This window comes from Zootoca vivipara, chromosome 8 (genome assembly GCF_963506605.1).
Source record: "Zootoca vivipara chromosome 8, rZooViv1.1, whole genome shotgun sequence".
Classification (NCBI taxonomy): Eukaryota; Metazoa; Chordata; class Lepidosauria; order Squamata; family Lacertidae; genus Zootoca; species Zootoca vivipara.
Genome location: NC_083283.1, coordinates 10,810,091 through 11,098,448, shown reverse-complemented (window position 1 = coordinate 11,098,448; position 288,358 = coordinate 10,810,091). Strand labels below are relative to the sequence as shown.

The following is a 288,358-nucleotide window of genomic DNA, read 5'->3' as shown; positions in this document are numbered from 1 at the left end:
TCAGTTTAGCTATGAACTCACTAGCCGTAGCCACATTTCATGATAAGTCATGGCTAATGGTTTGCCACGAATGCTCAGACTGCTGCCGCTAGCGGGGTGGGGGTGGGGTGGCGAACTGCAAATGGTGGGAATGACTAGATTTCCACCATCACCACCAATGGATTTTTTCCATACATACACCCACCTATCTGGAATCAATAACTGCAAGCCAGCAGATTTGACTCCAAGAAGGTCACTCTGTATGGCTTGACGTGGGTGATTAATTGGATGCGGGGGTCCACATGCGTATAAACGTCAGCGCTGGCAATACATGCTGCTGTTTCAAAATGAGTCTGCTGGGGATCAAGACTGCTAATTCCCTGCGACCAAAAGGGTAATGCTAACATGGAAATATGTGGATTCGATGGGGTGGGTTTTTCTGTCGTGGGAAGAATAATGATTAGTGTGAATTTAATGAGCTACTCAAGGATACAGGCAGTGGCGGAGCTTCAAGCTCTGGTGGGGGGCGGAGAGCAGGGGGAGGGGCTGGCGCACGTCCCAGGGGCGTGGCACACGGCTGCAGCGCTGGGGGGCAGCTGCGATGGCACCCTACCAGGATTGTGCCGGCGGCGGTGCACTCCCCCCTCCCCGCACCCCTGCTCTTCCGCCAGTGGATACGGGAATACATCACATAGGATTGCCATTTCAAGAAGTAAAAAATCTGTAAAACAAAAAGCTTTTCTTGGGAAAGTTGTTGAGCTTTTTTGTTTTGGGAAAACCGCCCAAAAGAAAGTTGCTGAGCTTTTGGGGGGAAGTTTCAAAAGCTCAGACATTTCCTAGAATTCCACCCAGAATCCAGATGCATGGCCACCATAATAGGCATAACCGGAGTGGAAATGGTGTCATGCATGTCTGAATTCGGCAGCAGAAAATTGCAGCTTCCTTTTTAAAAGCAAGCCTCTAGTCCTCAGTGTAATACAGAAAGAGATGAATGTGCATGTAACTAGGGTGGGAGGATGAGTTTATCAGTAGCTACTAGTGGCAAACCCGAAGGCACCCCGCCGTGGGACAGGGCGTCCATTGTGTGCATGCGTCGTGCGTCATGACGCATGACACACGTGGTGTGAAGCATGACGCATGTGTGCGCAAGAGGCCTATGCAGCAAACCCCACAAGCAAGCCGCGGAGTGAGGCAGTCTCGCTCGGAGCAGTGGCCGTCGGAGGTGGTCAGCTCCATCCAGGGCCGTCCCTAGGCCCGGGCTGGGTGGCGCAAGGCGCCAGAGTGCCTGGCCATTAGGGGCGCGGAAGGGGCGCCGAACGCTGGTGTCTGCCTCCGCGCGCCTCTGCTGTTGAGCAGCTTCAGGCAGCTCTCCGGAGGCGCGTGGGGAGCGCGAGCCTGGAGCCGTCTGAACAGCTGAGAGGCGCAGCGTGGCGGCCCCAGGCTCGCGCTCCCCGCACGCCTCCAGAGCTTCGTGCGGAGAGTGGGAGCCTGGGGCCGCCTCCTCCGCGCCTCTCAGTTTTTGAGTGGCTTCAGGCCGCTCTCCGGAGGTGCGCAGAGAGTGCGCAGAGAGTGCGAGCCTGGGGCTGCCTCGTCCGTGCCTCTCAGCCTCCCGCGCCCCCCTCCTGCCCGCCTCACGGGGGCACCGGAGGGATCTTGGCACCAGGGCGCCAGATATGGTTAAGACGGCCCTGGCCCCGCCCAGCCTGCTGCCCAGGGTGGCAAGCCCCCACCGCCCCCATCTTAAGATACCACTGTGTAAAACCACTTGTAGTTTCACAAGTGCCTCCTCTTCCTGTTGGAGAACGCAACTTCCAGCAGCCTTTTGCTTGAGACTGGCTGGAAGGGGAGGGAGCAGCAGCTAAGATGCTGCTCAGGCAACTTGGGGAACCAAGTTTCATCCAAGTTCCAGCTCCTGCAGAGAACTGGCTCTGAGGTGCTTCATTTCTCCAGTGGAATGGAAGTGGAGGTGGCTGTGCCACGTGGATGGAGCGCCCTCTCACCCTCTCGAGGTTGTTAGACTCTAACTTCCATCCATGGGCGTACCCAGGATCAAAACTGGGGGGGCAAGGGGAGGGGCCAAGGCACGGAAGGGGAGGGGCCACAAAGTGGGCGGGGAAAGTGCAGTCAGAGGCGCCGGGCTGATGGGCAGAGGCGGAGCACAGCCCGACAGAGCGCACCGTGGCGCGACCTCCCTCCAGCTGGGAGAATGAGAGAGAGATTGAGAGAGAGAGAGAAAGAGAGATCTGGAACTGCGCAGACGCCCCTCTCTCCTTGCGACCCTGTTCTCAGCAACTGCCGACCCCTGCACGGTTTTGCATGCGGGCAGATGACGGAGCCAAGCTCCTCCCGCTGCCTCGCGATGGCCCAATCGAAAAGACCCTGGCCAAAGGCGGGCGCCTTTGTCACAGAGAGGAAAGCTGGGGAGGCGCCGGCAATAGTGCAGCCGCCGCTGCGCCAGGAAAGGGGGCAGCAAGGCAGGAGTTCGCCAGGGCAGGAAGGCCCCCCTGCCGTGCTCCCTGGTTCCCCGCCGTGCATGGCTTTGCCTGAGGGTGTGACGGGGAGCTGGAGGGAGAGCGCGGCGCGACGGGCGGGAACGGTGAACTCGCGCTCTGCTGGGCTGTGCCCCTCCCTAGAAGCAGGGCTGGTGGGCGGAGACAGAGCCCAGCCCAGCGGAGCGTGAGTTTGGCGTTCCCGCCCGCCGCGCCGCGCTCTCTGGTTCCCCGCCGTGCTTGGCCTTGCCTGAGGGCGCGCCGGGGAGCTGGAGGGAGGGTGCGGTGCGGCGCGGCAGGAATGGCGAACTCGCGCTCCGCCGGGCTGTGCTCCGCCTCTGCCCACCAGCCCTGCTTCTAGGGAGGGGCAGCCTGCGGCCCCCACTTGCCCCGCGGTGGGTACGCCCTTGTGGGGGGGCAGCTGGCTTCTAGAGTAGGGCAGCTGCCCTAACTTGCCCTTGCTTCCATCAGCTCCAGTCCACATGATCGGTGGTCAAGGACGATGGGACCTGGGAGTCAAGCAAAATTGGGCAGGCGATGGCTATACTGCCGAGCAGTTACACATTGTAAAGAGATCTCAGAGTACCAAGGGCTGCCATACGTCCGGGTTTCCCCAGACACGTCCAGGAATTGGACTGTCAAAATGGCATCTGGGAGGATTTTTGCCAAATGGCACACCCAGACATATGGCAACCAGGGGTGGAGGAAGGCAGTGCGGTGGAAGCAGATGCCCCAGGTGCCTTCGCTGAGGGGGGTGACATTTGGCAGTCGTGGGTGGGTGGCGTGCCAAATGTCTGCCATCGGCGGCTTGCTCCGCCCCCAGCTGCAGGGAACACGCGTCGCTCCGTGCACCCGAGCTGCCTGAGAGGGCACCCTCCGCGACCCACCCACCTCGGGAGCGCGCCCATCCTGGGCGGCACGGACATATGTTCCGCCGCTGATGGAAACTAGGGTGATTTTTAAAGGAAAATGCTGTTTTGTTTTGTTTTTTTTCAAAAAAGCCCAGAAAAACTCAACAACTTTGTCCCAATTTTCACTTTGAGGGATATGGCAACCCTACATTCACAGCACTGTGAGCCTCTTTTTTAATTTTATTTGAACAATTTTTCTTTCTTTCTTTCTTTAAAATTTATAATCCACTCTTCCATAAAGGAAGCTTATAAAAATCATTCTGGGGGGGGGGGAGAGGGGAGAAAGAAAGAAAGAAAGAAAGAAAGAAAGAAAGAAAGAAAGAAAGAAAGAAAGAAAGAAAGAAAGAAAGAAAGAAAGAAAGAAAGAATTTGCAAAACATCATTTATTTGCAAAACATCATTTATTTGCAAAACATCATTTAAATAGGTTGGTTTAAAGCAAAATTCATGATGCAAAGACTTGTCAAAACAGTGCAGTTTTCAGAAGATGCAGGGGTGGGGGAAAGGCAAGGGTGTTTCCTGCCAAGCCTCTACAAATAGTTCAGTCCCTAGTAGAGGCCAGCTGACCCTCAGGGGCATGGGGAACCACCAGAAGAGGGCCACCAGAGGATCTCAGGTGATTGAGTTGGCATGTAAGGGATCAGGGGGGGGGGAAGCCTTTTGGTCCTTACTGCTGGTCTTAGCCTTCAGAGTGCTCCATGTTTTCATCCTTGGTTGAAGAGAGCCTAGAATGTGTGCTGGAGGTAAACTATATAATAAAATAGAGACAGCAGCTGTGGGAGGCTGGGAAAGATCCAAAATTGAGCAAAATGCACCATCTAGAGGTCTAGGAGGAGAATGGACTCTTCAGTCTTAAGAAAAGGCCCAGGGCCAGGACAGTTTTGAACTAATTGCAGTACACCCAGACCAGACCGCTGGCTGCATTACACTGCATTCCTGTGAGTTTTCCAGCCTTTCTGCTTCCAGGACTGGATCTCATTTTTCTTTAAAAGGAAAAAGAAAAACGTTGGATTTGCACCGTTGCACCTGTGCAACTCAGTCACCTCGCCCACAGTACCTTTGCCTCTGTTTGCTCAAAAATGATGGCGGGAGTCGGAAAACTATGGTGGGCAGCCAGGAATCTCTTCTGCTACCAAGACATTTGGTGAACAGGCAGGTGGCTGAAACCAGCAAATAATGTGTGTCTCTGCAATGGTGCAAATTCTGCACTGATGATTTTTTTTTGGGGGGGGGGGTCCTCCCTTCCAATGTATCTGCCCCTCAGACGAGGCTTTGCTTTGAGGGCTTGAGGGACAAGGCTGGCAAAGGAACGGAGCCTTTTCGGTGGTGGTGCCAACACCGTGGAATTTTTTAAAATATCAGTTCTGGGCCTTAAGGCAGAGCTGTCTCATGGAGGGCCAAACACTACAGAGGTGTTTTGTTTTGTCCTTTACTCACACAACTGGCCCAGTCTTCTCTGAGAACCTTAGTGTCACCTGGTAGCAACATTCCCAGTGGGAGAGATGAGAAGTTGTTAGATCTGCTGAAAAGCCGTCCGATGGCTGCCTCCTTCTGAGCTGTTCCCACTTCATAAAGCAAATTTTAAGAATTGACACTGAAGTTTGCTTCCCCCCAGCTCTTCCATTCCTGTCCCTTTTGTCTTTATAAGTCGGCACTTATAGATTAGAAGTCTGCAAGCAGGCACTGCCTTGTTTTTATTTACTGTACGTAAGACGCTCTGGGAGCCTTGGGTCTGAAGAGTAGGGTGCAAATGCTCTAAATAAGAAAGTGTTAGAAGCTTGTCAATCAAGTTCCTATGACGTATCCCAAGCCAGAGAAGATATTGAAGCAGCAGCAACAGCACAAAGGTTGTTGCTGGTGATGATGATGATGAATTAAATTTGTATAATGCCCTTTATTTATAGTTCTTGGAGCTGTTCACAAAATAAAAATACAAGGATAAAAAACCCCTTACACATCACCCCAAAAGAGGAAACACATCACAAATAAAGAAAAAGGACACCGATTTGCTTAAAATTTGCCCATGCTAATTTTATATGTATAGATGAGATATAATTACTGTAATTATTTTGAATATTTAAAGAATCTCAAGCTGAGCAATCCTGAAAGAGGCAATATCATTAAACCAAATATGCAATATAAAATCAATAAAACAGCAGTATGGGATCATATTTGAAACATATAAAAACAGCTCAGTCAGTGGAGCACGAGACTCGTAATCTCAGGGTCTTGGGTTTGGGTGAATGGCAGGGGGTTGGACTAGATGACCCTTGTGGTCCCTTCCCATTCTACAATTGTATTCCAAGTGAAACAGGGATTCTGGGAATTCAGACATGATCCGATCCTATAGGTCAGGAAAAGCCTGCCCAAATAATCTGCCAGTGTACCTACCCAGAGGTATTAGGAAAACTGTGTGTTTGAACAAGAGGAGTGGTAAAACTGGTCTGATGCGCATTGGTTATTTTGAATTTCTTTACTGTAAGTTTATAAAGTATCAATATGAAAAAGCCAATAATAACTGTTGATAGATGGTCTCTCTTTCCGGTACATGCAGTTCCAAAGGAAACGATCAGTCATTAGATCAGGACAGTGGGGGGGGGGGAGTTTTTGAAAGAGCTTCAAGAAAAGTCCTGCTCTCATTCATTCATTCATTCATACTCATTCTCTCATGTGGGTTTCCTGTCGTTTGAGGGCTTGCTGGTTTTTTGTTTTGTTTTTTTAAAGAAACTTCCAGAATATACTTTCTGTTCAGCTTTTGCAATTTCCCGTGAGACTGAAACATCCGCCAGTGTTGGCTTGAACCCTCTTCCAACTTGCTTTTTTTAAAAAAATTCGCCTCGGCAAATGAAACCTTCACGCTAGGAGGAAGATCAACTCATAAAGAAAGGTTCCAGCTTCCCTTTCTTTCTGTCTGGCTCTCTCTGCAAACCTAATTCATTCAGAAAAGAGGGGGGGTGCAGTTAATTCACACGCAAAAAGTTGTGCAAACAGCCATCGGCCAGTGTGGCTCACAGGTGGTCGATGTTGCGTTTCTGCAAAGGGCAGCGTGTGCTTGTCCTTCATACTTGACAAACCCCTAATGGCTGCCAAGTCTGTTATCTGCCCATAAGTGCTTCCTATGTTCTTACCTGCCAGGAGACATCCTTAAGAAAAACTAGGAGCTATGACAAATTGAAGTGGAGCAGGGGGCAATGAAAGAAAACACGGTTTGGTTTTACGCCGGAAACGTCTTTCAAACTGCCTGTCATCACCTTCCTGCAAGGCTGTCAAACCAGGGAGAGCATTTTGAGTTGGCTAATAAATTACCTGCTTCTGTTCAAATGCACCTGTGCACCGCTGACACCTCGATATAGGTGCAGCTTTGAAGGGGGTGTTTGATAGGATGCGATTTAATAAACAAAACTTATAGCTTGTTGTTAGAAGCGAAGTATTAAACAGCTCCTTTTCTTGCTGTTACAGCAACACTCCAGAGCCACACACACAAAACCACACAATTAAACCAGGGTGCCTTTATTTTGAAAGCCCACGTCATTGATTAAAACTGGCCTTTGCAAGAGAGAAATCCCAGGCACAAGAAGCTAGCATAAAGCACACAAGTATAAATTAAGCAGATGTAAAGTGATTCCGTATCCAAACCGCGTTCAGCGCCAGGGCTACTGCCGCTGTTCTGCCTAAGCTTGGCAGAGGGGAAACAAGCCTTTAAGAATGCAAGGAAAGCCTCCAGGATCAGGCCATTGGTCCACTGAGTCCAGCATCCTGTTCTCACAGTGGCCAACCAGATGCCTGGGGAAAACCTGCAAGCAGGATTCGAACACAAGAGCCCTCTCAACCTCCTGTTGTTTCCAGCAACTGGTATTCAGAAGCATTGATGCCTCCAGTTGTGTTCTGTGCTAAGGTTTGCAGGTCACATGCCCAAGTTGTACAGGTTTCAGTGTAAGGGTTTTTTTTAATTACGCTTTTTTCTCAAAATACAGTAAAATTACAAGTACAATAGGGGGAAAAAAGCAAAGGAGAGAAACAGAAAAGGGAAAGAAAAGCAATAGAAGTGAAGGAAAAAGAAAAAGAAAGAATAAAACAAGGAAAGCAAAGAGAAACAACAACAATTATTATTATTATTATTATTATTTATCATTTATACCCCACCCATCTGGCTGGGTTTCCCCAGCCACTCTGGGCGGCTTCCTACAAAAATATTAAAAATACAATAAAACGTCAAACATTAAAAACTTCCCTAAATAGGGCTGCCTTCAGATGTCTTCTAAGATATAAAGGAAGAACTTCCAATTTTCCATCTTCCGGTTATATAAAAAAAAGAAAATATGATTATTTAAAAGCTTCTGTCCAGGCAAACATCCATCTTCTCCACTTTCTGTTAAACAATATTTATTTTAAGTCAAGGTATCTCAGAAGCATTCGTTTCTTTTTCCTTCAAAAAGCCCAAGATGTTGTTATTATTCATAAATGCTAACCATATATATATATATATATATATATATATATATATATATATATATAAAATTTTACTTCTATGAATTCTCAAAGTCACCATGGGAAATATAAAATAGTGAGCCTTAATGATGGGCACCCAATTTCTTATAGTGAGAGAACGGCAGCCATTTTGGTTGTCGTGATCTCGCCACAGCTGCCAAGTCTCCCGTTTTCCCCGGGAAATCCCCGTTTTTCCAGCTGTTCCTAGCTGAAAAACGGATTTTTTTGTTTTTCCCCAGTTTATTCTGGCGCGACGGCCATTTTGGAACTGGGCAAAGCAGCATCAAAAGTCACTTCTGAGCATGCTCCGCCCAGTTCCAAAATGGCGGCAGCGCTACTTCCGGTCTGCTATTTCCGGCCTGGTCCCTTATTTTTCTGACAGCAACTTGTAAGGTATGGATCTCGCGCAATTTTGCAGCACGATTTTTGGGGAGGAACTGCATCGCGAAATCGCACAAAATTATGGCAATGAAAATAGCTGCCATGTTCTTGTGATTTAAAAAAATGGGACACCCAGGAAGATGGCATCCCAGATTTTGTTGGAGGATGCGCTTTTGTATTGTTTGGCATTTATAAGTGGTCCATGTTTCACAAGCATATAGCAAGGTTGGTAGTACAATAGCTTTGTAAACAAGCATTTTGCTTTCCCTGCGAATGTCCCAGGAATGCACTGACCAAAAGAGGAAGCTCTGAGTCACGTGCATGGGCATATATAGGTCCCTTGATCCATTTAGCTAACATCCCATTGGTCTGATTCAACCCAGCATCAAGGGACCTACCAATAGGGCGTTGTGGCTATCCAATCGCACCTACCCACAACACAGGGTTTGGTTGCCAGGTCACACTGCAACATATGCCCTCTTTGAGGGAGGACACAATATGTCTTCACACGCCTTCGTGGTGAAACCTGGATTCTCAGGTGCATTGTCAGCAAAACACTTCTGTGTGAGGGCCATTTGCCTGCAAAAGGAACCAAATAACTGCACATTATTCAGCCTTAAGACCACAAAACCCATGATGCCCTGTGTTGGCGAAGTGAACCACACACAGCTCAACTTGACCCTATGAAGGAAAATGGAAGGAACGACAGAGAGGAAAGAACCAACTGAAATCCACATCGACGGATGGATGTTCTATAGAGATCTTCATCTGTGGCTTAGGGAAATAGAACCAAAAACAGAATTCCTGTGGCAAGCTTTGCACATGCCGAGACTCCAATAATGGAAATTTGTGGAATGCTGAAACAGCAGCAACACTCTGGAGATTAACTCAGCCACTGTTGTTTTTCTGGGCCTCACAAACTTCCCAGGTCCTCGAGGTTGCAGCTACATAAACGCTGTCGTCTTATTGTGTTACAACAGCAACGGAATGAATGAATGATTGCATGAATGAATGGCTATCATTGGCTTATGGTTTTCATTCATCTTCTCGTTTTCATTGAGGAAAAGAAACAGATGATGGGGTGCCTGTCATTCAGCGGCTTATGGCTTGGTGGGAGGCTGGTGGAGCACTTTATTTGAAAATGACTAGAAGCTTTCCCCACTGCGTGTGAAGGTTACTTCGCAGCCATGCGCGCGCGCGCACACACACACACACTGTGAGTCAAAAACAGAAACGGTCTTCTCAGAATGAAACCGCTGCTTTTTATATGCATGTGCTCACAGCTCCCTAGAAGGGAGGCCAGGCACCCTTTGCTAGCTTGCATCCAGACATCCTCTTGGTGCATTTTAAACGACTCTCCGGTGGCCAGAAACCAGGTGGGTGTTGGACTAGATCAGGGCTGAGGAACCTGTGACACAAACACACCTGCCCAGGTGTTGCTGAATTGCAGCTCCCATCAGCCCAGCAAGCATATTCACTGGCTAGGGGTCATGGGAATTGTAGTTCGGCAAAGGTTCCAACGTATCCCCCACACGTGAAATAGATAAGGCCCCTGCAGCTGTTATGATTCTAAGAAGGCTAGGGGCAGTCCTCCCTTGAGGTAAGGCGTGGCGACCACCTCAGGCGGCAGAATCCACAGGGTCAGCAATTCCCAATGTAGATCTTTATTTAGGGCCGGCCCACCCATGAGGCATGGCGAGGCGACTGCCTCAGGCGGCAGGAACCACAGGGGCAACAGATCCTGATGCCAATCTTCCTTCAGGGCTGGCCCGCCTCACGCATGAGACAACCACCTAAGGCAGCACGATTCTCCGGAGCAGCAGATCTTGATGTCAATCTTTCTCCACCCCTTGATCCTGGCGGTGGAGGGAGGCCGCCATTTTGGGGTCCTCGTCAGGTGCCAAATTCTCCTGTGCTGGCCCTGCTAAAAAGGCACAACCTCGGGCACAGCCCTACCAATCCTAACAGCAGACACGCATCGCTTGCCTGGGCCTTTCAGGACTCGGGGGCTTCGTGTAGGAAGAATTCCATTCTGAGGGTGGATGCCGAGTCTGTTTTTTTTTTCCCTGGAGCGGAGCAAATTTCTCCAATCTTCCAGAATGCAGTTATGGCAGTTAATATGATTATTAGCAAACGGCTGCTCTTTATTTGTTCGAATCAAGGCTCCTGGGCATCCTCTGGGAATGAAGCCTTTCTCCAGAGAATTCAGATGGATTGCAAAAATGTGCCATGGATGTTTGAGCTGATTTACATGAGCAAGACAAAACAAATTGAGGTGGCGGGAGGGGGGAAAGCACCGGTTGACAAGATGAGTGAGGGGATCGTTCAGTGTTTGTTGCTTTTACATTTCCTGCAGTAATTAAAGGACACTGCAACTCATCAAGCGGTCAGCATTTCTTTTTCTTTTTTAGCAGCCAGGCCCAAGATCGAGATCGAAATTTAGCATATGGTAGAGTTGGAAGGGACCCTGAGGGTCATTTAGTCGAACCCCCCTGCAATGCAATAATCACAGCTCTAGCTCCCTTCTCCTCTGACAAAGGAACAACTGTGCGAATTAATTCCCTTACAGCCCACCACTTTCGTTTTCCTGCCTCCAGTGAAATTTCTGAAGGAGGCTGATTTACCTCAGTTTGCCTCCCTGTTTTGCGTATTTGTCCTGAGTTACAAAAATAGAACAAAAGATCATTTCCTGTATGGTAACTCCCCTCTTGCCCTTTTCAGAGTGAAGGTGTCAATTACAGGGCCTGGGTCTGCATGAAAAGACAGCACTTACTGTCTCCTTTGAAATCCTCCCTCAAAACTTAGTTCTCCCACGGAGCCTTTACTTAGCCCAGCAGAGTCTGTGTAATACGCTCACTTGCATCCATCTCTTCATACCGTTGCTTCTCCGTTCTCTCGGTTTTTGCCAACATGGTCAAGCATTGTTGACTGCAAGTTCCTTGGGGCAGTGATCTTGCGGGCCAAAGCCCCGTCTAAGTTAAGACACGAAACCATGCAATTTAACTCTTCTTACACAGGGACACAAATTCAAGCTTGCAGGAAGAGAAATATCACAGCAGCAAAAAGAGAGAGAGAGATGCTTGATTAACCGATCTCTTGTTATATTCCTCTTTCAACACTTAGTTTTTCAAAAGTGCTCTCTTGGTCTCAGGGTGGAGGCCTGGGTAGAGGGGAGAGAGAGAGGTTTGCACCAGTGTCCTGCCTGGGGCCACATCTCCAGCTGAAATCTAACTAACTAAGAAAGATCAGGCTTACCAAGAAACCCTGACCACATTTCAAGCCCTAATGGAAAGCTGGACCAAAATCTGAAGACAGAGGCTTCCCTTGAACAAGACTGACCCCTGCAGTTTCTGTTAAAGCTTCGGTTTCTACCAGACAACACCCCAAACTGACATTCTCAGCAAAGAAATCCTCCACACCCAGGACTAACTGGGGCAAAAATATAAGCTGCTGTTTTAATGACAACAATGTTGTAGGGACACTGGGAGGCGGGAGGAGACCATAGGTGAAGACCATCAATTTCATGATAAATTCTCATCTGCATGATTTTGCGCAGTAAACGCTGGGTACTAGGGTGGTGCCTTTTTCTCTTTTTTTCTCTCAAAAATTATTTCCTGTAGCACAGATGGATGAACCTTTGCCTATTATTGACTAAAATGAGGTATATTCCATTGAAATATTTAAAAAGGTCACGCACAAACCATTTTTAATTTTTTTGTATGCCGTTCTACCATTTCATAAAATTGTATTAACAATTCTATATATATTTCGTATCAAATTTGGACACAACACCACATTCCGCAATGGGGAGTGTTCTTAGCAACATAGGGTATACAAATGTCACACCTGCGCAAGGTAAAAGCCCCTTTTGGGGACCTCAAAACTCAGTCAGCAGACCCTGCCGGACATGCTGGGAAAAGAACCTACAGGAGAGGTAGCAAAACATCGTCCTCTAGCGGCGTCTATACTGTTACTGCAGCTAAAAAAAGCTTCCTTGTGTGTTTGATGACCCTATATAACGTTGTATATATGTGACTCTAAAGCTTGGGTTCAATTTTATATCTGCTTACAGTGACTTCAAAAATGGTCAAAAAACTGATAAATAAAAATTTTAAAAACATTCTGTGCGTAAGGTTTTTTTTATCAAATATCTTTGAAAGTAAGATTTTACCTAATCTTTAATGAAAGCTCATCAAATTATGATACAGGGAAATGAGGTTGTAAAAAAGTCATCACCCTACAGTGGGTACATTTCTGGAAAAAATACTTTAACGATATTTATTTAAAAAACAACAACAACACTATGGCCTTTTAAATGGGGTAATTTTTTTTACTATGTTCTGTATTTTTGTGTTTTTATATTGTGAACCACCCTGTGACCCTTGGGTGAAAGGCTGTATATTAAACAAACAAACAAACCTTATATTCTCCCCCAGAATTTGATCCCACATTTGGCTGGGATGCTGCCTCATACCTTAAGGCATATTGGACCATATTGGTTCTGTCTGACCCACATAGCTGAATATAAACCAATGCTGGAAATCACATGTGGGAAGCATGTCAAGTGTGCTCACGTTCTCCTTGCAGGGGCATCTAGCTGAGCACCATGAAAATTGAGACAAGCTGGGCCTGATCCAGCAGGCATTTCTCATGTTCGTATACACGGGGTTCCTTCTTGCCCTGCTGTCTTCCTTTCCTGGGACACTTAGAATCATAGAATCACAGAGTTGGAAGAGACCACAAGGGCCATCCAGTCCAACCCCCTGCCAAGCAGGAAATACCATCAAAGCATTCCTGACAGATGGCTGTCAAGCCTCTGCTTAAAGACCTCCAAAGAAGGAGACTCCACCACACTCCTTGGCAGCAAGTTCCACTGCCGAACAGCTCTTACTGTCAGGAAGTTCTTCCCTGGCTGAGGGTGGAGGAGAATCAGCCCGGGAGCCAAGGAAACCCCCAATTCAGACAAGTCCCCAAGAGTTTCTGCTGTCGTTGAGAACAAACGCCTTGGATTGTTTCAACGCTGCGGTGAAACTCAAACCAGCCTTATCAAATGGCACTGCAAGGAAGACCCCCCAGCTGCGATGATTGGAGTATCAAAGGCTCCAGGCCTCTGAGAGCAAGCAGTCAGCCTTCAAGTGGGGAAGAAGGAATGTGGGAGTAAACAAAGGAGCAAGCTTGTAAAGGAAACAAAGTCAGATTGCAGGGCAGGGTTAGCCCATTCAGCAAATGGCAGGCCGAATTTCTGCGGCTGGAGGATACCTTTGCTGCAATCGAGGTATCCACTGGCATGAGCCTGCTTTCAAGGTGCAAATCAGTGATTCCCAAACTTTTTCTGGACCACCCATCCCCATTGGTTCCGCGAACTTTGTCCCCAGTGCCCCCTCCCCTACAAAAAAAACATTATTCAAAATAGCGCTTTGCACAACCCCACTTGCAAATACAGTCTCAGAGCAGCACACTTTTAGGGAGCAATCGATGTGTCAATTTGGGTTTCTCATTTTCCCAATCTTAGATGGTAATTGTTATGTATTGTTTATTAAATTTCTACAACCACCCTTCGTTCAAGAATCACAGGAGCAGTTGAACAATATAAAAACAAAACGAAAATACCTAACATAATTGCAAACAAAACAATACTACCTCACACACACAGTTTGAAAGGCCTGGAAGAGGAATGTTTTGGGGAGAGCATTCCACAAACGGGGAGCCACAGCAGAAAAGCCCCGTTCTTGTTTTGCCACCCTCTGGACCTCTCCGAAGAAGAAGAAGAAGGGCCTTAGATGATGATTGCAGAGTCCAGGTCAGTTCATATAGATGAGAGGCAGTCCTTGAGCTATTGTGCTCCAGAGCCATTTAAGGATTTACAGCTCAAAACCAGCACTTCAAATTGGGCCCAGGAACTAATTGGCAATCAGTGCAGTCGGACCAGGATCAATGTAATATGCTCACACCATCTTGCTCTGATGAGCAACACGGCCACTGAATTTTGCACCATTTGCAATTTCCAAATCATTTTCAAAGGCAGCCCCAGGTATAACACCTAGCAGTAATCTAACCCAGACATTACCAGAGCATTGAGACTAGTAGTTAGGCTACCTCTCTCCAGATAGGGGCACAGCTGGGCCACCTGAGCACATTTTCAAACCTGTCCTTGTGAAAATTCACCAGCAAATTAGCACGCATTTCTACTATTTCTACACAATTTTGGCAAACCATTTCCCCTGGACTAATGCATTTTGCTGTGTTTTTTTTTCATTAACACGTGCATTTTCACACACATTTCCCCTTGCGTATGGAACATTTTTGTACACGTTATTGGGTAAGGACAGGTGCGTCGCAAATTTCGAAGATGTGCAAGGCCATTGGTGGCGGCTGTAAATCCTTAGGCTTAGTTACAGCAGAGTAAGGATGAGTAACATTTGACCCTGCAGATGCTGTTAGTCTCCAGCTCCAATCATCCCTGACCCCAGACCATACTGTCTTGGGTTGATGGAAGTTGGTGTGCAGAATTTCAGCCTCCTCCTCTTCTCTGCTTTCGACCCTGAGATTCTTTTTGTCCCAGAATGATTTGTTTCCATTGTTCCTGGACTGCGTTTGTATCTTGCGGGGAGGGGGTGGGTTGTATGTTTTGGGTGCACTTTTTAATTAAAAAATTAAGCCCCCTTTTTGGTTGTTGAAAAATGTAGGGCGATGGAGATAATGATGAACGTTGTGGCGATAAGAACCACTTGATGGTGATACTGTGAATCAACTTTTCTTTTTCAGTGGATGAAAGACTTCATGATGATGCTCTAATAGTACTAGATGTGATGCAGCAGCTAAAAAAGCCAATGCAATTCTGGGCTGCATCAATAGGAGTATAGCATCTAGATCAAGGGAAGTAATAGTACCACTGTATTCTGCTCTGGTCAGACCTCACCTGGAGTACTGTGTCCAGTTCTGGGCACCACAGTTCAAGAAGGATACTGACAAGCTGGAACGTGTCCAGAAGAGGGCAACCAAAATGGTCAAAGGCTTGGAAATGATGCCTTATGAGGAACGGCTTAGGGAGCTGGGTATGTTTAGCCTGGAGAAGTGAAGCCATGTTCAAATAGATAAAAGGATGTCATATAGAGAAGGGTGAAAGATTGTTTTCTGCTGCTCCAGAGAAGCGGACACGGAGCAATGGATTCAAACTTCAAGAAAGAAGATTCCACCTAAACATTAGGAAGAACTTCCTGACAGTAAGAGCTCTTCGGCAGTGGAATTTGCTACCAAGGAGTGTGGTGGAGTCTCCTTCTTTGAAGGTCTTAAGCAGAGGCTTGACAGGCATATGTCAAGAATGCTTTGATGGTGTTTCCTGCTACTAAAGAACTTCCTTTGACATCCTTCACAGAATGGCCAGGACTTGGCCCAGGCAGATTTTTTCGTATCTGACTCATTTTCGCCTGAGAACATACCTGTGCAATTTCCCGTAAGGATTACACACGCCAGCTTACAAAACATAATTATTGTTTTTTTAAAATAAAAAAGCTTCCCAGCATGCCTCTCTCTCGATCTTCCATTCACAAAACTGCTCTGTGTAAGCTTGTGGTTGCTGAGCTCCTTGGATAAACCTCTTACAGTAATTCTCACCACAATGCTCAAGGTGCACTAGGAGATTGTAAGGAACTTGTTTCTTTCTGTTGGTAACCACAGGACTTTCTCCGAGGCCTTTGTGTTCATGATTCCTAGAAGAGGAGGGGTGTGTGTTTGTTTGTGTAATAGGGGGGGTGGGCAAAACACCCTTTCTCCCTGGTTTGCCACACATCCAGACTCAACTGATAAGAAGAGTGGCTTACAGACCCTACCTTCTCAGAACTTTTTCCCCACCAACTTGTCTGCTGAAGAATCCCAAATAATTTTTTTGCCATGGGACTCTTGGATATTGCCAAGGATTTGGGGGGGGATGTGCCTGGGGAGGGGGCAGGTGGGGCTCGTCAGCCTGGGAAGGTAGCCCATCTAGGAGAAAGAAAACTCTGATCCGACACCTCTGGCTCATTTACGTCTTTTTTGAGATCTTGCAATTCTCTTTGTAACATTAGTTGGATCAATCTCCCCAGCTTGGCTCCCCCTTCCAGGCTGCAGCCAGGGCTCTCTTCTACTCTGTGCCAAGCGAAACTAAAATATTGTGCCATTTTAAATGTGCATCCTGCCACTTGTATAAATCACAGGATTCATCTGCCTAATTTTGTGCATTAGTTTATTCTGCAACATTTGCTACTTGGAATCGTTCCGTTGACTTCCCTTAGGCTGCAATTCTGTGCTCACTTACCTGGGGTCAATCCCCCTCGAACTCAATGGCACTTACTTTCCCATAGACTTCTCTAGGATCGTGCTGCTAGCCTTCAGTTTCGTTTCGTGGGGAGGGAAAGGGCAGGAGATGAAGCGTTGCATCATGCTTCTCAGAAGTAAGTCCTGCTGTCTACTCAGAAGTAAGTCCTATTGAATTCAGTGGGGGCTTACTCCCAGGTAAATGGATCAGGATTGCAGCCTAAGTGTGGCATAACAGTTAGAGTGTTGAACTAAGACCTGGGTGAGCCGGGTTCAAGTCAGCCATGAAGCTCACTGGGTGACCTTGGGCCAATGACATGCTCTCAGCCTCACCTACCTCACAGGGTTGTCGTGAGGCTGAAACAGGCAGGAGGAGAACCATGTACACCACCTTCAGATCCTTGGAGAACAAAGATGGCATATAAATGTAATAAAGAATGACACAAAATAGTAGGTCAAAATGTTCAAGCTAGTAGACACAGCACGAAAATTCAGATTTGGGCCTGAGCTCAGGGGGAGAGAATCAGCTTTGAAAGCAGAAGGTCCCAGGTTCATCCTTTGACAGATCCAGGCAGGGTTCCTTGTTTGAAACTTTATAGAGCTGCTGCCGGTCAGTGTAGGCGATACTGAGCTAAATGGGCCAATGGCTTGACTCTGCATAAGGCACCTTTCTGTGTTCCTTTGTTCCCATATAAGAGCCTAATAATAATAATAATAATAATAATAATAATAATAATAATAATAATAAATTTATACCCCGCCCACCTGGCTGGATTTTCCCAGCCACTCTGGGTGGCTCCCAACAGCTATTAATAATAATTTTTTAAAAAGCAATAAAACATCAAACATTAAAAACTACCCTAAACAGGGCTGCCTTCAGATGTCTTCTAAAAGTCAGATAGTTGTTTATTTATTGACATCTGATGGGAGGGCATTCCATAGGGCGGACACCACCATTGAGAAAGCCCTCTGCCTGGTTCCCTGTAACCTCACTTCTCACAGCGAGGGAACCGCCAGAAGGCCCTCGGTGCTGGACCTCAGTGTCCGGGCAGAATGATGGGGGTGGAGACGCTCCTTCAGGTATACTGAACCGAGGCCGTTTAGGGCTTTAAAGATCAGCACCAACACTTTGAATTGGGCTCGGAAACGTACTGGGAGCCAATGCAGGTCTTTCAAGACCGGTGTTATGTGGTCTCGGCGGCCACTCCCAGTCACCAGTCTAGATCAGATCATGATTTTATAAACTCCTACCACCTCTCCTTTGCCTTTTCTCTGAGCCAAAAAGTCCCAAACTCTGCAGCCTTTTTTCATAGAGGAGCCACTCCACCCCCTTGATGGTTTCGGTGGCCTTTTTCTGAACCTTTCCAGGAGCACGACTGCCCTCCACCTGCCCCAGCATCTCGAACAGCTCCCTGTGCATGTAATTAAGCTACCACATGCCCATGTGCAATGAGCATGTTTATGGGGAAGGTGTATAGGAGAGGGATGCGCTCAGTAACAACCGGCCACGAATTACTTGACAACAAGCAAGGCGACAATTCGTCTCTGTCAGTGTATCGGTTACAGGGAAGCATCTGCTAGAAGAATCTATCACAGCCAGAGGAGCTGGGTAAACATGGGGGTGGGAGTCTGGACCTAATCTGTTGTATGCATCAGAGGGAAGCTTTTGAGCAGGGAGCTCATCTCCGAGGGATGTTCTTGAACTGCTTCGTCCTGCATGTGCGTTGCTAAAGGACAGAGCCAGCCAGGGTACCCCCTGCTTAAGAAACCAAGGCTCAGTTGCATCAATGCTGGGCTACCGCTGTGCACTCTGTGTGGGGCGGCCTTTGGAAAATGCTCAAAAGCTTCCGCTGGTCCAGAATGCTGGAGCCTAGCCAGGGCTGGCCAGCTCATGAGGCGAGGCGACCGCCTCAGGCAGCAGAATCCATCAGATCCCAATGTCAATCTTATAGAATCATAGAGTTGGAAGAGACCACAAGGGCCATCCAGTCCAACCCCCTGCCAAGCAGGAAACACCATCAAAGCATTCTTGACATATGCCTGTCAAGCCTCTGCTTAAAGAGCTCCAAAGAAGGAGACTCCACCACACTCCTTGGCAGCAAATTCCACTGCCGAACAGCTCTTACTGTTAGGAAGTTCTTCCTAATGTTTAGGTAGAATCTTCTTTCTTGTAGCTTGAATCCATTGCTCTGTGTCTGCTTCTCTGGAGCAGCAGAAAACAACCTTTCTCCCTCCTCTATATGGCATCCTTTCATATATTTGAACATGGCTATCATGTTGTTGTTGTTGTTTTGTCGTTTAGTCATGTCTGACTCTTCGTGACCCCATGGACCAGAGCACGGCAGGCACTCCTGTCTTCCACTGCCTCCCGCAGTTTGGTCAAACTCATGTTCGTAGCTTAAAGAACACTGTCCAGCCATCTCATCCTCTGTCGTCCCCTTCTCCTAGTGCCCTCAATCTTTCCCAACATCAGGGTCTTTTCCAGGGAGTCTTCTCTTCTCATGAGGTGGCCAAAGTATTGGCTATCATATCACCCCTTAACCTTCTCTTCTCCAGGCTAAACATGCCCAGCTCCCTAAGCCGTTCCTCATAAGGCATTGTTTCCAGGCCTTTGACCATTTTGGTTGCCCTCTTCTGGACACGTTCCAGCTTGTCAGTATCCTTCTTGAACTGTGGTGCCCAGAACCGGACACAGTACTCCAGGTGAGGTCTGACCAGAGCAGAATACAGTGGTACTATTACTTCCCTTGATCTAGATGCTATACTCCTATTGATGCAGCCCAGAATTGCATTGGCTTTTTTAGCTGCTGCATCTTTCTTCCCTTTGCAACCTTTGCTCCTGATAGAGATCTTTCCTGACCCGATTCTTCCCTGGTGGGGAAGGAGATGTAGAGGCGACATTAGGGACTCTTGTCTCGGGTGCCAAAATGCACCTAGCTGTCGACAGGAGATGTTATTTGGAGCATTGCAATGGCTTCACTGTCTGCCATTCTGTTTCTGGGTCCATTTCAGACTGATAGTTATAGGTAAGGTAAAGGACCCCTGGATGGTTAAGTCCAGTCAAAGGCGACTCTGGGGTTGTGGCGCTCATCTCGCTTTCAGGCTGAGGGAGCCGGCATTTGCCCACAGACAGCTTTCTGGGTCATGTGGCCAGCATGACTAAACCGCTTCTGGTGCAACGGAACACCACGACAGAAGCCAGAGCGCACAGAAATGCCATTTACCTTCCCGCCACCTATTTATCTACTTGCACTGGTGTGCTTTTGAACTGCTAGGTTGGCAGGAGCTGGGACAGAGCAATGGGAGCTCACTCCGTTGCAGGGATTTGAACCCCCAACCATCTGATGGGCAAGCCCAAGAGGCTCAGTGGTTTAGAACACAGCGCCACCCGCGTCCCTGCACTGCTAGTTATGTCCACCAAGCTAGTTATGTAAACGGCTTGGGTGCAAGAAGGCTCAAGGACCATCTTCTCCCGTGTGAGCCTGCCCACTCGCTAAGATGTCCTGGAGAGGTTCTCCCTTTCATCCCTCCACAAGGTAGGAAGTGCTCTGCTAGATAAAACGAAGGTCTCCTCTAGTCCAACTTCTTGTCTCCCAAAAAACCTGACCTATGGGAAGCTCCCAAGCAGGGCATGGAACACAATGGCATGCACCCCACTTCTGCATGTGCTCAATGACTTTCTCCCCACTTCTGCTCCCCAGCAACTAGGATGGCTTAAAGATCTGCTGCCTCCAATATTGGAGGTCGATAAATAGCTTTCAAGACTGGGCTGCGTTTGGCTGGAATGTGGGACAGGGCTTGCTCAACAGCAGCTTGCCAGCTCAGGAGGCTTTCAAGGAGGATTAGACAAATTCATGGAGGATGAGACTTATCAACAGCTACTGTTGCTCTTCCTCCACTGTCGGAGCCAATATGCATCTGAATACCAGTAGCGGGGAGTCTTCAAAGAATCGTAGAGTTGGATGGGACCCTGAGGGTTTTTTAGTCCAACCCCCTGCAATGCAGCAATCTTTTGTCCAACATGGGGCTCAAACCCACATCCCTAAGATTAAGAGCCTCATATTGACTGAGTCACAAGTACGGAGGTTGCTGCTGTGCTTGCATCCTTCTTGCAGGCCTCCCTTTAAGTTTAGGGCATCTGGTTGGCCTCTATGAGAACAGGCTGTTCTTACTTTCCTAGATCTGCCCAGAAGTTGGCACTGCGGAGTTCAATGGGTCTTTCTCCCATGAAAGTGGGTTGTATAGAATACCGCAGCCCACATACCATGCAAAATATAATCAAAAGAGACTATATTCACTCACCCTGCCCATGTTTGGGAAGCGAGCTTTCCTGAGAAACAAGTGGATTTTCTGCTAACCTAAGAAGCAGCTATAGGCCAGCCTCCCAGAGAGACCCCCCCATTATCCCTGATACCATCTGGGCTGGGAAGATTAGGAGAGGAGGGACTGTATAATAAAAGGAGGCAGGGAGTCTTTTCTGGAGTGGACAAAACAGATAAGGGAGAGGGGAACGAGTGCCGGCTCCTACCAGCAATGTTTGTGCATCACACCAAGGGATCTTATCCAGTGTCCTCCTCTGAAACTCACTGTTTATTTGCTCTGGGACCACAGATAGCTGGAGGGTGGGAGGCTTGCGGTGTACTCGGGCAAACAGTTGGCTCATTTCAGTAAACAATGGGGCCCACAGAGGAAAATCGCCAAGCCTGAAATGGACTGACTAGCAAGGTCTGGCCGTTATGAGTATGGGACAGATGAGATACCTTATAACTTAAAGCTTGTGGGTTTCAGGCTCCTGCTTGTCCCTCAAGCTCTCTACTATGAAGGGGTCCTTGTGTGGACCATGACACAAGATAAAGACATAAGACTCTTTCCTTCCTAAGGGTGCCACCAATTTCCACTCCTAGTTCAGATCCGCAGGCAGAGTTTTTTAGGGGTACGACACCACCTCTGAACAAGAATGGACACATTCTCCTGCAAGAGGGAACTTATCACAAGACAAAAGTCAGCACCAGTTCGCATACAACTGCATAAGAAGTTCATATGCTGGTTAATACACAGAGATTCAAATTTAGGAATAATTGCTAGGATTTGAATAGAAATAATCTCACTGTAATAGGAGTCAGCTATTAGGAACCGAAGAAGAGCCCGCATGGGACTGATGGGGCTCATCAATCTGGGAATGTAGGAGAATGAAAACTTTGACCCTAAACCTCCACTGCATCATGGGATATCTTCAGGGGCAGGACTACACACATCCAGAGTGGAGTCCTTAAGATGGTTGGATAGTGCCTTGTGCGCCTGCTTCTGGCAACTCCTGCAGCCAAGCTAGTGCTAAACGTCTTGCTCTGCTTTCCTTTGGATTTGGACCACATCAAAGAGGCTGAGAGGGGGCCTTGTCATCTGGGGAGCCCAGGGCCTCTAGACACACTGCCCAGGCTTGCGCCCATTGGTGCTGCTAAACAATGTGGTTTGACTTTGCCCCTGTGGGCACACTCCATTGTCTCTCGAAGAAGAGCCTGCTGGATCAGGCCAGTGGCCCATCTCATCCAGCATCCTTTAGTCACAGTGACCCTGTTGGAAGCCCAAAAGCAGGACACTACAGCCCCAGTTTCTAGCAACTGGTATTCAGAATCATGTTGTATCCGAGAGTGGCCTACCCACCAGCGAGAGTCTTATCTTCTGTGAATTTGGCAGAATTTTGAGCCAGGTGTGATTAGCCTGGAAAAGAGGAGACTTGAGAAGAGATAGCTCAAATATCTCAAGGGCTGTCACACAGAAGAGGGAACAAGCTTGTTTTCTCCTGCTCTGGAGGGTAGGACTCAAATCGACGGCTTCAAGTTACAAGAAAGGAGATTCCGGCTAAACACCAGGAAGAACTCTCTGATGGTAAGAGCTGTTCGACTGTGGAACAGGCTCCCTCGGGAAGTGGCGAGCTCTCCTTCCTTGGAGGTTTTTAAGAAGGGGTTTGGTGGCCACCTGTCATGAATGCTTTAGTTGAGATTCCTGCATTGCAGGGGGTTGGACTAGATTGCCCTAGGGGTACCTTCCAACTTTCTATGATTCTTTAGTTCTCGTTTGGCCTTGCAGCCTGCCCCAGTTTGTTCTTACGATGCCAAGCTTGGGAGGGTGTTGGTGGAGAGGAATAGGAGGGCACTCGGAGTGAGGAAGGGCGGAGGGCAATGTCCTCCCAGTTCAGTTAACGCTCGCAGGAAGTGGTTTGGCAGCCCCCGGTTGAGCGCCGATACCCCTTCTCAGAAATGAACATGCAATTCTCTAAAGATAGATTGCGCAAATCGAGACGCAAACCCACCAGGGCCCTCGGGAGTCCACAGCTGCAATTCCCCAAGCATGGGCTTCCAGAAGACCATTACAGAAATAAGACACAGGGGGGGGCGAAGAAAATGCCCCCACCCCGCCTGGCCATTTTACGCAGCTGCTTCATGGACCTAACCAACCAACGCTCCATAGCCAAGGAGGTCTCTTATGCAAGTTTCTCTTGGGTTTCACATCCGCAGAACCCACTTTTTGTCCAGAGTGTGGCAGCTGCACACATCCTTTGACACACACACACAAACACACACACACACACACAGCCTGTGTAATCTCTTAACTGTAACCTCAAACTATGCCTCATTTTCCCGGACGCCGCAATGGCAACGAGGAGCCTGCTGAAAATTGGGCACCGCGAGAAGACTTCCCACTTTGGGGTCTTTGATGAAACAGGTGCTGAGGGGGAGAGAGAGAGAGAGAGAGAGAGAGAGTTGTGGGTGGCATTGCAAGTGACAAGGCAGCAAGTCTTATCTCTGTAATCCAGGTCGATTGAGCATATCACCTCCCACATGTTCCCATAGTTAAGGGGAAACTGTCCAGTGTACAGATTTATGTATTATAATAACTCTGGTGGATCAGGCTCACAGCCTGCCCAGCTTCTTTCTTCTTTGGTGATCACTCATAGACGAGTAAGATTGTCTTCCATGAACATAGTCTTAACAGTGAGTCTGTAAGTTACTGTGGGGGCCAGTTCTGGATCCACCTGTCCTTCCACAGTGGGGACATCTTTGTAGGCCCTTGTGGAAAGATAACTGCCCAGGTAGGAGAAGTGATAGACATTTCCCAACGTTTCACCATTGAGTCGGATTTGCAGAATGGGTTGTTTTGTGCTTGTTGGTGCAGCACTTTGGTATTTTGGATGTTGAGCAACAGGCCAAGGTTTTCGTAAGCTTCTGCGGAGATATTTAGGATAGATTGGAGGTCATCCTCTGAGTGTGCACACACGACGTTGTCGTCAGCATACTGAAGCTCTATGAAGGAAGTTACGGTAACCTTATTCTTTGCTTTCAGCCTGCTCAGCATATTTGCTTTCCAGCATCCTGTTCTCACTGTGGCCAAGCAGATGCCTGGGGAAAATCTGCAAGCAGGATTCGAACACAAGAGCCCTCTCCCTTTCTGGGGTTTCCAGAAACTGGTGTTCAGAAGCTATCACCAACTGTGGAGGGCAGAGCGTAGCCATCATGGCCAGAAGTCTTCTATAGTCCTCTACCCCATGAATTTGTCCAATCCTCTTCTACAGCCAGCTTGTCCTGGGAGAGCCCAGGTTCCTCCAACTCAGGCTCAGTCATTCTGCCCTCGTTGATCTAGAACAGGCATCCCCAAACTCAGCCCTCCAGATGTTTTGGGACTACAACTCCCATCATCCCTAGCTAACAGGACCAGTAGTCAGGGATGATGGGAATTGTAGTCCCAAAACATCTGGAGGGCTGAGTTTGGGGGTGCCTGATCTAGAATATCTGAGGAATCGACAGAGGGCAGAATCCTGTGGCAAGATCTGTGAACATGAGCAGGATAGGATCCAGCAGATCTCAGGCTGAGGCGGGAGATTCCTCCTCTTCATTTTTTATTCCCCACCCTTCTGACTGGGTTGCCCCAGCCACTCTGGGCAGCTTCCAACATATATAAAAACACAATAAAACATTTAAACAAAAAACTTCCCCATACAGGGCTGCCTTCAGATGTCTTCTAAAGGTTTGATTGTTACTTAACTCCTTGGTTTGGAGGGTCGCATAACTCCTTACCCGCCAACGTTTCTGCAATGAAAACAGGGATGTCCTAAGGAAAAGCGGGACATTCCAGGATCAATTCAGAAACCGGGACGGCTTCTCTAAATCAGGGACTGTCCCTGGAAAATAGGGAAACTCGGAGGGTCTTTGTGTCATGGCACTTATGGAGGACTGGTGTATTCCTTGGATAGAATTATCTCTTGCACACAAGCTTGCAAGTTTTCACATTTTGTATTAAAGGACAAGAAAAAGCGGCTTCTATCACTCTGTTGGGGGGGGGGACGACATGCCCACCCAGTTACGACGATCGTAGAACAGAGAGGAAGGAAGCTCTTCCATTTTCTTCTTTTCCTCTGTGTGCAAAACGGGAGCCTCTGGGGATTCCTGCCTAGCTGCAAATCCCACAGCTATTAATAAAGAGCCACGGCATTTGCATATGCATGGCCCCGCTTCAAAGCCCTGTACGACCTTTTTTTAAAAAAAAGAATGAGCAGGCAAGCCAACAATCCTCCCGTGGTTCTTCATATCAATCCCGCACAGCATCCCGAAGCACACTTTAGGGGTGCCATGCTCTCATGAACGACCCCAGAAGACGTGTGTCCCGATTTTTTGCCTCAACATGTTGTAGGGTGTGCCCTATTTGCCCCCTCTTAAAAGCAGTGTTCCATGTCGGGTTGCCATATTATGTGATCCTAAGGTGAACAGGCTTAAGATCCAGCTCAAGTCCACCCTCTCTGGTCCCCTGTCCCTGGAATGCTCCTTCTGGGGGACTTGCACCAGGATATCTTTGGCTGACTTAATGCTGGCTCCCCTTAAGTTGCTCATCCCAGCAGATCATAGAATAGAATCATTGAGTTGGAAGAGACCACAAGGGCCATCCAGTCCAACCCCCTGCCAAGCAGGAAACACCATCAAAGCATTCTTGACATATGGCTGTCAAGCCTCTGCTTTAAAGACCTCCAAAGAAGGAGACTCCACCACACTCCTTGGCAGCAAATTCCACTGCCGAACAGCTCTTACTGTCAGGAAGTTCTTCCTAATGTTTAGGTGGAATCTTCTTTCTTGTAGCTTGAATCCATTGCTCCATGTACGCTTCTCTGGAGCAGCAGAAAACAACCTTTCTCCCTCCTCTATATGACATCCTTTCATATATTTGAACATGGCTTTCATATCACCCCTTAACCTTCTCTTCTCCAGGCTAAAGATACCCAGCTCCCTAAGCTGTTCCTCATAAGGAACCGTTCCTCATAACGGCTTCCTCACGCCCCTTGCTCTTCAACATTCTCAGTTCTCTGGTTTTTGATGCAGTCCTCCAACCAATGCATAGAAAGAGGGATACCTTACGGAGCACGGGTGCTCAAAACGCAGACATTAGTGAAAACGGCTTACGAAAAGGCCTTCCACTGGGGGAAACTGCTTGCAAAAAAAAAAAGTGCACATTTGTCAGAACAGCATACCAAAAATGTTTCGGGAGAAATGCACAGGAACATGCTTATATGTATTTTCATGGGGGGGTTAAAGGGTAAAAAAAAAATTGCAAGATTCAATGGAGAACTGAATTTCGGGCTGGAAAAATGAGGAATCGGGGGACGGGGGCTGAAAAATCGATGGGTTTGCGAAAAATGGGAAAAAAGAAATAATTCCAGCAAAACAAGAATGGCAAGATAAATTATTTAGTTATGTCGAATTGGTAAGATTGAAAGATGCAATCAGATGTTATAACAAACAAAAATTTCAAAAAGATTGGAAGAAATATAGCAATTACCTGAAAAAGCAATGCCCGCAAATTACTACTTGGACTTGTTCTAATTAACTTTTGCAAATGGATTTATGGTTAGAATAAAATATTTAAAGAGAAACATAGAGTTAATAAGAAGATAAAAGGAAGCAGATTATTATGGTTGGCAACAGACCCGCGTAGAGGATGAAGGAAGTCATAAAAGAAAATGGACCTGAAATTTGGTTAAAATATACTGTCCATTTTTTCCTTTTTTTCCCTCCATTTTTTCATTTTTATTTGTTAAATAATGTATCTCTCTGTGTTATGTTTGTTTGTCCGCACATGAAATAAAAAAAATAATTAAAAAAATAATAATTAAAAATAAAAATTGACAGGTTTGGCCCATCCCTAATTTCTGAAGCTGGCGGTCATTGGTGCAACTTCACACCAGTTGGCCGGGAATGTTATGTGTAAGCTGCTGAATCAGGCAGGGAAACATGGGAGGAACGACACACCACAGCCTGTCTCGGCATTATGTGTACATCCCTTTAAGCTCGCCTTGCATTCCTCCTTCGCCTGGCATTCCCACACTGGATGGAATCGCGTTGTATAATTTAGTGAGAGGGGCTCCCTCCTCTTCCTCCGGCACAACAAAGAGTTGGCCACACAGCAACAGAGGAAATGAGCAACATCTGTCCAGCTTCCTCTCTCTCTGGTAAGCATCGCAAATGAACAGCTGTGTCTGGTATTTCGTCCAGCGCAGAAATCCATCATGCCGTATTTCTCTCTCCCTGCTCCCCTTTTAACACACCCCTCAGTACAGGCATCTGCGCTCAGGCCAGAAAGGTAATCCAAGTATTTTTATTTCCTCCAAGATACACTCGCTTTGTTGTTCGAGTTTCTCCTCAACAGGACTGGCGCAAATCGGGCTTTCCCTCCCCCTTAAAAATTAGGAACCCTTTGTTCATATTAGGACCCCCTTCATTCATATTCTGGGGTCGCTTCATTCATTTCTTCCCATCTGCTTCTTTTTATAAGGCACACATTTGTACGCCTTACTATTTTCTTTATACAAATTTTATTCGATTTGTATATCCCAGGGTGGTTCGCAACATAACATCGCAAGATAAAACCACCAAAAAAATGGCAACAAACACTAAATACATAGTTATAGGCATTTTTTATTTTTTAAAGGATTTTATTGCTTTTAAACTGATCTTGCATTTGGTAGACTTTTTTCCCTGTTCTTCGTATTTCAGTGACAGCATAATATTCTTATTTATTACATTTGTATATGTAGGACCCAGGTGGCGCTGTGGTTAAACCACTGAGCCTAGGGCTTGCTGATCAGAAGGTCGGCGGTTCGAATCCCTGTGACGGGGTGAGCTCCCGTTGCTTGGTCCCAGCTCCTGCCAACCTAGCAGTTCGAAAGCACGTCAAAATGCAAGTAGATAAATAGGAACCGCTACAGCGGGAAGGTAAACGGCGTTTCCATGTGCTGCTCTGGTTTGCCAGAAGCGGCTTTGTCATGCTGGCCACATGACCTGGAAGCTATACGCCGGCTCCCTCGGCCAATAATGCGAGATGAGCGCGCAACCCCAGAGTCGGTCACGACTGGACCTAATGGTCAGGGGTCCCCTTTACCTTTACCCTTTATACCATCCTATACCCATAGATCTCAGGGTGGGTCACAACATACAATATGAAAAACACAAAATATATAATAAGAATAAGAACAAGAACAAACCAATAACCCACCCACCCCTTCCATAATACGTCAAGGAATGCCTCTCTCCCTTAAGATCATCATTTAAAGGGGCATCAGATGTCGATCAACCCAAGGCCTGGTTGAAGAGGGACATGTTCGTCTGGAACCTAGAGATATGCAATGAAGGAGCCAGGTGAACCTCCCTGGGGAGAGCATTCCACAAACAGGGAGCCACTGCAGAAAAGGCCCTTTCTCCTATACATGTTTAATTGGAGGTAAGGGTCGCTGATTTTCACTAGTCTCCCAAGGTCTTAGCCTGCCAGTGCAAGGAGAACCACGAGGGAGCCAGTCTAAGAAATTCCACAACATGGAATATGGAGAGAGCCTGTGTGGTGTAGTGGTTAGAAACTTGGGCCAGGACCTGGGAGGCCTGGGTTCAAATCCCCCACTCAGCCCTTAAGCTCAGTGGGTGACCTTGGGCCCGTGTCTGCCTCTCACCTTGCCTACCTTGCAGGGCTGCTGTGAGGATAAAACGGGGTGGGGAGGAAAACTGCACTCCTTGGAGGACAGGTGGGATATAAATTCAATAATTAAATAACCCAGTATTGTCAGTAGATCAGAGACCTTTGGTCCAATGGGGCCTCGGTCCTGAATACTTTAGCTGAAGTGCATTTAGGGCTGTTCTGCAAATTGCAAATTTGGGTGCTTGCATAAGACTTTTGTGAGGTGGATCTGAAGCATAGCTGCCAAGTCTCCCGCTGAAAAATGCAGGATCAGCAGTGGCGTGGCACCGGAAGCCGCTTCTACGCATGTCCGGACATGTGTAGAAGCGACTTCCGGCGCCGCGCTACCCGATTTTCGGTGCCCAGGCATGGGCAGAGCGGGAACGGAAGTCGCTTCTACGCATGTCCGGACATGCAGAGAAGCGACTTCCGGTGCCGCGCTACCCATGTCTGGGCACCGGAAATCGGGCGGCATCAGGACCCAAAATGCAGCTCCCTGGCAGGTAGGAAATCCAGGGGATTTCCGGGATTTTTTTTTCAATCCGGGCTGCCAGCGGGAAACAGCTTTAAAAACGGGGGTTTCCCGCGAAAAATGGGAGACTTGGCAGCTATGATCTGGAGCAGCAGGGAGGCCAGCCAGATGTTGTTAGACTCCAACTCCCATCAGCCCCCGCCAGCATGGCCAAAGGCCAGGGGAGATGGGAGCTGTAGTCCATCAACATTCGGCAGGGGGTCCCATAGGTTCCCCATGCTTGTCTTAAAAATGGTTTCTGAACCTAAAGAGATTTCTTTCCCCCCCAATCACCAAACATTCCAGGAAAAAAACATTTTATGATTCTTTCACGATGTTGCATTATATCATCTAATGAATTAAACATCCTCATGCCGGCTTGGAGAGATTTTGCTCGACAACTGAATGTGGATTCATCACATGGGGGAGACAAAACGTATCTGGTTTGTGCATCTTCTAAAAAATGCAAACAATCGTTGCGGTAATAAAATACACTTTGCTACCCACACAGACATTGATTGAGTAATCACAGATGGAATTCATGGAGAGTTTGTTAAATTCAAAAAGATGCCGTGTTCCTATTTTTTCTAGGTTGTAGCAGAAGTAGGCCAATGCTCCATGTTGCCCCAAATAAATCTGTCACATGTTTCTGGGGTTCCGAAGCATGGGGTTCCTCTGGAAAACACCTCAGAAATTGCTACATTCATTCTCTTACATGTGTGTTTTGTTGTCCATATCAAACTCACACAGGATCATGGGCTTTGTAGTGCTATATAATGAAGAATCACTGAAATAGAACAACATATCTGTTCATCAGTTTAGCACTGCATCATGGGATGTACAGTGCCTGGTTTGGCCCTTCATGGCACTTGTCTGTGTTACTTAAGTGTCTTTGCTGTTTCCAGAGAGAAAATAAGTCCTGATAACACTTTACTGTGGAAAAAGAACAACACCAGAACATAATTTGAGGAGAAGTGAACAAAGAGGTTTTGTCTTTCTTAGTCCAGGCGTAGCATAGCAGGGAGATATTCAACCAAACATACAGAGGAAAAACTCCCACAGAACGGCACGGCCAATCAGAGCATGTGATACCTCAGCACTCTGCCTGGTTGCTAAGCAACACCTCCACCTGTTCTCCTCTTGGCTAGTTGAGAACAGAATTAACCCTTAAGATGCAAACTGAATGATCCCTACTGCTAGACTTCCAACACCTGGTGCAGAGAATTTTGCAATTGAACTACTTGCCTTCCCATCAGATGTCAACTAGTTAAACAACTCTATGTCTTTTCTGAAGACAGCCCTGTTTTGGGAAGCTTTACATGTTTGCCATGTTTGTCCCCCTCCTCTGTATTTTGTTGGAAGCTGCCCAGAGTAGCTGGGGCATCCCAGTCAGATGGATGGGGTATAAGAAATAAATTATTATAATCTAATTATTACTGCCACACATTACTTTACGGTGGAATCGTCTCTGCCAAGTGGACTGGGGAATAAGTGGTAGCCTTGGCCAAATCTCTCTCTCTCTCTCTCTCTCTCTCTCTCTCTCTCTCTCTCTCTCTCTCTCTCTCTGTGTGTGTGTGTGTGTGTGTGTGTGTGTGTGTGTGCTTTCATAGAATTGTAGAGTTGGAAGGGACCCTGAGGATCATCTAGTCCAACCCCCTGCAATGCAGGAATATGCAGCTGCCCCATACAGGGATCGAACCTGCAACCTTGGCATTATCAGCACCACGCTCTAACCAACTGAGCTCCCATAGGAACAATTATTAGGAACATTCCCATGCAGACTGCAGAACACTGGAAATCTACCATGCGAGATTTCCTTCATCAAATCCACTACCGCAGAAACATTACCCAGAGGATTTGCCTGCCATATATAAAAGAAAGCACAAAAAGTTGAAAAGGCTTGCCATTCTCAATAAGACAATAAGCATATCTGCCCTTACAGTTGTCCAGCTGGCTATGAATAACCCGATACAGCAAGACATAGCCCTTGTGGGCTGCCCAAAGTCCATTTTTTGTCTTGGGACTGTGGGAGAATGTGCAAATCCGAGGGGGGACGGGGACATGGGGCTTAGAGACCAAAGATGCGCCTGTTTCTGCCAGTTTGGTCTCCACCTCTTCTAGCATCTCTATTTCATTGTGATATTTGGCATTCCACGAATGCTTTGGGTGGGAACCTAAGAAAACAGCCTTCCGCTCTTTAAACCAGCAGAGAGAAGGACACAGTGCAGAGTCTGCTTCACAGAGCCAGAGGAGAAAAGGGAAAGAAGCAGAGAGCCCCGCTCACATTCCAATGCGAAAGGATGCAAGACAACATTGCCAGATATTTGGGACTGCAACTCCCACCAGCCCTAGCACGGGCAATGGTCAGAGACGATGGGTGTTGTAGTCCCAAAAAGAAATCTGAAAGGCACCAGGGGGGAGAAGGCTGAAATGCAACATGAGAGCTGGTGTGGTGTAATGGTTAGAGTGTTGGACTAAGACTTGGGAGACCAGGGTTCAAATCCCCACTTGGACATGAAGCTCACTGGGTGACACTGGGTCAGTCACTGCCTCTCAGCCTAACCTACCTCACAGGGTTGTTGTGAGGAGACGCCCGACATCTTGAGCTCCTTGGAGGTGGCATACAAATGCAGTCCATGCATAATGTTCAGACATATTTGCAGGGCGAGCTCCAAAGCAGAGGGGCTCCTGTGATGTTGGGCTGGAAACCGCCCCCCCCCCTTGAGATTGGTGTGAAAATCCGTTGGCGTAAACCGCAGGAAGGGAAAGGGTTATTATATTCAACTCCTGCTTGCAAGTTGTTGTGGAAATTCTACTCAGTATTGATCCAGAGTAGATTCCAATGTACAGTTAGCAGAGTCAAAACTGAAACACGTTGCAGGATTCCCCCCCAAAAATAGACCAGAGACAATTAATATTTCATCCAGCAGAGCTTTACTGCTACTGAAGGCAAATGAGCATAATGGTCAAAAAATCCAATACATTCAGGGTTGGCACTGTCCATAAGAAATACAGTTACAGTAGACTTAGGTAAAGGTAAAGGGACCCCTGACCATTAGGTCCAGGCGTGACCGACTCTGGGGTTGCGGCGCTCATCTCGCATTATTGGCCGAGGGAGCCGGCGTACAGCTTCCAGGTCATGTGGCCAGCATGACAAAGCCGCTTCTGGCGAACCAGAGCAGCACACGGAAACGCTGTTTACCTTCCTGCTTGAAGCGGTACCTATTTATCTACTTGCACTGGCATGCTTTCAAACTGCTAGGTTGGCAGGAGCTGGGACCGAGCAACAGGAGCTCACCCCATCGCAGGGATTCAAACCGTCAACCTTCTGATCGGCCTAGGCTCTGTGGTTTAACCGACAGCGCCACCTGCGTCCCTACAGTAGACTTAACCAGTGCTTTTTTTCTTAAAAAATGTTTAGGGGTACTCTCATTTTCCTACTCATATTGAAATACTGCCCCTCAATGGGGCCAAACTTAGATTCACAACATCCCCCCAGAAAAAAAAAAGCACTGGATTTAACTTAAACTTACAATAACTTATAATAAGTCTAAACCAGCCCTGAGTGCTCACTGGAAGGACAGATCGTGAAGCTGAGGCTCCAATACTTTGGCCACCTCATGAGAAGAGAAGACTCTGATGTTGGGAAAGACCCTGATGTTGGGAAAAGACCCTGATGTTGGAAAAGACCCTGATGTTGGGAAAGATGGAGGGCACAAGGAGAAGGGGACGACAGAGGACGAGATGGTTGGACAGTGCTCTCGAAGCTACGAACATGAGTTTGACCAAACTGCGGGAGGCAGTGCAAGACAGGAGTGCCTGGCGTGCTCTGGTCCATGGGGTCATGAAGAGTCGGACACAACTAAACAACTAAACAACAACAACAAGTCTAAACCAGGCATCCCCAAACTGCGGCCCTCCAGATGTTTTGGTCTACAACTCCCATGTTCCGTAACTAACAGGACCAGTGGTCAGGGAAGGTGGGAATTGTAGTCCAAAACATCTGGAGGGCCGAAGTTTGCGGATGCGTAGTCTAAACCTCAACATAGATAATGTACAGAACACCACACCAGAAGGAAAAGAGACAGAAAGAGAAATGAAACTTTCTGACCCTACTTTTTTTAGTCAGCATGACCTTGACAGAAAGAGATAAGAGAACCAGTTTAAACCAGCTGTATTCGAATTCTCTGAAAGTATAACCCAAACATCATGAACCTTCTGCTTGCTTCTTTCACGCAGAGAAGCTTCCAGAAGCCTCTTGAATTAAGTAGAAGAGGAAAGATCTCTACACATCAGATCAATACTTTCTGTACTAAGAAATGCAAACTGACACAGAACCTTCCCATAGGTTTCTGCTTATGGACACGAGACGAGCCTGCTGGATAAGGCCAATGGCCCATCTAAGCCAGCATCCTGTTCTCACAGTGGCCAACCTGGTGCCCGTGGAAAACCTGAAAGCAGGACCCAAAAACAAGGGCACTTTCCCCTGTGAAATCAGGACGCTGGATTTGCATATAAGCTAAACAAGCTATAGCAGGCATCCCCAAACTTCGGCCCTCCAGATGTTTCGGACTACAATTCCCACCATCCCTGTCCACTGGTCCTGTTAGCTAGGGATCATGGGAGTTGTAGGCCAAAACATCTGGAGGGCCGCAGTTTGGGGATGCCTGAGCTATAGCTTAGGGTCCCACTCTCTTGGGGGCCCCCAAAAAAATTGAAAGGAAAAAAACTGGATGTACATTTCCAAAATATAAGATAAAAAAACAAATAAAATAAAACCTACAAACAGCAACAGTCTTTTGTGTTAGGTAGGCTCCTATGATGTAAGTAATGGGCCCCGCCTGCTAGCCTGCTCCCTCAAATATCACTGGTTTGCTCATTTCTATATACTTAGGGTGCCTACATTCTGCATGTGCAAATGGCTTTAGATACCTATGAGGTCCATAAATTACCACATAGCATAAAAAAAACAGCGGCAATTTGTTGTTGACAAAGGACAGCTGGACATATAAAGGGCCCCATTACTTTCAGTAGCTTAGGGCCTCATCAAATCTAAATCCAGCCCTGACTAGATGCCTACCCCAAAAAAACATTTCGGGAGCACAAATCAGGACACACACAAATGACACCATCCCGCCACCTCTGCTGCTTGCCTGCTTGCGCTGACCCACCCAACCCTTTCGTCTGCCTGCTCCCTCTCTCCCTCTCTTTCCCCCTTGCTCCTTCACCCTCTGCATCCTCCTCCGTGGCCTCTGCCTCTTCTGCCGCTGCCACGGCTTGCCGCGACTCTCGACATGGCTTTGACGCGAACCATTGATGATCCTAAGGGGTCCCAGAAGCCCCTCCGTTGCTTCTCAGCAGGGTCTGTCCCAACGGGACATTCTGGGATCCAAACAGAAGCCGGGATTGGCTCTTTGTGATCCGGGATGTCTCGCTTAGAACTGGACAGTTGCAAGGTACGTAGCTGGGCCACTGGCCTGGGTCACAAATAGGTCACAAACGGGTCACAAAAGTCAACGCAAAGACAGGGAGGGAGGGAGAGATAGAGCACCCAGGAAAGTGAAACGAATTGGCAATGGCCTTGGCCTTCCTTATTAGGGCTGCGCTGCCTGCGTCCTTCTTCGCAGGAAGGGGGTCGGGGTGCCAGTTTATTGGGGTTGCGTAATGATGAAATAAATACCCACCCTGAGTTTACTGAGAAGCGTTGGTTGCAGCCGCAATTGTTGCTGCAGCACTTTCTGTTCCTCCCAGGATCCAGAGATCTGCCAGGCGCACACCAGCAGTTATGTAATAGGAAGCCCCCGTTTCCGCCCAGTTTCCACATTAAGGCATTATATAATGAACACATTGTTTTGGAAGTGACCAACGACCAAGCCACAGGAGGATGCAACTCTGACAGGAGAATTTATGTCTCTCTCTCTCTCTCTCTCTCTCTCTCTCTCTCTCTCTCTCTCTCTCTCTCTCTCTCTCTCTCTCTCCTTCCTCTTTGCTCCTTTGGGGCTTCATTGCCAATAACACACGCTTGCTCCTTCACCTTTCACCCAGTCCGTTGAACCAGCCGCTCACTCCTTCTGCACCCAGAATGGTACCACTGCTAAGCTTGGTTACGGAAACCCTAGTGCAAGCATGTCCAAACCATTTTCACCCAGAGAGCCACTGTGGTAGGTGGCAAAAGCAGGCAGAGCAAGAAATGTAAAATTTGCCTTTGACTACTTGGCTGGTTTATTTTTCGTTCTCTCTCTCTCTTTGCCCAAATCGTTTTCGTTGATTTTCCAAATTTTATCAGATCAACCACAAATTAAAGCAAATTTAATGCAATCTTTTACAAAAATTGGCTTCCCGCCCTATGCTTTCCATGTGTCCATAGTTTCCTCTCGTTGCTGCATTGTTTTCCCAGCTACAGTCGTACCTTGGAAGTCGAAAGCAATCCATTCCAGAAATTTGTTCGACTTCCAAAACTCTTGAAAACCAAGGCGTGGCTTCCGATTGGCTGCAGGAAGCTTCTGCAGCCAATCAGAAGCCACAGAAGCCCCATCGGACGTTTGGGTTCCAAAAGAATGTTCACAAACCGGAACAATCACTTCCGGGTTTGCGGCGTTCGAGAGCCAAAACGTCTGAGTTCCAGGGCTTTTGAGACTCAAGGTACGACTGTATTTCTAATTCATATTCCATTCCTTGCAATTAACCTCCTATTACAATAATTCTTTGTTGTTTTCCATGTATCATCCTTAACCACCTACTACCCACTTGCCAATTCCTGTTGCTACTTGGCTGGTTTATACACACTTTGAGACACCCCCTCTCTGCCCTGCATCCGGGATCAGAGTTCAAGGACTCAGCTAAAAACACTCAAGGAGGGTGCAATGCAGGGGCTGTGGTACATCACAGGGAGCGAATGTGGCCTGAAGAGAGTTTGAATAGCCAGAGTGAGGGCCTGGATGTGGCTGCCCATCCTGGCATTAGGTCCTAGTGCAGTGTTTCTCAAACCTGGGCCTCCGGCTGTTTTTGGACTACAACTCCCATCTTCCCTAGCTAGCAGGACCAGTGGTCAGGGATGTTGGGAATTATAGTCCAAAAGCAGCTGGAGATCCAGTTTTGGGAAACCCTGTCCTAGTGCAACACTCTAACACTACACCGTTGTTGTTGTTGTTGTTGTTGTTGTTGTTGTTGTTGTTGTTGTTGTTGTTATGTGTGTTTGTGTGCTTAATGTTAGCTGCCTTGTTGTTGTTGAAATATATATTAAATAAACAAATATTAAAATTGCTTCTTTTATTATTACAAATCACAAACCTGATTTCCAGTTCATCAGAAGCACCTCCCTCCTTGGCTCAAAATATTTCAGCTTGATTTAACTCAACAATGGTTTGTCTAAGCAATGTAGTCCTAATCGTTATCATCATCTCATGTTGACGAGACTGTTTTGGAACTCCAGAGTTCTGCTTCAAGTGTGTGGTGCACATGGTGTTTGGCCCATCTTTGTGGAAGGCAAACATTGTGTGTCGTCTCTCCTGACTTCAGTTTTTAGATAGATAGATGATAGATAGATAGATAGATAGATAGATAGATAGATAGATAGATAGATAGATAGATAGATAGATATAGAGTCATACCTCATGTTGCATCCACTGCGGGTTGCATTTTTCCAGGTTCCAAACGCGGGAGACCTGGAAGTGTTTACTTCTGGGTTTTGCTCCACGCGCATGCGCAGTAGCATTCTGCGCACTTCGCGCATGCGCAAAAGCGCCACTCAGGTTGCGGACTTTTCGGGGTGTGAACGGCACCCCGGAATGGATCGGGTCCGCAACCCGAGGTACCATTGTAGATAGATAGATATACCGGTAGTGGTTTGTGTGTGTGTGTGTGTGTGTGTGTGTGTGTGTGTGTGTGTGAGAGAGAGAGAGAGAGAGAGAGAGAGAGAGAGAGAGAGAGAGAGAGAGAGAGAGAGATTTAAAAGGGGTAAAAAAAATGCAGAAAGTATGCTTTCCAAGAAAAGAGGGTGAATAAAGTTCAGTTAACTTATTTTTAGACCTGTTGGCCAGTTTTAAGCTGTGCGTCACTACTGCTGACATTAAAAAAAATGTGCCCAGTCAGCTCAGAGAATTATAGAGTTGTAAAGTTGGAAGAGACCCAAAGGCTCATCAACCTCCTGCAATGCAGGAATCACAGCTAAAGCATCCCAGAGAGACGACTGTCCAGCCTCTGTCTAAATACCTCCACCACCTTCTGAAACAAGCCATTCCACTGTCGAATAGCTCTTGCTGGCAGAAAGTTATTCCTAATGTTAAATTGGAATTTCCATATTTTAATTTGTAATCCATTGGTTGGGGGCCTACCCTCCAGGGCAGCAGAAAACAAGCTTACTGGTGCTCTGCCACTGACTGAGTTCTGGCTCCCCTCCTTGAATCTGCATGGAGGTTTCTGCTATAAACCTTCAAATCAATTTATTAAGCAGCTGCAGCCGATTCAGAGCCGAAGAGCAGCTGCATCTCTTAACAGCAGCCATCAGGGCTAGTAAATAAGTTTCTAGTCCTTTTGGCTGGAAAATACATATATATTTTTTATAAAGGTGGCTGGGGGTGGAGGAGAACATTTGCCCAAGTGTAATTCCGAGCATGCAAAATCCATACAACCCCAGTGTGCAATCTAAAGTTAAAACTTCAGCGGTGATCATCGATCAGGTCCACATATCAGCACGGAATACGATAGGAGTTGCAGAACTCAGCATTCTTAAAATTGCACGTTTATGGTTTGGGTTGTTGTTGTTTTAAAGAAAGAAAGTTTCCTAGATCTCATGTCTCTAATGAATTCGATTCAGAGCAAGGTGCACTTAAGCCGATTGATTTCACTGAACTTAAACATGTTTCAGTCTAAGTAAGATTGTGGGGAAAGCATGTAACCAGGATTTCCTGTTCGCTAGCTCTTTACTCCTCTCCGTGGAATAAATGATCAAATGCACACAGTTTCCCCTCAATTGCATAATGTACGCAGGCTGCAAAATTAACCTTCTCTTGGCATTGTGTTCGTGATAATAGATTGGAATTTATTTCATTTTTTAAAAGTTACAGACTAGGTCCACACCTGCTAGTGATGTAGCCTGTCTGCTCCCCTCCTTGATATCCCAATATCCTGCCATGCGATTCCCTGAGAAGCTAAGTCAGAGTCACTGCAGCCACTTCTTTCACACACACAAATGCACGGAGTTTCCTTTAAACTTAACCTCCCATGAGGCCTCATCAGGCAACAGCAGCTGCTTTGCTCGGAGACTGGAGCTGTTCCAAGTGTGTAGCTTGTCCGAGAAAGCCAAGAGATCAGCTTAGCTCTTCCAGGCCACCATCTCTTGCCACCCAGATTCACGGGCCTCTGCTGCCATCTACTGCCTCTCCGGTTTCCCGGGGAAATCATGTCCGCTCTGGCTGATGGAATGTGTGGGGCGGAAGCAGATCCCGCCATGGGGCAAAGCAGAAGAGTTAAGAACATAAGAAAGCATCGCTGCCTCTAGCTGTGGGGTCAGAGGACAGCCAACATGGCTGGTAGCCATCGATAGCCCACTCCTCCATGAATGATGGAGATGTTTCAACAATGAATGCTTTAGCAATGACCTTCTTTAAACAACCCCCCCAAAAAAAAACCAAAACGAAACAAAGTATATTTATCATAATTTCAAAACATCAAAGAGTAAGTCCATATTAATACTGATTTTCTCACTGTGTGTATAGATTACTATAAGCATGAATTTTGCATTCACCTTGTCTGAGACTTCTCAAAGGAATTTCAAACACATAGGGCAGGATTCAGCTAATAGGTCCTGCTAGCAGAAGCCCACGAAGGATTTTTGCTAGTGAGTGCACTTTCCTCCCTGCTCATAACCCCGCATGCCCATCCAAATTGGCCAGTGTGATGTAGTGGTTAAGAGCGGTAGACTTGTAATCTGGTGAACCGGGTTCGCGTCTCCGCTCCTCCACATGCAGCTGCTGGGTGACCTTGGGCTAGTCACACTTCTTTGAAGTCTCTCAGCCCCACTCACCTAACAGGGTGTCTGTTGTGGGGGAGGAAGGGAAAGGAGAATGTTAGCAACTTTGAGACTCCTTTGGATAGTGATAAAGCGAGATATCAAATCCAAACTCTCCTTCTTCTTCAAATTGACTTGTGGAGGGAAGAACACCCCCCCCCAACAGCCCATGTTTCCCTCTGTATTTCATATTGATGAAAAAATTAGTGTGGCACGAACAAATTTTTATTCTGCAAGTGCGGTTCAGAGAAAAAAATTGAGAACCGCTGACTTAGGACCATCAGTTTCAGTGAGTCTGCACTGAATAAATACTAGTCGAAAGCAAGCCATATAAAACAATTTTGCACATGTATGTGAGCCAGCATGGTGCAGTGGTCAGAGGTGTCAGAATAGGCCCTGGGAGGCCCTGGAAAGAATACATTGAAAGAGCCACCCTGGTATCAATAGGCAGGGCGTAAATAAATTGTGAGTGCTCACAATCAATAATCATTGCAATTCTCACAGCCTTACCACGCAGAGAAGCTATAATATTTGTCAGCACCCATATTATCTGTTTTTCATACGTGCAATCAGTGGGAGCAATCAAAACTGGTTCTGTAACTGTATGCATTTCTGCAGCTTTCCAAATATTAACCAGCCATTATTTAATCACAGGCCGAGCCATCTTCAAATATCTCAAGAGCTGGCACACAGAAGATGGGGCAAGCTTGTTTTCTCCTGCTCCGGAGGATAGGACTCGAACCGATGGCTCCGAGTTACACAAAATGAGATTCTGACTAAGCATCAGCAAGAACTTTCTGGTAGTTAAGAGCTGTTTTAGTGGAACGGTCTCCCTTGGGAGGTTGCAGAATCTCCTTCCTTGGAGGTTTCTAAGTAGAGGTTGGATGGCCATCGGTGATAGATGCTTTAGCTGAGATTCCTGCCTTGGACTACAGTGGAACCTCGGTTTATGAACACCTCGGTTTACGAATTTTCGGTTTACGAATGCCGCGGACCCATCTGGAACGGATTAATTCACTTTCCATTACTTTCAATGGGAAAGTTCGCTTCAGTTTATGAACGCTTCAGTTTAAGTACTCCGCGGACCGTCTGGAACAGATTAATCCACTTTCCATTACTTTCAATGGGAAAGTTCGCTTCAGTTTATGAACGCTTCAGTTTATGAACAGACTTCCGGAACCAATTGTGTTCATAAACTGAGGACCACTGTAGATAAGTCTCAGTGTGATTGAGACAAGTTTCCCTTGGCCACAAACTTGGACCGAGTAGGAAGATTTCAGCCACTCGGAATGCACAATGCACAGTAAACTTGCAGTCACTGTCCTTATTTCATGTGGATGGCCCATCTTTAGAATAATACAACTATAGAGTTCCAAGGCATCTAGTCCCATTCACGCCCCGCCCCGCCCCCCCGCCAGGAGACCCACCCCTCCAGCATTCCGAAGAGATCACTGTCCAACTTCAGCAAGAAGACCTCAAGCAAAAGGAAGCCCAGCACCTCTTTGAGCAATTGGTTCTGAAGCTGAACTGTTCTTCCAGAAAGTCTTTTTATGCTGTGTCGGAAACACAGCATAAAACATGTCGGAATCCAGCCCCAAACTGGCACGTGTTCGCCATCTAGTGGGATGGGCCAGTATTAGGAAAATGATAAAACTGGACATATTCACCTATTCCTCGTTGTATATGACCCAAAGTCAGGGACCTGCAGCATTGCAAAAGGTCCTGGGTGCTCATCTCTAGGACTGCACCATGCTTTATTGATGTGGCACCCCGAAAATACCGACACACTCTTCGTAAACTTTGCATGTGCTCTTCTGCACCTGGGTCCCAGCTTGCATCCTCTTCCCACCATCTCAATCCCCAGCTCTTATTCCTCTTCCAAGGTCGTGTGAATTCTGCCCTAAGCAGTATAGAATTTAAAACCCAATAGGAGCTCAAAAATCCCTTTTGGCGAGCTGATCGCATCACAGGAAGGTGGAATTAGTCACGGAGAGGGGGAGCCTATAAAAGTTAGGACCAGCTCCCAGCAGATTTGGCATTCCAGCCTCTTGCAAGTGCCCTCTGAAACCCAAACACTTATGGATTTTTATTTTAAGAAACCTCCCAGGGAGGCAGAACCATGTCCCCCAGGAAGAATAAATGTTTGTTTCCATGCTATTGAAACCTGACAAAGTTGGGTGCAAAGGATAAAGAAACTGCTGAAACATTTTTATTTTTGCGGAAAACCCATCTACTTTATTTTGTTGTGTGCATCGTGTCACCTACTCATTCAGTTAGTAGCTATTTCTTATTGTTTCCCTTTGTTTTTAAAGATCAAGCCGTTTATTTGCCACCTTCCCTTGCCTCCAAGGAGCTCATGCATGGTCCTCTCCCTCCCAATTTTCCCCTCATCACAATAACCCTGTGAGGCAGGCTAGCCTGAAAGACTGTGAACTGCCCAAGGTCACCCAACGAGTTTCATGGCTGAGTGGGGGATTCAAACCTAGATTTTCTTCACATGAAGGGCCTTGACCGAAAACAGGTTGGCCTGGGAGATGGAATGAAATATTTGCTCACAAGAGTGCTTTTGTAAGCAATGTCTCTTTCCCAGAGGATTCTTTGCAACAGAAATAAGGGGTCTCCTATCAACTCTCAGCACCCTTTACAAACTACAGTTCCCAGGCGCCATCCAGTCATCTTAGGGACCCCACTCCCGATTTGTGTAGGGTTTACTCCTTAGCCTTTTCTTCTTCCGACGATGTCCTACGAGGCAGCAGAGGTTTAGGACCAGAGTTTTCCTTCTCCTAGATGGGCTGCCTTTCCAGGTGGGTGAGCCCCATCTGCCCCTCTCTGGCACATGCAGAAACTGCCTTCTGGACCGTTGGGCCCACTCTTGGTCTCATCCGCTCAATTCCCCAGGGCCTGTCTGCATGCAGAGGAAGTCCCTAACTCACCCAGGTTTTGAGACCCATCGGTGGCTACCCTTACCTGGCTTAGCCGGCCAGTCAAAGTTGTTACCCAGGGAAGCCCTGATGGTTTAGAGGGGTGTAATACTACTTAAAATGTATGGTGTGTATGGATCCTTAAGTTTGATCCAACGGGGTTCTTCTTGTGCTCAAATACTTTGCACAGTGCTAACAACTCTCACACAACCTGGAAGCCACCTTGGGACTGAGTCAGACTAGCTCATATCTGTATCATCTACAGCAGGGGTGGCCAACTCCCAAGAGACTGCGATCTACTCAGAGTTTTCAAAAACTGGCAGTGATCTACCCCCTTTTGGGGGGTTCAGGTCAAAGTTGTTGAGGTTTTTTTAGGAAGAAGGCCCATGGGGGGGGGGGGGTTCGGATCAAAGCTGTTGAGTTTTTTCAGGGAGGTAAAATGTTGAACTTTTTTAGGGGAGCCACAGTTGTTCAGCTTCTTTGGGGGGGAGCAAGTGATCTACCAGTGATCTACCGCAGACATCCAGTGATCTACCGGTACATCACAATCTACCTGTTGGACATGCCTGATCTACAGCAACTGACAGCAGCTCTCCAGGGTTCCAAGCAGGACAAATTCCCTGCCTTACCTGGAGATGCTGGGAATTGAACCTGCGGCTTTCCGCATGCACGGCCGATGCTCTACTGCTGAGCCACAGCCCTGCTTGTCAGCCCCGTTTCCTTCAGCTCAAGACTCTTCTGGGCTGAAGGAGATAACTCAGCCGAGTGGTTAATTCACAGAACTGGGACGCTGGGGAGGAAGGTGTGGCCCTAACAGGCATTTTGGGTAGGCGTATTCAGAGAAAGGAGTAAAGGGTCTTCTATCAGCATTGCTGGCTCAACGCTGTGATAAGAAACCGTTTGCTCAGGAGAGAATATCCCAGAGAGAGGCTGGGAGTTTTGCTTGCAGTCCTGAACTGATAACTTCAACATGTGCAGCAATATGGAAGGTGCCCAGTTATCCCAAGTGCAAAGGATGACAAAACAGGTGGCGGTGGAAGGAATCCTTTTGTGCCGAGCTAGCTGCAAGGCTTTCAGCTCCAGGAGGCAAATTAAAAGTCCAGACACACATACACAGGTCATCTCAGAGGCTGAGCTCTCCAACACGCTATTATTTTCATGACGAATGCCTGTCATTGCCACAAGCCGGCCAAACGTACCATCAGCACCAGACAAAAACATTTTTATTCATCGAGGCATTTTAAGCTCTGCAAATCTCTGCTCTTGGTGCTTTTATCTGCTGTGTTGTTATATTTTAGTGTGCCAGGAAGCAATCCACCAGGATGAGCAACTTAGGATGCAATGCATCTCAGGCCCACTCAGCCAGTTCCTAGCTCAGCCGAAAGTCAGTCCCTAACCTTGGTTCAGCCAAAGATACACCATAAAGATACACAGCCCTCAGACATGGGTGCCCACCAGCAATTGATATTCAGGTGTTTACTGCCCCGGAATAGGGCACGTCCATGTAGCCACTCAAAAAGTTGTCACTAAAACCATCCTACAAAGTTGCAGTTCCCAAATTTCTGTCTGCTGAGCAGCTGTCAATGACTTAAGAGCCTTGCTCCCTCCAAAGACAGTAGCACAAATACAGAGGCGAGGGGAGCAAGCAACCTTGACTCGGCAACAGCCCCGAATAAAAAGTGGATGGCCCCTTCTGTCTTGCAAAGATTATTGCCTTTCAAAGAGCTGCATGACTATGGGGGAATTATCTTTGGCCGAAACAATGGGTCTGCAGGAAGACAATTCCTTGCATGGGGTAGTTTAACAGAGTTCAACTCCAGGGCAAGCCTGCAAAGCACCAGTTACAAGAAGCCAGGCCCAGGATGGCTCCAGGAAGAAACACACCCTCCCATACCAGCAACTATCAGTTGCTGTACAAAGAGGCATGGTCCAACCATAGAGATGCAAACTTGCAAACCACTTTGGGCAGGGATGGAGAACCACGGGCTCCCTAGTTGTTGCTGAACTCCACTGCTCATCACCCCCAGCCAGCATGACCAATAGTCAAGGATGATGGGAACTGGAGTCCAATGGCATATGGGGGCCACAGGCTCCCTATGGTAGGCTGAACAGGGACATGGGTGGCGCTGTGGTCTAAACCACTGAGCCTTTTGGGCTTGCCGATTGGAAGGTCGGCGGTTCAAATCCCCACAACAGAGTGAGCTCCCATTGCTCTGTCCCAGGTCCTGCCAACCTAGCAGTTCAAAAGTATGCCAGTGCAAGTAGATAAATAGGTTCCGCTGCGGCGGGAAGGTAAACAGTGTTTCCGTGCACTCTGGCTTCCGTCACAGTGTTCCGTTGCACCAGAAACGGTTTGGTCATGCTCGCCACATGACCTGGAAAGCTGTCTGTGGACAAACGCCAGCTCCCTTGGCCTGAAAGAGAGATGAGCACCACAACCCCATCGTCGCCTTTGACTGGACTTAACTGTCCAAGGGTCCTTCACCTTTTCCTTGTGGTAGGCTGGCTTAAGGGGGGGAAACTCTAGGAGGCTACGTTTAGGAAAGAAAAGACCTTTTTTAAGAAAGAGAGAGAAAAAGAAAGAGAGAGAGAGAAGGTGTTCAGATAGAAGTTTAAGAGCTGGCCAGCTGAAGGATAGATTCCCCAACATACTAAAGCAACCTTTGCTAACCATCCAAGGTATAAATGTTTGCAAACAGCTTTTGGAAGCTTTGCAATTTGAGTGGATAGAAAATCTCGTTGTCATATCAAGGATGAAAACCTTGAGGCAATTTAAACAGTGAAATAAGCCCAGGCCCAATGGTTTATTAAAGGTGGTAATCATAGGATCATATGAGTTGGAAAGGACCCTGAGGATCATCCAGTCCAACCCCCTGCAATGCAGGAATATGCAGCTGTCCCTTACGGGGATCGAACCTGCCACCTTGGCATTATCAGCAACATGCTCTAACCAGCTGAGCTATCCATAGCTAAGTTCCATAGAAAGCAATTAGGAACTTCTAACGCGCTGCTTCGGTTTCGAGGGGACTTTGTTATGACAAACCGTCACTGGAACAGAGCAGCGCACATTAAGGCTGCAATCCTATGCTTACCTGGGAGTAAGTAGCACCCAATACATCAACACTTATCCCTGAGAAAACACACACAGGACCCAGTTCCATAGGGGTTCACTTTTAAAGCTCAGGAACCTAGCAAAAAGCTACTGACCACAGGCCTCTCAACAACACTGGTAAAACAAATCACACTTAGAAAAATGAAAGCCGTTTTTTTATTGTAGTCTCCACAGCCAATCATTTGACACGAACATGCATACGTAATTTGGCTACGCACACACCACTTTTCTTTTTAAACGTTAGTTATTAAACATACAACAGATATCCTTACAAAAATGAGTCAAAATGCAAACTTAACTTTTTAAAACAAACAGTTTTACTCATTTATTTATTTTTTTCTTTAAAAAAAACCTTTGTGTGTTGGGTACCATTTGTACAAACACAGTTAATTTAAACAAATCTGCTCTTAAGTTTCCTCATGGTTGCACATAAAAAAGCTGCAATACAAAATGAAGTCACTGAGAGTTTCTTTCTTTCTTTTTAAATAGCAGAAATAGGCAGTTTCGCCATGCACAAGAAGCAATATTAAATATTAGTTTTTCAAAAAAAAAAAAAATCCACGTTTAAAAATATTTAGTTCAAGTCACAGAACTTTCTCCAGTCCAGAGAAATCCAAAACGCAATGCAGAATTAGCTGCCACAGAATGGCCATTCTGAAAGGCAAAATAAAAAATAAAATAAAAAATCACCTCCCAGGGTTGATAAAATTTTCAATGATTTTGGCACAGAAAAGAAGTTATCAGCTTACTCAAGAACAAGAACATTTTTTAAAAAATGGAGAAGACAAGAAGAGGAGGAAAATCAAAAGCAAGACTGAACAAGATAGTAGTTGCAATCACTTAAAAAAAGAAAAAAGATCTGTGCATCTCTGTCATTGCAGAATACTGTTTACAGCAGAGCATAATTTCCAGGTAACTGTTATTGCAACATAGATTTAATTTGCTTCGAGGTAGTCTCATCATTCAAATGTTTTGTTGTGTACCTAAAAAGGAGGGGGGGGAAAACAAGTGTGTAAAAACCATGCACATATGCCTGCATTGCAGGGGGTTGGACTAGATGACACTCGGGGTCCCTTCCAACTCTATGATTCTATGGCCTTGTACATCCCTGGCAGTCTGATCCTAAATAAAGACTATTTTGGGGACAAGAGGGCATTCCTGGGGCAGTGCAGTTTTGGGAATCTTTGGGCTGGGTGTTCCTGCAGAATCCCCGTGCACATAGGGATTTGAAAAATTATAAAATGCTGTACCTGCATTCACACTGTACCAGTGGTCCTTATTTACCAGTGCTAACCACTGTTTTCCAACAAAGAAGAGTTGACACTTACAGTAATTCCATGTTCAAAAGCTAGATACCTGAGAGCATTTAGAAGGCCTTCTACACTGTTTGGAGGCTGGTCTTTGAGAACTTTGATGCATCCTTTCATCTAGAAATCAACACAAAAAGGTTGGGGGGGGGGACAGGACACACACATTAATTCACAACAAACCAGCGTTGGATGTAACCATGACACAACCTTCAATTTCACTTTTCAGAAAGGATCCAGCCCCTCATGTCAATACGATTAGCTCAATCACTGGGACGGCAATGACTTTAAAAACAGCAGCCCTCGAAGGAAGCCAAAGCAACCATAGATAGACTGCCCATGATTCATATAAATAGCATTTTCACACAAGTGCAGCCTAGTCAAAGCCTGGTGGCAGTCACAGGGTACTCATAATGGAGCTGGCATAATAGGGGAACTGGCTCGGAATCATCCGCAACCTTTTTATTGACATGCAGAAGTGATCAAAAATACGTATTTTAAAAATGAATATCTTCTGTGTTCCCTTCTTGCCTCCACCCCACCCAGCTGGCCCACCGAGAGGAAGGATAATTCACTCAGCCCCAGAACTTACATCAATTTTTGACGTTTTAGCAAATGCGCCTACTGGATGCACGTGGTCATAGAGAATGATGACGCCCACCATCACCCTCAGACAGAAGGATACCGTTTCCTCATTGGTGAACCTGCTTCTGTATTCCCTGGGATTTTAACAAGACACGGCAGTAAGCACTCGATTATCCAAAGCTGAATTCTAAGGCAAGCGTCTCAGCCCCAAACGTAACAGCCTTCTCAGAGTAAAGTTTCTTCCTTCCCAACTTCAAATCGCAAAGCCTTGTGCTGCCGTTTCGCTCCTACCTTTCTCTAACAGTGCGGCACAGCTTGCTAAAAAAACACCCGCAATATCTGACTGCACAATGACCATTTGTAGCAGGTTCGGGTAAGGGAGCCGTGTTGGTCTGATGCAGTCAAAATAAAAAATAGTCCAGTGGCACCTTAGAGACCAACTACCCAGAAAAAACTTAAGTTGGTTTCTAAGGTGCCACTGGACTATTATTATTTTTTTTTAAAAAAAATCCTTTGTAGCAGGTTAGGGTGATCAAGCACTGCAGGTCAACGCTGGAAAAGAGGCTCAAGATGCATGCAAAGTACGCTCCAGGTTCTTATATCTTCCTGATTTATGCATGAGATAAAACCATTTCCCAAAGCGTACAGATGCCTTCCGATACATTCCAGTGTTGAAATATTTAAAAAAACTGTTCCTGCAAAAACTAGCAATCTGGCGCGTGTCCAGCTTAATCTGAAAAGGGCATTACAAAACTGGAAGTGTTGAGACCTCTCAAAGAGAGCACCCTATCTATCATCTCCAAGGAGCACTATCAATAGCAGCCACTTCTGCGGAAGACAGTAAAATGCACTTGGGAAACTGTTACGGAAGGAATGGCCTCTACACAATCCACCCTGTAGGACACAGGCTCCTTCCCTGATCCTAACCGGACCATATCATCTGGGTCAGATGTGTTCAGTCAGGAAAACGGCATGGTCCAATTCAGGAAACCAGACTTGGCCCCACTCCTTGCTCTGCATATGACCAAGACTCTCCACCCCCTTCCCTCCTCTATCTGCCATATTACAATAGTTTCTTACTAGTTCAATACGACTGCAGTCCTGCACTTGGGTACATACCAGAAAGGAACTACCAGGTTCTTATCTTATTCTTCCTTAATTCTAGGTTCTGGTTTTCCTCAAATTGTTTATACCTTCAGCAAATTAACTCTGAATTTGTGACTTACTATCTATGGCTTATCAAAGTATGATTCCTTTTTAGTATTTGAAACTTCTATGTAAAAAACAAAGAGGCTTTGCTTAGGGAGATGTCCACGTTTGTTAAGTAAATAAAATGGTGTTTTGATGAAATGTTATGTCTGAAATAGCCTCTGTACTTACGGGGTTTCCAGCATAACTCGGCAAACGCTGGCCATGGTGCTTAAGCAGTCTGTGGTGTTCTCTATAGGCAAATTTTTGTTCTGTAAGTGGCGTAAGAAATATATAGTTACTGTAATACAAGGAACAATCCATTTCTCCAAGCAGGACTGAGAATGTTTCCTGTTCGAAACCCTGGAGAACTGCTACCTACTGGCGTAGACCAGTGTTTCTCAAACTTGCTGGACTACAACTCCCATTATCCCTGGCTGCTGCTTCTGCCCGGTAGGTATGATGGGAGAAACACTGATCATGTTGAGAGTAATATTCTTCCCCTTGGTTGAGAAGCTTCAGTGACAAGAGTTTTAGGAGCCAAGTGCAAAAGGCAGACAAGCTGTTCCGCATTACTGAGTTGCGTTGAGATGCTGCCATCTATGACGAGTCACAAGATTTACTGAATAAAATTCTGAAGCCTCTCTTCTATAACTAAGTCAATTCTACAGCCCTTAACACAGGCATCCCCAAACTGCGGCCCTCCAAATGTTTTGGCCTACAACTCCCACGATCCCTAGCTAACAGGACCAGTGGTCAGGGATGATGGGAATTGTAGTCCAAAACATCTGGAGGGCCGAAGTTTGAGGATGCCTGCCTTAACACCTTCAAATCACACTGCTGACGTGTGAAATTCAACATTAAGATGCACCCAAAAGTCTGTAACACGGAGTCTCGTCAGCAGCGGAAGCTAGTTTTACGCAACAAACTTGTATTTTCCACAGTTATCCAAACAATAAGGTCTATTCATGCACATACCTCTGAAACGAATTTTGTCGTGGCATCGCTTAAGGTTTTCAACATTGGCGTTGCTTCGGCATAAAATAAAGACATTCTGTTGGCCAATTCATTATTTACTTCATTTTCTCCTTCTGCCTACCAAAGTATAAAATTTTAAAAATCAGAATCTTCACTGGTCTTGAATAAACAGCATAAGGGGTAGAAGGGTCACAAAGAAATACCTTCTTCACTGCTACAGAAGGGTACTTACTGGAACATTATTGATCCTCATACGACTCAAGGTTCTTCTGTAGTAGCTGAAGTCATTCTGAATTGCAGGATTCGTCATCTAGAAGGGAGGGGGGAGAGGATGTATTGGTGACAAGTCTACATCGTACCCTAACTCATTCTGAAGGCGTCCGGGATTTCGGTTCCGTGAAGACCTGAGAAATGAGGCCAGCGTCTTGAGGTCCTGCACTGAAACGGTGGGTCTAGGACAGGATCCTAAATATTATTTTGTCAAGGCAGAATCCTGCATAACTAGGCTATTAAATATCCAGAATACTACGTAAGACATAATGTGATTTCACGTATGTTGCCTAACATCATAATATGCAAACAGGAATAGATAGCAGCCGAATCAAGCAAGCATTAGTCGCTGCTGTTAGTGGGACAGATAGCTCTGCCTGGATGCTTATAGGTACAGCCATACTGTCCCTGCACGGAGAACCTCCAGCCCCCTGTGCCAGTATGAGGAATGGGATATTGGACTAAGATGCTCCTCTCTTCTGGTCCAGCAGAGTTCTTCTTATGCCCTTAGTGATGTGACGAGCTTGAACAATCAGTAAGATCAGGGTGAACAGTCCTTGGTTGCCACCCAGGAGCAAAAATGGAAAGGGCATTCCATATTTGTTTACGGCAACATGTGATCAATGGGACAAACAAGCACTGTGAAATGCCGTAACATGGATCACAGCTGCTTTGCGACCGTCCAGTTTGTACAAGCGCTATGCGGGGATCATTCTGAACTTACCTTCAGCTCATCAAAACGGAGTGTGAAATGAAGGATTTCCGCAAACTGTTTTGCAAGAGCCTGCTCTCGCTCCAGGTGCTGCGTGGGAGAATATGGGGTGCTTGTCAGAGCCCCAAGAAGACCTCGCAATGCAGCTTCTACATGCAAGAACAAGGGGGACAGTTATGTAAAACAGTGTGAATGTGTTGAATGTCCTGTCGTTCTGGATGATTACTAAAGCAGGCCGCAATCGAGGTGTTATAAAATCCTAGGTGCCAGTGGACTGCCCTAAATAAATAAATAAAAAGTCCTTCAACCTTCCTCAAAAGCAGTTTATATTGGTGCCTAGATGCAATAGACTGGAAATTACAAAAAAACAAACCTACCAAATTAGCAGTAAATGTCAACATTTCTGTGTAGGTGGTAAATACAAGTCATTAGCAGTAATGTCAACAAATTCTACCATGCTAAAATATTTAACACCGTGGGATCCTGGCCTTAATTACATGTAGATCATACAATAAAGGTAAAGGTAAAGGGACCCCTGACCATTAGGTCCAGTCGTGACCGACTCTGGGGTTGCGCGCTCATCTCGCATTATTGGCCGAGGGAGCCGGCGTATAGCTTCCAGGTCATCTGGCCAGCATTACAAAGCCGCTTCTGGCAAACCAGAGCAGCACATGGAAACGCCGTTTACCTTCCCGCTGTAGCGGTTCCTATTTATCTACTTGCATTTTGACGTGCTTTCGAACTGCTAGGTTGGCAGGAGCTGGGACCAAGCAACGGGAGCTCACCCCGTCACAGGGATTCGAACCGCCGACTTTCTGATCAGCAAGCCCTAGGCTCAGTGGTTTAACCACAGCGCCACCTGGGTCCCTGCCAGATCATACAATATTAGGAAACAAATCAATCAATTAGTTACTAACGACACTTACCAAGTCTTTGAGAAAATTCATAGAATTTCTTTAGTTTGCCCACTAGAGGGACTACTGCACCCCATGCCTTTTCCTGGAGCCTCTCATCAGTGGGATGCTGTATTGCCTGGAACAATTAAACACGAGCAAGAATGTTTGCTTCATAATTATATTTGCTTTATTGTTTTCTCTACATTTAAATCATATAAAAGCATGGGGCAACCAAGCCATAAGACCACAAAACAGAGACATTGTTCTGTGTGACCATGCACATTCCCTAGAGGAGCTCGGTGGGGGGAGAAAAAGCCTAGATGAAGCTCTCACAGTACACAAGTCTCACTCTCATGTCAATAGCCTGCAGCGTGGAGAACATTGCAAAGGCAAGAGCGGGGGAAGAAGGGAAATTGCACTGCTGATTAATGTGACTCGTATTATTGTCAGATCATTCTTCCACCAACTGGCAGCTGCTCCCCAAGGTCTCAGGGCAGAGGTCTCTCCCAGACCTGGTGCCTGATATCCTTTTAACATGAGATGCCAAGGGCTGGAGCCTTCTGTATGCAGATATCATGCTCCACTGCTGAGCAATGGTGCAGCCCAAGCTACCTGCACGACTACATGTCATGCAACAATATCAGAAGAATGTCAAGCACTATCTGGGTGACGGATTCCCCCAGCCCAGCAACTAAATATTACAGATGGTTAAAAAGTAGGGGAAATGAGATACCCTGAAAGAGAATTGTGGCACCAATTCACGCTGCGTGTTTGCAATATAAAGCTGATTATCCGGAAAGGGTCCAAAATGACCTCCGTTTCAGGGCTGCTGAGAGCGCAGTTAGAACAAGATAGTAAAAATTACTTGCACATAAGGCATGCTATTGGTAGTGCACAAACTGTTATTTAAAAGTTATAGAGACATTGGCAGAAACTGAACCTTTAACTGATCTGTATTAAGGTCATAATCACCAATGCAAAATATGATACGTAGGATCACTAAATCAATTACAAAATACTCCATCCAATTATGCTTTTTACCTCTCGTATTTCATGACCGGCTCCTCTGTATGACTGCAAGTCTTCCAGGATTCCTTCTGCATCCTTTAACACTACATTTACCTGATTATAAATTTCTTTTTCTGATTCTGTAGGTTGAGCATCTAAACAACAGGACAGCATATTAAGTCATATTTGCAGTTACGCAATTTTCAAATATAAAGCTCTTGAACGTGCTTGAATATACTCCTGAAAATAAATAGTGTTTAAATATATATACATGGTTTGGGTTTCTTTTTCCTATCAAAATATACTTGCAATCTGTGCATTATGTATAAATGCAACTGGAATATCTACAGCAGGGTCCCCAGACTATGGCCCCCGGGCCGGATGCGGCCCAATTGGCCTCCCAATCCGGCCCGCGACGACCCCCGCCGCCCGCTCTTGCGGCGCGCTGTGCGGCGGCGCACTTCCAGATGTGAAAAAACTCGCCGAAAATCGTTTCTGTACATGCGTATGGGCCTCTCCCGACCCAGAAGAGGTCATTTCCGGTGCACTTCCGGGTCGGGGGAGGCCCATACGCATGCGCACAAACAATTTTCGGTGATTTTTCCGGCCTGGAAGCGCGCCACCGTGCCAGTAAATGGGTGTGCGCATGCGCACTGGCGCGCACTCCCCCGCCCTCCGGCCCGCCGCGCGATCGGCGGGGCGGGCACCGGCCCGAAGGCGGGTAAGTCTGGGGACCCCTGTGCAGCTTACTTATAGTTATTAATGTGCAATCCACCAACGATTTTCTTTTAACCATGTACTCATGGATGTCTAATTCAATTTTATTTTATGGTATTCTAGAAGCCTTGTTTTTCAACACAGCTTTGGTCAGTTCAGCATTTCCCAATCCACATAGTAAAAGCCTTCTAGGTTAGAGAAACACATAGGGTTAGGGCTGACATATCCAGGATTTGCCCGTCGAAAATAGAGTCTGGGCAGAATTTCCAAAAATTGGGGAAATGTCCAGGAAAACCCAGGAGTATGGCTGCCCATGTCAGAAGTGTTGATTTCCTAAAACCTTTGTGTCCGGATTTTCAGTATTTGAAATATGGCAACCCTAGCATAGGCTTACTAGGTTTGGGAAGAGGTGCAAATGAAGCAAGAGCTCATAGAATGTGGATGGTAATATCACAGCTGTGGGCAAGTGAGGAACCTCCTTATCAGCTGAATACTGATTTTGTGTGAAAACAAGAGGCGCAGAATCAGTAAGCTGAATAATCTTTTTTAATATCCGAAATCAATAAATAGGCATCTACAATTTTAATCAACCTTGTCGTGCAAGACACAAGAAGGGAAGCACCACAGATCAGAGCAAATGCTTTGTTAATGGCATCTTCCATTAAAAGGATCCCAGGCATCAGGTGGTGGGGGAAGACCCTTAGATGCTGGAGAGCAGCTGCCAGTCAGGGTATACAATACTCAGCTAGATTGACCAAAGGCCTAGCTCAGCAGAAGGCAGGCTCATTTGCTCCTACGAAATAATACCAACAGGTATGTGGACTGTGTGGCATTTGTGTACACTGCGTGGGCTTGAGTCCTGGGAGTTGGGCTTTCATCAGTGCTCCAGATGAAAAAGAGAAGGTGCCTAGCTGGATAAAAGCTGCACACAGACCTTTGGTCAGATGTTATGAGTGGCATTTAGGAGTAGAATACAAAATTAGATACTAATACTGTTCAAATCCACGTTGGTACAGCATCTGTTCTATTAAAAATTCCTTGGGTGGTATTCAGCTAAGTTTTACTCAGAGAAGACCCTTGGTAAAGCTAATTTAAATTTCAGTGACTCTCCTCTTGAGTAAAACATAGTTGAATACCAATTCTTATTTAAGATCTGGAATTCGCATGCCATTCTAGAAAATTTCTCTATTTAACAGCAAAATTATACTTGCTACCGCAAGTATAATCACTAGGTCTAGCTCAGAGTCCTGTCGGATACCATTTTAAAACAGTTCCATCATTGAATACACGTCATAGCTGCCAAGTCTCTCATATTCCCCGGGAAACCCCCGTTTTTCCAGCTGTTCCCAGCAGAAAAAACGGATTTTTTTTTTCCCCCAGTTTATTCTGGCGCGGTGGCCATTTTGGAACTGGGCACAGCAGCATAAAAAGTCACTTCTGAGTATGCTCCGCCCAGTTCCAACATGGCGGCAGCGCTACTTCCGGTCTGCTACTTCCGGTCCGGTCCCTTATTTCTCAGGCAGGAACTTGGCAGGTATGATACACGTGGTATTAGGATACCTCCTTTAAGGAAATGCAATTCTAAACAGATCTTAATGACCATTTAAAATAAGCAATGCTGAAGTTACATGCAACTCAGTGTGAGCTAGAAACTCACAGAATGCAATCAGACATTTGCCGCTTGGTTTAATTTCCAAGGATATTCACAGGCCTTTTGCCTGAACACATGGACCCTTCAAACACCGCCTTATGAATTATCACAGTTTCCAATTTCATCTGAACAGGGAAGTAGCTTGGGGGTAAGTCAGGGTCTTAAACAAAGTTTAAACTGTGGTTTAAGACCTTGGCATGTTCTGAAGCTGCTAGCCATAGTTTTCCCACTCAGATGAAAGGGGAAACTGTGGTTAATTACAGAATTGCTGGCTCCCCCAGGTGTGCCATGAAGGAGCTACATCTGAGACAAAAGGCTTGTGCATCCCTTGGCTTATTAAGATGAGACATGAACTTCTGAACTGGGTGTTAAGATGCAAAAGGCATAAGGTAACAGGCAGATTCTTTTACAACTTAATCAAAGGAGGCCCAGAAGCACAGCAGCATGTGATTTTCACAGCAGTAAATATAAATTGATGTTAAAACATTGTAAATAATAAAAACAACTACTTAAACCCCCTTCATTCACATGCTACCTCTGCAGTTGCTCCCAAAGTTGATGCTGTGTTTACAACATGCACACAAATAAAAGAACATGCAAAATGTACATGGTAGACTCTCTTTGGACTACTTAGGACACAAGATAAAAGATACATATTTTTAAAATGTTCTCACTTTCAAAGTCAAGGAAGAAATTTGGTCCCTGCTCAAGGTCTGTGCACGTCAAAACTTTAAGAAGGTTCCCCATGCTAAGGTACCTGTTGAGACAATGAGAAAAGACAAATAATGTTTCTATTAAAAAAGAATAGGAGATTAACAGTGGGGAAATGCATTAACTTTCCAGGTACTCCTGTATTTTCAGTTCCTGGTATGATCCAAGCAATGGAGTACTGTTTCCAACTTCCCAACACATCCAACAGCTGAAAAGTAGGTTATCCAATAGCAGATAGAAAAACATCCATCAGAAAGCAAGAGAAAATCTCACGCCATGTAGCTCCCCAATTGTACTCATAGAAGTCAGATGCCCATAATACACTGTTCATAAATTAGAATTTCAAAATATCCAATTCTGTAGTAGATGGCCGTATTTCGCAGGCACCCTCTTCTCATACTGTTTCACTTCAGAATAACTATGGATGATAGCCATGTTTGACAGCCTTTTCTGCTTCATTTTAATGGATTCAAAACCCCCAGTCCGAAATGGGAGTGAGGCACCTGCACCCCTTCAGACGTTGCTGGACTCCAGTCAGCCGACATGGCCAATGCTCAGCGATTGTGGGAGTTGTAGTTCAGAGACACCTGGACGCTGCAGGTTCCCCATTCCTAGTCTATAAGAACATTTCAGATACCCAGCAATACCTAAAAAGCATTTTCCATTTCTCTTCTATAGTCAGCCTTCTCTTCTCTTGGTATATGCAGCTACCTGTTCTACCTCCCTAGATCCTTCCCCCTCCCCCAAAAAAAAAATTGTGCTAGGTAGGGAAAGGTGGGTCATGCCTATTGTTTATTTGATTGTTTGCACTTTTATTATAGCCAATTAAATGTTTCTTGAGGGTGGTGGTCGGTACTCCTAATGTAGCTGAGTGGTTTGAAAGGCAGAGGCAGAATGCAAACCTAAAGGCATATTTAGATTGCACCTCTTCACAATGCAAGCCGAGCTCCACGTGACCAAACTCTTCTTTTGACAAAGGATTCTTTCCATGTAGGAAACTAAACACTGGGGGTTTATTCATATTTCCTGAGAAATATGGGATAAAACGTAGTTTTCTGCTGTATCTAGTCTTTGCTTCAAAAATTGCTCCGCTTCAACCACGCAACGGACAGCGTCCATTTTTGTGCAAGCATGTTATTACGTTTTGAAAAGGGCTGCAGGTCCATTAAGATGGATGGCACCGCAGAAATGCCTCGTTTTAGATCTAAGAATATCAAGTGCTGACAGTTTAACAAGATGTCAAGTCTGTGCTCCAAGGTATCACGTTGAAAAGAAAGATATTCTCAGAAAGCCAGCATAGTGTGGCTTGAACGGTGCATGAAATCGTCTGTTCAAAAAGCCATTACTGGTGTGTGAAGGATAAAGTACTTGGCCCTCAATAAAACTGGCAAGGCTGTAAGCTTGGGTGTTTTTACAGCAGAAGTTTGTATTTCGGAAGGCCCTGCAATACAAAGACTGCCATACCATACCGAGATAGATTTATTCCCCAAATACACCACAGCATCACCATTTTCCCCCACTCCACCAATTCAACAGAGTCCACACCTGAATTGTCTGGGAGGGGGGAGGGGTTATTGGTTTGTTCTCTTTTTCATTTTGCTTTTAGGATGCATTTTGTGCTTTTATCCTGTATTTTTATGCTGTGAAGCGCCCTGAGATCTTCAGATGAAGGGTGGCATACAAATTTAATAAATAAAATAATCTGGCTATGACAATTTAATTCATTTTCTTATCCAGCTATAAGAATTTCTTTTTCTAAGCCCGCTTCCCATGAGTTCTCCTTGGAAGCAAAATTAAAGTTCAGTCTACCTAAGAATACTGCTTTATTTGGAGTGGGGGGAGGGAAAGCAGCGAAGAGCCTCACTAACATAATATACCAGTCACTTCATCTCCTGCCAGCAAATGCTCTTGAATAACATCCAATGGGGTCAGCTTCCTTGCAGAATGAATTTCCAGATTTGGGGAGGTGGGACAGGCATGGCAAAAGCAGGAGAGGAAGGGGGTGTGTTATTGTGTCGGGTGGCTTCTTAAGAGTTTATAAAGCTATTCAATGTACCTGTCATATTTAATTTGAAAAACCAGCAATTCTTGCTTTGTGACTTGAGATTCTATTGTTTTATGATAGTTTCTGTCATTGCTGCTAGTACTACATACCGCCCCAGATGATGGTGTGCAATGGCAGTAACACTGTCTTGGAATCTAGCAGGTCCCAGGTCGGCTCAGCCAGGAGAGCTAGGAGAAGGGGGCTTGGATTGCTCTGCTTATCAAGTCAATTTGTTCTGGCCATAAGACACACATACACACAAAGTAAGCAACCGCGGGAACCAAACAGTGCACTGGTACAAATAATTGCAATGAACTGTAACATCATTTTTTGATGCCACTTGAGAAATCAATTAGAATGAACAGAGACATCTTTTCATATCTCATCAAGCTGAACAGTCCTTTGCTGATGTTCAGCAAGAGGGGGAAATACGTGAATGCCACATATGAAAGAATAGTTCCTAAGGATTATAAATATTCCTGTTTGTAAAAAATCAGAAAAGGCTTGCATATTATTCCCCGCCCTTAAGCTCAAAACACATGTATCTACTTAACTTTAATCCTTAGCTTTTGTCTATTTCTTTGGGCTCACTTTCAATCTCTGATGCTATTCTATATAGGAACTGCAGCCCTAACGCCTGCAGCCGTGTGAAGCCACACCACTAGTCAGAGCAGATTATTACACCGAGGATTCCTTCCAGGGCCTAAAAATAATGCATCAAATTTAAATGCTTTTTGCCAGCTTCGGTTTCTAATGGTTGTGTACTAAAGACTCCTGACTGCCCTTGCTTAGCGTCTCCTAATCCCTCCCAGCGGTTTCTATGGTATCAGCAAACAGCTCTCTCAGGCCCTGTGGAACCAGGTTGTGGGAATCACAGAGAAACGCTGCTTCCAACTTGACCTACTTTCGCAGAATAAGACATACGGGATGCCACATTGGATTACAATGACTCTGCCCATTACAGCCTTATGGGGTTGTCTGATGCAGAGTGCCGTGTCAAATTCAGACAGGCGGAAAGCCGAGGCATATTTTCAAAACAACACTGGCACGCATGGCCTTCATTCTGAAAACATCCCAGGCACATTTCAGCTTGGGCTCCGTGGAGATAAAACGAAAGAGAATTAGGGGTTGTAATAGAAATTCCCAAGAACCAGAGATGACTCCCCTCAGGGGTAAGAATAGGTTAATAACTATTTTGTTCCCAACTGGTGAACAAGACTCGTGGCTCAGTGAGTGGTAACCTCGCTCCCTCATTTTCAACATTTATGGAGGAACAAGCAGAGATACTGAATTCCTCATTGCCAAGAACTGGCAAGTTGGGGGGGGTGGGGAGACTGTTGTGCTTTTCCGCTTGGAAAAAACAATGCGGAAGATCAAAGTCAATAAAAGAAGATCCCGATAAATCAGACCGAAAAATATAGCATGATTTTAGAGCTAATTCTTTAACCACAGAAGGAGGCATGACTTCTACAATGTGCCTTTTTCTTATTAATTGTCAAAGGCACAGAGTTTCAAGAGACTTAGCTAAAGAGTGAAATCCAATGCTATGAAAGCAGATTCCCCCTTTCTCTGCTCCCACTGCAGCCCCCCAGTATTTGTTTGAGGGTACCCCAACCTCCAGTGCAGAGTTTGGAGGCTTGTGGGGGGTTGCAAGGCGGGGAGAGGGAGGTGAACTCCCACTGGGCCAGCAGATGTCTGTTTGGAGATAATCCTGTTAAAATTTGTACAGAATAAGCTGGAATCACACAGAAATTTCCCCCTCCCTGCAAAAAAGCAACTAAGGCCCTGATCCCGTTCTCATCATGAGAGAGTTATAGACCCAACCATTTTCACCTAATGCTGTGTTTTAATAAACGTAGCTTGAGGTTGTTCATTAAACTGATGTGCTTTGGTTGCAAGGAGCTTTTAGTTATTTTTAGTCATTTGTCATGTTTTTTTACTGCCACCTATATTAGCTGTTTTGAGTATTTTTTAAAAGAGGCATAAAATTGTTCGGCCGTAGGTAACACACCACTCTTGTGGTTTCCTCTTCCCCTGTCGGTAGAGCATGAGACTCTTAATCTCAGGGTTATGGGTTTGAGTACCAACGGACAAAAGATTCCTGCATTGCAGGGGGCTGGACTAGATGACCATTGTAACCCTTCCAATGCTATAATTCTATATTACCATAGCTGAAGGAGCGTCTCCACCTCCATCGTTCTGCCCGGACACTGAGGTTCAGCACCGAGGGCTTTCTGGCGGTTCCCTCATTGCAAGAGGCCAAGTTGCAGGGAACTAGACAGAGGGCCTTCTTGGTAGTGGCGCCCCCCTGTGGAATGCTCTCCCATCAGATGTCAAAGAGAAAAACAACTACCAAACTTTTAGAAGACATCTGAAGGCAGCCCTGTTTAGGGAGGCTTTTAATGTTTAATAGATCACTGTGTTTTATTTTTCTGTTGGAAGCCGCCCAGAGTGGCTGGGGAGTAAATAATACTCGGGGTATAAATAATAAATAAATTATTATTATTATTATTATTATTATTATTATTATTATTATTATTAAGCTGTCAACTTTCGGATTTGAAAATAAGGGATCAGCAGCCTCACCCGTCCCGGGGACAGTCTACGGTATATCTAACAATCCAGGATAGCAGTGGGAAACGGTGCTGGAATAAGGGAATTTCCAGCAAAAAAAGGGAAGGTTGACAACTGTGGCTTGGAATAAGGGAGTTTCCCGCAAAAAAGGGAGGGTTGGCAGCTATGGATATTACAATCTGTGAAAATGGAATAAGGCTCTGTTCTAACAATACACAAACTACAGAGTTCTGTAGCTTTCAAGCTGCACAGCCCTGTCAAGTTAGAATGGTGATATATAACTTCAAACAGGACAATTATCACTCAGTTTTTTCAGTTCTAAAGAATTAACTGATTAGTATTTACTACTACTGTACTGGAAACAACATGGCAGCGACTGCGTGCAAACTTAATTTGTGCAAATCTGCTTGACTTGCATAATGTATTCCTTAAAATATGCAGATTTTTAGCACAAAATTCCAAGGCGCTGGCTGCATGACATTGTAAAGTCCAGGAACATTAGACAAGCAAGTCAATCTGAATACTGAAATAAGAAGGACTAATTGCAGGGCATCTGGGGGAAACAGGATTTGATAACATCCTCTCTTAGCATGCCACAATTCTGAGCTGCAGGCTAAGAAGAGATTCTTAACACAGATAAGATTAGTCAGGTAAAATGGCCCTTAGCAACAGGCGACATCCTAAACTGAGCTGCCAACTGGTTCTCTTTATATACCCAAGCATGCTACTTATGAAAGCAATGCACAGAAACTAGCCTTGCGAAGTGAGCTACTGGTGCTCATCCTTTTCCAGCAAGAGATCTTCAAAAAAAAAAAAATCATTTGGAGAGGCTGAAGCTGAACCTAATTCCACAGAGAGAAAATAACAAAGAGAATATAAAAACTCACAATTACTTCTAAACACACTAAAACATCATCTCCAGGCCAAACTAGATGTGATAGGGCAAGCCATGTGGATTTTTATACAATGCTTGCTCCGCGCCTATACAAAAGGGGGAGGGTGCACTCTTTATACAAAAAGGAGGGCACAAGGGAGGGGAGGGAAATCAACTTTTAAGTCATTTTTCGCCTGCTCAACACAGTATGGGAAATGGGCTGAAGAAAATGAGCTTTAAAAGCAGCAGAGTGTAATAAGATATGGCAATGGAGGTTTGTTCTCTCACCCAATGCTTCTTTTCAGATAAAGAAAGCAGATTGAAACACACACATAGACACAATTTAATTTTTTTAAAATACAGAGATGTTGTATGGCTACCATAGGCTCCTTCAGGAGGAAGACCAAGATAAACATACATTAATAATAATAAGCAAATAAGGAAGATAAATTACTATAGCCCTGTCACATCTGGATTGCTCCTTATTTTATTATACTGGTAAGTACTGTAGATGCATTAATAATAATAATAATAAATTATTATTTATGCCCCGCCCATCTGGCTGGGTTTCCCCAGCCACTTTGGGCGGCTTCCAACAGAATATTAAAATACAATAATCTATTAAACATTAAAAGCTTCCCTAAACAGGGCTGCCTTCAGATGTCCTCTAAAAGTCTGGTAGTTGTTTTTCTCTTCGACATCTGGTGGGAGGGTGTTCCACAGGGCGGGTGCCACTACCAAGAAGGCCCTCTGCCTAGTTCCCTGTAACTTGGCTTCTCACAGCGAGGGAACCGCCAGAAGGCCCTTGGCGATGGACCCCAGCGTCTGGGCAGAACGATGGGGGTGGAGATGCTCCTTCACCTGAAAATGTTAGGAATCAGGGGCCATGTTGTCAGTGGTGACTAGACTTTGGATTTCCTTTTCACTACCATGTTGTAAGTCAAATCCAAAGAATGCACCACACTTATTTTATTTTAATGCCACCTTTCCTCCAAAGGTTCCCAAGCCTGTATACATGGTTCTCCTCCTGCACATTCAAGTGCCTTCCATCAGTTTTGGATGGTGGCCCAGGTACGCCCCTATCTGGACAGGGACAGCCTAACTACTGGTGTCTATGCTCTGGTAACCTCAAGGTTAGATTACTGCAATACGTTATACGTAGGGCTGCCTCTGAAGACAGTTCGGAAACTTCAGCTAGTGCAGAATTCAGTGCTCACTGGAGCAAGACGGTTTAAGCATATTATACCAATCCTGATCCGACTGCACTGGCTACCAATTAGTTTCTGGGCCCAATTCAAAGTGCTGGTTTTGACCTATAAAGCCTTAAATAGCTCAGGACCACCTCTCTCCTTATGAACCTTCCCAGACCCTGAGATCATCTTCTGAGGCCCTTCTTCATTTGCTTCCTCCTCGAGAGGTCCAGAGGGTTGCAACATGAGAAAGGGCCTTTTCTGCAGTGGCTTCCCGTCTGTGGAATGCTCTCCCCAGGGAAGTTCACCTGGCACCTTCATTATACACCTTTAGGCACCAGGCAAAAATGTTCCTTTTTAACCAGGCCTTTGGTTGATTTGACTAACATCCCATGCCCTTTGAAAATGTGGGTTTGGGGGGGGGGGCAATATTGGGTTTTTATTTTGATTATATATTTTGTGGTTTTATATTTTGATTTTGTTTCGAACTGCCCTGAAACCTCCAGGTATGTTGTTGTTGTTGTTTAGTCGTTTAGTCGTGTCCGACTCTTCGTGACCCCATGGACCATAGCAGGCCAGGCACTCCTGTCTTGCACTGCCTCCCGTAGTTTGGTCAAACTCATGTTGGTAGCTTCGAGAACACTGTCCAACCATCTCGTCCTCTGTCGTCCCCTTCTCCTAGTGCCCTCAAACTTTCCCAACATCAGGGTCTTTTCCAGGGTGTCTTCTCTTCTCATGAGGTGGCCAAAGTATTGGAGCCTCAGCTTCACGATCTGTCCTTCCAGTGAGCACTCAGGGCTGATTTCCTTAAGAATGGATAGGTTTGATCTTCTTGCAGTCAATGGGACTCTCAAGAGTCTCCTCCAGCACCATAATTCAATACCTCCAGGTATAGGGCGGTATATAAATTCAATAAATAATTGTAGTAATAATAATAATCTTCACAGTCACCCTTTGAAAGCATCATCACCCAGTGAGCGTCATCGCTGAGTGGAGACTTAAAATAGTGTCTCTTTGGTCCCAGTCAGATACTACAATCATTATGCCATGCTGGTTCTAGAACTGCATTGCTTTTCTCTCCTCGTGCTACAAATTTTGGGTCACATTAGTTAATAACATCCGATTCTAGTCTACTGCTGTTTTGCCTCTGCAACAGCTTAGATCTGGAGAGGTCTACTCCTGCCATAACATACAACTCTATCAGGCACAATTCCACCTTGCTGGGACCAACCCACTGTTTGCCTCCTCCCTTCCCAGAAGCTTCTCCAGCAATGACCATTATGTAACGGCAGGAAAGACTGGACACCTGAAGATAACCTGTTTTCCTTTCCCTTTCCTATCCATAGAGTTGAGTTTAGCGATCTCCATATATCTATTATATATAGATATATCTATTAATGCATATTGATAAAAGAGATCTTTTCACAGAATCATAGAGTTGGAAGGGGCCATGAGGATAATCTAATCCAACCCTCTGCTTTGGCAATGCAAAATCTTATACATTCACTTTTATTCAGGAGACTGAGTAACAAGTCACCAGATTCTCTTTTTTAAAGTCAACGTAACCAGAGATGACATAAGAAACAGATTTTAGGGGATACTGGAATTTACTTCCACACACATCCAAGACTTGAAAGAATGCTACTGCCGTAATTATACATTTATTGTGAGCATGAAAAAATATTTTATGAATCCGTCATGTTTGTCATTCCTACCCCATCATTTAGGATTCTCTTTTCTACTGCTGACATCTAGTGGCCAATTTTAAGTATGCCAGCACATGTTGCCCAAAGTAATACAGTATGTACATAATTTAAGAGGTCAGAGCTGCAGATAGAATAATACTTCTTAATGGTTCTCTCTGAAAAGCTGTCAAAACTGAATGCATTTTAGAAACTCTACTCTTCACAGTGAGGAGAAATTGATCTCAACATGTTGTGCAATATTTATAATAATGAAAGCAACTGGGGGGAAAACTCAAGGGAAAACCAAGCACGGGAAAAGGCTTGTGGGCATACGGATGGATCTAAGCCAGAGCTTTCCAAATTGTGTGTTGTGACATGTTAGTGTGTCAGCTGCAGTATGTAGGTGTGTCCCACGAACACTCCCTGCACTCCTTCCGGGGCTGGAAAGGGGTTAGTTTAACCTCCGGTTTGCAAGTACAGTGGTACCTCTGGTTATAAACTTAATTCATTCCGGAGATCCGTTCTTAACCTGAAACCATTCTTAACCTGAGGTACCACTTTAGCTAATGGGGCCTCTGCTGGCGCTGCGCCACCACACAATTTCTGTTCTCATCCTGAGGTAAAGTTCTTAACCCGAGGTACTACTTCTGGGTTAGCAGAGTCTGTAACCCAAGGTGTTTGTAACCTGAGGTACCACTGTAAAACTGAATTACTCTGTCTCAAAATGATACATGTCCTAAAAGTGTGTCACCAACATGAAAAGTATGGAAAGCTTTGACCTAAGCTGTATTTAAATAGATACTAAATATTACTATACTCCTAACCCATTTTTCTTGGGTCTCCCCAGGGTCTCCAATCCAGGTAACTAATTACACCCCACAGTCACTTAGCTTCAGCAATAATTGCAGCATAGGGACATTTATTGGACCCAGTATTTAGACTGCTTGTCTTATCAAGTATGTGACTGATGAACAGAATAATCTTAAACACGGCTACTCAAGAGTAAGGCCTATTACATTGGGATGGTCACTTGTGTTATTCAAAAGCATGTCACAGAAAAAAGAAGAAAAGGACATGAAATAAATGAAAGAGCATTTTCTTATTTAGTATTCTTATCTACTTGTCTACTATTTCAACAAAAAAAACCTTTCTTTCACTAGGGACATCCTATAAAGTTCTCTCATACCAGTTTATGGGTACTACCAAAACCAAGATTGTTTCTTAGGTGATAAACTTCATTAGAAAACTGTAACATAAAGCAGACACTTACACACACAGATGACTGCAGCTCACGTGAAACTCGGATCAATATTTAGGATGACAATATTTTTGTGCAGACCAAGTATTTGTGTGCCCTTTAAGATGATACTTTTGAAGTACTAAAACGTGAACACCTGTGCCAATACTCCTGAAAAGGAGCAGGCCAGTGCTTATATCCTGCCTTCCTGTCCAAAGGATATCTAACGTGTGTTAGCATTATGCATAGCAGTGACTTGTGAACAACATACACAGTGATTTAGTTCCCTTAGACCAGTCTTGGGACCTGGTGCCCTCCATTTTTGGATGACAACTGCCCCCAGCCCCCAGTTAGCACGGTTAATGGTCACAGATGTTGTAGCCCAACAACATTCGAAGGGCACCCTGACGGAGAAGGCTGCCTTAGCCAAAACCTAGGCGTGAGACACACACACACAAAGAGAGAGAGAATGAAATTCTCACCTTTAGCCAGTGCTTCTCTCTGTTTTTGTTCCCAATCTAAAAACATAAAAGAACATGTGAAACCATCTCCAGTAAAATTTCACACAACAGTTCATGTATTTTCTCTCTCTCTCTGGTCAATGGTATAAAAAGGCACTGAGAGGTCGAAGAAGCACTACTACTACTACTACTACAATATTGAATTGTGCATTAAAGATCCTTGTTGTTGTTGTTTAGTCGTTTAGTCGTGTCCGACTCTTCGTGACCCCATGGACCATAGCATGCCAGGTACTCCTGTCTTCCATTGCCTCCCACAGTTTGGTCAAACTCATGTTTGTAGCTTCAAGAAATCCTTAAGATCCTTAAGAGCTCTTAAAGAAAGCAAGTAGTGTATTTAAGCCCTTGCTTAAATACCAGCCTATTTTCACGAGCATCCACTTCTCTTTATTTTAAAAAGATTAAGGAAAAAAATAGTTTGAAAGTATCAATATAACCTGTTCCTAAGTTGTTCCACTTTAATCAAACACTTCATGTCCGTATTCCCAGAGACTAAATGCTCCCGAGTAAAGAGCAGAGAACAATCTTAATGCCCCTGAACACTTTTTGAGTATCTCTCTTACACACCAAATAAGCATTAACACATGTGTGGCCTGGTAGTCAAATTCAGACCCCAGGGGATCAAAGTCCCAGATCCCAAGGAGGTGAGGCTTTGTGCATATGAGGTGCTTGATCGCACAGAAACGACCTATAGGCGATGGGCTCATTGACCCTGTCGCTTCCAAAATGAACTGCAACAGAGGCTCCAACGGAGTTCTCTCCTTATTATGCACTTCAGCTGCTCGCTCCTGGGTAGAATCCAAAACACATATGCAACAAGTGGAGCAGCTGCAATGCATATGGCAAGAATTTTGCTAATGCCCCAGTTGTTATTCAGATAGTGGTGTGTGTGTGTGTGTGTGTGTGTGTGTGTGTGTGTGAGAGAGAGAGAGAGAGAGAGAGAGAGAGAGAGAGAGAGAGAGAGAGAGAGAGAGAGAGAGTTAACAGGAGCCGCCAAACAGCACCTTGTGTGAGTCAGCAGGTGGAGCCAATGTTACCAAACCTTCAAAGTCCTCTCAATTTGAATTAGAGGCCCTATTACAAGTAATTTGTTGACTAAGGGACTGACGTATCTCTGATGCGCCATCTCAGCTTGTGGGGTTTTAACATAAAAATCAGTATTACAAGGTAACAAATTTCTTGTCACAAGTAACTGAACATGCAAGAAAAAGAAGACAACCTCGCAGTTCGCCACTGTTCAGTGATGTGGGTCCAATCAGAAACCCATCATTAGTCAGAAAAGCACCAACCAATTTGGACATGTCAACTGCAGACAATTGCCATCAATAGGATTTCTTGAGAACAGCCACTGTGAATGCTAAATCACAGAAGATGACCACGTTCTACTACATTTCGATGTTTTCTCATTTCATCTGTGAAAAGAATGGCAGGGGGCACTTTGCTGTGCCAGCAAACCAAAAGACTGCTCTGGTTTCCTTGGACAGCTACTGCTTTGCTTTCTGGGCAAAGACTGCTAATCCTGCACAAGCTGGGAGCTGGTCTGCTTACCTGAGCAGCTGAAACTTGAGAGTAAAAAACCCAACCTCCCAAATCACCAGGAAATATGTTTTGGAAATCGTAACGTTTGGAGGAATGAGTGTGCCCATTCTTTATCATACTTGACAAACAGGTCTACAAAAATGCCCAAACATACCTATGTTGGCAATCTGTGGCATTACCAATAGCCCGAAAGAAAAAAACAAAGTGTATTCTTCCATTTTACAAGAGCTTCTTTGCTCTGCTGCTCGAAGGGAGCAGCCACAGGCAATCAGGCAGTTTGGCTATTTTACAAAATGCTCGTTGGACAGTTTCACGTGATTCCAGAGGGTGGTCTGAAAGCTCACCAGTAGGTAATCTATTTCACAGAAACCAGTTTGTCATTACATCTGAACAGAGCAAACCATGGTTTGTATCTGCTGTCAAAACAGGATTGATAAATTAATAGTCCTTCCTCTTACCAAGGAACCCGGGAGATAAAGTGTTGTATCCAACATTAGTCATTCTGCTAGCACAATACTTCTATTCATGCTACAGAACATCCCCCTTCTCCCCTTCAACATATCCTAAAAATCTAGTCCCCCCAGAGCAGATTTTGGGAGCATGCAGGGAGACAAGAGGAAAGTCCTGTTGCATGTGCAGAAGTCCACACATACAGCTTCTGATACAACTCTAAAAATTTGTGGAAGGCAGAATCTACATTATCACCAACCTAAATTTCCCAAAATTCTTTGTAAGAATCCCTGCTTCTTAAATTGACATGAAGGCAGATATACCTTTAAATTCTAGACGTAAGATATATCGTGCTTTTTCCCCTTTTAGGAAACTGTAATCCAGCCCTCACATAGAAGGAATAGCTGCCAAGTAGGTAGCAAGCTTATGTGTAGCTTTGAACAGTAAAAAATCAAAGTCTATCACAAAGAGTGGGGAAAAGATATTTATAGGCAAGAACATCTAACAAATGCTTACCAGGTGACAATATTGTCTTGAAACTTCTGTAGACTCTCACTCCTTAAAAGGCAGGCGTAGCAGCTTATCTGTGAAACCTGAAAAGATGAAAGAATAGAACATATGAAAAACTAGACAACCCAGCCTAAGACATACTGGTATTTGTCACTCAGAGAAGTAAGTATAACCAATTCCAGGTGACCAAATCTAATAAAATATTGAAATATATGGGTGACATAAAGCATTGTCAGCCTTGAACAACAGATTTCCCCTTCCCAAAATCTGTTTTGCAGTGTTAGGGAACCCTCCACAGCAGATGGGAGCAAAGGGGAGTTGATAGGAGAAGTTTATTGTGATGTTGGATATTCCAAATTTAAATAGACACACAAACACAGTGTACAATTCCCACAACCAGTGGGGATTAAGCACACCATGGGCTGAAGTATCTTTTAGTTTACCTGTTTTATGATCAGGGGGAAAATGAGTACCATATATACTCGAGTATAAGCCTACTTTTTCAGCACCAAAAATGTGCTGAAAAAGCCGCCCTTGGCTTATATTTCAGTGAGGCAGGCAGCGGCTGAGAAAGGCACAGGACCGGGGGTTCGGAGAAGCACTGTGCTGCGACTCTCTGAACCCCCGTCCTATGCCTGCTCTGTGCGAGGTGGAGGGGATGAGAAGCGCCGAGGAAGGGATCCTTCCTCACCGCTTCTCCCCACCCACCCCCACCCCGCCGCCGACAGCTGGGAAAGGCATAGGATGGTATTTATTTTTATTTTTGAAATTTACCAGTAGCTGCTGCATTTCCCACCCTCGGCTTATACTTGAGTCAATAAGTTTTCCCAGTTGTTGTTTTTTGAGGTAAAATTGGGTGCCTCGGCTTATACTGTATTCAAGTCGGCATATACTCGAGTATATATGGCAATTAAAATATGTACCCTCTACTGTACCCATAATAGGGCCATCCATATTAGATCACAGTTTCTCTACTCTGGCTTTTAAAAAGTAAGGTCAGGGAGTTCCTTAACATATTATAAAAAGCATGGCCATCAGTTTATTTATTCAAAAAGCAGTGTGCAAGTGAGAGAGAAAAGGGCACCAAACATCAAAGGGCAACAGAATAGCAGGAGAAATTAACTACCTACTATTTGATTCATGAGGACTACCCACTTGTCCCAAGATTACTTAACATGCTTACAACACAAGGATGGCCAAACAGTACAGATACATGAGCCAGGCATGACCTAGAAAAGCATTTAATTCAGCCTCTGGAGGCTGAGCAAATCTGGAGTTGTAGTCAAAGTCTGAATATAGTTTAATTTGTATAGGACCAGAGGTGGGGGATCAAGCTGTAAGATATAAAATATTAAATTGTGGAAACTCCTCTTTCAATTTTGTAAGTAGTGCCCAAGCACCCAAGCACCATCCTTTGCAGTTCCTACAAAAAGATGGCACCAATCTTATAAGAAAGCCTGGAAGTCAGGTTGCATGATTTCTATGTTAGTCTATTGCAGCAAAGCAACAAATGGTGATAACCAACTAAGTCACAGAGCAGGCCCATTCATTTCAATGGGTCAAGTCAATTGATTCCAATACCTCTTACATACTCCCAGTATCACTAATATTGTATATCAGTATATACCGGTATATACAGTGGTACCTCTACTTACGAATAACTCTACTTATGAATGTTTCTACTTATGAATGGAGCTCTGTCCGCCATCTTGGATGTGGTTTAGATAGGATTTTTTCTACTTACGAATTTTTAGATAGGGTTGCTTCGACTTACAAATTTTTTCTCCCAATGCATTCCTAGGGGATTCGACTTACAATTTTTTTTTACTTACGAATGTGCGTTCGGAACACATTAAATTCTTAAGTAGAGGTACCACTGTACATTGTGTATCACTGTATATCAGTAAACAGTATTGGGGCACCTTAAAAACTATAGTCCACAAAAGCTTCTGCCATAATCAGTAAATTTTTATGCTACTTTAGTAATGCTTGGCTTGAAAGAAACAAACAGGTACCAGTCAAACCAAAATCAACACAGGTAGAAGTACATTGGCATGAGCAGCAGCCCTGTAATTACATCAGCCAGTTATTAACAGAGATTTCTGTGGTTACCCCAAGGGAAAACAGCAACTACATCATCTGGAACTTAATTACCCTTTTCGCCAATTGAACTAAAGTTTGAACCCATCTGCTAAAGATTCAGCAGCAGACTTTGATAACAGCTGCCTCTGGTCAGAGGTGGGTCTGATCTCTGCACTGCTTCTAGTACAATTCAATCCTATATTGCAATTCAACAACCAAAGCCCCCACTCCCCCATCACAATTGGAAAACTCCGTTTCCATAGGGTTTGTTTTTTATATAAAAAAAATCAAGTATCCCAAGAACAATAAAGCCAACTAAAACAGTATCCACAGTACGTTAAAATAGTCATAAAGCAAATTCTAGATCATAAGCAGTTCAGAAAAAGTCTTGTTTAGCTGCCCAAAAGGCCATGATTGGGGTACAAAACCACACCACTTGAAGTTATTCTGCAGTCCCAGAGTCACAATCGAGAAATCCCTGTTCCTCATTAAAGATGAATAATGCAAAATAAAGGGGTGGGGGTGGGGGGACACCAGAGCCTTCATACAGACATTCAAGCTAGCACTACTTTAAATGTCTGAAATGAACAAGGAAGCAAACTGTATTCCCCCCCTCTACCCACTACCCCAGGAAACCACAGAATAACTGCTTAGTGACTCCATCAAGCATGTTGACATTTCAGATCTGACGTCTACTGACATTCTGTTCTCCTGCATGAAGAGCTTTGTATAAACTGACAATTTGCATTGTCTTGCACCGAGGGAACATGATCCTTCTACAGAAGGATATCACATTACCAATTTTCTGTATTTCTCTGTAATCAACCTGGGAATACTTGAAAAGCAGATTTCTTTTAGAGGCATGGGCACTGGGCACAACAGATGCCAAGGCCCTTCCCATCCCAAATCATTATGTCTTGAAGGAGAGAGGGAGAAGGTTGGTTTGTCCCAGTACATTATTATAATTATTATTATTTATTAAATTTCTATACCGCCATTCAGCTGAGGTCATCACAGGGCAGTTTACAATATGAAAACACAAAAATGCATAACATAGTAACAAATAACAACAACAACCCCCCACACCATTAAATAGACCATTGATTTATTTTAACTAGCCAAAGGCCTGAGATAAGAGGAATCTTTTTGCCTGGCACCCAAAGATATGTAACAAAAGTGACAGGCTAGCCTTCCTGGGGAGAGCATTCCACAAATGTAGAACCGCCGCAGTAGGGTGGGCAATGTCTGGTTTTCAACATGGAGATATATCACCAGGTAAATATCGTGATACACCAATATATCACAATGTATGGAATGAGGATGGAACTACAGTGGTACCTCGGTTTATGAACACAATTGGTTCCGGAAGTCTGTTCATAAACTGAAGCGTTCATAAACTGAAGCGAACTTTCCCATTGAAAGTAATGGAAAGTGGATTAATCCGTTCCAGACGGTCCACGGAGTAACCGTTCATAAACTGAAGCGAACTTTTCCATTGAAAGTAATGGAAAGTGGATTAATCCGTTCCAGACGGGTCCGCGAAGTACTTAAACTGAAGCGTTCATAAACTGAAGCATGGGTGTAATTGGTTCCGGAAGTCTGTTCATAAACTGAAGCGTTCATAAACTGAAGCGAACTTTCCCATTAAAAGTAATGGAAAACGAATTAATCCGTTCCAGATGGGTCCGCGGCGTTCATAAACCGAAAATTCATAAACCGAGGTGTTCATAAACCGAGGTTCCACTGTATGTAGAGGAGAGCGGGACAATGTCCTGGCAACTGCTACTACTTAGGGATCTAAAAATGATGAAGTTTTAATTATCTTTAACATATTGCTACAACTGTTATTTTAACGTACAGTGGTGCCTCGCTTAACGAATGCCCTTCTTAACGAAATTTCCACTTAACGAAAGGTTTTTTCTAGTGGAGGTTGCCTCGCTAGACGAATTCGTTTTATGAAAAATTTGTCTAGCGAATCGCGGTTTCCCATAGGAATGCATTGAAATTCAATTAATGTGTTCCTATGGGCAAAAAAAAATTCAAAAAAAATTCAATGCATTCCTATGGGATTCGCTAGACGAATTTTTCGTTATAAGAAAAGACCCGTGGAACGAATTAAATTCGTCTAGTGAGGCACCACTGTACAGATCATTTTTAATTAGCACATTTTCTCTAAAATTAAAAGCTGTGGATATCAAAGGTAAGGTGAAAGAATGTTTTCTAAAAAATTAATTATGGTACATTACTAAAAAGAAAAAAGCCAATTCTGTGTCACACTTTTAGATATTCAAATATAATTCACTATCGGGTCTTAGTTGACTACATGTATACATTCCACACCACCAGTTCTTTTGAGTGTTTGTCAATTTTCTTTTATAGACCAGGCCAAACTAGAAAGAATGGATAAAAATTTACAGAACAAAAATTATTAGACAATTTTTTAAAGAATATGCCCGGAAAATTTGCATTTCAGCATTCTCTAGCAATAGAAACACTCTTTTGAAGAACATTGCCAGCCATGCTGAAAACACTTCCACACGGCACACCTGTTCCTGGGATAGCTAAAAACCTCTTTGCAAGCCCCTTCAACATTGGGAAGGATGCCTCCTGTGCCTTTCACCACATCAGAAGGAATTAATCAAAATGCACTCTTGGCACAGCCATATAGTCTTTTAGCTCTCCTCCTGCTTTCAGTATAGACAATGGTGCTAATCCATCATCTGCCGGGCCCTCTTCTTCCTCTAAATCATTTTTTTTTTGCCAACCCTTTTTCTTTTAATGGAATTGGCCAGGTATTTGGCTCTGTAGAAACAGTACACAAACACAAACACACAGAGGAGAGAAGTGAGAAGGGAGACATAGAAATGAGGGACACACACACACACACACACACACACACACACACACACACACACATATATATATATATATATATATATATATATATATATATATATATATATATATGAGGTTTTTTTAAAAAAAACCTCAAAAGTAAATAACTTTTGTTTATTGTTCCCTGGGACATGGGGCAGCCCCAGTGAGGGCAACAGCCATTCAAAAGACAGGGCTGGGCAGCAACATGGGGCTTTTGGTAGGCAAGGTGGAAAGTGCTTTCTGGTCTTGAGGGGACCCCAGTGGGGTTTGGGTCTCAGGAGGAGCTGGGGTGTCAGGAGGCACCCATGGGAGGGCCCTGCCAGCAGACACAGCCCAAAGAGAAGGGAAGGGGGAAAGGTGCTCCCAGCAAGAAATTCAGACTAGCATCTTTCTCAGCCACCAACCAGCCTGGTGCTTGCATTTAAAACAAGGAGCTTGTGGGTGTCTATATTACTTAGGAAAGTTCCCAGATAGGCTGCTTTCTTCAGCATCTGCTCTTGTGGTTCACTGACCCCTGCAAGAAGCAGGGGAGAGCTGAGAGGCGGCAGGAATCGCAAGAGAAGCAGGGACCGGCTTCACATTTTCCCCCACATGATGATTTTTAACATAGTGCGCACGAACATCATGATTCGCAATACATCATATTGATACACCACCCAGCCCTACACTGCAGAAAAGGCCGGTCTCGTATTGTCACCCTCTGGACCTCTCATGAAATGATGGTCGCAGGGTCCGTTCATATGGGGAACGGAGGTCCTGAGATATTAGTTTCATGCCTTAGCTTCAAAACATTACAACACTGTCTGGGCAATGGCTATTTCCCAGCAGGCTCCTCCCACAACACACTACTAACATCATGATGTGCTATGTAGATGGCTCCTGGTGCCAAAAATAGAAGTAGCTGCAAAAATAGGAAGAGAAAAACCCTCACATTAACCAGTTTTCTCACCAAACTTGAAAGAAATGTGTTGCAGTTTCAAAGATTGCTTGGTGCAACATCTGCTTTCTGAAAGTTGCTTTTGTTGCCAGCAGTCTGGAAACTCCATACAAGATGGGATGTCCTAGACCTAGGATGTATGCTAGCATGTATGCTAGCAATGAATGTATTTTAAATCAAAGAACAATCAACACCACAAAAACTCACTGGCTCATAAATCATTTTTCTTCAGCACCCCATTACGGAGACGAGATTTTTCCCTAACTAGTAAATTCACCTCACCGTTTTGCAGATCTGCAAAATGGTCTATAGTCACACTTGATGTCATTCTATTACTGAAGTTAAGCAAGATTGGTCTTGTATGTTACCTGGATGGAAGACGAACCAGGAACCATATGTAGGTAACTCTTGAGTTCCTTGGAAGAAGATTGACGCAAATGACCAGGAGCCCACAAATATTGACTGACCTCTGTAGTCAATCATTATTTGTAACTGGTCACAAGTCTGGCCCCTTCCAAATTCTCCAGCACACATGAAGGACTTTGGGGAGGGGAGAGGTCAGCTTCCCATTCAGCAGGCACTCTAATAATGCCTTCAAAGAATTGAGCACAAGAAGTCAATTAATTCACACCAAATTTTGAAGGCAGTTAGAATCAGAGACAGAGTGTGTGTGTGTCTTGCTGTCATAAAAAACACACAGAAAAGCTTGGATGCCAAATGAAAAGGGGACACGCACACACACACACACAGCTATCACTCCATCACAAGAACACAAAAGAAGATCAGCTGGATTAGGCCAAAGGCCCATCTAGTTCAGCATCCTGTTTTCACAGTGGCTAATGTGATGCCTATGGGAAGCAGGATCTAAATGCAACAGTGCTCTCCCCTCTTGCGATTCCCAGCAGCTGGTATTCAAAAGTTTTCTTCTTCTTTGTATACATGAGATCAGGAAGGGTGAGGTGTCCCTCTCCCACTTAGTACAAAATGGAAGATTGCTCCCATAGAATTGTGCCTGGCAAATTAGGCACGGGGAGGCATCTTGACATAATGGAATCAAGTCGATGGCTGCCAGAAGAAGTTAATGATCATCAACAGCAGCCACATTTGCGGAAATCCATACTACTGTAAGAAATAACTCACTTTCAGAAGGATGCAAAGATAAAACTTTTTTTGTACACAGATGAGTACTTTAAAGGAACCTAAAAAAAATTAGAGGAAGTAACAAGGAAAGTAAATGAAACCACTGCAGTACATTATGTGCAAGACTTGCTGTATTGCTTAACTGCAAACCAGTTCAATTGCTCTTTGGCACACCTGCAAAATGTAAGCGCTCTTTCCTAAAGTCTGAATACCAAGTCAGCATCAGAACTTTATAGGAGCACTAAAAATGCTTTCCAAGTAGAAATTGGCGTTGGACAACTCAAGCAAGAAATATCAAGACAGGAAAATGAGAGGCCTCTCAATCAAAGCAAACCCTGTCATATTTAGAAAACCACAGATGCTGCCCTGGGAAAGTTGATGAAGGATGTGTTAAGACCCACAGCTTCGTGCATGATCAACTACAGAAGAAAAGAATCACACAAGGAAATGGTATGGGCACATTGTTTGCACAACCCTTATTTTCCACCTCACATCCAATTATCTTTCAATTTTCAAAGTTAAAATATACTAGCCATCACACACAAAAATATACATTTTACGTAATAATGCTTGAGTCTCCCTGACTGGCTGACCCACAGAGGTATCAAAATTGTTAGGACACCCTTCCTAAAGGACAAAAAAACTGAGATTCGTAGTACGTGTAATCCAGGACATACCGTTTCCTAAAAATGAAACGTGTTTTCTTCTAGCAAACTGCTGCCTGCCTTATAATAGCTACCAACTCTCCTCAAAAAGCAAGCCTGGCCACACATGCGGTGGAATGCAAGGGTGTGGAGTTTTCCCTTTATACAGTCATTGATGAGAGATGGAAATTTTGGAGGCAGGCGGGAAGAATACACAGAGTAAATGCAGCCTTATATTCTGCCACCACATTCCTGAATGCCACTGCAAATACTCTACCTCCTCCCTAGCTTGTTCCAATTTTAGACTAACACTCTCAATGAATGACAGTGCATCCCGCCCCCAATACCTTCTCCTATAAGCTTTGTTTGATCGGGTTTCCATTTTGCTGTGAAGTAACAATGGTGTACTAAGATTCCTTTCCCACTTTTGAATATAACAGTCAATATTTCAACAATTCTATATTTCTACCAATTAATAGCACATTGATTAAAAAGTAATGGAAACCCACTTTATATTTTTATTGCCACTGACTGGTTGTGCCTGAAACTACAAACCCCTGGTACTTGTCACCCAGTGGGTCTGGCATGCAGTTTTCTCCAAATCCAGGCTCACGGTTTATTATCGCCAAACCTTGGTTACGGCTTGTGGTTTGCTTGGAGATTCTTGGTTTGGATGACATGACAAGCCACACCAACCAGATGCTGGCAAATCCTAGGTTAAGACAAGGAAACAGATAGCCCAACAGAATATGACAAGCTTCAACAGTCAATATATTCTATGTCAGGCTTGGAAGACAAGGTTTGGTGCACCTAATGAACCAGCCCCATATCTCAGAATAGCAATATTTAAATTTCCATGCATGCATTCATATGTGCACAAAAATCATTGCGGTTTCCTCTTCTGACTAGAATGCCTTGTGCTGCATCAAATAACCTTCTGGCAGGTCTCTAACTTTCAGAAGCTGCTTTTTGAGAGACACAAAGGCTGTGGTAGGAAGTGGCACAGTGTGCCGCTATTTGGATCCCAGATGCTTCATGTGTTTGGTTTAAGCTACCTACTACTGATGGACAAGCAGGCAAGAGATTTATTCGTCTTACTAAACTATTGCTTTGTAGCTTTAATTCCAGGGGCCATCACTAGGTAAAAAGCCAGTTATGGAGAAAGGCAAGCAATAGTCTGTGGTGCACTCAGGTAAATAATAACAGCAATGAACTAATTTAAGATGAAATCACAGTATGAAAAATAATAATCTAATCCATCATGATACTGGACTAATAATGATCATGGGACAGGCCCTCGTGATTTCATTCTATCCAAGACCCACAAGAGAATATCATAAATATGGTGAGCAATGGAAAATTATATAGAAATACTGTACCAGTATGAATCACAAACTGAGGTGGATCTTGAAATGTTAAGAACACACTATCCTTTCTTTCTCTCATGCACATACATTGCCTCCAGTCAACTGTGAAAAGCTAAGCATAGCAAAACCATGTTATTCTACGTAGTAGACAACTAGTCGGCATGGAAAAAGATACTACTCTTCAGCTTCAGCTTCAGCATATCCCAGCATTTTTAAGAATGCACTCTCCATACAAATAGTCTCACAGTTCATTAAACAACAGCAACTGCAGCTTGTACTTTGTTTGACCGCATCTCTCGATAATAGGTTCTTTGGTGACAAGTCCACATGCTTAGGAACCAAAACATGCAAACAACACAAAACAAAGGACTCAAAGAGCAGTGAAAAGTGAAGCCCACAGCTAATTTGCTTAGGCTTACAGGTAAACATTAACATTCCAAAATTCCCCATTTCATTTATATATTGAAAGGCATTTATAAACAACTTAATGTTTTTAAAAACCTCTAAGCAGCATATAATATAAAAAACAATCAGTATCATTAAAACAAATACAACCTAAAACCAGCAGCACAGTAATATAAAAGTGTGGGAAAGCATATAAAAGCAAATAAAAATTCAGAAAACTCAAGCAAATAAAGCAAAGGCCCAACCACAAGGGTCAAGGGACACCCTGAGGAAAAAGACACATCTTTACAATGACTCTTGGGGTCCCTTCCAAAGCGATTGATGGTTGCCGCTTCATGTAAATTTTGAGACGAAAGCACACAGGCGCATGTTTCTAAACTCCATGTTGCACAGAGGATTAAAAGTAGGATGCTACAAATGCAAACAGATAAAGTACAAAGAGGAAATAAAACTCCACTTAACTAGTTCACAACCGTTACAATGTACAAATCAAGATTCCAAGATCTCCCAAGCTCTGCCTCGTGTGTTGTATTGAGGCTAACCTTTCTAGAAAAAGAACATCCTGAAAGTGTAATCAGTTACAAGCTAGGCCAATCACACAACTGAAAGAAGCAAGTTGGCTGCAGGAGCAGCTCGTAAGGTATTTTCAATATGGCTTGCAGCGCTGGGAAAGGTTACCTACCGCTGCACTAAACAACCATCTTGAACACTGCTGGCAAGTGAAAGATTTTGGTTCTTTAAGCAACAAGCTATGTTCAGAAGCAACTGCACACCGCAATAGGCTTGTCACAAGTTCTGCCTGCATTCAGTTAATGTTTCCTTCCTTCTACTGGGTTGAGTCACATCCTCCAGTTTGTTTCCCTTTTTTTAGAAGAAACTAGGCTATGTTAAGAGGCAAGGGCTGCAATTCTGCATACATTTATATGGGAGATGGCAGCTTCCTCGCTGCTTCATGTATGTTACCGCAACTATCATTGCACTATTCCAAAAGACAGACTCGTATTATTATCATCCCTGTAATAGAGAAATCTTGATTTCATGACTGAAATTTGAACTGCACCTTCAACAGCTCATGCTCTTTATCAGTGTCCTATAATGGCTTTCCAGACTGCCATTAACTATTGTTGCCCCAGGCCTGCTAAAACAACTCCCAGGAGAGAAAAAGCCCGTTCCTGATTCAGTGGTTTCAACTGAATGTTGCCCTGACCACTGGCCATGCTTTCTGGGACTGAGGGGAGTTGCAGTCCAAAACATCAGAAGGGCACTAGGTTGGGAAAGGCTGGCATAGGAGAAGCTTACAGTGGTGGATAAAATTTCTACACATGTCCCAAAAGATTCACCAAACGATCACTGGAGCCTTCTGTAATGTCTTCCTGTATTGCTAAAAAGTGGGGTGGGGAGACAGTCACAGCTACAATTTTAACTTAAATTGCCACACAGCTTTGCACAGAAATGTAAATTATGATAATTAGGATCATCCAGCATTAGAGCGAGAACACAGCATCGACACAAATGATCATTTTAAAGGACTTTGCAACATATTTCTTTTAAGCCAAACTGGTTTCTTATTAGTGTGCTTTGTATGAGGAAGTGAGAACTGTGTGCTTGTTTTTTCAAACAAATCCTATTTTTAAGGGCTATATTCAGACACTCTTCTATGAAGCGCTATATTAAATGTTCCATTTTTAGAACAGTATAATTGGGAAGCAAACTGGCATTCTGATCATGTTCATATTTGTACTTCCTGTTAAAAAAAGAACGGGGGAATTTTGTTCATACAAGAATTTGAATAGTAAGCAAACTCAGTCATCATTGAACAGGGTAGGCAGCTGGAAGGTACCCAAGTCTGCCATGCCCTATCCTAGAGGGGGAGGCTGGAACTACCGTAGATGTGGGCCTGAGGAGGATTACCAGTGTACTGGGAACCCAGCCAAAATGCCATCCATCCTTGGGGTTCAAATGGTTAAATTTGAAAGGGGATAAGAGAGGTCACTTCCATTCAGCTTCAAAGAAAATGCCACTCCAAAGAGGCACCCCTCCCACAAGGATGCTCATGGGAGGACCATGCTCTTCCATTTTTCTCTGTATCACTAGAAAAGACCGAAGGCTGCCCTGCTGGGCTCACAAAATTCATTCATTCAGTTTGCCGCTTCACCTGCTCCTCCCCCTTTTCTGGTTCTTGGCCGACTGCTTACAATTCTGACCCCAATAATAGGAAAGCAATTTGCTTCGCCTGCCAAACTCTTTGTACAAACGCTCAGCTTTCTCAAATGATGGTGAAAAAAATTCCTAAGTAGTTGCTGAATCCACAATCCATAGACAGTGCCATGTATACTCTTCACTTCAAAATAATGATGATAAAGATTTGCTCCAAAAAAGCACCCTGAATACTGCAACTTGTACAAATTATGTACCTTCAGCAACTGTGCATAATTTGTCATTTTGCACACATTATTCTGCTGTTGTTAGTTACGTGAGAGAGACTAAGAACTATGCAGGGCATATAAGCCCCATTCCAGACCACTGGGACTCGAGCTAGTTCCCTGGTTTGTAAGATTTTGACAGCCATTGCCTGCAAACTTTTAAGCATATCATTTGCAGTCTAAATGGGCAGACACATTGTTTTTAGTGGGGGTTATCTGCGAACTGAATTCTGCACATATTCTATTTTGTGCTTTTTTGGTGCTCTCACTGAATCACAGTTCAGCAGAGATACACATGCATGCCTGTGCATAGTCCAATCCCAGATGAAAGGTGATGACAGCTTGCAATTTGGCAAGCCGGCTGAAAGGAAGGCATTCTGTATCTGCTTTCTGGAAAGGCTGGGCCAAGAAGAAGTAACAGCATATAAACTACTTGGGTCAGAATTATGAACCCGCCTTCCGCCATGCTGAAAGAAATGCAACTCCAACTGTGAATTTAATGAAACTGCATAGATTTAGTATAGAATTCATGATGAATAACTACACACCCTTCCATAGTATATACTTTTGATGTGAGAATAATGAAACTGGCCTTAGCAATTCAGCATCTATCATTCACGGAAGCTCCTTGAACTGGATGAAGACAATGCATTAAAAAGCGAGGTGCTCTGGATATAGTTGTCAGGATGGAGAGTCCCATCTATGTCACTTATGCTTGTAAGAGATTACCCATCCACCTCAATGGAGCGTCCATTCCAAACAAGCCTTCCTCTGTATATGTGAACTGCTTCCTTCCAACAAAGGAAATAGGGGAAGCCAGGTAGAGATTCATTAGGCATGGTTAAGTGTCCATTTTGGCTTCCTAGCAAAAAGAACAAGAATGAAATGCAGTGACCTGGAACTCTTACCCCTCCCAGTCCACTCGCCTGTTGAAATACCTGTTTAAGAAACCATCTCTTAGTTTTGGAATTCCCAAACTCACCTGACATTTCCCTTCTACTCCCTTTCTTTCCATGTCTTAAGACTGTAACTGTGCAAATGTTATATGCAGCACATTGCTACTCCAAGCATTTTATAGAAGACCTACAGAAATACTAAGTAATAATAGAGATTCATTTATTTTTCTGTTCAAGACCTGGCATGAGAATCACTGTCAGGTGGAGCTGCAGCTGACAAAAAGGACGGTAAACCCCACAGCCCCTTTCAGAAGTCTACTGTTTCTACAGAATTCAAAGGGAAATAAATTTGCTTAAGCATGACAGGCCTCTCTTTTTACTCCTAATGCCAACTACACCCACCTTGTGCCCAGTATGGTGTTTTAACATGCACATTTTAATCCCCCTCTCAAACAAGTTATACTACCTTTCCTTGCATTGTACAGTTTTAAAAAACCACAGAAAATTCACCCAAAGTATCAAAGAAGGGGAAGTTGCACAGAACCCTCACCAAGAATCTAAGCACAACACTTTAAAAGAATGGCACCTGAGGAACTACTCAACTTTTACAGATTCCCAGTCCACATGAGGCTGTCCACTAACAGGAAGAAGAGGGTCTTCTTCACACAAGCATTTTTGGAATCCACAACCAAAAGATGTGGCAGCCATCACCAGCAGCCATGGGTTTGAAAATAGGTATTTCCATTGAAGGATAGGCTTATTAGCCATGGCAGCTAAAAAGAACTTACATGTTCAAAGCATACTTGGATGGTGGATGCTGGTGGCAAACAGAACATGATCACTGTGCTGCTTGTGAGCTCCCAGAAACTGGCCACTGCTGGAAAAAGAATGCTGGTATTAATGGACTTTGGTCCAATTCAGCAAGGCCATCTTAAGTACTGTACCATCAATACCTTCTGCAATTTGGAAAAAAGCAGCATTTTCTCCAGCTCCCTTGGCGATTCCATTGCATGTAAGTTTATTTCTGACCACACAACTACACTGAGCTCTCTAAAAGGAAGCGCACAGCAGCTTACATGGGTTCTAATGCAGACCCCCACCAGGGCAACTTCAAAGGCCAGAACTACCTTGATTCATCACAAAGATTTCTACCCTCTTCTGGGCCAGTTATCTAATAATTTGATTTCAGAATTAATGTTGAGCTTTACTAACTTCCTGGTGTCAAAAGTCAACCCTCATGGCTAGGTAGATATCAGCCTAACAATTTTGCAGACACATCAAAAGCTTGTTTATGGCATTTTAAATACCAAACAACCAAGTTGCCAAGCTTGTTCTCTCTTTGCACTGTTTGATGATAATCACGATCAGTTTTAATCCGTTCAATTACATTGGTTAAATGAGAACAAATAATCCTGTTTTCTGACTCTTGATTGGAATATGCCAAAATTAACTGTGTTCCCTTGCAATTTACTGTATAAATGGAATCTTTTATAAATACAATTCTTGCTCATTGAAAATGCTCCTATATTTAGGATGCTCGCCCTGCTAATCATATCCACAAGGCCATGCTGCACGAATTTAGCCTTAATGCTGGTTTCCAACCACCAATTGCCTACACCTGCTTAAAACCCACAGCAGGGAGGGCAAATCTTTCAGAACGAAGTCCCTGCTGTTACTTCAGTGTGCCTTCCAACACAGCAAGGCAATGAAGTTATAAAAATCTGCCTGGAATAGTTGTGGGTGGGAAACCTTTGCCAAAGAGTGTGGGAGTCTTGCCAGCATTTGCTGTAGAGTTTAAACTTCAATTTTAAGAGAGGGAAATAATACTGCACACCACCAGCAGCTTTCAAATGATTTAATAAAAGGATATTTACATAACAAGTCACTTCACTCTGATCTAGGAGGTCCCTACATATGGAAGATCACATATGGAAGATCCAGTAGCATCTCTGGAACTTAATCCAAGCACTGATAGGCTGCTGACAGAAAGGGGGAAAAAAGTCAAAGGAAGCCGCTTTAGATCAGGTTGTATCATTGGTCCATCTAGCTCAGTAATGTCTATATTGGCAGTGATCATTAAGTTATGGTTTGTTTTTAAGCATGGTTTGTTCAACAAACCACAAGTCAGTTTGCAGACAAGCAAACAAACATGAGCTTCACACTGTAGTTTGTTGGCAGAAAGCAAACCACAGGCAGTATGCAGGCTTGGGTTCATACATTCAAATATATCATAGTTAGACTAAACAAACCAAGGCTTAGTATTATGTGAAAACCAGCCACTGACTGACAATATCTCTCCAGGGTTTCAGGTTGGCATCTTTTCCAGTCCTGCCTGCATATGCCAGGGACTGAACCTTGGAACAAAGAAGGGTTGTCGTTTAGCTTTGGATGACCTTTTTTTAAAGCATCAGACAAACTTATGGACAAATTACCATCAATAATTATTTGCCATGATAGATATATGGAGCTTCCATATACTTGGGCAGTATTCTGCTGAATACCAGGTAGTAGGGGACAGACAACAGGGGAAAGGTCCCTCTACTTTATGTTCTGCTTCTGAGCTCTCAGAGGTTTCTAGTTGGCCCTGACTAGATTAGGTATGACCAAGCAAAGCAATTTGCATATTCCTAAATTACTTGTTCTCCAGAAATTCCGTAAGTACACTGAACCAGGTTTCTGGACCAGGCTCATGATGATGGTGATACATCACATGTACTGAAGGTTGTTTCGCCCGCCCGCCCCCCGCCCCCAATAAATCATTGGACTCACTTGATGAACACAAACAAGTGAGATGGATGCAGGTAGAACCAAGGAAAGTAGCATTGCTTTCGCCAGAATTTTACTAGCATTTTTAAGATTAAAAATCAAGAGGGCAGTGGTTTGTTTGAAAGACTCAGTGCCGTTTTAAAGATTGAGACAAGGCATTCTAAACTTTGCCTCTGAGTGACTCCAGCTGGCTGCAAGATGCAGCTGACAAGGCATGGTCTAGCAGTTTGGTAGCCAACCTTTTTACTACCGTAATTTAAAAAATTCCTTCCAGTAGCACCTTAGAGACCAACTAAGTTTGTCATTGGTATGAGCTTTCATGTCATGTGCATGCACACAAAAGCTCATACCAATGAAAAACTTAGTTGGTCTCTAAGGTGCTACTGGAAGGATTTTTTTTATTTTGTTTTGACTACGGCAGACCAACACAGATACCTACCGTACCTGTAATTAGAACCTTTTTACTGTAACTGTTATCCACATTAAGACAGAGAGAGAGAGAGAGAGAGAGAGAGAGAGAGAGAGAGAGAGAGAGAGAGAGAGAGAGAGAGAGATACAGAGAAATGTGGAGGGTTTGTTGCCTTCTAGCTCACAGCACTTTTCCATGAGACTCAAGTCCACCCTTTCTTTAAAATTATCTGTTCTTGCTGTACTTCTCAAACAGAAGCAACACGCTGAGCATCTCTTCACTCAGCACACAACTATGCCCTTATGTCTGACCTGAATGATGATCTGCTATGCCATAACCAGCTCAGCGCTGAGGCTTCAGACTAAAGCTCACAGACATTAACAACAGGACTGGAAAATTCCAATTCCTAGGCATCAGAATAAAAGTGCAGTGTCACCTGTTACCCAGAACTCTTATAGCTACAATTTATATAGTGCTTTAGAAAGTACATTTCCCACACATACTGACTTTAGTAACCCTTAGAAACCCACTCCAACCCTTAAGCTGGGTGAGCATTATTATCCCAAACTGTTGACTGGGAGCAGAAGGATGATTGTCTAAGACAACCTAATTCATCCCACGAAACCATAGGGAGAACTGTCAAGTTCTCCCTTTTTTAAAGGGAAATTCCCTTACCGTATGCTGAATAGGCTTCCTCGTGAGAAAAGGGAAAACTTGACAGCTATGCATGAAACTCACCAGATTTGTATCTGCAACTTTCTACCTCAGTATTCTGGCCACGTTACTCATTGCCAGAGCAACTGAAGTTCATTTTACAACCTATGTTTTTTGTTTTGTTTTGTTAGGCTAGGCTAGGCAGTGGTGTCCAAACTTTTTTCAAAGAGGGCCAGATTTGATGAAGTGAAGGGCCGTGAGGGCCAACCAAAGGGCCAGCCAAAGTTGTTGACCTTTTTTTAGAATTGAAGTTGTTGAGCTTTTTTATGATTTTACCCCAAAGTTGTTGAAATTATTTTAGAATTTAAGTTGTTGAACTTCGGTCAGTTTAATCCGGCCGGATTAGGCCCCTGAAACAGACTTTGGACATGCCTGGGCTAGGGAGTCAAATTAAGTATTCATGGCCAAGCCAAGCGGCCATCAGAAACTGATTCAGAGAATGCTACAATGTACTAGGTTTGTTTCTGTTTAAATATGAGCCACTCCGCATAAATTCAAATATTTCAACACTAACCATGTTGATGAAGCACAGACATGCAAGGCAGGTAGGTTGTTTCAGATGGCTGGCACTCTGGAAAGAGCCGCTCTCACACTGATAGTAACCAGGCTGGGATGAGGAGCTGTGATGCACCTTCTGCCACATACACAAGAAGAACAAAAGGGAAGTTGGACTGTGCTTTCACAGTGCAGGCCACAGCATATTTAAACAGACTTTGACTACAAGAGAACATCCTGTGGTATTTCATGGTTGATAAGGAGAAATAAAATCTTCAGGGCTCATTTTATAATTGCTGGAAATGTTTTGATCCCATGGGGCCAATTTTACACGCCTAAGGTGGAAGAGCCTTTGTTGAAATAAATTTTTTAAATGTTTTGAAGGCTATTTATAAAATGACATGAGTAAAGACTGTTGTTAGATCGTGAAGTTATTCCATTCAGCTGCTAGGACAACGCAATTAATGAAGGAAAAAAGGAACTTTACCGAAAGTCCACTTGTTGTAAAAATAAATAAAAAATAAGCATAATATTAGAAATCATAAAAACAACTAGAATGCATACAACAATGCAATGTTGCCATACTAGTGAAAATTATCACCTTAATTTACACTTGAGGACAACTTGGCAAACAATTTCAATGCATCTGATTAAAGGGGTTTGAGCCCCAGAAACCTTTTATTACAACAGATTTCCAAATCTTTTAAGGCACCACAAGACTCTGATGTTTCTGATAGTCATCACTTTCTAAAGATTTCTGCCTGCCTGCAGACTGCTTAGTCATTCATTTTTGGCTTCATAAGGATTGCACTATGCAAAAATAAAAATCTGTTAAGATGTAAACGTAAAGCTTAACTTGTCCATGCTACTTTATATAAAAGGTAAAGGCAAAGGACCCCTGGATGGTTAAGTCCAGTCAAAGGTGACTAATGGGGTGCAGCGCTCATCTCACTTTTCAGGCCAAGGGAGCCAGAGTTTGTCCGCAAACAGCTTTCCAGGTCATGTGGCCAGCATGACTAAACTGATTCTGGCGCAACGGGACACCATGACGAGTGCCAGAGCTCACGGAAATGCCATTTACCTTCCCACTGCAGCAGTACCTATATATCTACTCATGCTAGTATGCTAGGCTGGCAGGAGCTGGGACAAAGCAATGGGAGCTCACCCCGTACTGCGGATTCAAACTGCCAACCTTCTGATCAGCAAGCCTAAGAGGCTCAGTGGTTTAGACCACAGCACCCCCCAAGGCCCTGATGCTTTATATGCAGAAAGGGGGGGTGTGAAATCTAGAAAAACAGACAGGCACAAACATGATGGTATCAGCAACTTTTTTTAAAAAAAAGACACAGAAGTACATTACATCAGGAGATGACTGAGCAGGGGCGGGAAAGGAAATCAGAAACTTTCTGCTGATATCCTGAAGTGTGTTTGTGAGGAGCAAGTGTTTCCTCATTTGTGAAGTGGAACACTAGTGGGACACTAAAATGTTTTACTCTGTATCACTGTATCCGGAGCAAGCAAGCGAGGCAGAACTGTGACTTAAATGAAGGAAGTAAAAGTAATTTCACTTTCAAATCCCCTTTGTGCAGCCAGTAAAACCAAAATAAGTGAACGCCAACAACGTTATGTGGATATGTTTTCACTGTTGACGGTGGTAATTATTCAGGACTGGTCTATCCACACTGGAGAATCAGATGAATAAAATCCCTTAATCATCAATGGGTTTTGCCTTTAATTTATTGTGGATTCTGATTAACCTGCTGTTTACCTAACAGATTACAATTTGGAGACTGAAGGGGGGTTTGCTGCAAGATGGCCCTACAAACCAAATAATCAACAGCTCAAATCAGGGCAGTTAATAAATGAAAGTTCAATATGGACTTCCGTCCTGAAGCTTATTATGTTTACATTGGGAATACAGTGGTACCTCTGGTTAAGAACTTAATTCATTCCGGAGGTCCGTTCTTAACCTGAGGTACCACTTTAGCTAATGGGGGCTCCTGCTGCCGCCGCACCACTAGAACACAATTTCTGTTCTCATCCTGAAGCAAAGTTCTTAACCCAAGGTACTATTTCTGGGTTAGCGGAGTCTGTAACCTGAAGCGTTTGTAACCCGAGGTACCACTGTATGTCTCACTTGTTTGGGTAGAACTCACTTCCAAATACTTGGGCTACAGAAGGGCCATGGTGCTATACAAGAGACAACCAAATTATTTCTTCCGGAACCAGCAACATCATGTCTTAGCAAAAAGCTTTATTGCACATAGATGCAACCCAATCAGATGGGCAGGGTACAAATAAATTATTATTATTATTATTATTATTATTATTATTATACACAGGGCAAGCCACATTTCCAGCAAATCATGTCAGTAGGGTAGGCAATCATCATTGGGCTGTCACTTGTGACTGGGAATTTGGACTACTAGACAGAAGAATCCGAACACCTAGCATACAGAAGAATCCGAACACCTAGCATAGACAGACAGCTTTGGTCACTGGAGATTTTTTTCCCAGCTGCCATTATGTCTTTTTTATATATAATTTATTTATTTGATTTTACAAATTAAAATTTACATTCATAACCAGAAATAAAGAGAAATACACAAAGATTCCCCTGAATCTTTGGACTTCCCTCCACAGGTTCCGTTACTAATCCTTTTCCTCTGCATATTTTCAGTCACTCCGTTTTTTTTAAATACTCCACTATATCCATCATTCTTGTTACATTACAAGTGTTTTTAAAATCCTGCTATAGAGTTTAGCTGCTTACAGTTGTATCCTAGATAAACTATAAATTTCCCCCATTCTTTATTAAAATTTTGGTCCTCCCGGTTTCTGATTTTCCCGGTCATTTTCACCATCAGCTTGGTCTGCCATTCTTCTCTGGTAGGGACTTTGTCTTCCTCCCATCTCTGTGCTAAGAGATGGAGGATATTCTTACATGCCATAGATAACCAGGTGAATTGACATTTGCAGAACAGGTAAAATTATACTCAATTGGTGCAATCAGCTCATTTTACTCTCTGCAGGCATAGACAACACAGTGCTGTAACACTGACAAATATTTTTAAAGGCCCTGGTGCAGAAATTTAAGCAGCTTGCAGCAGAAATAGCACACTGTGCTTGAGGAATTAAGTTAACTAACACTTCAAGCTAAGGAGAACAGTTCCTGAGCGGCAGTGGAGTCAGGTTCCTTTGCATCTTTAATAGAATATGCAATTACATGTCATCTTGTCTTGCAATAGAGTTAAACTGCTGAGAACATCCATACATTTTTAGGGCTGAACAGATCGTCCACATCCCCAGTGCAATTTGCAAGCAGTGATCCATTTAAAGACCAAGGGCTACTGCAAAAAAGCTCCTGGAGACTGAATTGGCCTTAAGAGTGAGGTATAAAAGCCATCTGAATTAGCTCCAATATGACTGTGGTCTCCTGAGCAGCAAGCAACATAAATATGTGATAAAATAAAATGAACAGCTTACTCAGGTTCTGCTGCTTACTAGTTATCATCATTTACGTTTTCACCATCCCTCTTACATTCATCACAATTTTTGCTCCTCCCTAATCATATCCCCATTTCAGCAATGGAAGGAAAATGAGGGCAAAATTGAATTATTTGCTGGCAAATCAATTCTGAGTTAATGATTCAGCAGGGATCTGTTCCCAGGTCTCACAAGGAGAATCCCAATGTGAAAAAACAAAGTGTCCAGAATATAAAAATATATAATAATGTACAGTACTAACAACTTAATGTGGCATTCATTATGATGAAGCATAGGGGGACTGATTAGCTGTGGTTGGGCAGTCAGAAGAGCTTCTGGGTTGCTACTGGATCAGCTGCTGTGAATCCTGCTTAGGTGCTCAGATAATAAACCTTAATAACATAGGCAGTCAGGAGACAAAAAAGACAGACTAAGTCTAGGAAAGGAAAAGGCAGGAGTTAGAAAAAATGTAGGCTATGGAGATTCCTAGGAAAGGTTGTTGAGTGGTCCAAACCAATACAAAGAGGACAAGACCAAAGGGAGGGTGGGACAGTCAGAGAGGAGAACAGCATGGCACCAGGAGTTGGCATATAGAATTAAAATATTAAAGCTAGGTTTTTAGAAACCCTCTATTAAATGTCTTTGAACAGAAGTGGACAACTCATGATTTTTGTGCTTAAAAAGATTATTTTTGTGTAGAGAAGACTTGTAAATAGCCATTTTGATTCACTGACTTCGACACCAACACAACTTTGTGACATAGCAACTTAACATATCAATGTAAGCTGAAAGCACTGCAGAAGAGTTCATTTTAACTAGTAATGGGTCCCTCTTTTAATACCCATGCTAGTTCTTCATTGGTCTTCTTGTAAAACTTCAAACTCCTAAATCTCCAAATCTTCACCTCTGCCTAATTCACTTTCTCCACCTTGCCAACCAATTAGGCCCCATACTGTGTCCTATCTCACACCTGCCTTTGTGCTATGTTCTCCTCCTGCATCTGGCAACACACTGGCTTTTCTACCTTCAAATAACTACCAGTATTCTGCAAAGTCTCCCTCCTACCAGGTCACCACCCCTTGCCTCACTTTATCCTCTCTGGACAGAGATCAGATACAGAACACAAAATAAACAGCCACCTCTAGTACACATCAAAAAGGAACAGGAGAATTAAATACTTCCCCCAAAGCACTATGGACTGTCTTATCAGGTGGTCTGTAGAGCTGTTGCACTAGTCAAGACATACCGGTTTGAAAACCACTCCTAGGAAAGCTTACTGTTACAAAGTTGTGTTTTTGTGCTAACAGCAACTTAGTCTCTGTATGCCACCTATTCACAACTCCTAAGAAAATTAAAAATTGGTAAGAAAGAATACACCACAATTAAAACCAATCAGATAATAGGTTGAAACCATATGCAGGGTTTTGCAATTGAAGAAGGCCTCTGCCCAGGTCTCACCAGCTTCATGTAACAATCACATGAAGTTAAGAAGAAGGAATCAGGTTTGAAAAGAGCCATTTGTCTGACTGCCTTGGCTGAATAAACATTACCTTTGTATAACAGAATAGATATTGGGGGGGATTCTACTTCTTTCAGGCCATCTATTTTGACACTTGGAACTCACCCTTCCTTGCAAAGCTTGGACTCCTAGCAGTCTTAAAATGATGAAAGTTACTGGTAATCTGTCATGGGACTAAGATATGGGAAACCCTTTCAAGGGCAGGAGGCTGAGTTGCATGACTTTCAGATCCTCTCTGTCCTGTGACTCCACATATCTTATTAGCTTCTTTCAAAACAGTACAGAAGCAATGAATTCATATTAGCTCTTCAGTGTGGGTAAAAGGAAATCTGGACTTTTCTGTTATCAAGACAGTTATCCATATATTTATTCTTTTTTGTGCAAGATTTCTTCAGAATGGCCACAAGAGGTTGAACGCGAAAAGAGCAAAAAGTAATTAGAAAACTGAAGTACAGTGGTTCATATAGAAAGAAAGCAATGCATTTACTCAATTCTGTTTGTGGGAAGTAGGCACCAAAAGAAGAGAATGAATTCAGAAGCCACAGGTAGGAGATACATAATCCTAAGTGGAAGGGAAGTTTCAAGAAAGGCCTCTCTAGACAAAACAGAAAAGCTTAACAGAGATAGCAGGTAGACCCAGAAAGCATTACAGAAGTCTAGATGTAGGTGAAAACTTAAATTTCTATTTTAAAGGCATCATATAAATCGGTAATACAAAATTAGATGCTTGTACTACATGGGGGCTACTAACATGAGTTTGACCAAACTGAGGGAGGCAGTAGAAGACAGGAGTGCCTGGCGTGCTCTGGTCCATGGAGTCACAAAGAGTCGGACACGACTAAACAACAACTACTACTACATGGGGGGGGGGAATCAATATTACTGGCATTCATTTTTTAGATACTTCTATGTGCTCAGCTTTACAATACAGTACATAGAATTAGTGCATTACTTTTATTATACATGTAGTGCCTATGAAGAACCATAGAAATATCATTTCTGGATCAGACAAGAAGTCTACCAAGTCTACCACTCTCAATAATACTAGCCAGCTGCCAATCCCGAGGATGTGGAAACAGCCACTCCCTGTTTGCACTCATCCTCTGACAGAATTATACAACCCCTAATAGCTACTGGTAAAGCTATCTAATCTTCTTTAATAGCCTTCTAAGCTAGTAGTCATAAAATCATGTGGCAATTAATAGAGGGCACAAGGTGAGGCATTTCAGAGTCCTAGATTCTTAACTACACTGAACAGCCAACTGCTGGCATTAAACTGGGGTTAAAGTACTGGGGTGAAGACAGATGTACTGGGACCATTGATTTCTAACAAAACATTCCAGTATGCAAAATGCTTTATGGTTTCTGGCTTATTTATCTTCATGACAGGTGTGGCAGGGTACAAGGAAGAGAGGGGTTGAAAGTCAGATCCACCTACAGTTATCAGAGGAAGGGAATCAAATGAAATACAGACAGGCCACACAACTGCAAGAGACAGGGATTTTGGGAGGAAAAAGTACATACTGTAGCCTTAATCTATGCAAAGGAATGTGTGGGCTTGAAGAGGGAGGTAAGAAATTGTTTTGCATCAGAAAATAGGGAGAATGCAGAGAGGGCAAATGGGATCAGATCTAGGTGGAGGGAGGGAGCATGCAGTTAAAGCATCTCTACTTTGAAGTAGTCTCCAATATATTCAATGGGACTTATTTGCTAGTAAACTGATAGGGGATTACATCCTAATAGCAACAGGAAAATAGGAACATGAGGAGAGGAGGAGAAATGATATGGAGGAGGGGGGAGTGTATAGGGACCATAGGAAAATGAGACTGGTGGGAGGGGGGGATCGATGCACATCCTAAATCAATGTAAGAGGACTAGGAGGAAGGATTCTGCTGCCAAAAGTTAGGGAATGGGCAGGCTGTTATCACCATTACAGTATTATTATAGATTTGTATACTGCCCAATACCTGCAGGTCTCAGGGCGATTCACAGGAGAAAATCACAATATAGAAACACTAAATGCATAATAAAAACGAAAAAGACTCGATAACAACCCCCAAAAAAACGTATTTTAAAAGAGCATTAAATGTTACATTCCAGTTATGCACTTGCCTCCTTTACCTTTCAGATCCTCTGACACAAACCCAGTGAACAATCATTTTTAAAAAGCCATCGGGGAGAAGACTGGTCTTCCAGATTCTCTTTTTTCTGCAGAGGTTCTACTAACTTATTCCAGTATCCTCCATTAGAAGGAGAGACCTATGAACAAGTACGCTTGAGAAATCCCCCCCAAGGGATGTAGTAACGCAAAAAGCGCGTAGGAGAAAAATCAGGGATTGGAGGGGGGGAGGAAAAGGAAGACGAGCGGAGCCACGAGGCGGGAAAAAAAATCCGAAACAGACCCACGTGGAAAGCGAGGAGGAGGGAGAGTGGCGAGGAGGCGGTTTCCATGGAGACAGAGGAAGAGGCGCGCGATCGGCGCAGGGAGGGAAGGCGGGGGAGCCGAGGTGGGTGGGGCCAGCCCATGTGCCGAGGGGGCGGGACGCAGCGTTCCCTGAGAAGCGAGCCAATCAGGAGCGAGCGCACCTCACACACTGAGAGGGGGGGTGGTTGGTTGCGCGCGCGGCGGGGGTTAATTGTGAGGGAAGGGTCTCCCCCCCTTTCCTCCCCCCTTCCCATGTTTAACGGATAGTACTCACCGCGCTGCCCCCTCCCCCGAAGCTGAGGGGAGGGACCGATGTGGGGCGGCGGCGGCAGCAGCGGCAGCGCCCGCAGGGACCAGGCTGAGGCGGCGGCTAAGGAGACGACAACCGCCGCCGGGCGTGCGTCACGCGCGTGCGCGCGCCCCTCCGCCCACTCCGCGCAGTGACCCGGATGTACCGGGCTAGGCTGGGCGGCTTGCTGTGGAGGGGGCGGCGGCGGCGGCGGCAACGGGTCGCCGGCGGCGGCCGACGCTACTACGCATGCTCGCTCGGCACGGCAACCTAAAACATAAAAAAGAAACGCGCCCGCAGGTGATCTTTATGTTTCTCGGCTCGGGCGGGCGGGATTAGCCTCTCTAATCCGTTTTCCTCTTAAAAGCGGTTAAATCTCGGGATGATTTCGGGAGGTAATCGCGTGGGGCTACCCCCCCCCCAAACACCTGATTAAAACGGAGAGGATTTGAACGATATGGTTAAAATTAATAAAATTTCATATTTATGCGCTGCCTAAAGAACAGCTAAAACCTATTTTTTTCAAAAAAATCATTTAAAAAATCAATTGGAACATTAATAGAATTAAAACTGCTGTGCGTGTGGGTAAATCTTTGTATTTGTATCTTGCATTTATAGCTTCGATTTTCCCTGTTTCCAACCGGTTTGGAGAGCACATGTGTGTTCCTGTGCGTGTGCAGAGAGCCCATGGCAAAAGCTGGCACAGCGTCTCCTGGGTTGCCGGCATCTTCCAGCCACCAGCCTTACTCATGGCATGTTCCAAGGAGAAGTGCTAGCGACGATTGGTTTAGCTTTGGAAGAAGAGGTAACGGGGGAAAAACAGAACAAAAACCTTCACTCTCTGCTTCTTCTGGGCAGCTGTCCATCTGCTTGAAGATGCACTGTGCCTCTGGCCACCTGCAAGTCACAAGACTGACCCCAACAAGGGGCTAGTCCTCACTGAGGAGGTGAACTGGGGCTAAGGGCTGGATGCTTTGGGGTGGTGGAATCCCCACACATAGAAAACGGGGAGGGGGGGGGAGATAGGCGAAAGCTAGATCCCTTCCCTGGGGCCAACTCCAGGTTAGAGGGGTCTTTGGTTGTCTGAATCCAGGCACAAGCAGTTACCAGCTGCACAACTGAACAGCTACTCTGTTTCCCCAAAAATAAGACACACCCATAAAATAAGCCGTAGCAGGATTTCTAAGCATTTGCGCAATACAGTGGTACCTCGACTTACGAAGACGATCCGTTCCGCGAAGCTCTTCATAAGTCAAAGTCTTTGGTTGTCAAAGCGCCCGTTTTGCGCATGTGCGATTTTGCGCTTTTGCGCAGCACAGAACGCACGCACGGCGAAAAGACTTCCGGGTTTGCCGACTTCGGAAGTCGAAACCTTCGGAAGCCGAGTCATTCGGATGTCGAGGTACCACTGTATAAGCCATACCCCGAAAATAAGACATAGTGATAGGCACAGTTCTGGAGGGCCCCAAGGAAGAGGCGAGGCTGGACGTGTAATAAAAATAAGGCATCCCCTGAAAATAAACCATAGTGCGTCTTCTTGAGGAAAAATAAATATAAGACAGTGTCTTATTTTCGGGGGAACCTGGTATTTGTGCCAGTAGTAGCCACAGGCTTGCCCAGTTGGCTAAAATACACATCATGAGGTGGTGGGGGGGTGTGCGCTATTTCTCGCCCTCGCCTTTTCCTTGCAAAGGAAGCCAAGGCATTTGCCCCGCTGCTTCTCTTCACTTAAAACAGCCTTCTCCTCTCTCAAACAGCTTCTCATTTAATAAAACGGCACCAGGGCTCTATTCCACACATCTGTGCGTTGGGTGCAGTATGAAGCAGCCTCTGGTTTTAGCCCAGGGATAGGGTGGCCCTCTGGATGTTACTGGACTCCCATCATCCCTATAAAAGCACCACATGAGAGGATGGCTCTGAATAAGTGAGAGTACTTACTTCGCTGCCTCATCAGTTATCTCCAGCTGTTGTGCCACACTGATTTGCTGCTGTTTTTTATTACGTCTCGTGATTATATTGTGGCTTTATTTGTATTTTGAAACTTCGCCGCCCACCCTTGGACCTTTGGGTGAACAATAAATCTCAAGAATGCATGATAAATCAGGGCATCGCTGTCTGATTTAAGATTGCCACTTCCCTGCTATTTCTTTGACAGGTGAGCTTGGCGGGAAATCAAACAGGTGATGTCTTCTGCCAGGCTGGATATACAGCAATGGTCTTCGCTTCACCTGTTTAATTTCCACCTGCCCTGCCACTGATAACAGCGCAGGAGCTCTGGCATGGAGGAGTCAGACTGTGGCAACCCTCCGCTGGCATCTCAAGTAGCTCCTGCAGTTAATAACTTTGCAAATCCCAAATGGCTGGTGCAGTATCGCACCACTGGCAGGCGATAATAGTTTCACTGACCCAGCAACCTCATTATCTTCAGACGGGGAGATTTCTCTGGGTGCAGCACCAAGAAAGCTTGTAGTTCTACCATTTTTAATCAGAAAGATGCCCCCGGCTCAAACTGCATATTTGATATTTCTGACCTGATTCCACCAACGGTACTTGGAAACTGGGTCAGAGGGAGAGGAGGCCCAGGCACCAATTGCAATACATCACTGTAGCTCACCCTCCAACTGAAAAGCAGTTAAAAGGCACAGGCAGGGACCTCATGACCCTCCAAATGTTAGATTCCAATTCCCATCAGCCCCAACCAGCATGTCAAATGGCCAGGCATGATGGGAATTGTAGTCCAATAATATCTGGAGGGCCACAACTGGCTTAAGGAACAGCAACCAGGAGCACTGCAAAAACAAACACGGCGTAAGGACGATATTATGTGTGCGCATGAGGGAGGCTGATCCATAACTTCTACAGAGCAGTTACAGGTAGGTAGCCGTGTTGGTCTGAGTCGAAGCAAAATAAAAAAATTCCTTCAGTAGCACCTTAAAGACCAACTGAGTTTATACTCATACCAAAATATAAACTTAGTTGGTCTTTAAGGTGCTACTGAAGGAATTTTTTTATTTTGCTTCTACAGAGCAGTTGCAAATTTGGCATCTTGTTGTGCCTGGACAGTGGTTAATGGGGACCCTCCCTCCCATCGTCCCCAGTGCATAAGTAAAAGGGAACAGAGGAAACTTGTTGGCTGTTATAAACATTATTGGCTGTTATAAAAGGGAGAGACAGAGAGGGAAATTGAGCTTTAGGATTGCAAGATCTTAAAAGTGAGGAAACGCAACCTGTTCTAGAAAGAAAGAAAGAAACCCTAGTATGCAGAAGCAGCTGACAGGCTCAGCATTATTTCGTTTCATTTTATTTTTTGATACCTCCAAGGTTTGATTAGTCAGTCTCTTTGATCTCTGTAAGTTCGCTCTTATCTCCGACATATATGGCATTAGGAAAGTAGTCCCACTGGGGCCTGCGCTCCTTCTGGAGCTTTTCTGCACTTAATGAGAGAGCTGGTGCAGCAGAGATGCTAACTGCAGGAGCATGGGAACACACACACACACACACCCAAGTTCAAATCTCACCCCAGCCATGAACTTGCAAGATGCCCTCAAGGCCAAGCCTTGGTCCCCTCAGCCCTTACTCTCCATGTACAGCCAGTTTGCAGAAGCTACAACTAGGTCACAATGATGAAACCCATCCAACGGCGTCCGGAAATGAGACTGTGCAGCTTACCAACGGTGTGGCTCAATTCGAGGAGCTGAGCTTGACATTTCTAAACCAGGTGTGGGTGACCTGTGGCCCTCCAGATGTCATTGGACTCCGACTCTCACCAGCCTCCGCCCCGGGGGGGGGGTCAGCATGTCCAATGGTCTGGGACAACAAGAGTCGTAGCGTATCTCAAAAGTGGACAACAACCAAAGCAATTGAGGCTGGATCAAGTCCCTTAAAAGGAAAGTATGGGGGACTTTGTGGTTTGTTTGTTTAAAAAAATAGTAAGATGGACATTTTTCTGTCTTGGATAATAGTATGGAAATATATTCCAACTTTGCTACCAGTTGGCATTTGTCTGTCTCGAGAGAATGGAGTGTACCTCCTGGGGTGAAGTCAGCACCAAAGTGACCTCTCTGGGGCGCAAGCCTGGGCAGTGTGCCTGGAGGTCCCAGGCTGCCCAGAAAAGACCCCCCCCCCCAGGCTCGCCGATGCGGTCCAAAGGAAAGCAGAGCAAGACATTTGGCACCAGCTTGGTTGCAGGAGTTGCCAGAAAGAGGCATACAAGGCTCCATCCAACCATCTCCACTGCAAATTTGTGTAGAGTTAGTCTTTTCTTCTCCCGCAGTGGGCAGTTTGCTTCTGTTGATGGAAACCACAGGAGGAAAGAGTTACATTAAAGGGCCATTTGAAGTAAATCTGACTTCAGCACTGGACCCCATTGCTGTCCTCAGTTCTTTGGCACCACAGTTATCAAGAAAAACCCGAGAGATACCCAGCTAGATGTGAGCTCATTTTGACCTTGGCAGAGTTGTTTTGTCTGCACTACTACTTTCCTGTCGCCATTTCCTCCTCCTTTGGTGTAAGCTGTGCTTCGGGGAAGGGCTGGCAGCTCAGCAGCAGAGCACATGTGTTGCATGCTAAAGAAAAGGTCCCCAGTTCCTTCCATCCCTGGCATCACTCGGTAAGGTTCAGAAACACCCTTGCCCCAAATCCCAGAGTGTCACTACTGGTCCATGTGGACAATACTGAGCTACATGGGCTAAAGACCTGACTCTGCAGGCGACAGTTTCCTGTGCATTCAGGAAAAAGGGGTCTTCTCTGTAAATAACGGTAGGCAAAAGGTTTGAAGGAAAAAGCAAGTTAGTAGAATTAATCACACAGGTGCCCCAGCCGTCCTTCATGAAGCCCCTCCATCTGTCCTCACAACAACCCTGCGAGGAAAGATAAGCGAAGAGCTGTTGTCCCAAGGTCCCTCAGTGAAACTCACAGTTCAGCAGCATTTAATTCGAACGCAGCTCCCAGCTGTACAACATTACAAAGCATTTTTACAAATATAATCCTCGCAATTGCCTTATCATTTATTTTATTCACAGGCCTTTTGCCCAGTTAAGGCAACATTACCTTAGTAAATATGGGACGCAGGTGGCGCTGTGGGTTAAACCACAGAGCTTAGGGCTTGCCGATCAGAAGGTCGGCGGTTTGAATCCCCGCAACAGGATGAGCTCCCGTTGCTCGGTCCCAGCTCCTGCCAACCTAGCAGTTCGAAAGCACGTCGAAGTGCAAGTAGATAAATAGGTATCGTTACAGCGGGAAGGTAAACGACGTTTCCGTGTGCTGCTCTGGTTCGCCAGAAGCGGCTTTGTCATGCTGGCCACATGACCTGGAAGCTGTACGCCGGCTCCCTCGGCCAATAATGCGAGATGAGTGCCGCAACCCCAGAGTCGGCCACGACTGGACCTAATGGTCAGGGGTCCCTTTACCTTTACCTTAGTAAATATATGAGTGGTTTCACAGCACAGTCTTTAGAATGTGTCACCCGCAGACTGTGACCTCCCCTCTTCACCTCCCACACAAAGCAATCAGGGTTTTATTTACGCTTTCCTCGCCCCCGCCCCCCAGTGGCTTCTGTTTCTGCCAGTGTGTCTGTATTGCTGCCATTGGATGCTCTGGGCTTTCTGCATGAATAACCCTCTCTTAGCTTCACTTGGCTCAAGAGCAACCTGCTGATCTATTGCCTTTGCTGGAAAGCAAAATGAATTGCCATATCCGATACATTAATTGACTGGAGGACCCCTGAATACTTCCAGGGCACCCAACGCCTGACAGGTTCAGACCTTAAAAGAATGGCAGGTCTACCAAAAGCCCAAGCCTGGTACAGTCTGCAGCCCACAAGTTCCTGCCCTTTCTTCCTAGCCAGAGCAGCGACGTTACTCATGCAAATGCTAATGGCTGTATTCCTTTTTAAGAAAATAGCAGCAGTGGCACACACACACACACTGCAAATCCAGATTAAGAAACTCTACATAGAACGGTGGGCTATCACCCTTCAGAGCTGCCACAGTCTTAATCTAGGTGGCCCCCCTCCTGCAGCTATTTGCATGGGGTGGGAAATTGCAATGCAAATAGCAGCAGCTGCTTCTATATTTACCTGGTTTACATTCGCACAAGTACCTAACTGCATGAATATTGCACCTGTTGCGTCTGGAACTCGGAACTCGGGCTCGCCTGTTCCCCAATGGTTCCTGCCTGCTCCTTTAGCACAAGGGTCGCCAACACACTACCCGCAGGCACCAGCGCAGCTTCCATTACCTCCTAGGCAGTGTTTGAAATTAAAGGTAAAGGGGCCCCTGACCATCAGGTCCAGTCGTGTCTGACTCTGGGGTTGCGGCGCTCATCTCGCTCTATAGGCCAAGGGAACCAGCATTTGTCCGCAGACAGCTTCCGGGTCATGTGGCCAGCATGACAAAGCTGCTTCTGGCGAACCAGAGCAGCGCACGGAAACGCCGTTTACCTTCCCGCCGGAGCGGTCCCTATTTATCTACTTGCACTTTGATGTGCTTTCGAACGGCTAGGTGGGCAGGAGCTGGGACCGAGCAACGGGAGCTCACCCCATTGCAGGGATTCGAACCGCCAACCTTCTGATCAGCAAGCCCTAGACTCTGTGGTTTAACCCACAGCGCCACCTGGGTTTGAAATTACCCAGGCACATTTTGCACCTTCTTATGGGCATCTTGCAACCAGGTGAAGATCTGGAGGTGAATGTTCGGGGATTCTTGGATCTGGACTCTCTTCACACACTAATACCTCATCCTGTGGAATTCTATCCGTTCTACTTCATCCACAGAATCGGAATGAATTTCAGGAACCAAAATGCTTTTTCTATGCAGCCTAAGCAGCAGTGGTGAACGACATTATAGTTAATGGTTGTCACTTGTCTTCACTCACCATTGTGAAGAATATTCTTATGTTATGAATGGTCAGAATGGGTCAAGATCTATGTGTCCCAAGACTTTTCTTCTTTAAATTCTCAAAGCTCTTAACCTAGCTCACTCGGCCATGAAACTCACTGGCTGACCTTACAGTCCAGTGTTAGAAACTCAAGATATATAATCTAATCGCCCAATGGCACTTTGGACCCGGTTTATTGTCACCACAATGGAATGTCTAGGTGCCATTTTTTCCTCACTGAAGCTTGCTGCTGTTGTCAATATTATTAATTTCATTTTTGTGCCACTTTATATTTTAAAGAACAAACCTCAGCGTGGTTGGCAACATATTAAAACATCAAATAAAAGCATCCAGAATAAAACAAATTCAAGCTTCAAGGAAAATATTGCAGATCCTTCTCTAGGGGACATTTTTCTTTCCCCAGTTGCCAACCTGGCATCCAGAGATCTCATGTAGTCGTAATAAATTATTATTACTATTATTATTATTTATTATCTATACCCCACCCATCTGGCTGGGTTTCCCCAGCCACTCTGGGCTGCTCCCAACAGAATATATTAAAAACACAATTAAACATCAAGCATTTAAAAACTTCCCTAGACATGCCTTCAGATGTCTTCTAAAAGTCAGATAGTTGTTTATTTCCTTGACATCTGATGCACCTGCGCCAGTTGCAAAATGTGCCTGGCACACGGGTAATTTTTAACACTGCCCTACACCACAGGGCTGTTGTAAGGATAAAGTGGAAAGGCCCAAGAGGAAGGAATAACTGGTGTCCAAACTGTCAATATTCCACTTCTGGTTTTAAGATACAACCGTCAGAAAACTACAACCAAGAGAGGGGAAGGGAAGCTGAAATCTTGCTATGCTATACACCACACCACAAGTGGAACATATTGCAATGGTGTTGACAAAGGAAAAGCTTTTGTCTCACCTTGAAAATGGTTGGTGCAAAAACCACAAGAGGGTTCTCAACAGTTTCAGTCTAATGGGGAGACTATTTTGATGCAGTGACATGGGAACCTAAAGACAGTATTTCAGGTACTCACAAGCACACAGAGGTAACCAAAAAGGGAGAGCATCAAAGTTGTGGGAGATGCATGCCTGGGGATCCTTGGATCTTGACTGTTTTCACACACGGATCCCACATCCTGTAGAATTCTATCTGTTCTATTTTTTCTGCGTAATCAAAATGAATTTCAGGAACCAAAAAGGTCGTGTTGAAAAACACAACTTTTGAGCTGCCTGCCCCCCCCCCCCAATGGCAACTACGGTAGACATTCCGTTTTGGCGACTGTAACCCTGGTTTTAAGGAGCCATTTGGCGCCTAGCTTACATATCGGAGTTTGTAGCACTGCCTAGTGGCCTGCCCACCCTATAAAAAGCATTATTCAGAACAGCTTTTTGCACAACCCACCAAGGAAGAGAATAACACAAGCATTAAGAATTAATTGCACATTTGTTCAAAACCCAGCTCAAGCTATTGGGTTTAATTAATTCAAAAAAAATGGATGAGCTTGATCCTGCGATACCAGCTTTTCAAGGACTCGTCTTATCTCAGTGGGCATTGTGGGAAATTTTAAAGCGGTGGCGGCTCATAGACTGGGCTGCCCAACACGGAGGACCTGGGCTTTGCTGGACCAAGAGCAACTGCCTAAGGGTGTCAATGTTGATACTAGGCCTAAAACTGCAACGAAGGAACTGGCTCTGGGCAGCTCCGAAGCAGTGTTAGAAATTCCTCGGCGCCAGGAGTGTTTTGAGACCGATTTTGAGGTCCAATTGCGACCACGAGCAGATCTCTAGGTGCCAGGTTGCCCAAAGACATCTCCACCTGGCTGGCTTCTCCTGCTTTCTTAAGCAGGTAAGCCGAAGAGCTCATTTACTGCATTTTATCGCACCTTTTTTTCCAAGGAGTACATGGTTCACACACACCCTCCTCGGTTTATCCCTACAACGACCCTGTGAGGTAGGTTAAGAAGCTGCGACTGACTCCAAGGTCACTCCATGAGCTTCAGGACTCGAGTGGAGATTTGAACCCTGGATTCAAATTGTTTTGTTTGATATTTTAATGTGTTGTAAAATATCCTGGTGACCCTGTGGGCTAAACCACTGAGCCTAGGGCTTGCTGATCAGAAGGTCGGCGGTTCGAATCCCTGTGACGGGGTGAGCTCCCGTTGCTTGGTCCCAGCTCCTTCCAACCTAGCAGTTCGAAAGCACATCAAAATGCAAGTAGATAAATAGGAACCGTTATAGCGGGAAGGTAAACGGCGTTTCCATGTGCTGCTCTGGTTTGCCAGAAGCGGCTTTGTCATGCTGGCCACATGACCTGGAAGCTACACGCCGGCTCCCTTGGCCAATAATGCGAGATGAGCGCGGAACCCCAGAGTCGGTCACGACTGGACCTAATGGTCAGGGGTCCCTTTACCTTTACCTTTTTAAAACGCTTTGAGGTCTTTTATAAAAAATATATAAAGCGGTGTATAAATGAAATGAACAACAGTAATAACAAATTCCACCACGGGGGGGGGGGAGGCACAAAGATATTCCGTTGTGGCAAGATGTTACTTACTTTATGTATGTTACGACGGCAGCAAGGATACTAATTGCAAAATATTGGAAGAAAACAGAATTACCAACCATAGAAGAATGGCAGGTGAAGATGTTGGACTTTATGGAACTCGCGCAACTGACAGGGAGACTCCGAGATCGAGCAAAGGAGACGGTGGAAGAAGATTGGAAGAAGTTTAAAGTATATTTAGGGAAATATTCTGATGTATAAAAATTTGAATATCTATGGGAAATTTTTTTTTCCTATTAGGCATTAGGGATGAAAGAAGATCTTAGAAAAAAATATATAGATGAATTTAATATAATTGATTTGATGTAAAGGATATGGGATAGCTATGGTAAATGTTTAAAAGAATGAGTAAGAAACTGCTAAAGTTGATTTGAAATGGAAATCAGTTAGGAGGGATCTGGGGAAGTCCCAGAAATAATGGTTTGAAAGTTAGAAGAAAGATAAAAAGACTGTAGGTATTATTATTATGTGTATTTTCTTTTTTGTTTTTGTTTTTTGTTTTGTTTTGTGTGTGCTATATTTTTGTCTTTTCTCTTTTTATGTATATTGCTATATGTATTTTCCTTTTTTCTCTTGAATGTATAAAAACAATAAAAATGATCATAAAAAAGATATTAAGTTGTGGCGACTGCAACGCTGGTTGTATTGCGGGGGGTTGGACTAGATGATCTTTGGGTCCCTTCCAACTCTAAGATTCCATGAGGTTTAAGGTGTTCCTTTGGCGATTAGCTTATATATCTGAGTTTCTAACACTGCTCTAAAGCCCAGGTCCATGTCCACTTACAGGCCAACCTGACCCATGTTTAACAGAGAACCGAGGCTGTTGGATCTCGGCAACAGATGTAGGAATTTGGAAATGCAAACAGGGAAGACTGGAAAGTCTTGGGGCCCAGCATCTGCTGTGACATAAGGCGATAATCTGCTTTTGTCCAAATGAAATCTAACCAGCTCAACCTACGATAAGTAGCCTAGCATGTGGTGGCTGCTAACACATGGATAATTACAACCAGAAACACATTAAAAAGAGAGGGAAGGATCAATGTTTGGGCTGCAGCCCTACAGCCACTGTGAAACAACTACACACAGCTTAATGCAGTTTAGTAGCTGATATAACCTGGGATGTTGTGTTTCATGAAGAGTTAAGTTGGTGTGGCAGATAACCACCTATTATGGGAGACCCGGCAGATTTCGATTAAAATCCTCAGGGCAGCCACATAATTATTTTCGGGCTTCCACCTATAAAAAGAGGAACAACTGTTAGCTAGCGCTCCTGGTTGTTATGGGACTTTAAAATTTGAAAAGCACTTTGTAAGCTTTGCATGAAAAACCAACATTGCAAGGCTAGGATTTCCCCTCACTTCCTGCAGTTTCCCAAATCTGCTCAGGAGCAGATTGTGGAGGCATGCAGGGGGATAAGAAAAGGGGGGAGTCCTGTTGTGCAAATGGATGGACACATTTGGATGTCCCCCCTCTTATTTGATGTTCCCTTGAAACTGGACCACACTGTTATTCTCATATCACACGGGACGTGAAGCGAGGCTGAGGACTAGTGACTTGGCTATAAACGGTCACATCAAAATTAAAATGCAGCACAGATCTCAGTTCATCCCATTAGGCTCATCCTGCTTCAACTCAGACCCAAAGGCTCATCTCATCCCGGGAAATCTAACTCTTCATTTGGCCCCACTGACTATCAATGAAAAGGCGAAAGTGGTTGCCTGCAAATTTTATCCACTTCTGCAAAGAAATGAGAAAAGTTTTAGGTCTCCCTTAAGGAAGAAGAAGAAGAAGAAGAAGAAGAAGAAGAAGAAGAAGAAGAAGAAGAAGAAGAAGAAGAAGAAGAAGAAGAAGAAGAAGAAGAAGAAGAAGAAGAAAGTTTTACAGGCACCTAGCACAGAAGCCCCTGAACCTACTTGTCTGACATTTGGCAGGCTTCCCAGAAGGGGTGGCTAATTTCATCCAATTTTTGCCCATTTCCGACAACGGGGGGTGGGGATCCCAAAAGCTAAAGAAGCCTCAGTTTTTTCCAAGAGTTAGGCTTCAGATCCCAGCTGAAGTGGGTCACACCCAAAGTGTTTCAAGGCAAAGCAGCTCACTTTCCAGGGTGCCAAGGCAGGATCTCAACCAGATCTTCTTTCCAGTGCCCATCCCAAGGCTCCATCACTTCCCTGAGTCATCCTGGAGCCATGCTACTGTGGGCACATTCTGTACCGTAATAGTTTTCTGCAGTCTGAATCATGCATTTAGGGGGATGGGTGGTGGCTGGCTAGTTCTGTCTCCGCCAGTGGTTTAACTCCATAGCTGCCAAGTTATCCCTTTTTTTAAGGGATTTCCCCTTATGCTGAATAGGCTTCCTCGCGAGAAAAGGGAAAACTTGGCAGCTATGTTTAACTCCCATGTGCTCAGCACTTCTTAGTCTTGAATGCATCTACTAGGTTTTGGGCGTGTGTGTATTCTAAATCAGAACTCAAGTTAGATGCCATCCCCAGCGGATCTCATAACAGCTTTCAGCTTCTGTCTGCCTTGCAACGTGGAAATGCTGATTTGCCTTCCCCAGTTGTTGTTTTCCAGTGACACTCATCATGTCTTTACGGCAGGAAGGAAGTGCAAAGGGCCTGTGGAATTTCTGGCCAAGGCTGTTCAACTATTGCAAACATGTGAGCCTCACAAACACAAAAGCATCCATGACTGATGGCCACCCAACTTCTGCTTAAAAACCTCCAAGGAAGGAGAGTCCACCACCTCTCGTGGGAGTCTTGCTGTTCATTTGCCAGTATACTTCTCTATTTACACAAATCTTAATTACGTATATGGAAAAGTCTTCTGTTGTTACTAAACAGCTTCTATTGGTAGCCTTTACTGTTTCTTGTAATCCGCTTAGAGCAGTGGTTCCCAATCTTTTTTTGGCCATGCCTCACCTAAGCATCTCTAAAATCCTGACTGCCCCGCCCTCCCCGGTGACATATAATTCTTATTATTCAAAAAGTGAACTCCTATTCACGTGGAGGAAGCCTAAAAGGCCATTAACTGTTAATAACTCATTCTCAAATTGCCCCCCTGGGGGGGGGGGTGCCCCACGTTGGGAATCACGGGCTTAGAGGTTGTCCTGCAATCAAATGACACATGTGTTTTGTTAAAATTAATGTTTGGGGGAAATGCTTCAGAATAACTAATACAGTGGTACCTCGACTTACGAACGACTCGACAACCGAATTTTTCGACTTACGAATGGGGCAAATGGCCGCGCGCTTACAATTTTTTCGACATCCGAATGGAAACCGCGGCGGTTTTAGATAGGGTTTTTTCGACTCACGAATTTTTAGATGGGGTTGCTTCGACTTACGAATTTTTCCATTTCAATGCATTCCTATGGGAAATCGCGTTTCCAATGGCGCTTTTCGACTTACGAATTTTTCAACCTACGAAGGTGCCTTCGGAACGGATTAAATTCGTAAGTCGAGGCACCACTGTATGTGAATACTGTACCACTGGAAAAAAGCAAAAGGACTATTCCGAGAAGTGACTTTCATACAGGTCTTGACTTCTCCACATCAAGGGATTCTTGGTGACAGCAGGTGAATATGTGGTTTGCGTACATTTAAAATAATCATCATTGTGAGGGACAAGGGATACAGGGAAGTCCCTCCCATCTTAAGTTCCAGCCCATCCCCAAGCGCTGGAGAGAGCAAGGAGAGCTCTGCCTCCAGCGGAGAGTCAGGAAGTAGTGTCCGAGGCTCAGGCAAGGTTGCGGAGCCCATGCCCCAGGTGGGACAGGAAGATGGGAGCAGGGGGGGAAGGCCAATTCCCCCAACTCCGGAATTGCGACGCAAACGTAGGGGGAAGAGGTTGGGTCTTCCAAAGCTTCTATGCTGGAGGAAAACGCGCCAATCGCCATTCGGAGGTTCTGACACCTCACCTTAAGGATGTACATTAACCGCTCTGAACACTGTAAATAATCAGCACTTAATAAAAGCCTAAAAAGACCATGCTGGAGTCGTTACTCTAGAGTAGCCACATCAGGCCCTCTGACAATCATCATCATCGCCAGACAGGCAGTATAAAAGGTTGCTGAACACAGAACAAGCCATTCATGTACAGAGATGAAGCCATTCACACATGCAAGTCATCAACAACCCCTGAGCATGTATGTGTGAATCGAACTTGGGACAATGGGCAGCTGCAAGTGCGAAGAGACCTCCCTGGAAAAGCACTGAGCTTCAGGTCATGGTTGGCATTCTAGAAGGTTCCGGGCGCAATGTTTGAGTCATGCTTCTTCATGCACACCTGCAAATAAAAGCCCGTTGCACAGACAAAAAAATTCCAGGATCTCCCGGCTGTTAAAATCTTAGGCTGAGATTCACTTTCTGTGCACCACTACAATAAGGTCCAGAAGATGTCAACCTAAGGCTTTGCCATTCTACATTACCTTAAGGAGCTACAACTCTCCGGCTCACTCTGTGAAGCAGGGGTTAATTCTGTTAGTGTTAAAGTCAACTAGAGAAGAGGAGAGATGCATCAGAATTTGTGGAATCATCTGTGATCAAATGGGCACAAGATGTGGGTCAAAATAATTGATCTGAACCTGTGGGTTTCCACATTTGTGGAAAACAAATTCACTGCTAGTTACACGTCGAAAGAGAACTGTTCAAAAATTATTCATAGGTGGTACTTGGCGCCAAGTAAATTAGCTAAAATGTTTAGGTCCAAAAGTGACCTTTGTTGGAAATATAAAGGAACAATTGGCACATTTTATCGTTCATGGCCGTCTTGCAGAATAATAAAAGAATTCGGGGGGCGGTATATAACAAACTTAAGAAAAGGTTTCCTAAAAACCCAGAAGCTTTCCTTCTGGGAATAATAACAACAGAAATTCCAAAAAAGCAAGCTACTTTATGGAACGAGGCATCCCTCCCCAGTCAAGATGCCTTGTAGTCTTTTCTTGAAGCCACTTCGCCATCTCCCCTCCTCTTTCCAGTCCTCCTCCTCCCAGCTGGGAATCCTCACCAGTTTCCCAAGGCTGAACAACCAAGGCCCTATAAATCAGGAGGGGGCATCTATCAAACTGCCAACACCCTTTCCCTTTATTCCCATTATCCTCCCCTCCCCATCTCCTATGAATGCAAAACGGGCCCAAGTTTCTGTTCTTAACAGCCCACAATCTCATGCACACTTTGCAGGGTATATAGGGGGCAAAGCTCAAATATAAAATGGGGGGGAGGGCTACTTTCAACATCTAGGATGCGGCTGTGGGGTTGCAGCTCCACATAGCACATAACCCTAACAAAAACTGTGTGATTCAAAAGCATTTGTGATGGTTGCTTTCCTCCTTTAGACACACTGAAAGCCCTATAACATCCAGTACAGTGGTACCTTGGTTCTCAAACTTAATCCGTTCCGGAAGTCCGTTCCACAACCAAAGCGTTCCAAAACCAAGGTGCGCTTTCTCATAGAAAATAATGCGAAAACGGATTAATCCGTTCCAGACTTTTAAAAGCAACCCCTAAAACAGCAATTTAACATGAATTTTACTATCTAATGAGACCACCAATCCATAAAATGAAAGCAATAATCAATGTACTGTACTATAAAATAAGTAAGACAGTATTGTAGATGATAAAAATTAATTTCTTTCTTATTTGCACTGATGATAGCTATTGTTTGGATGGGGGTGGGGTGGGCTCTGATCCATTTCCACAGTCACACAATCAATCAATCAGTAGCTGAACTGGGTTCCACACAGTCACAAAAACAAATTAACCGAAAAAGCCTCAAAAACAAAAACACAAAACACAAAGTCAATAGCAAAAACAAAAGTGCCAAATACAGTGGTACCTTGGTTCTCAAACTTGATCTGTTCCAGAAGTAGAATCATAGAATCGTAGAGTTGGAAGAGACCACAAGGGCCATCCAGTCCAACCCCCTGCCGAGCAGGAAACACCATCAAAGCATTCTTGACATATGGCTGTCAAGCCTCTGCTTAAAGACCTCCAAAGAAGGAGACTCCACCACACTCCTTGGGAGCAAATTCCACTGCCGAACAGCTCTTACTGTCAGGAAGTTCTTCCTAATGTTTAGGTGAAATCTTCTTTCTGGTAGTTTGAATCCATTGCTCCGTGTCCGCTTCTCTAGAGCAGCAGAAAACAACCTCCCTCCCTCCTCTATATGACATCCTTTTATATATTCGAACATGGCTATCATATCACCCCTTAACCTTCTCTTCTCCAAGCTAAACATACCCAGCTCCCTAAGCCGTTCCTCATAAGGCATCGTTTCCAGTCCTTTGACCATTTTCGTTGCCCTCCGTTTGACTTCTGAAATGTTTGGGAACCAAGGCACGGCTTCTGATTGGTGCAGGCGCCCAGGAAACAATAGCCGACAGCCACATCGGACATTCGGCTTCCAAAAATGTTTGAATACCGGAACACTTACTTCCGGGTTTTCGGTGTTTGGGAACCAAGGCTTTTGAAAACCAAGGCATTTGAGAACCAAGGTACCACTGTACTTACATATAAACTTCTATGTGCTTTGGAATGTTGTTTGTCCACTGTACAGATGGCCAGCTTTTAAGAGATCATTCACGTGAAATTAAGGGGCAGGTCTCAGTCTCTTTTTGGGTACCATTTTGAAACAAGGTGACTGGCGGAAGCTTTCCATGCTCGCAACAGTTTTCACTGCTGATTTCAAAAGCGCTCTGAACTTTTGGCTCCTTGGGAGTTCCTGAGCAATGCCAGCTACTAGGAAAGCATGAGATTCTTTACCTTGGGGTCGTGAGTTCGAGCCCCGTGTTGGGAAAGATTCCTGCATTGCAAGGGGTTGGACTTGATGACCCTCGTGGTCCCTTCGAACTCTGCAATTCAATGATTGTAGGTATAACTGTGTGGGGTCTAAAGTGCCATTAAAAGAATTGATCTAATCTTTGTTTGCTGCTTTCCCGACAAAAACGAGCTCCACACTGAGTAGCTGACTGTACAGTGGGACCTCGGTTCTCAAAAACAAAACCGCAAAATAAATAGCCAAAACAAAAGTGCCAAACGTAATCCGTTCTGGAAGTCCGTTTGACTTCCGAAATGTTTGGAAACCAAGGTGCAGCTTCTGATTGGTGCAGGCGCCCTGGAAACGATAGCCGACAGCCACATTGGACGTTCGGCTTCTGAAAAACGTTTGAAAACCGGAACACTTATTTCCGGGTTTTCGGTGCTTGGGAACCAAGGTACTGTACCACTGTAACAACAAAGCCATTCGCATTTAGGAACTCAAACATTTCCATTAATGTAAGCAAACCATATTGGCAAAAAGCCTTGTGCCAAATATTTAAATGAGCAGTTAGTGCAGTTCAATACAAACTCAGAATAATTCATCATCATCATTATTATTATTTGCATCCGCCCATCTGAATTGAGTTGCCCTAGCCAATCTGGGCAGTTTCCAGCATATGTTGTTGTTTAGTCGTTTAGTCGTGTCCGACTCTTCGTGACCCCATGGACCATAGCATGCCAGCATATACAAAAACAGAATTAAACATTAAAAACTTCCTTATACAGAGCTACCTTCAGACCTCTTCTAAAATCAAGATCCCAGGGTGAATGTATTGAATAATTTACTAGTACTTATTTATTGCATTTATCTACTGCCTTTATCTTTGAAGGAGCTTTGAACCAGCCTCACAACAATTCCAGCCTCACAACAACCTTGTGAGGTAGGTTTGACAGAGAGATGGTGACTCGCCCAAGAGGCCACCCAGTGAGCTTCGTGGCTGGGTGGGGATTCGAACCCTGCTCTCTTGGGTCCTAGCCCAACGCTCTAAACCAATACACCACAAAGGGACGAAAAGAGCAGCTGCGGTTACATCCTCCCACAAATCTGGGGACAGTTTGCATCTTCTGAGTCACATTTGAAACTGGCCTAAGGGGGTTATCTTATACAGAGTCAGACCACTAGGTTCATGTACCCCAGTATTGCCTACACAGGCTGGCAGTGGCTCTCCAGAGTTTCAGAGTTCCCCTCCTGGAGATACCTTGGATTGAACCCTGGTCCTTCTGCATGCAGTGCAGATCCTTCTGCATGCAGTGCAGATGCTCTGCCATTTAGCTACCGTCCCCCTACAATACTGAGCAGGCCATTGATCCATCCAGTTCAATATTGCATACACGGGTTGGCAGCAGCTCTCCGGAGTTTCAGGCAGGTGCCCCACTTATATATGCCTTGGATTGAATCCTGGTCCTTCTACATGCAGTGCAGATGCCTTGCCCTTTAGCTATCGTCCCCCTACAATACTGAGCAGGCCCTTGATCAATCTAGCTCAATACTGCCTACACAGGTGGGCAGCAGCTCTCCGGAGTTTCAGGTAGGAGCCCCACCTGGAGATGCCAAGGACTGCACCTGGGGGCCTTCTAGCAGCCAAGCAGATCTCCAATACCGAGCTCGAGCTCAACTTCCCTCTCCCCGCCTCCATCAGCGCCAAAAGAGGAAGAAGAAGAAGAAGAAGAAGAAGAAGAAGAAGAAGAAGAAGAAGAAGAAGAAGAAGAAGAAGAAGAAGAAGAAGAAGAAGAAGAAGAAGAAGAAGAAGAAGAAGAAGAAGAAGAAGAAGAAGAAGAAGAAGAAGAAGAAGAAGAAGAAGAAGAGACAGCCTGCCCTTCCTCTATTTCTTCCGCCGCCTGCTAGGAGGTGATCAAGAAAAGGGTACCTATGCAAATCGATCTAATTCTGCACCCTGCACGGCAAGGAAGGATGCCATTCGAACCCCACTTACCTGGGAGTAAGCCCCACTGAAGTCAACAGGGCTTACTTCCGAGTAGATCTATGTTGCACCCCATGGTGTCAGAGTCAGAGCCCCTTCCTCCCCACTGAGCCGCAGCGCGGAGGATCGGGTCGCACGTACGCAAGGTGCGAGGCTGCAACCCTGCACTCGCTTCCCTAGCAATAATGCATCCTCTTGGAGTCACCAGGCAGAGGATCGGGCCGCACAAGACAGCATGCATGCAGTTTCCACCCTCTATACACACACCGCCAAGGATCGAGGCCACAACCCCATGCAGGCTTCCCCGGGAATAAAGAACACCCACTGAGCGACACTCCCTGCCGAGGAAGCAGGCGGAGGATCGGGCCCCGGCCGCACATCAGCGTGGGGATCGGGCCTGAGAAAGGCCTTGCCATAGGAGGGGAGGGAGGCTGCGTTGCTTTGTCACCCCCATTCATTGGGAAAGGTGGCTCCCCCATCCCCCATTTTGCTTCCCCCTGTAAATGAGGCAGCCTGGAAACCGCAACGCTCCGCTGCTCCCCACCCGATCCCTCGATCACTCCCCATAGTGATGCTCTACCACGTTTGCTTTGCGCTGAAACCGGTTTGAATGACTTAAAAGACGGAGGGGGGGAGAGAGAGAGACGAGCAAGCGATGGAAAGGCGCGACGGTGTTGCAATCAATCAATGCAATGCCAAATAATAAATGATAATGAAAAAAAATCATAATAACCAGGTCACACTCACCGTTTCCGCTGCGCGCGGACGAAGCGGATCCGAGGGAGCGGGGTGGGTGCAAGCGAGCCGCCGAATTGCAACGGGTGGCGGCCAGGAGAAGGAACCAGATTTCTGCAGCCTCTTTTGCAAAAGGCAACGGAGCTTCCGGGTTGGTCAGTCTCAACGTCACTGCTACAGGTTTGCAAGGAAGAGGAGGCGGCAAGCTGCGTGCGGGAGACAAAAAAGATAGCTATAAAAGGAAGGGACCCGTAAGGGGGAAGGAGGAGGAGAGTCCTGTTTACCTCCGAGATGCTCGATCCGTGCCCCGATCCTGAAAGCGTCTACCTGGGAGTAAAGGTTGTTTTTTGACACACAGCCGGCAGAACCTGAGCAAAGCTTTTCCTAGCTTGTGCCATGCATTAGGAACGGGAGGGGGATCTGCGTAAAAACAGCCCTGCGGGATCAGGCCAGGGGCATCTCGTACTCACAGGGGCCGGGCCATACAGATACCTGTAGGAAACCTTCAAGCAGGATTTGACCACAAGAGCCCTCCTCTGCCCCTCCTGCTGTTTCCAGTAGCTGCTTTTCAGAAGCGTGCAACTGTGAAGGCAAAAAATAAGCCGTCATGGCTAGTAGTAGCCATTGACAGCCCCTCATACCCTCAGAGCATCCCAATTTCCCAGGGAAAGTCCCGGAATTATAGAAGCCGTCCCGATTTCCGATTTGATCCCCGAGGTGTCCCTGTTTTCCATTTTTGTCCCCTCCACTTCTCGGAGAACAATTAAAAGTGGTGTGGGTGGGTGGGTGTGTTTATACTGAAAATAAAGGTCACAAATCCACTTTAAATTCTTTAAATACTTCAGCAGCCAGCCATTTCTTAGGAGTGTTTATTCCTTTCTTGTAAATGGAGCTTACAGCTATCAATTTATTCCATTTGCCGGTGGAAGATACAGGATCCCTTTCCTTGCACATTTTTTTTTCTTTACAACAACCCTGTGAGGTAGGTTCTGTGGAAAGGTTGCAATTGGCTCAAAGTGACTGACGTATATGTGTATTTGACAAATATGTGTGCAGGGAGACCAAACGTGGGAGCAGCTTCCTGATGTAGAATAGTAAAAGTAAAAGGACCCCTGACCGTTTACCTTCCCGCCATAGCGGTACCTATTTATCTACTTGCACTTTGACATGCTTTTGAACTGCTAGGTTGGCAGGAGCTCAACCCGTTGCGGGGATTTGAACTGCCAACCTTCTGATCGGAAAGCCCTAGGCTCTGTGGTATGTGTATTTGACATATGTGTGCAGGGAGACCAAATGTGGGAGCAGCTTCATGATGTAGAATAGAATGTCCCTATTTTCATCTGATAAATGTTGGATAGGGGTATGAGCCCTCTCCTCCATGAATTCGTCCCGTCCTCTTTTAACGCCATCCAGGTTGGTGAATGTCACTGCCTCTTGCAGAAGCGAGTTCCATACTTGTTACTACGGTATGTACTGCGGGGAGGAAGTGCTCTTGCCTTTCCTGAACCTTCCAATATTTTCCACTTCCTTGGATGTCCACGAATTCTAGTGTTAGGAGGGAGAAAAACTCACGACATTTGTCAGGTGTCTATAGACACCGGTGCTTTGAACCTGGCCGCTTTCTGGAGGAAAAGAACCTAGAGGCCCCCACAAGATTTGATATCTAAGATATGGAATTCCTTTCCACCAGAGGTAGCTATGCCCACCAGCTTTCAGACACTGACACAATAGCAGTCAATTGGGGGGTGGATTTACACTGGGCTGTCTAGACATTGCTCCGTTAGTGCACGTCAGTGAGGCCGAGATGGGGGTCTTGTTGACTGTGGGGCCTGGGACCTCCACGCACCCTGATCAGCCTTGGCCCTTGGGGAGGTCCTTTCCAATGCGTTGGTTTGACTTCACCCCCACAGGTGCGCTCCATAGTCTCTGAGACAGACGGATGTCAACAACAGTGCTTTTTCTCCAGAATAAAAGTGCCCAGGATGAGCATCTTTGACTTAAGAATGTGATTCAGGTCTCTTGCTGCTGCCAGAGAAGGGAGAAGTCCAGCATCTCCCCACAGCTTACCATGACTGCCTTGTCACATTTTGATGTGAAATAATGTACATTAGCATTTGGGGTGATTTAGGCCTGACTAAGTCTAAAGTTAGGGATGCGGGTGGCGCTGTGGTCTAAACCACTGAGCCTAGGGCTTGCCGATCAGAAGGTCAGGGTTCGAATCCCCGTGACTGGGTGAGCTCCTGTTGTTCCGTCCCAGCTCCTGCCAACCTAGCAGTTCGAAAGCACCTCAAAGTGCAAGTCGATAAATAGGTACCGCTCCAGCGGGAAGGTAAATGGCGTTTCCATGCGCTGCTCTGGTTCGCCAGAAGCGGCTTAGTCATGTTGGCCACATGACCCGGGAGCTGTCTGCGGACAAACGCTGGCTCCCTCGGCCTATAGAGCAAGATGAGTGCCCAACCCCAGAGTTGTTCGCGACTGGACCTAATGGTCAGGGGTACCTTTACCTTTTTAAGTCTAACGTTGCTTGGCTGCAATACTGGACAACTGTAGTTTGACTTAGGCTCTGTTTATATAGCAATTGCTGGCAGGTCAGAGACAGAAGCTCAGCCTGCAGCTTGATCCCAGGCCCAGGCCCAGGCAAATTCAAGTCCCTTGGAGAGCCACTGAGAGTCAGTTTAGGCCAGGTGTGGCCCTCCATATGGGCTAAACTACATATCCCATCAGCCCCATCAAGCATGGCCAATGCACTGGGGATGATGAGGCGATGTAGTTGAGCAACATCTGGAGGGCCAATGAGCTAGATGGGCCAATGGACTGGCTTGGTATAAGGCAGCTTGTGGAGAAGCCTAGTAGAGATGCCACCTGTCTGATATGTAACAGCAGGGAGTTTCAAAGGGTGAGTGGTGTCACAATGAGGTCCATAGCTACGGGCAGGGCCGGATTTAGGTTTGATGAGGCCCTAAGCTACTGAAGGTAATGGGGCCCTTTATACTGTATGTCCAGCTGTCCTTTGTCAACAACAAATTGTCGCTGTTTTTTGTGTTGAAAATATGCTATATGGTAATTTATAGACCGAATAGGTATCTAAAGCCATTTGCACCTACAGAATGTAGGCACCTATACTGTATATAAAGGTAAAGGGACCCCTGACCATTAGGTCCAGTCGTGACCGACTCTGGGGTTGTGCGCTCATCTCGCATTATTGGCCGAGGGGGCCGGCGTATAGCTTCCACGTCATGTGGCCAGCATGACAAAGCCGCTTCTGGCAAACCAGAGCAGCACACGGAAACGCCGTTTACCTTCCCGCTGTAGTGGTTCCTATTTATCTACTTGCATTTTGACGTGCTTTCGAACTGCTAGGTTGGCAGGAGCTGGGACCAAGCAACGGGAGCTCACCCCGTCACAGGGATTCAAGCCGCCGACCTTCTGATCGGCAAGCCCTAGGCTCAGTGGTTTAACCATAGCACCACCTGGGTCCTAATAGGTAATAATAATAGGTAATAATAGGTATTTAAAGCCACTTGCACATACAGAATGTCGGCACCTATACTGTAGGTATATAGAAATGAGCAAACCAGTGATATTTTAGGGAGCGGGCTAGCAGGCGGGGGCCATTACTTACATCATAGGAGCCTACACAACACAAAACACTGTTGGTGTATGTAGGTTTTATTTTGTTTTTTTATATTTTGGAAATGTACTTTTTTCCTTTAATTTTTTTTTTGGGGGGGGGACCCCAAGATAGTGGGGCCCTGAGCTGTAGCTTGTTTGGCTTATATGTAAATCCGGCACTGGCTATGGGCCAGGATCTTGCTGCCTTGAAGACGAGCAGGATAAGAGTTGCCCTTTCCTACAGCTGGATGCCTTTCACAGCTGCCAGCAGGTTGAAAGACAGCAGGTGAAGCTTTTTCTTATCATCATCCCCCACCCACCACCCTGGCCAATACAAGCTTAACTGATTTCTATGTGACATGGAGCAGTTAAAGGCTGAGTAGCTCTGATTAAGTCAAGGTTTCCCAAACTTCCAGCAGTTTGTGGACTACAATTCCCATCATCCTTCTAGCTAGGGGTGATGGGAGTTGTAGTCCAAAAGCAGCTGGAAACCCAAGTTTGGGAAACCTTGGATTGAGTGAAAACACACACACACAGCATATAACCCCTAGCAAGTCATAGCACTTACTTGAGTTGTTTTCCATCTGACGGTGTAGTGAGGAAGCAGAACCGAGAAACGGCACTTCCTTTGAAAGGGTTGCTTGCCATCGAGTCACGCAAGATGGAAGGGCAATGATGTCAAGCGTTGTGGCTAACTTGCAGAAGCTGCAGCTGAATCTTACTGCACCACTGGTGGCCGGAGAGCTTCCTCTGCTGTGAAAAGGCTTAATGGGGGTTTAAGACCCCACTGAGCTCCTTTGAGAGGGGAGGGAGGGATATCTGCAAGGTTAATAGCTATATGTTTCCTAAGAAAATGTCTGGGATTATTTCCAGGCCAAATGTAGGACGTAACAAATGAACAAATAAACAAAAACCCTTTGCTATGAAAATAAGCAGATGCAAAAATGCACCCGAAAAATAGGCAATGTTTATCCTGTCATCACTGCTTTAAGCTGCTCACTTTAAAATACACTTCCAAGGATGTTTTCCGAAATAGCAACCCTGCTTGGTATAAAAGGTACCAGAAATCCACATTTGGTGCATGCGTAGCAGAGAAACTAATGGGGCAAGGTTACCATCTATTCTTTAAATATAATAAGGGAATCTGAGGTAGGATTAGATAATTGAGGGGCAGGCCTGATATGCCAGAGCTATAGCATATTCACAGGTGAGCTTCTTCTGTACAGGACCCCCACCCTCCCATGGAAAATGGATTAGTGCAGGCACCCCCAAACTTCGGCCCTCCAGATGTTTTGGACTACAATTCCCATCTTCCCTGACCACTGGTCCTATTAGCTAGGGATCATGGGAGTTGTAGGCCAAAACATCTGGAGGGCCGCAGTTTGGGGATGCCTGGATTAGTGAATGAGTGTGTGTAAATCATGGGAGAAGTTGTGTGTGTCCCTCCCCACATTTTGCTTTAGTCATGCCCCATTATCATTGGGATGTGGCTCCCCACAACTTCCTGAAGGGACTCTGTAGCCCTTGAGCATCTCCCACCCAAAGTAGCCCACCCCTGTTTAAGAGTTGGGCAGCTTGTACAATAAAGCCAAAATGCACACAAATCTGGCAGCTGCTCGCCCTTAAAGCGTAACAGCTGCAGTTGCACAGAAATCTGTTTAAAATGAGGGTTAAACAGAGTGGACTTCATTTTCTATCTTCCACTGAAATAAAAGGACTAATGAAGGTGACTGCAGATCTATCCACCCCCAATTCTCTACCTCATGGCATGCGCACACAGGTGGAAAAGTTAAAGATGCTACTGAAAAGCAACACTTTTTGTACCAGCAATGAAGTTTTAGCATTTAACACTTGGGAGCTGCGTATTAGGACCAGAAGAGAGACTGTTTAGTATAAACTACCTGCAAACAACGGAGTAAGAGACCAAGAGACAAGCATTTCAGTGCATCCAGATTCCACCCCCCCCCAAATACAATCTGTGCACAAATCTGTATGAACACCAGAATGAATGGATATATTTATCTGGTGCTCTTATCTCTTTACTGAATAGAAACTGAACATGAGCATCAGAAAAAAACACATGCTCTGTAATTGTATGTGGATTAGATCTACTTTTTCCTCCTATAGCAGACTCCAGTTGATAAAAGGACATTCAGATGTCTGGGATCAACTGAATACATTTATTTAAAAGCAATTTTAAATATTAAAAAAAGTAGAAATTAACACATACAGTACTCAAACTGTCACATTAAACACGTGAGGAGACAAGTGTACTGATGTATTGTGACTGTAACATTCAAATGAGACTTCAGTTTCCAACTAGTGGCTCTAACCAGATCTGCTTTCTATACATGTTGATGCACTAATGTCATAAAAAAATAAATAGCAATTGCTGTTCAACAGTAAAATAACACACCATTTGCAGAACATACTTCCCTCTCCCCAGGGGAAAAAACCCCCAAAACAAACAAGACTTCCCAAATACGTCATGTACAAAACTGCAGATAGTGGCTCTGAGTTTAAATACAATATTGTACTTAAAACTCTACCTATATATCATACATGGTATTTTAATTCTCCTATGGACTCTCAAATCACCCAGAATAGTCAAGTCTTGTTCCTGATGGAACTCATTTTATTTTTTAAAAAATTCATTATTATACTACTTCAAAAAAGCATACAAAATAATAGACATTTTGACTCTACATCATTTTACACATCTGGATCTCCTTTATATGAGTTGCGCTTTCTCTCTCTCTTTCAACCAGTGGATTTTGAGATCATTTTAAAATATACTTGACAGAAAAGGTAGATCATTTTGTTCTTTAATGCATCTGAAGCACACTGCATTGATGAGCAATATGGAATGCAAAGTCATTTTTTTTTTGTTCCGGCTTTCATATAAACAGCATGAGTCTGAGAAAACACTGAAATCGGTAGCACGGCAGAGTCAATGCCAGCAGGCTCAGTCACTCACTTGAAAGCTTATATCTTTTTAACAGAATGTGTCATGACACAGATGAAGCAATAGTTTAAAAAACCACTTTCCAATAATAGCTGATAAATATTTTGCTCTTTTTCATGCAAGATTTCTTAAGTTGATTATGTTCTGTATGTTAACCATTTAAATAAAAATAAATATTCACTGACTACAGGTTTGTAAAACATCAAAAGCGAAAGCCTCGGAGCGATTAGTGTGAACTTGTGCTTTTCGTGAAATGGAAACCTTTTGACAGGGAGTCACGAGAATCTGCTATGAAGGAAAAAGAAAATCGGGCTGTTGCAAAAAGCAGTTGTTTAAAGCTGGGGTAGCTAACTAGTGGCCTTGGAGATTCGTCTATCTCCAGCTCGAATTGGCTCCAGCCAGCCTAGCCAGTGATCAGGGATGACTCTAGCCTAGCAACATCGGGGCAGACACGGGTTAGCCAGCCCTGTTTTAAGCCAGGCGAACCCAGGAAACCACATGCAGCCGCACTGTAAAACGTTCCATGAATCATAAGCAAAACAAGAACATTCTGCTTTGCATATTATAACAAAGATCAACAAATAAATAAATGAAACACCATATCCGAAATGAGCATATATCCTTAATACATTGATCAGAATAAAGAATGCGTTTTAGATGCAGGGTGGAAACTCTAAAGCCATCTCAGATCAAAACATACCCTTCCTAAGTTCAGCTCAGTGGTTTCAAGATTGCCAGCTGATTCTGAAAGTTCAACCTCGAGCCATAATTAGGATTCCACAAAAGCAAATTAAATTCCAGATGTTACAGTCTGGCGTTTCATGATTTAACAGGTGATAATTTGCATGAAAGGTCATCTTTCACTCGTTTTGATAGCTGGGTTTTGTTTTGTTTTTAATTATTATTATTTCTCCAGGCGACAGTACTAAGAGAGCATTATGAATTAATAGCTCCAGTGGGTTGAAGGCTCAAATCCCCCAACAGCAAAGATATCCCCTAAATGAGCCAATTAGTTAGCACACACTAATGCTCACATAAACTCATATTTCAAGTCCGTGTGGCAACCAGATTGTAACAGGAGTGCACTGTGTGAAAACTTGAAAAAGCTGACAGACACTTGTAACGTTTCTGCATAAACAGAGGTTGTAGGGAGTGGTATATGCTAATAAGCAGATGGGGAAGGGCTGTTTTTCTTTTAAGACCCTGGTGCCGTTAAAGGGAAACCTCCAGCCAAAAGTCCCACAAGTGTTCCTTCATTAGACAGAGCAATTTTAACTGAAGACTTTCAGATGGTGTTAGGTGAGGTAAATATCAGAGGGAGAAACACCAACGACATAATACAAACATGAAATGCCTGTTCACACACACACACACCACAAAAGACTACTGTTTAATCTGTAGCATCAGTGAATATTTCTTTTGTTTGATGTGTACATTGAACACTTTCTTTGACAATACCGAGGAAGTAGATTTCGCAAGCTGTAAAGTGTGTACATTGGTAGCTGTAAACTGGGCTGTAAATGAGCCAAAGCAGTTCATTTTGAAAACTGAATCTAACTCTCTGCTAGTTATCTATTTTAGGAATACTGATTTATTAGAGATGGTAATTTCTGTAGTTAAACAGGACCGGATGAGACCAACCACATTTAGGGAGCTGGTAGTTCATACACACAGACAAAGAGATGTAAGTGCTTGATGCCAAGGATGGCTTGAGCAAACCCAAGAAGGCATGCCAGGTCCCAAGGCTACCGTAATACTGGCAAAGGCAGAGTAACACCGTTATTTACAATACAAGTATAAGTCACCTCGCTGGGTGAGCCGTAAATGAGTTCTTGTTCCGTAACAGCAGTTATATATACATATATATCCACAGTTGTGCACAGAATTACAGGGAGGGAGCAGCTGTTTGCTTCGTGCTAAAAGCCCGTCTTGCAGGAAGGATGTGCAATGCTCAAGTTTCCGATTCGACTTAGTCTGACAAAATATGGACGAAGGATACTGGGAAGACCCCTTTTCTCTCTGGCTTTCCTTCAATGTGGCCAATCTGCAGAGAAGAACAAACAATGTTGGCTCAGAAGGCATTGCGCCCCCGCCCCCAAACCTCTGCATTTGCTATCCCAAATGGAGCAATAACGTATGTTACAATCTTGACAGTCAGTAGTTTTATGCTTTGATATCTTCATTCTGAACTTGGCCACTTTTATATGGAAGCAAGTCTAATGAATAGATACCTGAAATCTGGGAAATACCAAATATTTCAGCCATGATCTTTATGTGGGTAACAGTTATGCAGTTACATTGGTGGGTTTTTAGGGGGGGAGGGGGGTCCTCCCTCACTAAAGGTTTTTGAGCAGGGCCTTGACAGCCATCTGCTGAGTTTCAAAACCCAGTTTGCCAAGCAGACTTGCCATGCTAGGAATGCACACCCAAAAGCACCAGTGGGTGATGAAATTGGTTGTTGTTGTTTTTTTAGGTTGGCCTAGATGTGCAGGTCTGCAGACACACAGTGGGCTCCTAGCTGTTAAGATAGGGATAGGGTTAATATTATTATTAATGTATGCCCACTTTTTTTTCTGTACAAGGCCTCTTTTGTTCTCTCAGTCATCAACCGCTGCTCTGCTGCAATGGTCTGCTGCAGTGAGACGGGGGTAGCCAACCTAGTGCCCTCCAGATGTTGTTTAGCCACAACTTCCATTATCCATGGCCATTGGTCACTCTGCTGGGGACTGATGGGAGCTGCAGTCCAACAACATCAGGAGGGCACCATGTTGGCTACCCCCGTGCTAGTAGGATAATACCATGACCTATGCAGCTGTTCTGCTGCAAGGAATCTTGTACCCGAGCCTAACCCACTTTCTGACTTACGTAGCCAGGTCACTTGGGTCCAGTCCATTCCCCACTTAAATCTGCGGCAAAATGTGCACTCTTTTTTAATGGAACTGCACATGATACTTTAATTACAGAAAAAGACTAGCAGTTATAAGCAAGTTTTAAAACGCAATTAGTAACACAATGCACGCTGAAACTATATTGCTGCGCCATTAAAAGAAGTGTTAGGCAATGCCTGAGTTGTGTGGTGGAAGATTAATTTAATTTAATGTTAGAAACAGTATGATCTTGGTTGGCGTTATTCTGCTTTTCACAGATCTGTAACCACTTAATAAAACTAGATTCAGTTTTTCAAAGCAGGAAGATACATACCCACCACTCTTGGTCCTCTTCACCTGTCACAATGATAACTTCTCCTTCAACAAATGTAAGCTCATCATCATTATCTGCCTGGCAATCATAGATTGTCTTCACTCGCCTAACTTTGTTCTTTCCCTAAAACGTAAATCACATTATAGCTAAAAGGCAGGAAAATACCTGCTATAGAACAAAATTTTAACGTAAAAGCAAAAACACTGAATGCTACAATACATTTAAACATTTCAAATACTTTAAACCAACAGAGGCCTAAAGCCCTCAAAATTTTTATGTATATATTGAGTAATTTAACATTTTCAAAAAAAATTAAAAAAATCTTACACACTGGATTTTAAAAGCTACCCACAGAACATTTAAGAAACAAAGGTCCTGGTGTACAATGAATTACAGAAGAAGATGCAGGTGTACCCTGAAAGGCTGCAGCAGGGAATACACCGCTTGTCTTGGAGGCACTAGGTGAATGCATTTTTATTTCTCCAGGTGTTTCCAAAGGGATGGAGAACTTGTGACACTCCAGGTGTTGCTGGACTCAAACTCCAGTCAGCCTCAGCCAGCATAGTCAGTGATGAGGGGCGATGGAAGGTGTGCTCGAGCAACATCCATGGGATGCACAATGCATACATATGTGATTGGGTGGGGGTTATTTTTTGTTATATATTTTTTGTATTTTTATACCCTACTCTTCACCTGAAAAGGCTCCCAGAACAGCTTACGTAAGTACAAAGGAGGCAGCCCTTGCGTTCTAAAAGACAGAACACAAATGGAAAAGAGGATCTGGTGCAAAAACATGCCATGCCACTTGGATCCCAGCCAACAGTATTTATTCCTAATGCCCCCTTCCTGGCATGTGCAGCTCACCAAGATGTGTGAGCAGTTATCAGAGCAAGAGGATAGAGAGTCTATAATAAATATTAGCTAAAACCTTTATGGCCATTATCTAGAGAGCCTCTTAAGAGATTTAGGACCAATTTCTTATTTTCTGGCTGAGTAGCTCACTATCATAATGTTGTGGCAGCAAGCAGAGGGCTGCCAGGCTGAAGAAGTTAGCCAACCCTGTTGCATATGTAGATTTTATTTACATTGAGATTTCTATCCCACTTTCCCCCTTCAACTGATCTGCTCAAATCACAAATGATTTGGGGGGGAAACAAAAGGAACAACTCTCACTCACAATAGTTCAACCATTAAAACAACTCATGACAAATCCAATGGTACATTTCTGCACAACAGAAAATCCACAATGGAACTGGGGGATTCTTTTCTCTGCACTCCAGCCTCCCACACACCCCGCAAAATCTGCTCCATATATGGGCAAGAGAGGAAGAAGAAGCCCTACTGCAGAAAGAGACACCCGTTTGTGCTCATTGGGTCTCACCCTAAATAAAAACAAACACATCTCAAGACACTCACAAAAATAACTCCAGAAAGCCAGAACATAGTAAGGGCAACGAAATCTATCTAGCAGCATTATACATTCCTAGATAGAAAAAAAAAACATTTTCAATGCTTTGCCACCGGCAGTTATATAAAGACAATTCACCAGGCAACATTGGCACTTGAGAGTTTGCCTTTGTGAAAGTGGCTCAATTGCAATATTAGTTTCTTCTAGACAGGCAGCTTCCCGTTTCTGCGGGGGTTGCATTTCTGGCCAAAGCACGCATTGGTGGAGCATGCAAAAATCTGCCCACCCCCCCTGCTCTGCCCTCACTCCTCCCTCTTCTGGGTCCAAAAGGACCCCCGCATTGGCAGATGTGCATCAATTGGATGCACCAAAAACAGTCACCGCTTGCGTTGCATTTTTATAGGGATTTAGGAGCCAGGTTTATTCCCCAATATTTTATATACACTTTGGGAACTTAGATGAAATTTGTTTTTCAATTTTCACAGTCCTCCAGCCTCTCTGCCTGGCTACTAAGCCAGAATGCAGCAGCTAGACTGGTGACTGGGAGCGGCCGCCGAGACCACATAACACCGGTCTTGAAAGACCTACATTGGCTCCTGGTATGTTTCCAAGCACAATTGGTGCTGACCTTTACAGCCCTAAACGGCCTCAGCCTAGTATACCTGAAGGAGCGTCTTCACCCCCATTGTTCAGCCTGGACACTGAGGTCCAGCTCCGAGGGCCTTCTCTCCCTGCGAGAAGCGAAGTTACAGAGAACCAGGCAGAGGGTCTTCTCGGTAATGGCGCCCGCCCTGTGGAACGCCCTCCCATCAGATGTCAGGGAACTAAACAACTATTTGACATTTAGAAGACATCTGAAGGCAGCCCTGTTTAGGGAAGTTTTTAATGACTGATGTTTTAATGTCTTTCATTTGTTGGAAGCTGCCCAGAGTAGCGGGGAATCCCAGCCAGATGGGCGGGGTATGTATGCATGTATGTATACTACTGGGACTCTCCAGCTTCCTGTTTTGTCACGCTGGTACATCTCCCTGCACTCTGATTTTAAGATGGGGGATATAGTGGGGTGTGTGAGCATGTGTAGAAATCAGCCTACTGTACAAGGGTCAATTTTACATTCAACGCTCCATCTGCTTTTGCCTCTGGCCCCGCCCATGCTGCTATGTATTCCCCAGAAGGTTTCATATAAGGATTGCAGCTTTCAAACTGAAAAAGGTACCCCTACCCTAGTCTAGATAACTGGTAACCTCCAATGGTGCCGAGTATCTGCAACCAGGTGGTAGTTATTGTAACCTCAAGGTCAAGGAAGGGACACACTTATCATCCCTTTAAGGGCAGTAAGCGCCACTCGCTTGTTCTGCAACACACTGATCATAACCTGGACCACGCTCAGTCAAATCCCCTTGGCTAGCTTGAAGAAGCCTTGATGGGCAAGGATAAAGAGCACATGGTTAAATTACTGCAAGCACCTTGTCCACATAATCAGGCTGATCCCACAAAACAGGATTTGATGGGGCACCGGACACCTCATTTGCACATGTCCCAACAATGGCATTCAAGTAATCATGAGAAGAGAACAATTTTTTTCGTCCTCAAATTGCCTATGTTAGTCATAGTTTATCAGCTAGGCTATTTTGAAATACATGATTGTGACTGTGCAGCAAGTGATTAAAGTCAGCCAAGAAGCATTGGGGCAGCAAAATGCACCAGGAAAGCTGTTTTCTTCAAGCAGCTTCGCTGTGTACTTCAAATTCCCCTGGTGTTATTTTCTGCACAGAACTCTGCACACCCCAAAGCAGGGTTGGCAGCAACAACAAACCCTCGCTGCCCTCTAAGAGAATAAACCATCTATCTACTCACCACGTTAATTTTTCTAGGAAGCGGCACTGGGGTCTCTGGCAGTGCATGGGTTACATCATTGGAGTCTTCAGATGCTTGCTTTTGGACGGTCTCTTTCGATTGTACCTTTGGAGAAAGATCCACAGAATGAGACTTTTGATTTGCCTCCGAGGGCTGAGGTTTCGGTGACATTTCTCCAACTGGAGTTTTAGCCAAAGCATCTCCTAGCTGAGGCTTGGGAGGAAGGTCCTTCATTTGCGGCTTCGGAGGCAAGTCTGAGAGCTGTGGTTTCGGTGGCAGGTCTCCTAACTGGGGTTTGGGGGGTAATTCTCCTGGCTTGGGGGGCAAATCTCCAATCTGAGGTTTCTGGGGTAGTTCCATAGGTTGAGGCTTGGGGGGCAAATCTCCAGGTTGTGGTTTCTGTGGCAGATCAATACAAAGTGAAATGGACTTCTGAAAGGTTTCTGATTGTTGACTGGACTTGTCTATTGAAGGAAGGTGAATCGTCTCTATTTTTCTTAGTGCCACTGAAACAGAAAGGAAACACAATGAAATTAATTTCAGAACGGGTTGGTGGTCTAATGATCTGATTTAGTATAAAATAGCTCTGTATGTATTCATGCTCACAGATATACAGTACTTACCTTTTTGAGGTAGTTTTGGAAGAACTCTTGGACCCAGTGCAGTCTTAGCAGTCCCAGTGCTGATGAACAAACACATAATGGTTTACATCTCTATAATGAAATACCCCAATGCCTTCTTTTTAGAGTACCAGGCATCAACATTAACAGCACAAACATTTCCCACAGAACAGCCTGAAAACCTCACAAGGGTGTTGACTGTGGGCTTCCTTTACTCAAATATAACAAGGTTTGTATATAAGAATTCTATTATTCTAAGCTTGTTTTAAAAATAGGCTACTGAAGGAGTATGGATATTGACCTGTTCAAATAGGACAGCACTGGAACAGAAATCAGAAGTCAAAACAGAACCAAAAAAGAATCATGAACTGGGGCAGGGGAGATATGTTGGTTCTTTGAATTCTGAATTATTTCAGCACTGGATGATCAACTCAAGGATATTATTAAAAATAAGTATATATATATATATATATATATATATATATATATATATATGCCATATTATGATCTCTTGTACCTGACATGTTTGAAGATTTGCACTGATTCCCACATTTACAGGGGTTATTTACTTCTAAATGCGACATTTGAAATTTGATCAAACGGTTTTGAAACAGTGCTAGTTTAAGCACAAGAAAGCACAGCATTGCCTTTTTCTAGCAGTGGGGTGGAGAGGAGACGTCTGCATAGCCTATTTCCTCAAAGCTAGCAGTGCAATAGATTATTTTAAAAGAGTTTTAAAGACGAAAACCTTGCAAGTTCACTGGTGCTTCAGAATTTTATATCATGGGTTACAAAAGCCATGTGAACATGTGCCAGAAAAGGCTTTTCGTGGTGTCAACAGGATCCTTTCTGAAATCAGGCCTGAAAGAAGCCTCCTTCTACTGACAGCTTTTCTACCTCTGTGAACACCTCTCTTTTTTAGATAGAGTGGCTAGAACTGCATTGCACGTGGGGCTGTATCACAGACTTGTCTGAAGAAAACATGATACTGGCTTTTACATTACAAACCCTGACTGTGCGCCTAGCAAAAGCCATTAAAAAGAAAAGAGAAGGTGAAATGTAAACAAGCTGAGTTTAACTATAAATATGTAAAAAAAAGAACAATTTTCTACTGACTCACAAAAATCAATTATCTGGATTAATATCATTGTTTGGCCACAGTGAACAAACAGGAAATATAAAAAACCGTACCCTGACTGTTGAGACATCCCCTCAAACTTGTTTGCAGTTTTTGTGGCTGGAGGACCCAAATCATTACCTATGGATTAAAACATTAAATAAGTATTTTGATTTTAAATTGGACGAAGTAGCAGATATCATAAACAATGTAAAGACTTTTCAAGTAGAAGCTATAGGATCTCACCCCTACATATTTTTTAAGGCATAGTGATTTAAGGCCAGAAAAGGCATTTATAATCTAGAATATGGCCTCCTATGCAATGTTAGTTTTGAGCAATTAAAGTCCCTCTGCTAATAAAGTATTTAAAAGAATTATACTATAACAGCATGTTTGTACAGGAAGTGCATTGAACACTGTCTGTTTACACATTATGTATGTGATTGTGGCTAAGGTGCTATGAAAGAAGTTAGGCAAGAGTTAAAACTCTGTGATCTGAGGCATTTTCTCTTTTGAAAAATTGTTAACACTTCAGTCCATATAGAGAACTTCCTATTTCTGTAATATTAAAAAAAAGTGCTAAGAAGCTGGAGGTAGCACTCTAATTTACTATTGCAGGGCACTGGCTATATTGCTGAGGTTTCACATTCTGATACTAAAAACGCACCCTGTGTCTACGAGAACTTTAAATTTTATCACCTTCTTTTACCACAAACTGAGAATCAATTTCTCCCAGAGAGGTTGAATTTGTTGATAACAATTAATCTAGTGATGCGAATGAAGAAATGCAAATAATCTTTCTGAAAATGTGTGCAATTCAACCCTAAGAACCCAAGTGATTTAATATGATTAAGGCCCTATTCACACAAATGGCAATCGCTTAGAATGCAGGCGCAGAGCTTTTGTGTGAACGGGTCCTCAGAGAGTTAATTTGATAGTATAAAAGGAAACCACATTCTTGGCAAAGGAAAGGACTGGTATGATGGGTGAATGAGTTGCCGCCTGAACTGTGCCTCTTGCCTACAAACCTGTTTCAGACAGCCCAAAGAAAGAACTCTTCTTTGAGCCAACTCTCTTCCCAGCTGAGAAGCCAAAACCTCAGGCCAGAACAGCACGCAAAAGTTGGATGGGGGCAGCCAAAATGTGTTTAAGCATGTGGTTTGCTTCACAGTGAGGAGGAGCAGAAGACAAGAGACCACCTTTAGTGGCCACCCAAGCAAGGAGAAAAGCCAAAAGTTCTGGAAATCTGGAGATTCAAGAGTACTGTATGAGCCTCCCTGCGTCCCATGGAGAGGACAAGGATAAGTTGCAAATAGTGGGGCAAGGCCCCCACTTAGAAGTAACTCTTGTTCCTTTGTCCTCACCCATCCCAGTTAAAGAAGCTTTGTTTTGATTGTCTTGTTCTTGTGTACCCTCTAAAGGACACTAGTGGGAGTGCAGTCAACTCCAAGACTTTTTATAGCTGGAAAGGTTCTTATTCTTCTAGATCAGGGGTGGCCAACTCCCAAGAGACTGTGATCTACTCACAGAGTTTGCTGAGCTTTTTTTTTAGGAAGGAGGAAGGGGTTCGGGTCAAAGTTGTTGAGTTTTTTAAGGGAGGAGGTAAAATGTTGAGCTTTTTTCAGGGGAGCCACAGTTGTTCAGCTACTTTCGGGGGAGCCAATGATCTAGCAGTGATCTACTGCAGATGTCCAGTGATCTACCGGTGGATCACAATCTACCTGTTGGACATGCCTGTTCTAGATCAAGGCAGCCCAACTTTTCATACCAAGCGGGCCTGCAAGTGTACTTCGACACGGAACCTGTGGACCGCACACTGCCTTGTCGCTGGGGTGGGGTGGGGGCAGGTAGGCCAAGATAAGCAAGGCACCAGGCTTGGGGAAGGAGGTGTGAGGTTCTGGCAGGTTCTCCTACCTCCTTTCCACAACCGAGAAAGCGCTAGCTAGGCTTTGGAAAGGAGGCGAGAGGAATATAGGACCCTGTCAGAGCCCTCACACTTCCTTCGCAAAGCCCAGTACCTCACTTACGCGGCTCATCTGTTGCCGAGTTATGTGTTGCCCAGTTATTTCCCAACAATCATAGTTCTGTTATAGTTTATCAACAGTTGCCATCTCTGTTTTATTTAGAAATTTCAGAGAATGTTATACACTGTTGCAACAACAACAACAACAACAACAAAAGCCACTTGAGCCAAAGCCAAAATGAGGATGGTTTTCTGCCACAATACATTTGTTAGTATTTAAGGTGTCACAGGAATATCTTTGTTGTCTCAGTCTGGAGGTGACACAAGCCAGAGATGCAAGCCAAAGATTTACAGTTACAAGCAGCACACGGATACAAACACATAACTAAATTTAGTGAATAAAGGGCAGTTAACTAAGCATAGGCATTCCCTTTGTCATGCAACAGCTAATTAACTTCTCAACACAAAAAACAAGTGCAGTCCACTATTGGCTATGCCAGCTAAAAAGGGAACCCCAAAGAATAATGCATCTGTTGTTAGCTCTGCCACAGTCCTTGTTTGCATGTAACACTATGCCAAACTGTGGCTTAGAGTGAACAAGGATGTGGACTCCCAGAGAGGAGATCCTAGCTGCCTTGCTCCTCACCAGCTGTTCTGCTACTGTGCTGAACTGAAGGATCGTCTGGGCTCATGGTAAACTATGGTTTCTCCAGACAAACCATTGCACAAAGCTTGTTACAGCTTATAGTTTGTCTGAGGAAAAGTACTGTATGGCCACCTTTACAAAATGCTATTTTGTATGGCCAGAAACATTTTCCCCTATTCCTGAATTTCACTTTTTTACATGGACATGACAGGGCCTGCTGAATTTCTCAACTTTCAAATTCCAAAAATCAGGGGGGCTAAAAAGATATTTTGGTTAAATTAATGTAGTTTAGTTTTGCTTGGTAAGTCAATTGCGTGTAAAAATGCATAGAAAAAAAACCCTCATTGAAGAAATTCGCAAAAATAAAGTTTCACTTCCTAAAATGACAAGTTATTGTGACTTGTAACATTACCCTGTAACAATGCTCAACCACTTACAGATGAAGGGAATTTTGATCTATAAACTGACACACCATTTCCCGCTTATTCAACTGTTCCTGGATTGGTTGTTTTTTTTGGGGGGGGGGGAGGAACCATGAATCAAGTCCCAAAGAAAATCGTACAAATATCATACTTTTTCCCTAAAGGCTGAGCACAAATCAAATTGTAGATTTTTCAGGTTAAAGCTTTTTGCCATTGCAGTCAAAACCTATCACCATATTTGAAAAAAATAGGTGAAGTAATTCCTTAGAACACTTTCAGAACTAAAGTCAAGGGCTTTAAAACTAGATATGTCAGGCAAACTTGATGTATAGAAATGTCACACAAGACCAGTTTGTGCATCATGGTAAACCATAGTTAATGGTTTGTCATGAAAATGAAACCACTCTTGCTTCGCTATCCCCTAGCGCAAGGAGAAGCAACAAGCCATGATCTCTGACACAGCAGTACACCAGAACCATAACTGGCAAGACAAAATGTAGCATTGGCTTCACACTGTAGTTTATCTGGTGCAAAATAAAGCACAATGCCTAGTTAGGGATTGTGGTTTGTTGGCCCTACTAGAGGAGTAAAGCATGAGCCACCTGTATGCTCACAGTAAGCTACTGACTGTGGCTTACTATGATATGCAAACAAAGCCAGTGGCAAAGTAATTTAGGCTGCAATCCTATACACACTTACCTGGGAGTAAGCACTCAATAGGACTTACTTTTGAGTAGACATGTACAGGACTGCACAGTAGTAAAGGAAAATCTTATAAAAACCTGAAATTTACTTGGCCAGACACAAAAAAAGTATTCAGCTTTAGTTATTGCACTTTAGCAGAGCAAAGTACAGACTATGGAGGCTAGAATGTTTTCAGCAGAGTACAAGGCAACATGGTAGCCTAGGGACAGCAGCAGCTTAAAAATCTTATGAAGAGTGTGTGGGTGTGTTTTTGTAGGGTGTCAAGCAAACACCTTAAGCTCTGCATAAACTGGTGTGATTTCCCACTTTCTGCCCCAGAGGATCTTCCTATCAATCTAAATAGAACTATGCTAACAAATATTGGAAATAATTAACTGCCCTATTATGAATGTTCCATCAGCGGATGCCAGATGGAATTATCTTCCCTCTATTCCCCCTACGTGCAATCCATGGGAGGTGTGGGTGTGTCTCCTGATCCACAGTGGCAATTCTGTGGGGGTACCGGGGGGGGGGGATAAGCCCCATTGAGCTAGTGAGACTTGTTGAGTGGGCTCCTAATAGCAAAACTCAGGGGTGCCCTAACTTTTTTCAAAGAGGGCCAGATCTGCTGAAGTGAACATGCATGAGGGCTGGTTGTTGAACTTTTTTTTAGGATTATGCACCAAAGTTGTTGAGCTTTCTTTAGGATTGAAGTTGTTGAGCTTTTGTTGGAATTTTCCCCAGGGAATGAACTGCCACAAGGGTCGGATTCAACCAACCAGCAGGCCGGATTAGCCCCCCAAAACAGACTTAGGACACGCCTGGTTTAGGTGAACCAAGCTCAACATGTTTAGTAACTGTGTTAGCTACTTCTGCACGTTGTTGCCAAGAGAAATAACCAAGGTAGCTATGAGCCTTCGGAACGACACTTGGCTTGAGCATCTCCCTCTCACCCGAGTGTTGTTTTAAGTGTTTTAAAACTCACCCCAAGGAATTTGGCCCTTATTCTGGGGTCCATGAGGTAGTGGACTTGGTGGGTCAGAGAGGGTTCTTTTGTGTCCAGGGGGTGGGGGAGGGGGCCTCTTCTTAGACAGAGTGGAGCTGCCACTAGTGGTTTGAGTGCTTAAAGGAAGGGTTGAAGGAGGGCCAGGCGGACCTGCAAAATCAAACAAACAGCCTTTTACCAACACACAGAAGGGTTAGCACTAAAGCAGCACAAAAGGAACTACAAAAAAAGAGCACCAGACCACATTAAAGCAAAGGACTGAAAAGCAACAATAAGCAATTCCAAACTTTAACAACACTCTTGTTACACTCTAAACCTTTCTGGCTATGTAAGTATTTTGACTGGAACGGTACACGTATACACAAACACACACACTTGGTTACCTGCTCATCATTGCTCTACTAGAAGTAGAATATTTTACTTGATTGTTTCCACCATGGTCTGGATGAGGTGGGTTGATCTAATGGAGTGTCTGACGTATGGTACTTATCTCGTCAATTTAGCATTAGAACTGTGAGCAGAATGAGCATTAACCAAACCTTACTCAAGCAACTCTTTCTTAAAGTTAAGCAAGCACCTGAGTGCTGCTGGATACCTGGCGCTTTAACAAAAGAGGTTTATAATAGCCTTGAAACTATTATTGACCATTTATGAAAGAGAATTATAAACCTTCCATTTGACCCCTGAAAACATTTCAAAAAGGAAAATCCCAGTTAACCACAAAAGTTTTACAACATGTGTTTTGTATTTAATGACATACCTTTACCAGCATTTCTAGGAGGGAGTGGAGGGGCATCTACTGCTGTTGGAGAAGTTGTGGAGTCCATGCTTGCGGAGACAAAAATCTGATTGGGGAAGGCTCCATAGGAGAGTCGCTGTTTGTCCCTTGGAGTGCTAAGACCAGGAAGAGCCATTTTGTCTTGGGGAGAAGTACTGGAAGAGTGACAAAAGCTCTGGGGTCTTGGGGAACGCTCCTTCTTTATCGGACTAGGCTGTGGGGAAATTTAATACAGTAGACTCATTATAATTGTGCACCATCCAGTTTTTGTTTTTTCAAAGGGCAATGCTGATGAAAGAGAAAGAACTATTACACACATATATTTTTGCTTTTCAGACTTTGCAATCCCTCTGACCAGGAGGCAGCACTATACAATTTGGCTTCAGTTGACTCTTACCTAGCAGACAACCCAAAATCAATCTCCAGCTTCACTAATATACCGACTGCCATGTTTCTCTTTACTTCGGCTTTCTGTCTAACCAGGAAACTGTCTTTCGCTTAAGGCCTGAGACAGATGTGGGTAACAGTAGGCCTTTATGTTTTCAAAAATGGTGATCTGTTCAAAAAGAAAAAAAGAAGAAGAAAGGGGGATCTGCCACTGCTTCTTTATCCCAGAATAGTAGGTGTAACCTTAGGCACCTAGCAGAGATTAATTCAATCAGTTCCCAATCTCAATTAGGTGACTAAATGCAGACCTCATGGTCACAACATTCAGCCTTATTTTGTACTTTTTATACTTCTGGGTACCCCCTGACTCATCTTCCCACCTCCTGCTTTTTGTAATATCCAAACTGACGAAGAATTCTGGAGTGCCATAAAGCCTGCTCATTATTTTATGACATTTTGGTTGGTCCCTACTGTGGATTTTGGGGTTTTTCACAGCAACCAATACGGTTCCCTCTTTGTTTGTCTGTTTTAGAAATATATGAATACTGTTAACATAGATGCAAAAAGTTGCCAAGGAAGAACTTGGAAAAAAAGTTCACGCAACCCAACTATATATAAATTGATCTCCTGTGTAGTTAAGAATGTCAGTGTTAACTGTACACACACAGAGCTTTGCAGTACACCTTCTGTTATGTGAGCAAACCTGCTCCCAACAGCAGAAAATAAAAGTAATTCTCTAAAACCACTTGGCAAAACAAGTTGTAGCATAATGCTTGAACTTGGACAAAAGATAGCTGTTTATTAACTATGTGGTTCTATTTGTTTGTACAAAGCTTTCCAACATGTATAATGGAGCATGAAGATTTTTTAAAAGACAAGACACAGCTTTTGGTGGAGGAATTTGTCAGAGAAGCAGGTAATGGGATATAGTGCTTAACGTCCATAGGAAAATGTGCATTTTTAACCCTATGGGGGAGGTGCTGTTTCTACTCCAAATTGTGTACCACCACTACCGGTTTCAAATTGTAGGTTTAGATCCTTATGAGGAGAGGGAGCAATTGGAAGGAGAAAAATTACAAGTACAAGGAGGGTTAAGCACTCCCCTCCCACTTCTCTGCTCTGAGGGTTGGATCCAAAGTTTGTTCATTCCATTATTTTTAAAAAGAAATAAAAGGGGGAAAGTGTACATCAGGATTCTATTATGTATGTTTGCACATTGTGTAGCTTGCTTCTAAGTCCCAGTAACTTGTCGACAGTTTAGCTAAGTAGTCATTCTTTATTTGAGAACAAATTTTATATGATTCGTTGAATGCTAGGTAAACGTTTTAGTCTCTTCCAGTCCTTAGATCTCTGACATCTTCAATATGTCTACAGACCTCTCGAGTGCTTGAGAACTTCCCCATTTTGTGTTAGTCATTAGTTCTATATTTTATGATTTCATGATGGCTTAATGATTTTATTGTATGCTGTCTTGATATTTTTCTTAATCAGATGGTGGTATATAAATGTTCTTATAAATGAATTAAACAGCCACACAGAGTGGCTGGGGAAACCCAGTCAGATGGGCGGGGTATTATTTATTATTATTATTATTATTATTATTATTATTATTATTATTGGCTTGTAGGTCTGAAACCCTCCATGGCCTACTAATTAAAAGCTTCTTTATGGCCAAACTAGCACCTGATGTTGTGTGACGTCAGGTTGTTCAACTTTGAGCCTGCGGCTTGCAAAGGAAGAATCAGAAGCAGCCTTAGAATATACTCTCAATTCTTCCTTGACAATATGTCAGGCAATGGAAGAGGTGAGCATAGTTTGGGCCACACCATGCTGTAGGTCAAATAGAAAAGCCTGGCAGGCTGGAGGTTCCCCACCACTGATTTACAAGTTACTGAAAATATCTACAGTATTTGTGAGATTAAGATCAGTTACTAATCCATAGACTACTGGTACATAAAACTGGTTTAATGCAATTATAGCTACTCTTTTCTAACGTGCTGATCGTTCTCCACAGCTCCTGGATAAGCTTAGCATTCCTTCAGCAACGTTTTTGGACACAAACTCGGCTTCTAAACTTCCTCCTTCTGCACTCCTTCAGGCAGCACGAACCATCTATTCCCAGACAAGCACATTAAGACTCTCACACAACTGCCTACGTGCAGTCTACTTATATATGTAAAGAACAATTGATTAGAACAGTGATTCAATATTAATGGCAGTAGAAGAGGAACAAGTAGAACTCCTCTTAAAAACAATATACGGAGAGAAATTTTTAGATCAAAGCAACAGCTCTCACTGAGCTTCAGACTTCAGAGACCAGGGAGGAATGATGGGTGCACTAAGAGTGCAGTCACCCCCAAAATTCAATGTCTAATAATTTGATCCAAGACTATTCTTTACCTTGTCATCCAAGTCATCATCGCTTTCATCCATTTCTTCCTGGCGAAGATTCCACTCATACTCTACGTGTACATGTGGATTTAGCTTTCCTGCTTTGGCCTGAGAAAGCTGAAAAGACATGCATTTTGGAAATGTTAATCTTAGCTCTTTAAGGAAAGATTAATTGTGTCCTTTCCAAGGGCAATTTTACCATGGTTTGACTTATACAAGCTCTAGACCAGGCATCCCCAAACTTTCCACCATCCCTGACCACTGGTCCTCTTAGCTAGGAATCATGGGAGTTGTAGGCCAAAACATCTGGAGGGCCGCAGTTTGGGGATGCCTGCTCTAGACTATCAATAGCAAGCAGAAAACTCTAAATTCTTGTTCTGAGTCTGCTTTAAAAAATAAAAGACCCAGAACCCTGTGATTTGGCCTAGGCCTACAGGCTTGGTTACCCTTCTGTGAGTGGAATTGGTCTGCCACTCACAAAAGGGAGACAAGGAGGTAACTTTTGTTGACACCCCCATTTCTTCCCATGCTGTACAGAAGAGTTCTCCAACTCACTGTAGCAGATAGGGGGGGGCACAGGAGAAACTGATGAAAACCACCCTGCTCTACCATGAGCATAACTTCACTAATAGGATCTATGGAACCATTCTACTGAAAGATTAGAGTAGGGTTACCAGACATCCCCGGTTCCCGGGGACAGTCCCCGGATTTGCAAATCTGTCCCCCGGAAAGTCCCCCGATTTGCAAATCTGTCCCCAGGAAACGTGGCAGTGGAAGCCTCAGCAGCCCAGAGCCAGCCTGGTAGTACAGTTGGCTCTGGCTGGCTTCAGGAGCTTCTCACTGCTCACTGCGTGGCACCCACCATTTTTCCTCGCTGGAAGTCTCCATATGATGTGTCTTGTGCACAACACATCATATGGGGGAAGGGGGCAGGAGATCGGGGAAGGCTTGGGAGTCACGGGTGGGCAGCACGTCATTGCTCAGGAGGGGCGCAAGGCGTGCAGTTTCTCTGCTGGGCAAGGTGCATAGCCCTTCTTTCGCACCCTGTGAAACATAAATGCGCAGAGTTTTTTTAAAAAAACTGGGCAACAGCGCGCTGCGCGCCCATGACTCCCGAGCCTCCCCCGATCTCCTGCCCCCTTTCCCCTTGTTTTGACTGATCAGGGGAGGCTAGGGAGTCGTGGGCGGGCAGCTGTTGCCCAGTTTTGTAAAAAAAAAAACTGCGCATTTATGTTTCACAAGGTGCAAAAGGGCTTTGCACCTTGCCTGGCAGAGAAACCGTGCGCCTTGCACCCCTCCTGGGCAACGCCCGCCCACCCATGACTCCCAAGCCGTTGCCAAGTTTTTAAAAAACTCTGCACATTTAAATTTCACAGGGTGCGAAAGAAGGGCTGTGCACCTTTATACAATATGCATGTGTGCTTGGGCCCAGGGTCTTTTGCCTCACCATCCCCACTAGACTCCCTGTTGCTACTCAGCTTCAAAAAAAAAGAAAAAAAAGGGGGGGGAGAGAAGTGTCCCTGGATTCATTGAAAAAAATCTGGTAAACATACATTAGAGGAATTTTCAGACCCTTTCCCCTCTTATTTCCATTTGTGCAACATAGCATCCCCCCCCTTACCAAGTCTTCACACTGGATAGATTTCAATCTCTTTGCTGTGTCCAGAGCAGTCTCTCCAGTTTGGTTTACTAGAAAATTTAAATATGATATTAAATAGTCAAACAGTGCTGCAAAAAATATAATAAAATCCAGGACTCTATATTTTAAAAATAGAATATGAAAACCAAGCTATTGATATTCACAACAAGAATGATCTTGGAGAACAGCAGAACCCACTGTTCAATGGGAATAATTCAAGTTTATGAAATTACCACAGTTCAGAACTAAGGAATTCAGTTTTAGCTAGAATGTTGTACAGAATGAAAGGGGATTTATTGCTTTTCTTCTGCAAGCAATGCTGATGTGCAGTGGTTAGTAACTGAGAGCTAGGTACTAGAAGCAAAAGAACGGTATGGGGAGCCTGGAGTGCTCTATGATTGCTGGATCCTGGAAATGCTCTTTATTTTGGGAGTACTACAACAACACCCCAACTATTACTTCTCAATTGTAAAGCTGTATAGCTGTGAATCTTCAGAGTCCAAAGGCTCAGAAGGAACATTTTTTAAAAAATGGAAGTTGACCTTGTAAATGTTACTCTGAATTTTCGCTATCTGGGAAAGCAGGAGGAAAGCAGTATCTTATTTTAACAAGTTAACATCAAAGGCAATATAACTGAGTCAAATGATCAAAGGTGCAAATGAAATATGAGAAAAATGCAAATCAGGAAGCACCAAGAGATTTGCACCAAGGGATTTTTTTTAATTACTTGGGGAAGATTTTTTTAATTACTTCAAGTCTGTGTCTAAGTTAAACACTTTTCTTCTTGGTCAGCTACACCTTTTCTTGGGTAGTGAACTCTTCACACCCCTGTTTAAAGATTTTATCCTTTAAAACCTTTCTGTATGGAATATTGAAAATATTCTGAAGGTACAGACTTGCTCACCTATATCTATAGTTGGCTTCCCCTTCAAAAGCAATTTCAAACATTCAGGCTTATTATATATACTGCAGTAGTGCAGAACCGTATTCCCCAATGCTGTCTGTTTATCCAGGTTTCCACTAAAAAGCAAAGGGGAAAAAAACAACATTAGTGCTTTATAACAAATAATTCATATTGTGTTTGTTGTGTGCCATGCATGCACATGCACACACATGAATGTATATCATTCTATATTGACAAAAGCATTTAACAAGAAAAAAAAATAGTGATAGGTTTTTGGACCCTTTCAGTACGTGGATTACCCTTTGAGGATACTGAAAGGTATTCCAATATTGAGGTACTTCAATAACAAAAGCCATCCTGTTCCCCAATCTCATCTGTGATATATCTCTAGCATGCAAGCTTTCTATAATGTAAAATACTATTGTAAGCAATCTTTTGGCCCCCACACCCTGGCCCCTACACCTTGGGTGTATTGCTATTCCCCTCCAAAAATACTGCAGCACAAGGAAAGTGGGCTGGCTAGGTCCTTTCCTTGCTATCTCCCCCGAACCCCCCAAAATGCTGGCATTTGCCCATGAAGGTTTTGCTGATTGAAAATAGCTTTGGGGGGGCAGCTTGGGGTGTTTTATGGCAGGAAAACAATGTTGGGAAGATGGGCCCCTGTATGGCTGCTTTTTGTGAAAAGAAGAAGAATAGGCTAGTTGCCCGTTTTAAGTGTAGTTAACCCTTGGTGTGATAGCTCCACAACTTTTCTTAACCAGAATATCAGGTGTAATTAGACTTTCAAAGTCTGGTGGAAATTGATTTTTATGTTTGCAGCTAAGATGCAAGTAGGTAGCCTTTACCAGTTTTGTACCAGGAAGTCAACCAGGTGGAGTGAGGTCTGGTCAGCAGTCCGGACTGCTAAATGAAGGGCTGTTTCACCCGGCTCCTAAGGATAGGGGGGGGGGGGAAATGGTTGCAGGATTAAGGATTCTCAGGTTCATTCCAACCAGGTAAAAATGTTATGACGCAAATTATTTCTCCCAGCCAGAACATATTAAACCCATCACAGAATTACTACATCAAAGGTGAAGTAGATACAACGAGCTACTAATCTCATGTGTGCACAAGAATTTGTTAAAATTTAATGTAAATTTTCCTCTTGACAAAATAATACACAGTATAATAGAAACATGTGCCAAGGTGAGTTGCATAGCTGATCCTTATCAGCTATTGTTCAGCTGCATGTTATCTATTTATAGTGTTGTGTGTTGTTTTAATGCTCACACCTTACATATTTTGACTAATATCTCACCTGTCCAGTCTCCAGCAGTGGCTCCATTAGTTCGACCCCTTCTGCATAGACTTGGATTAGTGCAAGTAAATCCCTGGATTTAACAGTCTCAAGTAGTTTATTCAGTTTAGCTGCTGCAGATGCACAAGTCTTTCTGGAGAACTTATGATCCACATACTTAGCAGTAATAAATTCTTTACGTGCAGTCCTGAAAATGGGGAAAATGTTACTAGAAGTCCCATAGGAATTAGCAGAATGCTTTTAAAAAACAAAACAAAACAATGAAATTAATTTTTTTATTTAAGGCCACAAATTCAATTTAAAGCATTTAAAAAGGTATTCCTTATCTGAACAACTTAACAGTAACTTGTTCACCTATTCTCTATAGAGACTATAGTTTGCTTGATGCTTTTACAAAAAAGCCCTCTAAATCAAAAATTGCCCCCTGCACCAAATCCTATGTATTGTCCAATTCCAGATCAGTCTAGAAATGCTAACCAAAACATATTAACTAAAAGTATTTTTTGTGTAAGCAAGCTATGTGTTAAAATTCTGAGATAACTAGCTTATATTTTTAAAGCGTAATTTCAAACCCTCAAAACTATGAAGAACATCTTAAGACGATTGCATGGAGTGTCCTAGGGAACATTTCCTAAACTGAGCCAGTGAGGAAAATATGACTGGTTCACAGATACTCCTAAATCCATGTAACATTCCTCTTTCAAGCTGAGATTATAAGCAGGTAAGCGTCTAAACAGGTAATTCTAAGCAGGTAAGCAGGTAATTGTCCAAACGCCATACAGAAAGTGATAGCTTGAAACTGCAGGAAGGGATGAGCAAAAAGATGAAAGAGGGAAGTAGTACTAAAGAATGAAAGAGAGCATGGAATCCTTAAGGGCAGAAGAGGATCAGAATTGGTTAAGTGAGTGGCTGGAGAACAGGAGGTAGCCACACAATGGCACTCTTTTTCAAAAAATCCTATTAGATGGGCCTGAAGTGGCGCTACAGGCAGAAATGCAGCTCAGGAAGTAAACTTAAAGCAACGTGATTCGCTGCATTTCGCCTTCATAAGACATCATTCAGAAAGTGTGTATTATTAGATTTTTACCAGCAGGCTAATAAAAATGTCAGCTTGTACATCTCAATGGCCTCGCATGAAAGTTTGATCTTTTCTTGTCTTTTCACAAATCACTCAAAATAATCAAACAACAACAAGAAGACTGGTTGTACACCCCACCCCCCACCCCGAACCACTGGTTTGGGAACATGAGCAAAACTTTATAAATTCACTGCAATTTGTTGAGAAAAATGAATTAAACTATTAAGAGATGGAACTAGATGCACTAAAGGACAATAAAAGCATTAGCTTAACTTAAAGCATCTAAGAGCAAATTCAAACATTTGCTTGCAAACTTGCAATGTCTCAATTGGTAGCAAAAAAAGGTCTGTCAGCCATGTGAAATCTGCACCTCTATTAGCAAGCTCGGAATAAAAAAAGGGATTTTATTTTTAGTGTGAATGCAGAAATGGGACTAAATCTTATTGTGGGAAAAGTAATCTCTGCCCTGGCTCTGAACTTCACTTTTTTGTTCACCGTAATTATTGGGGCCCAAGCAAGGCCAGGTACAAGAGACAATCCACAGGTTTCCCCCACCAATTCTTTCACATTACAACTAATGCTTTTCTTTCATGTTGCCATTGGTATTTATTACAAGACTTAATCCTGTCTTCCCAAATTAAAAATGCCTTATGCAAGTATGAACACAAAACACATGCTGCTTCTGCTTATTATGCTTTTTTTAAAAAATAGTAAGCAACGTGAATATCAGCTGGGGAAGAGTCAATTTTGTGAGAAATTGCCATCTGAAAAGTTGCTCAACATTTGCTGCTTGTTAAGAAAATTAATGTATCGGCTTTGTTTTATCGGAGTCTGTCTAGGTCCATGAAACAAGACGTATATTAATTTTGTCCACATACAATACTTTCCCCCATGACTTACATATCACTTGATGGAGTAGGTTTTGGAGAAGGACTTGGTAAATTCCCCTCCATAATTTCATTAAAACTATTGTTTCCAATGTTCTTGGCCAGCTGTGGAAGATACAGAACAAGAGTATTTGTCTAAAGACTTTTAATGTGTAGTATTTGAAGTATACTGGGTTTTCAAAGACACAGCCAGGTAACCCCTCCCCACAGAACAGCATTAGGCTTCTGAGAAACCTTCCCCTTAGAAACTGTAGTCTGCCATTACCAAACATTTTGCACTCAAGCAAATAGTACAAAAATCAAGATACCCACCAGAACTGAGCACACTGAAAGAAAAATAACATAGTAGTTAACTATAATAGCAGTTCGAAAACAAGTCAAAGTGCAAGTAGATAAATAGGTACCACTCCAAGCGGGAAGGTAAATGGCATTTCCGTGTGCTGCTCTGGTTCACCAGAAGCGGCTTTGTCATGCTGGCCACATGACCTGGAAGCTGTACGCCGGCTCCCTTGGCCAATAATGTGAGATGAGCGCCGCAACCCCAAGAGTCGGTCATGACTGGACCAAATGGTCAGGGGTCGCTTTACCTTTTACTATCAGGGATATAGGAAGCTGCCTTGCTGTGGGAGAACTGAGAAGCAGAGCTCACTTCATCGGCTCTGCTTAGCCAGGCCAGCTCCATCAGGCTTCCGCTCCCACAACTGGTTCACCTGGGGACAGCCATTCTTTCAGATTGCTACAGTAGGAGAGATAGGCAGCAGGGCTCACTTAACCAGCTTTGCCGGAGGGCCCAGCTCCATTAGGCACCTCCTGCCCCTGAACTGTGCCAACTGGTCATTACAGGAACTGTTTAGACATTGGTGTCATAATTTTTATTTCCCTCTTCCCTCCCTGTCCTTTCCCCCCTTATGTGTCCTGTTATTTTAGGCTGTAAATCTGTAGGTGGGAATTTGTCTTGTCTTGACTGTGAATGAATGAATTTATTATTTTGGTCACAGACTAGTTCCAGCTCACATACAAAATCAGGGAAGTCATGAAACACAATAGGGATACATTTAAATTAGCAGTTCGGTATAACAGGGACAGTACAGATATAGCAGCAGTTAAAATATATAAATTACTGTATTTTTCCGTGTATAAGACTAGGGTTTTGTGTGTTCCCCCCCCCCAAAAAAAGGTTTGAAATTGGGGCTTGTCTAATACACGGGTAGTGCTGAGGGGTGTTTTCTTAATTTGGAGTCCCCCCAAATACATGGAAAAATACAGCAGATCTTACTCATTAAAATATAACCTGTGTCTTGAGTGTATATAAGCCCCTCTGGGAGCCTTTTTGGCCGAAAAGTAGGGTACAAATGCTCTAAATAAATAAATGTTAATAAACATATCAAGCCAGGCCACTGGTCCATCTAGTTTCAGAAAGAAGCCTTTCCCTGTCCTTCCTGGAGATGCCAGGGATTGATCCAGGGACCTTCCGTAGGCAAAACATGCACACTGCCATTTCCACATCTTTGTAACATTATGCTTAGCAGTAACTACCCAGATATATTAATTCTAAGCCTGGTGAATTTAATATTGCTTACCAAGAGTTCAGATGTTCCTAATTTGTCTAGCTCTATAGATTGGATTCGAGAAATATGAACACCCATTTCTCTATGTATTCCGGAGCACTCTATACAGGTTAAAATACCCAGGTTCGTTGAAAGCCATGTTGGATCTAAACAAAAAAACAGAAGAAAAAACAAATAGCATTTTAAAAAGTATTTTTGATCTGTTAAACTTTGAATCCGTGTGATGAATAAATCCCTAGAAATAAAACATTTGGACAAGCAGTTTCCACATTAGGAAAAAAGTATTTAATGCACGTAAAAAATACCTGGCGATCCACAATCACAGCAGATATCATTTCCAGGAAATCTCTGTATGTCATCAATAATGGCTTTTGTAAGATCCTCTAAACTATTTTCCCCTGCGCTCTGTTCTCCACGGAATGCCATATTTAAAGCTTCTTCTTTGCTGTTGGTCAATACTGATATCCATCTAATTTAAAATATGAAGAGGTTTTTTTAAAAAAGTATTTTCCCAATGTAAAAAATCTATAAAAGACAACTGTCTGAAGGCAGGAAAGAGCAGAAAGATTATAGCACATGCTAATGGTAAACAGCAATCTGAACAGTAGAAAAAGACAACACAATAAATGGAACAGGTTAGAAATAAAACCTGTAGGAAAAGTAGTAGAAAATGTGGGGAATATATATTAGTAAAGACTAAATAAAAAGTCTGCCAACATTGTGCAGCAGAATATTAACCACTAAAGTACTGCACTTATGGAATATGTTAAAAACTCAGATCTTCTGTTTGCTAAGTATATGGCATGTCAGGAGACGCAGTCTTGAAGTAGCAGGAATCCTTGTAACTAAGATTTTATGATCCAAATAACAGTCGTTGGGAATAAGCCAGTTCATTAACTTGTCAAGAGGTTAAAGAGATAGCTAACTTTAATGTTAATTAAGCTGTGCCAGCTCCGAGGCTGGCGCAGCAGGGAAGCCCAGATCAGGCCCATTACCATCATGTTATTGGCAGAAGGGCTGGCTCAGGATCCAGTAGATCCTTTGCCAACCCATTCCCCTTTTGGGGGGTTCTTCTGGCTATAACCAGAAGCTTTTGCCTGCTCACCTGTGCAGGTGTGCTAAGGTGCCCCATCAAGCACAGTGGATCAGGGTTTGGATTGCATGGTAAGCAAGCATATATAATGGTGTTATATTTTAATTACTATGAATAAATATATTTACTTATATAGGTGGGATCTGCTAGCTTAATAGAAAAGTACATTTGCCAGAGACATCTGGGCTTGGGCAAGGCTAGGATAAGAGACTGCCAGAAAGAACTGTTGAAATGGAAAAGAATAGGAAACAGAAAGAACTAAAGTACTGGGATAAATGAAAAAGAGTACTAAACAAAAGTGTACAAAATTCAAAACATACTTAAGAAGAGCGAGCAAGAATAAGTGGACACCAACCTTAGCAAAGTCTTCTAAAACACATTTCTCCAACTGAGTAACCAGTCCATCCCCAAATTAAAAATCTAACCTCATTTTAATAGGCACATTTTAGCTATCATATTACTTTATGAGGTATATCATGAAATGTTTTAAAAACTGAACAACTGATTTCCAAATAATAATAATAATCAAGTATATTGCAAACCAGATAAACAAAATCTCATAAAAAGTACATGATGCCATTTTGTTTCATTTATAAGTAATTCTCTGGAACAAAATAGAGATGAACAAACAGCACTGCAATTCTCTGTAATGCATTAAATTTCTGAGACAGAAATTTGTTATTAGTTTTCATTCAATTCACCATGCACCTTAATTTTATTTGGCAAGTCTAAAACAGCCAATGTAGCATCGACAGTGTTAAACAGTGCTCTGAGCAGCAAATATCCACAGCAGCTGCAGTTGAATGGCCATTACTTTGTTCTGTTGGATTGTGTTATAGTTAATGTGAAAGTACACTAGCTTGAGTTTTCATGGTGTGCTGAAAAATCTTTTTCTGCTTCTTCCTTGGTGGAAATTCTAACTAGCAGGTTATTCCCTGTACCTCCTCCCTGTAGAGTCCTCCCCATCCTTTGCACATTAGTCTAGAAGTATGGAAGGAGGAAGTGTAGCCTGAGCTTCCTTTTTCAGAGGGACCACAAAACACAAAAAGCTGTTTCCATGCAAAACTATATATGGACAAAGGGTAGGCGGGCTCAGGCGAGCACAAGCTATGGCATTTTCTCTCTGTATGACTGGAAGAAAGCTGTTTCAGGCCCAGGCTGTCTGTTGCAGCAACCCAAAATGACAGATGGCAGAGAACAGGAACCACATGGTGAATTTACACCTTATGAAGTCCCATTTACTAGTCCCAGCCTGGGGGGAAAACAGGTAACAGTAAAGGCAAAGTGTTAACTCAAAACTGCTCCTGTAAGTACCCTTTTTGGAAGGTTCTACTGCCCATGATACAAGGAAGGACAACAGGGATTCTCCTCCCAGAAGTGAACTGCCAATGAATCAAATCGTGCCTTCAGGCCATAGGAGGGGCATGACTCATTTCACATCAGGCTGGGGAAGAATATTATTTTCCACCCCCCCCCCCTTATGAAATATACAAAAAATTGATCTACTGAAAATATTTTTAAACTATATGATTCATCCTTTATAGAATATATATCACTGCCAGAGTAACAGGAGAATAAACGTGTGCACTTCAGTAACGAAATTCAGGTTTTTGCCAACATAGCAGGCTATTAAGAATGAGATGAAAACTTCCCTTTCACAGTACGGATACCAAGTGCTAAACTCTGAAGGGCAATGACGTGAGCCAGTTTATAGCAGTCTATAGCCCACACATACACTGGCTGCAAATCAGCCCCCTAAAAACCGGCTTCTGCAATTACTGGTGCCAGATCAAGGGCATGAGATAAGCAACAATCTGAAGAAGTAGAACAAAGACTAGGGACTCAGCTATACAGCTGCAAATAAAACATTTTAAGTGTGTTTTGAGTGCAATATACAATGTGACGCTAGATGGTAATTGTGAGCCTTATGGAAAATTCAATGCATTTTTTATTTAAAAAAACCCTTTAAAAAAAGCATTTTCAAAGCTTTTTTTATATGTGTGTAGATTCCACCCAAGAGAAAAGCTCGGGAAGGGAGGGAATGGGACTTACACAAAGCTTTCCACCAACGAGTTCATCTCTGGAACTATTGGTAGAGAAACGGAATGGTGTGTTCTACAACTTTATTTATTTATTTATTTAATTTATATAAATAACTGAACTGGCAACGAAGGGCTTGGTAGAAGCACAAGGCAATTAACCAAGAGCCTTGAACTTAATTTTCTTTATTAAAAAAAACCTATAAAATTATGCACACGCAATAATACAATTTCATACAATCGGGCTATGCAGGAAAGCATCAGTACAATCACCTGAGGGGAAAGGGCTATCAAATTCATTACAATATATTCTTAAGGGCATTGGCAGGTGTCAGTGGCAACTCTCCCCTGGAAACCAGTTCTGGTAGAACTGGAAATAGAGTGTGATGCGATGGGTTGGGTTCTTATCTTCCTTTGATACAAGGCGTAAAAGGAAAATGGCAAATGTGGTTGGCAAGCAGTTCCCATCAGTTTTCTGCTGGGAGAGGCACACATAGTAAGCAATTGCCACCAGTTTAAAAACCAGTTTTGCAAGCAAATTGAGTCAAGGAACAAAAATAGTCTTACGCTACATAGTCTTGCTCGTCCTCTGCCTGAAAATGGTATGTTCTGTTATCTGGAAAACAAACACGTAAAGAAAATTATTGAATATATGAAATGAATTTTACATTGGGCTTTACATTAGATTATTGAAGCTTTCATGCCTTAAGTTAGCAAAGCCTATTTGGCAACCAAGGACATGCGCTGAAATGAATCATCAACCCTTAAAAATATCTACTTCAGAAGGCAGCGTTTTGATCATGTTAAGAAATATACAAGTTAGCTCACTTATAAGAAGTATCTGGAGGGGCTGATTTTGAAGAAAATATGCAACTTAGAATAACTATGCATGAGAACCTAATTCATATAAATCTACAATACATTGGCTAATTAACTTTACAGATAACATACGTGATATCAGGTCAAATGATTTCTTGTCCTCTGCATTTGGTTTCACCTGGCAGGTTAGCAAATTCAATTTAGCAGGTTGCCTGTTTGACTGAAAAAGAAAAGTTTTTTATAGCATTCTTGATTCAGAGACAATATACAGATGTTCTATTTTCTTCCATGCATTTTTATGTTCCTTCTGTGCAGCAACTCATCTACATGCTGAAATATAAGCATATTCTAGAACTGAAGAACTGCATATTTACCATCTCATTCAAACTTCTTTAAAAGAAAATTTATCAGAAGAAAACCTATTTTGATACAAACGCCGAGGAATCAATTTGTTATGACCTTCTGGCTATGTTATCCCTTATGAATGCTTTAGTTTTCAGTCTCATTCAGCTTGTACCTAACCATCATGTAATAAGCAAATAAGCTGATGCCCTCCCCCAGCCCTTAAAAAAACCTGCACCCAGAAAGGTTGTTTGGAAAGCAAAAGAGATGGGCAGGGAAAGAGAAGAACCCCTTTTCTCCAAAATGCTGCCTCCCTGGGGATGAAAAGGGAGCCCTAGAGATTCCGCAAAACACATTTGCATGCAGCATGTGGTATACAAAGTAGTGCATGTGAAGTATTTTATTAAAGACTGTACAGGAGAAACATTACCATATACTGTATCAAGCATCAATGCATTGATCATAATGCCAATGCCAAACAGTTCTTCAATATTGTTTTTAGTACCAAATTCAGAAGCTACAGTACTGTATATGCATCTGCTGGTTTGGCAAGCAAGTTTGAACACAAGGGGGCAATGTCTAGTAAAGATTTGTAAATCAGAAGGAATCCAACTACTGCAATCTTGTCTCACATGCCCAGCAAATGTTTCCCTGGAGCAATTTATATGTCCTCTTTTCATTCATCTACTTTCCCATACTTTATCAAAAATATGATAATCTCTATCTCAAATTCATGCAATCTTAGGGTGTTTTTTTAAAAATCCACAATGACATGAGCAGCAGCTGGTGTTCCCAAATACAGACTTGTGTGACTGTGCAGATTATAGACCCTCTGAATATAAAGTTTCTATTACATAATGCAACACTGATAAACACAAAAATAACCTTTTAAAAACGCTTTTGACTGGAAGCATTTCATGGGCTAGGTCAAAGTCTTTGGGTGGTGCCTAAATATTTGGGGATTAACAGGATACTCATTTTCTCTTTTTGTTCTGTCCTAACGTAAGAATACCAGCTCCAGCCTTTCCTGGACAGGAATATTAATAGCTGCAGCGGTCCACGCATTGGCAATCTCACAATTAGGATTACTGGAATGTGCACTACATGGAGCTGCAATGTTTGGTCCAGAAGCTGCAGTTACTGCAAAGCATTATCTGACTTGTGGCTAAGGCGGGGGTTATGTTCTGAGCCACCACGAGCGTCAGTGAAACTGTATAATAAAAAAATTCCTTCAGTAGCACCTTAAAGACCAACTAAGTTTTTATTTTGGTATGAGCTTTCGTGTGCATGCACACTTCTTCAGATACAGTGAAATGGAAGTTTCCAGGCACTTATGTAGAGAAGGGGTGGGGAGGGGTGGGGATGGGGAGGGGGGATCACTCAGAAGGGTGGTGGAAATGGGTGATTGACTGACTGATAGCTGTTGATGACCGCAAACGACTGCAAATGGTTTTGCATGAAAAAGCAAGGGTTGAGATGGCTGAAGATCGCTTATCATGTATAATGAGATAAGAACCCGATATCTCTGTTCAAACCAGGTCCCTCCATGGTTTTGAGCTTGGTGATAAGTTGCAATTCAGCAACTTCTCTTTCCAGTCTATTTCTGAAATTCTTTTGTAGTAAGACAGCTACTTTGAGATCTTGTATAGAATGTCCTGGGAGATTGAAGTGTTCTCCTACTGGTTTTTCTGTCTTCTGGTTCCTGATGTCAGATTTATGTCCATTTATCCTTTGGCGTAGGGTTTGGCCTGTTTGTCCAATATAGAGAGCTGAAGGGCACTGTTGGCATTTGATGGCATACACAATGTTAGAGGATGAGCAATTAAATAGTCCTGAGATGGTATGTTGGATGTTGTTGGGGCCAGTAATGGTGTTGTCTGGGTGTATGTGGCAGCAAAGTTGGCATCTGGGTTTATTGCAGGCTCTGGTACCAGTGTCCATGTTAAGTCTGGTGGTTGTATTATTGTGGGTGAGGAGTTGTTTAAGATTGGGTGGCTGTCTGTAGGCAATGAAAGGTCTTCCTCCCAGAGCTTGAGAAAGGGAGCGGTCATTGTCCAGGAGAGGCTGTAGATCTCTGATGATGCGTTGTACTGTTTTAGCTTGGGAGCTGTATGTGATGACTAGTGGTGTTCTGTTATTTTCTTTTTTGGGTCTGTCTTGCAGCAGGTTCTCTCTAGGTATCTGTCTGGCTCTGTTGATCTGTTGTTTAACTTCATCAGGTGGATATTTTAGTTCTAAAAAGGTTTGCTGTAGATCTCTTAGGTGAGATTCTCTGTCTGTAGAGTTGGAACAGATGCGGTTGTAACGTAAGGCCTGGCTGTATACGATGGATTGTTTGGTATGTTTGGGATGGTAGCTAGAAGCATGTAGATATGTTTGTCGGTCAGTTGGTTTTCTGTATAAGGTGGTGTCTATACGTCCATCCTGTATTTTTATAGTAGTGTCCAAAAAATGTATTTCTTGCATAGATTGGTTCATTGTTAGGTTGATGGTGGGGTGAAAGTCATTGAATGTCTGGTGGAAGGTTTCCAGGGTCTGCTGTCCATGTGTCCAGATAATAAAAATATCGTCAATGTATCGCAGGTACAGGAGAGGTTTGAGTGGGTAGGAGTTAAGGAAACGTTGTTCTAAATCTGCCATGAAGGAAACGTTGTTCTAAATCTTCATGGCAGATTTAGAACAACGTTTCCTTAACTCCTACCCACTCAAACCTCTCCTGTACCTGCGATACATTGACGATATTTTTATTATCTGGACACATGGACAGCAGACCCTGGAAACCTTCCACCAGACATTCAATGACTTTCACCCCACCATCAACCTAACAATGAACCAATCTATGCAAGAAATACATTTTTTGGACACTACTATAAAAATACAGGATGGACGTATAGACACCACCTTATACAGAAAACCAACTGACCGACAAACATATCTACATGCTTCTAGCTACCATCCCAAACATACCAAACAATCCATCGTATACAGCCAGGCCTTACGTTACAACCGCATCTGTTCCAACTCTACAGACAGAGAATCTCACCTAAGAGATCTACAGCAAACCTTTTTAGAACTAAAATATCCACCTGATGAAGTTAAACAACAGATCAACAGAGCCAGACAGATACCTAGAGAGAACCTGCTGCAAGACAGACCCAAAAAAGAAAATAACAGAACACCACTAGTCATCACATACAGCTCCCAAGCTAAAACAGTACAACGCATCATCAGAGATCTACAGCCTCTCCTGGACAATGACCGCTCCCTTTCTCAAGCTCTGGGAGGAAGACCTTTCATTGCCTACAGACAGCCACCCAATCTTAAACAACTCCTCACCCACAATAATACAACCACCAGACTTAACATGGACACTGGTACCAGAGCCTGCAATAAACCCAGATGCCAACTTTGCTGCCACATACACCCAGACAACACCATTACTGGCCCCAACAACATCCAACATACCATCTCAGGACTATTTAATTGCTCATCCTCTAACATTGTGTATGCCATCAAATGCCAACAGTGCCCTTCAGCTCTCTATATTGGACAAACAGGCCAAACCCTACGCCAAAGGATAAATGGACATAAATCTGACATCAGGAACCAGAAGACAGAAAAACCAGTAGGAGAACACTTCAATCTCCCAGGACATTCTATACAAGATCTCAAAGTAGCTGTCTTACTACAAAAGAATTTCAGAAATAGACTGGAAAGAGAAGTTGCTGAATTGCAACTTATCACCAAGCTCAAAACCATGGAGGGACCTGGTTTGAACAGAGATATCGGGTTCTTATCTCATTATACATGATAAGCGATCTTCAGCCATCTCAACCCTTGCTTTTTCATGCAAAACCATTTGCAGTCGTTTGCGGTCATCAACAGCTATCAGTCAGTCAATCACCCATTTCCACCACCCTTCTGAGTGATCCCCCCTCCCCATCCCCACCCCTCCCCACCCCTTCTCTACATAAGTGCCTGGAAACTTCCATTTCACTGTATCTGAAGAAGTGTGCATGCACACGAAAGCTCATACCAAAATAAAAACTTAGTTGGTCTTTAAGGTGCTACTGAAGGAATTTTTTTATTTTACTTCGATCCAGACCAACACGGCTACCTACCTGTAACCAGTGAAACTGTATGTTTGAAACACCACTGGGAAAGTCTGCAAACATCACAATTGCTCCCTCCAAACCTCATTGCTCAAACTCCCCACCAGGTCTCAAAGGCTGGTGCAAGGGCTCCTGCAACTGCACTTGCAAAGGCTTGCGGGACTGTTAGGTGCAGTCTGAGTGCCTTTCCCCCCTTTCTGGGCTTTTCTAGGGCCATTTATGCCATTTTAAAAGTAACTTCCGGGTCTGGCGCAATGCACAGAGTCGCATGTCAACTGGTCATTGCCTGTAATATTATACAAAAACCCTCAATGTACTCCTTTCCCAATTTTGAATCAATCAGTTATTCCATATCCAGTTCTAACTGTAGCTTCTTGTTCAACATAGAGATTTCTCAGGAGACAAATGAGGTGATCAGGCACTCCCATTTCTTTAAGAACTTGCCATAGTTGACAGCAGTCATGAAATTAAAAGACGCCTGCTTCTTGGGAGAAAAGCAATAACAAACCTAGACAGCATGGTTTTCCCAGTAGTGATGTATGGAAGTTAGAGCTATGAGAGCAGGACCATAAAGAAGGCTGATCGCCGAAGAATTAATGCTTTTGAATTATGGTGGTGGAGGAGACTCTTGAGAGTCCCATGGACTGCAAGAAGATCAAACCTATTCATTTTTAAGGAAATCAGCCCTGAGTGCTCACTGGAAGGACAGATCCTGAAGCTGATGTTCCAATACTTTGGCCACCTCCCTGGAAAAGACCCTGATGTTGGGAAAGATGGAGGGCACAACGAGAAGGGGACGACAGAGGATGAGACGGCTGAACAGTGTTCTGGAAGCTACCAAACTGTGGGAGGCAGTGGAAGACAGGAGTACCTGGCGTGCTCTGGTCATGAGGAGTCGGACATGTCTAAACAACTAAACAACAACAACAATAAAAAAACATCTGCCTGATCTTTATAGGGACTGATCTGTCTGAACCGGAATTTGCTAGTGTAAAATCAGAGGGCTGAAGCATGCAGAAGTATGGCTAATCACACAATGGAGATGCTTGGGATAATGGAGGATCTACCATGGGATATGAGAGATATTATTTCAGGGCATAGATAAGGGAAAAATTCTGAGGTTCTCAAGAAAGCACACTTATGCCGCTCAGGCAACAGTAACAAAGAAACTGAGGAAAGTGCCTTGGCTCTCTCCCTGAGCTATCAGAGGCAAGGGAGTTAGTTCCCTGCGCAAGGCGATGAATGGCTGAGGATCTAGATATTTCTCAATGCTGTTCTGAGCAGGCACAGATCTCTTGCGTGTGACAGAATAAGAGATTCTGCCTGGAGCGTAGTTGTGAAATACATCCATGCAAACAGTCTGTATGAAAAGAACAGTCAAAGACATATTCAAAGTCCCCTTCTTCTTCTTAACGTAGATGAAACCTTGCACATGCTAGATGTCCACCCTCACTAGCTGTGCGTGTAGGTTTATCCCAGGACTCAGGTATCTGCATGCAGGACGTTATTTCTTCTTGGGTTTAGAGTCCTCTGGCTCTTGAACAATGTACGTTCAAATGCTTTCTTGTCAAGTCTGCAGAGGTTATTTTCCACAGATGTTTCAATGAATTACTGCCAGCAGACAAGTCCAAAGAAAATGGAAATAATGGATATACGCAGCTGGGGAGAAAGGACACTGCTGTTTCAAAGCAAAAAATGTTACATATAAACACGGTCGGAAAGATTTGTACAAACAGCATTTTTTTCATTATGGTATTGCTCTGGGCTTTTAAAAGAAAACATCACGTTGGACCAGCTTGTAACACAATCTTATACACGGCTACTCAGAAGTTCATGCCATTTTCAGTGGGGCTTATTCCCAAGGTAAGTGGGTATAGGATTGTAGCCTCAGTGATGTCAATTGATATAAGACCTTGTCAACGAATAAAATTAGGGTGGTATAGTACTGTCAAGTTCCTAACAAAGCCTATGCTGGCTTCTAGTTTACCCCTCCTGAACTCCAAAGCATACACATATAAAACTTAAAACAACTTCAATTTACAAAAATAAAAAAACAAATTGCCGAAGAAAACCCAACAAAAGCAAACAATAAAATAAATTATGCTTTAACCAAACAGGCTTAAAAATCACGCCACTTAATTAAGCCTTTCAAGGAGAATACCTCCCTAGGTGCTTTACACATATTATTTTGTGGAAATCCATATCACAGCACTATATTATTATCATCCATTATCTATTGTTTTTAATGCTGCTTTTGTTTTCTAAGGAATTTTTATCTTCTGATTGTAAGCTGCTTTGGATACTTTTGGAGTAAAGTCAGGCGGGATTAACTTGTTAAACTGGACCTGTCGAGGACTCAGGTTGGATGGTGGTAAATTCACTGAAGACCAGGTGGTTTGAAAGTAGCCTCTACCTGTATATATTAAACCCCCTAAACATCCCTGAATTTGTTGGTTGCACTCAACATATCCCCAGGCTATGTGAACTTGCTTTGGCTTTCCGCTCAAGGTGCGATCTTCTTAGAAAAAGGAGACACACTGTAGGGAGAAGAGCATCCAGAAGTACCATACAAACATCACACTTACAGAGCTGGGTCAGTCTGTAATTTGGCAGGTTAAACCTTTTCTCTACAAGGCACTATTTTTTATCTTTCTTAGCAAACTTTTAACTCTGCTTCATTAATTTACACCCCAAACTTTGAGTTGTTTTTGAGGAGAAACAAAGGAGATTTTAGGCTAGCTGGTAATAGACAGTGCTGCAAAATAAAACAGCTTTTTTTTTTACACGGTGGCAGTGCAAAACTCTAAAGCAGGGGAGTCCAATACGCAGTCCGCCTGTAGCCCTCAAGGGCTTTTCGGGTGGCCTTCAACAGCATTTGACACTCCCCCGCCCCAGCCCTCGTGCTGCCTTCCCAAAGCTGCGTAAGCGAACCAATGGGCTTTGGGAAGGAGGCAGGAGGGCTCTGACAGGGTCCTGGGGGAGGGCGTCAAATGTTGACCTTGTTCCCTCCCTCCATGGGTTCCTTGTCAAAATACTATTGCAGCCCACTTGGTATGAAAAGTTGGGACACACTGATTCCCAGACTGTCCGTGGGCCGGATTGAGAAGGCGATTGGGCCGCATCTGGCCCATGGGCCTTAGGTTGCCTACCCCTGTTTTTGGTGCTGAAAAAGTAGGCTTATACTCAAGTATATAGTACTTACAATGTTAGGTTTTCTTAAGTAGCTCTATCCCTAGCATCCAGCTCTGTACTGTATCTAACAATGACAAAGTAAACCCATGATACCTTAAACTACCAACAAATGTATTACAGCATAAGCTTTCTGTATCAGAGCATACTTCACCATGGAGATATAGATATATATGCACACCACAGTCATGAAAAATCACTGTTTGGTCACTTACTCTGGAAAAGACTAACTACCAAAAAGTTATTTCAATGCTTAGCTGTGCTAGAAAAGAGCAAAACAAGAAATATGTCACTTCAATTTCATCTCCTTCCAAGTATGAAACAAAAATTCAAATAGTTAGCAATTATGATTATTGTGCTTTATTGTTTGGTTTTAAAATCTTAAAAGCAGTATCATCAGTGAGTTTAAATGGCAAAGAAAACAAATATTGCTATAGGAAAAGAATGGCATGTTTAGCTTTGGTATTTAAATGACCACTTGCTATTTTTATATTTGCCAGAAAAATCTGCCCACTACAATTTTACCTCCCTTTTCATGGCCTCTAATCCTTCAGGCTTTATAATATTTAACATCTTTCCCCCTTACCCTTTGAATTCAACTCATGAAAGTCAAGTTACATAAGAGTAGAGGGATGAGATATTGGCATTCATCTCATACACAGAGAAAAAGATAGGATAAAGTAGTGATCTAAGTGATATTTAAAGGCAGCAGGAGGGGAAGAGAAACAAGGAATGTGTCGTACTATTTATTGGATAATTATCAGAGAACCTTTCTACTTCAGGCTACCAATAACCCTACTATTTTCAATAATTTTAAAATAAATACAGCACTGTCCAAAATTTCATTTACAAGTAACAGATGTCTACACCAAAACATCCAGTCCTGCACTGAGCAAAACACCTCGGAAGCCTGTTTCATAAATGACCACTTTAAAAAAGAGTTTTTATTACAACAGTTCTAACAATGTCAAGACTACATTAACAAGGATCTTCATTTGCATCATGAATGCCTCTCTGCTGTATTAATAACACTCATGTGTAAAGTAAGGCAAGAGATGTCTCATGTATGAAAATACTGTAAAGCTGGAATAAGCACTATTGAAGTATCCAAACTTCTACTAATGCATGGCAACCTCAGATACAGAGGTGCATCAGGTCTTGATGTAGAGCATGGGGAAGCATAAATTAGACCAAATAAAAGTGTGCTTTGTATTACTTAATTAGGTTAAACAGTAGGCGGAAGAGACAGGCATTTACATGTTCTGGATATCTCACACCCCTGTGCATAGCCAGCAAGAGTCCATCACTAATCAATCAATCAAAATCCAAACTTTTGCCTCGATATACCACTGCTTGATATACCACTAAGAGGCAATATAGAAATTTATTGAGTCAAGCTGCTGGGGGCACGTTTAAATGACAGTAAGGCCGAGCTCCTCAATAATATTTCTACGACCCTCTCAGCAGCTTTCCTGAGGGCACCGGGGGCTTCAAGAGAAAAGAGGAATTGGGAGACTTCTTCCTCCAGGAAGAGTGGAATTCTTCTGAGTGTGTCTGGATCCAACCCATTGGGTCTAACTCCAAGATGGTAAATACCACATCTTAAAGCTGATTCTGGAAGAAGGGCCAATACCTCAGAAATGACTACAGATGACTATGGCTGGGAATAGATGCAATTTCCCCCACTCTCTTAAAAAACACCTATAACTTTTACCTCCTCCACTCACAAATGTATATTGATCCTTCCATCTCCTGTTCACGTTTCCCACTTTCCTTTTTTGGTGCTAATTATGACAATTGTTAGATATGTGTCAAGTTTAACGCTACACACAACTAGCTTTAATTTTACATTTAAAACCCACTTTCATGCATTGTTTCAGAAATACAAACTCTGGTTGAAAATTAACTCTGCTTGGCATCCAGGAATGCAGACACAACCATAGTTAGCACTGAAAAAGGGAGGGGAATTTGAGTGAGTGAGCGGAAAAACAGCATGTGTGCCTGAGGGCTGCCCTTCATCTCTCATCCATGGCTATATTATACAGCCTTTAAGTTTATAAAGTCTTGATTTCCATGATCATGAAACTTGACTACTCGAGGAATATAAAAATGAACAAAAAAACTTACTTCTGAATATCTTTTCTAATTCCAAAGGCCACTTAGATTTTTCTATTTGAAAGAAAAAATGGGGGAGGCAAAGGATGATTCAACCAAAAATCATCTGCCAGTTATCTTGCTAACAAATTTAAAACACGATCTCAGAGATTTAAAAAGACCAAGGGCTTGTTCAGAAGCAATGACAAACCAAAACTTTCTAGCATAAAATGCACCTGCTAGGTTACTAACTTTATTATTAGCTTACTACTATACAACTAACCTTTGAACTAGCGAATTACAATTTGGTTTTCCAACTTGGTTCGCAGAACTCGCACAAACAATTGTTTGCCAGTTTGGATGGAATGAAAAACTATGGTTTCTCCAAGGAGTTGCTGAAAAGTGAAGCACGTCAGGTGAGGGGCAACGTAAGAGTATAAGTAATAACAAGTCATGGTTTGGCATTAAACCTGAATCAAGCCACAATCTAACTCTGGTGAAAGTAAAAATCTCTTTCGACCAAAGCAAAATTTTAAATTAATTATATATTTTATATTTTCCTTTCAGTTTGAAAGTTCTGCAAATTTGTCATGTAATCCAATCAGCAAAACAAAATCGTGTTAAGTCGAATGTACATGCAGGTCCCACTTTTCAAGCACCATGTGTTCCCTGGAAATCATTCAATGGGTGAGCATTCACATTATGAGTCAATGATTTCCATTAATTCCTATGGGGAAAGTTCTATGGTGTTTCTGACTATGGAACTTTGACTCCAAAACACACAAAAGACCCAGAAACCCCCAGAAAAAAATGCTGTTCAATTCCTCCCCCTCCCTCCCTCGGATAACCAGCAAAAGGCAAACAAGGAAGTAGAAAAAATGCTTTCTATTTGGATATCTGAATGTGCATTGCATATAGTGAGGTTTGGGTACCAATTCCTTGTGTTCTGATAAGTGAATTTCTGCAGAGTGAGCATTCATAAAGCGGGACCTGCGTGTACAAATTCTACATACTCTACTTGGTTTGTAGACTTTAAAAAATCTGCTGCTCCATGAATATGTTGTGAAAACAACTACGTTCGCATTTGACGTTTGGTACAATGACTAAAACCCATTTAAGGCAAGGCATATAAAGAAATCACTTTTATTACTAAAGACTATACCATAAAGGAAAAGGCTCCTTGAAGAAAAGCTGGTTTATTAATTTATTTATTATGGATAAAGATGAGTAACAGCCCTGTGATGGGAATTTTAAAAATTTCCATGTGATGTCTTCCGTCACATTCATTATCATCTGCCAGAATGAGCTGTTCATTTCATCTGCTATCGCCAAAGCCCTGCCTCAGCACATTTAAGGTGGGTGATCAGTGATGTGGTTGCACTAGACTTTACTATGTTGCAAAATCCACCAGACTAACAGCTCACCCTGTGAAGGTCAGCAGCCATCATGAGACACTTGCTCATCTGTAGCCACCTGTGTCTGATTACAGCTAATTAAAAGGCCGCAGTGTTTAACCAGATACGGTACCATCAGTAATGGATCACAGGCTTACATTCAGATGGAGCTTCACATTTGCTATTAACGCCCAAGGCTATACCAAAACTAAACATGCAGAATGAAACAGTAGTATGAGTGGTGGAGGGTAACCACTAATTAAATGGCAAGAGGTACAGACGACTGTTCAAAAAGTTCCTATTTGTCAGCAAAAAGCAACATGAAGAAGAAAATCCACCACTGTTAAGATCCATACTATTTGAGTAAGGGAGAAGCTGCACTCCAAACCTTTAATTACTCAGATTGGAGGACAGAATTTGGGTAGTATAAAACCCTCCTTAGCTTGAGAAAAGTGACATAAGAGAAGCATAAGAGAAGTGACATAATGAGAGGCAAGCTACCAGCTCATAGAAGGCTGGGAAACTTAAAAAACCCATCCTTAACGTAAAAACTACAACAAAATAAAAATGTCTCATTCCTTTGTGTGTTTTTAGCGGGTGTGAGAGAGACCCCACAGTGTTGAATATTAATTTTTAAATTTGTGTAAATTCCAATGCAATGCTAATTATATTTTAGGGACAAAACTATAGAAGACCATAGTTTACATCTATGTGAAGCCTTTTTATGCATGTTTAACACACACACACACACACACACACACACACACACACACACACGATCTGTAACTATATCAAATTTACGTTAACTGGAGCAGAATGCAGTTGGGGTATAACTGAATATAAAAGTTGCAGTATAAAAGACTACTTACGGTTGCATGTGATATGGTCAGAATACCATTTTTGACAGTGCATTTTCTTCTTTGCCAAACTTTCCGTAGGCTAAATATGGAAGGAATGTGGCATAGTAAAAAAGCTTTGAAAATATTATTGCAACTACTGGTTGTAATTAAAGCTTGATCCTTTAATTTTCCTAGTACCTTAAGACCAAGACAACATCAATAATTTTCACATGATAGCTGCAGCAAACTTTGGTATGCAAAATATTGTGAAGATCACCCAGTTCCATTCATTTCTAAATGGTAAATGAATTAATAGGTCATTCCCTGGACAATTACAAGACTTTTGGGCCCTTGACAAGATTTCAGCTTAAGCCAATTTTCAAGTACAGTCGTACCTTGTTTTGCGGCTGGGATCCGTTCCGGAGCCCCGGCTATTAGCCGAAAAGGATGCAGGGCAAAGTGCTGCACCTGCACACGCGTGCGGAGTGGTTTGCACCATTCCGGTACTTCCGGGTTTGCCAGAGACGTTCGCTGGAATGGATGCTAGATGAGGAGGACATTTGCGGAGGTATAACTGTAACTGTAGGGACCCAGGTGGCGCTGTGGTTAAACCACTGAGCCTAGGGCTTGCTGATCAGAAGGTCGGTGGTTCGAATCCCTGTGACGGGGTGAGCTCCCGTTGCTTGGTCCCAGCTCCTGCCAACCTAGCAGTTCGAAAGCACGTCAAAATGCAAGTAGATAAATAGGAACCGCTACAGCGGGAAGGTAAACGGCGTTTCCATGTGCTGCTCTGGTTTGCCAGAAGCGGCTTTGTAATGCTGGCCAGATGACCTGGAAGCTATACGCTGGCTCCCTCGGCCAATAATGCGAGATGAGCGCGCAACCCCAGAGTCGGTCACGACTGGACCTAATGGTCAGGGGTCCCTTTACCTTTACCTGTAATGTAATGTTTCACAATATCCTAAGCTAAAATAGAAGGATTATGCAGGTGCAGCAGGGGCCTTTTTCATGCAAGAACCCACTATGCATTTTACAGCACTAGCTGATTCCACTTATCAAATACTGTGCTCTTAAGTACTTACCCATCACTCTTCTTTAAAAGATAACCCTTCTTCTCACTGCCATATTCCTTATTTCCCTGAAGCTGGTGCATACTATATCCTCCTTGCCTGCTCTGTGAATCCTAGAGAGAACATAAAGGAAAAAATAATACTTCTCCTTATTCCTCTTTTCTTAATACCATTTCAATCCCTCCATTTATAGAACCACTATACAAATACACAGTTATCTTGTTTTGAACAACAGTCCCAACTTTTTACATGGACAGTTTCTTTAGTATGTAAAGGATAATGGTATGTTTTCACAAGGTGATGAAGGTGTTACTTAAAAAAATAAACCCAGAACGTTTCTGCGGAAAATAAAAATGTTTGGCAAAATATTGCACACAGAAGAATCAAGTAAGCTATACACCCAAAGTGTATTTGCAATACAAATATTTTCATTATTTAAGTAGTGTTACCAAATTATATTAATTGGCTTAGCTGATGGTTTAGAAAGGGTGGAATGAAATCCAATGATCCAATGTATACAAGTGTGTAGATGTCTGTATGCATATATATATACATATATCGCTGATGATTGAATGCAGCTACTAAAAGCTGTACAAATTCACTACAATAAGCAATGATTCATTAAAGCGTTGACTTACTCTCCTAGACTTCGATCAGGAAAGGCAAAGGCAACATAGGAAGAAAAAAGTAGAATATTTTAAGACAGCATTTGTTAAAAGGAGTATATTCATGTGCATTTTGCAGTCTCTTTATTCCAACATTTCAGTCTGTAGTAAAGGCACAGATAGGCATCTGTAAGAAATAGCTGTGTTTAGATTTTCATAGCTAATGCTTGATGGGTAATGGACAAATGTTTCATGGCTCCTCAAAAAAAAGGAAAAAAGGACTAGCTTGGTAAGCAACGAAGGATAACCATTCCGCAGCTAAAGCATTCTCATAAAGCTGCTGGTGATTCTGAAACAATGATTATTTCTACTAATATCCAGCCTATATTTTACCACCTCTCTTGCTCAAGTTTTAATACCTGCAATTTCATTAGCAGAGCAAGGCTCAAAGCTGAAGAGGTTCCACATCTTCAAGTTTTGATTGATATTTATATGCCATGCTCTTCCTGGGTTTAGTTCCTTAATATCAAGTGGAAAGTAGCACCTGAATTAATTTACACATTCTTACTTTTGGTGCACAACTAGGTTCTAAAATATAGCTTGCAAGTGAGTTACCTATCAGTTGCTATTCTCCTTATGGGCGGTTATGGCCTTCTATAAAAACTGAGCAATACTGGGCTGAGGTGGTTTCAGAAGGCAACCTGCCCATGCAATCAAAAGCTTTATTTAAAAAAAAAAAACACAACACATAAAAACCCTAAAAATGGATCTGAATGGATGTTGTTAATTCCAACTCCCATCAGGTCCATCCAGCATGGTCAATGATCAGGATGATGGAAGTTCAGTCCTAGGGGACCACATATTTGAGAACCAGTATGGTGTAATAGTGATTAGAGACTAGGACCTGGGAGATTTTCAAATCCCTACTTGACCACGTAGTTCAGTTGGGTGACCTTGTGCCAATCATATAACCAGGATTCCATGATGCAGGTGAGATGTGCATGTGAGGATGTGGGCTGGCTATAACGTATATAGCAGCTCTGTCCTTATGGTGGAAAAGAATAGCTTCATGGGATAGAATGAAAGAGTTTTTACAAAAAAGGGCATGAACAACTCTGGCAAAGCAACAAAGGAAAATCCACTAGAAATCTGGGATTAAAGCTTTTGGGGTTTCTTTTTCTTTTTAAAATTTTACAAATTGACATGACAATATCCATTATTCTGATTACTGTATAAATGCCATAATTTCAAAGCCATAATGGAACACTGTATAGAAAAAAACGCCACACAAGGTCTTTCCTTAAAAATGCACATCTTCAATCACTAAAAAATAAGAGTACTAGCTAAATGATAAACAAATGTTTCTTTAAAATTGATCATTGCCTCTCCAATTTTCCGCAAAATCTGGCTCAGTGTTACTGGGGATTATTTACAAACATCTCGAGTAAAGTCATTTGTTGATTAACTTAAAAAAGAATAATTAAGGGGCAAAATACACACAAATGTTTGTAAGCCCTGACCTTTTAAAAAAAAACAATAAATGAAAAGCAGCAGAATACTACTGTGAGAGAAAGAGACACCTAGGTAGGTTGAGGAACAGATGCTTAACCTTTTTCATGTGAGCTGTTTTATAACTCAGAATTTTCTTGCTCACTAAAAGGCTTTCCATTTTGAAACATGTCAATTAGGAATCACACACATCAGTTTACTGTGAAGTGTCCCTAAGGTTACACCAAGTCTTTCTTCGACAATTTTCCTACTTCCTTTAACATGGCCCTTGTTGTTTGTGTTTCTATAGAAGAGCAACTCCTCTGCCCAAAAGCAGTTTGTTTCCTTACATTAATTTCTCTCCCTGGGCTCCAAATGTAGTTGAATGTGATCACAAAGTTCCAACTAAGCCATTGTTTTATAGTTTTTAAATGCCAAATTTTAATATGAAATTAGAGAGAATTATACATGTGAAAAATCTACTTCCAAGAAATGTTTTGTATATTTCACCAGCTTGATATTTTGCTCTTTTGTTTGCAGAAAGCACATAGATTAAATGTAGAATGATGCTCATAATAATTTAGAAGCACAATCAATAATGCTGTCACTGAACAAAATATCACAAGATTGGTTTTTTATTTTATAGCTGCATTTTAATGATATACTTTTGTAAACAAGTATATCTTACTGTGATTTGTTCTCATGAAAGTTGCAACCAGTGCTGAAAATCTAAATAGATTTTAATTACACACACAAAACAGAGCAAAATCTTGAGGTCACCCCTCCTATTCATCCTATTAAGAAACTCAGAATACAGATGTGAATGTACTCATTATATTCATTTATAATTTGTTTCCACTCAAATGTATGCAGTCAAATCTGTGAAGGTTTTGTTTTTTTCATTTAAAGGTCTGTGGACTATTAATCAACTTAAATTAACACAGTTACAGTCATACCTCGTGTTATGTTTGCTTCACGTTGCGGCTTTTCAGGTTACAAACGCAGCAAACCTGGAAAGGTTTACTTCCAGGTTCGTCGCGCGCGCATGCACAGTAGTGGCACTCTACTTTGCGTTCCTAAGTAGAGGTACCACTGTATTAACTTAGTTCAGTCCATGTTGGAGTGGGGAAACAATTTAGTTCTATGGGCCAGATCCTCATCAGGCTCAGCCTCACAGGCCAAATTTGAAGGTAGTCAGGACTGCTCAGTTGTCAAAATCCCGTATGTGGGGTTTCAATGCACCCAACAGCCAGCTGGAAGCACCAAATTTAGGGTTGGCAAAGAGCATCTTTCTCCCATCCTCCTGAAGAATTTCACAGAATATAACCCCTGCTTGGCATCTCTCAAGAGAGAGGTTAAATATTTGTTTGGGCTGCACATGCCTGTTCCCAACAAAGCCATTTGAAAGCCCCTCATTTTAAGCAAGATTCCAATGCAAATACCCTTTTGAATAAGAAAGGGGTTTGCGTTGGAACCCCTGTGCTTAAACAAAAGGTATAAACCTTCCTTTTAGCAGGGTTTTCCATGTAAACTCTTTCCTGGATCTGGAAAGGGTTTGCATAAAATCCTGGAAACTAAACAAGATTCAACCCCTGGTCATCAGTTGAGCAGGGTTAAATCTTGATACCTTAGATGCATGCATGTGATCCCACCTCAGCCAATGCAGAATTTTAACTCCATCCCCATGCCCACCAACTGATGTTATGACTGATGTCAGCTGAAGGGCAGGTGGGTGTGGTTTGGGGAAAACAAATTGGACCCCCCCCCTGAGATCAGCCTGTGGGACAGAGGTTCCTTTACATGGTAAGAATTAGAGAAAATAAAATTCCAATGGCAAGTATAAAAGTTTTCTCAACATGAGAGGTGGACATTTGTTAACTTCTCACAAAGATGTAATCTTTATGGTTAATTAAACAGACCATCTGCTTGAAGAATAATTAGTATACTTTTTTGTGCATAGAACCCAAAATACATTCTGGCTGCCTTTAAAATGTGCAGTTAAAAATGGTATTTGTGTAGGATGATTTTCTGGCTAACAAAGCTGGTGGTACACTTCTGAACATCGTGGTCATATGGCCTAGTATAGGAGTTCCCAAACTGCAGTCCGTGGTTCACCAGTGGTCTGCAAGCTTCATCATGTAGTTTGCAGTGTATCTGGGAATTTGTAGACAGCACAACTACATTCGTACCTTGGTTCTCAAATGCCTTGTGACTTGAACGTTTTGGCTCCTGAACACCACAAACTCGGACGTGAGAGTTCCGGTTTGCAAACTTTTTTGGGAAGCTGAACATCCAACGTGGCTTCCGATTGAGTGCAGGAAGCCCCTGCAGCCAATTGGAAGTTGTGCCTTGGTTTTCAAACGTTTTCAGAAGTTGAAAGGACTTCCGAAATGGATTCAGTTTGAGAACCAAAGTACCACTGTATTGTATTAAATTTTGCTGGCTTCTTATATTTCTTACATTGTAATAGAAGAAAATGCAATATATAAGAAGTAAAAGAAGCAATAAATTACAATTTAAAAAACTATACAGCATCCAGGATAGTGCACTACAAGTGCTACAATAGACAGAAAATCATTGAGTGGTCTGCCAAGACCATCAGCAATTTTCAAGTGGTCCGAGGGGGCCGGGGGGGAGTGAAAGTTGGTATGAAACAGCTTTTCTAAAGTTCCTGGACTAGTTAACCTGTATGATTTCATCAGTGGGCATTTCTGGCTTCTGAGTATTGAGTACCGTATGTGTTCTGCATATTAAGTATCTGAAATAGTGCCACTACTGAAAACTGAATCTCCACCGAATTGAACATTAATTTTGAGCAGTACTTAATAAGCCAAGCAAGCACCATACACTGAAAAAGATCCACTGGGTAACAGACAGGGCATAAATCCACATCATACCAACTGTTAACTATATGTACTTATTGAAAGATAGCATTAGCTGCATTCAGTGCTGTGTAATTTAGTGCTATGTGAATTAGTCAAATCCTCTTTTTGTGCCCACACATTCCTCTTTCTCTTCCTCTGCAGCCAAGAAGGACTACTTTGGAAGCTTTCACTTTGGCTAACTCAGCTTGAATTTCATCCAAATCAGGGATTAAGTTTTTAGCATTAAACATAGTTAGCCAGCATCATAAAACAAGGGTTAAAATTGGCTTGCTTTGAAACCACCACAAAACTGAGACAGCACAACCGATCAGGCAATAAAAATGTTGTGAGGGGAGGGGGATGAGCACTCCAGGTACTAGAAATGGAATGTATTGCAGGCCCAACATGTTTTTTTTTTGTTTTTGTTTTTAAGTCTTCAAGGGCACATTTTAGAAACAATTATCTCCAGTTTTGTTGGATGTGAGAACTGTTTGTTTGTTTTTTTTAAAAAAGCCCCTGAAACTATAATTTTCTGAAAGGTTTTGGGCCTACAATAATTTTTCTGAAAGGCATGGGACCTACTATAAGTAAGATTTTCCCTCCCATTTTGTTCTTGTTTTTAAAAAGTCATAGATAGCAATAGACCATTTCCCCCTTATTTGGAGGAAACAAACAGGGCTTAATAAAAAGCAAAAGCTTTTGAACACCCTTGCTTCCATGACTGGGAGGAGAAAAGGAAGGAAGTGCATGAGACCAGGAGGAAACTAGGCTCAGTCATGTATTACTGGCTCATTCATGTATTACTTGGCTAAACCAAGAGTAAGTGTTAGTTATGTCCAAACACTGGCATTATGCACTTTAATGTACATGTAACTGTGCACTTTTAATAAATTCTGGTAAGTTCAGCCCATAACTAATAGTTTGCTTAAGATCCTTACCTCCTTCTGGTCGAGCTGTAACGAAGATTTTATCAAGTCTCTGAGTGCAGTGAGCTGTTTTTTCTCTTCATCTTGTGTCTGCTTTATCTAGAGTAAAATGACCAAACACTACTTCAGTTTTTAAATAGAATCTTAGAATTGGAAGGGACCCCAAGGGTCCTCTAGTCCAAACCCCTTCAATGCAGGAATCTTAGCTAAAGCATCCATGACAGATGGCCATCCAACCTCTGCTTAAAAACTTCCAAGGAAGGAGAGTCCATCACCTCTTGTGGGAGTCTGTTGTCAAAACAGCCCTTACTGCCAGAAAACTTTTCCAAATGTTTAGCCGGAATCTCCTTTCTTGCAACTTAAAGCCATTGGTTCGAGTCCTACCCTCCAGAGCAGGAGAAAACAAGCTTGCTCCCTCCTCCATGGGACAGCTCTTAAGATCTTTGAAGATGGCTATCCTATCTCCTCTCAGCCTCCTCTTTTCCAGGCTAAACATATCAAGCTCCTTCAAACGTTCCTCATAAGGCTTAGTTTTCAGACCTATGATCATCTTGGTTTCCCTCTTCTGCACACGTTCCAACTTGTCAACATCCTTCTTAAATTGTGGTGCCCAGAATTGGACACAGTATTCTAAGTGTGGTCTGACTAAGGCAGAATACAGTGGGACTATTACTTCCCTTGATCTGGACACTATACTTCTGTTGACGTAGCCTAGAATAGCATATATAATGTGCCTATTATACATATTAATATATCCTAGGTCCAGCTTTTCTTGGAAAGGTCCAAGATACACCATTTTAAATTCCAAGTAAAAGTGTGTGTGTTTGCATTGCTCTTGCATTGCTCTTGCATGTGTTAAGTTTTGTTCATTTCTATATATATTGAAACTTACTGAGCCAAGCTAGTAGAAGATGGTGCTTTTTCAAACCATTTGTCAGAATATTCTTTTTCAAATGTTGTGAGAAGTGGCTCATAATGGTACAAAGGGGAAATTATTCTACTGGACTTCATACTGAAATCATTAACCAATTTATTACATAGTTTTATTAGGAAAAAATATAGATTGCTTAATCACAAAACTCTAATTAGGATACATAATAACTAGTCTAATTTAAATGTTTGAAAGGTTGCTGCCTCAAAATAGATTTGTAAAAAACTATTTTGTATATTAAGATGCCTAAAACCGAAATGCTTTTCCATTTATTTAGCAAATATATTCAGAAAACAGTAATCCAAACAGGCAATACTCCTGTCTTATGAATGACTTACATTATATAAATCAGCAGCCAGTTTTTCAATATATTGTTTTAGTTTATCAGCCGTCTTCAAGCCATCTTGGAAGAAACTACAATGGAAAATGCTTGTGATTTATCAGCAAATCAGTACTTTCCCCACTACCCTATCTGATGTCTTTTGACCATTTCTCCCCATCTGCATATCATTTAGCTATAATAATGAATTACTTCAGAACTTGACATTTACAGTCTTCTCACAAATATAAGCAGACACTTTATTCAGGGATGCACTGACTTTGGTCATTAAGAAGCATAACAGATGTGTGAGCCCAGTGGACTGTATTCAACACTGCTGTTCCACTCATGACCTCTGGTTACACAATGAAACTTCCTCCTCTCCTCTGCAGCCCCCCCCCCGCTCCCCCCCCCAAATCTCTTCTGGGGTTGGAGGAACCTCTGAAACAGATTTTGAGGCAGGTGTTCTAGAGGAAAGAGGCAATCCCATTGCACAAGCAGAACATATGCAGCATTGGATACAACCTACTGTAAATATGTCCACGCAAGAATACAACAAAGATTGAATCTTGCAGAATAGTTTCACCTACTGGCCAATTTTCAGCCCTTTAAAAATCAGCAATCAACTGATGAACTTGAGGGCTTCTGCGTTCGGGCAATGCTCTGTCGTTCCCCTCCCCACATGGGAAGGGAAGCAAACACATGTCAAAGGACTGGAATATTGAGGCAAAACACCCACTGAAAAGATCTCAGACAGTTCTACCCATCAGCTCACAACCTTCAGAAAGTCCGGTTGCAAGGAATATTGGTTTCTAAATGCCAAAAGAGCTAAAACACACACACACACACCCTGTTACAAAGCCAGAATCTTTCCTAAGTTGCCCTTTCCCTCTTTCTGGAAAAATTCCATGCACAGAGCTGCCAAATCTTCTGCAGACAGGCCAAATTTTAAAACTAATTTATATGCCAGTTGAAAGGGTAATAAAATTTGGACTTCCACATGGTAATAGTAAGAAATGAGCACACTTATTACAAAGGGTGGCTTGAACTGCAGTAGAAATAATTTTATTTAATTTATTAAGGAGAAAAATTATAAAATCTTGCAAATCTACTATAAAACAGCAACAGAAAACACCAAAGCAAGTCAGAAAAGTATGATCAGTTTTAGCTAAATAATTATACTTACTTGCACTGTGCATGATAATACTTAATAAGATTCTGTAGAAGGTCCACACCTTTTTTTGTCTTGATTTCATTAACCTTAATGAGATACTATAGAAAGAAAAACCAAAGCTCAGTAGATAATTATATATTGGGGCTTCAGCTGTGCTCAAACACAAGCACTATTTCAGATCTGTGTAACAAATTCAGCAATTATCATGGAGGTTGCCTTGCAGTTGACATCTGAAACCACTCCACCAATACAGTGATTACGATTTTAGTGTAGACAAAATAGATCAGTATGGCATAGGAAACTTAAATTTATTTAGAAGTAATTAAAAACAAACACCATGATAAACAGATGGTCCCCACCCCCAAATTGTTTGAAGCTGTTGGTTTCCTCTTCCTCTCCACAATTTCTAACCCATTCTTAAAACTGAATAGTGCCTTAAGTGTGAATGAGCCCTGAAAGTCAACATGGAATTGGCTAGATGAAGCTTTATGTAACATTCAGATTAATAGGAAAAGAAAATTTGCTGTGCCACTGAGTTGTCCAATGTACTATTTCCTACCAAGCAACATTTTGTAACAGGACTTTTAGAACATTTCAGTAGAAATTTGAATAAAAACATTTCAAACAATTTGTCACTTACTTCACACATCTGCAGCTGAAATAGCCTTCTTTCTTTCTCCATTTCTTCTGCTATCTCAGCTCCAGTTATCTCTGTTCGTATCATCCCATGCTGTTTTGCATGTTCTCTTTTTTCCTTTTCGATTTTTGTGCTGAAATTTCAAAAGGATACATTCAATAAACAGCATGTGATATCCACCCAAAAACAGTTAGACACAAAGTTCTAGTATTATAAATATTTTACACGTTTTGGCAAGAAACAAATCCAAGCTACAGTCAGGTCACCCAAAACGTAATTATACTGCAAGCTGCTCTGGATAACAGCACAGGGGGGAAATGGATACTTAGGAGGTCCAACACAAACCTGCCAAGAATGGCTCAGCATACCTGTGCCAAATCTGCATCAAGATTTGGGTCCCATTTGCGTGAAACGTTTAAAAGCAGTATCATACCACTTTAACAGTCCTTAAGAATTCTGGCAACAGAAATCAGTTAAGGGTGCTGAGAGTTCTTACGAGATCCCATTCCTCTCACAGAGCTAGTTCCCTAGGAAGAGGGACTGACTGTGCTCTACCAACTGTAGCTCTTTGAAGGGGGTCTTCTAACAATTCTCAGCATCCTTAAACTACAGTTCTCAAAATTCTTTGGGGGGACCCATGATTGTTTAAAGTGGTATGATACTGCTTTAAACATATAGAGCATATGGGGCCATGGTTTCTAGCTTTTCTGTGGTACATTCCGATCCGTAATATTGCTCTTGTGCAAAAAAGGGGGGAAGGGGGGAGGGAAAAAAAAGAATAAAAGGGATTATAGGTTCCGGGTTAAACTTTGGGGCTTCCTTACACTGTCTTGACTTGTTGTTGTTGTTAATTGAATTTATATACCACCCTATAACCGGAGGTCTATTATGTATTATACAACCTTTGATAGGCAGTGTGCAAAATCCTGAGTGGAATAAGGAGGTGATTTTATAGCAAAACAGAGTTAAAATATTATGTAAAACAAGGCAGCAAGGTTTCCTGACACATTTCACATGTAATGAATGGGGAAATTTTCAGACTAACAAGATATATATTCCTGTATGTTTACCCGAAAGTTCAAGGTTGAGGTCAGCTTTTTGTGTTCTTTTATTTTGTTCCAATATACAATCTTAAGGATCAATTTCAGGAGAAACCCATTTCTCCTGTTTGTAGAAGATGCAAGCAAGTACACAGCACTCATTAGCTGACTGTGAGACACATTGCCACTTCTCACTTTTCCTGCATAGTCTTTCAATTTTCAAATACCTGTACTCTTATCTTTTTTCAAAAAGGAGGAAGCAGGAATGAACACTTAAAACGGATGAAGTACATGCTGCACTTCAAAAAACAAAAATAAATCAGACAGCTGTCTGAAGCATGTAGAAAGGAAATTTAACCAGTGTTCAATTCACTTAGCACAACTGTCACTGACATTATAGAGCTTGAATGGCTGCAAATCCTATTTTCTTATACCTCTGAATATGACTCTGCCTTTCAAAAGTGTTAATAAACACATCTTTTTCATTTTCTTTCTGCTTCATTATTATTTCTGTTACATAAGTCATGGGATTGGAGCCAAAATAAACAAGAAGCATACAGAATGAACCAGAAAGTGAAAAACAGAAACCACACTTTGCCATAACAACATCCTTCAACTACCACCGCTATTCTTTGTAGTTTATTTCTATCCACATTCCACCGTTATACGTTTAGCATTCAGTTTCAAACATAGCATTTTGCTCAACATATTAATCCATTTCTCCAGTTTTACACCAATACTGCATGGATGCAGCCAGCAACTCACCAAAGTCTATCAAAGACCTACAAGTCTCTGCATTGCTGAATTCCTTCAAGTGCAAGTTGTTAGATCAGCTGCTACTTTTGCAAATTTATGAATAGTTCCTCAGAACTAGAGACTTCTGCTGTATCATTTCTTTTCCAAGTATTACAAATACACAGAGCAAATACACAAAACATATATTGGAGTCCAACTGAAATCCACCAAAACCAAATGAAACTGGCTTATATGAAGTTATTGACCATAATCTTCCATCGTAATTTTTTCAGGCAGTAGTGTTGGGCATGAAATATCAAATCTGTTAACAATTATGCTCATTACAAATAAAATTATATATCTATTGTTGAAAACAGTAGGTTTTTTTAAAAAAATATATGAATTATTTGATTACATATTTATTTTCCCATAAAGAGTTGACACCATATGTAATCCCCCTCCAAAGAAAATCAGAAATCATCACAATAATCCTGTGAAATGGGATAGCTTGAGTGTGTGTGACTGGCCTAGCATCATCTAAGCAGTTTTGTAACAGAGCAGTCCCCACCCCCACTACTCCAGTGCATTAAAAGAAAAGAAAAGGGGGGAAGGGAGGGAAGCATATCCTTCCTTTTTCAAATAACTGCAGTTTGTGTTTATGTATGAACCAAAGCTTTAAGTAAGGCTTGCCTGAATAAGCCAGCTTCAAACAAAAGTTTACAAACCTTGCTTGTATGGACAAGCCATAGCTTAAAGTGCAGTTTTCCTGATTCAGGCATAACAAATCATTGTAAGCTGAAAGCAGAAGCAAATTCATCCAATCTCCTTATGCTTACACTACAGGAAGAAGAGAGAGGTGTGGCGCACACATAATGCTAAGCCATAGTGTGAATGAGGCCAGTGGCATTCTTGTAATATTTGTTATCGCATGATATTCACTAAATGAGGAATAAACTACTGTATACTAAACCAGGTTTGTCAATCCACAAGAACATATTCTCGAGTATCACTGAAATGCGTAACTCTACTATGTGCCTGTTAAATAATTCCATATCATCCACTGACACTGAAGAAAGTGACAGACACCCCCAGAAAAGCACAAGGCTTAAAAGAAATGCTTAGGTCACATACTTAAAGCTGCTGAAATGTTTACCCAGAGTGAACAATACTTACAATTTGGTCTCATAATCCTTCCAGGCTTTGTCAAAAGGCTTTTTAAGATCCTTAGGAAAGAGAAAATGCACTTAAAATAAGTTTATGACACTGCTTTGTTAAAATGTATATACTTAAGATATTCTTTCAATGTTATAATTTACTTTTTTTAAAGAAAGAAAGGCTTCTCTTTTTATGACTTTAAGAATGTCTTTCCCATGGATCTTAAGGCACATATATCTCAAGCTTTGAAGAAGGAGCACGAAATGTAAAGCATGCAATTACAGCTGATTCTACAGAATTTTATGCAGATATGATGTCACCACAAGAACACTGATGGGAAAGCAGCAAAAGCCCATGCAACAAAGTCAGCAATACTATTATAGTTCTCAAGCAAAAAACTTACCCCTTTGACACCTTTCAAATCTCCTTTTAAGAGGGAATCCAAAGTGAAGATGACATTGTGGCTCAAGCCTTGGAGCTAAGAAGGAAAAGGAGTGTTTTTCAATTTTTAAAAGTGAGCTACCAATATCCATTAACGTCTTGTTTCTACTAATGTGGCATTTACACCTATTGCTGAAATTTAGATTATTGTTTGAAATAAGCGCTTTATAAAGCTTCATATCATGAGGGTCTTCAAAGGGAAACAATACCAATTCATGAAACCAGAAAAAAATTCCAACAGCTTTGTAAAAAGTCAGTTTTGTTCTTGAAAATGGCTGAAAGTATTTTGAGCTTTACAACGCTCTTCCTTTTTAGAGGAAGAACAGGTTCTCTTTTTACACTGGGGGTTGGCAGGAAAGTCAGGTACCATCCAAATGTATCTATTTAAAGGTTATCCTTGAAGAAGAGGTATAAAGCACATAAGCCTGAGGCTTGGCTAATGATGAAGCATAAACCATATTGTTCTCATTAGGAGGGTATAGTGTGAACAGATCTAAGCTTTGCAAAGACAAAAAAAAGAAACAAAACACAAGATTCCTTTCAGCTCTCTGTTCTGCAATACACTCTAAAAAATAGCACACTGAGGGTTCCATTAAAAATCATATACTGTACAATGGGCTAGAGCCATAGGCATGTCCATGATTTCTGTCAACTTTCTACTCCAGCCACAGCCGCTTATTCAATATCCCATGTCATTCTCAAACATTTTTCAACAATCAGAAACAGCTTTTTTGGGGGTGGAGAGGAGGCAGCCACTCTGTTCCATGAGCAATCATCACAATCCACTCTAATATTGTAAATAATTCCCTGTTGAATGTGTTTTTAAAAAGCACTAAAAAATGAAGTAAGACCTTTTAAGGTTTCTGACCATTTCTTTAGTGGCACAAAGCAGTTTGAATAAATCAGAAACATACAATGATCACATTGTATTGGTCTACGAGGTCTTAATGGTTTAATTAAGTACAGTAGCTCCTTTTTCTGTTCCATTCAAGCACAGACTGCACTGAATGCCACCTCTGTAGCACACGTTAAAACATTCCTTGTCATATGCAGAGCTAGAAAAATATCATGCCTAAAAATATGGTGTGTTGTTGTTTAGTCGTGTCCGACTCTTCGTGACCCCATGGACCACAGCACGCCAGGCACTCCTGTCTTCCACTGCCTCCCGCAGTTTGATCAGACTCATGTTGGTAGCTTCGAGAACACTGTCCAACCATCTCATCCTCTGCCGTCCCCTTCTCCTAGTGCCCTCAATCTTTCCCAACATCAGGGTATTTTCCAGGGAGTCTTCTCTTCTCATGAGGTGGCCAAAGTATTGGAGCCTCAGCTTCAGGACCTGTCCTTCCAGTGAGCACTCAGGGCTGATTTCCTTCAGAATGGATAGGTTTGATCTTCTTGCAGAACATGGGATTCTCAAGAGTCTCCTCCAGCACCATAATTCACCATAATTCAAAAATATGATGTAGTATCGATTAAATGAGATATTCTCCCTGTCTTTATCTGCAGCTAGAACCAAACACATGCTGCTGCCTACAGAAAATTTGAAAAGTTTTTCTAGAGCGGACAATTTGTTACATAAATGAAAGCAAAGCAAATACTTGTTTAAAAAGTAAATATTATGAAGAAAGAAAACATTAGAAACTCCTTACCAGATTTTTCAGGAGTGTTGATAATTCCTTAGTCAATGTAGAAAACTTCACAAAAGCAGTGCCCAGATCTGGATTATCTCTACTTAAGAAATTACTCCCAAATTTATCTAGTACTTGTGCATAGTTCTCTTCATTTTGGACATGTTCTGAGAGGGAAAAATATAGAAATGGTTTTTTTCCTACGAATGAGAAACAATATTAATACTAACAATAGTATTAAGAACAACTTTAAATTGTCCTCTTGCTTGTAGTATTATTAAAGTTTTGAAAGCAAGATTACCACTCAGAATAATATTTCAGTGAGAAAGATGCTTATTTTCCTGTTAGTCAGCCCTTTGGTCCTGAAACAAGTGCTGCAGTTCACCTAGAACAAGAAAAATGGCTAAGAAGAAAGAATTTCGTGTAAAAGCCGCACCACCGCTACAACCACAAGAATTGCTTGTTATAATGATTTTAATGTGACTGGACTAAGCATCACCGTGTATTTATACAGTCAGGTCATCCAAAAAGATGTCTGCAACTACTGTGTTTTGATACCACAATATAAACGTGAACATCCCCCTGTGGCTAAATGGCTTTACAGGATGTGGTGGAAGTTTGGTATTTGTGGCAAGTGATGGATGGTTAACAGGAAGAGAGGTGAGCTTCTTGGCTATGCCTGGAACAGTTGACAGCATGACTTTAAGATACAAAACATAAGCACAAAAACACCAATCAAATCCGCCTTTGGACTGTTGTAAGTGGCAACTAAACTATTACACGATGATGGGTAGGCACTTCTTTAAGCTCTTAACATACTGTTAATGACACAAGTGTGTCATAGTGGCAGCACTTATCAGAGAAAAGATAGTGGGCTTGGTGGGATGTACATATATTGCCCCACTCTTGTAGTACTTATAGCATTTAATTTTTAATTTTAATTTCTGGTGTTCTAAATACGCACACTCAATTTGCTCATTAAAATTCTGAGCCATGAGGAAAAGGAACAGCAACTGAGACACATCAGAATGTTGTGAACTTTCTTTCTTTCTTTTTTAAGGTGACTATAGACCAAAATATGTGAAGATGGCATAGACACACATTACGTTTAAAAGAGACCACTTGATTTAAATACATCATTTAGCAGTTATTTTCTTTGCAGGTCATACTTATATATTCTAGGAAAGCCTTAACTGATTAATGGAATCATGAATCACACTCGCTTCATTCACAGGCATTTTTTAGGACACGGAAAAGTACGGGGGGGGGGGGAGAGAGAAAGTGACAGAAGTCTAAAATCATGAGTAGAGAAAGAAAAAGTACTCTCAAAATACAAAACTCAACACTCCGCCAATGAACTAAGAAATATCAATCACAATACAGCCAAAAGGAAACACTTCTTTTTGAACAGAATACGGTAATCCTTATGACGTTGTGTTTGTTTTGACAGCCAAAGATTGTTGAGCAACAGATTATGCTGTTTTGGGGTGTGTGTGTGTGTTTTGAAATCTCACAAAAAATTATAAGTACCGGTACCAATGTGCATTGTTATTTCAACCTGCAAAACAATTAAAGCTATGATAAATGGAACTGGTAAACTCTAGTTCAGAAAAAATATATAAAAGTTCCTTTAAATCGCTAGTGCCTTTCAACTGGATATTTTATCTATAGGCATTTGACAGCCATTTCTTGAATCTTAAAAAGAGTAAAATGGCAAGAAATATTAACACTGTTGAGTAACTCTTTATTATGATTAAGAAAAATAAAGCTTACCTTGCCCAGAATTATATATAGATTTTACGGATTTTTTAACTTTTTGTAGTGCAGTTCGGTCCTGATCTAACGCCTGGGGACAGAAAAAGAAAGACTGTGTCAAAGGCAAGCTACTTCTATTTTGAATTGTACACCTGAAAACCTGAGCATGAGGCTCTTGTAAGCAAATATCGAATAATGTCAGAAGCTGCCAGTACTGTACAGTAGAGGCATTGTTATTACCCTCCAGGGAGGTCTTCAGTCACTTCAAGTCAATTAAAGAACTCTGAACTAAAGAGCTCCTGAGGCATAAAGCATCTTGAAAATGATTTGGCAGACCTAGGGGGGTAGTGCTATATGGGCAGATTGAAATCAAACAAATACAGAATACTAAAATTTATAGTACAGTGGAACCTCGGTTTACGAACACCTCGGTTTATGAATTTTCGGTTTACGAACGCCGCGGACCCATCTGGAACAGATTAATTCACTTTCCATTACTTTCAATGGGAAAGTTCGCTTCTGTTTATGAACGCTTCAGTTTATGAACAGACTTCCGGAACCAATTACACCCATGCTTCGGGTTAAGTACGCTTCAGATTGAGTACTCTGCGGACCCGTCTGGAACGGATTAATCCACTTTCCATTACTTTCAATGGGAAAGTTCGCTTCAGTTTATGAACGCTTCAGTTTAAGTACTCCGCGGACCGTCTGGAACAGATTAATCCACTTTCCATTACTTTCAATGGGAAAGTTCGCTTCAGTTTATGAACAGACTTCCGGAACCAATTGTGTTCATAAACCGAGGTACCACTGTAGTTTCACTATATCTCAGTTGAAATTCCACAGATTTAAGTGTCATGCATTTCTCGGACTTCAGCTACTAAAAGGTAGCTCTACAAAAGCAGAGTAACAAGCAAAACAAACATAAGGGTCAGGTCATACATAAATATTTTTCTTCTGTATTTCACCCCACAGAATACTAGGCATGTCTACCTGGAAGTAAACACCACTGTGTTCAGTGCGATTTACACCACAGTAAATGTGCTTGGGAGAAATGTGCAGCTTTAGCATAGGATAACGCTGTGGGTTAAACCACTGAGCCTAGGGCTTGCTGATCAGAAGGTTGGTGGTTCGAATCCCCAAGATGGGGTGAGCTCCCATTGCTGGATCCCTGCTTGTGTCAACCTAGCAGTTCGAAAGCATCTCAAAATGCAAGTAGATAAATAGGAACCGCTACAGCGGGAAGGTAAACGGTGTTTCCGTGCGCTGCTCTGGTTTGCCAGAAGCGGCTTTGTCATGCTGGCCACATGACCTGGAAGCTATACGCCAGCTCCCTCGGCCAATAATGTGAGATGAGCGCGCAACCCCAGAGTCGGTCACGACTGGACCTAATGGTCAGAGGTCCCTTTACCTTTACCTAAACAAATAAAAAACACTAAATTCCAATACATACTAGGAAAAAAGTACATACTGTATAGTAAAACAAGTTTAAAAATATTAAGTGGCAAATAAATTATGGCATCTATTTCGTAAAGCCCTATGAATGATAAATAATCTGTTTTTAAAATCACAATTTAGCAGCATGCAAGACAGAAAGCAGAATTATCATTATTTGTGGAAGAGTATCAATGCATACAAAATGATATAGAACATGTATTTATGTATCAAAGTAGCTTTGGTTTCTCTCAATGATTCTTCCATTGTTGCTGGTTCTTGAAACAAAATAGGGTATCTGATGTCTTAGGATATAGTAATGGGATAGACAGCGTTTCACCCCTAGGTCACCAAACTAATCCTGCTCAGATCAACAACAATTCACAAATGTTACCATCTGCTGGGTGTCTGGTGTCTCAGGTGAAGTGACTTAACACTTTCAGTTCATTTCTACTAGTGGTAAAAAGTAACAAGAATGAAAAATGCATCTTAATTAATGGTGGCTAAACATTACTGACCATAGATATGAATGATGATTGTGCATTTGATACTTATAGAATGGAAATTAAATGAGGTTTGCCAACTAGGTTGTTTGTATTTAAAATGCCCTTCATTCTGAAGGATCCCAGGACAGTGTAAAAACACACACACTACAATCAGAATTACCCAAATCAGTAATTAGATTTAGAAAAGGTGCCTGAAATTATCCATCGCCCTTCCCTCAGGAAAAAATGGAAAAACTAAAATATACTAATAAAAATTGCCAAAATGTCTTTTCCTTCCTTCTTTCACATATTTCTTTATTGAGTTTAAGTCGGAAATACCGACAACAAGAGAGAGAGGGAGACATACAGAGAAGAGAGATCGCTTGTCATTACTGCATGCAAGGGGCCCTTTGGTCTGAAAAAGGTCAACACTCTATCTAGGTTCAGGTAGGTAGCCGTGTTGGTCTGATGCAGTCAAAATAAAAATATAAAAAATTGTCCACTAGCACCTTTTACACCAACCAAGTTTGTTCTGGTATAAGCTTTTGTGTGCACTGGACAATTTCTGTTGCTACGGGACAATTTTTTTTATTTTATTTTTTTATTTTGACTCTATCTTGAAAATTCCCTGTTCCATGCAATTCATGGATTGGTATTGGGGGGGGGGGGGGAGAGAGAAACATGTAGGGATTTTCTGAAGGCTTGGATTAGAGCTGCGAGTTCATGTAACAATTTTGCTTTGCACTCACCATGCACCCCCAAATGTGGTTTTCAATATGGAAACTGCTGTGCAGTGATATGTATTGCATTTTAAATTAAACTCCCAAGAGATTTTTGAGGCCCAACTGGGAAAGAGAGAGGCACACTAAATTATCTGCATACATCTAAATTAAAATCTTTCTGTTCCTAATTACTAGGGAGGGGGAGTTTGCATTGGCACCAAATCATCAATATAAAAGTTAAAAGGAGTGGGAGCCAGAATGCAACCCTGTTTCACTTCTCACAACATATTTAAAGCATCACTCACACCACCATTTAAACCTACTCTGACTCTCATTTCTGTGTTATTTTATTGATACTATTGCTACAAGTTTGTCATGGCCTTTGGCTAAAACAATAAACTTATGTACTGGCAGAAAAATAAACTAAAAAAGAGCCTGAATATATCATTTCCACAAGAAAAACTGAAAACTTTCCTTGTTAGTGATTTTTTTAAAAAAATAATAATGTAAAAACCAGTTGTCTAAAAGTACATAAAAAACAGGCATAAACAAATAAAAACAGAGCCTGACTTTATGGGTCAGGGAGAGCCTGGGTAAAAAAAAAGATGGCTCTACAAGATGCCTGAATGAGGTTTGTTAAACTGACAACATAGGAGAATTTCTAGGACCCAGAAGGAAGCTTTGATTTCTTTTTGAAGCACATTTTCCTTTTTACAGAGAGTTGTGTCTCAGCTGGTATATAGCAAATAATTTTCTCCGTGTTCACCACATGAGGAGATACCATTCCAGTGGTATAATGTATAATTCCATTATACAATGTTGTAAGGGTTGTAAGGGTTTAGCACAGATTGTACTGCAACTAAAGTAGGGTTAGGGATGTTTGAGGAATTTGATAGTTGTGAATTATTATACAAAACTGATCTGATCTGCCCCTTCTAACCAATGTGTGTATCCATCCACCAGCACTTACACTTAGAATCATAGAATCATAGAGTTGGAAGAGACCACAAGGGCCATCCAGTCCAACCCCCTGCCAAGCAGGAAACACCATCAAAGCATTCTTGACATATGCCTGTCAAGCCTCTGCTTAAAGACCTCCAAAGAAGGAGACTCTACCACACTTCTTGGCAGCAAATTCCACTGCCGAACAGCTCTTACTGTCAGGAAGTTCTTCCTAATGTTTAGGTGGAATCTTCTTTCTTGTAGTTTGAATCCATTGCTCCGTGTCCGCTTCTCTGGAGCAGCAGAAAACAACCTTTCACCCTCCTCTATATGACATCCTTTTATATATTTGAACATGGCTATCATATCACCCCTTAACCTTCTCTTCTCCAGGCTAAACATACCCAGCTCCCTAAGCCGTTCCTAATAAGGCATCGTTTCCAGGCCTTTGACCATTTTGGTTGCCCTCTTCTGGACATGTTCCAGCTTGTCAGTATCCTTCTTGAACTGTGGTGCCCAGAACTGGACACAGTACTCCAGGTGAGGTCTGACCAGAGCAGAATACAGTGGTACTATTGCTTCCCTTGATCTAGATGCTATACTCCTATCGATGCAGCCCAGAATTGCATTGGCTTTTTAAGCTGCTGCATCACACTGTTGACTCATGTCAAGTTTGTGGTCTACCAAGACTCTTAGATCCTTTTCACATGTACTGCTCTCAAGCCAGGTGTCTCCCATCCTGTATTTGTGCCTTTCATTTTTTTTTTGCCCAAGTGTAGTACTTTACATTTCTCCTTGTTAAAATTCATCTTGTTTGCTTTGGCCCAGATGTCTAATCTGTTAAGGTCATTCTGAAGTGTGATTCTGTCCTCTGGGTTATTAGCCACCCCTCCCAATTTGGTGTCATCTGCAAACTTGCTTCTCTCAAATGTTGCTTCTCTCAAACACTTCTCAAATGTTCTTGCAGTTCTTGGCTCAAGAACTGTATAAATACTTTTGAAATGCTTATTTTGAGGGGAAATGCATTATAAAATAAATATTAAAAAGGTAAAGGTAAAGGGACCCCTGACCATTAGGTCCAGTCGTGACCGACTCTGGGGTTGCGCGCTCATCTCGCATTATTGGCCGAGGGAGCCGGTGTATAGCTTCCAGGTCATGTGGCCAGCATGACAAAGCCGCTTCTGGCAAACCAGAGCAGCACATGGAAACGCCGTTTACCTTCCCGCTGTAGCGGTTCCTATTTATCTACTTGCATTTTGACGTGCTTTCGAACTGCTAGGTTGGCAGGAGCTGGGACCAAGCAACGGGAGCTCACCCCGTCACAGGGATTCGAACCGCCGACCTTCTGATCAGCAAGTCCTAGGCTCAGTGGTTTAACCACAGCGCCACCTGGGTCCCATATAAAATAAATATTAAAGTATGTATATAAAATAAATATTAAAGTATGTATATAAATACAAATATTCTTTCCTTTTTTAATCCACATGAAAAATACAGAACTGTAATGGAAGAGGATTATGGATGAACAATGCAGAAGTGGCATAGAGATTGCGCTGCATCCACCTATATTTTACTCAGAGTAGACATATTAAATCTAACGGACCAGGTGACAATCTCTACATCACAAGCCCACAAGTACCTCAGCAAGATATGAAACAGAAATTATTGATATACTCTCTCCTGTCTATCACTACATATACATATATATGCAGCAAAGACAGAAAGAGAACAAACTATAATCTAAAAAAATTCCTTCAGTAGCACCTTAAAGACCAACTAAGTTTTTATTTTGGTATGAGCTTTCGTGTGCATGCACACTTCTTCAGAAGAAGAAGTGTGCATGCACACGAAAGCTCATACCAAAATAAAAACTTAGTTGGTCTTTAAGGTGCTACTGAAGGAATTTTTTTATTTTACTTCGATCCAGACCAACACGGCTACCTACCTGTAACCAAAACTATAATCTATTTCTAAAAGTACTGACTAGCAGCTGGCAAAGTAGGTATAGCAAGAGTACTATTGATACTTAAGTTCAAGTCCTAGTAATTTCTGAAGCAGACCCTGAAAACACAATGGTAGGAAGATTCTGGCTATATTCAATAGTCATATTAACTTTATTTTGCAGAAATCCTTTGTATTTGTGGAGTTCATGCACTCTAGTCTCCTTCTTTGGAGGTCTTTAAGCAGAGGCTTGACAGCCATCTGTCAGGAATGCTTTGATGGTGTTTCCTGCTTGGCAGGGGGTTAGACTGGATGGCCCTTGTGGTCTCTTCCAACTCTATGATTCTATGATTCTAAAATTATATCCTTGTAGTGTGGGGCAACAAAAGTGGATTCTGGGAGCCCTTATGGTGGCCAAGATATTTTATATTGAAAGGCTGGAATGATAAACATTCGCCATCTAGTACCCAGTGGTCTGAAGTTCTCACTGCCCTTTCTACATTTGAACACATGACTTATAAACAACAATCTCGTTTAGATACCTATTTGGACATATGGACTGCTCATCTTATTACTGAAATAACATTTTTATTGTTAATGTCAGCTGTGTTATATTTGCAAATAAAAATCCTATGCAAACATTTGATGGATGAGTCTTTAACTCGCCTCAATCACATTTTCTGTAGTAGCAGAGTAGTTAGTAATTAAAAGTTTTATTTTTCCCAAACCACAAATTTTAAATACATGATTACCACTGTCTCTGCAAGAACTGCTGATTTCCTTCACTCTAGAATAAAGCAACACTTTTCTTAGATACAACCTTATCTAGCAAACTGAACACAACATAGAAAATAAGAGAATAAGAAGATGGAGTTAATAGCCAGGTAGAAGCAGCAAGTGGAATTAGTCCTCCCCTTTTATCTTCAGGGCTAAGGTTTTGCACTGCTCACATAGAAATTACTAAACCCTGGTTTAATACGTATTTCTAAACATCCGCTACCTAGCACAGAGCAGCTAAATTTTGTTCTCTGCTTACCTCTCACAGTGTGGCTGGGCCGAGGGGGTGGGGGCACAAGCAGTGGTTCACATGCAACACTTAGCCAGCCACTGCACTGCTTGCTTCCCCACTCTAGCGAAGGAGAAGTGAAACAGGAACTACATGAGCTGGGTACACCAGCACACAGTCCATTCACAGGCTGATTTCCCTAACTCTGATTATGGTCAACATGACGTCTGTACATGGCCACTGTAGCAGGCTTCAAATTCAACATCATATGGAATATCCAGAATTTGAAGTATAAGCAAATTACACCAAAAGTAGTGGATTACTCCCCGACTCCCACCCCCAGATACGTGAAAATGCCTTCAGATGTATTTTGCCTATGGATTTTCAATAATCACAGAACTAAATGAATCATTTTCTTTGCAATTGTGAAGAAAAAGAAGGAAAACTTATTGCTACCTGTTACAAAAGGAATTATCAAGTTTTAAAGGGTAACTGAGTGCTTCTCTTAATTCTCTTTAAATACCTATTTGAGAATCTAAAATCAGGTTATTCTCCATTAACTCATGCCGACATGAGCATATATTAATCTTGACAGTTCAAATATACAGCATCACATGTCATTAAAACATCAATGCAATTCAAAAATTAACAATAATATACCAGTTATAGGTCCACCGATGTCTTTAATGCAATTATTCTTGTTGCACACTGATGCAGGTATAGCAGCTATTGCTTCATGTGCACAACACCACAACAGACCACAGACATATAAATTCTGGACTTTCTGCTACTCCCCTGGGGCAGTGACTCGCGATCTGCTTATGCATCTGCTTATGCTAGCCATTCATGTCAAGTATAAGCTCTGTTCATGGTGGGGCTCAAGCCACTTGCTGCCTCATTAGAGAGAAGCAAAAACTCAGATGATGTGAGGGTGTGTGTGGAAATATTGTGGGCTGCCCATGTCTCCCCTGCTCCTCTTTCTTCACTCATTAACCTCAATGTGTGTGGGCCACAGTTACTGTAAAGTTATTACCATTAAGTTGCATTAAGAGGAGTAAGGGGGAATAAACTGTCCATACTTGCTACTTTTTTCCCTATTCCCTTGTTCATAGGTAGAGCTTCTATGGGTTGGTGGTGTGGGAAGAGTATGATTGTGCCCCCCATTACCACATCTCTTGCAACTTTGGAATCACATGGCAGCAACAGCTGTTATGAATAAGGCTATCAATGAATACCAACCACAATAGCTATGCTCATAGAATCATAGAGTTGGAAGAGAAAACAAGCGTCATTTAGTCCAACCCCCTGCAATGTTGTACTCCCACTGTCAGCTGCTGGGAATCCCTTAAGCATATGGTTGGGCACTATGAGAACAGGTTGGTGAACAATCCCATAGGGCAGGGGTGTCAAACTCAAATTCATCGGGGGCCGCATCAGCAGTTTGGTCACCCTCAAAGGGCCGGTTGTATCTGTAGGACTATGTGTCCACTCTTTATTATCATAAATTATTGTCACTGCATTCAATTATTACTGTTTTTTGTAATAATGTAAATAATAACTAGCTCTGAAAGCAGAAACATAGTCAGAATAATGGCAAGTAGATATTCAAATGTACAATTATTGTACAATTTATTGAAAAATGATTTTTGGTAACTGCACTGGGTGGTGGAGGCTCGCTAGGGTTTCATGCAGGACCTTGCAGAGTACCTGGAGATGCTGGGGTCCTTCTGCATGCAGGACAGATGTTCTGCCAGTGAGCCACCACCCTTCACCAAAGGGACTGGCTGAGGTTGACTCACTGGAGCTGCTCTCCTGGTTCCAGGGTTTAAGGGCCAGAAGTATAAAGCAGCATCCTATGTTTCTGAGGAGAGGGAGAGGGAGGGGAGGGGAGGAAGGAAGGAAGGAAGGAAGAAAAGAGGGAGTGGGAGGGAGAGAGGAAGGAAGGAAAGAGGGGAGAGAAAGAAGAGTAGGAAATAAGGAAGGGAATAAAGAAGAAAAGAAAAAGAAAGAGGGAGAGAAGACGGAAAGGGAGAAAGAAGGAAGGAAGTAGAGGGAAAGAAAGAATAAGAATGAGGGAGAGGAAGAAAGATGGGAAGGACGGAAGGAAGAAAGGAAGAAAGAAAAGAGGGAGCAGGAGGGAGAGAGGAAGGAAAGAGGTGAGAGAAAGAAGAGTAGGAAAGAAGGAATAAAGAAGGAAGGAAAAAGAAAGAGGGAGAGAAGACAGAGATAAAGAAGGAAGGAAGGAGAGGGAAAGAAAGAATAAGAACGAGAGAGAGGAAGAAAGAAAGGGAAGGGGGGGGGTCGCTGCCTTGATTCAGCGCCAGAAAAGAGCGCGAAGGGACCCAGGGGCAAAAAGCATTTCCTGTGCAGCGTGAGGCAGCGGGTGTCCGTTTTAGGAGAAGTGCGTAAAGCCTCAGAGTTGCACGTTTGTGAGGCTGAGCCGCTGCTGAGCTCACGTTCATGAGGCTGAGCCGCGGCAGGAGGAGGAGGAGGTGAGGCAAGAGGAGGCGGCGGAGGCGGCTTGCCGGGTCGGTGAGTCCTGAGCCTCTGGGACGCAGCAGTGCTCTGTAGCACTTTGAATCCTCCTCCTCCACGCGGCGCTGCTGGGTGCTTTGTCTGTGCTTCAGCAGCAGCAGCCGTTTCCAGGCGCCGAGCCGTGGCAGGAGGAGGAGGATTCAAAGTGCTACAGAGCACTGCTGCGTCCCAGAGGCTCGGAACTCTCCGTGTGGTGCTGCCGGGCATTGACCCAGCAAGCTGCCTCCTCCTTCTCCTGCTGTGGCTCGGGGCGCTCCACGCAGCGCTTCTCTGGCCGCCTTTCTACCCCCCCCCCCGGTCCCAGCTGTTTGTCGGCGCTTTGCTTCAGCAGCAAGGTCCCGCTGCTGGGTCCCGCTGGCTGGGGCTCTCGGCGGGCCACATGATGAGGTCTGGCGGGCCGGATTAGGCCCCCGGGCCTTGTGTTTGACACCTGTGCCATAGGGCAATGTTCTTAAATAGGATAAATAAAAAACAGGGCACTCCTAGCAAAATTCAATTTCCCCAGAGTCAAGATACTTGAAATCTCTTATAGAAACTGCAGTGAATTTAGCAAACTTTGCAAGACGAAGAACATTATTTTACTGTTCTTGCTATTTTTAAAACAAACAAACAAACAGAGATGAACCACAGCATAGCAATAATTCATGTAGTACAATACTTTCCTTCAAAGCAAAATAAAATATTTCTATTTTATTGGTAGGAGTTTAAGTGCTATTTACTATTCATTATGTTTTTCACTTCAACAAAGCTTATTACAAAGAGAAGATAAAAATATATGACTAAGATAAAGGAATGTGTATATCTCAGAATATGGCAGATAAGGAAAGATGAAATGTTTTCAAAGCCTGCTCTAAGATTAAATGTTTAAGGTTGTAGGAAATTAAAACCTACTGTTTTCACTTAAAGGTGAAGTGCATATAACATCACCAGCATGGGAACAAACTTCATTTAAATGTCCATGCCTTCACTCAAATAATGTTCCATTTTCTACAGTATTATTTACATTCCTGTTGAGGACTGTGTTTAATAATGAACTGTAGAAATATAACGGTGGTACTAAAGTGATATATATACTGCAAAAAAGGAACCTCCTTTCCCGAGATGTCTTCTTTGTGTTTCTGAAATGGAGTTTCTGCCTTTTGTGTTTGATGTATTTTGCTTGTGTGGGCTTTTAGCCGCAATAAAGAATCTATCTAACCTCCTTTCCCCATCTTATTTATTAAAATATTTATAGACTGCTATTTCATTAAAAAAAACACCCAGCAAAGCAGTTTACAATATACATATATATATATATATATATATATATATATATATATATATATATATATATATATATATAACACCACACAATAAAAACCATATAAAACAGTTAAAAACAGTTATAATGGTTACCTGGTACTCTGATAAAGAGCAGGATACAAAAAAATTGTCGAGTTCCTAAAAGGCATGTTGAAATTGTTCTTTTCTTAGAAGATACTTTTTAGAGTGTTCCAAAATGAGTAGGGAGTTGCCACAGCTACAAAAAGCTCCCAATGATAGTCACCTTCCATAAGCTCTGCTAAAAGTCTCTGTTCCATGAATAGCAACAACGGGCAACAGAGGTAGCACACTCATCTTCATCCCAACTCCCTACACCTGAACACAAGTCACTGAAGAAAGCTTCAGCCACTCATTGAAATGAACCAGGTTACAAAGTTACTGACCCAGTTAGTACCCCACATTAAATCGTAATTTAAAATTGTTGTTGTTGTTTAGTCGTTTAGTCATGTCCGACTCTTCGTGACCCCATGGACCATAGCACGCCAGGCACTCCTGTCTTCCACTGCCTCCCGCAGTTTGGTCAAACTCATGTTCGTAGCTTCGAGAACACTGTCCAACCATCTCATCCTCTGTCGTCCCCTTCTCCTTGTGCCCTCCATCTTTCCCAACATCAGGGTCTTTTCCAGGGAGTCTTCTCTTCTCATATCTTAATATGAACAAGCAAGCGAAGGCTCATGCTGCTCAAACTGTCCTATGGTTGTCCTGCCCTGGTCCTGTTATTTTGTGAACAAAACAAGCCAGAGGTCTGGCTGGTTGTGTCACTCAAACCAGGACTCAATGAGTGTTTCTCTCAACAAACCACAAGCAGTAAGCCCAGAACAAACCTTGGTTACTGCCTGTAGTTAGGAAAGAAACAAATCTCAAGCCCAACCACAGACATGACAAGCCTGACTTTGGCATTTCTGGCAAAGGGCACCATATCAATGGCATTAAAAGACATTCTAACAGCTCCAAGAGTTTCCTAAAAATATAAGAGCAACAAAGTAAATAATAATAATAATAATAATAATTTTTATTTATACCCCGCCCTTCCCAGTCAAGACCGGGCTCAGGGCGGCTAACAACAAATAATATCAACACAAATATAAAAGAAACAATTCAGTTAAAACAACAGAATAATACAATGTTAAAATTCAATTTTAAAATTAAAAATCTACGAATAAGATAAAACCATTATAAATAAAACCTTAGGGGAGGGTAACCGTGGGGTCAGACTGCGTCAGTCCGAAGGCCAAACGAAACAGCTCTGTCTTGCAGGCCCTACGAAAAGATGACAAATCCCGCAGGGCCCTAGTCTCCTGGGACAGAGCGTTCCACCAGGTCGGGGCCAGTACTGAGAAGGCCCTGGTCCTGGTCGAGGCCAGCCTAGCCACCTTGTGACTCGGGATCTCCAATATGTTATTATTTGTGGACCGTAATGTCCTCTGTGGGTCATACCGGGAGAGGCGGTCCCGTAGGTACGAGGGTCCTAAGCCGCATAAGGCTTTAAAGGTCAAAACCAGCACCTTGAACCTGATCCTGTACTCCACCGGGAGCCAGTGCAGTTGGTAAAGCACTGGATGAATATGATCCCGCAGCCGGGACCCCGTAAGGAGCCTCGCCGCGGCATTCTGCACCCGCTGGAGTTTCTGGGTCAGTTTCAAGGGCAGCCCCGCGTAGAGCGAATTACAATAATCAAATGGGAACACATGTGGGCTTTTTAAAAGATGAAATTAACAGAGATCAATCAGCAAAAGCCTGTTAAATAGTCTTATGTTTCACATTGTTGCAAACTCTCTTGCTAAACAGTAATGTATGACAAATTCTACTAATTTAATCATTGGTTTCTCATTTTCAATAGTAGTTAAATATTATACCAACAATTACAACCAATTACAATTACAGTGTCCTGCATGCACAAATGGGACTTTCCCTTCCTCTCTACAGCCCCCCTCCCCAAATATGCACTAGAGGTTTGGGAAGAAAGCAACCTAGAGGAGGCGAGGAAGGGGAATATGGTTGCCTTAGCTGGAACAACATTGGATCTCATCCTGTATCTTATACTGTACTGACTCAGAGTTCAATGCAGAGTTCTGTGAAACTTTAACCCTGCATCCTCTAACATTAACTTGAGATGATGTTAATTTACCAAAAGTAAATCTGATTTATTTTATATCACCTCTCAGCATAGCCGCCAAGTCCCGGTTAGAAAAATACGGGATCAGCAGCGCCAGCAACGGAAGTCGCTTCTACGCATGCCCAGACATGCGTAGAAGCAACTTCTGGTGCCGGCGCTGCCCGATTTCTGGGCAGAGCGGCACTAGAAGAAATCCAGGAGAATTATGGGATATTTTGACATTCGGGATGACAGCAGGAAACGGCTTTAAAAACGGGGGGTTCCACGGGAAAACGGGAGACTTGGCAGCTATGCCTCTCAGTACCAAGGTATACTTAGCACTATCCCTTTAGGGATACAATATTATTTAACATTATACTATTATTTTGATGGTGGTGTGCAAAAATCTACAGTGGCCCCTCAACATACGAATTACTCGAAATCCAAAGTTTTTGACTTATGAACCGGAAAAATGGCCCGTGTCTTAGGATGTATTTTGTAAATGGTCTTGTGATTTTGTAATGGTTTTGTCTGGTTCTGTTATGGTCTTGTTTTGTTTTGTTTGTTTATATGGGCTTAAAGCCATAATAAATATCTATCTATTTGAGAGTGACCCTATACCGTTTTCAAAGACAGATGTCACACCTGTGCCAGGTAAAAAAAAACCAAACCCCGTGTTTCAAAACACACCACTCAGATGAAAATGCATGCTGGGAAAAGAACCAGGTTGTAAGCCAGCGCCCTCTAGCGGCGGCTACACTGGTACTGCACCTATAAAACCTTCCCTCTCAACAGCACCTCGGCTCCAGTTTACATACTAGGCCAAAGCCTTTACAGACTAGGCCGAATGGAGGTACTGACTCGCCTGGGTGGGGGTTGGGGGGAGGAGGGGACAGGATAGGTCAGGACACGATGGGACCAGTCACAGGGATGAGCTGGGGGGAGGGGGGATGCATCATGGGTCAGGACAGGGTGGGGGGAATCACAGGGATAAGGCGGGGGTGGGGGAAGAGGGGGCGGGATACATCATGGATCGGCACAGGGTGGGGGGAATCACACGGATGAGCCACAGCAACCCGTGGCCAGGCCAGCTAGTCATATTATAAAAGTATGTCCAGTGTTAGAAATAGAACTGCAAATCGCTCTACTCCAAGGCGCTTAAGAAAATAATAGTTTGTGCCAACTAGGAAAATATATGGTTTGTATTTAAAAACAGTACATTTCCCAATACTGTACATATATACATCTGCACACAAGTTGATCAAGAGCAAGTGGGGGGGATGCCTACCTATACAGAAACAAGCTTCTCAACTTATTTATGAGTTAGTTTATTTCTTTATTGTACACTTATACAATATTGTTAAACATCCATCAGTTTATTTCACTCAGTATTGGAAGATTCTGAGCCAAGCAAAATGCATAGGTATGTTCAGCAAACTCACAGACTGCACTCCTGGGTCCTGCACATGAAGTAATTTCAAATGTTCAAAAATTCACAACTTTTCCAATATGAGGTAAGAGTATTGCTTATTTAGCAATCTAGTAAATGCATTAGCACTGCTATTATGATCAACACACTTATATTTGCTTAAATTTCTATAACATATGAATTTTCTATAACAATGCATATAAATTTCTATAACAAAATCTTAAAGTATGTCTTTGTGTTAAATCAAAATATTTTAGCATCAACATTTATGAGGAGCCTTCTCTCTAACCTCTCTCTCCTCCTCCTTTAGTGTGCTTGCAAGGAGAATGGAAGCATTTGCTTTCGTTTTCAAATGCAGTTTGTCCCATTTTGGATGAAATGACTAGTTCTGATTAGTTTACACTTGCCCAAGCAAGCCTGAATGTTTTTTCATACTTGGACGAACCATAACTTAAACCAACCACCATTAGTTCTTGTTTAAACAAAACTATCTGTTGTTAGTAGAAAATATTAATAGATGCTTCCTTGCAGAAAGAAAAAGGAAGGCCCAATTTCCTTCTTGTGGTCACACTGATGAAGGGGAAGGGAGGAGCATGCTTGTATACAAAGCACAAAACATTCAAAACAAGGCAGAGACTAATAAACAAAATAAAGCTATGAAGTCTTCACCCACTAGATGTAACTATTTAAAACTCCTGAAGACAGCACCCCAGTTTCAAATGCTGGTTAAGATAAACATTGGTTAGTGCTGGTTGTGTTACAGCTATAGAGTCTGGTAGTAGTAGGAGTTCATGCTTAATAGAGAAGCAATTGGTAAAGGTGCACACATGATTCCATACCCCTATCCATAACCCCATAACCATTTTTAAGAGATATACCACATTAAGCCTGCATCAGACCTTGCTAAAGCCTAAAAAGGAAGGCAACATGGAGAAAAGCGAGTCTTTCTCCTCAGAATCACAACTATTATGTAGTATGATGCAAGCATAATTCTTATTGAAATGTACATTCAATTTATTTTTGTCTCCAATTAACAGGTTTTTACAATATTTGTTTGACCAGAAGTAACACCAGGACCAAAATAAATAAATAATTACGATCCATTACTGACATCACCTTCAATGTTCTTAAAAGAGCTATACAGCCTAATCTTAAGTAAATTTACTCAATACAGTCCCAGGTAAGTGTGCGTAAGATTGCAAGTTTAGCGTGGGAACACTTACTAAAGCAGTTTGGGTGGAACCCAGACTCAAAAGGACAGTAAAATTCCAGATGTGGGTGGTGTGGGTGAAAACAGGAGTTGTTCTCAAAAAGGTCATCTGGGTTTTGTACTTTAGTGAAACGGATTATTTGGCATGTGGCAATGTATTCAGCTTGAAAATGGAAGTCCAAGCACCCTCTGGGATTTATTTTTAACTATAGCATGACTTAGCATTTCCCCCTTCTATCTACTGTATTTGTTGCCCTTATGAATCACTTTCCTTTAAATGTGCGGTTAAACTCAACTTCATTTTGAAACAAGGTCTTTTCCCTCTCCAACAGTAGCTGACTGTTCAGCTCATACTTGACCACAAGCGGTGGAATAATGAAAAGCTGCTACTGGGAGAGCAGTAGAAGATGCAAACTCTAGCTGAGTTTCATGCAATTCATATGCTACTCTGTTTCTTTATGTTCCCCTTACCTCAAATCACTGGCTCAACCAGATGGAAACATTAGAAGTCTGGGTTGGAGAGCGATATTGAAAGAGATATATTCAGGTGTTGCTTACTTTCTCTTCTACATCTACAGACTTTTTTTTAAAAAAAAACCACACACCTCACATCAAACTGATTCCCAAAATACAACTTTCTGGTTATTGGTTTTTAAAACCAGAAGTTTAAATCAGAAAAATAAATAACTGAACGTAATAAGTTGTATTTAAGGCTCAGTGAATTCTTCAACATAAAAACAGCCCTTTCTACTATGGGTTTTCTATAAAGCAAGCTCTATCACAGGAATAGCACTATAGAGTCAGTCACTGAATAATCACGAATGCTATTACAGTATTCTTGAGTAAGATCAATGTGGAGTTTCCATCTGTGAAATAATGCAACATGCATTGTGCTACATAACCACCATGGAATTACTATGAGGAGTCAAACACAAACTAGATTATTGTAAGAAGCAAAAATCAAAGAGAATCTTAATCCAGAATGATCCTCAAAATCAATGTACAGCAGCAGTGCTGTAAATCCAGCCTTGTTGGATTCTCTCTCTTGTTTCCAAGACCATGGCATAATTAATAAGCAGAGTGGCAGTTGGAACATCAGAGGACCTGGGACAGGCTTCTAATACCTTTATCCTGCCAGCTTCTCTTACAAATGACACCAGAAGATTGTCCACTTCACAATACTGATTACAGATTCAAATGGAAGAGGAATTCATTTAGCCTGCTTTTTTTCAGAAGACTGACCCAATCTAATGCTGCTGAACTTGCCTGCAGACTAGAACACCACTCCCAATTGGATTACATGCCTATCTAGATTCTGTGATGCATTCTCACTGTGTTGGAAAATATACATAAAAAAATAGTTTATGTAAACATTCACAATTAATTTTTTTGTTTTGTTTGTATTTTCATACAAAATGTGCACAATTTAAATGCAGCTTTGGAGCGGAAGCATTCTTTCAAAAAAGTCCACACAATATGCGATGGGCCTATGACTGAGCACCACCAAATTTAAACAGGGAAGAATTTGGCTGCTCGGTCCATCTCTAATTACAGGCAGGCTTTTGTTTTACTGCTTTATCCCAGTAAAATTGTGTCAGTTTTGCTATTCACTCAGATTCACTAACAATGGGAGCTTGCTGATTGGAAGGTCAGCAGTTTGAATCCACAGGATGGGGTGAGCTCCCGTTGCTCTGTCCTAGCTTCTGCCAACCTAGTACTTCGGAAGCACACCAGTACAAATAGATAAATAGGTACCACTGCGGTGGGAAGGTAAATGGCATTTCCATGCGCTCTGGCTTCCATCACAGTGTTCCGTTGCGCCAGTAACAGTTTAGTCATGCTGGCCGGATGACTCAGAAAGCTGTCTGTGGACAAACACTGGCTCCCTTGGCCAACTATGGGGACCACACCCCATAGTTGCCTTTGACTGGACTTAATCATCCACTGGTCCTTTACCTTTTACCTTACTGCACAACAGGTCTCCAACATTAACACATCCATTAGCAGGGTGGAAGCCCCCTGGAAAAAAAATCACTAAACTTATGAAGTGTTGATGTTCATATTCTTATTCTGCATTTAGTTTCAATGCGTACAACAGAATGACACTTACTACTGATATTTATTCAAAAGCATTAATTACACCTAAGAGTAACTTGTGTTGAAGCACTCCAGTGGTATTGCATTAACCTTACTGCACACGTTCTAGTACATACACAATGCATTACTCTTAAATCTAACAACCTTGTTCATTACCATAAAAATATTCATTCAACTCACTACTAAGTGTTTACTTTATTGCTATGATTGCGCAAGATGTCACTTTTTAGAATGGGGTGGGTTACATGTTGCCCTCGGCTTAATGTCTTGCAGGTGTGGGGGTAGGAGGGGCAGCCAACATAGATGGAGCAATGGAGGGAGCAACAATCTCCAATGAGAAAAGCCTGCTCTCTTTTGAGTCTGGAAACCTTAAAGAGAAACCAGCAGACCCTTTGCTTGTCCTTGACACCAATTATCTATTGTTTCTCTTTAAGGTTTCCAGACTCAAAAGAGAGCACGGCAATTAAAGGCACAGAAGTCCTGTCCTCTATTGAGTCTGGCAACTCTATCTCTTGCTGCCAATGGCTGAGAGCTCCAGCAAGCAAGGGAACATGGAGTAGGGCCTCAGATACTGTACATTGCCTACAGGAGAGAACACAGAGGAGAAGGCGATTTTCAAGCCCCCAAGGCCATTTGAAGCTTAAAAGTTAAGAACGCACACTTCATTAAACTGGGCCCAGAAATGAATAGACAACCAAAGAAGATAGTGCAAAACTGGAGTTTTGCCAGCTCCTGTCAACCATGACAGTGACATTTTGGCCCAGTAAGAGTTTCCAGACTCTTTTCTAGGGCAACCCCACACATACTGCATCACAATAGTTTTTGTTCTAAATTCACTGTATTTTAATGAACTCCAGTGGACTGCAAGTTAATATACATTCAAGTGTACTTTAAATTGTGGTATAAGATTTGATAAACCGTGTTTTGTTATAAACTTATTACATTTATATCCCACCTATCTTTTTACAAGCTCAAGGTGGCGGACATAGTTCTCCTTCTCCCCGACTTATCCTCACAACAACCCTGTACCATAGGTTAGGGTTAGGCTAACAGACAGTGACAGGCCCAAGGTGAGCTTCATAGCTGATTGGGGATTAGAACCCCAACCTCCCAGGCCCTAGTCCAATGCTCTTCCAACCACTACATTATAATGGCTTAACACTGTTGTTCCAAAAGTTGATCTTCATCTTAACGTAACTATTTTTAAAATACATCCAGCAACAGCTCTGTAGATAAGCCAAGCATCTCCATTCATCAACCTGGCAACAGCCGCTCTATCCAGGTGAATCAGAGAAAAGAGACACAGGACCACTCCATTAACACAGCAGAGCCCAGCAACTTTTGGCACCTTTCATTCTTGAGCTTTTTTACTCCTGTCATTAGATGAAATTGTAACTAAGAGCTTGCATCTGTGTTTCCTACACCCTCAGCACTCCACACTGCATATTAAGTTCATGCCAGCAGTTTGCTGCAGAACATGGTGAATATTTAAACCTATGTTCCTGGCCTTAATTCTAGTGTGGTGAAAATCTTTTAAGGAAAGCCACCCTGAGCTCTCTCTACTGAACAGAAAGACTGACGTACCTGTACGGTATTATATGGAAAGGTAATATATAAAATTCTACATATATACTTTATACCTGTGCCCAACAGGAAATATTGAAGAACAAATTCTGAACAACAGAGACAAATTGCAGTGACAGAGACTGGAAATTCCAGGACCTATCAACAAAATGACAGTTAACAAATCACTAGAGCCAGATGGTATCCACCCAAGAGTTTAAAGAACTGAAATATGAAATTACTGATCTTCTAACATCAGTCTCCAAGGAACTGGAAAGCAGCCAATATAACACCAGCTTTTAACAAGGGATCCAGAGAAATACAAGCCAGTTAGCTTAATGTCACTTTCTGGCTAATTAGTGGAAAGTATTATTAAATACAAAGTTATGATACATATAGAAGAACAAGCCTAGCTGAAGATGACCCAACACAGCTTCTACAAAGGTAAGACTGCAGCAGAACTCCAATTCAGCTGGCAGTTCCGTGCCTCAGCCAATGTTAAGCCCCCAACCTTGGCTCAGCCAAAGATTCACCAGCATACAGTATCTTGCTTATCCTGGCTGAACAGAGGCTGGTGTGTGCTCCTTTAAAGGGGTGGTGGCAGCAGCAGGTGCGTGATCAGAGAGGGGGACTTGGCTGGATCCCAAGTCCATTCAGCTTGGTCACGTGACCTGGCAACCCGGCATAGAATACTATTTTACAGGCTTGTTTTCCTTCTGCCAGGCTTCAGCAGAGCAGTAGACCTGCTGCAGAACAGAGTTTGTATCTGGTGTAACTTTACACCGGCTTGCTTTATAGCAGCTTCACATGCATAGGATAGCTCCCTATATTACTTTCTAAAAGCCAGCTGTTGTGTAGGAAATGTCCCCTTTGCATTCTTTTGTCTCACCTTGCTTCTTAAAGGACACGCAGAAATTCAGAGATAGGATTTCCTTTACCAAAACTCTTAAATGTTATGCCCTCAGCTATTCTAGAAGACACAAATAAGCAATATTCCTGCCTTTGGGCTTTAAAACTTGTTGAAAATGCAATACAAGAAGATCAATAAAACCTTTGTTGAATATTACTGAAACAAATCAGCAAGGACATAAAATACAGAAATAATCCCATTATTTTAGCTTTAGTAAAGATTATCATGTAACCTTCCTTTATTGGTAAAAATAATACACTTTAGAACCCAGGTACGGTAGATTAATACTGCCTGCAGCTTGCCTTAGACATTTGCAAGTTTAGTAAGATTCCCCAAGGACCCTATTTTTACAGGTTTTTTTTTAAAAAAAATATTTCTGCACCTATTAAAGAAGCATATATAAGTTTGAAAATGCAACAGAAAATGCACTCCATGAAAAATAAGCAAGGAAAAAAGGGGATCTCTAAAAGAGAATGAAATAACCTGAATTTGATGGGGTTAAGCTTTTCCACAGTCAGAAATTCAGCCTGCAGCAGCAAGGAATATTTTTTATCACTTGCATTTGATAAATTGTCTACTACATCTCCACAATTATCAGGATCAGTCCACCACCATTCATACATGGGACACACCTTGGAATGGATTATTTTACTAAACTCTACATGAGGCTGCCCCTGGAGGAGCTTCAGCTGGTACAAAATGCAGATGCTTGTCAAGCCCTACTGATTAACTACAGGAAGTGATCCTAGCTCAACTGTAGCGTCTGCCTTGGGTTCCAGCCTCAATTCAAGGTTCCAATTATACTCTTTAAAGTATTACAGTAAATGGCTTGGACTCACTTCTCAAAGAATGCCTTCTCCTGTATGAACTTCCATATGTGTTGAGAGTGCACTTAGAATAAATACAGGTTTCATAGAGGCTTTCACAGAATCTTAGATTTGGAAGGGACACAAGGGTCATTTAGTCCAACCCGCTGCAATGCAGGAATCACAGCTAAAGCATCCATGACACAAAGCCATCCAACCTCTGCTTAAAAACCTCCAAGGAAGGAGAGTCCACCACCTCTTGTGGGAGTATGTTCCACTGCCGAACAGCTGTGATTAGATATTGCGTGGAGCAAGCCTTTATTTTATCCAAGCTAATAGTACACAGTTACCTTCCAAAAGTCAAATTAAATTGCAATTCCTTTTATCCTTTCTAAATGAACTCCTGATGGATCTACCCCACCCCACATCTAAGTTCAGTCAGGTGATTTTCCCTCCACACACAAAAAAGTTCCCCAAAATGGTCTATCCACTGTTAGTGGTCTTATGTGCAATATATTCTGGTTAGTAAGGAGCAGTCCTTAGATGTCTGTTTTAGCAGCAGATGTGCACAGAGACAACCCCCAGGATTGAGCATCAAGGGGAAAAAGACTATAAAACCACTTTGCTGGAAATCAGTTTATAACTTTAACAATCCTTGCACAATTAACTGCATATCCATTGTCGCAGAGGAGTCCTTTGACCAGCTAGTACTGCCACAGTAATTCAAGGAAGAACCTGGAGAAACGGCATACAGATTCTCATTTGAGAACTGTCTTTGCTGACACTCATCCCAGAACTACACTGCCATTTGTTCAAACATTATACTCTATTAACTATTTAAGATGATTGGATCAAATCTTGGAAGGCAAACATTTCCCTGCCATCCCTGACGTAAAATTACTTCTATTCAAAAACTGCAGCACAGAGGTAGGGAATCTTTTTCAGCCCAATGGCCACACTTCCTTCCTTGGATCGCATGACAAAGGTAATAAATAAGCAGAGCAATAAATGGGAATTTTACCTTTGGTACAGTAAAAAAGGTTGTTCACACTCACACTCTCTACCCTCCTTCCAGGCAAGCATGAAGCATTATCACAGTTCAGGGACATATTCCAGAGGGTGCAAAGCAGGGCCAGTGAGAGGTATGGCTCAGAGAGAGTTCCAAGGGGTAGACAGAGATGCTCCGAGGACCCATTGGTCCCCAAGGCTGAGGTTCTCCATTCCTTCTGGAGCAGGTACCGTATTTGATACTCCAACAGTGCAATAGAATACCAGTTAATGGCTGTTCTTCCTCTTTGATAAGCAGAAAGTAAAAAGAACTAGGAGACACATTTGCAAAATTATCTCCCTTTACTATTTTATACTGTATTTACTTTGTGCTACATCCATGAGCATTTACAGCTCATCAGCATTCCATAAAATACAAAGAGTTGATGATTCGGGCAGTGATAAAAAAATACCTCTGATTATTCTACAAATTTGACCTTCTCCTGACCCAATTGTGTGTTACTTTCTTTCCGCTTTATAAAAAGACTGAACACTGCATACAGGCCTTTTCAAGTATCCTTTCAGTTGGCTATACAAGAGCTCTTCAGGAACTCGATCTCCGATGTTTCTTTTCTGAAAGATGCTAGTACTTTATTAACAGGCCTCCTTCTAAAAAACTGCCAGGGGGGGATTTTGACTGCTGCAGCCATTTGATAGAAATATATTGTCCAACCTTTTCACTGAATACAGTCTTTAAAAGACCATTCCAAGGATTGCTTCTTCCAGCAATGCATTATACTTAGCATTATATAAAGTCATAAGGAAGTGAGCATAAAGCCTTATTAATCAGCAATCTGGCTTGCTACTTGGAAAAAGAGGAGGAAACTATAATCAATAAAGCCAATGAATTCCATCACTTCCTTTCCCCCTCATGAATTTGTTCCATTTGTTATGACATGAAAATGAGGAATTCATCTCTGTAATGTCTTGTTGGCTGGAATAAAGGAATGTGGAAACAAAATAAAAATGATATTTTGTCACATTCTCACTGATTCAATGACTTACTGAAGAAAGGAAAGGGATTAAATTACTTTTGGAAGGGTACTGAACAAAAACAGGCTGATCCCTACTGGCCTAGTCCTCCTACAGCAGTTTCCCCACTAAAAACACTTCCCTGGATTCATTGTTTTGAAAATTCTCCAACATCTGAATACATGCTGGGCATAGTGGACCCAACTTGTTCCTCATTAAGTGTGTTAAGGACTGCAGCACTGAAAAAATACATAATTTTGAACCACATTCTGACACAATTTAGTAGCCTGCTTCCTCCACTCAGCATAATGGCCTAGGAAAAACTTAAACTGAACACAAGTTTTCAATGGATTACCAGTTTATGCAGCCAGACTACATATAACACAGAGAGACTGTATTGCCAGTTTTCTTTTACCAACATATTGTTTTAGAAACTCCAGCACTAATATTTCAAATTTATAGGACTGTTCAAAATGAACGCCAGTGTGACATTAGTGACTGCTCAGCACAGCACTCAGTTGCCAAGATCCCTCCCACCCACCTCTTCACCTGGACCATGAAAATATATATATTTGTGCTTATTTGTGTGTTGTACATACCACATTTCCCTGTCCCTTTCTTGGATATGAAAGCCAGAGGGAGATGCCAGCAATGATTGTCAGGCTGCATGCAAAGCTCTGACTTCCTTCTGTCTATATGTTTAACAACTCTTTAAAGAACAAGAAAGCCTGAAGTATAGGCACACAGTCTGATATGAAAGCAGACAGTCCTAAACTGCCTAGCATTAGGCACTGCCATATGAGCTTATAGATAGCTTTCTGACTTCCTCCAAGGGCCAGCAACACTTTAGACAGAAGAGGTCACCATTGTTTCCACAACCAGATGCAGTAGCATCCCATCTCAGTGCTCTTAAGTCACATGAACAGCTGACAGCAATGTTTGACTAACTACACACATACAGCACTGGGAGAATTTTACTTGAGAGTACTCTTGCAGGGGCAACTACAAACCAATACAGTCAAACCTCAGGTTACGAACACCTCGGGTTATGTACGCTTCGGGTTATGAACTCCGCAAACCCGGAAGTGTTTTCGCCGCTGCGCGGTCCGCTCATGCACAGAAGCACGAAATCGCGCTTTGCGCACACGCAAAATGGACACCTCAGTTTACGACCGATTCGGGTTACGAACTGCATCCCGGAACGGATCGAGGTACCACTGTAGAGTGTGGCAAATCTGCAAGCTTGAATCAATGTCACTTCAAAAACAAGATATTCACAAACAACTGGTCTTATCCTCCAATTCTATTATCCAATTACTTAGTAGCACTCAGGCTGTTAATATACAAGATTACTTTCAACAAGGAAGTAATTATAACTAATCTTTTGGAATGGCATTTTAGGTCCCCCAGAGCACAAACTTGATCAGTACAATTTTACTGTGCATGTGTGAAAGAAAGTGCTTCTGCAATTTCAACAAAGCTAGTATATCTTGCCTGTTACGATATGCACAAAACCATTATAATATGAACAACACCTTTTGAAAAATAAAGTAACTGGAAACTCAAGACTTAGTTTAAGAAGCCATGTGGACCATGATAGGAAAATCAAATTTTAACCTTGCTGTGATCTCCACAAGCTTTTTAATCACCACACAAAATTCAATGTCAGATTTTTAAACAATGCATCCCACCTCAAGTACAATATTCAAAAATATTAGGAACTGTATAGGTACGTTGCCTGATTTAGACTGAAAATGACATGCAACTGCTAATATTGAGATGGGTGACATGAATCAGGCTGTGCAGAGCCGCTCTACCATCCAAGAGACGGCATCACTGCATCATTTTGCATTGCGTTCCCCCCTTTCAACATCATAACCCAAAATCTTGTTTGTCACCATTCTCCCATTTCAAAGAGATCTCCTCTACAGCTTGTCCTTGCCACCAATTATCTATTGCTTCATCTGTGCCAAAGACACATCAAGCTTCATTCATTCTGTCTAACCGTTTGCACCACATAAATCATATCATCAAACAACCCTGCTGCAGTCAACACTACTGACATCAGGAAAGCAACATGGGATATCAAGACACAGAAGAGACAATATTCAACCTCATTTAACACCGAAACCTTTGGAATTCATAGACGTGAGCACTGTGTGCAATCATTACCCAAGAGCATCCACGCTATAGTCATGAAGAAAGCAGGGCAGTATGCGTGTCAACTGGCTTCCCCATGCAACCATACACAGAAAGCAAAGGTGACGAGTGTTTATTTACCTCTTCTAGCAGCGTGACAGTATTCCTGCAGTTCTGTAGCCGGGTAGTAAAGCTGGATGTGGTTGGGGAATTGTAATCCTCTGTGGTCTCAGCAATAAACTCCGATACAGTGATCTGGTCCGGCATGATCCTGCCCAGCAGAAACAGATGAACACAGACAAGGAAAGAAGAGACAAGGAGAGACTGAGCATTAAACACAAAACAGGGCAAAGCAGCTTTAGCTGAGGGAGGAGTGTCAGTAATCCGCACCCCCCTTTTCTGCACCTAGTTTCTCTTCTGACTGCACAGCACCCTTTTGGTAATAGAGTTCATAGCCTGCTTCTGTAGAGGGGGGGGGGGCAGACAGGAGATGCCTTCATCATACTGTCTCTGCTCCCACCATCACTAGGCTCACTTCTTTCGAAGATGCCTTATTTTGAAGGAAGAAAGGATGGGTGTCCCTCCACCTCAGTTCCTTACAGAGCATTTCCATGGGGAACCCTGCCTCATAGATCCCATCTCCTTGGTGCCTCTTCTTTTCCTCCATGGTTCAAGACTTCCTTCGATTCTCCCACTTAAGAAAACAGGGTATCCAGTTGACTCATCCTCAAGATTATCCTAAAGGCTACATTAGTGCCTGCTCGGGGGTGAGGAGGGAAGAGAGGGGTGCAGACTGGCGATCCCAAGGTTAGATACCACCAACCATCTCCACACCAGATCCCAAAAGAGTGGGCTTCCAAGCTGCAAACACCGGCGTACTCCTGTTACACTTCATAAGGGATCCTCTTCAACTGTTTCGCCCATTCCACAAATTGACCCTTATTTTCAAAAATAAATAAATAAGAGGGTGCATCTTCTGGAACCTCAGAGCGCCTTTTGAGAAGCCTTCTCTGCTGTAACACCCTTTCTTCTTCTTTTTGCCTTTCAGAAAGCGAAATTCCTGACCAGATCTTTTTTTTTCCTAGCAAAAAAAGGGGGGGAGGTACAGTTCTCCCCCTCATTAAAAACAACAACCACCCAACGCAGGAAAGCTTAACTCCCCAAGTCCCTATTCATATCTTCTCTCTTTTTTGGTACAGGGGGTGGGGTGGGATAGAGACATCCTCTTGACATCTCCCTCAGAAAAAAGGGGCTGTTCCCTCATCCCAGGTCTTATTCCCCCCCCCCAAAAAAACCCACACACCCCAAAATAGATGGCAAGTGGGCAGAAAAGCGCCTTCAGTGAACCTAACACAAAAACCCACAACCACAAAGCTTCCCCTCAAGAGTGAAGTGGGGGGTGGTTGTGGCGTGAGGGGGGGGTCATTCCCCGCCAAAAATATACTAATGATAAAAAGAAAGGAGGAAAACCCCTTCCTCCTTCTCCCTCAGCCCCCCCCCCCCATTTCTCCTCAGAGGGCTACTAACTTGCGCAGGCGGCCCCCCTCCCTTCTCGGCGGAGAGCCCCCCCTCCCCAAGCTGGAGTTGGGGGGCGGGAGGAGGGAAGGGTCGGCGCGGGGAGGCGGAGGAGCGGCGGCGAGGAGGGCGGAGGGCAGCGGCGGCGGCTGAGGGGGTCCAGGTCCAAGTCCCCGGGAAGACTAGACGAGAGGAGGGAGCCGAGCCGCTCTCCACCCGCCTGCCCGGACTGCCTGCTTGCCGGACGCGCGTCCTCCTCCCTCCGCGCAGCTCGCTCTCGCGCAGGCTCCTGCAGCCGCCGCCTCCTCCCTCCTCCTCTCGGGGTGGGAGCGCGCGCGCGCGAGAGAGAGAGGGAGTGAAGGAAGGACGGAGGCGGAGGAGGGGAGAGAGTGCGCGCGCACACGCCCTCGCGCCTGACGGTTGTGTGTATGTGTGTGAGCGAGGGGGGGGGGAGGCACGCGCCGCTTGCCCGACAGGACCCACCGCAGCCCGCTTTTCAATCACCGGTCGAACGGACCAATCGCCCCTTGCGCTGCTTCCCTTTCTCCCGCCTCTCGCCTCCCGCGCTTGCTCCGCCTACCACCAACCACCCGCCTCTCTCTCTCTCTCTCTCTCTCTCTCTCTCTGGAGGAGGAGGAGGCTTGTCACGTGAGGAAAACAAGGAAGTAGCCCTGCGCACGCGCCTAGGAGTACACAATCTCTCTCTCTCTCTCGCGCGCGCGCACGCCTTTCCGTGGGGTGAGCGCGCGCAGCTAAGGCTGCTTGCGGCGGAGGCTAAAGAACCACAGCAACGCGTGGCCGGGTCAGCTAGTTAAATATAAATATAAATATAAATATAATAATAATAATAATAATGTTGTTTATTTCTTTAGTCCGATTTTCCGCCCTGACAGGCTCAAGGCGGCTTACGGATAAAAATGAGAATTGCTGAAAACAGAGGAAAAAAGGCAGCTTCGATAGAGTTAAAACTCCCTCTGTATTTTATAAAATTTATACACCGCCTGATTGGTGTTTTTTTAAAAAATTAAATAAAAAATCGCCTCCAAACTGTTTACAAAAGGATAAGGTAATGACATCGAGAAAAATTCACAACTGTATTTTAAAAACACACTTTAAAAAACAACAACCACTAAAACAGATTAAAATTGACCCCAGCTTTCTAAGCATGTGGGTAGGCTTGCCTAAAATGGGGATGTTTTTTGCAGGCGCTGAAAAGAGTGAAGTGAAGGGGCTTGCTCAACCTCAACAGGCAGGGAATTCCAAAGTAGCTGCTACCTACCACTAAACTGTTGAGTTCTTATGAATGTGTGCCACCTGCGGGAGTCCCAGTTCCACCCATGGGAGCGGTTGAGTGGGCACGTGTGTAAAATATTTTGCTATATAAATCCATTAAATAGATAAACTGTTAAAACTGTACATATAATAATCGAAAACAGCATGGCACCAGCCCTTTCATTAAAAGGAGCCATTTCCCCAAAAGCCTCCTTGGGACAAGAAGCGGAGGGACAACAAGAAGGGAGCCAGTTTAACATCTCCATGAAGGGAATTCCAATGTTGTCTAGGAGCAGACAAATTTTAAATACTCCATGCACCTGACCCCTACCCACACGTTAGGTGCATGCTTAAATGCATATGCCTTAAATATGCAGGAACTTAAATGGGAGAAACAAGGCCTGGAATCCATCTTTCCCCCCATGGGTAAGGGTCAGAAGTCAGAACTGTTTGAAGTATCTCATTGTGACTTGTTTTGTGGGGCACAAAACCTGCTGCTACCAGAGAAGGGAGCCTTTGACTGTGAATGTGCTGATTCCTTTCCTTAATCTTTCTAGATTATTTTTTTAAAACGAGAAAGCAGGGAAGAAACGCCAGCACTCACAGTGTGTGTGTGTGTGTGTGTGTGTGTGTGTGTACACACTTTTCGTGTGTGTAACAGCCATATCGGTCCAATGTCAAATCTCAGGAAAAGCAACCACTGGCACATAGCTGTCAAGTTTTCCCTTTTCTCGCGAGGAAGCCTATTCAGCATAAGGGAATTTCCCTTTTAAAAAAATGCACTGGCATTTCATGAAATGCCAAGAGATTTCCTTTTCCTTTGTCACACCAGACTTTTTTTTAAGCAGGTTGACCCACATTTGCTTTTCAGATTTGTTCCAATCCCTTATTGTTGGGGGGCGGGGTCTGAAGGCACTAAGCCGAACAACAAGGATTTAAAGGATCTGGGTAAAAAAAAAATCAAGCCAAGATAAGCCTCGGCTGCAGTAGTTCTTTGCTGAGGGGAAGTGACTGGGAAGCCTTTTACTGCGCCCGCAGCCTGTGCAATGCAACCTGAGAAAATCTGAGGATGTCATTAGGTGCAGTGTTGCTGTTGCACCAGTTTGAAAAGAAGGAAGTGTCCATTGGTTGCCCGATGGGGTGCCAAGACATGCATTTATGGCTCCAGCATCACAGCCTTGCATGCCCTCCAGATGTTCCTGCACAACAGCAACACCATGCTGGTTGGGATTGATGGGAGCAAGAGTCTAACAACATCAGGCAGCCCACAGATTTCCCATACTGGATCTAGGCTGATTAACAGGCAGGAGATGGAAAAGGATGGTGAAAAATGCGAGTCAGTTTACATTTAAAGGTAAAATTCTACAAGGCAGGCTTAAACAGTATGTGGACTGAGAACTCCCAGAAGTGCAAGCTGGATTTCGAAGGGGCAGAGGAACCAGAGACCAAATTGCAAACATGCGCTGGATAATGGAGAAAGCTAGAGAGTTCCAGAAAAAACATCTACTTCTGCTTCATTGACTACGCAAAAGCATTTGACTGTGTCGACCACAGCAAACTATGGCAAGTTCTTAAAGAAATGGGAGTGCCTGATCACCTCATCTGTCTCCTGAGAAATCTCTATGTGGGACAAGAAGCTACAGTTAGAACTGGATATGGAACAACTGATTGGTTCAAAATTGGGAAAGGAGTACGACAAGGCTGTATATTGTCTCCCTGCTTATTTAACTTATATGCAGAATTCATCATGCGAAAGGCTGGACTGGATGAATCCCAAACCGGAATTAAGATTGCCGGAAGAAATCTCAACAACCTCAGATATGCAGATGACAGAACCTTGATAGCAGAAAGTGAGGAGGAATTAAGGAACCTTTTAATGAGGGTGAAAGAGGAGAGCGCATAATATGGTCTGAAGCTCAACATCAAAAAAACTAAGATCATGGCCCCATCACCTCCTGGCAAATAGAAGGGGAAGAAATGGAGGCAGTGAGAGATTTACTTTCTTGGGTTCCATGATCACTGCAAATGGTGACAGCAGTCACGTAATTAAAAGACGCCTGCTTCTTGGGAGAAAAGCAATGACAAACCTAGACAGCATCTTAAAAAGCAGAGACATCACCTTGCCGACAAAGGTCCGTATAGTTAAAGCTATGGTTTTCCCAGTAGTGATGTATGGAAGTGAGAGCTGGACCATAAAGAAGGCTGATCGCTGAAGAATTGATGCTTCTTTAATTATGGTGCTGGAGGAGACTCTTGAGAGTCCCATGGACTGCAAGAAGATCAAACCTATCCATTCTGAAGGAAATCAGCCCTGAGTGCTCACTGGAAGGACAGACCCTGAAGCTGAGGCTCCAATACTTTGGCCACCTCACGAGAAGTGAAGACTCCCTGGAAAAGACCCTGATGTTGAGACAAATTGAGGGCACCAGGAGAAGGGGACAACAGAGGACGAGATGGTTGGACAGTGTTCTCCAAGCTACGGACATGAGTCTGACCAAACTGCAGGAGGCAGTGGAAGACAGGAGTGCCTGGCATGCTGTGGTCCATGGGGTCACGAAGAGTCGGACACGACTAAACAACTAAACAACAACAACTCCCTAATTTGCCATTTCTGAAACAATATGCAATCCAAAACCTTCAAAATTCACCGTTTTCCAAATTTTGCAGCGAATATCCTAAAGTGTGCAGGACAATGCACATATTAAGGGATGCGAAACTAAAATCGACAGAGTCACCCATCCGTAGCGGGAGAGAAGCACATGTTGCAGCAGAAACCACAATCTCTCCTCTCTACTCCATTTCACTGATCCCACATAGCATCTAGTGTAAGTCACCTTCTATAGTGACATCACCGCACTGCGAGTTTCTCTGGACTCCAGTCCACGTCACTGGCTGCTGCTAGTAGGGCGAGGTGATGATATCACATCACCTGGCCAGTTTCACGGTATGTTGTGCAAGTTTCATGATACGTTGCTTAGAGGAGAGCATGGGAAACTAGACACTGCTGTCTTCAGCCGCAAATGCTATATTAGAAGGAAGGAAGCTGCATGTGGAACAGAACTTCACTGCAAATAGAGCTGCCCTATTCTCCAGCCCTGGATGTTGCGTGTGTAGTCCCTTTAACCTTCCCCAAATAAATTCAGGCAAGACTCAAATTTTTGGTTTGGTTTTTGGCAGAATTTAGGCCACAACTTTATTGATTACTGTACAATCAAGTGAGTGGTTGCATAGGCTCCGGTTCGACTAGCTCCCTGCACCCTTGCAGGCAGCGCTGACCCAGGGCACACCGTAGATCAGCCTTGGGTAAACACCCAGCATATTGGAAGGCAGTGTCCAACCAGTCCACAGCAGCCAGATGCCCCCCTCGACTCTGGCTCTGGGCACAACCCCTCTCAGGGAAGACCAACCAAGAGCCCCAGGATTCCTTTAACGGAATACCCATCGCATAGGGATGGCCAGACCGCTCTGCCACGCCTATCGCCTGAACCAGAGCCTATCCGCAACCTTACAAGTTGTGACGATTTGCTACGCTGCAGGCAAAACCCAAATGGCACCAACCAATCAGCCAAGTGGGGGGAATTCCTGCCGTGCTCCTGTCCCAACGACAGACGACAGACGACGGCATAGCAAGGTCATGCGTGCAAGCCCTAAATACTGGGAGAGGTGTGTGTGTGTGGGGGGGGGGGGTGTTCCGATGCACTGGCCCAAAAGAGGAAGCTCAGGGACATGTGCATGGGCTTAAATAGAGGTCCCTCAATACAAATTTGCTGGCATCCCATTGGTCTGATTGCACCCAGCATCGAGGGACCTCCAATAGGGTGTTGTGGCCATCCAAACATTCCCACCCATAACACTGGGTCTGGTTTCCAGGTCACAAGTGCCCTCTGTTAGGAAGGACTTGATTTGTCGCCAGCTATGCTCCTGGATCTGATCTCAGGGATAGGAGAGTATTTCAGTGGAGAGACTGCTCTTCTGGAGGGCTGGACAGCCAAAACATCTTCGTAAGCTGCTCTGAGAGCCTTTTTGTGAAAGGGTGGGGTACAAATGCCGCAAACAAATAACACAAGCAGGAAATAATTAATAAATCTGCAACACCCGGGTTTGCCTTTCGTTCCCTGTTCACGAAACTTAAGGGTCAGAGCACATCATATAGGCAAGCATGTGCAACAGTCGCCTCATGACCCTTTTAAACAGGAAAAACAGCACCAGGAGGAGGCAACTAGAAGCGGCAGTGGAGGGGAAGGGTATTTAACCCTTTGCCTGCCTGCCATTTTACAGCGTTATAAATTGCCCCTGCTAAAGTGGCTTTCTCCTTTTGCCCATTCCCTTCTAATCACAGTCAATTCACAGATTTACCCTAGGAGATACGCAGTGGCAGAATGGAAATGGGATAGGGCAGAGAAGTGCCTTTATCCTTCAGTCCTTCCACCCACAGTAAATCTTTTAAAGGCCTCAGCTTTTTTCTTCTTCGACGGGCCAGTTAAATATTGCCTTTTGTTATGTGCAAATTGTGTATGCCTCACCTGTTCCAGACTGAATAAACCAAGGAGGGAGGAAATCCCAGTACATTTCTGCTCTGTAATTTAATTGGCAGCATTGAGCAGAGGCAGATTTATGGCAGTGCAACCGATTCTGCCGCACTGGGTGCTGAGCTTAGGGGGCGCCGCAGGGCACCACAACTATGACCTGGTGAATTGAGAAGAACAGGAGGTGAGTGGTGGGGGAGGGGGGCACCAACTTTTGGTCTCGCGCAGGGTGCTGCTGAAACTTGAAAGCCCAAAGTCCACTCCTGCATTCAGGGCCCAATCCAGAGAACAGCATGCATCCCCCCGCACTGGAACACATGAGACTATGTCTTAAAGATGAAATTCCATGGATTTTAATAGAACGTAGGCTCACGTTCTTATTTGCCTCGTTCAGTGGCAGAGCACATGTGTTTCATGCAGAAGGCCCCTTGCATCTCCTTGTAGACATGAAGAAGATTGCTACATCATAAGGTTGTTGTGTGGATAAAATGAGGAGGAGAAGTACGTATGTCAACTTCAGCTCCTTGGATGCAAAGGTGGGTTATAAATGTAATAAATAAGTTCCCATCATCCCGTCATAAGCCATTCTATCTCAGGTTGCAGCCACACCATAAAGTTAAGGCACTCTTATGCCACTTTAACAACCATGGAGTCTCCTGGGTCTGTGAGGTCAGCACGCTTAACAAACTACAGTTCCCAGGATTCTCTTGGGGAAGCCATGACTGATTAAAGTGGTATCAGAGTACTTAAGAGGGTTGATCAGGAGTGTCCCGGGCCATTTTTCTGCCTGAGGCAAAGGACAAGATATGGCATCCCCCATCCTGTGCACAAAATCTGGCTAGACTGGTAGTTCAATCATGCTTCCATGCTTGTGATGGAACAGAGTACTCCATTGCACCCTGGTGCAGCAAACTAGAATCATAGAATCAATCATAGAGTTAGAAGAGACCACAAGGGCCATACAGTCCAACCCCCTGCCAAGCAGGAAACACCATCAAAGCATTCTTGACATATGCCTGTCAAGCCTCTGCTTAAAGACCTCCAAAGAAGGAGATTCCACCACACTCCTTGGTAGCATATTCCACTGCCGAACAGCTCTTACTGTCAGGAAGTTCTTCCTAATGTTTAGGTGGAATCTTCTTTCTTGTAGTTTGAATCCATTGCTCCGTGTCCGCTTCTCTGGAACTAGCTTATGGGCAGAGCACATAGCACACATTTCTAGCCACTGCCTGCCGCTCAGAATGTGCCGCCTGAGGCAGCTGCCTTATGGAAGGGCCAACTCTGATGCGGATGTAGCCAGAATCCCACCCTATCTTCCCCCAGTCTTCAATACAGTGGTGATAATACTGCCTCACCTTGCTGGGTTATATCATAAGGACTGAAAGAGAGCTATTGAAATAAATGCACGCCAAGTCCTTTGAACTTTTAAAATGCAAAATGTGACACAGTCACCAGGACAAGCTCTGAAACGTGCTGTGGGGTAGAGCTGACACCATTTATTAACTTTCCATCAAAAAAACAGAAAGTGACACATTTATTTTTGAACCAGTTAGGACAGTAGTGATTTCTGTAGCATCTATCACCGCAGCTTCCTCCAAGATGCAAAAACTCAGCGCAACAATGCCTGCTAAGTACGATGCAGGCTGAGCCTTTGTCAGCATTCTGTATTTCACATGCGAGCTTTAGATGTGCCTGCGTGAATGCAAATATATATCATTGTTTCTTGGCCTCCCTGTGCAGAGCAGTCAAGATTTCGATCTCATTTCATTCCCCCCATTGGTTTAAATGGACCTAAACATAGGGAGGGAATCAAGTGTGATAACTGAAGAGAGGTTTTCCACGCATTGTAAGTGCCAGCCGCCGCCGCCAGAAACACACCGCTGTAAAGGGAGCTCAATTAATAGTCAACGCGCAAAGTCCACGGTATTTTTGCAACTTAAAGAAAATAGAGGGGTGTGTGGAAGCTTCCATTTTAGTTATCCACATTAAATACTTCCGCAAGGCACTGGTTCTTACTGGTTTTTCTAGTGATTAGTTCTAAAGCACCCGTGTGGCATATTGGGGAGAGAGCTAGGCTAGGACCTGGGAGACCAGGGTTCAAATCCCTGCACAGCCCAGTGGGTGGCCTTGAGCCGGTCACAGCATCTCAGCCTAATCTACTTCACAGGGTTATTGTTGTGCGAACAAAATGGAGAGGAAGAGAACCAAGGAAGGTGGGATACAAAGCAGATAGACAGAAAGCTAGAGAGAGAGATAGCAAGCAGAATCCACCCCATGGAAATTAGAAAATAGGAAGGAAGCTAGGACCCAAGACACATGCTCTTCCAGGTATATGGGAACCAAGGATTGGCATGAACGTCAAGTGTGTTCCATGCGCAGCCTTCCTCCTGCGGCTTCATCCTGCCCAACCTAAGTAAAGGAAAAAGGTAAAGGAGCCCGGACTGTAAAGTCCAGTCAAAGGCGACTATGGGGTTGCAGCGCTCATCTCGCTTTCAGGCCGAGGGAGCCGGCTATTGTCCACAGACAGCTATCTGGGTCATGTGTATTGCCTCCCTGACTTCTCGAAGGGTGGGATTCTGACACTGGACATAAAAGCCGACTGCAGGAGGTGGGAGAGCAGAGTTTCAGCTAAGGCTCTGTGGGTGGTGCTAAGTGCGCAGGATGAAGCCGCAGGAGGAAGGCTGCGCATGGAACACACTTGACGTTCATGCCAATCCTTGGTTCCCATATACCTGGAAGAGCATGTGAGACCTACAATACACTGGGCAGTCACAGAGTCATAGAACTGAGGAGCTGCAAGGGACCACGAGAGTCAGCTAGTCCAACCCCCTGCAATGCAGGAATCTTTTTGGCCCACCATGGGGCTAGAACCCACAATCCCGAGATTAAGGGTTTCATGCAATTGCAAGTCCATCAAGCTCTTTTGTGCTGTTGGGGACCAGTGAGACAGGAAGGTGCTTAAAATCTTCCCACCTAGATTCCACTTAAATCTTCTGGAAAAATTCTCCTGATGCTCTGACTTGCAATACTAGCCCAACCTAAGTAAAGGAAAAAGGTAAAGGAGCCCGGACTGTAAAGTCCAGTCAAAGGCGACTATGGGGTTGCAGCGCTCATCTCGCTTTCAGGCCGAGGGAGCCGGCTATTGTCCACAGACAGCTATCTGGGTCATGTGCACTGCTTCTGGTGCAAAAGAACACCATGACGGAAACCAGAGCGCATGGAAACACCATTTACCTTTCCACCACAGTGGTACCTATTTATCTACTTGCACTGGCGTGCTTTTGAACTGCTAGGTTGGCAGGAGCTGGGACAGAGCTCACCCTGTTGCAGGGATTTGAACAGCCGATCTTCCGATCGGCAACCCCAAGAGGCTCAGTAGTTTAGACCACAGTGCCACCCGTGTCCCTTCATGAGCCCAACCTGCAGAGCTGTCCACTCCTATATTTCCCCAACAACCACATCGCACACTGGCTGTGAGCACATTACCAACTTAAACACAGCTAGGGTGTTCTTTTCCTCATTTTGGATTGAAGCTGGTTTGGCGGAAACCCAGTCTTTCCAAGAAATGACTGGATAGAAAAGGCTTGTTGCTCACCACTGGTTGCAGAATATATGGGAGTACATACACAGCCATAGAGTGTTTTCAGACGGGCCACTAAATACCTTAGTATAAGAGAGCTGTTGACCTCATATCCTGCTTCAAGACATCCCATAGGTCTCCTGCCGGCCGGTGTAAAAACCAGGATTCTAGACTAGACAGGCATTTGGTCAAATCTAGCAACAGTCTTCATAAGTTCTTAGGAAACAACATAGTTCCTAATTATTTTTCTAAGTAACTTTGGAGTGTACTGTACTTTGGCAGTTTAGGGAAGCCAAAGGCTCTCATTAATGTTTTCTAGGAATCAAGAAAATAGGGTCGACCGATGGAAAAGACTTTAGGAGGTTCAACTATTTCAGTTGTGCAATACTGCAGATAAGTCATGGGTGGCCACGTTCAAAATATTTCAGAGATTAGTCACTCAAACCATGTGTTCTTAGTGTCTGTGAAATCTCTCTAGTCATGCGCACCCACCCACTGACTTTTGAACAGTTAGAAGGCCCGAATATCAGCTTATCACTTGCCTAGCTCTCGGTGTGGCACGTTGCAAGCCCCAGCAATCAGCTGATGGTTGCAGTGTATACAGGATGGGTCAGCGGTGCCTGCAAAAAGCACTTCATTCTAGTTGCGTCTTTACCTGTCTTACACCTGACTTCATATAGGACATCAGGTGTACGGCAGGTAGCCAAATCAGGCTCCTGGCCAAAATGAAGGGCCCGCCTGCAGGGAGGAATAAATCTACCGTATCTCCTTTACCACTCTCCTCTAAACCCTTAACGTTCTACCAACCAAATTCTCAAATTATGATGCCGCACCTGAGGATCTCTCCTTATCTGTGCTGCTTCCCAATATTCAGCTGTTGATCCCGCAGGTTACTTTGTCACTGTCGCTGATTTTAGCCCAGATGTGGGGAATCTACTGCCCTCCGGATGTTGTTGGACTACGACTCCCATCATCCCGAAGCATTTGCCATGCTGGCCGGAGCTGATGGGAGTTGGGAGTCCACAGATTCCCCCTCCATTCTTTATCATCTGTGCAAAAACCCGGTAGTTCTCAGAATCTTTCCTGGTAGTAGCTTCCACTGAAATGAGCAGAGCTAATTTCAGAGTAACTAAAATTAGGACAGGGAGTGATTTCATTGCATGTTTTATTTCTCTGTTGTAACTTGCCCTTAGAGTGAGGTGGGCTAGAAATGATTCACTGCGCACCTAATGTATTTGACTGCATGCATGCATTTGCATATCAATTTTGTGTTGAGTGGTAACAGAATATACTCACTTTGATGCTAGCTTTTCAAACCTCTATTTGCCTTCTCACATAAGCTTCAGGTAGTAACTCTCAACACACTTTGTCTGGGGGAGAGTTTTGAAGCAAAGCTGCTGTGTGGTGTTATAGAAACACATTTTGCAAGCGTCCGCCTCCACTAACAGGGTTTCTTGTGTGTGAGAGAGGATGTATTAAATTCTAGAGACCCAGGCTATCTGAAGGACCATATTCTCTCATATGAACCTGCCTGGGATCTGAGATTTTGAAGGGAGGTTCTTTTTTCAGTTCCAACACCCTCACAGGTACCCTTGGTAGGGACACAGGAGAGGGCCTTCTTGGTGGCTGCCCCAGACTTTAGAACTCCCTCTCTAAAGAAGCTAGACTGTCTCCCTCCTTGCTGTTCTTCCACTGGTGGGTGAAGACTGTTTTATTCCAACAGGCCTTTGGGAACTGTTTGTTTTTAAGGAAAGAGCTTTCATAGTGATCTGCTGTTTTTATTCTACATATTTTAATAGATTTGTTTTTATGTTGTTTTACTTATTTTAATTACTTTTTTGCCATCCCTCCCTCCATGGGCCAAAATAGACTTTGGCTTCCATGTGCATCTCCACTAAAAGCTAACCTGCTCTTCAACCAATGTCCATTGGCTATGCTGGCTGATGGGAGACGCAGTGGCATAGTGTGGGTTGCCAGCACCTGGGGCCGGGGCGGAGGTGAACAGACAGAGTATGCATCTGCATTCAACTCCCTAACGAGGTCCACATCACACAGGAGATTGCAGCCCCCATGCTATGACACTGGTGGGAGTTGCAGTCCAAAAACATCCAGAGTTCCTATTCCTGGTGTACTCAGAAAATGGCTTTATGAATTCCAGTTTTCACCACCAGGATGGAGTGGGAAGCAGACAGGTCTGTTGCAAGATTGTGTAGGACAATTTTACACTCTTTACACTCTATCAGACTCCTAGTAGGCACTTGGTTGGTCATATGCAATGGAAATAAAAAAGACAAGCAGCTTGTGGGAGATATTGAGATATATTTGGGGGACATTTCTTCTTGAAATGTCCTTTTGACCCTATTGCACATCTCCACTCTGAGAGTAGAAGACAGAAGAAATTAGCACTTGGTGGTCATATTCATTAATGTCAATCTTAGGCGGATGAGAAGGGACTGTAATTCACTTGCTCATTTGGACCCAGCTGGGCCCATCCATTTCATTTCATGCAGGTCAAGCAATCAATAGCCCAGCAGGACATTCCCCTGTTGCCATGACGAGATGAAACCTGTTTTGGGTAATTGCACTTTTCTTCCCTCTAGAGATGGATGAATCTGTCCGGTTCAATTTCTCTCCATTTCTCATTTTTACCAGCCTTAAGCAATTTCCTTTAATATAATGCATTTTTGGATGTTATTTCCACTAATATATCCATTTTTGTGCATATTATTATGGTTGGTGAACTGCATTGTGAAATTTGGAGAAGTATGAATTTGCAAAAAACAAAACAAAATACCCCTGTGTTGCACCTATGGTTTGAGAAAGTGTGAATTGGGTAGGTTCAGATTAATAGGCAAAGTGAACCAAATTTGTCCCCTATCCCATTTTCCATGCATAGGCTTTAATTCTGCTTAAAAATCCAGCGATTCGTGAATATCAGCTACAAGAAGAACTGCAGCTCTGTGGGAGAATGCAGAAGGCCTCCAGGTCCGGCTGCAAATGTCCTCTCTCTGCCTGAAACCCTGGAGAGCTTCTGCCAGTCAAGTGTTCACAATGTAAAACTAGATGGAGTAATGGTCTAATTCGGTGTGATGCAGTTTCCTGTGTTTAATTGATTAATCAATTAATCAGCTATACACTGGAGACCTCATTGCTTTGCTCTCCATATTCCTCTTCCAGGGAAACAAAGGAGCCTGCCTTATACCAAGCCATTCATTTTTTAAAACCCAGCGTTGTCAACTCTGAGTTGACAGGTGGAGGTCTCTCCCACTACCTGCTGCCCAGTCCCTTTAACTGCAGATCATAGAATTGTTGAGTTGGAAGGTACCCCAAGGGTCATCCAGTCCAACCCCCTGCAATGGAGGAATCTTTTGCCCAACGTGGGGCTCAAACCCACAACCCTGAGATTAAGGGAATTTCTGCATGAAAGTAGATCAAGTCCCGCTGTGGCTTCCTCCCATAATCCCTCTAATCCCTGATTTTTAATTTTTTTTTGCAAATGAAGGTGAAAAGGGGGTTGATTTTTTAAAAATTATCTGGCATGGCTAAATACTTGACATGCGAATGTGCTGTGCCCCACCTCTTTGCTACGTTTGCCCTGTTGAAGAATTGGGCATAGATCTGTCTTGAAAAAACGAGGTACTTCATGTTTGGCATCACCAAACCTCTTCATCTTTGTCTCCCTCTTCATCTTTGTCTTCTTCCTCCCCCAGTCACCTGAGCTGTGCAAAAAAAAAAAAAAACCCACTCTCCTTCCCACATTTGCAAGACTAATAGGTTTCTAGCAAAGATTTATTTTAAAAATCCAGCCCCAGGGAACTGCAGTTCTTCAGCCCACATAATCATGCAAATTTGGATGGCTTGGTTGATTTTGCCTTTGCGAGTCGTGGTATCCATGCCCCGCATTCAGGAAAACTGGAGATTGTTGCTTCAGTAACGAAGCATCTCAGACTTGGAGCATCTATAAAAGTTGGAGGTTCCCCACATTTCCGGCGCTCAGCCAGGCTCTGATCCAGAGAGGTGTTTATTATGTAACTACTGTACTAATAAAAGCCTGCCTGTCAGGGATCATATCGTGAACTGAAATGTGAGTAAATTTTTTGTTACCTTACTCAGTAAGACTCTTGTGACTTTATTCTTTTAAGAGGGATCAAAGGGGACACCAGGAAATAAACTTAACTAAGAGATTTTCTTGGGAGAAAAGCAATGACAAACCTAGACAGCATCTTAAAAAGCAGAGACATCACCTTGCCGACAAAGGTCCGCATAGTTAAAGCTATGGTTTTCCCAGTAGTGATGTATGGAAGTGAGAGCTGGACCATAAAGAAGGCTGATCGCCGAAGAATTGATGCTTTTGAATTATGGTGCTGGAGGAGACTCTTGAGAGTCCCATGGACTGCAAGAAGATTAAACCTATCCATTCTGAAGGAAATCAGCCCTGAGTGCTCCCTGGAAGGACAGATCGTGAAGCTGAGGCTCCAATACTTTGGCCACCTCATGAGAAGAGAAGAATCCTTGGAAAGGACCCTGATGTTGGGAAAGATTGAGGGCACTAGGAGAAGGGGACGACAGAGGACGAGATGGTTGGACAGTGTTCTCGAAGCTACGAACATGAGTTTGACCAAACTGCGGGAGGCAGTGCAAGACAGGAGTGCCTGGCGTGCTCTGGTCCATGGGGTCACGAAGAGTCGGACACGACTAAACGACTAAACAACAACAACAAGAGATTAAGAAGAATCTGCAAACTTTGTTGTTGTTGTTGTTTAGTCGTTTAGTCGTGTCCGACTCTTCGTGACGCCATGGACCATAGCACGCCAGGCACTCCTGTCTTCCACTGCCTCCTGCAGTTTGGTCAAACTCATGTTCGTAGCTTCGAGAACACTGTCCAACCATCTCGTCCTCTGTCGTCCCCTTCTCCTAGTGCCCTCAATCTTTCCCAACATCAGGGTCTTTTCCAGGGAGTCTTCTCTTCTCATGAGGTGGCCAAAGTATTGGAGCCTCAGCTTCACGATCTGTCCTATCCTTCCAGCTATATTGAGGGGAATTTGCTCTGCTACATCACTCACTAGTGTGAGTGAAGAAAGGGTAATATTTATTCAATATATAGTAGTATCCTTTCCTACAATCCTTAACATTCCCACATCATGGACACTTCAGTGGCAGCCCTGAAACTCCTGCCTGGCTGGCCACCCTCTGCTCCTGTGGTCCAGGGGTAGGTCTGAGAGCTCAGCAGGCAGCTGGCATGAGGATCTCAGTCCTGGCTGCATCAGCAATAGTCAGATCCAACTGCTCTTTGGGGTCCCTGGCAATTTGGAGATTGGTGGAGCTTGCGCGTTTCTTCAGTTCCCCCTTTAAGGAGGTGTCAGGTTCCAGGCCTTGGCAGGGCTGAACCCTGACACGAGAGGAGAGGCACACTCTCTGTGAGTTACTAAAGACGTCTTTGCCAGTTCCGTTCAATGTGGAAGACTACTCTATCCTAAACAATATGACACTTCACTTTCTGTGTACCAGCCTGTCCAATGAGCTGAATCTTGTGCAATGACCCAAATAAAATGTAAAAAATTGTAAATTAATACAGCATGTTGGCTTTTTTCAAACCTGCAACTTACTTGCTGAGCAAAAGCCAACCCAATGCTAACTATTAAAGCCAAAACCAAATATTGACATCAGCGCTCATTCACTTCGAAGAAATACGTTGCGAAATGACTTCCTGCACAGACTTTTAACATTTGGGTATTCTAGGCAAATCTTTGCAAGCGTTTCCTTTGGAGCATAATATGTAGGAGGCTTCTAGACAAGTAAAAGGCTCCTTCCCCTTCACCTCAAATGATTCTTCTTTGCCTTCTAAATAATGCCCGTTATTTTGACAAGCAGCCGGCGTGCAGGGAGGTCCCATTTATTTCTTTGTTTATGGAACGTTAAAAAAATGCAGCTCTTGAAATAGCTGCTCTCAAGGCAGCGTACACACAGTGCATCTACAGCTGCTTGAAATTCAGATTCCAGCAACATAATTTTCCAGCTGATAGAGCTAGGGCCAGCCCAATACATTTTTCTGCCTGAGGCAAAGGGCAAGATGGCCCCTCCCCATTCCGTGCTCAGAATCCAAATGGACTGGCAGCTGAATCTTTCTTTGCTACAGGCAATGGTATACCTTCCTCCATTGTACCTGAGCTTAGCAGGTAGCCTAGTTTAGGGTGTACATGGCAGGCTATCGGACACGGGTGGCACTGTGGGTTAAACCACAGAGCCTAGGGCTTGCCGATCGGAAGGTCGGCAGTTCGAATCCCCGCGACGGGGCGAGCTCCCGTTGCTTGGTCCCAGCTCCTGCCCACCTAGCAGTTCGAAAGCACATCAAAGTGCAAGTAGATAAATAGGTACCGGTCCGGCGGGTATGTAAACGGTGTTTCCGTGCGCTGCTCTGGTTCACCAGAAGTGGCTTAATCATGCTGACCACATGACCCGGAAGCTGTACGCCGGCTTCCTCGGCCAGTAAAGCGAAAGGAGCGCTGCAACCCCAGAGTCGTTCGCGACTGGACCTAATGGTCAGGGGTCCCTTTATGGCAGGCTATATGGAACATACTGTGCTAATCTCTAGCAGCAGGGAATGGTCAGGGGCTCAGGAGGAAATGGGTGAGGTAGCTCACTCCGCCCCCACTGCTCTGGGTGCCAGAGCAGCTAGCTATGTCCCTGATTCTGGGATCAAATCAAAAACCAGGATGGCTTCTGTAAATTCGGAACTGTCCCTGGAAAATAGAGGCACTCAGAGGGTTTACACATGTTGACAGTACGCCAGAAAAGAGTCAAAACCAAATAGGGCTCCCCACTTTTTCCTGCCACCCTGTTCTTTCAGCCAGCCTCTTCTCTCTCTCCCCTCCTCTTCATTTCTACCCTGTGGGATGGCAAGGATAAGGACAGATTATTCTTGCCCAGAGGTGCTAGCTGGTTCCTTGCAGGGGGCTTTCCTCCATGCATCTTTCCACCCTTCCATCTGTTTTGGCTTCCTCCCCCCAAAATATTTCCACCCTCCTCCCTCCCTCCTCTCCCCCTGTCCCCCCACCTGCTTGAAATTAACCCACGAACAGCCCTCGGGCAGCCTGCGACCTACCCCTACACTAACGTGTGACACCCCCGTTGGCTTAGCGCTCTCTGTGCCTGCCATGTGTTTGTAGGAAATGTGCCGTGCCTCGGCATGAGCCACAGAAACAACACCCCCAACTTTCTTTTTCCTCAGTGTGTGCTTATTTTAGATACACCCACCAGCTGATTTGATATTTAAAGCTCTGATCTGCAGGGGATGGGGAAGTGGTGGGGGCGAGCCGAGGTGGTGGAACAGGGAGTGGGGGGTTGGGGTTGGGGACTTAACAATCAGATGCGGGGAAACAGGGAAACTATTTTGGAAACTGCAAAGTGCCAAATTGGGAGTGTTCGAGTCGTAAAGCGGGACCATGAATGAAAGACCCATTTAACGTGAACGCAACGGAGGAGGTCTGTAGAAGGAGGCCATTGTTTCCCCCATGATAGATGACATTTCGCTAATGCTAACCCTTTAAAATGCCACTTTGAGGGTGGGGGCGGTGTCTCCTCGCTATACAGCTGCTGGCGGGTGACGAGAGGCTCTAGGGTAGTAGTCTCTGAGTCAGAGGGCCGAGGAAGGGCAGAATCTGCAAGGAGCAAAGGTGCAAGAAGGAAGGCAGGCTGAGCCATCGTCACATATCTAACAGATTGAGGTTGAATCCTGACAAGACAGAAGTACTGTTTTGGAGGGACAGGGGGTGAGCAGGGAGGGGTGGTCCTGAATGGGGTAACTGTGCCCCTGAAGGACCAGGTGTGCAGCCTGGGAGTCATTTTGGACTCACAGCTGTCCATGGAGGAGCAGGTGAATTCTGTGTCCAGGGCAGCTGTCTAACAGCTTCATCAGGCTGAGACCCTACCTGCCCACAGACTGTCTCGCCAGAGTGGTGCATGCTCTGGTTATTTCCCACTTGGACTACTGCAATGCACTCTACTTGGGGCTACCTTTGAACGTGACCCGGAAACTACAACTAATCTAGAATGCGGCAGCTAGACTGGTGACTGGGAGTGGCTGCCGAGACCACATAACACCGGTCCTGAAAGACCTACATTGGCTCCCAGTATGTTTCCGAGCACAATTCAAAGTGTTGGTGTTGAGCTTTAAAGCCCTAAACGGCCTCGGTCCAGTATACCTGAAGGAGCGTCTCCACCCCCATCGTTCTGCCCGGACACTGAGGTCCAGTGCCGAGGGCCTGCTGGCGGTTCCCTCACTACGAGAAGCCAAGTTACAGGGAACCAGGCAGAGGGCCTTCTCGGTAGTGGCACCCACCCTGTGGAAAGCCCTCCCAAGACTAGAGGTCAAAGAGAACAACAATTACCAGACCTTTAGAAGGCATCTCAAGGCAGCCCTTTTTAGGGAAGCTTTTAATCTTTGATGGATTTCTGTATTTTAGTGTTTTGTTGGGAGCCGCCCAGAGTGGCTGGGGGAACCCGGCCAATGGGCGGGGTATAAATAATAAATTATTATTATTATTATTATTATTATTATTAATATAAATTAATATTATTATTAGGAAGAAATTTCTGACAGTAAGTGTTGTTCCATGGACCGCTCTCCACAAGCTGCCTCGAAAGAATGTCAGCGACAAAAAGCAACAACAAGGAACCCAACAACAACAAGCGACCCGAGAAAGGAAGTCAAGCTCCCAACTGCATGCGATAAAGCTGACTGATCTGCTGATTCAGTTCTGCCTTTGTGTTTTGATGTTGTCACGCGAGAGCGAGTCCCGCTGACAAACGCATTGTGGCATGCCAGCCTCGCGGGGAGAACAATCAGCAGTAAGGCTGGTGCTTTGGAACCTCGGTATCCGGAAAAGAAACCGAGAGCACAGCAAATCGGAAACAAATGCCGGAACATCGGGGAAGAGGGAATGTGCTTGGGGAAGGAAAAGATGGAACGGTGCAGGGCGAGTTTTCAGCTCCTTGTCTCCAAGGGCCTTGGGCAGTGGAAAGGGAATAATAATAATGATGATGATCAGTAATAGAGGGAGCAGCAATAATAGCAACTGTCATGGTGCATGGTGAGACTGTAATGCACGAAATAACCCTTGTTGATAAGAGGAAATGCGGGGAGGACGGGCAGGCAGTGTTGCCAGATTATGGGTTGTATCGAGTGCTGCTACAGTGGTGCCTCGCTTAATGAATGCCCTGCTTAACGAAATTTCCGCTTAATGAAAGGATTTTTCGAGCGGAGGTTGCCTCGCTGGACGAATTCGTTTTATGAAAAATTCGTCTAGCGAATCACGGTTTCCCATAGGAATGCACTGAAATTCAATTAATGCGTTCCTATGTAAAAAAAAGACCCTGATGTTGGGAAAGATTGAGGGCACTAGGAGAAGGGGACGTCAGAGGACAAGATGGTTGGACAGTGTTCTCGAAGCTACGAACATGAGTTTGACCAAACTGCGGGAGGCAGTGCAAGATAGGAGTGCCTGGCGTGTTATGGTCCATGGGGTCACGAAGAGTCGGACAAGACTAAACGACTAAACAACAACAAATGGGGAAAAAAATCAATGCATTCCTATGGGATTCGCTAGACGAATTTTTCGTTATAAGAAAAGACCCGTGGAACGAATTAAATTCGTCTAGCGAGGCACCACAGTATTCCACTCATGCAAGAAAACACACACACACACAACGCAACTATATACAATATGGTGGAGATAACTCAGTTGGTTAGAGTGTGGTGCTGATAGCGCCAAGGTTGCAGGTTCGATCTCCCTGTGGGACAGCTCCATATTCCTGCATTGCCGGGAGTTGGATTAGAAGACCCTGGGGATCCCTTCCAACTCTATGATTCTATGAATTCCTTCCTCCTACCAGGTACCAGGCCTTTGGCCCTGCAGGTGTTTGCTGAACTACAACTCCCATCAGCTCTAGCAAGTATGGCCAATGACCAGGAATGACGGGTGCCGTAGTTCAGACAAAAGGTTCCCCACAGCTGCTTCTATGAATATCCGTACCAAGGTTTTGGAGGAACTATCAAGAGTACCTATGTTAACACGGGGGATTAGTTAATGAATATCTTAAGTAACATTCTCCCAAGCCTAGGCAGCTCACTCTTTTTAATTAAGAGAGAGAGAGAGAGAGAGAGAGAGAGCTATTAATGTCTTACTGTTCAACACGAGGAGCCACCGAAGATATTGCAATAATTGGCAGGCTGAAAAGCAGCTGGTATATGAGGATTGTGCAGGAAAAACAACCACGACAGCTCATCAAGCCATATTGCAAATATTTCAATATTTTCAGTCTCATTCATCGCCCATCTGTATCCGGGAAAGTATCCAGATCATACACCCCAAGCAACGAAATGCCAATTAATGGCCTTGTTTGTTTGCTTTGATATAAAAGATTGCTGCTTCAGGACCCCCAACGGGAGGAGAGTCACTTCTTGAGGACCAAATGCGATGGATTAGCTCAGACCTCGCGTCCAAGCAAGGTAAAGCGATACTTTTGGTGTGGTGTCTGCACTGATAGGCAATAATTTGTGATCAGCTGATGGACTAGAATAAAACTCATAGCATGAACTGGGTTTGCAAGTTGTGGTTTGGGCTGGCTATGCCAGGCCACACCTCCCATTAGCAGAGTGAGCTGGTTCAACATCCAGACCCTCCAAGTCCACCTATTTTCCAGGGACAGTCCCAGATTTACAGAAGCCATCCCAGTTTCTGATTTGATCCCAGAATGTTCCTATTTTCACTGGAGAATGTGTGTGTCTGGTGGGGGATGGAGTTATGTGACCCTTGAGGCAAGGAGATAAGTAACTATACAACCTTTAGAAAACACCCGAAGGCAGCCCTGCATAAGGAAGTTCTTTAATCATAGAACCGTAGACTTGGAAGGGACCCAAGGGTCATCTAGTCCAACTCCCTGCAAGGCAGGAATCTCAGATAAAGCATCCATGACAGACGGCCATCCTACCTCCAATGTTTAATGTGTTATTGTGTTTATATGTTGGAAGCCACCTAGAGTGGCTGGGGCAACCCAGTCAGATGGGTTGGGTATAATCATAACATAATGGAATAGGGCATCCCTATTTTCATTGGAGAAATGTTGGAGGGTATGTACATCAACCTCCATGCCTCTCCCTAACCCTCCATCCTGACAAGCAAGGGGAATTTCCAGCCAGGCCAAAACACTCCAGGAGTGTGTAAAGCATTACCAGCGAGGGGTGTGTCCTTAGGAGAGCCCCAAAATCCAACCCAGGGCTTAGAGGGCTGCATTCAGATTGAGGCTGCCCACCCTTGGCCAGAGATACATTTTCCCCTGGCTTCCCAGCCCAGCAGAGATCCGAACCCTTACCTTCCAGCATTCCACGGATGAAAATCGGGATGCGAGAGCGCAGCACCAAAAAAAGTGTGTCTTTTAGTGCCACGCTCTCACCCAAGTCAGCTGGCTCATGCCAGAGTGCGACACCACTACAAGCTCCAGGATCATCTGCAAGCACCGACTCAACCCAGAGCATTTCAGGATCAAATCAGAAACCAGGATAGCAACAACAACATATTATTTATAGCCCTCCCATCTGGCTGGGTTTCCCCAGCCACTCTGGACGACTACCAACAGAATATTAAAAAGACGAGAAAAGATCAAACATTAAAAACTTCCCCAAATAGGGCTGCTTTCAGATGTCTTCTAAAAGTCAGGTAGTTGTTTATTTCCTTGACATCTGATGGAGGGCGTTCCACAGGGCGGGCGCCACTACCGAGAAGGCCCTCTGCCTGGTTTCCTGTAACCTCACTTCTCGCAGGGAGGGAACCGCCAGAAGGCCCTCGGAGCTGGACCTCAGTGTCCGGGATGAACAATGGGGGTGGAGATGCTCCTTCAGGTATACTGGGCCGAGGCCGTTTAGGGCTTTAAAGGTCAGCGTCAACACTTTGAATTGTTCTCGGAAACGTACTGGGATGGCTTCTGTAATTCCAGGAACATCCCATCGAAACAGGGAGGGTATGCTAACTCTGTGGTACATTGTTTCCTTTTATTGTTCCAAATGGCAACAGGGTTTAAGGTTTGTGGGTTTGATGCTAAGGGCAGAAGGTGCTGGTTTTACAATTTGGCAGCAGTTTTGGCTTTTAAAGGCCCCCTAACCTCAAACATCCTAAGTTCACACTTGAATCCAGAGGAAGTCCCACCACAACCACACAGTTCTTTTTTGTTTGTTGTTAGGGGGCGTCGGTTTGCGACGCCCACGCTAAGCGGGTTGTCGCTCAAGTGACTTTCACAAAGTACACAACAGACTTTAAATTAGGACTCGGGGTGGGCACACGCCATTCAGAGAATGAACACAAAAGCTTATTAAGGCTATGGTGGGCCGTTCTGCATTCTCCAAGGTTGGAAGGGGAGGAGGGAACGGGCCTGACCAACCTCCGTCTTGTGACATTCTCAAGAATGTTTCACATTGGCTGTGTTCTGATAAGGAATGTGTACAATTTGCAAAGGTTTAATGAATGGGGCATTCTTACACCAGCGAATTAAACTTGTGCCCTCCAACATAGGGACATAGGGACGTCCTATTCAATGATGATGATGATAGTAATGATTTGAATATTTATACCCCGCTCATCGGATGGGGTTGCCCCAGCCACTCTAGGTGGCTTCCGCCATATATAAAGACGTAATAAGACATTAAACATTAAAAAGAACAAAAACAGTGTGAAATAGCAGTGTGAAACAGGGGGGAAATAAACCAGAAGTTGGGGGAAGCCCAGGAGGGGTGGGAAGAGGAAATGTAATATGAATGTTATGGATATGTGATGTTTGTAATAACTGAAAAAGAAAATGCATTTTTTTAAACAACATTTAAAAAAACTCCCTTATACAGGGCTGCTTTCAGATGTCTTCTAAAGGTTGCATAGTTATTTATTTCCTTGGCTCATTCATAAAGGTAAAGGTAAAGGGACCCCTGACCATTAGGTCCAGTCGTGACCGACTCTGGGGTTGCGCGCTCATCTCGCATTATTGGCCGAGGGAGTCGGCGTATAGCTTCCAGGTCATGTGGCCAGCATGACAAAGCCGCTTCTGGCAAACCAGAGCAGCACATGGAAACGCCATTTACCTTCCCGCTGTAGCAGTTCCTATTTATCTACTTGCATTTTGACGTGCTTTCGAACTGCTAGGTTGGCAGGAGCTGGGACCAAGCAACGGGAGCTCACCCCACCACAGGGATTCGAACCACCGACCTTCTGATCGGCAAGCCCTAGGCTCAGTGGTTTAACCCACAGCGCCACCTGGGTCCCTGGCTCATTCATACTGGACTGCAAAACACATTACAGGGGAGTGGGGTTGTGTTCGCAAGCCACTCATTATGCCTCAGCTTGCTGTCTGTAAAATGGGTGTGATAATTAACAAATTTGCAGGGATTTAGGGAGACTTGTTAGGACTGCAAAGCACTTTTACAAGTCCAGTGGGATGTTCTGTTGTTGTTGTTTTTTAAAAGAGGAATCAGCTTGGCTTTTCCCGTCCCCTTGTTTTCTTACCGGTTCCATAATGAATCCCTAGAGGAAAAGCTGGAGAGCCGGGAGGCTGAAGATCTCATGTCTCATCTGTCACCACAAGAATGTTACCTACACAAATAAGAAAAGAAGAGAAAATAAGAAGGGGCAAAGTAATTAAAAGGAAACAGAAGATTTAAAGAAGTACAAACAAACAAACAAGCACACATACAACGTACCCTTGTCAAATCTCCCCTTTTATAAATGAACAAGCAGGAACAGGGACCTAAAGCGCCAGGAATGCAACTGCAACAGAAATCGCTGCCAAGCAGTTTGACATAAAAGTTACTCTGAAGCAAACAATTAGACTTGTTCTATTGTAGTTGACACAGCAATTTTCTTCTCAACATGGTAGCAATCGCTTAAATTATGACCGCTTCACAGTCATAGAAAAATGTGAAGAAAAATGATGCCCAGAAGCGAGCGGGTTGAGGAATTACTAAAGACTGAAGCTGCGTTCACACTCCTGTTTAGTCTGCATCCCGTTTGCTCCCACCAATGATTTGTTAAGCAGCGTACCCAGGACATTGGCCACAATCCATATCTATACTGTATCAACCTTGGCGTTTATGATGAACTGCTGTGTTTCGATGCTTCCCCTGTCAAAGCACCTTCGAACCCTGAGGGATAGCTCGGTCAGTAGTGCGTGCGCCTTTCAGTCTCAAAGTCATGGGTTTGAGCCCCACATTGGGCAAAAGATTCCTGCGTTGCAAGGAGTTGGAGCGATGATGCTCGGGGTCCCTTCCAACTCTATGATTCTATGATTCTCAGTGGAGAAAAAGAACAACCTAGCCGAGTTTTATGCTGGTAAATGTGTACACACAGCTTTTAGCTCCTAGAGACTGCCCAGTTGGACAATCATTCTGACTCCCTGGGAACTGTAATTCTGTAAAGGAAGCTCAGGATTTCTAAAAGAAGCCATGATGTTGCAGAGTAGCGATGGATAATCTTTGTGGGCTTCCAGATGTTTGTTGAACTACAACTCCCATCGGCCAAAAATGACATGGCCAATATCAGGGATGATGGGAGTTGGAGTCCAACAAATATCTGGAGGGCCTAAGGTTCTCCATCCTTGTTTTAAAGACTCAGCAGGGTCACATGGCATGTTCTCTCATTCCTCTCTCCCTCTGTCCCCTCTCAAGTGTGTCATCTCCCTTTTCCCTTTGTTTTTTTCTAATCACATTTATGTACACCAGGCATGGCCAAACTTGGCCCTCCAGCTGTTTTGGGACTACAATAGTACCACTGTATTCTGCTCTGGTCAGACCTCACCTGGAGTACTGTGTCCAGTTCTGGGCACCACAGTTCAAGAAGGATACTGACAAGCTGGAACATATCCAGAGGAGGGAAACAAAATGGTTAAAGGCCTGGAAACGATGCCTTATGAGGAACGGCTTAGGGAGCTGGGTATGTTTAGCCTGGAGAAGAGAAGGTTAAGGGGTGATATGATAGCCATGTTCAAATATATAAAAGGATGTCATATAGAGGAGGGTGAAAGGTTGTTTTCTGCTGCTCCAGAGAAGCGGACACGGAGCAATGGATTCAAACTACAAGAAAGAAGATTCCACCTAAACATTAGGAAGAACTTCCTGACAGTAAGAGCTGTTCGGCAGTGGAATTTGCTGCCAAGGAGTGTGGTGGAGTCTCCTTCTTTGGAGGGCTTTAAGCAGAGGCTTGACAGGCATATGTCAAGAATGCGTTGATGGTGTTTCCTGCTTGGCAGGGGGTTGGACTGGATGGCCCTTGTGGTCTCTTCCAACTCTATGATTCTATGATTCTATAATTCCCATCATCCCTAACCACTGGTCCTGTTAGCTAGGGATGATGGGAGTTGTAGTCCCAAAACAGCTGGGGGGCCAAGTTTGGCCATGCCTGATGCACAGTGTAATCCTTTGTGTGCCTTACTGAGTTCAATGAAGACTTAGTCCTACTGAGATCAATGGTTCTTATTGAGTGACCTTACTCCCAGGTAAGCAGATATGATTGCAGCAGTATTTACTGCCTCCGTCTGACAAATTTATGCTCTACCTTTCTTTAAAGTGCTTTAAAATGAAAAAAAAAACAAGTCAATGCAGAATACTAAAAATCAGATACCCATAAAACCAATGACAAATCTAAAAGTGTCACATGTATGTTTACTCAAAAGTAAGTCCCATTGTGTTCAATGGAGATTATTCCCAGGGCAAGGTGTGTAGGATTGGTGTCTCCGGAAGAAACAAAAGGAGCCTTAAAAATACAACAGTCTTTGCAGCCTGTCCAAAGTGAGCAGGAGGCCTCCTTTGGCAGACTATTACACAGCATGGGTGCCATGACTAAAAAGGCCCTGAGGACACACCATATTTCTGAAAGTTGAATGGACCCAATGCAGGACCTCAAATGATAAACAAAGCTGCCAGAGAAGGCTCCTTTGAAGGAAGACCAATCTTGAGATACTCTTGTCCCAGGCTGTTTATGGATTTAGAGGCCAAAACTAATACCTTGAACAAAGCCAAGAAACAATTTAGTGGTCGGGAAAGTGGAAACAAAATCACTGTAATGTTATCTGATCATCTGGCTCCAGTCAAAAGTCTGGCAGCTGCATTGTGCCACTAATTAAAGCTTTCAGATGGTCTTCAAAATCAGTCCCAAGATCAGTTGAGTGTATTGCAGTAGTCTAACTTGAAAGTTACTGAAACATAGATGACTGAGGCCCAGCAAACCACGGTTTACCAATCATGAAACTGGAATTTTCCAGGTTTACAGATGATAGATTGGAAGCAGTGGTAGCCACAGAGTTCATAATGTGAGACTGTAATTTGGCACAACGAGAACAAGTCCTGTGCTCATGTCGTCCCTTATGCTGAATAAGTTCTACTCTCTCCTGGCATGATCTGATGAATTAGCTACTTCTGGGTTTGATGGTACTGTACATCTGAACTGGAAACTATGGTTTGCTCTGGCTCAGTTGTAATGACAAATTTCTGGTTTGCAGCACACCAGGAACCAACTAATTAACTGGAGCATGTGGGAACACAGAAAGCCTCAGACTCCCAATCTTTGCTTTACAGGGTTGTTGTACGGATAAAAGGGGCTAAGTCAAGTTCTCCCATGCTGAGTTCTTTGCAGAAAGGTTACAGTGCTAATAGGATACTTGAACATATTTCTGCATCTTCGTTGATTATCATAATTGTATGTTTCAAGGGAAAGGGTGGAGACTTTCACTTTCTTTCAGCACTAAAAGCCCTAGTTGGTTAAATCTATTCATCATAGATTATAACATGTGGATTTTAAAACACAGTTTTAATGAAATCCCCGGGGAAAGGGTGTTCGGTGCTAAAGAAATTATTACTGTTATTAAAAGCAATTCACTGACGTATCTTTGTTCAGGCAATGGATCTCAGGTGTTCCACCTAACAAATGCCTTCTCTGCGTTCTGCTGATAGAAAACCATTATCTTCATCCGCTAATCTCTAGACATCCTCTGCATCGATGCCGTTCTTATAATTATTTTAATTGGATGAGTAAGCAATTAATTGGCTGTCAGGCAAGGCGTTCCGTCAGTTCAGAAGCTTTTAATTGGCTTGCAACTTTATTCTCAAAATATAGGGCGCATGATTTAAGTGCTCAGTTATGCAATCAAAACTCAGAGGTTGTTATCCTGGAGCTCTTACTTTTAGATGAATCACCCATTTATAGGAAACCTGGAGCCCTCCAGATGTTGCTGCACTACAGAACCCATTAGCCCTGGCTGCTGTTTATGCTGCCCAACAGATTGCCCTGATAGTAGAAGCAATATGGCAGCTATTGGTAGCCTTGCCGCCATGTTGTAGTCTTGTCCTTGGGTGTTCTATATATATAATTTTTATTAAATTTTCTGTTTTACAATTTAGAATATTCATTTAGACAACCTTAAAATATCAATGACTTCCCATCTTCTCTTTCCATGGTGCATTTTGCATAGAACAAATCCCTGCATATTTTATATAAACTAAACCAGGCGTCCCCAAACTGCAGCCCTCCAGATGTTTTGGCCTACAACTCCCATGATCCCTAGCTAACAAGACCAGTGGTTGGGGAAGATGGGAATTGTAGTCCAAAACATCTGGAGGGCCGAAGTTTGGGGATGCCTGAACTAAACCATTCTGCATAGCTGCCAAGTTTTCCCTTTTCTCGCGAGGAAGCCTATTCAGCATAAGGGAAAATCCCTTCAAAAAAGGGATAACTTGGCAGCTATGCATTCTGTATTCCATTGGTTCTTCCATCAAAATTTATTTACACAGTTTAATTTATCTTAATGCTACCAATGTTTTCAAGTGCACACAATTATCCCCCATATACAGTATTCAACAAACATTTCCCAATCCTCTTTAAACGAATGTTCTTCTTGTTCTCTTATTCTATAAGTTAGATCCGCAAGCTGTGCATATTCCAACAGTCAGGGCCGTCTTAAGCGTATCTGGCGCCCCGGCGCCATAGTTCGAAGTTCCCTCTGCCACATCCCCACCCCGTTTCCCAGCGTGGCTGGCGGTCGGGCGCCGCGCGCACAGCACCCCCCTGGCGGCCCTGCGCCCTAGCGCCCTGCACCACCCAGCCTTGCCAACAGTTTAAGTTGCCATTCTTCTTTAGTTGGGACCTTGCTCGTTTTCAATTTCCATAGTAGCCTACATTAATAACCTTTTTTGACACCTGGGAATTTCCATCTGAATTATCCCCAACAAAAAGGACTCTGTTTTTTTCTTCTTCTTTTTTTTTGGAAAGGTGATTTTAAACATTTTTTTCAATTCATTATAAATTATTTCCCAATACTCTTTTGCCCTTTTACAGGTCCACCCTCAACCTCATTGCATCTCCAGCACTTATCTGATTCAGTCTTATACCTCTTAGCAGGTTGTCCTGCTGTCAGGAGCTGGCCGGCTTCCGGCTTGAGAAAACAGCAGGCAAGAGGTAATTAACAGAAGATTTATTGCATACAAGAAATTAGCCTCTGACCACTCTCTCCGAGCGACCATCTATCACAATCAAGTTGACTCTTCTGAAGAATGCTTCCGCCTCCTGCAGAATATACTGAACCTCCTACCCTTATGTTTCTGGGGTTGTTTTATCACTTGGACTTTCCCCACTCGTCTAGTTCTGGGACTGATGGCGTCAGCTACTTCCTCTTCCGGTGAGGAAATGCACTCCCTCCCTTGTGCTGTAACTGTGATTCCTCGGAGAGCTGGCTCCCATCCAGCCCGCCTTTCCTAAGTCGATAAGCTGCACTCCTGCCAGCTACAGAGGGAGGAGGCGTCAGCCCAGTGGTTCCAGCTGTCTGAGAAATCTGCAAGTCTCTCTGTTTTCCTTCTGCCTGCCTGCCTTCTATCTCAGGCTGTCCTTCTTGGTTTTGGACTGCCATGTTCATGACACCTTGGATGTTTTAAAGCAGGCACCCCCAAACTCGGCCCTTCATATGTTTTGGGACTACAACTCCCACCATCCCTGACCACTGGTCCTGTTCGCAAGGGATGATGGGAGTTGTAGTCCCAAAACATCTGGAGGGCCGAGTTTGGGGATGCCTGCTCTAAAGCCATCCAAGTTGGCAGCCAACATCGTTGCATCTTGTGGGAGAGAATCCCAAATTTAACAATGCCATGCCTTTAAGTTTGTTCCCCAGACTGAAATTCTGCAAGAATACTAATCCATGAGATGTACATGAGAAGATAGGAAAATCCTGCTGGATCAGGCCAATGGCCCATCGAGCATGCTGTTCTCACAAGGGCATCAGCTGGCATTCAGAAGCATTGCTCCCTCCGACCGTGGAGGCAGACCAGAGCTTGGCTTGTGGCCATTGGCAGCCATATTGGCAATGAATTTCTCCAATCGTCTTTTAAAGCCACCTTTAGCTACTGCTGACTTGTGGCAAGGATTCTGTGTGCCATTTTCCTTTTTTTGTATGGAAAGAAGGAAGGAAGGAAGGAAGGAAGGAAGGAAGGAAGGAAGGAAGGAAGGAAGGAAGGAAGGAAAGAAAGAAAGAAAGAAAGAAAGAAAGAAAGAAACTTAACCCAAATCTGGAGGAAAATCTTCCTTCAGAAAGGGAAACCCTCACCGGAAGGAATCTGAGTGATGCGGAAGGGATTTTTTTGTGAAGATTTCTGCACACCACTCCTCAAACCTCAGACAGGCAAATTCTTTCTTCCCCTTACAGTAGGACTGTCAAGTCGCCGACTTTTTGTTTGATTACCTTGTCCTCTGATTCACCCCTTGAACATGTGAGCAGATCAGAGGTTACCACGAGTTCAGAGACTGCTATCTTAGTAGAACTGGTTGCATCAATCGCCTATTCTTTGACATCTTCGTAATCTGTAACTACCTAGACATCTGGTCCAAGGCTTTATTCGAGTGTTCTGCTACAATGACCAAACGTCTCTGTGCGGAATATTTTGGTGGATGTGGATTTATACTGGATTGTTCAAACATCATTCTGCCTTATTAGTTCTTCTGAGATGCTTTCCCAGTGCTGCTGCATTAGGGAGCCAGCATGGTGTAGTGGTTAAGAGCAGCGGACTTGTAATTTGGTGAACCGGGTTCGCTTAACCACTCCTCCAGATGCAGCTGCTGGGTGACCTTGGACTAGTCACACTTCTCTGAAGTCTCTCAGCCTCACTCACCTCACAGAGTGCTTGTTGTGGGAGAGGAAGGGAAAGGAGATTGTTGGCCGCTTTGAGACTCCTTAAGGGGTTAAGGGGCTGTGGGTTAAACCACAGAGTCTAGGGCTTGCTGATCAGAAGGTCGGCGGTTCGAATCCCTGCAACGGGGTGAGCTCCTGTTGCTCGGTCCCAGCTCCTGCCCACCTAGCAGTTCGAAAGCACGTCAAGTGCATGTAGATAAATAGGGACCGCTCCGGCGGGAAGGTAAATGGCGTTTCCGTGCGCTGCTCTGGTTTGCCAGAAGCAGCTTTGTCATGCTGGCCACATGACCCGGAAGCTGTCTGCGGACAAACGCCGGCTCCCTCGGCCTATAGAGCGAGATGAGCGCCGCAACCCCAGAGTCGGACACGACTGGACCTCATGGTCAGGGGCCCCTTTACCTTTACTTTTAAGGGGAGTGAAAGGCGGGATATCAAGTCCAAACTCTTCTTCCATTAGTAACCTTGGGGCATCCTTGCACTGTAGCACGGGAGCAAGACACACACATACACACCAGAACATCCGAACAACTTTCAACCTTGGAAATATCAGCACCATGCTCTAACCAACTGAGCTAATTGGTGAGCAATAGTAGTAGTAGTAGTAGTAGTAGTAATTTTATTATTTATACCCCACCCATCTGACTGGGTTTCAGCACCCATATGCCTTACAGTACATATGTTGTTGTTGTTTAGTCGTGTCCGACTCTTCGTGACCCCATGGACCATAGCACGCCAGGCACTCCTGTCTTCCACTGCCTCCCGCAGTTTGGTCAGACTCATGTTCATAGCTTCGAGAACACTGTCCAACCATCTCATCCTCTATCGTCCCCTTCTCCTTGTGCCCTCCGTCTTTCCCAACATCAGGGTCTTTTCCAGGGAGTCTTCTCTTCTCATGAGGGGGCCAAAGTATTGGAGCTTCAGGATATGTTCTTCCAGTGAGCACTCAGGGCTGATTTCCTTCAGAATGGATAGGTTTGATCTTCTTGCAGTCCATGGGACTCTCAAGAGTCTCCTCCAGCACCATAATTCAAAAGCATCAATTCTTCGGCGATCAGCCTTCTTTATGGTCCAGCTCTCACTTCCATACATCACCACTGGGAAAACCATAGCTTTAACTATTCGGACCTTTGTCGGCAAGGTGATGTCTCTGCTTTTTAAGATGCTGTCTAGGTTTGTCATTGCTTTTCTCCCAAGAAGCAGGCGTCTTTTAATTTTGTGACTGCTGTCACCATCTGCAGTTATCATGGAACCCAAGAAAGTAAAATCTCTCACTGCCTCCATTTCTTCCCCTTCTATTTGCCAGGAGGTGATGGGAACAGTGGCTAAAAGCATAGTAAAATGTCAAACGTTTTAAATCATGAATAAACAATAAAAAGGGTGTCTAGAGGGGCCAGGTGTGTTATTAACTGTTGGGTTAATTTGCAGAGATTGTATGGACTTTCTCAGATATGGGGTAAGGAGTCTATGCCCAACCTTCCATCAGTGTGTTGAATGATTATAGACCGGTTGCTTTAACATCTGTGGTAATGAAAGTCTTTGAGACACTAGTGTTGGCCTATTTGAAAGATGCTACTGACCCTTTGATGGATCCTTTGTAATCTGTGCTTTACAGTTATTTCTTTTTAAAATGTCAGCCCCTTTGAGATGAAAGGTAGCCTGTATTCATCCTATTGTTTCTTATGAAATCCTGCCTTTGGATGCGTTTTCCTCCAAACCAACCTCAATCTGAATCGAGGAGGGTGCAAACAATCTAACTGCCTTTCAAACCAGTATACACAGCCTCACTCCTCATCCAGCTTTTTTGGGGGTCCTCTGCTCTCCGTTTCCCCTTCCTTTAAAACGGTTGTACTTCTGCAAATCCCAGGGTCCCCCCGAAACATGTTCTTGTGTGCAGAATGTGGGCTTTTGGCCATGTAAGCAATGGCCCTCAGAGCATGGGCGTACCCAGGATCAAAGCTAGGGGGGGCACACCAGCCATGCCCCCAGACACGCCCCCAGACACCCGATTGGCTAGCTGGCAATGACATGGCCAGGATCCCCCCAGGAGACATGGTCAACGTCCACGCCCCCCAGAGGAAAGGGGGCCGTTTGCAAGGCAGCACACAGAGCCACCCACGCTTGCACTCCTGCCTCGCCCGCTCCTTTAATGGCAGTGGTGACTAAAACGAGGCAGCAGCAGCGAAGCTGCCTCCGCTGAAGGAAACTTGGACCTGGGCTAACTTCAGCCCACACTCCTTCAAGTCACAGCGAGCACAGCACAGAAAGTGCTGCCCCACAATGCTCCACGGCACTTCATTATGCAAATGAGGTGCCGCGGAGCATTGTGGGACAGCACTTTCTGTGCTGTGCTCGCTGTGACTTGAAGGAGTGTGGGCTGAAGTTAGCCCAGGTCCAGGTTTCCTTCAGCGGAGGCAGCTTCGCTGCCGCTGCTGCCGTTTCGCTTCAGCCAAGCAGGCTGAGGCGGAGCACAACAGGCAGCGTCCCTGCCTGTCCTCTCTAGCTGCCCTGCTTCTAGGGGGGCAGCTGCCCCCCTGCCCCATGCTGGGTACGCCCATGCCTCAGAGCCTGAGTATCGGAGATAGAGGAAATGCTTTTGTTACTGTCCTCTCTAATACTGAGCAGTGTGCTTTCTTGGCAAGGCTGAACGGGAGTTAGCCAAGAAAGAAAAAACGGTATCGGGTCCACGTTAGCTTTGTTGCTACAGTACTGTCTGCCGCTGTGCCAGAAAAACAACTCCCTTTTATCCCTAAACAATGGCTTGAATCACAGAGTTTTGACCTTGATATATAATGCAAGCCCAGAGTAATTACAGTACTGCTCTCTATGTAAGCAAACAATTCCGTCTATAAAGGTTGGAGTGCGGCTGGTTTGCACACTGCCGTTTTCAACAAATGTCTGGGGGGGGGCATCATTTTATACTCTGAAGATGTCAGAGCAGAGGAGTGGGGAATTTTCAGAGAGGAAAAGAAAATATCAATTATGGAGATGCAATTTGCGGCTAGCATCTGGTGCCCTGAGTGGTACGGCAAGTGGTAAAAAAATGTAATATGGTCCCCAGGGATGAAGGGGAGAGGGGGAAGGGGAGGTGCGATTTAGTGGCAGAGCACATGATTTGCAAACAGAATGTGCTGGGTTCAATCCTTGGCATCTCCAGTTAGGAATGGGAGAACTTCTCCCATTTTCTCATTTTTCCATCCTTAAATTCAGTTCTCCACGTTTCCAAATCAGCTTAGGACTTTGTTTGTGTCAAATTTATCCTCAGGCTTGTGTGCAATTTTGTCAGATACGCACATTTTTTGCAAAGCAATTTTCACTCACTCATGCATTTTAATGCACAAATCCATGCGTTTTTGTACACGATACTTGGCCGGAGGACCGCATTGCAAAACTGGGGGAAATGCGGATTTTGAAGGATGTGGTGGAGTTTCAGTTCTCATATTGTTCTGGAAAGGGTGAATTTGGTAAATGTGCACTTAAATGTGAACGGAATCAAATTTCTTCCCCATCCTTATCTCCACCAAAAATGGTCAAATAACAGGAAATGGGTCAAACTTCTGCTTGAGACCTTGGGGAGCACCACCAGTCAGAATAGGCAATATAGTTCCCACCCCTTCAGGCTAGTTCCCACCCCTCCAGGTATATTTTGCGGCATGCGATTGACACAATAATAGTGACATTCAGTGGTGGGTTTATCCTTGAGAGTCCACATATAATTCCACTTCATTAATTTATGTATTGTGGCACAATAGGTCAGTGTGTCTGGAACAAGGACCAGCTGGAAATGAACCAGTATGTCTACCCTGAAACTTTTACAGGTGCAAACAGTATGGCTTGTGTATGCCAGGGGTCAGCAAACTTTTTCAGCAGGGGGCCGGTCCACTGTCCCTCAGACCTTGTGGGGGGGCCGGACTATAGTTTGAATTTTTTTTGAACGAATTCCTATGCCCCACAAATAACCCAGAGATGCATTTTAAATAAAAGCACACATTCTACTCATGTAAAAACACCAGACAGGCCCCACAAATAACCCAGAGATGCATTTTACATAAAAGGACACATTCTACTCATGTAAAAACATGCTGATTCCCAGACCATCCGCGGGCCGGATTTAGAAGGCAATTGGGCCGCATCCGGCCCCCGGGCCTTAGTTTGGGAACCCCTGGTGTATGCACAAGGAAAAGTACAGTATTTACTCGAATATAACGCTCACCCTTTTTGGCCAAATGACACTGCGAAAATTAAGGTGCGCATTAGATTCGATGGCATATTTACATTCGCCAGCAAATGCTTTTATTTATTTATTTCAAGGTTCTGAAAATTGAAGTGTGCATTAGATTCGATGGCACGTTGGACTTGAGTAAATATGGTACACCTGGAAGGGGGGGGTAAATCACAGGAGGGCATATTCCTGCAGCCCCAAGGACCCACCAATTCCTTCAGCGCAGTCTTTCAAGTCTTGAGAGAGAGAGAGAGAACGAATGGAAGGGTATGAATTCACTTCGTAATCTTCAGTACCCTTTCTCTATTAGTTGTGTTCCTCCCCTAGTACCCAAATTAAATATTTTGGATGGTGCCAGTGTCGTCCAGCCAGGACACTGAGGTCCAGCTCCGAGGGCCTCCTGGCGGTTCCCTCCCTGCGAGAAGTGAAGTTACTGGGAACCAGGAAGAGGGCCTTCTCAGTAGTGGGAATGCCCTCCCATCAAATGTCAAGGAAATAAACAACTATCTGACTTTTAGAAAACATCTGAAGGCAGCCCTTTTTAGGGAAGTTTTTAATGTTTGATGTTTTATCGTGTTTTTAATATTCTGTTGGGATCCGCCCAGAGTGGCTGGGGGAACCCAGCCAGATGGGTGAGGTAATAATAATAATAATAATAATAATAATAATAATAATAATAATAATAATAATAATAGACTTTCTGATGTGCGTTACTGAGACAGAGATGATCAGGTTGTACAAATCCCCGGGAAGTGACACTAATGGGGTATGTACAACAGTTTTGGACCCCACAATGCAGATTAAAATGATGATCACATTTCCTTAAACAAAGCAGTATATGAAGTTCTCCAGTGTCACATCTATTCCCCCCTCATTACGTTATCTCCTCTTTTTGGCAATAATTACTTGACACAAGCCCAACAGAGAGAAAGACTACACATGTCTCATGTAATTTGGGAAAGGAACTTTGACCCCCTTGCAAAGAAATAAACATGCAATCACCCCTGGCTTTAAGTCCCACATTTGCTATATTTTATGGCCATGCCTTGCAGACAAATTGAATCAGAAATTTTATGTCTGGCCAATATATAAATACGGTACAGTATTTACAATCCCATAATTATTGGCCACGGTTCGCATCCATCCTAGATTACTGCAGTTTGTTTTGCCTGTGGGTTCACCACTGGGAAACTGTCAGAAGTCTTAGCTGCTGCAGAACATGGGAGCCAGGCTGTTAACTGGCTGTCTTTACTGAGAACGTTTTGGTTGGCTAACCATTTTTTTAGGGCAGAGAAGGAGAATCTTGCCCCTCACCTAATGTCATTGGGCACCAGCTTCACTTACATGGAAACCGGGGAAGCTGCCTTAGAATCATAGAATCGTAGAGTTGGAAGGGGTGCTGAGGGTCATCTAGTCCAACCCCCTTCAACGCAGGAATCTCAGCTGAAGCACCCATGACAGATTCAACCTCTGCTTAAAAACCTCCAAGGAAGGAGAGTCCACAACCTCCCGAGGGAGTCCGTTCCATGGTGAACAGCTCTTTACTGTCAGAAAGTTCTTCCTGATGTTTAGCCGGAATCTCCTTTCTTGCAACTTGAAGTCATGGGTTCGAGTCCTACACTCCAGAGCAGGAGAAAACAAGCTAGCTCCACCTTCCACGTGGCAGCCCTTAAGATATTTGAAGATGGCTATCCTATCTCCTCTCAGTCTCCTCTTTTCAAGGCTGAACTTACCCAGCTCCTTCAACCATTCCTCATCAGGCTTGGCTTCCAGACCCTTGATCATCTTGGTAGCCCTTCCTCTGCACATGTTCCAGCTTGTCAAAATAAATTGCGGCAAAATAATAAGAATAGAAATAATAATAATAATAATATTCTGCTGCATTTGGAATTGTGACTGTCTATTTTCAATTAGGGGCTGGAAATGTTTCAGCTGGCCTCTCTAGCTGCACACTATGGCTTGATCTGCAACAGTTCTTAGCAGGAAATGATAGTCCCACATGCTCATTCCTGCATCTCAAATGCATGGCTAAAGAGGCTGATGGAAAAGTTGGCAATCCTGTTCTCAGCTGATCTACATTAACTGCCATATTAATATATAATGTGTTTATATTAACTTGTCAAGGGATCCGATACTTGTAATAAAATACGTTTTATTATATACAACATGCATTATATATCATTCATTCTCTCATGGTTCCCAGTTCCTCTGAGCAGTAGGAAGTTCCAAGGGCTGCTGGTTTGGGCTGCGTTTCTTTGTCAGCTGAAGGTGGTGGAGACTTGCAGGAGTTTTTGTAATATCTGCTTAATATATTGTTCTAAGTTTGTGGGTGCCAGACTCCCCTGTGCTATGAGATTGTGGGTGCCAGACCTTTTTAACACAGCTAGTGTTAAAAAAGGGACCCAGGTGGCGCTGTGGGTTAAACCACAGAGTCTAGGGCTTGCCGATCAGAAGGTTGGCGGTTCGAATCCCTGCAATGGGGTGAGCTCCCGTTGCTCGGTCCCAGCTCCTGCCCACCTAGCAGTTCGAAAGCACATCAAAGTGCAAGTAGATAAATAGGGACCGCTCCGGCGGGAAGGTAAACGGTGTTTCCATGCGCTGCTCTGGTTTGCCAGAAGCAGCTTTGTCATGCTGGCCACATGACCCGGAAGCTGTCTGCAGACAAACGCTGGCTCCCTCGGCCGATAGAGCAAGATGAGCGCTGCAATCCCAGAGTCGGAAACGACTGGACCTTATGGTCAGGGGCCCCTTTACCTTTACCTTTACTGTTAAAAAAAGGCATGTTAAAATATAAGACAAGTTTCCATTTTGTTATTGTTGTTGTTTAATCATTTAGTCGTGTCCGACTCTCCGTGACCCCATGGACCAGAGCACGCCAGGCACTCCTGTCTTACACTGCTTCCTGCAGTTTGGTCAAACTTATGTTGGTAGCTTTGAGAACACTGTCCAACCATCTCGTCCTCTGTCGTCCCCTTCTCCTAGTGCCCTCAATCTTTCCCAACATCAGGGTCTTTTCCAGGGGGCCTTCTCTTCTCATGAGGTGGCCAAAGTATTGGAGCCTCAGCTTCACGATCTGTCCTTCCAGTGAGCACTCAGGGCTGATTTCCTTCAGAATGGATAGGTTTGATCTTCTTGCAGTCCATGGGACTCTCAAGAATCTCCTCCAGCACCATAATTCAAAAGCATCAAGCATAACGTTCAAAAGCATAAAGTTTCCATATATATATATTCTCATTTTCCCAGTCTACAAATATTTTAAGAAAGAAAAATTTTGCACAGTCAATATAAAGTGCCCAGTCTTCAAGTCTGTCCCCTCCCCACTTTCTGCGGTTACTTATCTTTTACCACTGCATATCCCCCCCGTTTACTATTTTCCCTTTTGTATTTCCTTTAATTTATTCTTACTGCACGTTTTCACGTCAATCCTCCTAATGATTTAAGTCGTTCACAATAACTCTCCAAGTAGTCCACAAATTCTCCCCATTCTGTATTTTAAAAGTCTTTCTTCTTGGTTTCTTATTTGCCAGCTCTGCGTACTCCATCAATTTTAGTTGCCAGTCCCTCCTGCTGCAGGAAAGTTTCTTGAGAAGTCCTGGCCTGGTGTAATGAGCCATTAAGAAAACAAAGGCAAGTTGGCTCTGTGCCAGATGGAAAAGGGGTGAGGATGCTGTGTCTCGTTTCCAAAAGGAAATGAGAATCCCAGGTGAGCCCCTGGAATCTCGCACTGCTCAGTACTGTTGTATTTTTTTGTTGCGGCTTTGCTTTATTTACAGGTGAAACTCGGAAAATTTGAATATCGTTGAAAAGTGCATTTATTTCAGTAACGCAACTTAAAAGGTAAAACCAATATATGAGATAGATGCATGACATGCAAAGCAAGATATGTCAAGCCTTTATTTGTTGTAATTGTAATTACTTGTCGTTAGGCAGGTCAATTATAAATGGAATGTAATTAATGAAATGTAATAGCGATGTTTATTTTTGTATTATTGTAACTATTTCTGAGTTTCACCTGTACAGTGGTACCTCGGTTTATGAACACAATTGGTTCCGGATGTGGTGGAGTCTCCTTCTTTGGAGGTCTTTAAGCAGAGGCTTGACAGGCATATGTCAGGAATGCTTTGATGGTGTTTCCTGCTTGGCAGGGGGTTGGACTGGATGGCCCTTGTGGTCTCTTCCAACTCTATGATTCTATGATTCTAAGTCTGTTCATAAACTGAAGCGTTCATAAACTGAAGTGAACTTTCCCATTGAAAGTCATGGAAAGTGGATTAATCTGTTCCAGATGGTCCGCGGAGTACTTAAACTGAAGCATTCATAAACTGAAGCGAACTTTCCCATTGAAAGTAATGGAAAGTGGATTAATCCGTTCCAGACGGGTCCGTGGAGTACTCAACCTGAAGCGTACTTAACCCGAAGCATGGGTGTAATTGGTTCCGGAAGTCTGTTCATAAACTGAAGCGTTCATAAACTGAAGTGAACTTTGCCATTGAAAGTAATGGAAAGTGAATTAATCCTTTCCAGATGGGTCCGCGGTGTTCATAAACCGAAAAGTCATAAACCGAGGTGTTCATAAACCAAGGTTCCACTGTATATTGCACCCCGATTATTACTTTCAGGTTGTGAGCGTAACCCAGTAAACTTTTGCTACAGGTCGGAATATAAATAATGTAAATATAGAAATAGACCGCATTTATATATGCTTGTAAATGTAGTGTGTATATACATGTGTGTGTGTGTGTGTGTACACAAACACGCATATACAAATATAATGACTGAGTAAATACTATATATTTAAAGCACACCGCTCCAACGAAGTCTGGTAACTGTAATTGGTTTGGGTTGCTGGGAATCATAGCTTTGTGAAGGGTAAGCCACAGTTCCAAGGTTTCTTTGAACTCAGCTGGGAGCGATGTGCTTTAAATAGATGACATGTACGCAACACTATCCTTGCACAGGACACTTTAAAATGTTCAGCGCATTACATTCACAGAAACTGTCTTGGTGTTATCCCTTTGACAGCACAATATAATTATCCCCATACTACAGATGGGGAAACAGAGGCTGAGAGAGAACCACTTGCTGAGTAAGTTCATGGCGGAGGCAAAGGTTACAGCCGAAGCCCTTCTGATTCATAGCTCTATTGCTCAGCCACCGTGCCGGATGTTTAGCTGTTTTGATCACTCTGCCGTTAAGTGCAGGTATTCAAATAAATAACTCCCAAATAACTTGGCCTGGGGCAAGAGTAATCATCACCTCCGTATGTCATGATAAATCACTTGGTTGGCTGGCTGGTGGTTGTAGATCCCTTTGCTATTCATCGGCCACTGCCCTGTCCGAGTTATGTGTTTGCTATGCTCTGCTGCCGATTCGGTTACTGTCTTTTGGCAGAGATAAGCAGAGCACCTGCTGACCCATTCAATTATTGAGAGGAGACGTAAGGGAGATATGCATCTCATAAACTGCGCAGTCAGGCATGCTTTCCTGGAGTTTCTTAGATGGCAAATCCTTCTCATATTTCGGCTGGTGCTGTTATGTAAGTAGGAAAGTGTTGTAGTGAAAAATCAGGCTGGACTAAAATATTGCGGGGTGGGTTTTTTTGTTTGCTGAGGCACTGGTTTTCTACTTGCAAGGAGTTTAAAAACCAAATCAAAATGTGGCTCTGATACCTTTGCCCAGGTCCCTTGAACAGTCTGCCTGTGTCTTGACTGCCTGAACTTCCTATGTACAGTGGTACCTCGGAAGTCAAACGGAATCTGTTCCAGAAGTCCGTTCGACTCCCAAAATGTCCGGAAACCAAGGCGTGGCTTCCAATTTGCTGCAGGAAGCTCCTGCAGCCAATCGGAAGCTGCGGAAGCCCCGTTGGACGTTCGGGTTCCAAAGAACGTTCGCAAACTGGAACACTCACTTCCTGGTTTGCGGCGTTCGGGAGCCAAAACGTTCGACTCGCAAGGCGTTCCGGATCCGAAGTACGACTCTACTTAAAACGGTAGGATGTCTACAAAGTCATTCATTCATTCATTTTGCCGATCTCGATTTTTTCATAGGGACCGCTCTGAAGCGCTTTTTCCAAATGTTATATCTTAACAAATTGTAAAGAAGTCAAGAAACGGGAGAATGGAGAATGATCTTCACGGGGCAGATGCATGTTGCTGGGTTGGCAGAAAGGCTGGAATGTTATGACATCTGCTCCAAGGGAGTTTCTGTGTCAAATAAGTTATTCCAGAGTAACTGAGGGAGAAAACAAAACCAAGCCACATTCATACATACATGCAATGCATACACACAAAAATGTGACCATGTTTAAATAATAGACCTTGGAGGCCTCCGTTCAAAAGATTGCAAGTTAATTCCCTGGCATCTCCAGTTAGAAGTATTAGGGTGGGAGGGAGTGTAAGGATGCCCTGCCCTCTCAGTCTTTGTTTCTGCCTGAGACCATGGAGAGCAGCTGCCGGTCAGAGTAGACAATGCTGGCCTAGATGGACACAGAGCCTGTTGTGATATAAGGAGCTTCGTATGTTCACTCCAGGGAACTTTTCTTGCATGTGAAGTCAGGCTCTGGTGGATTGAGCAGACAAGACCATAATAATAATAATAATAATAATAATAATAATAATAATAATATATTATTTATACCCCGCCCATCTGGTTGGGTTCCCCCAGCCACACTGGGCAGCTTCCAACAAAACGCTAAAATACAGAAATCCATCAAACATTAAAAGCTTCCCTAAACAGGGCTGCCTTGAGATGCCTTCTAAAGATCTGGTAATTGTTGTTCTCTTTGACCTCTGGTGGGAGGGCATTCCACAGGGTGGGTGCCACTACCATAGAATCACAGAATCACAGAATCATAGAGTTGGAAGAGACCACAAGGGCCATCCAGTCCAACCCCCTGCCAAGCAGGAAACACCATCAAAGCATTCTTGACATATGCCTGTACCGAGAAGGCCCTCTGCCTGGTTCCCTGTAACTTGGCTTCTCGTAGCGAGGGAACCTCCAGAAGGCCCTCGGTGCTGAATCTCAGTGTTTCCAATGGTCAAGAAGGCAGTTTCTCGATGTACTATGAGGGGCAGATGTGGCTTGTCTACCTGGGAAGGGAGCCCAACAAGGAGAAGGAAAACTCTGATCCTAAACCTCCACTGCCTTGTGGGATATTGTTGGGAGAAGAAAAGGCTAAGGAGGAAACCCTTCACAAATCCAGAGCAGAGTCCCTCAGACAGTTGGACGGTTGTCTTGTGCGCCTCCTCCTGGCAACTCCTGCAGCCAAGCTGGTGCCAAACGTCCTGCTCTGCTTTCCTTTGGACCACACCATTAAGGCCAAGAGTCTTGTCGTCTGGGCAGCCCAGGACCTCCATGCACACTGCCCAGGCTTGTGCCCCGGAGAGGTCACTTCAGTGCTGCTAATTTTGACTTCAGTTTTGACTTCACCCCTGGAGGCGCATTCCATTGTTTCTCGAGACAGACAGGTGACAACAGACTCCTACTCCAGGGACCTTTACTCGGCTTCCTTGACTTTTCAAGCCCTCTGTTCCTGTTTGTTTTATTCACCCGCCCTGTCCCTCGACCAGCCTCTTTAACACCCCTCAATTCACTCTTCAAACCAAGGACCAAACGAGGATTTCATAGCAATCGAGAACCACAGCTAAGCTCTTTTCGGGTGCGCAGACTGAAGATTTGGTCCAAATGATAAAAGAGGAGCATCTTTTTTGCCAGGAGGTTGCTGTGGAATGTGCTCGGTTTCCTGCCTCTGCATTTTGCCAACACAAAGAAAAGCTTTTCCTGTCCAGGGAGCTGCTCAGTCTGCAAACACTTAAAAGTCAACTTCTTGGGAGTGACTTCCCCACATCTTGGAAAAGATTGGCGGTTAGCTCCCAATTCAATTCCTACTGGTGGTATGTGCATGTGTCGCAGTTACAATAAATCTCCTTTAGCAAAGAGCAAGAGAAATGTGTTTCCCCCCCTTCCAGTTGCCAGTGGTAGCACTCCAATATTGTGGAGCCAGCTTATGTTGCATCCTGTTCCTAGAAAAACAAGGGCATTCCTTTACAGCAGACTTGTAAATAGTTGCTTACATAAGAAGAGCTCTACTGGAGGCCACAGTGCCTCATAAGAAATCTACAGCGGTCAGGACAAATGCCATGGAGGCTAGAGACATAAGTAGGTGGAACCACAGATATCTGTTCGACCTTTTACAGTTGTTGTTTAGCCGTTTAGTTGTGTCTGACTCTTCGTGACCCCATAGAACAGAGCACGCCAGGCACTCCTGTCTTCCACTGCCTCCTGCAGTTTGGTCAGACTCATGTTCGTAGCTTCGAGAACACTGTCCAACCATCTCATCCTCTGTCGCCCCCTTCTCCTTGTGCCCTCCATCTTTCCCAACATCAGGGTCTTTTCCAGGGGGGGGGGGTCTTCTCTTCTCATGAGGTGGCCAAAGTATTGGAGCCTCAGCTTCAGGATCTGTCCTTCCAGGGAGCACTCAGGGCTGATTTCCTTATACAGTAGACAACAGAAAAGCCAGAGATTTCTATACACCCCTCTCTGCATCCAGGTAAGAGCCACGGATCATAGAATCATAGATTTGTGGAGATGGAAGGGACCACAAGAGTCATTTAGTCCAACTCTCTGCTAAAGCATCCCTGAAAGATCCAACCTCTGTTTAAAAACCTCCAAGGAAGGAGAGTCCACCACCTCCCGAGGGGAGACCATGCCACTGTCAAACAGTTCTTGCTGTCAGAAAGTTCTTCCTGATGTTTAGTCGGAATCTCCTTTCTCTTGAAGCCATTGCTTCGAGTCCTACCCTCCAGAGCAGGAGAAAACAAGCTAGCTCAAATTTTCCATGTGACAGCTCTTGAGATATTTGAAGATGGCTATCCTCTCAGTCTCCTCTTTTCCAGGCTAAACATACCCAGCTCCTTCAACCTTTCCTCATAAGGCTTGGCTTCCAGACCCTTGATCATCTTGGTTGCCCTCCTCTGCATGGGCTTTCAACATTGTACACTGCTCAGAGGTTTAAAAAATATTAAGTGCTTTCAAAATGTTTTAAATGAACTACCTGTCAAATGAAAGGTGGGGTGCAAAAAATAAAAAGACCTGATTTTTTTTGGGAGGAGGGCTCTGCTTAGCTTCCGATGTTTCCCCTCCAGTTGACACTGGGTTGCTCCCTAGGAGCTTTTCTGCAATGCTCCTGCAATGCTACCACACCATTGCTGTCTAAAGCAGCTATAGAATCATAGAATCGTAGAATTGTAGAGTTGGAAGAGACCACAAGGGCCATCCAGTCCAACCCCCTGCCGAGCAGGAAACACCATCAAAGCATTCTTGACATATGCCTGTCAAGCCTCTGCTTAAAGACCTCCAAAGAAGGAGACTCCACCACACTCCTTGGTAGCAAATTCCACTGCCAAACAGCTCTTACTGTCAGGAAGTTCTTCCTAATGTTTAGGTGGAATCTTCTTTCTTGTAGTTTGAATCCATTGCTCCGTGTCCGCTTCTCTGGAGCAGCAGAAAACAACCTTTCTCCCTCCTCTATATGACATCCTTTTATATAATTGAACATGGCTATCATAACCTTCTCTTCTCCAGGCTAAACATACCCAGCTCCCTAAGCTGTTCCTCATAAGGCATTGTTTCCAGGCCTTTGACCATTTTGGTTGCCCTCCTCTGCACACTTTCCAGCTTGTCAGTATCCTTCTTGAACTGTGGTGCCCAGAACTGGACACAGTACTCCAGGCGAGGTCTGACCAGAGCAGAATACAGTGGTACTATTACTTCCCTTGATCTAGATGCTATACTCCTATTGATGCAGCCCAGAATTGCATTGGCTTTTTTAGCTGCTGCATCACACTGTTGACTTGTGTCAAGTTTGTGGTCTACCAAGACTCTTAGATCCTTTTCACATGTACTGCTCTCAAGCTAGGTGTCTCCCATCCTGTATTTGTGCCTTTCATTTTTTTTTGCCCAAGTGTAGTACTTTACATTTCTCCTTGTTAAAATTCATCTTGTTTGCTTTGGCCCAGTTGTCTAATCTGTTAAGGTCATTCTGAAGTGTGATCCTGTCCTCTGGGGTGTTAGCCACCCCTCCCAATTTGGTGTCATCTGCAAACTTGCTCAGGATGCCCTCAAGCCCATCATCCAAGTCATTGATAAAGATGTTGAATAAGATTGGGCTCAAGACAGAACCTTATGGCACCCCACTAGTCACTACTCTCCAGGATGAGAAGGAGCCATAGAGTGACAGCAGCAGGACAAAGAAAAGAAAAGCCAAAACAACCCCCTGAATATTTACTGTATGGTATGAGAAGTGAGCAGATTTCATCAGGAAGATAGAGGATATGCATCAATGGAAAATTAAGAAATATGGCATACTCAAAACGTCTGCAGGCACAAATAGTGTTGAAAATAAGATTACCTATGATTGCTCTGGTGGCATCATGAGCACAAATGATAATGAATATGCAATAGTTCTGGTTACAGGTAGGTAGCCGTGTTGGTCTGGATCGAAGTAAAATAAAAAAATTCCTTCAGTAGCAATATGCAATAGAAAGGACATTTGGAGGGTGGCCTTGCCATAGGGAAACTAGCCATAGCTACAGCATCAACACTGCATTTCCCTATGTGTGGCGAGTCATGCATGCTTCCTGTCTGTTGTTTCTGGAATTAATGCCAGAAAAGAGAGAAGGAAGGCACTGGCAATTTCCAAAACTCCAGAGCTGGAAATGTTATTTGTAAGTCCAAATTTGGTGTTTGCTTTTTAAGCTTTGTAGTTTTCATTTTGAGTTCATACGAGAGCGACAGAGAGACTTGACAAAGGCATACATATTCCCATGGCCCTAAAATTTGAGGCTGGAGACTAATGATTTTCTCCCCGCCCACAAGCGCATTCCTTTGCAAGATGGCTGTCTGAAAAATTTGAAGGAGGCCTCTCAAGAAGAGATTCCATAAGCTTGAAATCTGAAATATTTGCCCAGCCCTGTCTTAATCTTACTTCCAACGCTGAGTTACCTGCAAGGATTCATTGCACTGACACAGTAAAGAACACAAATGTGACAAAGTGGGGGGGGGGGAAGGAGAAAAAGAGCAAACTCTGTTCTGCCACATTTCCTCGCGTAGGGTGTGACTTGGAGAGGAAATACCAAAATACCACCAGAAAGCTTATTCCCACAGCGCATTCAGCCTAATCGAAACCAGAAGGGCTCGCCGTTGTCCCTGTACAAGGGCTTCTCTTGCCAGACTTCCAGATCAAAGAGACTTTGAAGAACCCCAGTTTTTCAGCATCCCTCCCAAATGACCTTCTGATTCCTCGAGAAGGCCATCTTTTGCTAGCAAATAATGGTTGTCCAAGGAATATTACAATCCTACGGGACAGATGCTGGAATTCCACAATTCTTCATTATGCTATGCTAGGTTATATTAATCGCCACTGCTACTTCCAAATGGGACTCATTCCAGTAGGAATAAACAACTAAGCCCATAGAAGATGGGAGACAAGGGGAGGGCTCCTGAATTAGGCCAATGCCCCACGTACTCCCAGTGGGATCAAGTTGCAAGAAAGGAGATTCCGACTAAACATCAGGAAGAACTTTCTGACAGTAAGAGCTGTTCAACAGTGGAACCCTTGAGAGGTGGTGGACTCTCCTCCCTTGGAGGTTTTTAAGCAGAGGTAGGATGGCCATCTGCCATGGATGCTTTAGTTGAGATTCCTACATTGCAGGGGGTTGGACTAGAGGACCCTTAGGGGCCCTTCCAACACTACAATTTTATGATTCCATGAATCTGTAGCACAAGGAGAAGGATTTCAGGTTGACTTTCTCTGCTCACAAAGATTTTAAAAGGTCTTTAAACGATACTATTCACCTGAAGTCTCAGCTAACTTCTCTACTGAAGTTCTAGTTATAGGTAGGTAGCCGTGTTGGTCTGACGTAGTCGAAACAAAATAATAATAAAAAATCATTCCAGCAGCACCTTAGAGACCAACTAAGTTTGCCATAGATATGAGCTTTTGTGTGCATGCACACTTCTTCAGATACACCTGAAGAAGTGTGCATGCACACGAAAGCTCATACCTATGACAAACTTAGTTGGTCTCTAAGGTGCTGCTGGAAGGAATTTTTTTATTTTGTTTCTCTACTGAAGGTACAAGAGGGTATCAACAGGGGGTTTGAGGGAATGCCAAGGTTTGCAGAGGTATAAAAATATTTAGGGGGGAAGCTAGGGGAGCATCCCCACACCAAATTTGCAGGAGTGGGCCCGTGGGTCCTTGGGACGGGGAGGGGAAGAAAGAAGCCACTGCTGTTAGGGAGACTCGCCTCTGAGAAACTGTGGGGTAACTTTGTAGAAATTCACTGGAACAGTCCCCTCACCCTGTCCCTGGTTTCTCTGAATAATTTTGAGAGGCTATTTACACACGGCTCCGATTTCAACTGCTGCTTTGAATTATTGTTTAGTAAAATGGTATATTGCAGTGTTATGTTTATTTTATGCAAGCTGCCCGGGAGAGCTTTCCCTTCTTCTGAACCAAAACTGCATTTCGAAATTCAGATTAACTGTGCCCTGATCCACTCATAAGTCCGAGAAGAGCGAACTGGCCATGAATTTGTGGACCGCACTAAACTGTCCTCCATACCTGTAATAAGCTGCCTCGTGTTGAGTCAGACCCTTTGTCCAGCTACTTCAGTATTGTCTACACTGACTGGCAGCAGTTAACTCCTAGGTTTCAGACAGGGTCCTCTCCTGGTCCTTACATGGCGATGCCAGAAATCGAACCGGGGACTTTCTGCTGCTGCTCTTGCACCTCTGAAAGATGTATTATAAAGCCATGCTTGCAGGTATCACATTTTTCTTGTGTCTGAATCCGTAATTTGGGGGTGCTGGGTGGTAGGGGAGCATACAGACCCTCCAAGTGTCCCTATTTTCCAGGGACTGTCCTGGATTTACAGAAGTTGTCCTGGTTTCTGATTTGATCATGGAACGTCCCGCTTTTCCTTAGGACGTCCTTATTGTCATCAGAGAAACGTTGGAGGGTATGGAGGGTATGGAGTTATGCAACCCTTGAGTCAAGGAGATAAGTAACTACGGTATACAACCTTTAGAAGGCATCTGAAGGCAACCCTGTATAGGGAAGGATTTTTTTAGTTTAATGTTTTATTATGTTTTTATACGTGTATGTTGGAAGCTGCCCAGAGTGGCTGGGGAACCCAGTCCGATGAGTGGGCTACAAATAATAAAGTTGCTATTATTCAGTGTGTGTGTTTTTCTAGAAAACATGGAGTTGTTACAATAAGTGCCACACTTTTTAACAGCAACAAAAGAGAGGTGTCAGCATTGTGCATCCTTGAGTACCCACAGAATAAAACACTGCAATTATTATTATTATTATTATTATTATTATTATTATTATTATTATATAGGACATTCCTATTTTCACTGGAGAAATGTTGGAAGCTATGGAGCATATTGTGTGAATTGGCTCTTGCTGAGGCACGAGGAACGGACATTCTGCAGTGTTTTACCAGGGCTGAACATAGAAACAAAGTTCCATGTGTCAGCTCATGCTCCAACAGCCCCATTTCAAAAAATGAGCCTCCGTTTTCCATATCTACAGCGCTGGCTGCTCTCTTTCCCCCTTCCTGCAATAAAAAAGGCACAGTCACAAGTTTCGGGGAAAGGAAAACAGCTTATACTGCAAGCCACACTCTTCTTTCTTCTTTCCCATTTGTGCTGCCCCCAAACACCACATGCCAAACCCACAGCAAGCGACCGCATTCAGATGACCTGCTTTGTTAGAGCTATTTTTTGAGGACATCGGAGAATCATCCACTTGTCCCTCCTGAAAAATTAGTGTGGGCGATACAGGATCAGGGCTAACACATGGAGATGGGAGCACTCAGTAAACTCCCTCCGACAGTGGAGGCAGAGCACAGCCATCATGAACTAGAAGCATCTGCTGAAGGTTCAATTCCTGGCATCTCTGGGTAGCACCAGTCTGAAAGCCCAGAGACCTGTTACTGCCAGTCAGTGTCGACAATACTGAGCTAGGTGGACCAATGGCCTGATTTGTTGCATTTCCCAAAAGACCTGAGGCCTTCCCACTAGGGATAAAGGTAAAGGGACCCCTGACCATTAGGTCCAGTCGTGACTGACTCTGGGGTTGCGCGCTCATCTCGCATTATTGGCCGAGGGAGCCGGCGTATAGCTTCCAGGTCATGTGGCCAGCATGACAAAGCCACTTCTGGCGAACCAGAGCAGCACACGGAAACGCCGTTTACCTTCCCGCTGTAGCGGTTCCTATTTATCTATTTGCATTTTGACGTGCTTTCGAACTGCTAGGTTGGCAGGAGCTGGGACTGAGCAACGGGAGCTCACCCCGTCGCAGGAATTCGAACCGCCGACCTTCTGATCAGCAAGCCCTAGGCTCTGTGGTTTAACCCACAGCGCCACCTGGGTCCCTTACCCACTAGGGATAATGAGTGATAATACCTTGAAGAAGGCACACAATCTCTTTCTATATGCAACAGCTGCAGCTAGAGCGGTATATGCAAAAAAATGGAAAGAAAAAGAGGTGCCTACGAAAGAAACCTGGCAGAATAAATTGATAGAATGCACAGAACTAGTATTTATGACCATGAAACTAAGAAATAACAATGACTCCTAGACAAGAGAAGAGTGGAAGAGAAGATACACTACAGTGGAACCTTGGTTTATGAACACCTCGGTTTATGAATTTTCGGTTTACGAATGCCGCGGACCCATCTGGAACGGATTAATTCACTTTCCATTACTTTCAGTGGGAAAGTTCGCTTCAGTTTATGAACGCTTCAGTTTATGAACAGACTTCCGGAACCAATTACACCCATGCTTCGTGTCAAGTATGCTTCAGGTTGAATACTCCGCGGACCCATCTGGAACGGATTAATCCACTTTCCATTCCTTTCAATGGGAAAGTTCGCTTCAGTTTATGAACGCTTCAGTTTATGAACAGACCTCCGGAACCAATTGTGTTCATAAACCGAGGTACCACTGTATTCAATTTAACCTAAAAGTAGGAGTTAACATGTGAGCAGCAGATAATATCAAATACAGTGGTACCTCAGGTTACAGACGCTTCAGGTTACAGACTCCGCTAACCCAGAAATAGTACCTCGGGTTAAGAACTTTGCTTCAGGATGAGAACAGAAATCGTGCGGCGGCAGCAGGAGCCCCCATTACCGTAGCTAAAGTGGTGTCTCAGGTTAAGAACAGTTTCAGGTTAAGAACGGACCTCCAGAACGAATTAAGTTCTTAACCCGAGGTACCACTGTAAAAGAAGATTTGAGAGAAAAAACAGGTGGGATATCAGGATATGCAACTGACGAAGGTTTGCTTAGAATGCCGTGGAAAGATGGACTGGGAAGTCCTGGGAAAAGGGAAAAATGAAGGATATGGTATGATGTGTGTATATAAGTTGTAAAAAGGCATTAACACACACACACACACACACACACACACACACACACACACAACCTTGGACCCATTCTGGTCTCACTACCAGCTCCACTGATCGCTTTGTCTCTAAACTGAGATGGTGGAAGGAGATGGAAAGAAGAGCCACTCTCCCTGATCATGGCTTCTCCACCACACTTCTGTCCAGGGAGGAAATCCGGGAAAAATTATCATTTTCTAGGGTGCACACTGGTGGGTATGCGTGTGAAATGTATTTCTGGAAGAACACATCTGTTTACAGGGCACACAAATAGCACAACTTTCCAATGCAATCTTGGCTCTGCTTCCCTTTACCATCGAATCAGTTTCCAAACCTGATGCTGGCTCATCTAAACCTGCATTTCTGACTTTCACAGAAGCATGCCAACAAACAGTGGGGGCGAGACCCCAGAAGCTCATTATGACTGCAATAACCCCATCAACTTCACTGGACCTTCTACTTCTCAGTAGAAAATGCATATGGTTACTCTATAAGTGACGTCTGTGAAATCTGCCCTCTTAAGGCTGCATAGGATTGTGGTCTTAATTTGGAGAACTTTACTTGGTAGTCAGTGGAAGAAAGTTATTTCTCTACCAAACACACATTCTTGGCATCACATGCTTTGCATCTATTTATCTGTGAAATTTATAACCCACCCTTTAGATGGCCCCTTTTGATCCACAGACAATGGAAATTCCATAAAAATAAAAACAAAAAAGGGATTATTTCCAGGATTACTGTTGAAAATATCATTTTAAAAAATAACTCTATGGAGTGAAATATTGCATAATTAGGGTCTGATCTTGTTGCAGGTAACAATAGTTGATATATGCACAGGATTGGACCTAAGAACCCCCTTTCAGCACAGAGGGAGACCATCCAATCCTTTTCACAATGATCCTATTAAAACACACACACTACATGCAAAGAGCACTCCCCCCCCAAACATTCAGATACAATTTTGAGCCATTAGCCAAAGAACTAATTTTTATATTCACACTTTTATTGCTGTCTAATTTTTCAGCAGGAGTGACTGTGGCTAACCCTGGCCACTTCATAGCCCCTTCTTGCGTTTGATCCAAGTCTCCCCTTTAGAGCTGAAATACTTGAAAAGACAAAAGAAATAAATGAGGCATGGACATTACGAAGAAATTTTAAAACTGAACTGGAGTTGATTTGCAACAGGCCTGTGAGGAATGCAAATCACATCCATCCATAATGATATAGTTATTTGAAGAAGGTTGTGTGTGTTTTTGTTTTAGGCTTTTTTTGGGGGGGGCGCGGGTTTGGTGTTTTTTGTTTTTTGTTTGCTGGTGGGGAAGACTCAGTGTGAAAACTAAACTTTCTGCCAGTATCAAGACAATGGGTTTGAGCATGTGGCTTCTCTGCAAGCCCAGCTCTGTAAAAAAATTTGCTCACAAGAGCAGTTCTTAAAAGTTAATGGGATTCCCCTCCTCCCCGAGTAAGGATTTCTGGGCCGTGCATAAAAACATGCAGAGTGATCCTTCCTGATGTTGCACAAGTAATTGCTTAGCACCCTTTATTTTGCACAAGGAAAAGCAAGCATTTGCAGACAATTAAAATATGAGACAATCAACATAGCGAAAACAAGCACTTTCCCTGCAATTTGAAATTTAAGACATCCATACTTAAGGAGCAGAGACACAAGCTGGGCTCCAGTCTCTCAACTAAGCATTGATCACTCACCAAGACTTGTCCACAGTGAGCTCCCATTCCAGAAGTGCCCGCCAAAATGTAGGCCATCATTCCATATTGAAGGTTAAAAATTATTTTCCCACGGGCAGCTGAACAGGAAAAAAATGGTCCACACTGCTCCAGTGATAACTCCCAGGAATTGGGGGTTAATATTTGATTTCTTGGTGCAAACTGAAAGAAAATCCAAAGTCCAGGGATCCACAGATAGTTTTCTGGGAGCCTAAGAGTTTTTGACTTGCATCCATAAAAGTCCTGGCCGGTAAGGAGACACAAATACAATTGGTAAAGGCAGCAGGAAGGAAAGTCTACCATGCGAGCCAAAAGGGGCTGGGGGTGGGGTGGGGAGGCCACTCACTGGACACCCCTTGGGCTGATAGAAGAGATTTCAGGAAATCCAAACACTTAAACAGGAAATCTGAATGCTGGATAAACATTCCATAATCTCCACTGCTAAGTGAACATGCAACCTCTCCTGTTAACCCTTTCCCTGCTCTGGGCGGAATGCAAAACTCAATTGGACATACTTTGCTGTAACCGGATCTCTCTTAACGTTCCACCATGTGCTTGCGTGTGTCTCTGCGGTATGACATTACTCGAGAATGGTGGTTAGGTTTCCTCCCCCTTTCTTCGTTTCTTTCAGAATTTACTAGCATCTGGCAGGGTTAGAAAGCATCCTTCCTCCCCATTGTTCCTTAATCTGGGCCTGGCAACATTTTAGTTAAAAGCGTGGCGATTTTCTGCAAGTTAATATTTTCCACCAGCCAAACAGCCCTGCAATGCAGCTTTGATTTGTAGCAGGAAAGGAATGCTAGGATACTTATTAGCTGTGTGTGTGTGTGTGTGTGTGTGTGTGTGTGTGTGTGTGTGTGTGTGTCCCACCCCCGCCAGCCAATGGCTCCTTTTTGCTTTGTTTCCATTTCACAGAGTAGCTCCCCTCCGCCACCATTCCTCCTCTTCTTCACGTGCTCCTACATGTCATTTCCTCAAAGGTTAATTTCTGCATGTCACCTGTTGATTTATTTTATTATCCTCCTGGCCCTCTGTGTTTGGTAAGGGAGATCCTGTTGCAATAATTCCATAAAGAAAACAGAAAGATCACTAAAAAGAATCTGAAGAAGTGTGCATGCACACGAAAGCTCATACCAAAATAAAAACTTAGTTGGTCTTTAAGGTGCTGCTGAGGGAATTTTTTTTATTTCACTAAAAAGAAGATATTGGGTTGTGGCCAATGTTAGTTCTACTCAGAGTCCAACCCACTGAAATTAACGAACATGACTAACTTGGGTCCATGCATTTCAGTGGGTCTACTCTCTCTGTTCAGTGGTACCTTGGTTCCTGAACAGCTTAGTTGTTGAGCAAATCGGCTCCCGAATGCAGCAAACCTGGAAGTAAGTGTTGCGGTTTGCGAACATTTTACGGAAGACGAACAGCCGATGTGGCTTCCAATTGAGTGGAGGAAGCTCCTGAAGCCAATCGGAAGCCGCACCTTGATTTTTTAATGGACTCCCAGAATGGATTAAGTTCGAGAACCAAGGTACCACTGTATAGAATTTAGCTGGGTACAACTCATGGGGTGGTAGTTATCCTCAGAGTAGACCCCTTGAAGTTGACACATTTGACTAACTGTTCCCTACTAAGGCTATTGTTTAGTTGTTTAGTCGTGTCCGACTCTTCGTGACCCCATGGACCATAGCATGCCAGGCACTCCTGTCTTGCACTGCCTCCCGCAGTTTGGTCAAACTCATGTTCGTAGCTTCGAGAACACTGTCCAAACATCTCGTCCTCTGTTGTCCTCTTCTCCTTGTGCCCTCAATCTTTCCCAACATCAGGGTCTTTTCCAGGGAGTCTTCTCTTCTCACGAGGTGGCCAAAGTATTGGAGCCTCAGCTTCAGGATCTGTCCTTCCAGTGAGCACTCGGGGCTGATTTCCTTCAGAATGCATAGGTTTGATCTTCTTGCAGTCCATGGGACTCTCAAGAGTCTCCTCCAGCACCTTAATTCAAAAGCATCTATTCTTTGGCGATCAGCCTTCTTTATGGTCCAGCTCTCACTACTGGGAAAACCATAGCTTTAACTATACGGACCTTTGTCGGCAAGGTGATGTCTCTGCCGACTAAGGCTATATCCTGCACCAAAAAGCACTTCAAACAGGCATGGCTTCCCCCAAAGAAGGCCAGGAACTGCAGTTTGTTGGGTGCTGAGTGGTGTTAGGAGACCCCATTCCCCTTACTACAATTCCCAAAACAGTTTAATAAAGGAGATTCTGACTCAACATCAGGAAGAACTTTCTCGGCAGTAAGATCTGTTCGTCAACCCTTGGGAGGTTGTGGTCTCTCCTTCCTTGGAGAGTTTTCAAAGCCGAAGTTGGATGGCCATCTGTCCTGGATGCTTTAGCTGAGATTGCTGCATTGCAGGGGGTTGGACTGGATGACCCTCGGGACCCTCCCAACTCTACAATCCTATGATTCTACAAAATTCATGAAGGAGAGGACTATTGATGACTATTAGCCGTGATGGCTCTTGCTCTGCTGCTACAGCTGGAGACGGCAAGGCTTGTGAATACCAGTTGCTGGAAACCGCAGGAGGGGAGAGGGCTGTTACGTTCGAATCCTGCTTGCGGGATTCTCACAGGGTGGCCTCTGTGAGAACAGGATGCTGGACTCAGATGGGCCATTGGCTCCCCTTCTGTTTATTGCACCACTAGACTCTAAAGCACTAAGAGCTGGTGCGAGGGTAGTGGGTAGGTGCCGTTATATTTTGGGTATTTTCTCTCAAGCTTTTTAAAAAAATAGCTCTCCGTGCCCTTTAGGAGGCATGGGGAGGACAAACTGGCCATTTGTTCTGTGGCTCGTACAGGACATGCTCCGAGGCTCCCCTGCTTTGCAAAGGCACGCATGCCCCCACCAATGTCACCAGACTTTAGCAGCTGTCAAACTGTGCAGAACAGCGCCACATAATAGTTCGGGAACAGAAGCGGAAAAGGCGAGAGCCAAAGGAAACAGCAGGCATTTCGACATAGTTACTCAGAATGAAATGTATCTAATCCTCAAGCATTTAGATGCCTGCTTTATTCATGTGTGTGTGCGCACAAAAAGTTCAGCAGCCACAAATACACAAGGATTTCACTCGCAATGTTGTTTTGCTTTCAGCACGGAAGGAGACTCTTAAAGAATTAAGAATCTTAATGGTTTTTAAATTGGCCCGATGTGTACATTCTTTCTTATTACCCCGTGCCATCAAGTTAATGAGACATACTGATATTTATTTAATGTTCGTGTTGCAGTTTCAGACTTCTTTTAAAAAAACTGCCCACTAGCATAGGTTACTTGAAATGTGGAATGGATAGGTCTATTATAGGACCATAAATTTTGAAAGTATTTCAGGGTCGTCTAGCCCAACCCTTCACCGATGCAGAAAGGTTTTAAGCAGGGCTCTGCTTAAAAACTTCATTTTTTTAAAAAATAATTTTTTATTGTTTAAAAACACAAAATTATAACACACAAATACAAACATACAAAAGACATACTTACGAACATAAAATTAACACTAATTACAATACAAAGCACATTTTATTATCCCTTACTAACTTATAATCCAAGTTCTAACTTTAGATGACTTCCAAGTAAACTTACTGCAATTTATCTTTCCTTTATATCTTTATGCACAATTTGTTGTATACATATCCTTTTCTTTTTCCTTGTTTTCTCTATAATTAATCTTTGTAATGTAGATTTCTTTTGTACTAGGTTTAGTCTAATTCTGCCTCTGCTTAAAAACTTCAAATGAATGAGTTTCCAGGGTGGTTTTTCCCCATAGCCAGACCATGAGGATCATCTAGTCCAACCCTCTGTGATGCAGGAATCTTTATGCCCAACGTGGGACTGGAACCCATGACCCTGGGATAGAGTTTCCTGCTTGGAGCCTGTGTACAGTAGAAACCAAACTCCTCCAGCCAGGCCACACCTCTGAGCGAGCTCTACAGGAGCTGCTTGCCTGGGCCATAGCTGGTTCTCTGAAAAGGCCCTTATTTAAATAATCGTGCATACATTACAGATATTGTCAGGAACTTCTCCCTCATGCTCATTCGAAACTCCCTTTCTTGTAATTTAAACCTGTTGGTTCAGGTCCTCCCCTCTGAAGCAACACAGCACAAATCTACTTCATCATTTTCCAGGCCCATTGGCTGCTGTTTTATATTGAGTCAGTCAATCAAGCTCAGCATGGCCTTCATTGCTGGCAGAAGCTCTCCAGAATCTCAAGCTGAGTTTTCTCCCATCCTTACCTGGAGTTGCCAGGGATTGATGTGGTTTAATGGATTACAGCCCGCTTTTCTTTCACACGAATTGCAAAGCATCTTTATAAACAATAAACAGCAAGAACAGAGCATCACAAATGCAACAAATGGTACAGAACATTAACAGATCGCCATTAAAACTATGGGAGTCCATAAAACGCTGTTAACAAAACAGCTAGGAAAATAAGCAAAACAGCACAATTGTGTTGTGGGATTCACAAAGCATAACAGCATTAACAATCTGCAAAACAATATTAGCTTTGTTAACAAAATAGCGACCAGAAAATAAACGAAGCACTGTTGAGTTCATGCGCACACTCTCCCCAATTCCATGACTCATAACCTCCCAATTGATTCAATTCATTAAAATACACATAATGCAACGGCTCCTTTCTGGTGCAATGGTATAGCATATAGCATGGGGAGGGGGGCCCAAGGGAAGTTGCCCCGGGCACAAAAGTTGCTCCCCCAATACTTCCATTGTTGGTCTCCATTGAAAATGGCTTCTCCGTGTGAACCAGAAAGTGATCTCTCCAGACAATGGAATGACTCTTCTTTTCTTCTTTTCTTATCTTATCTCTGTGGCTCCAATTTCCTGGATGACACAGATGCTGTTAGGCCTGCTTAACTCCCTCCCTCCCACCCACCTACCCCCATCCCTCCGTACAGCCCTGGGATCTGGCAACCCACGTTATGCCACTGTGCTGGAGAGTGGGGCAAGGCAAATGCAACACGCCATTGCCTGATAGCCAGCACAAAGCCTTTCTCCCATCACCAAGATTGAAGCTGGGATCTTCTGCATGCAGGACAGGTGTTCTGCCACTGAGCTATGGCCCCATCTGTGTGACAGTCCTTTAAACATTTGAGGATGCCTCTCATCTCACCCCTTTATTTCCTTTTCCCTGAGGCTACAAATGCCCTCAAACTTTCTTCATAAGTTGTTGTGTGTGGTCTTTTTGGGGATTTTTTTATTTATGATTTTCAGATTTATACATTTCACTAATTTTACAATCACTTTAACATTTCAAAACTCGACTTCCTTCCCCCTCTTTCTGCGGTTTCTTAAATTTATTTTTAATATCTTCTGCATATCCAAGTTCATTTAACTTGCTCATTTATTCATCTACTTTAAATATACACTCTTATGAAACTGCAGGTTATTACAATAATCCAGCCAATGTTCTTATCTGTTTACAATTTATCTGTAAATATTCAACAAACCATTTCCATTCTTTTATAAAAAAGCTTGTTATCTTGATTTCTTATTCTTCTGGTAAGTTTCGCCATTTCTGCATATTCCATAAGCTTTTGTATCCATTCTTCCTTTTCAGGTAACATTCTTGCCACTGTGTTGGCATACATGAATAAATTTCTGTACAGTTTAGGTAGTTCTCTCCCATAATTCCCAAAAGAAAAGCTTCTGGCTTTTAAAAGAAACGTTATTTTAAACATCCTTTTCAATTCATTATATATCATTTCCCAGTAAGCTTTAACCTTACTACAAGACCACCAAATATGAGAAAAAGAGCCTTCTTTCTCTCTACATTCCCAACACTTATTTGATTTAGATTTATACAGTTTTGCCAATTTACTTGGTGTTAGATAACATCAACATATCATTTTCATATCATTTACTTTTAGACAATAACATGCTGTAAATTTTATATCCCTATTCCACAATCGTTCTCATGCTCTTTCCTCATAAGGTTTAGCCTCCAGACTCCTCTCTATCTTTATCTTCCTCCTCTAGACACAGCAATTAATTAAAAAAAAAGCAGAACCTCCATGCTTAGGGGCACTAGACCTCTGAGGCTGTCAGGGGCTGGTCTGGATCAGAAGATTGGGGAATGCAATCGCAGGGAGATCAGCTCCTAAGAGAAGAGGAGGGGCAGTATCCCCCCCCCGTTTCCAGAAGCAGAGAGACAGACAGACACAGAAACTGCACAGTTGAGAGAGGAGCTACCTAGCTATGAGATAGTAGCTAAGCAACCAGAAGGGAGGGAGCATCTGGGCGATACATCAATAGGGAGTGGGGGGAGGGAACTCCCTCCCTCCCCCCAGACTTGGAGGTCCAAGAGTGTCAGAGAACAAAGGAGATGCAGGGGAGGGGGGAAAGGAACTTCCTGCTGGCACGCTTCTTGCTGAGGAAGTCAGGGGGAGGAGTCAGAGGAGGCAACTGATATCCTTGCGGAGGTTTGCCTGATTGTGCTTGCAACATAATGCTGTAATAAAAGGACTATAGATCTACCAAATGCTCGTTAGTTCTTATTGACGAGCTACCGGAAGGGAGAGGGGAACTCCTGTACTTGACAGCAACCCACATGTGCTAGGGACGGCTATTTCCATCCTTTCTGCCACTTATGGTATTTCTGGGAGAATCTGGTCAGCTACCGGGAAGCAGAGATGCTGGGCAGTATTTCTGGATATGCTGAATATGGCACCTAATTCTGCCCTTTCTTTGCTTCTGCATGAAATGGCGGAGGATGCGCAGCCAGACCAAGGCCGCCTTTACATTGTGAAATGTGAAGAGAGCATGACCTAGTTGTTTACTGTGTGTTAGGGCTGAACTTTCTATCAGGATGTTCTTGTCCTGGAAATTTCAGCCTGCTCTTTCTCTCTCTCCTTTTCCCTCTCAATCCCACACACACACACACACACACACACACCACATGTAAAAGGAAAATTGCTATGCACCGCAATAATATAGCTTGCATAATCTTCCCTTGGAGCACAGAGACTAAGCAGAGCAGAGATGGACGCCCTCGCCTGACAGATGTTCCCACCAGCGTCTCGATTTCTGCACACTCTTTCCCCACCTAACCTACACAGCGATGAAAAGCCAAATTCCAAATGTGCTGTGTGACTCTAGATGCTGGATTTCACAACAAAATGCTAGGATGGTTGGCAAACTCTCACAGAACTGACTAAAACCACATATGAAAAGGCAGCGCAAACACTGACAGCCCCGTTCTTGCATAAACAGAGTTTTCAGTCGCAATATTCGGCACTTAACAGGCTTAAGGACTCCTCGCTGGGTTTCGAACAATGCCGCTTTGCAGCCTGGCTTCCAGCGCCGAGCCCCTTCTCGCTACTTTCTTCCAAATGAGCAATCAAGGAGGCTTCCTGAGGGCCTTCATCCCTGCTGGTTTTCCTTTTCCCAGAACGAAAGCAAAGGGTGGAAAGGGGGGGGGTCCCTTATACACATCAAACTCTGTTCGAGTTCCGGTATCGGGGCAATGAATGTGCCAGTGGTTTTTTCCCCCCCTGCCCAGAGCTCATTCAGAAAAGCACAACGGAAATGGCATTTAACAAGGGTGCCTTTAAAGGCAGCGCTGTGCATTTGTTAACCCGATTAGCAGTCTGGTCCTGTGCTACGTTTCACAGTAAAACAAACAAACACAGAGGCAGGCTTCTGTGTGCTCGCTGCTAAATCCTCCCCTCCTTCTGCAAAAATTCTGCACCAAGGCAACCCATGCTTTCAGGCAAGGAAAGCCGAATCCTACATCCTTTACAAATGATGCAAACGTACGAGTCCTCCCAGCTGATAAGGTCTCGAAATGATTTGGATTTCATGGAGGTTGGCCTCCAATTCACAAGAGATGAGCTCCCTGCACCCCCTCCCCACTCATGCATGGCAGCCAAAATTTATTTATTTATTGAATTTTTGTCCTGCTCTTCCTTCCCAAGGAGCCCCAGGCTGCAAACAGATATACAGTCATACCTCGGGTTATAGCTGCTTCAGGTTGCGTCTTTTCAGGTTGTGCTCAGTGCTGAACCCGGAACTACCGGAATGGGTTACTTCTGGGTTTCGGCTCATGCGCATGCACAGAAGTGCTAAATTACGCTTTGCGCATGCGCAGAAGTGCTAAATTACGCTTTGCGCATGCACAGAAGTGCCGAATCGGAACCCGCGCGTGCGCAGATGCGGGTTGCGAACGCTGCGGGTTGCGGGTGTGCCTCCCGCACGGATCACGTTCGCAACTCGAGCGTCCACTGTACTGTTTAAGAACAGAAACAAAGCGAAAGGACATCCCTTGAAAATTCCTCTTTTCTTAGCAGCCTTTAAGCTGGTTGGTTTAATTCTACTGCTGTACCATTCTTAATTGATGCTTTATGTACTCAACACTTTGCATTTGTTTGCAACGCTCTGGATTCCCTCACCTTAAAGAATGAAAAGTGGCCTGTATTTTCCCCCCCAAAGGAAACCTTTCTATTCCAGTTTTGCACATAATAATAACGGCCAGCAACATTAGACAATTCGAAGCGTTATAAAAAAACGTATCCAGGTGACCTCCATATTGTTTCAAGGACCACAGATCTAACAAACTGATATGGACCAGAACTCCATTCTCCAGAAATTGAAAGTGCGTGCTGGCGGCTAGGCCCAATTCCAAATTTTCTGCTTGTGCGATGCAATTGCATCCTTCTCCCAGAGAACAGAATCTGGTGCTAAGGCCATTCAGGATCTCTTAAACTAAAAGACCTAAGCTAGCGGGGCTGAGAAAGACATTTGTTTAGACCAGGGGAGGGGAGCCTCAGGCACAAAGGATAAATGCAGCCCTCTAAGCTGCTCCGCCTGGTCCTTGGTACTCCCTCCCTCCCTCCCCCCTCCTGTCCCTTGTTTCTTCCCCTCCCTCACTGAGAGTTTCTGCCCAGCTGCAATATGTCCTTGAACACTGATCCCGACTCTTCCTTGCCTGCATGGATTCATCATGGAAGGAGGGGTGTGAAGAAACTAGCCTGCTAAGAAAGTTAAGATTTGCATTTCTTGCTCCTCCCACTTTTGCCTCTGGTCCCACCCACCACTGGCATGTGGCTCCCAGAAAGCTGCCTAGCAGGGCATGCAGCCCTTGTGCTGAGAAAGCTTCTATCGCCTTGTTCTAGACCCATCAGAACTCTCCTAGTCAAGCAAGAGCCTGGATAGGTCAGTTGGTTAAAGCATGGTGTTGCTAATGCCAAAGTTGCAAGTTCGATACCAGTATGGGACAGCTGCATATTCCTATATTGCATAGGGCGGGACTATATAACAAGTCCTAAAAGAACTTCATTGGCTCCCAGTCCATTTCCAAACACAACTCCAAAGGGTTGGTGCTGACCTTTAAACCCCTAAATGGCCTTGGCCCAGTATTTCAGAAGGACTGTCTCCACCCCAATTGCTCAACCCGGACACTGAGGTCCAGCTCCGAGGGCCTTCTGGCGGTTCCTTCCCTGCGAGAAGTGAGGTTACAGGGAACCAGGCAGAGTGTCACGGTCCGGTCGGCGGGCGGTTGAAGCCCTGGCTGAGGACGTCAGGACCAGGGCAAGATGGTGGTGTAGAAGCAGGAACCGGTGCAGGGTTGAGGGTCCAGCAGCAGGCAGTCGCAGGGTCAAGGAGCAAGGCAGAGGCGAAGGTCTGGGAGTCAAGGAGCAAGGCGTCGGCAAGGCAAAGGTCCAAGGGTCGAGGATCAAGGTGTCGGCAAGGCAGGGGTCCAAGGGTCGAGGATCAAGGCGTCGGCGAGGCGAGGGTCCAAGGAGCAAGAGGCCAGAGGCAACCAGGCAGGGATAGCGTTGCTGTGGCCAAGAGCTGAAGGGAAATGCTGAGCTTTTATCCCTCCCAGCTCCTGCCACCAGGTGCAGTGAGGTATCAAGTGGCCTCACCTGAGTGACCACTCCTTGCCTCTCCAGCACAAGCTGAGGTCTTCACCTGAGTGGCCACCCCTTGCTTCTCCAGCACAAGCTGAGGCAGGCCCCAGTCCTGCAAAGCACTATAGGCCCCAGAGTCTGACTCCTGTCCATACTCCTGACACAGAGGGCTTTTTCGGTGGTGGTGCCTGCCCTGTGGAACACCCTCCCATCAGATGTCAGGGAGATAAACAGTTACGTGATTTTTAAAAGACATCTGAAGGCAGCCCTGTTCAGGGAAGTTTTTAGCATTTGATGTAAAAAGGACCCCTGACAGTTAAGTCCAGTTGCAGATGACTCCGGGGTTGTGGCACTCATCTCGTTTTACAGGCCGAGGGAGCCGGCGTTTGTCCACAGACAGTTTTTCCGGATCATGTGGCCAGTATGACTAAGCTGCTTCTGGCGCAACGGAACACCAAAAACAGAGCAGCTCACGGAAACGCCGTTGACCTTCCCGCCGGAGCAGTCCCTCTTTATCTACTTGCACTTTTTTTGCGTGCTTTCAAACTGCTAGGTTGGCTGGAGCTGGGACCGAGCAACAGGAGCTCACCCCATTGCATGGATTCGAACTGCCAACCTTCTGATCGGCAAGTCTAAGAGGCTCAGTGGTTTAGACCACAGCGCCACCCGCATCCTAGCGTTTGATGTAGTATTGTGTTTTTACTATATTTTGTTGGGAGCCCAGTCAGATGGGTGGAATAATAATAATAATAATAGTCCCCAGGATCCCTTACAGCTCTACAATCCTATGATTCTATGTTGTGTGTGCCTCTCTGTGTGACTACTGTTGGGGGATGACACCCCCCCCGTATTTTCCTCCCTTCTCTTTATTTTTATTACTTAGCTTAGTACAAGGTACCATCGTATTATGAATGTCCCTCCTGCTGCTTGCAGTACTGGAAGTGATGCACACCCAAGGCATGCATTCTGCACTGCTAAATATTACTTGGGGAGGGGGGAGGCTACTGTTATCAGCAGGGGACACCTGGCTCCTATAATGCCTGGTTTGGGACTCAGCGCCTTCATGCGCTCCATAGCTTCTCTGCTCCTGCACATGGAAACGACCTTCCTATTTGTTCCCACGTGGCAAACCTGCCTCTCTCTCCAGAAGTGGGAGCAGCTGCAGCCATTGCTGGCAAGATACACAACAGGCATTCATGGAGGAGCCCGGAAACATGAGACAGACTTTAAACATTTTTTTTTTGTAATAGGTAAATTTGCAGTATGCAAGTACTGTTGATTTGCAACCGATTTCGCAGCTCTCTTGGGCACCTCCGTGCCGCCCTAGAATGGAATACAGATGGACAAATCCACCAGTTTAAGTTTCTCCATTTCTCACTTTTTCTGTCTTAAGTTCACTTCTCCTGCATCAATTAAAAAGGAAAAACAACAACAACATGGGAATTTGTGGGAATTTTAGTGTGAATTTCTCCTAATACAGCCATACCTCCGTTTACGACCATGATTCATTCCAGGGAGCAGGTCGCTCCCCGAGATCGGCGCTCCCCAAGGCATGCTTCTGTGCGTGTACGAAGCGCCAATAGAGTGCTTCTGTGCACGTGCGAGCTGCACAGATCGCTTCTGCGCAACCGAGCGCCGCGGAGCCCGGATGTAAACCGAAGTGGTTGCAAACGGAGGCAGTCGCGAACCGAGGTTTGACTGTATACACATTTTTCTATGCAGTTTTGTTATACACATTTTTGCAAGCATCCCCCCCACCAATATAATGCATTGTTGTTGTGTTATTATCACCCAAAGTTGCTGGGAAACCAAAGGAGGGGAGAGGGCTCTTGTGTTTGAATCCTGATTGCAGGTTTTCCCACTAGTATCTGGTTGGCCACTGTGAGAACAGGATACTGGACTAGATGGGACACTGACCTGATCCTGCAGACTCTTTTTATGAGCACTCCCCCCCCCATCACATGCATTTTTTGAACACATTGCTTAGCTGCAGTAATGCATCTTGAAATTTGTAGAAGTGCAATTTTTCAAAGCATAATCCTGTTTCAGTTTCCATATTGGTTCAAAGGGGACAAACTGTGGTTACATTTCTTTTAGGGAAGTTTTTAATGTTTTGTTTTGTTTTTAATATTGTGGTGGGAGCTGCCCAGAGTGGCTGGGGAAACCCAGTCAGATGGGCGGGGTATGATGTTGGGAAAGATGGAGGGCACAAGGAGAAGGGGACGACAGAGGACAAGATGGCTGGACAGTGTTCTCAAAGCCACCAACATGAGTCTGACCAAACTGCAGGAGGCAGTGCAAGACAGGAGTGCCCGGTGTGCTCTGGTCCATGGGGTCACGAAGAGTCAAACACGAGTAAATGACTAAACAACAACAGCAGTAGCAGCAGCAACAACAACAGATAATTGTCAGATAGGGAGACAGGAGCTCTTCTTCTTTTTATCTTTTTATCTATTATTTTATATTACCTTAGTTATTGTTCCTTTATTCTTCTTTTTCTTTCATTAGTTTTCTTTTTTATATCCTGAGTTTTATTATCTTTTTATTAATGTGTTTGGATTTTAGTGCTCAATAGGTTTAAAAACTTCGATAAAATTGTTTAAAAGGAGGGGAGCAATTTTGGTAGCTTCTCGTTAAAATGCATCAGCCCTGATTATCCCTTCCTTTAATACCCACCCCACATTGAACGCCGGAAATCTATTTTATCCTGCCTGGAGAGAAACCAGGGGAAGCAAGAGGGCAGAGAAAACAACCAATCAACCAACAGATTACTTATTCTAGCTCTGAATTTCTGCCCCTGCTTTATCAGCTAATTGCTTCCTACTGTGGGGCCATCTGCCCTGGCTTCTTGGGACTAAACTCCTGTAGATGCCAAGGGATGAAATATTCCTGTTTTGCCAAGAAATATCAGAATGCCTTTTAGCACCCTGTTAGCACCTGCAAGCTCATCGGATCTGAGAGCGGTTTTTTTTTTTTTAAGACTTTGGCGGAAAGAGATTCCTTAGAGGAATGCTAGGCCCAGTCAAATTATTATTACAGTGGTACCTTGGTTCTCAAACGCTGAAAACCCGGAAGTAAGTGTTCCAGTTTTCGAACGTTTTTTGGAAGTCGAACGTCCGATGTGGCTATCGGCTATTGTTTCTGGGGCGCCTGCACCAATCAAAAGTTGCGCCTTGGTTTTCAAACATTTCGGAAGTCAAACGGACTTCCGGAACGGATTAAGTTTGGCACTTTTGTTTCTGCTATTTTATTTTGCGTTTTGGTTTTTGAGGCTTTTCTGGTTCATTTGTTTTTGTGACTGTGTGGAACCCAGTTCAACCAGTGATTGATTGTGTGACTGCGGAAATGAATAAAAGCCCCCCATCCAAACAATGACTATCATCAGCGCAGGTAAGAATTTTATTTTTTAAAATTTTTATCATCTACAATACTGTCTTATTTATTTTATAGTACAGTACATTGATTATTACTCTCATTTTATGGATCAATGGCCTCATTAGATAGTAAGATTCATGTTAAATAGCTGTTTTAGGGGTTTTTAAAAGTCTGAAATGGATTAATCCATTTTGCATTACTTTCTATGGGAAAGCATGCCTTGGTTTTGGAACGCTTTGGTTTTGGAATGGACTTCCGGAACAGATTAAGTTTGAGAACCAAAGTACCACAGTATTATTATTATTATTATTATTATTATTATTATTATTATTATTATTATTATTACTGTATTAGTACAGTGGTACCTCGACTTACGAAGACGATCCGTTCTTTAGGTCTTTAGTTGTCAAAGCACTGCTTCTGCGCATGCGCAAAGCGTGATTTTGTGCTTCTGCGCCTGTGCTGACTGCACGCACGCCGCTTTGCGCAGGCGCAGGGCACGCGCAGCAAAACCACTTCCGGGGGGGGGGGGACTTCGGAAGTTGAAACCTTCAGAAGTCGAAGCGTTCGAAGCGTTCGGTTGTCGAGGTACCACTGTATTATTATACCGCCCTATACCTGCAGGCCTCTGGGATGCTTCGTTTGCAACATCAATTTGCATGGAACTTTACAGAAGGGCAAGAGGACAGGTCTTTTATAATAACCCAAATCGTTTACCTCTCCATTGTGTCCAAGATCAAGTTGCTGAAATGGCTAAAATGACCAGAAGAATAAAAAAATCAGGAAGACCAAAATTTTAATAAGCAATGGGGGAAATTTATAATTTATCTTAAAAACCATTGTAAAAGTTAAAATCATTAGTAGGATTGGAATAACACTTAATGGTTTAAGTGTTAACCCCATTGGGGTTCATTGCATCATTCCCAATATCTCAACATCTGGGATGGAATCACAAGTGGGGAGAGCTTTTGGGCTTCTGGTTGGCCACTGTGAGATGAGGATACTGGACCAGATGGGCCATTGGCCTTTTTATGTTCAACTTGGGGTCTCCAGATGTTGTTGACCTACAACTCCCAGCATCCTCGGCCAGCGTGGTGTAGTGGTTAAGAGCGGTAGACTCTGGGGAATCGTATTCTGGGGAATCCGGTTCGATTCTCCGCTCCTCCACATGCAGCTGCTGGGTGACCTTGGGCTAGTCACACTTCTTTGAACAGATGGTTTGACATGCAGCATTTAATGGCGCTTCAAGATCCAAGCCGTTGTGGCCTCCTCTAGTTTTTCAGAATATTCCCAAGAGCTCCTTTTGGAACCAAGAGAGCCAGTGTGGTGTAGTGGTTAAGAGTGGTAGACTCATAATCTGGGGAACCGGGTTCATGTCTCCGCTCCTCCACATGCAGCTGCTGGGTGACCTTGGGCTAGTCACACTTCTCTGAAGTCTCTCAGCCCCACTCACCTCACAGAGTGTTTGTCGTGGGGGAGGAAGGAGACTGGAGACTATGCCTGTCTAGGCTCTGCCCTGCCACTGAGCCACAGCCCCTTTGCCCAACATGAAGCAGAACCAGATGAAGACAAACCCTGCCTAATTATACAGCTATTTGGGGCTGTTTCACTTTCTGGTAGGCTTTTGCACGTACTAACCAATGAGATAATGAATTGAGCAAAAATGCAAACAAGCTAAGGAGAGAAAAGATTGTTTCCAGTTTGGTTGGGCAGCGGAAGAGTTATTATAGACTTCTGCAAATGTCCATGAGATGGCAGGACCAGGGAAATATCTCTAAAAACAAACAAACCTTAATGAATCGCAACAGAACGAACTGGAGGAGTTGCCTCGAGAGGTTTCTGCGGAGGACTTTTTACATCTCCCTTTGCACATGCAGTGCTCTGCTTTGCTGAGAGGTTTCTGCTCGTCTCTGCCTCCCCCCCCCAAAATGAAATAAGTTCGGGGCCAGCATGTGGCCCCCGTCTCTGTGTTGCATCTTGCACAGATGCTTCTGCTCAGCAGCTGGTGCCACGGTCGTGCCGAGCGCTGTGTCCTGCGCCAGCAGCTGGTGCCCCTTGATGTCGCACCGGAAGGTTGCAAACACTGCTGGGTGTTATGCTGAGGATGACATAACTCTGTCCATGACAGGGCACATGCCTGGAGCAAGGAGGAAGGAGAGGAGCATCATTTCTAATTAGGACTGACACTGGAGCAGGAGACTCAGCCAGGAGGAGCACCAGCACAGACAGACGTGGAAAGCCAGAGTGTCAGGTTGTCTGGGGCATTTTGACCCAGGTAGCTGTGAACTTTTTGCATTGGGAAAATCCCTTGGCAAGCTAGCTGGGATGCTTTCGTCAGGCATCCCAGTAGTGGTTGCAAGCAAGCACCTTGCAAACCGAGATCTAGGGCATCAGGAGGGAAATATCTGTAGCCTGGCCCTTTGCCTTCTGCATCGGTCCTCTCTTTTGTAGGATGATGATAATGAGATTTTGTAGGATGATGATGATGAGTGATGATGATGAGATTTATACCCCAACCTATGGAGATCAGGGACCATGCAAAAATGTGTTCACTTCTCTTCAGCTTGTGTTGGTTCAGTCCATTTTCGTAGAATTGTTATAAGAATTTAAGGTCTCAAATATATAAATTAAATGTTCATAAATTTACAAGGCAAACACATACATAAGTATGTAAACCACATGTCTGAAATGGTACAGGAGAACAATCCTGAAACCATTTTGACTCTCCCAAATTGACTTCAAATATTTCTCTGCAAGGAGGAAGGAAATGGGAAAACCTCTCCATTGTCTTTTGCTTACCTGTCTTTAGGGCATCTTTCTGTATGAATAGGGTGAGCCTGTGACCTGGATTCAGGAATTAAAGTATTTACCATTACAAAAGAATGGCTGGGCTGCCCAAGTAACCAATCACTGGCCATTGTCAGGTATCCCAGAAGACAGGATTTCTGTTGTAGACCGCCTCCTTCTGTGATGTATGTATGATGTTTCTGGGAGTGGTCTTGAGCTACAGGGCAGGCAATTTCAAAAGTCCATATAAGGGCTTGTGCACCATGATTCTGGGTTCATCCTCCCTCTGTATGTGGTGAGTGAGAACCCTGTTGCAACAGTTTAATAAAGATCAGGCTTACTAGCTGCTTTGCTTCTCAGTATACTCTGGTTGGCCTCTGTTAATTTCTCCTACCGATAGGGAATCCACTTGAGGACTCTAAACAGGCTCTTGGATACCCCATAAGGGAAAAGGAGCAGATTTTGTTTACATCAGAATTGTAGAATTGCACAGTTGTAAGGGTCCACGAGGATAATCTCGTCCAACTCCCTGTGGTGCAGGAATATTTTGTCCAACATGGGGTTCAAATCCACGACCCGGAGATCAAGACTCTCATGCATTTTACCACCTTGTTTTGCTGTATTTGTAGACCAGATCTCAGCCTGTGCAATAAAGCACTTCCTGGCTGTAGGTCAGTTCCCCTTTCTTGTCCTGGCAAGTTCTCCTTTGATTTCCTTCTGTGGGCATGCAGTCCAGCTGCCCCTTTTTCTCCTGCATATGCCTTTGACTGCCTGTCTGAAACTGGCCTCTTTAGAATTGGCCCCCTTTGGCTAGACTGCCTTGCTGGAAAAGACCCAGTGCTGTAAAAATCCCAGCTATTCCCCCCCCCCCCCTGAGAAACCCTGAGCCTGCAGGGAAGAAAGGTCTTGAAAAAAAGTATCAAGAGAGAACAGGGAGCCAAGGGGAGGCAGGACTGATGCCAGAATCCTGGCCTTCATTTGTTCACTGACATTCCTCCACATGAGCTGGGCTTGGAGCACAAGAGCAACAAATGGAAAATTGTACGTGGGAGTTTCGGAGATGCTTCCATTTTTTAACGCAGAGCATCTGTTTACATTTATCTTTAAAAAAGACACATCTGTATTGCAAAGGCTGATGTGTCACTCCAGTTTTGAGGACAGTGACCCAATTTTCTCATTTGAACTTAATCTGTGAGAGATGTCAGAATCATACCTGCCAAGTTCCGGCCTGAGAAATAAGGGACTGGACCGGAAGTAGCAAACCGGAAGTAGCGCTGCCGCCATTTTGGGACTGGGCGGAGCATGCTCAGAAGCGACTTTTGATGCTGCTCTGCCCTGTTCCAAAATGGCCGTCGCACCAGAAGTCGCTCTGCAGCCATTTTGGAACTGGGCAAAGCAGCATCAAAAGTCGCTTCTGAGCATGCTCCGCCCAGTTCCAAAATGGCCACCGCGCCATAATAAACCGGGAAAAAACAAAAAAATCCATTTTTTCGGCTGGGGACAGCTGGAAAAACAGGGTTTTTCCAGGGAATACGGGAGACTTGGCAGCTATGGTCAGAATTGGTAGCCAACAACGTCTGCAGAGCAAGGTGTGCTGTTGCCATTTTTAAAACTGCAGTGTTCTTTAAAAGTTTGGTATTGAAGACAAATCTGTTGAGCTGAGCAGAAATAATGGAAAAAATGTGTTTCTGGCATGGTTACATAAGTGTACAGTATACGCAGAGTAAGAGGGGACTTTTTTCTCCAAAAGGAAGAAACGTTAGCAAATTTCAAACACTTCCGAGTCCCAGAATGTTGTGGTTAATGGAATGTACAAAGCTAATGGTGCCTGGAGATCTCCTGATAATAAAAATGGACTTGTCAGAATTATTAGATTAGGAGATGGATTTAGGAGGACTCATAACAGCATCATTGGGTGACTCCTTGCAGAATCACAGTCTTAATCCAAAATATGCTATGGCATGGGTAGGCAAAGTAAAGTCCGGGGGCTGGATCCAGCCCAATCACCTTATAAATCTGGTCCAGGGATGGTCTGGGAATCAGAGTGTTTTTACAAGAGTAGAATGTGACCTTTTATTTAAAATGCATCTATGGGTTATTTGTGGGGCATAGGAATGCGTTCACCCCGCCCCCAAATATAGTCCCCCCCCCAAGGTCTGAGGGACAGTGGACCGGCCCCCTGCTGAAAAAGTTACACCTTTCCAGTTAGGGAGCAGGATCTCAATACCAGAGTTCATGGTTTGGGTGCAGAAGGTTCCAAGTTCAGACTGCAGCATCTCCAGTTAAAAAATATCTTAAGCAGCCTGACTGGGGCAGATTTCTGCCAGAGGTCTGAGAGAGCTGCAGTCAGTCAGAATTGATACTACCAGGGATCGGCAATCTCTTGCCTTCCAGATGTTACAGGAGTGCTCTCATCACCATCCACACCCTCCAACATTTCTCAGATGAAAGTGGGGACATCCTATATAATAATAATAGTAGTAATTAATAATAATAGTAATTAATAATAATACTGTAATAAAATAATAATAATAATAATAATAATAATAATAATACAGTCATACCTCAGTTTAAGTACGCCTCGGTTTGAGTCAAGGGCGTACCCACCATGCGGCAAGTTAGGGCAGCTGCCCTACTCTAGAAGCAGAGCTGGTGGGCAGAGGCAGAGCACAGCCCGGCGGAGCGCGAGTTCGCCATTCCCGCCGCACCGCGCCGCACCCTCCCTCCAGCTCCCCGGCGCGCCCTCAGGCAAGGCCAAGCGCGGCGGGGAACCAGAGAGCGCGGCGCGGCGGGCGGGAACGCTGAACTCGCGCTCCGCTGGGCTGGGCTCTGCCTCCGCCCACCAGCCCTGCTTCTAGGGAGGGGCACAGCCCGGCGGAGCGCGAGTTCGCTGTTCCCGCCCACTTTGTGGCCCCTCCCCTTCCGTGCCTTGGCCCCTCCCCTTGCCCCCCCTAGTTTTGATCCTGGGTACGCCCATGGTTTGAGTACTTTCAGTTTAAATACTCTGTGGACCCATCCGGAACGGATTAATCCACTTTCCATTACTTTCAATGGGAAAGTTCACTTCAGGTTAAGTACGCTTCAGGTTAAGTACAGACTTCTGGAACCAATTGTGTTTGTAAACCGAGGTACCACTGTAATAGTAATAATAATAGTAATAGTAATAATAATAGTTATTAGTTGTACCCCGACCATCTGACTGGGTTGGTCCAGCCACTGGGAGGCTTCCAACATACATAAAAACATAATAAAATGACGTTGTGCATTCCCTGTAAGAATAAAATTCTTCTTCTTCTTCTTCTTCTTCTTCTTCTTCTTCTTCTTCTTCTTCTTCTTCTTCTTCTTCTTCTTCTTCTTCTTCTTCTTCTTCTTCTTCTTCTTCTTCTTCTTCTTCTAGAAAAAGGTTTCAATGTTCCATAGGGTGCTCTTTTAGAGTTGCCTATTTATTAGCAAGGCATGGTTATAATCTCTGGTTGTAGCCAAAGGGGTGCCCTCTGGCTATAGTTGAACCATAATTCCCATCAACCCCAGCCAAGATGGCTAATGGCCAAGGAGGATGGGAATTGGTAGATGTTGCTGCCCTCAGCTCTAGGTGGTTTTTTAATGTGCTCACTGAGGGGAATGTTAGGACCTTGTGAATTGACTTTAAAGAAGAGATTATGTTAATGCCTCATGTTACACAGGGACCGAGACACTTCTCCGGTGAAGCTGTGGACAAAATATTACACTTGACTCGGATCCCGTTGACAAAGTCATCTTTTCAGCGATGACTAATCCCCATGGAATATTGCAACATGGAGGCGTTCTCCTGATTGCGTTAAGAAATCCATCCACGGAGCCTGAACATTGTGCTGGAAGAGGCTCAGTTCTTTCTCCATCTGTTATTGCCAGCCTCTCGGCTTGCCTTTGTGCCATTTCTTCAAGGATGACTGCTCTTTTTCTAAAATTAAATTTGTCCAAGATAGATTAAAAACAAAACAAAAAAACACCCTCCTCCTCCTTCTATTCTTTCTCATTTCTCCTCATTTGCCTGGTGTCTGTTTACTGACTTCTAGTGCTCTGCGTTAGAGCACGATTTTTCATTTATTCCTTTTTTCTTTACGTATTCAGAGCAGAAGTAAATAGGATCAAAAACGCAAGGCTGCCACTGAAAAAGAGCAGCCTTGTCTCCATTTACCTCCATGACGTGTAATGCAGTCTAGGCCTCCTCCGGGTGACCTACTTATTGAGCATCCATCTTGATTTGCTTGCACAAAGCTACTGCAGAAGTTAGATTAGGACTGACTTTGCTGAGCATTTGTCCTGATTTGTTTGCAGGGAGCCTATTTAGCCATGAACATTCATCCTACATTCATCCTGATTTGCTTGATGGGTATTTATCATTGAATAACACAAGAAGAGCCTGCTGGATCAGGCCAGTGTCCCATCTAGTCCAGCATCCTGTTCTCACAGTGGCTAACCAAATGCCAATGGAAAACCAGCAAGCAGGATTCGAACACAGGAGCCCTTTCCCCTCCTGCGGTTTCCAGCAGCTGGTATTCAGAAGCATTGCTGCTTCCAACTGTAGAGGTAGGGCACAGTATATACTCGTGTATAAGCTGAGTTTCTCAGCACGTTTTTTATGCTGACCTCCCCCCCCCCAGCTTGTACTCAAGTGAGGCAGGGGCGAACGAAGCATGAATGGTATCTAGGGGGGGGGCAGACTGACCACATGGTGCATGCACAGTGCTGCTGCGTACAGTGCATGCGTGCTCTGCCCGTACGGCGGCAGGATCGTTTGTTCGCGGCTGCGGCCGCCGCTGCCGCCCATACAGGTGGTTTGCTGATGGCGCCACAAACATCTGCGCGGCTCTGCTCTCTCCCTCTGCCTCATGCACCCAGCCCTTTGTCCCGCTCCATCAAAATGTCGGGCATAACGAGCAGGGGTGGAACAACCCCCCCAGGCATAACACATTAATGTCTCCTCCGGGCACATCTTCCATAAATCTTGCAGAGTAAACACAAGCGGAATGAGGCAGGGCTGTGAGCTACAAACTACTTTATTGCTACGGAAAAGTCAGAACAAAAGAAAGCATGTCTCCTCTCGCTGGGAGAAGTCCGAACAAGAAAAACAACAACAAACGGAAACAGAATACAGCAAACATCCGCTCCTGTGATCCCAACAATCTCTGCTGGAATGTATAAACACAATCTTGTGACTGTTGTGACTGCGCAGTGAGAAGAATAGAAACCCAACACAGAAGAGTTAGGCATCGGGTGTGTGAGAGAGGGAGAGCCGGGTAGGCCGCTCTCTCTTTCCCTCTCTCTGCCCACACGCGCCTCCCCCACCCCACCCCACTCTGCCCAAGACAGCGGCGGTGACTCTGAGGCGGCGGCGGTTAGAGCAAGATCAGACGCGGGCGGGGATGGTGTGCCTCAGGGAGGCGGTGGCCTTTGCCGCTGCTGCTGCCGCCACTGTTGACACGTCATTTGATCAACTTTACCTTCGTTGATATCTACAGGAGCCTGGTTTAAGGAATTCTAAAGACTCATATTTCCTTTTGGACAAAATTTGTACGCGTTGTCTGTTTGTGGCTTCTGTAACAGTTTTTGTACATTTTCCTCTCTATTTTTGGATCATTAACATTAGATTTAGAACGTGGAATAGTGTGGTAGCTTTTTGTGGGCCATCTTTGTGCTGCTTATTTTTCACCGCTGCTGCACCGGCTGCTGGCGCTGCTCCTGCTGCTGCCTCTCCGTCCGGGGTGAAGAGGCGGCAGCGGAGGGTGTAGCCACGAGCAGAGGATCCTTCACATGCGGCTGTGGCAAGAACCTGCCCACTTCTGTGTTTATTTACAGTACAGTACTTGGTCTGCTACATTTTATTTTTTATTTTCTTATTAACCCCTATCTGGACCCAGTGTTTCCCACCCTAGGCTTATACTCGAGTCAATAAGTTGCCCTGGGTTTTTTGTGGTAAAATTAGGTGCCTCGGCTTATATTCGGGTCAGCTTATACTCGAGTATATAGCCTTCTCCTCCATGGATTTGTCTAATCCTCTTTTAAAGCTATCTAGGGTGAAATCTACACACATATTTAAAATGTTCTGAAAGTGCTTTTGAAAAATACATTGAATTTTCCATAAGGCTCACCATTGCCCTCTAGTGTCACAGTGTATATTGCACTTAAAACACACTTAAAACTTTTTATTTGCAGCTGTATAGCTGAGTCCTGGCTCGGTTGCCATCACTGTGAGACCAAGTGATTATTATTATTTATTAAATATCTATACTACTCTTCATCCGAGGATCACAGGATGGTTTACAATATAAAAATCACAAAAATACATCTCATAGTAAAAACAAAAGCAATAACCCCCTCTATAGTTCCATAGTTTAACTATGCTCCACGTTAAGAAGTACTTTCTTTCACCTGTCCTGTATCTTCCAACATTCAGCATTATTGTTCTAGAGTTCTAGAGTTATGAGGGAGGAAAACTTTTTTCTATCCCCTCTATCCCCTTTCTCCATATATTTTATAAACTTTTATCATGTTGCCTCTTGCCTTTTCTCCAAACTTCTTGTTGTTGTTGTTTAGTCGTTTAGTCGTGTCCGACTCTTCGTGACCCCATGGACCAGAGCACGCCAGGCACTCCTGTCTTCCACTGCCTCCTGCAGTTTGGTCAAACTCATGTTCGTAGCTTCGAGAACACTGTCCAACCATCTCGTCCTCTGTTCTCCCCTTCTCCTTGTGCCCTCCATCTTTCCCAACATCAGGGTCTTTTCCAAGGAGTCTTCACTTCTCATGAGGTGGCTACACACACTTCTAAGGTTCTTCATGCAAGACAAGTGATCCCAATTGAGCCCATGCTGACTGGTGTAATAGAGGTTACTGCCCACACACTTCTGCTGCGCCTTTTTGCTTCTGGGGTGGCACCTCGGTAAAACCACTTCTGTTTGTAGCAGAGTTTTCCCTGGAGGCAGAGGACAAGAACAGGAGTCATACTCAAATTCACAGTCAAGAGCTTCTTTATTGCTTGACTGGTTGCACAAGCATTTCTGTTACTATTATATACAAGCTATTTACATTCCTTCTCTATCTCTCCAGCACGGTATAATCTCAGTCCAGTAATTAAGAACCCTGACATAGCAAAACTCACAGTATCAGCAGCACACATTGTCTTACTTCTAACCTTGTTGTCGGCGTGTGTGCTGACAGTGTGTGTGTGCTTTCTTCATGAGGAAACTGCAGCCTGCAACTTCCTCCCTTTATTTGCACCTCCAGTTGACACCAATCAAGCCTAGAGTACCACTCCTACACACTAAAGAAAATTCTGGAACCCTCTTCAAAGCTTCCAGGAACTTTTATCTGTTTCTTAAAGAATGTTTTCCTAACATGGTGCAGCGAAACATTCTTAGTTTCACTCAACTCTTCTTAATGCTCTCTTCCTAAAAAGCTTGTTGTCTATTTCGTGCCATTAAGCACTCATTCATCCAGCAGACTGGAGGAGGGCAAATGTTGTCCCTATTTTCAAAAAGGGGAAAAGAGAGGACCCAAACAATTACCGCCCAGTCAGCCTGACATCAATACCAGGAAAGATTCTAGAGCAGATCATTAAGCAAACAGTCTGTGAGCACCTAGAAAGAAACTCTGTGATCACTAAAAGTCAGCATGGGTTCCTGAAAAATAAGTCATGTCAGACTAATCTGATCTCATTTTTTGACAGAATTACAAGCCTGGTAGATGAAGGGAATGCTGTGGATGTAGCCTATCTTGATTTCAGCAAGGCCTTTGACAAGGTGCCCCATGATATTCTTGTAAAGAAGCTGGCAAAATGTGGGCTAGACAATGCTACCATTCAGTGGATTTGTAACTGGCTTACTGACCGAACCCAAAGGGTGCTCATCAATGGCTCCTCCTCATCCTGGAGAGTAGTGACTAGTGGGGTGCCACAGGGTTCTGTCTTGGGCCCAGTCTTGTTCAACATCTTTATCAATGACTTGGATGATGGGCTTGAGGGCATCCTGAGCAAGTTTGCAGATGACACCAAATTGGGAGGGGTGGCTAACACCCCAGAGGACAGGATCACACTTCAAAATGACCTTAAAAGATTAGACAACTGGGCCAAAGCAAACAAGATGAATTTTAACAAGGAGAAATGTAAGGTACTACACTTGGGCAGAAAAAATGAAAGGCACAAATACAGGATGGGAGACACCTGGCTTGAGAGCAGTACATGTGAAAAGGATCTAGGAGTCTTGGTAGACCACAAACTTGACATGAGTCAGCAGTGTGATGCAGCAGCTAAAAAAGCCAATGCAATTCTGGGCTGCATCAATAGGAGTATAGCATCTAGATCAAGGGAAGTAATAGTACCACTGTATTCTGCTCTGGTCAGACGTCACCTGGAGTACTGTGTCCAGTTCTGGGCACCACAGTTCAAGAAGGATACTGACAAGCTGGAACGTGTCCAGAAGAGGGCAACCAAAATGGTCAAAGGCCTGGAAACGATGCCTTAGGGAGCTGGGTATGTTTAGCCTGGAGAAGAGAAGGTTAAGGGGTGATATGATAGCCATGTTCAAATATATAAAAGGATGTCATATAGAGGAGGGAGAAAGGTTGTTTTCTGCTGCTCCAGAGAAGCGGACACGGAGCAACGGATTCAAACTACAAGAAAGAAAATTCCACCTAAACATTAGGAAGAACTTCCTGACAGTAAGAGCTGTTCGGCAGTGGAATTTGCTGCCAAGGAGTGTGGTGGAGTCTTCTTCTTTGGAGGTCTTTAAGCAGAGGCTTGACAGCCATCTGTCAGGAATGCTTTGATGGTGTTTCCTGCTTGGCAGGGGGTTGGACTGGATGGCCCTTGTGGTCTCTTCCAACTCTATGATTCTATGATTCTATTCCTCACTTTTGCAATGCATATTCCTGTAACTCTCCTAACTGTACAAAGTAAGGTTCTCTTTCAAAGTGGATTTGTTCTGCTTGGGTGGACAAAGCAATTTAATTCACTTTTGTGGCATAAAACCTAATATTTCCTGCTATGCACTTGAATCCCTCCTGCAAAACACTGACACAGCCTGGAAGGGACCCCTTGATCTGCTTTTCCTCTTCACCATCGAAACCTCCTTGATCTCCTCTGCTTCTTGCTCTCAAACAGAAAGCGGTGAGGCAGTAGACAGAAGGAACACCCATAGCTCCCACTGCCTGCTTGCTGATTGGCTCTCTCTGCCTGGCAAGAAAGCCAATAGCAGCGAGGAGGAGGAGAAGGAGCAACTTCCTGTGATCATGGCAGGGAGGAGCAGGAGGCAAAAGATTCACTGGGTTTTACTCTGCCTCTTCTCCTTGCCTATCCATCATTTATTACAAGCTCTGTTGAACGCAAGCTGCCTTCGCATGGCAGTTTATTCAATTTCATAGCGTTTCATGACATTATATTCAAGCTTCTGCACTATGTTACAACCACTTCTGGAACTATAGTAGAATATCATGGAACTCTAGTGGAATATAGCAGAATTTCCACATTATTTGAAACATTCCCCTCCCCCCCGAAGCCAATAACATGGAAACGAGCGCTAAACTTGCATTCTTCAACAGATGAAGAACCCACCCTTCACCCTAAGGACCCAGGGTGTGTGTGTGTGTGTGTTTGTGTGTGTGTGTTTGTGTGACAACATTAAAACACAAGATTAAAAACAATTTAAAAAGCAACATTAAAAACAATTTAAAGCAACTATATAGCTTTAAAATGGCTTTTACATGCTGCGAAAGCTCAAATGTAATGCAGACCATAATAGGGAAAATGGAATAAACTGTGCTGTGAATGTAGCCAGTCTCTTACGTTGTTTTGAGACAAGACGCCCTTGTTTTCAGGTGTTTTGCAAAACTAAGCTCCATCTTGGAGCTGCGTGTATTTTTAGACTGTATACCTGCAGGCAGAGTTGGCTGGTTTTCATTTTGCTTTGTGCGGCACCTAGGTTCTTAGGCCCTTAAGAAACTGCTGCAAACCCAGAGATAGGTCTGAACTTCCCAGACGATTGCATCAGCTGATCCTTCTTAATGTGTAGCTTGGCACCGTGGCCTTCCAAGGAGCTGAACCTCAAATGTTTCAGTCCCACCTCCCGGCTAATTGCAATGGCCGCAATCCAAGGCAGAGTTAAGCACGCATAAGCCCATCGATTTCAATGGGCTTAAGCATGCTCAAGTCTGCCTTGGATCGTGGCCAACGTCTGCTTCTGCCATCGAGCTATTTTCTCCTCCCGCCCATCTGCTGTTTCCATCTCCAGGCCAAGCCAGGAAGAGAGCCAGCATCATTAGTTAGTCCTTTGCTGATCAGCGGGGAAGCAATCCCTGGATCACAGTGGTAGAGATTTTGTGCCACAAAGAATTGGCGTTCGGCTAAACTGATCTAAGACGCAGGGCTGTGAACGCATCGATACATTTATATTTTAAAAGCCATTAGGAAGATATGCAAAGGGAAAGTCCAGGAACGGCGTATCTAGGGAAGTTCGGTTGATACAAAGCATCTCTCTGGTGTTTCCAGAGGGCTTGAAAACATTTTTCAAAGAATCAGAATCCCTTGCTGTACAGGGCAAACAACAGGATGGTCCTGGGAACTGAACTTTGACCCAACAGTCTGCTGTTACAGCTACTTTGAATGCTGATGTTGCCTTTCCTTTCTTTTCTTTTTTTTGCCTCCAGCTGGGTTAGATCCCAGTTGGAAATGTGAGTTATCTCCACATTGGAAAAGGAATGGGGAAAAAATATGCTTGTAATATGTAACTCTCGCTAATAGAAAACTCAAGTGCTGAGTGCCACTGGCTATATAACTAAAACACAGGGCTGCTGAGAAATAGGAGGGAGCCATTGATATGCTTGGGAGGACCCTATGCTTTTCAGAAGTACGGTGGAGGCATAGCTGCCAAGTCCCGGTTAGAAAAATACGGGATCAGCAGCGCCAGCACCGGAAGTTGCTTCTACGCATGTCCAGACATGGGTAGAAGCAACTTCCGGTGCTGGTGCTGCCCGATTTCCATCACCGATGCACACCACTGGTTCCCAATCAATCGAGCGGTTCGCCTGATGTCCTACTTGCTATGTACTCCACGAGAGAAAGAGGAGAAAGGGTAGGAAGCAGGAATATGCAAGAGAGTTACAGGACAGTATCGTGTGAGGAAGGTGGAGCGGAGAGAACAAAGCCAATAACCAGAAGTGAGGAGCGCAAGGAATGACAGAAGACAATGCTGGAATGGAAGAGGAAGACTGGGTCTGGGCAATAACAAAGAGGCAATGCAGTATTAAGCGATGTTGTGCACCCAATAAGTGACTTTGCCTAGAGGTGTTACTAGGGCTGTGTGCAAAACCAAGTGTTGGTGCCTATGCTCAGGAACACGCTTGGTTCCTCCAAACTGGGGGAGCGAAGGGGTGCCCAAAATCAACAGCAAGGAGAGGATATTGGTGTATTAACTCTGCACTTATAAAGGGGCACAGATGAAGTTTCAGGGATGACAGGGCTAAAGGACGGCTGTGGCTTGGGGGAGAAAGAAGGTGTATGCCAGAGACAAGGGAACCCAGTGAAGAAATGATAAGGGGGTTGTGCACGGTGATGCTGTGATGGGGGCCGTATCTGTGATGGGGGACACTCCATCAGCAGGCGAGGAAAGTGGGGAGGGCACAAGCTGGGGGCATGGGCGTAGGCAGGGGGGGCAGGAGGGGGCAATTGCCCCCCCTAGAAGCAGGGCCACTGGCCAGCCTGCCCCACTGCCCGCCCGGTGCCATCTCCCTTCTCCCTGGCTGGCTGTGGGGCGGGCGGCGGGAAAGCACCAGAGCCGCGCAAAGCGTTTGGCTGGCTTTCCCTCCCTCCGCCAAACAGCCAGCAAGGGAGAAGGGAGACGTCCCTTCTAGCCGGCTGGCTGTGGGGCGGGCGGAGGGAAAGCCAGGCAACCGCTTTGCGCGGCTCTGGGGCTTTCCCTCCACCTGCCCCAGCGATTGCAGAGGAGGAGGATCGCGGAGGGGGAGGAGGGAGTCGGAGCAGCCCGATTTCGGGCTGATCCTGGCTCCCCCTCGTCCCTTCCTATCGCGGAGGGGGAGGAGGGAGTCGGAGCAGCCCAATTTCGGGCTGATCCTGGCTCCCCCTCGTCCCTTCCGATCGCGGAGGGGGAGGAGGGAGTCGGAGCAGCCCGATTTCGGGCTGATCCTGGCTCCCCCTCGTCCCTTCCGATCGCGGAGGAGGAGGAGGGAGTCGGAGCAGCCCGATTTCGGGCTGATCCTGGCTCCCCCTCGTCCCTTCCGATCACGGAGGGGGAGGAGGGAGTCGGAGCAGCCCGATTTCGATGTGGTCCCTTGGCCCCGCCCCTTGGCCCCGCCCCTTGCTCCCCGCCCCTTGCCCCCCCTGATTTTCATCCTGGCTACGCCCCTGGCTGGGGGCGACCCGCCTCGCCGCCTTACCTCTCTCAACCAAGCTGTCAAGGTCCCTGTCGACGCCTAGAAAGTAGCATCTCCTCCAGACTACCTCCTGCAGTACCCCGAGCCCCACGAGGGCCCTCCAGTTCTCCAGGGGCAGGAGGTCGTCGGTGGGTGCATGGAATGAGTGAGCTGGCATTCAAATCTATTCTTTTTAAAAGCATATTGCTATTGTGTTTTGCTATGTCCTCATTGGTAGCCAGTGGGTGGACTGGCACCTGTAGCAATTTCTCAAAATGGTCTGGTACTGTATAAGGCAGTATACGCAAGCATAAAAGAAACAATTCAATTAAAATGCAGATTAATACAATGTTAAAATTCATGTTTAAAATTAAAAATCTACAAGTAAGATAAAACCATTGTGAGATAAAACCTTAGGGGAGGGTTTTATCTTATCCATAAAGGGGGGGGGGAATCTCATGAGCGATATGTTCAAATGTGTTTTTACGCTTTGGGGGCTGCTGCATCGCTTGTTCCTGAACCTTTTCTTCCTTCCAAATGCCCTGAAGATCCATTGCACACCTTGACTTGCATGAAACCTCCTCTCTCTTATTTTCCCAGTGAACCAGACCTGGAGAAGGAGGAGTGGCCAAGATCTCCTCAGGTGAGGATGAAACAGGAAGCAGGGAAAAGCAAACAGCCCCTGAAAACATCCCCACACTCTGGAAGAACTTGTCGGCAAAACTCCTGCACAGAATTGTATCTGCATGAAGACGGTTAGCACTTTTCTATTGGATGGCTGTCCTTGAGCCGAGTTTTCAATGGAGATGATGTATCCTGATTAAGTGGGGGAAACAGAATGGGAGAGCATTTGGGTGTGGATGATGTCATGCAGATAGAGAACTGGAGTTGCGTATATGAGCAATGGAAAAAAGCACTGCAGATTGCCATGTGGATGTGAGAGTGCTTCACCTTATCAATGGTCACAACTCCTGAGATGAATGGATGGCCCCAATGCTCCATTTGCTGCCTTCTTTCAAACATTAGCATTTGTGTATGTTCTAAGATGTTTAAAATAGTCAAAAAGACAACAGCTTTTAATTCCTCTGAATTTTATATCTGCTTTCCACTTTTCAAAGCTGGATCCCAAAGTTATTTCAGGCGGAATAGTTGGATTCAGGCCAGGGGTCAGCAAACTTTTTCAGCAGGGGGCCGGTCCACTGTCCCTCAGACCTTGTGGGGGGCCGGACTATATTCTTAAAAAAAAGATGAACAAATTACTAAGCTCCACAAATAACCCAGAGATGCATTTTAAATAAAAGGACACATTCTACTCATGTAAAAACACCAGGCAGGCCCCACAAATAACCCAGAGAGGACACATTCTACTCATGTAAAAACATGCTGATTCCTGGACCGTCCGCGGGCCAGATTTAGAAGGCCGCATCCGGACCCCGGGCCTTAGTTTGGGGACCCCTGATTTAGGCCCATTGCTTTGCCGAATGTTAATCACACACACACACACACACACACACACACTGCAGTGGAAACTGCATGCAGCTGAGCAGCTCACATTCGGAGCATCAACACAGAAAGGAACAGAAAGAAAGCGACACAAATATTTTGATTGAAGTGTCTTAGAAAACGATTTTAAATCATGGACACCTTGGTTCTGAAAATGGCGTTGCCTGTATTGGTGTGAGTGATGGGGTCCCATGGCACAAAATTTCATGTGGTCGCAGTGCAAAGGAAAAGAGCAAAGATCTTCTCCCTAACTATAATGTCCAAACAAGATGTGATGGGGAAGAAGAATGATAGGTTTGTAAGGAGTCTTCAATAATTTTGCCAAGGAAATTTTTATTGTTCAAGGCCTAATTCTATTAGCCTCTCTTGTAAATGGCGATCCTTTATGAAATGCATTCAGGACCACCAAACAAATCTGTACTGAGATACACCTATCACCATTTTTACTATTGGAACTGCTCTGAATCTGACTTCAGGAAGAACGTGTTTTAACTGCAGAGTGTCCTGGAAAAGACACTCTGCATTAGGAAAGAAGGGAACTGAGTTCCCTCCCATTTTCCACTTTCCAGATGGTCCAAATGACCAGTACCCTGGAGTTCTGATTTGAATTGTTGTCAGGATTCTAACTGCCCTAACTGACCTAAGAATTCTGCAGAGCAGTTGCTGCTGTGGCCGGCTGCTCAGGTGAAAGTCAGCTCAGCGTCCAGCAGCTCAATCTACTTGAGGCTCAGGAGCACCTAGCGAATACTGGTCTATTCCTGGCACACTAGACTCTAGCTGAAGAACGCATTTCACGTAAGTTTATGGATTAAACATTCCTCACTATGCCATCAGGTGTGTTTATGCTCTGTGGAAAAGGATAGCTGCAGTAGCAGATAGCAAAACAGCGAAATGATGAGCAGATTCCCATCCACAACAAGTTGCTGAGGTAATGGCCATTTTCACAGGAACGATGCAACAGTATATTAAATCAGTAGCAGTGTGTTGAAAGGAAGTATGCGTGTCGGCTTCTCTGGATCAGATGTCTATACCTAACCAGGGGGTGGGAGGGAGCAGGGGAACTCTTTCTTTTGCTGCTTCTTTCTGACCATGGAAGGAAGAATGCAGGAGGGAGGATGTCCTTCAATGACTAGACATGCTTGTTATTCCCTCTCTCATTGCATGTTGTCTTCTCTTTTGTTACCAGGATGCCTGCCAATGTCTCCCTGAGTCTTCTCTCCAAACCCCACCTGCGGTTGAGAAAAGGCTCTCTGTTGGTGAGGTGGCTGAGCTTAGTTTCTCGCCTCCAGTTATGTGCGTTCTTGACGGGGATTTTGGGCTGGATGATGTGCATTGCAACAACAGCCGGTGTGAACTGGAGAGTGTGGCGTGTAGAAAACATCGATGGAATCGCCTCTGGAAACGTCTGGATTGGAATCTGGGCTGTCTGTTTTTGGAGAGACCCTTCTAACGATGGCAACTCTTTTTGGCATTGTGAAGTGCTCCATGAGAAATATCCAAGCCTCCCAAGGGAAATTTTTATTGCTCAGGATTTAATGGCATTAGCTTCCATTATGAATTCAGCGGCCCTAGTGTTAACATCATTCGCCTTGTACAATGTTTTTGAGCCCAGAAAACATAAGGATTTTGTGTTAACCTTTTTTAGGATTGGAGCTTTCCTGAACTTATTTGCAGGAATACTTGTCCTGATTTCTGTGATATGGAACATGTCTGCTGTCTTGCAAAATGGGGAAATCAACTTCCCAGACGAATTTGAATTGCCTCCAATTCCCAGCGAGCAGCATATAGGAGCTTCTATTTACCTAGGCTATATCGCTGCGGGTTTCCAGCTGCTGAGTGCAGCATTTGTTGGGATTGAGAGATTTTGCGTCAAGTCCCCCGCAATAGAGACACGTGAAATAGAAACTGTAATGGTGATTACCCCAGGAAGTGCGGTAAAAACCGAGAGTCTAACTACTTGTTTGAAGTGCGGTTCTCTGCTGGATCTGGTAATTCGAGAGGAAACATGCGCAGTGATGGAGGAAAGCGATGTAGAAAATATTGTAATTCAAGAGGAATCCTCCTCAGTGGATACAGAGGAAAGCCATGAATCCCAAAGGTCACCTGAAGGACATCTAAGCCCACCTGAAGTCCCAAAACATAACATTATACATGTGATTCCCTGCAACAGGGAATAATAAACATCTCTTTCATTTACCTGGAGGAGTGTTTATTGGTAGTACCTTGAATAAATAGACAAATTTGGGATTTTTATTCCTTTTAATGCTATAGGATATAATCTTTTAATGTTATAGGACAGGGGTTGCCAACTTCCAAGAGATCTACTCACAGAGTTAAAAACTGGAAGTGATCTACCCCCTTTTGGGGGGTTCAGGTTGAGGTTGAGCTTTTTTTAGGAAGGAAAGCCCTGTTTTGGGGGATTCAGGGCAAACATGTAGAGCTTTTTTAGGGGAGCCAAAGTTGCTGAGCTTCTTTGGGGGGAGCCAGTGATCTACCACAGACGTCCAGTGATCTACCAGTAGATCATGATCTACCTGTTGGACATGCCTGTTATACCAGTTCAAACTATTTAAAATCCTAGCCCAGTATTCTCTGCTGTCTGCAGATGATGGGAGTTGTGGTCCAAAATATCTGTAATCGGCACTTGTGCAAAAATTGCAATGGATCAGTTTTCCAGGCAAAAGATAGAGAGATGGGTATTTTCCCCCCTCTCCAGTTTAAATGATGTACAAGTCTCTGAATATTCTCTAGCACAAGTTCTTTGCTCTCCCGCTGGAGGCTGCTTCTGCCACATTAGAGCTCCAAGCTACAGCTTTATGACCACGTCGCAGGAGGGAACTCAGAGCAGGTCTAAGAGATGTTTCTGTAATGAATGGAGAAAAAAAAGATATGCAGAGAAAACAGCGCTTGAGCATCAGAGTCTCGACAGCAACTCTGGGTAATAGCTGTGCATGTGATCTTTGCTGCCTCAACTCTACCGCCCTCAGTTATCCAGATATAGTGGTAAATTTTGAAGCACAGGAGATCACCATCTCTTCCCCCACAGTCACATCCTCGAGAGCTGTCCAGAAATGCAGGCAGCTGTGTTGTTTCATCACACACACAAATGTAAGTGTACCCATTTGAACTGCTGGTGTGAAGTATAAACCTCACCAAAGAAAAGGAACGATGTACCCAGCCTCTGCTGGGCTGTCTTACTCATTTGTTGACTTCCTCCTCTATGCTAATCTGTTAGAAAATGAACTTGAAAGCCTCATTAACTTCACCTACACTTAGGGTTGCCATATTCCCCAAAGTGAAAATCCAGACCCCCCCCCAAAAAAAACATTTTGGGGCTTTCTTTTTTAAAAAAATATCATACCCCCCCTGCCATACATCTGGGTTTTCCTGGACATTTTGCTGATTCCATGAAAATCTGTGCAGACACTAAAATGCTGCCCGATTTCTGGGTATGTCTGGGAAAATCTGGACGTATGGCAGCCCCTACCTACACAAGATTGTGTTCTTGGTGCAGTTGCTCAAGGATTGGAGATTCTTGGGCAGCTTCTGAGGAATTCCTAAGCACCACCCTGAGCGGCAGCATCATGCAGATCTTTTTATTATTATTTGATGCTTATATTTTAGTATCTCTATTTCTGGCACCTACAAGGGGAATTCTAATTATTTAGACTTACCCAACATCAACCTACAAAGTAATTTTCCTTCCAGCTAATCATCTCATCCATCCCTCGTAAACAGACATAAATTTAGATGAGGCTTCAACTAACCTCATCTGTTCCTAAAGTACTTGGTTCTATGCCCCCTTTTCATTCATTTTTTTTTAAAAAATGGCTATTAACTGGAACATTGGCAGCGATCCATTCTCCCCAATGACATCATTGGATGAGATCATTTCTCACTTGCTAGTTATAGTTCATTGGACTCATTGCAAAATAGGATCAGACTCTAAACGGGAAGCAAGACAACAGAGGAGAATGGTAGTGGATAGAATATTAGACTTGAATCCAGGATTAAGGCCCTTATGGGTTTGTTTCCATCATCTGGTTATCTGAGGTTTATTTCCCCTTAATATGTAAATGTAAAGGGGCCCCTGACCATTAGGTCCAGTCATGACCGACTCTGGGGTTGCGGTGCTCATCTCGCTCTATTGGCCGAGGGAGCTGGCGTACAGCTTCCAGGTCATGTGGCCAGCATGACAAAGCCGCTTCTGGCGAACTAGAGCAGTGCACAGAAACACTGTTTACCTTCCCGCTGTAGCAGTACCTATTTATCTACTTGCACTTTGAGGTGCTTTCGAACTGCTAGGTTGACACGAGCAGGGATCCAGCAACGGGAGCTCACCCCGTCGTGGGGATTCGAACCGCTGACCTTCTGATTGGCAAGCCCTAGGCTCTGTGGTTGAACCCACAGTGCCACCTGCATCCCATTTCCCCTTAATATGGAGTATCAATTGCCAGATATGATGGATAATCATTAATAGACCAATCTTTTAAGTTACATGTAGGGAAACAGGAGCTCTCTAGATCGATGTTGCCAAAACCTTTTTGGTTGTTGTGGACCAGTTGGATGCAGAGGAATGAAGGGCGGAACCAGCTGGGGAACCCCCAAGGGAAGATGGCTCAGAGCCAGGGAAGTGGTGGTGAGACAACAATGAGTGGAGGAGGAGGAGACTGGGAAAAGGAGGTGTTGGGAGATGAAGAGGTAACACAGATTAGTGAGCTGGGAGAGTCTGTGGCAGAGACAAGTCCAGCATCAGAGGCAGAAGCTGACACAGGAAAGGAGGGAGGCCAAGAGGCAGAGATGATTCAGGCTGGTGAAAAAACACAGGTGTCTCTCCCTCCTTCTGCATCAAGTTCTCCTCCCTGCTAGTCTCCTAGAACAGGAAGAGGCATGAAAAGGGTGGAGAAGAGGTTGGCTGCATGCAGGTGCAGTCTCTGATTGCTTGGGAAAACCCAAGCAATGCCCGCCAAGTGTGTGCAGATGATGTTTTTGCTAATAAAGAGTTGACTCCAATTTACATGGTGTGATTTACAGCTGGCTCACTCCTGACATCGGGGTACCACCCCCTTGGTTCCAAAAAATTCATCCCAGTGCCCCCCCTACCCTATAAAAAGCATTATTCAAAACAGTGGTTTGCACAGCCCACTAAGGAAGATAACAACACATTCAAATTCAACACAACAAATTCAAAACAATAACAATTAATTGCACATTCATTCAAAATCCAATTTAAACTATTTAGTTACATTAATTCAGCAAAGTGGATCAACTTGATTCAGCGGCACCAGCTTTTCAAAGCCCGATAACTTATTTAGCAAGAGTCTTAGATAACACATTTAGTTAACGTGTATACACAAAATTCTTAATGCAATGAATAGGCTGGATGAAGTGATTCCAGTTTCCCAGTCTCTGAGTTTGAAGTCATTTAGCAGAAGTTTTAAATTGCCATCTCCAGTGCCCCCTTAAGCAAACCCACCACCCCACCCACTTTGGAAACCACTGCCTTAGACCTTGTTGGACGGCCGCTCTCATCAGCCCCAACCAGCGCGGCCAACGATCAGGAATGATGGGAGTTGTGGCAAAGCAACATCTGGAGAGCGAAAGGTTCCCCATCTCTGTTTTATGTAATCTTTTTTTTTTAAGCCAACTAATAAACTCCATACGGTCCAAAGCAGGAAAGCAAATAAAAATAAAAAATCCAGAAATGAGTAAGACAAAATTGGCAGCTGGGATTAAGAAGACAAAAGCCTCTGCCAAAGAAGCAAGCAAGTCGCAATGCCAGCCTATGTGTGTTTTCCGAGAAGCAAATGCCATTGCGTTCAACTAGGCTCCCTCCCAGATAAGTGCATGTTAGGACTGCAGCTGCTGTAGCCCAAATGTGCAGAGGTCTGCTGAGAGTAAGATCCTTTATTTCTGGCTGAACATGCCTAGGACAGTGCTATTGAGCCAGGAACAAAGCACTAGCCAGATAATGAAGGTCAGAGCAGGATACTCTTAGGAAGCAGAAGAGCAAGATTAGAGGACTTGTAAAAGGGACACAAGGACTTGTAAAAGGGAGCAAGATTAGAGGATTTGTAAAAGGGATGCAGGTGGTACTGTGGGTTAAACCACTGAGCCTAGGGCTTGCCAATCAGAAGGTCGGCGGTTCGAATCCCTGCGACAGGGTGAGCTCCCGTTGCTGGATCCCTGCTCGTGTCAACCTAGCAGTTCGAAAGCACCTCAAAGTGCAAGTAGATAAATAGGTACTGCTACAGCGGGAAGGTAAACGGCGCTTCCGTGTGCTGCTCTGGTTCTCCAGAAGCGGCTTTGTCATGCTGGCCACATGACCCGGAAGCTGTACGCCGGCTCTCTCGGCCAATAGAGCGAGATGAGCACCACAACCCCCAAGTCGGTCACAACTGGACCTAATGGTCAGGGGTCCCTTTACCTTTAAATGGGTAAAAGAGTATTGGGAAATGATCCATAATGAATCGAAAAAAATGTTTAAATGTACTCCCCCCCCAAAAAAAACCCCAGAGTCCTTTCTGTTGGGGATAATTCAGACTGAAATTCCCAGGTGTCAAAAAAGGTTATTTATGTATGCCACTATTGC

The 288,358-nt window shown here is 44.0% G+C and overlaps 3 protein-coding genes across 11 annotated transcripts; 1 reads left to right on the top strand and 2 right to left on the bottom strand.

Moving 5' to 3' along the window:
- Positions 1-45,219: 45,219 nt before the first annotated feature.
- CYRIB (CYFIP related Rac1 interactor B) lies at positions 45,220-111,672 on the bottom strand. 6 transcript variants are annotated; one of them, XM_035125241.2, is made up of 14 exons: positions 111,538-111,662; positions 84,900-85,019; positions 67,732-67,808; positions 65,191-65,226; positions 55,068-55,150; positions 52,059-52,180; positions 51,048-51,153; positions 50,134-50,270; positions 49,372-49,449; positions 49,140-49,256; positions 48,354-48,433; positions 46,981-47,107; positions 46,438-46,508; positions 45,220-46,064 (listed from the first exon to the last, which is right to left on the bottom strand). In XM_035125241.2, exons 5-14 carry the CDS (start codon positions 55,138-55,140, stop codon positions 46,001-46,003), a joined length of 975 nt encoding a protein of 324 aa, XP_034981132.1. In that variant the 5' UTR covers positions 55,141-55,150; positions 65,191-65,226; positions 67,732-67,808; positions 84,900-85,019; positions 111,538-111,662; the 3' UTR covers positions 45,220-46,000. The 6 variants fall into 6 exon arrangements, with proteins under 6 accessions (XP_034981132.1, XP_060133601.1, XP_034981134.1 ...); XM_060277618.1 differs by lacking the exon at positions 111,538-111,662 and adding an exon at positions 81,285-81,373 and having other exon boundaries at positions 84,900-87,190; XM_035125243.2 differs by lacking the exon at positions 84,900-85,019 and having other exon boundaries at positions 111,538-111,672.
- A 4,270-nt stretch (positions 111,673-115,942) lies between these two features.
- On the bottom strand, positions 115,943-252,241 carry ASAP1 (ArfGAP with SH3 domain, ankyrin repeat and PH domain 1). 4 transcript variants are annotated; one of them, XM_060277613.1, is made up of 30 exons: positions 251,779-252,241; positions 223,738-223,824; positions 199,442-199,571; positions 174,663-174,735; positions 172,911-173,056; positions 171,224-171,298; positions 170,839-170,888; positions 167,894-168,023; positions 167,266-167,351; positions 166,099-166,174; positions 164,842-164,928; positions 158,959-159,059; positions 157,907-157,976; positions 146,039-146,126; positions 145,655-145,703; positions 142,261-142,424; positions 141,968-142,101; positions 140,401-140,492; positions 138,423-138,609; positions 137,971-138,056; positions 137,126-137,241; positions 136,204-136,271; positions 134,592-134,699; positions 131,787-132,018; positions 131,006-131,176; positions 126,380-126,446; positions 125,192-125,250; positions 124,569-125,074; positions 121,304-121,426; positions 115,943-120,146 (listed from the first exon to the last, which is right to left on the bottom strand). In XM_060277613.1, the coding sequence occupies exons 2-30, from the start codon at positions 223,794-223,796 to the stop codon at positions 120,072-120,074; spliced, it is 3,408 nt and encodes a 1,135-aa protein (XP_060133596.1). In that variant the 5' UTR covers positions 223,797-223,824; positions 251,779-252,241; the 3' UTR covers positions 115,943-120,071. The 4 variants fall into 4 exon arrangements, with proteins under 4 accessions (XP_060133596.1, XP_060133597.1, XP_060133599.1 ...); XM_060277614.1 differs by lacking the exon at positions 251,779-252,241 and adding an exon at positions 224,312-224,333; XM_060277616.1 differs by lacking the exon at positions 131,006-131,176 and having other exon boundaries at positions 251,779-252,240.
- A 30,519-nt stretch (positions 252,242-282,760) lies between these two features.
- On the top strand, positions 282,761-284,620 carry LOC118089655 (claudin-34-like). The gene is made up of 2 exons (XM_035124423.2): positions 282,761-283,700; positions 284,564-284,620. The coding sequence occupies exons 1-2, from the start codon at positions 282,954-282,956 to the stop codon at positions 284,618-284,620; spliced, it is 804 nt and encodes a 267-aa protein (XP_034980314.2). The 5' UTR covers positions 282,761-282,953.
- Positions 284,621-288,358: the final 3,738 nt, after the last annotated feature.

Excerpts from the sequence above, each read along its gene's own strand:
- CYRIB (XM_035125243.2), bottom strand. The coding sequence starts at position 55,140 with ATGGGGAACCTTCTTAAAGTTTTGACGTGCACAGACCTTGAGCAGGGA. Across the intron at positions 49,450-50,133 it reads TCCGTTTTGATGAGCTGAAG|ATGACGAATCCTGCAATTCA; the intron begins GTAAGTTCAGAA and ends CCTCCCTTCTAG. Across the intron at positions 49,257-49,371 it reads TGAGGATCAATAATGTTCCA|GCAGAAGGAGAAAATGAAGT; the intron begins GTAAGTACCCTT and ends ATACTTTGGTAG.
- ASAP1 (XM_060277613.1), bottom strand. The coding sequence starts at position 223,796 with ATGAGATCTTCAGCCTCCCGGCTCTCCAGCTTTTCCTCTAGGGATTCA. Across the intron at positions 174,736-199,441 it reads CTGTCACGCTGCTAGAAGAG|GCGTTAGATCAGGACCGAAC; the intron begins GTAAATAAACAC and ends TTCTGTCCCCAG. Across the intron at positions 145,704-146,038 it reads ATCATTTGACCTGATATCAC|ATAACAGAACATACCATTTT; the intron begins GTATGTTATCTG and ends TTTGTTTTCCAG.
- LOC118089655 (XM_035124423.2), top strand. The coding sequence starts at position 282,954 with ATGCCTGCCAATGTCTCCCTGAGTCTTCTCTCCAAACCCCACCTGCGG. Across the intron at positions 283,701-284,563 it reads TGATTACCCCAGGAAGTGCG|AGCTCCAAGCTACAGCTTTA; the intron begins GTAAAAACCGAG and ends CTGCCACATTAG.